The 229455-nt window shown below is 38.6% G+C and overlaps 11 protein-coding genes and 1 long non-coding RNA gene across 27 annotated transcripts in view; 6 read left to right on the top strand and 6 right to left on the bottom strand.

The window, feature by feature from the left end:
• Nucleotides 1–5813: 5813 nt before the first annotated feature.
• fut8a (fucosyltransferase 8a (alpha (1,6) fucosyltransferase)) lies at nucleotides 5814–38892 on the bottom strand. The gene is made up of 10 exons (XM_083550479.1): nucleotides 38553–38892; nucleotides 30632–31069; nucleotides 27181–27299; nucleotides 23917–24079; nucleotides 23113–23227; nucleotides 11780–12017; nucleotides 11293–11539; nucleotides 8929–9105; nucleotides 8374–8524; nucleotides 5814–7009 (listed from the first exon to the last, which is right to left on the bottom strand). Exons 2-10 carry the CDS (start codon nucleotides 30832–30834, stop codon nucleotides 6677–6679), a joined length of 1746 nt encoding a protein of 581 aa, XP_083406605.1. The 5' UTR covers nucleotides 30835–31069; nucleotides 38553–38892; the 3' UTR covers nucleotides 5814–6676.
• Nucleotides 29649–58483, top strand: slc25a29l (solute carrier family 25 member 29-like). 6 transcript variants are annotated; one of them, XM_083550526.1, is made up of 5 exons: nucleotides 49126–49552; nucleotides 51612–51655; nucleotides 52969–53012; nucleotides 53360–53443; nucleotides 55181–58483. In XM_083550526.1, the coding sequence occupies exons 3-5, from the start codon at nucleotides 53001–53003 to the stop codon at nucleotides 55931–55933; spliced, it is 849 nt and encodes a 282-aa protein (XP_083406652.1). In that variant the 5' UTR covers nucleotides 49126–49552; nucleotides 51612–51655; nucleotides 52969–53000; the 3' UTR covers nucleotides 55934–58483. The 6 variants fall into 6 exon arrangements, with proteins under 6 accessions (XP_083406653.1, XP_083406648.1, XP_083406650.1 ...); XM_083550525.1 differs by having other exon boundaries at nucleotides 52969–53027; XM_083550527.1 differs by lacking the exons at nucleotides 49126–49552; nucleotides 52969–53012 and adding an exon at nucleotides 29649–29715.
• Nucleotides 41868–48086, bottom strand: slc25a47b (solute carrier family 25 member 47b). The gene is made up of 6 exons (XM_083551210.1): nucleotides 47802–48086; nucleotides 47386–47429; nucleotides 45702–45773; nucleotides 45449–45631; nucleotides 44225–44489; nucleotides 41868–43018 (listed from the first exon to the last, which is right to left on the bottom strand). Exons 1-6 carry the CDS (start codon nucleotides 47836–47838, stop codon nucleotides 42741–42743), a joined length of 879 nt encoding a protein of 292 aa, XP_083407336.1. The 5' UTR covers nucleotides 47839–48086; the 3' UTR covers nucleotides 41868–42740.
• A 13900-nt stretch (nucleotides 58484–72383) lies between the features above and the next one.
• fancm (FA complementation group M) lies at nucleotides 72384–108362 on the bottom strand. Of its 2 annotated transcripts, none has more exons than XM_083550408.1 (22): nucleotides 107035–108362; nucleotides 104689–104861; nucleotides 104531–104608; nucleotides 102939–103097; nucleotides 88505–88636; nucleotides 88268–88400; nucleotides 87611–87703; nucleotides 87381–87473; nucleotides 87050–87240; nucleotides 86117–86323; nucleotides 85413–85647; nucleotides 84601–84752; nucleotides 83109–83267; nucleotides 79985–81446; nucleotides 78531–78616; nucleotides 77875–77943; nucleotides 77659–77775; nucleotides 77381–77540; nucleotides 75595–75701; nucleotides 73984–74767; nucleotides 73534–73825; nucleotides 72384–72766 (listed from the first exon to the last, which is right to left on the bottom strand). In XM_083550408.1, the coding sequence occupies exons 1-22, from the start codon at nucleotides 107648–107650 to the stop codon at nucleotides 72655–72657; spliced, it is 5610 nt and encodes a 1869-aa protein (XP_083406534.1). In that variant the 5' UTR covers nucleotides 107651–108362; the 3' UTR covers nucleotides 72384–72654. The 2 variants fall into 2 exon arrangements, with proteins under 2 accessions (XP_083406534.1, XP_083406535.1); XM_083550409.1 differs by having other exon boundaries at nucleotides 77381–77537.
• On the top strand, nucleotides 74675–77730 carry LOC310731147. Its single transcript, XR_014535075.1, has 3 exons — nucleotides 74675–74812; nucleotides 77388–77566; nucleotides 77632–77730. It is a non-coding gene; the product is annotated as an uncharacterized lncRNA (long non-coding RNA).
• soul3 (heme-binding protein soul3) lies at nucleotides 91682–118679 on the top strand. 4 transcript variants are annotated; one of them, XM_083550549.1, is made up of 3 exons: nucleotides 91682–92122; nucleotides 94601–94695; nucleotides 118610–118679. In XM_083550549.1, exons 1-3 carry the CDS (start codon nucleotides 91876–91878, stop codon nucleotides 118646–118648), a joined length of 381 nt encoding a protein of 126 aa, XP_083406675.1. In that variant the 5' UTR covers nucleotides 91682–91875; the 3' UTR covers nucleotides 118649–118679. The 4 variants fall into 4 exon arrangements, with proteins under 4 accessions (XP_083406675.1, XP_083406674.1, XP_083406676.1 ...); XM_083550548.1 differs by lacking the exon at nucleotides 118610–118679 and adding an exon at nucleotides 96111–96532; XM_083550550.1 differs by lacking the exon at nucleotides 118610–118679 and adding an exon at nucleotides 97112–97254 and having other exon boundaries at nucleotides 91683–92122.
• Nucleotides 111320–129969, bottom strand: togaram1 (TOG array regulator of axonemal microtubules 1). The gene is made up of 22 exons (XM_083550421.1): nucleotides 127955–129969; nucleotides 125852–125915; nucleotides 124569–124700; nucleotides 124149–124409; nucleotides 122408–122640; nucleotides 121957–122186; nucleotides 121776–121864; nucleotides 121541–121693; nucleotides 120247–120312; nucleotides 119961–120151; nucleotides 119520–119661; nucleotides 119225–119446; nucleotides 118616–118733; nucleotides 117675–117780; nucleotides 116754–116989; nucleotides 115497–115655; nucleotides 115255–115381; nucleotides 115052–115164; nucleotides 114778–114949; nucleotides 114387–114606; nucleotides 113775–113861; nucleotides 111320–111728 (listed from the first exon to the last, which is right to left on the bottom strand). Exons 1-22 carry the CDS (start codon nucleotides 128978–128980, stop codon nucleotides 111469–111471), a joined length of 4407 nt encoding a protein of 1468 aa, XP_083406547.1. The 5' UTR covers nucleotides 128981–129969; the 3' UTR covers nucleotides 111320–111468.
• Nucleotides 129970–135836: 5867 nt separating this feature from the next.
• klhl28 (kelch like family member 28) lies at nucleotides 135837–144524 on the top strand. 3 transcript variants are annotated; one of them, XM_083549794.1, is made up of 7 exons: nucleotides 135837–135974; nucleotides 136569–136692; nucleotides 139331–139591; nucleotides 139684–140321; nucleotides 140678–141121; nucleotides 142007–142215; nucleotides 142867–144524. In XM_083549794.1, exons 3-7 carry the CDS (start codon nucleotides 139331–139333, stop codon nucleotides 143028–143030), a joined length of 1716 nt encoding a protein of 571 aa, XP_083405920.1. In that variant the 5' UTR covers nucleotides 135837–135974; nucleotides 136569–136692; the 3' UTR covers nucleotides 143031–144524. The 3 variants fall into 3 exon arrangements, with proteins under 3 accessions (XP_083405920.1, XP_083405919.1, XP_083405921.1); XM_083549793.1 differs by lacking the exon at nucleotides 136569–136692; XM_083549795.1 differs by lacking the exons at nucleotides 135837–135974; nucleotides 136569–136692 and adding an exon at nucleotides 138015–138208.
• Nucleotides 144525–151101: 6577 nt separating this feature from the next.
• dorip1 (dopamine receptor interacting protein 1) lies at nucleotides 151102–161536 on the bottom strand. Its single transcript, XM_083550510.1, has 6 exons — nucleotides 161323–161536; nucleotides 160765–160830; nucleotides 159775–160299; nucleotides 154827–154916; nucleotides 154598–154732; nucleotides 151102–151983 (listed from the first exon to the last, which is right to left on the bottom strand). Exons 1-6 carry the CDS (start codon nucleotides 161397–161399, stop codon nucleotides 151800–151802), a joined length of 1077 nt encoding a protein of 358 aa, XP_083406636.1. The 5' UTR covers nucleotides 161400–161536; the 3' UTR covers nucleotides 151102–151799.
• Nucleotides 161537–168525: 6989 nt separating this feature from the next.
• Nucleotides 168526–188183, top strand: ptpreb (protein tyrosine phosphatase receptor type Eb). Of its 4 annotated transcripts, none has more exons than XM_083550466.1 (21): nucleotides 168526–168746; nucleotides 175793–175967; nucleotides 178295–178366; nucleotides 178438–178534; nucleotides 178859–178932; nucleotides 179272–179405; nucleotides 179505–179595; nucleotides 180504–180580; nucleotides 180663–180699; nucleotides 181789–181886; nucleotides 181978–182097; nucleotides 182247–182410; nucleotides 183410–183545; nucleotides 183662–183811; nucleotides 183929–184022; nucleotides 185395–185471; nucleotides 186079–186213; nucleotides 186401–186526; nucleotides 187201–187352; nucleotides 187621–187756; nucleotides 187887–188183. In XM_083550466.1, exons 3-21 carry the CDS (start codon nucleotides 178297–178299, stop codon nucleotides 187959–187961), a joined length of 2043 nt encoding a protein of 680 aa, XP_083406592.1. In that variant the 5' UTR covers nucleotides 168526–168746; nucleotides 175793–175967; nucleotides 178295–178296; the 3' UTR covers nucleotides 187962–188183. The 4 variants fall into 4 exon arrangements, with proteins under 4 accessions (XP_083406592.1, XP_083406594.1, XP_083406593.1 ...); XM_083550467.1 differs by lacking the exon at nucleotides 168526–168746 and adding an exon at nucleotides 169396–169441; XM_083550468.1 differs by lacking the exon at nucleotides 175793–175967.
• Nucleotides 188184–192203: 4020 nt separating this feature from the next.
• Nucleotides 192204–210792, top strand: kctd3 (potassium channel tetramerization domain containing 3). Of its 2 annotated transcripts, none has more exons than XM_083550450.1 (18): nucleotides 192204–192642; nucleotides 197379–197432; nucleotides 197560–197605; nucleotides 199119–199192; nucleotides 199298–199356; nucleotides 199500–199580; nucleotides 199734–199889; nucleotides 201896–201989; nucleotides 202072–202262; nucleotides 202342–202457; nucleotides 202891–202978; nucleotides 203150–203266; nucleotides 203401–203571; nucleotides 203654–203809; nucleotides 203909–204005; nucleotides 204101–204300; nucleotides 205333–205468; nucleotides 206499–210792. In XM_083550450.1, the coding sequence occupies exons 1-18, from the start codon at nucleotides 192572–192574 to the stop codon at nucleotides 207001–207003; spliced, it is 2412 nt and encodes an 803-aa protein (XP_083406576.1). In that variant the 5' UTR covers nucleotides 192204–192571; the 3' UTR covers nucleotides 207004–210792. The 2 variants fall into 2 exon arrangements, with proteins under 2 accessions (XP_083406576.1, XP_083406575.1); XM_083550449.1 differs by having other exon boundaries at nucleotides 192206–192642; nucleotides 205330–205468.
• Nucleotides 210793–212958: 2166 nt separating this feature from the next.
• The window catches only part of ush2a (Usher syndrome 2A (autosomal recessive, mild)), a 232051-nt gene continuing 215554 nt past the window's right edge, over nucleotides 212959–229455 (bottom strand). The window contains exons 65-74 of the mRNA XM_083551252.1: nucleotides 225222–225428; nucleotides 224296–224534; nucleotides 223993–224210; nucleotides 223691–223867; nucleotides 223455–223538; nucleotides 222982–223217; nucleotides 220444–220494; nucleotides 220239–220333; nucleotides 216279–216552; nucleotides 212959–213371 (exon numbers count right to left, since the gene is read on the bottom strand). Coding sequence (XP_083407378.1) covers nucleotides 213282–213371; nucleotides 216279–216552; nucleotides 220239–220333; nucleotides 220444–220494; nucleotides 222982–223217; nucleotides 223455–223538; nucleotides 223691–223867; nucleotides 223993–224210; nucleotides 224296–224534; nucleotides 225222–225428 — 1671 coding nt within the window. The 3' untranslated portion in view covers nucleotides 212959–213281. The remainder of the gene's footprint in view (nucleotides 213372–216278; nucleotides 216553–220238; nucleotides 220334–220443; nucleotides 220495–222981; nucleotides 223218–223454; nucleotides 223539–223690; nucleotides 223868–223992; nucleotides 224211–224295; nucleotides 224535–225221; nucleotides 225429–229455) is intronic.

Here is a 229455-nt window from a genome sequence, read left to right as displayed (position 1 = left end):
TTTTACTCATTAAATTTTTATACAAATATCTGTACTTTTTACTTATTACATTTTCAAAACCGGCTCTTTACTTTAGTTTTAATACATTAATTTGGTGAAATATTATTTTTATTTTCACTGCGTGCCGATTTCAGCCGAACAACCGATTTCCTGTCATTGCGTGTCTTTTTCAATCCACTGGTGTATAAAGTCCTGACCCTCACTCACCACAGATGTAGACTAGTTTACGGAGCTAAGAATCAGCAGGCAGAAGGCAGTAAGAAGTTTGGGGTTAATGTGGATGAGACAGAGGGAGTCAGTGATGTAAACATGACTGAGAATAGACACATTCCTGATCATCATCATCTTTTCTCTGCTTGTGTTCTATATGTGGATCTTCAGCCTGGATACATTCATTAGGTAACAACATTTTTAATTCGTTTTGTGTGTGTATATATATATATATAGTTTTATAGAAAATGTAAATACATAAATAAATAACTAAATAAAAAAGAGGCGCAATTAAAACCTTCGGCAGAAAATACGTTTATCCAGGACGTCCTTTCTTAGATATAAAATAAATTAATAAACTCCAGATAAAAATATTTTTAATCAGTAAACTTTTGTTTTATTTCTGCGCCAAGTCTCAAATCAAACACCAAATCCGCCATGTTTTACACAATTAACCCTCTGGGTGGCGTTTTGTGGGTTTTTCCCTCATAATGGCAACACAAACTTAAATTACTGTTTTTATTGATCGTACAGATAAAAACAATACATCATTCAAATCTGTAAAATGTCTATAATTTTCTATATATAAGCTTCCTGACTTGACTTGAAGAGGTGCAGTTTCTCCGGTATCACTTCATTAACTGTCCGTGTGGAAACATAGCAAAGGCTCTTAATGATGTCCACACATCTCTGCACTGATATAGCCTTTATATTTAATCACTGTACATATGCTTACATACATATCACATGCTGTAAATATGATACATGTTTAACACTTCCAAGCTGCCAGTTTTGGGCACCTGAGCAAGCACTAACTCACTACTGCTCATTTAGTAAATGAGATCATTAGGAGTCGCTCGGGATAAACACTTCCAACAGGAAGTGGCTATATCTCACTATCTTTGTCTCTCTATTTTCTCTATCTAATTGTCTCTGTGTCTCTTTTAGTAAATGTCTCTGTCTCACTGTATATGTCTCTCTCTTGCTGTCTCTCTATTTGTTTCTCACTCTTTCTAAAGCTGTGTCTGTCTCTCTTTGTCTCTGTCTTTCCTGCTTATTTACGTCTAACAAAGTTTTGAGTTTTGAAAGTAATGCCATTAGCGATCTATGATGAAAGACTTTCCTGGTTCGATTCTTACCTCTAGTTTCATATTGAACATTATAGGAAGTTTTTAAAAACAGAACAATAAAAGGTCATTAAAATTGGTTGCTGGTAAATCATGGTATATCAGTGGTGCAGGTGTTGGAGATGTGGTTCTTGTACCTGAGTCACCTCTCATAGACTTTGAGTAACTGAGAGAATGAACAGGAAGGAGAAGTTTTGAACCCTCTACCATCATGATCTAAGAGAAAACAGTGGTCTCTTAAATATAGAAAAACCAAGAGTCCAATAAGCAAAGCCTTGTTTGCCACCCCTCTGGTAGTGTAGTGGTTAGTGATGCGGCCTCTGCTATCTGACTCACCTGGTTCAATTCCTACCCGTTTAAAAAGTTTTATTAAAGAACCAAAAAAGGTCCTAAAAATCAGGTTCTTGCAGGAGATCCTGTGGCTCAATTGGAAGAGCTTTGCCTCTGGGTTGAGAGGTTGCTGGCAAAAATATTTTTTTCCCCTTCTCTCCTCCCCCTAAATGCAAAACTATCACCCTCACTTTTTTCTGAGGCTGTAACCCAGCAGGTCTTCACAGCCTTTGGTCACAGTCACCCACTACACTGCTCACCACACACCTTACCCAGTGTGGGGACAAGCCAGATTTGAACCAGCAACCTCTGAGCACAGAGGCAAGGCTTTTACTACAAAGCCATCAAGTCCCACAACTCACCTTTTTTTTTTTTTGGGGGGGGGGGGGGGGGGGGGGGTTATCCTTCGTTTCATTCTTCAAAGCGCCAGAAAGAAACACAGAAAGCAGGATTCGAACCCTGAACCCCACCAACAGCAAAATGCCAGTCTTAACCCACTGAACCATCAGGAAGGACAGGCTGTGCCAAGTGTTAGAGCAGGTCTATCTTTTCTTTCAAACCATCAACACAAGAATATGATGCTAAAGACAGACTTAGGAAGCAAACCCATATCGTGACTAGCAGGGACAATGCAGGATTTGAACCCTGATTCACGCCATTAGCGAGGCACCAGTATTAAACCACTGAACCATCAGGAAGGACAAGCTGGGAAGCTTGTTTAGAGCAGGTCTATCTTTCTTTTTTACCCATCAAAATAAGAATATGAAGATGTAGGAATCAGGAATTTAACCTACCTCATGACTAGCAGACAGAAAGCCAGGTTTGAACCCTGACCACCAACATTAGCAAAATACCAGCCTTAACCCACTAAGCCATCAAGAAGAAACAGGATGGGAAGCTTGATTAGAGCAGGTCTATCTTTCTTTTCAAACCATCAACACAAGAATTTAACGCTAAAGAAAGATGTAGGAAGCAAACACAGATGTAAGTAGCACAAGTTGAACCCACATTGTAAAAAGCAGGATTCAAACCAAGATCCCCACCACCAGCGAGACACAAACGTTAACCCATTGAACTATCGGCGAGGACAGGCTAGGAAGCTTGTTTAGAGCAGGTCTATTTTTCTTTTCAACCAATTAAAAACAAAAATATATCGCTAAAGAAATATGTAGAAAGTGAATCCTGATTGTGACTGGCAGGCAGAAAGCGGGATTCGAACCCTGAACCCCACCAAAAGCACGACACCTGATTTAACCCACTGGACCATCAGAGAAGACAGGCCAGGAAGTTTGTTTAGAGCAGGTCTATCTACCTTTAAACCATCAACGCAAGAATATAAAGCTAAAGAAAGATTTAGGAAGCAGGAACATAACCGACATCACAACTAGCAGGATTCAAACCCTGATCCTTACCATCAGCGAGGCACCAGCCTTAATCCGATGAACCATGGAAGAGATCAGACTGGGATGTGTGTTTAGATGAGGCACAAGCCTTAAACCACTGAGCGACCACTGCTGAAAAGCATGTGTGCTTTTTGGAGGGTTCATACTTTTTTTCATGCCAGCGCAGTAAGAAAGAAGTCATGTAGGACTGGCTTTGAAACCTTATCACCAGCATGGACTATATTGAGGACCATGTTCAGGCATAAGCCTTAACCCACTGAGCTACCACAGAAGTGCTTTTTTTGGTGGGGTTACCTTTTATTAAAGACCAGGAAATCAAGAAATTCATCCAACATAGAAAGGACAGAATTGAAATGTTTTCAGAGTGGACAAGGTCCAGAAGTTTTATTTACCAACACAGCAACCAGCTCGACCAGGAATCAAACTCTCAAACTCATCCTCGTGGGGACCCTGACATTAACCCACTAGGCTATCACATCCATCCATCCATCCATCTATCACATCTATCACATCCATCTATCACATCTATCACATCTATCTATCTATCTATCTATCTATCTATCTATCTATCTATCTATCTATCTATCTATCTATGATGTGAGGTCCAGTTAACAGCTAAAACAGGTAGCAGTAATAACTACTTTTTACTTAAGTACATGTCTGAGTCAAAACTTCTTTACTTTCACTTGAGTAAAAAAGTATAATCAGTACTTCAACTTTTACCCGAGTATTTTAAAACATCTGTACTTAAAGTAAAGAATGTGTGTATTTTTGCCACCTCTGATACATTATAATCTCCCATTTTATCCTGCTCCAAGTCTTGCACAGGACAGATTTTGCAGTCGCTCAACTGAAACGATATCTTATAATAATAATAAAAAAAAACAGGCCAGGGTTTTGTTGTGTTCCTTTTATTTAAAATTGAAGGTCATTTCTGTAGCACTGTGATTCTCCTCTGTCTTGCACTTCAGACATTTTGTCTCGGTGTGCTCTACTAGTCTGAACCACGCAAGAGCTTCCGACCTTGTGTCTGTAAACTGTTTTAATTCATTTTAGTTGCCATTGTTTCTTTTTTTTTGCAGTAGATACATTACAGTCTTATTTATTTTTTATAATTTACCCTTTTTTTCATATTTTAAACACCAAGTATTTTACTGCCCGCACCACTCGGTTTTAAATGCGCTTTGGCCTCGAGACGGCGGTGTTTCTGGATCATGTTCAAATATGGCGTCTTCATTGCATGATAGATTTAACCTGCATTTGTGGATAACAATGAACTGTGTCCATATATAATGATTTTTGGAGGTGTTTCTGAGCCCATCCAGTAATAACCATTACATAATCAGGCCTATTTTTAATGCCATGCCACCACAATGATCACCGCTATTGATTTTCACCCTTGTCCTTTGTGCACAGCGATTTAGTAGGGATTAGAGCTGCGGCCCGGGTTCGAGCCCCGATCAGGGAATCAACCCCAGCCATAAGAATTGCACAAGCCAGTGTTCTCTTAGTGCAGGTCCCAAGCCCGGATAAATAGGGAGGGTCGCGTTAGGAAGGACATCCAGCGTAAAAACATGTGGCGAATCGAACATGCGGATCATGAATACGGATGATCCGCTGTGGCGACTCCTAATGGGAGAAGCCGAAAATAAGTTTTAAAGTACTGTAGATGATGAGATATTCAAGGTATTTACAATTTGATGTAGAGGAACATTATTCAGAAATTGTTTCACAAACAAGCAAATTTATGGTAAACCTCTGCCCATCTTCCCGTCTTCTGAAAGACTGAGTCTTTAAGATACTCTTTACCACCCAGCCATGTCACTGGCCGGATGCCAAATAACATAATTAACTGCAAAATGTTCCTCCAGCTGTTTCTTTTCAGTAACACATTTCGATTCTTTTGGTGCCCCGTCCTAACTTTTTTTGAGACCTTTTGCAGCCATGAAAGTCTTTTATTTATATTTTTTCTTAAAACTGTACATTTCCTCAGTTTCAATGGCATGTTTTCTATGCTCTATCGTGAATAAAATAGATTAAATTCACAAATCATTGCATTCTGTTTTCGCTTACATTTTACGCTGAACCAAATTTTTTTTATACAAAAAAAACAAAAAATTACAACAGGGCAACAAACTGGCTTTCAGTTCCTTTGTTGCTTGTTTTCAGTTTGCCAGTATCAACTGCAGAAAATGTCTGCAGACTTTTGGTTCCTTAAAAAGCACTTTTAAAGACTATTTGAACTTTAAAAGACAATTAAAAGACAATCTTTGCAGACATACTTAGAAACATGTACTGAGCGTGTCTATAATATTTAGTTTAAAAAAAAAAAAAAAAAAAAAAACACAGTCATAAATTACAGCTATGTGAGCAGACATTTCAGAGCCACCTCCATTAACTGATTGAAGTGTGGCAGCCAAATAGGTTAGAAAAATTCTAGGACTATTTATTAAATGTAGGTTTTGCATATCATATTGTACATTCAAGTAGGTGACGCTAAATGCTGAAGTTTAAGCAAAGAATCAAGATTCTTTACTGCACATTGCATCCTCCAAAAGACAATTTCTTTTTTTTTTTTTTGCATCTCCAGAGGACAAATACCTGCTACGGGCCTCTGATCATGGATGTTTCCTTAGTGCATTTTTCACATCGATAATCATAATAATCTCCTCGCTAGACTAGAACATGTTGGAATTAAGGGAGTAGCTCTGAAAAATGCCAACCAAAGACATGCACAAAGATACACAATGGCTGATCAAGTTTATTTGATCGGTTTAGAAAAGATCACACAGACATAAAATATTAAATCACTCTAGTAGACTAAAAATGTTACCACAATGAGATTCTATTTATCATACTTAATAATATTCTTTACTAGCTTTGTCATTATTTCTTTTAATATTTATCTGGAAATGTTTAGTTCCTGTGTTGTTGTTTTAACCTTTTTCTTAACATTATATTTAACATTAAATAATCTTTCGAAAACATAATGAACAGCAAGGAGTAGAAGGTCGGGAGTGTATTCTTCTGTAAGGCGCTGGAGTCGGAACAATTTAGCACTTGCGATCCGTCCGCTATTACTCCCAGGCACATTGTTTGGATCCTTGTTTCACGCCAAGAAATGCACAGACAGATAACATGACTTCTGGGAAATAGTTTAACAATTGTGTATTTAAAAACACAGGATAGGAAATAAAAAGTAAAAGCTTGTGTGTGGTGTGACTGATGTAATGAAGTAGTCAACAACTGGAGGGAAACGTCACAGGGTAACAGAGCACAAGCTCAAGGTGCGAATTCGAATTCCTCATTTTAAGCTGCCTGAACCACTGCTTTGTGTTTTTTCCTTATCTGAAATGCGTTTGCCTTCATTTTAGTTGGGGTTTTTGGGAAAACACCTGCAGCAGCATGTTCACTGATCCTGTGTGTCCAGTTTATACATAGTTTTTACATTTCTAACATTCAGACACACATTTCCTCACACGCTCGCTCACTGATACACGCCACCCCCCTTTTGCACACACAAAGTGCATCTCTGTCCAGGAGGTCCAGGCCTTCTTCATTCCAGTATACAGTATAAAATAATTTTCCTAGCGTTCCCTGCTACCTTTACTGTTTCTTAAGCAGCTTGTCGGCCTCGTGGTAAGTGGGGTACTTCACTGTCTCAATTTTCTCCTTCACCTTGTAAGAGGGGTAGAGGCCGGTGCGACCACTCTTGCGGTTGATGCCCTTCGAATAGCCATCCCAGTGATTGCCAGCCACTCCAATCACATCTCCAGGCTCCAGCACTATCTCTGCTTGGTTGTGGGGCTCGTGAGCATAAACAGCCACTTGATTGTGTGCGTTCTGCCCCCCAAAGTAATAGATATCGTCCAGTGAGTAGAAATAGGACGAGGCATCCGGGTGCAGCGTCTGCATGATCTCGTAGGCCACACGACACACCTTTTCATGGGAGAGAAGTTAGACACAATCTCAGACACAAGTGCACTATAGTTGTAATGTCAGAAGCATCTAACAATTTAAAATGATATGGAAATATTATTAGGGTCTATACTTTATTCATATATATATAAATATATATATATTTTTATAAAGGTGCAATTACTGCAGCTGTTTGGCCATTATTAAAAATATGATTAAATAAATAATATTTATTTAATATTATACTTAAAATATGTATTAGGGCTGTCAAAATATATATACATATTTACATACATACACACACACACACAGGTAGTCCCCAACCTATGATGGAGATGTGTTCCGATGACCCCATCGTAACTTGAAAAAATCTAAAAGTGGAAGCATGGCTGAGCCAGAGCATCGCATTCCACATTTAGTCCCAATTTGCTCTTATAATTCCCTCCACTGTTCTGGGAAGATGACTAGATTTTGGAGTGAGCTTGTGGACATATGTGTTCATCAATTCATTCAGCCACAAGGGTGTTAGTAAAGGCAGGTACTGATGTAGGTGAGGTGAAGAGATCTGGGGTGCAGTTAGCGTTCCAATTCATCTCAAAGGTGTTCAGTAGGGTTGAGATTAGGTCCATATAGCAGGCTCCTAAAAATCTTCCTCTCCAAACCATTTTAACTATTTATTTATTTAGCGCTTTGTGCTTAGGGGGAAAACCTCACATCCACACATCCAGGGACGTCTTATAAATTTGTGTGGCAGCTTTGTGGTAACAGTTTGGAAAAGAACCACATATAACAAGAAAGGTCAAGTGTCCCAATACTTCTATATAGTGTATGTATAAGGATGAGCACCGGTTCGCAAGTGGAGAGCGGAGCCGGATGAAATGAGGGGTAGGAAGCACACCTGTAGCCGTTAAGACTAATCAGGGCACTCTGTTTTAGTGCCCGGTGATGCAGATGAAAAAGGACAGAGACAAGAACTAAAAGTGACAAATGGAGTCTGCTAATCACTGGCAAGAGTAAGGCATCTCACAAGGCGGGAGATGTGTACATCCTGGCAACATCCTGGTATCACTTAAATTATTTTCACAATTTGTCGTATTGCTATCGCCACCATAAAATCGAAAAATTGTGAGAACCATTGTGGGGGGAAAAACAACTTGGGGAATACCTGTTTTGTGTGTGTGTGTGTGTGTGTGTGTGTGTGTGTGTGTGTGTGTGTGTGTGTATATATATATATATATATATATATATATATATATATATATATATATATATATATATATATATTAATATTAGAGAGAGAGAGAGAGAGAGAGAGAGAGAGAGAGAGAGAGAGAGAGAGAGAGAGAGTGAGAGAGAGTTAACATTTAATATATATGTGTAAGGACCTGGGATGAAAAGGTGCAGACCAAAAAGTTGGTCTGGGACAGGAAGTGGATATCAAGGATGACTCCTCTCAATGAATTCTCAGTGTAGCGGTTATGCAGGCCAGCTGACCAGGATATGGAATTATCACTGATGAACTCATAATCTGGGTACCTGATGCACAACATAGTAATATTTAGTATATTCAGTATAAACACAATTGAACTACAGACATATGAATGTGGAGATACCATCCAAACTAAAGAACTCAAACATTTACTATACAATTAACAATTACTATAAAGAGCAGTAAATGGCACTAGACTGTGAGCCAATAATGCAGAAACTTTGCTTCAGAAATGCACTTAATAATAATAATAATAATAATAATAATAATAATAATAATAATAATAAATGATTATAAAATTTGAGAACTAAAGCTAGTCAGAGGTTGAGACACTGAGTTGTGAATTAGAAAACCAATCTGGAGTTTTAGATGTTAAGGAAGTATAAAATCTTCTAGATTCTACTCTATGTTGCCAAAAATACACATTTTGTTTGTCTTCACGTTCACACACTTAGTCTTGGCCTCCTGCAGTAATGAAGGGTCGTCAGTTGCCAGGTAAACACGCTTCTTGTCGATGTGCATGCGGTGTGCCAGGCTCTGGAACTGGTCCTCTACATGCATCATGTACTCCTCTATGGGGTGGAATGCAGCTTCAGTTCCCACTTTGTCAGTCCTTCGCACATGCACTCTGCAATAGATCAACACCTGTGATTTAGCCTCCTGGTCACAGTTCTAGTAGGAACTGTACACCTACTTTAGGAATGTAATTTGCAAATGTTAAGAAATATATATTAATAATAATAATAATAATAATACATTAAAGCTGATTATTCAGGAAAAGTGTAGGCAGTTAATTTCACACAAAAAGTGATAGTGAGCAAAAACAGATATTGAAATAAAATCTAAACAAATAGATAATCCATTACAAGTTCTTTTTTTTTAAATCTGTTTTTATTACATTTCTAACAGGTAGGAGGGTCTCTAAATAAGGGGGACACACTGAAAGTCTATTGGGCAACTAAAACCTAGAGAAAAAAGGTATTGATTTAAAATTCTTCTGAACAGAGGTAAGGACGAGCATACGATAGTGAAAGTTTGTCTAATCTGATTTGTGATCTTTTTTATTCCTCCAGGCCTCCTTAGATACTGTTGGCTGTCTTACCAATGGTTCATACTGCATAATAAACCGTCCTACTTTCAAGTATGGTTTTAATAATCTTTGGACACAAATGCATCAAGCTCCTGGTGGGTTTTAACCAATTAACAGTCAACATTCACAGCCTGAAGACGTAAAGAACTTTATATCTGACTGACTGCTCGTCTGACTTTCTCACTTGGACCTATGAGATCCCAGTCCCAATTAAATCTGTGGAAGATAGAAATCCAATCTAAAAAAAGCTCAGATTTGGTTCTTAAAGGGAATGAGAAAAGCTTATTAACCACATTTGACTAGAATCATGCATCCAACTCCACATTACCACATGCACTGATTTTTATGGTGTCCTGAGTACCATGATAGCAAGAATGGACACCTTTATCTGTAATGGTATAATGCGCCCTAAATAAAAAAAATTTAAAACTCACATACTTTTAAAATTTCTTAATAAAAAAAAAAAAACAAACAAAAAAAAAAGATAGAAATCCATAGTTCTTAGCTCATATTAGAAAGGTCTATCAATATAACAATTCATGGTCCGTGTACCTTCTAGTCATTTAATTTTCATATAGAAAATAAAAAAAGGACCGTTTTTAATTTTCTTCGAATACTCCAGAACCAAACGACAGAACAAAAACAAGTCATTTTCCAGTTGTTCCAGTTGTGGGTGCACAGAAAAGAAAATCGAAGGGAAACAAAAACAGAAAAAGGCTTGAAGCAATACAACACAGCAGTTTCAGATCAGAAATGGGTGGAGCTTATACAGTCTATATAGGTTGTTTCTCTACCTAATACAAGATTCCTAAAAAAAAAGATTCCGTACTTTTCCAGACTCAAATATGCAGACTGAAATAACGATTTTAAATTCCAACTATAACGTGTTACATTACAATCTCTGATGTTTTCCATGTCTTTAGTTGTACATTATGGGGCGCTGTACTGTAATGGCAACCGCTGCTTCACAATGATGCTTCACAACCAATCACAGTCGTGCAGATCCGGTCTAACGGTGTTCTTTCGGCAGCGATGAGAGTCTGCTTCTAACAACTTTTGGCCGAGACGGCGTTTTCAGTCAACTAAAACATAGCTTTTTGAGAAACGCTCTCCAAAATGTATGCATTTGAATACAGCGTTTTTCATGTCGCAGCGTGGGCTGTGAAAACGGAAACGTTTTCGAAAAACGACAACGTAATTTTTATATAAGTATCTTGTGTTTTACTTGTGCGCAGAAACGTTTTCACGTGTTATCCTGAATAGTTATCCTGAGCCTTTGTTTTATAACAAAAAACATTTGTACAAATTCTTGATTTTATAGTTTAGAAAACCGAATAGGGCAATAGTATGAAAACACAAAATATTTCTTTTATTTTATTTTTTTTTTAAATTACTTAACAATTCAATACTTTTCCAAAAATGCGTAGGAACCCTGCTGACACACGTACATTTCTTTTGTTAGGTATGAACTATTTTACATACATCGATATCTACTATATTTAATGAAAATCGATTTAAATGAAGTCACTAATATCTGACCTAATGGTGGGGACAAAACACGAACATATGCGCATCAGTCAACTTCTGGAATCCACCCAAAGGCACAAAGCCGGATTACCCAATCCACACTTGCACCTTAAGCGTTAATACAAACGACGTTTTTTTTTTTTTACAGTTTCCAAATTCTCTGTCTAAAATGGAATTATAATGACTTTTTATTCTTACCCAATGACGGGGTGTTTGAAGCCCAGCTTGGCGGTCACTTCGCGGATCTCCTTCTCAAGCCATGCCTGAGGCCGGATCAGATATTTGACGAACTGAGAAACCCACCAGACAGAGGGATCTCCGTGTAGCCGGTGCAGACGCTCAGCCAGATCCTCTGGGATAGCCAGGGGCAGGTAAGGAGGACGAGGGTGGAGGCTGTCCACAATCGGCAACTCAATCACCTGTATGGCCTGATCATTATTTTCACCTACACACAAACGCACACACAAAAAGTGTGACAATTTAAAAGTGCTTAACGTTTTGCTTGTGTTTGAAACTGAAAATAAACTGAAAGTGCATCCTTTACTATCAGAATGGCGATGAAACTGCAATTATAGAAAAATAAAGACAATCCTGAAATTTATTCTGGTCTAAATAAGTAAGTCACAAATACTTTTATTATGGTTCCATGATTGAAGGATTTTCCAGTGTAAGGTACTGCATTTACCTGACCAGTGTCCAGTAGAGGCTCCAGTTCGGTCAGTGCAGGTTTCACTGACTGGTTTAAAGACTGTTTCCCAGCCTCCAGTGGCATAGCGCCAGTTCTGTGACTCCAGGATTAGTGTGCGTTGGGTTCCGTAGGCGATCATAAAGCAGTAGACCACGTGATGAAGCTGGCAGCCATAACCACAGCCCTTATTGATGTTACACACCAGCTTGCGTGCCTTTCCACAGTCTGGTGGGTTCTGGACACAAACACACTTAGGCTTCTACGTGCGCATTTACAAAACAGAATCTCATTGTTGTTACAAATTGTTGAAACTTTCATCGCATGTTGACAGCTTTATGTGGAATTCACTGTGGTGGTGTACGGAGGCAAAAAACACGAAAAAAAAGCCACAGCCGAATACTTACGGACTGTGCATCACCACTGACAGTGGGTCTATAAGTGAAAGCACTTAGTAAATCATCATCTGTCTATTACATTCCAATTACAGTCATTCAATAGGAAGGTATTACTCAGCAGCACAAAAGGATACAAACGGCACTTAAAAAAAAAACAAAAAAAGAAAACTGTAATGAACACGGATGCAGTAAAAGAACAACAAAACTATAATTAATGATCAGTGCAAATTGCTGAAATGCACCAATATTCTTGACTTCAAGAGCTTGGAAATACAGCAATACATACATGCGTCATTTGATATTGATAATCGTGTTATGGCAAACAAATGAGAGGAGGGGTGAAGAAAAAATATTAAAAATAAATAAATAGAGAGATATAAAGTGAGACTTTATTGTCATTGTGATGATACGACCAAATTTGTTTGGTGTTTTTTTTTCGACCAACAGCAATGGAGAAATATAAAAAATTACACGATATAAAAATTACACAAATGAATAAACTAAAGATAAATGCACTAAAATACAACAATATACAGCAGAATATATATATATATATATATATATATATATATATATATATATATATATATATATATATACAGTGAGAAAAATAAGTATTTGAACACCCTGCTATTTTGCTTAGAAATCATGGAGGGGTCTGAAATTGTCATCGTAGGTGCATGTCCACTGTGAGAGACATAATCTAAAAAATAAATCCAGAAATCCCAATATATGATTTTTAAACTATTTATTTGTATGATACAGCTGCAAATAGGTATTTGAACACCTGTCTATCAGCTAGAATTCTGACCCTCAAAGACCTGTTAGTCTGCCTTTAAAATGTCCACCTCCACTACATTTATTATCCTAAATTAGATGCACCTGTTTGAGGTCGTTAGCTGCATAAAGACACCTGTCCACCCCATACAATCAGTAAGAATCCAACTACTAACATGGCCAAGACCAAAGAGCTGTTCAAAGACACTAGAGACAAAATTGTACACCTCCACAAGGCTGGAAAGGGCTACAGGGAAATTGCCAAGCAGCTTGCTGAAAAAAGGCCCACTGTTGGAGCAATAATTAGAAAATGAAAGAAGCTAAACATGACTGTCAATCTCCCTCGGACTGGGGCTCCATGCAAGATCTCACCTCGTGGGGTCTCAATGATCCTAAGGAAGGTGAGAAATCAGCCCAGAACTACACAGGAGGAGCTGGTCAATGACCTGAAAAGAGCTGGGTTCCCCTGCTTAAACCAGCACATGTCCAGGCAAGTATTAAGTTTGCCAATGACCATTTGGATGATCCAGAGGAGTCATGGGAGAAAGTCATGTGGTCAGATGAGACCAAAATAGAACTTTTGGGTCATAATTCCACTAAACGTGTTTGGAGGAAGAAGAATGATGAGTACCATCCCAAAAACACCATCCCTACTGTAAAGCATGGGGGTGGTAGCATCATGCTTTGGGGGTGTTTTTCTGCACATGGGACAGGGCGACGGCACTGTATTAAGGAGAGGATGACCGGGGCCATGTATTGCAAAATTTTGGGGAACAACCTCCTTCCCTCAGTTAGAGCATTGAAGATGGGTCGAGGCTGAGTCTTCCAACATGACAATGACCCGAAGCACACAGCCAGGATAACCAAGGAGTGGCTCTGTAAGAAGCATATCAAGGTTCTGGCGTAGCCTATCCAGTCTCCAGACCTAAACCCAATAGAGAATCTTTGGAGGGAGCTCAAACTCCGTGTTTCTCAGCGACAGGACAGAAACCTGACTGATCTAGAGAAGATCTGTGTGGAGGAGTGGGCCAAAATCCCTCCTGCAGTGTGTGCAAACCTGTTGAAAAACTACAGGAAACGTTTGACCTCTGTAATTGCAAACAAAGGCTCCTGTACCAAATATTAACATTGACTTTCTCAGGTGTTCAAATACTTATTTGCAGCTGTATCATACAAATAAATAGTTAAAAAAATCATACATTGTGATTTCTGGATTTTTTTTTTTTTAGATTATGTCTCTCACAGTGGACATGCACCTACGATGACAATTTCAGACCCCTCTATGATTTCTAAGTGGGAGAACTTGCAAAATAGCAGGGTGTTCAAATACTTATTTTCCTCACTGTGTATATATATATATATATATATATATATATATATATATATATATATATATATATATATATATATATATATATATATATATATATATATATACAGTACAGACCAGAAGTTTGGACACACCTTCTCATTCAAAAAGTTTTCTTTATTTTCATGACTATGAAACTTGTAGAGTCACACTGAAGGCATCAAAACTATGAATTAACACATGTGGAATTATATATGGAATTATATACATAACAAAAAAGTGAACTGAAAAATGTCATATTGTAGGTTCTTTAAAGTAGGCATCAAGAGAATGCCAAGAGTGTGCAAAGCAGTAATCTAAGCAAAAGGTGGCTACTTTGAAGAACCTACAATATGACATTTTTTGTTGTTTCACACTTTTTTGTTATGTATATAATTCCACATGTGTTAATTCATAGTTTTGATGTCTTCAGTGTGACTCTACAATTTTCATAGTCATGAAAATAAAGAAAACTTTTTGAATGAGAAGGTGTGTCCAAACTTCTGACATCTCCAAACAGAATCTCATTGTTGTTACAAATTGTTGAAACTTTCATCGCATGTTGACAGCTTTATGTGGAATTCACTGTGGTGGTGTACGGAGGCAAAAAACACGAAAAAAAAGCCACAGCCGAATACTTACGGACTGTGCATCACCACTGACAGTGGGTCTATAAGTGAAAGCACTTAGTAAATCATCATCTGTCTATTACATTCCAATTACAGTCATTCAATAGGAAGGTATTACTCAGCAGCACAAAAGGATACAAACGGCACTTAAAAAAAAAACAAAAAAAGAAAACTGTAATGAACACGGATGCAGTAAAAGAACAACAAAACTATAATTAATGATCAGTGCAAATTGCTGAAATGCACCAATATTCTTGACTTCAAGAGCTTGGAAATACAGCAATACATACATGCGTCATTTGATATTGATAATCGTGTTATGGCAAACAAATGAGAGGAGGGGTGAAGAAAAAATATTAAAAATAAATAAATAGAGAGATATAAAGTGAGACTTTATTGTCATTGTGATGATACGACCAAATTTGTTTGGTGTTTTTTTTTTCGACCAACAGCAATGGAGAAATATAAAAAATTACACGATATAAAAATTACACAAATGAATAAACTAAAGATAAATGCACTAAAATACAACAATATACAGCAGAATATATATATATATATATATATATATATATATATATATATATATATATATATACAGTGAGAAAAATAAGTATTTGAACACCCTGCTATTTTGCTTAGAAATCATGGAGGGGTCTGAAATTGTCATCGTAGGTGCATGTCCACTGTGAGAGACATAATCTAAAAAATAAATCCAGAAATCCCAATATATGATTTTTAAACTATTTATTTGTATGATACAGCTGCAAATAGGTATTTGAACACCTGTCTATCAGCTAGAATTCTGACCCTCAAAGACCTGTTAGTCTGCCTTTAAAATGTCCACCTCCACTACATTTATTATCCTAAATTAGATGCACCTGTTTGAGGTCGTTAGCTGCATAAAGACACCTGTCCACCCCATACAATCAGTAAGAATCCAACTACTAACATGGCCAAGACCAAAGAGCTGTTCAAAGACACTAGAGACAAAATTGTACACCTCCACAAGGCTGGAAAGGGCTACAGGGAAATTGCCAAGCAGCTTGCTGAAAAAAGGCCCACTGTTGGAGCAATAATTAGAAAATGAAAGAAGCTAAACATGACTGTCAATCTCCCTCGGACTGGGGCTCCATGCAAGATCTCACCTCGTGGGGTCTCAATGATCCTAAGGAAGGTGAGAAATCAGCCCAGAACTACACAGGAGGAGCTGGTCAATGACCTGAAAAGAGCTGGGTTCCCCTGCTTAAACCAGCACATGTCCAGGCAAGTATTAAGTTTGCCAATGACCATTTGGATGATCCAGAGGAGTCATGGGAGAAAGTCATGTGGTCAGATGAGACCAAAATAGAACTTTTGGGTCATAATTCCACTAAACGTGTTTGGAGGAAGAAGAATGATGAGTACCATCCCAAAAACACCATCCCTACTGTAAAGCATGGGGGTGGTAGCATCATGCTTTGGGGGTGTTTTTCTGCACATGGGACAGGGCGACGGCACTGTATTAAGGAGAGGATGACCGGGGCCATGTATTGCAAAATTTTGGGGAACAACCTCCTTCCCTCAGTTAGAGCATTGAAGATGGGTCGAGGCTGAGTCTTCCAACATGACAATGACCCGAAGCACACAGCCAGGATAACCAAGGAGTGGCTCTGTAAGAAGCATATCAAGGTTCTGGCGTAGCCTATCCAGTCTCCAGACCTAAACCCAATAGAGAATCTTTGGAGGGAGCTCAAACTCCGTGTTTCTCAGCGACAGGACAGAAACCTGACTGATCTAGAGAAGATCTGTGTGGAGGAGTGGGCCAAAATCCCTCCTGCAGTGTGTGCAAACCTGTTGAAAAACTACAGGAAACGTTTGACCTCTGTAATTGCAAACAAAGGCTCCTGTACCAAATATTAACATTGACTTTCTCAGGTGTTCAAATACTTATTTGCAGCTGTATCATACAAATAAATAGTTAAAAAAATCATACATTGTGATTTCTGGATTTTTTTTTTTTTAGATTATGTCTCTCACAGTGGACATGCACCTACGATGACAATTTCAGACCCCTCTATGATTTCTAAGTGGGAGAACTTGCAAAATAGCAGGGTGTTCAAATACTTATTTTCCTCACTGTGTATATATATATATATATATATATATATATATATATATATATATATATATATATATATATATATATATATATATATATATATATATATATATATATACAGTACAGACCAGAAGTTTGGACACACCTTCTCATTCAAAAAGTTTTCTTTATTTTCATGACTATGAAACTTGTAGAGTCACACTGAAGGCATCAAAACTATGAATTAACACATGTGGAATTATATATGGAATTATATACATAACAAAAAAGTGAACTGAAAAATGTCATATTGTAGGTTCTTTAAAGTAGGCATCAAGAGAATGCCAAGAGTGTGCAAAGCAGTAATCTAAGCAAAAGGTGGCTACTTTGAAGAACCTACAATATGACATTTTTTGTTGTTTCACACTTTTTTGTTATGTATATAATTCCACATGTGTTAATTCATAGTTTTGATGTCTTCAGTGTGACTCTACAATTTTCATAGTCATGAAAATAAAGAAAACTTTTTGAATGAGAAGGTGTGTCCAAACTTCTGACATCTCCAAACAGAATCTCATTGTTGTTACAAATTGTTGAAACTTTCATCGCATGTTGACAGCTTTATGTGGAATTCACTGTGGTGGTGTACGGAGGCAAAAAACACGAAAAAAAAGCCACAGCCGAATACTTACGGACTGTGCATCACCACTGACAGTGGGTCTATAAGTGAAAGCACTTAGTAAATCATCATCTGTCTATTACATTCCAATTACAGTCATTCAATAGGAAGGTATTACTCAGCAGCACAAAAGGATACAAACGGCACTTAAAAAAAAAACAAAAAAAGAAAACTGTAATGAACACGGATGCAGTAAAAGAACAACAAAACTATAATTAATGATCAGTGCAAATTGCTGAAATGCACCAATATTCTTGACTTCAAGAGCTTGGAAATACAGCAATACATACATGCGTCATTTGATATTGATAATCGTGTTATGGCAAACAAATGAGAGGAGGGGTGAAGAAAAAATATTAAAAATAAATAAATAGAGAGATATAAAGTGAGACTTTATTGTCATTGTGATGATACGACCAAATTTGTTTGGTGTTTTTTTTTTCGACCAACAGCAATGGAGAAATATAAAAAATTACACGATATAAAAATTACACAAATGAATAAACTAAAGATAAATGCACTAAAATACAACAATATACAGCAGAATATATATATATATATATATATATATATATATATATATATATATACAGTGAGAAAAATAAGTATTTGAACACCCTGCTATTTTGCTTAGAAATCATGGAGGGGTCTGAAATTGTCATCGTAGGTGCATGTCCACTGTGAGAGACATAATCTAAAAAATAAATCCAGAAATCCCAATATATGATTTTTAAACTATTTATTTGTATGATACAGCTGCAAATAGGTATTTGAACACCTGTCTATCAGCTAGAATTCTGACCCTCAAAGACCTGTTAGTCTGCCTTTAAAATGTCCACCTCCACTACATTTATTATCCTAAATTAGATGCACCTGTTTGAGGTCGTTAGCTGCATAAAGACACCTGTCCACCCCATACAATCAGTAAGAATCCAACTACTAACATGGCCAAGACCAAAGAGCTGTTCAAAGACACTAGAGACAAAATTGTACACCTCCACAAGGCTGGAAAGGGCTACAGGGAAATTGCCAAGCAGCTTGCTGAAAAAAGGCCCACTGTTGGAGCAATAATTAGAAAATGAAAGAAGCTAAACATGACTGTCAATCTCCCTCGGACTGGGGCTCCATGCAAGATCTCACCTCGTGGGGTCTCAATGATCCTAAGGAAGGTGAGAAATCAGCCCAGAACTACACAGGAGGAGCTGGTCAATGACCTGAAAAGAGCTGGGTTCCCCTGCTTAAACCAGCACATGTCCAGGCAAGTATTAAGTTTGCCAATGACCATTTGGATGATCCAGAGGAGTCATGGGAGAAAGTCATGTGGTCAGATGAGACCAAAATAGAACTTTTGGGTCATAATTCCACTAAACGTGTTTGGAGGAAGAAGAATGATGAGTACCATCCCAAAAACACCATCCCTACTGTAAAGCATGGGGGTGGTAGCATCATGCTTTGGGGGTGTTTTTCTGCACATGGGACAGGGCGACGGCACTGTATTAAGGAGAGGATGACCGGGGCCATGTATTGCAAAATTTTGGGGAACAACCTCCTTCCCTCAGTTAGAGCATTGAAGATGGGTCGAGGCTGAGTCTTCCAACATGACAATGACCCGAAGCACACAGCCAGGATAACCAAGGAGTGGCTCTGTAAGAAGCATATCAAGGTTCTGGCGTAGCCTATCCAGTCTCCAGACCTAAACCCAATAGAGAATCTTTGGAGGGAGCTCAAACTCCGTGTTTCTCAGCGACAGGACAGAAACCTGACTGATCTAGAGAAGATCTGTGTGGAGGAGTGGGCCAAAATCCCTCCTGCAGTGTGTGCAAACCTGTTGAAAAACTACAGGAAACGTTTGACCTCTGTAATTGCAAACAAAGGCTCCTGTACCAAATATTAACATTGACTTTCTCAGGTGTTCAAATACTTATTTGCAGCTGTATCATACAAATAAATAGTTAAAAAAATCATACATTGTGATTTCTGGATTTTTTTTTTTTTAGATTATGTCTCTCACAGTGGACATGCACCTACGATGACAATTTCAGACCCCTCCATGATTTCTAAGTGGGAGAACTTGCAAAATAGCAGGGTGTTCAAATACTTATTTTCCTCACTGTGTGTATATATATATATATATATACAGTACAGACCAGAAGTTTGGACACACCTTCTCATTCAAAAAGTTTTCTTTATTTTCATGACTATGAAACTTGTAGAGTCACACTGAAGGCATCAAAACTATGAATTAACACATGTGGAATTATATATGGAATTATATACATAACAAAAAAGTGAACTGAAAAATGTCATATTGTAGGTTCTTTAAAGTAGGCATCAAGAGAATGCCAAGAGTGTGCAAAGCAGTAATCTAAGCAAAAGGTGGCTACTTTGAAGAACCTACAATATGACATTTTTTGTTGTTTCACACTTTTTTGTTATGTATATAATTCCACATGTGTTAATTCATAGTTTTGATGTCTTCAGTGTGACTCTACAATTTTCATAGTCATGAAAATAAAGAAAACTTTTTGAATGAGAAGGTGTGTCCAAACTTCTGACATCTCCAAACAGAATCTCATTGTTGTTACAAATTGTTGAAACTTTCATCGCATGTTGACAGCTTTATGTGGAATTCACTGTGGTGGTGTACGGAGGCAAAAAACACGAAAAAAAAGCCACAGCCGAATACTTACGGACTGTGCATCACCACTGACAGTGGGTCTATAAGTGAAAGCACTTAGTAAATCATCATCTGTCTATTACATTCCAATTACAGTCATTCAATAGGAAGGTATTACTCAGCAGCACAAAAGGATACAAACGGCACTTAAAAAAAAAACAAAAAAAGAAAACTGTAATGAACACGGATGCAGTAAAAGAACAACAAAACTATAATTAATGATCAGTGCAAATTGCTGAAATGCACCAATATTCTTGACTTCAAGAGCTTGGAAATACAGCAATACATACATGCGTCATTTGATATTGATAATCGTGTTATGGCAAACAAATGAGAGGAGGGGTGAAGAAAAAATATTAAAAATAAATAAATAGAGAGATATAAAGTGAGACTTTATTGTCATTGTGATGATACGACCAAATTTGTTTGGTGTTTTTTTTTTCGACCAACAGCAATGGAGAAATATAAAAAATTACACGATATAAAAATTACACAAATGAATAAACTAAAGATAAATGCACTAAAATACAACAATATACAGCAGAATATATATATATATATATATATATATATATATATATATATATATATATACAGTGAGAAAAATAAGTATTTGAACACCCTGCTATTTTGCTTAGAAATCATGGAGGGGTCTGAAATTGTCATCGTAGGTGCATGTCCACTGTGAGAGACATAATCTAAAAAATAAATCCAGAAATCCCAATATATGATTTTTAAACTATTTATTTGTATGATACAGCTGCAAATAGGTATTTGAACACCTGTCTATCAGCTAGAATTCTGACCCTCAAAGACCTGTTAGTCTGCCTTTAAAATGTCCACCTCCACTACATTTATTATCCTAAATTAGATGCACCTGTTTGAGGTCGTTAGCTGCATAAAGACACCTGTCCACCCCATACAATCAGTAAGAATCCAACTACTAACATGGCCAAGACCAAAGAGCTGTTCAAAGACACTAGAGACAAAATTGTACACCTCCACAAGGCTGGAAAGGGCTACAGGGAAATTGCCAAGCAGCTTGCTGAAAAAAGGCCCACTGTTGGAGCAATAATTAGAAAATGAAAGAAGCTAAACATGACTGTCAATCTCCCTCGGACTGGGGCTCCATGCAAGATCTCACCTCGTGGGGTCTCAATGATCCTAAGGAAGGTGAGAAATCAGCCCAGAACTACACAGGAGGAGCTGGTCAATGACCTGAAAAGAGCTGGGTTCCCCTGCTTAAACCAGCACATGTCCAGGCAAGTATTAAGTTTGCCAATGACCATTTGGATGATCCAGAGGAGTCATGGGAGAAAGTCATGTGGTCAGATGAGACCAAAATAGAACTTTTGGGTCATAATTCCACTAAACGTGTTTGGAGGAAGAAGAATGATGAGTACCATCCCAAAAACACCATCCCTACTGTAAAGCATGGGGGTGGTAGCATCATGCTTTGGGGGTGTTTTTCTGCACATGGGACAGGGCGACTGCACTGTATTAAGGAAAGGATGACCGGGGCCATGTATTGCAAAATTTTGGGGAACAACCTCCTTCCCTCAGTTAGAGCATTGAAGATGGGTCGAGGCTGAGTCTTCCAACATGACAATGACCCGAAGCACACAGCCAGGATAACCAAGGAGTGGCTCTGTAAGAAGCATATCAAGGTTCTGGCGTAGCCTAGCCAGTCTCCAGACCTAAACCCAATAGAGAATCTTTGGAGGGAGCTCAAACTCCGTGTTTCTCAGCGACAGGACAGAAACCTGACTGATCTAGAGAAGATCTGTGTGGAGGAGTGGGCCAAAATCCCTCCTGCAGTGTGTGCAAACCTGTTGAAAAACTACAGGAAACGTTTGACCTCTGTAATTGCAAACAAAGGCTCCTGTACCAAATATTAACATTGACTTTCTCAGGTGTTCAAATACTTATTTGCAGCTGTATCATACAAATAAATAGTTAAAAAAATCATACATTGTGATTTCTGGATTTTTTTTTTTTTAGATTATGTCTCTCACAGTGGACATGCACCTACGATGACAATTTCAGACCCCTCCATGATTTCCAAGTGGGAGAACTTGCAAAATAGCAGGGTGTTCAAATACTTATTTTCCTCACTGTGTATATATATATATATATATACAGTACAGACCAGAAGTTTGGACACACCTTCTCATTCAAAAAGTTTTCTTTATTTTCATGACTATGAAAATTGTAGAGTCACACTGAAGGCATCAAAACTATGAATTAACACATGTGGAATTATATATGGAATTATATACATAACAAAAAAGTGAACTGAAAAATGTCATATTGTAGGTTCTTTAAAGTAGGCATCAAGAGAATGCCAAGAGTGTGCAAAGCAGTAATCTAAGCAAAAGGTGGCTACTTTGAAGAACCTACAATATGACATTTTTTGTTGTTTCACACTTTTTTGTTATGTATATAATTCCACATGTGTTAATTCATAGTTTTGATGTCTTCAGTGTGACTCTACAATTTTCATAGTCATGAAAATAAAGAAAACTCTTTGAATGAGAGGGTGTGTCCAAACTTTTGGCCTGTACTATATATATATATATATATATATATATATATATATATATATATATATATATATAATATATATATATATATATATACACATACATACACACAAAATTATTATTATTATTATTATCTTTTATTATGTGGCTGTGCTTGTTTTTTTTACCACCAAGTGTGTGTGCGTGCGTGCGTGGGATTTACCTGTAGGTATGTTATCCTGTTTTGGACCAGGTCTGAGAGATCTTTGGCCTCCTTCTCTCTCCAGTCTCCAGCTCCATCAGCCTGACTCAGGTGGTACAAGTCTGTCATGACGGCCCTGAATGTTAAACCAGTACAGATGGGTGACTGGTGTGAAGGACCTTGCCGGTGCTCTTTTGCTTTTGGTTGTTCCCACAAAACAATAGAAAGATGTAAATCTGGGCTAAATGCCTCAATAAGACACAGAGACTAGGCATGGGTATCATTTACATACCAGTACCTATTGATAATACTATTCTCTATAATTTGGTGCATGATGTGAAAAGATGTTGACATTTTCAAATTATTTTATCAACGCTGAACTTTAGTACAGCAGTTTTCAAATGCCTCTAAGCAAACAGGAAAAGGAACATAAAGCACTTATTTTTTTTAATAAACAGGCGCTTCAAAATTCTGGGATCTATTGCTTACTTTACCTGATGCAGCTTGACTCCACTGTGGTGAAGGGCAAAAAATCTTTCACTATAAATTTAGTAACAGCCCTATGAAACTTTTTTCAAGGTTCATATTCCCACACATTGCTATGGTGAATGGGCTGCTCCTGGGTGTCTCAGACCATGTCTCAGTCTCATTCCTCACTGATGGAGAAACCCTTTCTAGCCTAGCATTTCCTGTGGGGTTATCCATATTAAGATTTACATTTTATAATGAATGTTACGTTCGCTTGAGGCAAAAGTGTTGCAGCCGGGAGACAACAGAGACTTGTGTATTGTATGCATGTATTCTGAGTGTGTGTGCAATAAACACCTCTGATGGTGGCCTAGGTCTTGCAGCAGCATGGTGATGCGTTTCTGCAGGTCTCCGGTCTCCACGTGGCCTAGTTTCTTCACCTCACTGCGCACAAAGTACCACAATTCTCGTACCCCATTCTCAATCATTCTTCGTAACTCCTCTTGCTTTCTCCCGGGGCCTAAACACACAAACGCAATTGTGGAATTTTAGAGAGCATGATTTTCAGAGTAAAATGTTTCTGTGTTGTGACGGTTTCGGTTTTTACCAAACTTTGAATCCATCTATTGGCTCTAGATTGAATTACATTCGGAATAATTAAATTTTAGGGGACCATTAGTAACCCCCTTCTCCTTCATGATAATAAACAATGAAACAAAATCAAGTCAATATTTTTCAATATCAATATAATTACGTAAAGTTTACGACTTGAAAGCATTAAATAAACTGTTTGGTGTGTGTGATAATACATACTTATATGATGTATTACACCAATTGTATTACCAGAACCTGCACCTATTATATATTTTACATTCTGTATAATCACTAGAGGTCGATCGATCCATTGGCACAAATAATTGATTGCTGAAACTATTGGCTATTGGCAAAGATTCATAGCGATAGTTTTTCCAGGTTGCATTATACAGTACTAGAGAGGCCTCTAGAGACTGACACATGGCACATGCTGTTTATTTGGGGTGTTACTTTTTGTCTCAGTTTGGAGTCTTATTTTCCTCAATGTTTATTAAAATAATTACCGCACGACATCGGGAGAAAAGCTTCCACCGATGGTGATTTTTAAACGCACAACGATGCCAAAAGATAAACTCTCGAGAGAAATTGTTGTGAAAGGAAGGAGGAAGACAGTGAACAATGACTTTCTTGGTAGGCTACTGTTTAGATACAAGCAGTGTTATAGTCACTGTCTTTCGTTAAAGCCTGTGTAAAGTTCATTAGTTTCAATGTAGGCAGGTGCGTCTTATTTATGTTCAAAATAAAAATAGAATAGCCTTTATTTGTCACATATACATTACAGCACAGTGAAATTTGTTTTTCGCATATCCCAGCTTGCTTAGAAGCTGGGGTCAGAGCACAGGGTCGGCCATGATACGGCACCCCTGGAGCACAGAGGGTTAAGGGCCTTGCTCAAGGGCCCAAGAGTGGCAACTTGGTAATACCGGGGCTTGAACCCCCGACCTTCTGATCAGTAGCCCAGCATCTTAACCGCTGGAGCTACCACTCCCCCAATCTTTGTCAAATTCAGTGGGTGCGGCTTATATTTGCGCTTAATAGTCCGGAAATTACGGTAATATATTCATATTTGTATAATTTAGCAGATAACAGATAATGTGGTGATTAAAAGTGAATATGTTCTTTATAAGTAAGTTTGTCCCTGATGAGCAAGCTGGTGGTGACTGTGGCAAGGAAAAACTCCCCAAGATGGCATAAGAAAGAAACCTTGAGAGGAACCAGACTCAAGAGGGAACCCATCCTCATCTGGGTTGCACCGAATGTCCATTTGTAATGAATGAACCGAATGAATGATTTGTGCATGAACTTTCTCATATTAAAATTCACTTCATGTAAGCCAGACCTGGGCAAACTACGGCCCGCGGGCCACATCCGGCCCTCTGTACATCCCTGTCTGGCCCACGTGAGGCCAATCATAAATTATAGGGCTGCACCAAAAATTCGGCCACCGAAAATTTTCGGCCGAAATACCTACATCACCGAAACAACCGAAACACAATTGTAATGACGCAATTAAAAAGCGCAGCCAGCACACGGTTATCTGAATAAGAGCCAACATGTCTGCGGTGTGGACTTATTTCAATATCTTGGAGAAAGACCCACGGATATCAATTTGCAAAACATGCAATGCTGAAATTTCAAAAGGGGGTGTATCTGCAAAGAGTTTCTCCACGTCAGGTTTAATTTATCACCTGAAATCCAAACATCGCGATTGCTATTCTAAATATGAGAAGAAAGCAGCGCAGAAAAGTAAAGCTAATCCGGGCACGCCCACTCTGTCTGTAAGGGATTTTCGTGAGGTTAGTACACAGTCATAGCCATAAATGCAATGGTTCTAATAATTTAAACAATTTTTCTTTCGGTGTTTCGGTTTTCGGCCTTTGTTTCTTCATTTTTGGTTTTTGGGTTTCGGCCAAGAATTTTCATTTTGGTGCATCCCTAAAATATTATCGTTGGTGTGTCCCTCTGACACAATTCAGGTTTCTCATGTGGCCCCTTGTAAAAAATTAATTGCCCACCCCTGCTGTGAGCTATATCCCATCCCACTAAAATAATGACCATTTTTTTCCCAGTTTTTCATTATAAGATAAAAGAAAAATAAGTATAAATATTAAAATTAATATTATATTATATAACATACACAGATAAATAGACCTTGACCAGTCACATTTTTGTAATATACAGTGCATCCAAGAAAGTATTCAAACACCCTTCACTTCTTTCAGTTTTGTTTGTTGTAGGCTGATTCTACACTTATTCAAATTCTTTTTTTTTCCTCAATAATCTACACTCAGGACCCCTGAATAACAAGGAAAACAGAATTCTCGAAAAGTCTATAAATGTATTAAAAAAGAAAAAATGAACTGTCAAATGTACATTAAGTATTCAGACCCTTTACTCAGTTAGTTGAAGCACCTTTAGCAGCGATTACAGCCTTGAGTCTTTTTGGGTATGACGCAACAAGCTTTGCACACCTGGATAGTGGAGTTTTCTGCCATTTTTCATTGTAAAGCCTCTCAAGCTCAATCAGTGGGTCGGAATACTTTCTGACTGATGCACTATTTAGATTCATGGTTTCTGAATGTCTAATACAAACTGTGAAGCTGATTTGGACTGAAACGAAAAGGAACAGTCTTCTTGAGTATCTGTAGTAAGTGGTTTAATAAAACAGACCTTATGTTAAAACTATAATGAATTATCTGTTTACACTTTCAGTACACAGGTACAGCAAGGAATGGTTTATAAGGTGACTATCCAGTGTAGATCAAAAGTTCCCCTTGGAGTTTTACTCCTCAGAGGGTTTCTTCCTCTTATTGTTTTAAAGCTCTTCCCTCACCGTTATCATATCCGAATGGCTCATAAGGGAAAAACTTAGTGATAACTTTTTTCGATTTAACCCTGTGAAGCCTGACATATTTCTTCTCTGAATTGGTAAATATACCATTTAGATTATGATAATTATTTATTTGTTTTACTGAACAGACAAATATTAGACAAATATTACAAAATGTCAAGTGTGTTTCATCTCACCATCAACAGGTAGACTGCGGTATGAGTTGATCTGCTCTTTGGCTCTGAGTAACTGCTCCTCCAGGTTACGAAGCTTCCCTGCAGCTCCAGTGTCCCCATCAATTTGACCTTCTGGTAACCTGAGAGAGAAAAGCGAGAGGTATATATGTAAATATATATAAATAAAATGCTTTATAATGCTTTAAATTATATAAAATACAATGCTTTATAATGCTCACCAAAATCCCTATTGTATTAATCAAACTTCTGCGAATACAAAAATAGATTATGACATATGTGCACATTTGTATATGCTATATATGGGCAAAAGTATACACACAGCTGACCATCGCATCCATTTGTGGACCTGCTCCACATTTTACACCCAACAGTCTGTACATCTGTAGCATTGTGATTTCCCTAAAACAGGGGTCTGCAACCTTTGGGCCCTCCTTCCAAATAAAACGTGCATGGAGCCGCAAAACATTTAAATGAAGCCGTATTTGACATTAGGATTGAATATAACAATTTGGTGTTTTATGTGGATGTACGGTAGTTGCCTATTTGCACCACTAAGTGGCACTAGTGTAACTTCCACTGTATTTGGATGATAGCAATTTATCCATTTTTCCTCTGGACAGAATAGACGCTCTGATATAATCATTTAAAAATGTATGTTCTTTTATTGTTATTTATAACAATAAAATAACACACGCACACACACAGACACATATATACACACACACCAGAATATATATATATGTACACCAGCACAATCAAAATAGCAACAGAAATCACACTTCCTCTTCCTCCTGCTTTTTTGACATGAGCTTTAACTAAAGCTGTGTCTGTATGATTGTTTTATACTGTGCTGCTGCTATGTGTTTAAAAGTCTGCAGGAAAGTACAGGTTTTTGTCCAAAATCGTATTCTACTTATGTCCCATTTAAACAACAATTACACAACCAGATAACAGAGCAGTACTCACTACCCTGTGTTTATTAACTACACTTGTGTAATGCAGAATTTTTTTATTTACTTACAGCATTGATGAAAATATCATTCTAGTCTTTCTGTACTAGTGTTCATGTTTTCTACAATTACTTCATTAAACTTCTGCGTACTTCCATTATAACATAGACTTTCTTCAGTATTTAATCTTTCTTAATTCTGGCCCAAATTCCAAATTTGGTGTTAAAACTACAAACTGGATTAATGGTACAAAGATATGAAACATTAGTAACCTGGTTTTTTTTGTTTGTTGCACTTTTTAATGTTTCTGTGATCACACTGTGACTGTAACTTTTATGCGACAATAAAGAGACTTAATGATCCTTCTCGCTCTCTCTCCTTCTCTCTCTCTCTCTCTCTCTCTCTCTCTCTCTCTCTCTCTCTCTCTCTCTCTCTCTCTCTCGCTCTCTCGCTCTCTCGCTCTCTCTCAATCACCCCTCTACTTTCCTTTCTTTCTTTCTCTGATGCTCTTCAGGTACCAGTGACCAGTGCTTCTTTCTTGTTTCACTTCAGGTCCACCTGATCCATCTCAGCACCCTACCTCTGGATAGAGTTCTCTTTAATTGGAGACCACTCTGTGCAGCTGTGGATGGTTCCACATGAAAAGCCTAAAGATCCATGAAATTACTAAACCACTCAAAAAATTTGAGGATGGATTTGAAATGCAATTAATATATAGTCTGCTACAATGGCTCAATGGGCTCCCTTTAGAGTGTGGTTTCTGAAGAAGTTTGTGAAGACAATCTGATATAAAATGTAACTCAGATTGGCCACTGGGGGACGCTATTAGTGTCCCAGTACTAAAACAAACATGCAATTTCTCTGAAAATAATGTGCACAGCCAAATTTCTTTCCTAGCTTCATTCTATTGTTGAAATAAATTGCCTTTTCACCCATGCCCAGTTATTGTAGTTTCTTTTTTTACTTCTTATCACAATGAACAGAATATATTGATGCCAAACTACTCAGAAGAGCGTGAACCAAAGCAACGGACAAAATCACTGCAGAACAATATAGCTTAGTTACCATGAGAGCGGTTTATATTTAACATGTAATATACTGTATTCGGGACAGAAGCAAAACTATTTGTCTAAAAAGTTTGTTTTACTTTTCCAATAAAAAATAAAACAAAGGACTATGATGATCTCAACATTTACAAATAATGTTAATGGTCAAAATTCTATATATGAAAACACAATATATATATATATATATATATATATATATATATATATATATATATATATATATATATATATATATATATGTGTGTGTGTGTGTGTGTGTGTGTGTGTGTGTGTGTAAGGATCTGCGGAATTCCAATTAGGTTTTGGTTTTGTCTTTTTTTTGTGGTTCCTGTTTTTCCCCACCAGATGTCGCCAAAGTGTTCCAGCGTCCCCCATTAGCGCCTATTGTTTCCACCTGAGCCTTGTTACCCTCTCGTGTATTTAAATTCCCCTTTCTTGCTTGCTTGTTAAAGTTGTACGGTCTGTTTCTTGGATTTGTTTTCTTCTCGAGTCTCCTGCCTTTTCCAGAGTTCCCTATTGTAAGTCCCTTGTGTCTGAGTTTGTTGTTTGCCATGTTTTTCTTTTCAAAGAAAGACTGTGTTTAATAATTTTTAAGTTCCTGAGGTGTTTTTGAATATTCCCTTTAGTTTTTTGTGGACTTTGTTGCTCTGCTTTTTGTTGCTCGACCCCTATTTCGAGCCCCGACCTAGATATTGCGAGCGGATTTTACTGATCCTGATTGCTAGGTTAGATCATAATTGCCAATGACCAATTAATCAACTGATAGTTTTTAAAATGTATACTGGAAGAGAAAAAAAAAAAAAACACTACACGTAAAATAGTACTGAACTTAATTTTTTTTAAAAAAGCACCGAATCATCAAAATGTGCTAAGGGAAATAAATATTAATACATTAAATTATATAATAAATTCTAAATAATAAATATAACGCGGCGCTCTCTGTGCAGCACGCTGTCTCGCGTGTAACGACAAAGTGAGTCGTCTCTGGATGGATTTTTGCACATAGCCGATAGTTCCAGCATTCGCAAAAGTGCCGATTATTCTCTAAAACCGATGAATGATCGGTCGACCTCTAATATTCAAATCTAATAAAAAAAAAATTATATATATATATATATATATATATATATATATATAGTGTATATGTGCTTCACTTTTGTTTACTGTGCAAAAATTTGAGCGTAGTCTAAGTGTTGGCATCATCAAATTCAAATGACTATTTAATCAATCAAGTAGTGTAATGAAGTAACTTGTAGCCGTTATTACACTGAATTGACATATTTCCTCACTGAAGTTAAAGCAATGACTATCATTGGCTCGTGCCTATTTTCTCCCTCTACTCAAAGCCAATTATTAAATGCAGGTGGAGCAACACTGCTCTTCTATGTTGTTGGGGGGGTGCGCCTAAAAAGTGTAGAAGAAGCGCAGACTGACCTGAGCGTTTCCGCCATGCGGCGCAGCTCCTCGTTCTGGTGCTTAAGTCGCTCGAGCTTAGTTAAGATTTTGGAGAGCTCGCGGCTGGGATGCTCAGGCTGTTCACTGTCACGCACCAGATGCCCTCCAATGTAGAACAGCAAGGTGCCCCATGCTAACAGCACTAGCATGATCCAGCGCCATGAGCCTGTCCACGTCCGCATGTCTCTCTCTCGCTCTCCTCACAGCGCAGCGATCAAATGCATTCTTGTGGCCCACTGCTACTCCTCCAACGGAAAAGAAGGTCGACAGTAGCGAAGAAGGGCAGCAATCGCAGCGATCCAAAAGGCCCCAAGGTCGAACTTGTGAACTTTCCCAATTTAGAGAGAAGACCGTCAGCTTCGGGACTTCGTTGGCTCTTAACGTTTCCTCACGTGTAGGTGCTGTAAACATCCAGTCCTGGTAAAGCAAAACAGTGTGTTAGAGAGAAATTATCATTCATATATATATATATATATCTCACACACACACACACACACACACACACACACACCTTCTCTAGATCTTCTCAGTGTAGTAGAGTAGTCAATGTGCAGCTTGTATAAAGTACAGATGTACTGTCTTCTAAAAATTACTTAACTTTGGAATAGAGTGAATAAATAAAGGATGGGAGAAAGACATTTGTTAAAATATGCTGAAATATGTAAAATAGCTTACATAGTAGTTTACAAATAGTTTACATTTGATAGCTCTAAATCTTTTAATTTATATTATCAATAAAATTTGTGCCAGTTTTATCAATTACTCAACTTATTCAATATAATAAGTGTACTGCATTACTTTGATATTCTATTTTATTTGTATAAAATAGCCAATATTATTTAACCAAGCAGGCATCTTATTTATGTCAAATGTAAACTGTTTAAATGTCGACAATCTCAAATAATAACAAACTGCATTAAAAAAAAAAACACTCGGATATAAAGAAAAACTCCAACGGAAAAAATTAAGTGCTAAAACGTATATTTTACTGCTGCACAGAGTCTCAAATCGAGCACCAAAATCCACCATGATGAGCACATCTGGCAATTAAAACCGTCCGTGTGGAAACACAGCATGAGTTCCGTTTGGAGTGTTTTTCACGAGCTGCCCAGCCATGTGAAAATATAAACGCTTGTGTAGGTAAACTGCTCAGTGCAAAAGCAAGAGAAGTAATTTTTTTTCTCAATGCGTCTAATGGACATGACCAATTTCTTGACCAATTTCTTCTGAAAAACTTGTGACCTTTGATACGTCTAGTTTTCATGCTCGTTGTTGAGTTTGGTTTCACTAATAATAAACATACATTTGCATAAAGCATTCATATGTCCATGCCCATGTTGATTAGAGTATAAAAATGGGATTAAGTTGTGATTATTTATGAGAAAACTCATCACAAGTCATGCAATTAATTGCGATTAAATATTTTAAACGAGTGACTCACTTTTTTTTATTATATATATATATACACATACACACACACAAGTGCCTCTGAATAAATTAGAACAGCATTAAAAAGTTGATTTATTTTATTCAATACAAAAAGTGAAACTCTTTATGCAGTTTCATCACACACAGACTGATATTTCAAGTGTTTATTTCTATTAATTTTGATGATTATGGCTTACAGCTAATGAAAACCCAAAACTCAGTATCTCTGAAAATTGGAATATTATGAAAAACTTCAATATTGGAGACTCGTGGTGTCACACGGTAATCAGCTCATTAAAGTCAAACCTGCAAAGGTTTCCTGAGCCTTTAAATAGTGTCTCAGTCTGGTTCAGGCTACACAATCATGGGGGAAGACTGCTGACTTGACACTTGTCCAGAAGACGATCATTGACACCCTGTACATGGAGGGTAAGAGACAAAAGGTCATCGCTTAAGAAGCTGCTGTTCACAGACTGCTGTATCCAAGCACATTCATGGAAAGTTGAATGGAAGGAAAAAATGTGGCAGAAAAAGGTGAAACCCAGCCCATTCAAGAATTTGGGGAGATTTACAAAGAGTGGACTGCAGCTGGAGTCAGTGCTTCAAGAGCCTCCACGCACAGACGTATACATGGGCTACAACTGACGCATTCCTTGAGTCAAGCCACTCCTGAAACAGAGACAAATGTCAGAGGTGTCTCACCTGGATAAAGGACAAAAAGGGCTTGACTGTTGCTCAGTTGCTCATTTCATTTGGAAATCAAGGTCCCAGAGTCTGGAAGAAGAGAGGAGAGGCACAGAATCCAATTTGCTTGAGGTCCAGTGTAAAGTTTGCACAGTCAGTGGTGGTTTTGGGAGTCATGTCATCTGCTGGTGTTGGTCCACTGTGTTTTATCAAGTCCAAGGTCAGCACAGTCGTCTACCAGGAAGTTTTAGAGCACTTCATGCTTCCCTCTGCTGACCAGCTTAATGGAGATTAATTTCATTTTCCAGCAGGATTTGGCACCTGCCCACACTGCCAAAAGCAGCAAAAGTTGGTTAAATGTCCATGGTGTTGGTGTACTTGACTGGCCAGCAAACTCACCAGACCTGAACCCCATAGAGAATCTATGGAGTATTGTCAATAGGAAAATGAGCAACAAGAGACCATAAAATGCAAATTGGCTGAAAGCCAGTGTCAAAGAAACCTAAGCTTCCATACCACCTCAGCAGTGCCACAGACTGATCACCTCCATGCCATGCCGAATTGAGGCAGTAATTAAAATTAAAGGAGCCCCTACTAAGTATTGAGTACATATACAGTAAATGAACATACTTTCCAAAAGGCCAACAATTCACTAAAAGTTTTTTAGATTGGTCTTATGAAGTATTCAAATTTTTTGAGATAGTGAATTGGTGGGTTTTTGTTAAATGTTAGCCAAAATCATCAAAATTAAAATTAAAACACTTGAAATATCAGTCTTTGTGTGATGAATCTATATATTATACGAGTTTCACTTTTTGTATCGAATTACTAAAATATCAAGTTTTTAATGATATTCTAATTTATGGAGATGCACCTGTATGTGTATGTGTATATATAAAAAATATGTAATATATATATATATATATATATATATATATATATATATATATATATATATATATATATATATATATATATATATATATATATATATATATATATATATATATACTGAATAAAATTATAAATGCAATACTTGTTTTTGCCCCATTTTTAATGAGCTGAAGTTTTTGGACCCCCAATACAGTAAAACTGCATATTTTAAAGTGGCCTTTTATTGTGGCCAGCCTAAAGCACACCTGTGCAATATTCATGCTGTCTAATCAGCATCTTGATATGCCACACATGTGAGGTGGATGGATTATCACCTTAACACAGATTCACACAGATTTGTAAACAATATTTTAGAGAAATAGTCCTTTTGTGTGCATAGAAAAAGTCTTGGATCTTTGAGTCTTTAAGGCAAAAACAAAAGAGTTGTGTTTATAATTTTATTCAGTGTGTATATATAAAAAATAAATGAGAGAGAGAGAAACAAGAGAACTTACAAATATTGATATCTAGGTTGCACAAAGTAAAGCTGAAGTCACTAGAATTCAAACATCTTTGAGGACTTATCATCACTTAATCGTAACTTTTCTGACTAACGAGTCCCTGGAAGAAGCACAATTTTTTTTCTCATAAAAAAAAATTAAAAAAAATCTAGATCACAGAATCATGAGATCAATAAAAACTATTTCCTCAGACATTTGCTTTATAACCTCCAAACACATTCTGATGTCTAGGTCACCAAAAAGGAAGTGAAGGCAAATCTGGGCATTCTGTACATACTGGCATCAACCATTTCACATAAATTAAGCAAAGTCATCACTAAATTTGACTTTATTTTTACTCCCTTCAAATTTGCAAATGGTGAGGAAAATATCTTGGCATAAGTTAACGTCCACTGGTTTCTATTCTTACGCTGTCACTAAGGAGTCACGTGTTTGAACAAGTTTTATTTTTATTTACATGAACATTAAACTCCGTCTTAGGGCTGAATGCCCACTCCTGAAAAGACTGGCAACTCTTCATTTATGAACAATCCTTCTCGCTGAAATGTTTAATTGTTTGGAGATGGCCTTATAACCCCTCTTAGACTGATGAGCAGCAACAATTCCTTTTGACACCAAAACTTTTTTCTTTTTGGACTGATGTAGATACACGATGTAGCTTATTGGAGAGGATGTTGGACTTCTGATCACAAGGTCATTCTTTCGAATCCCAGCACCACCAAAACGATTACTGCTGGGTACTTGAGTAAGGCCCTTAACCCTTATTTCGCTCTGGATAAATGTAAATGTAAGTTCTGCTTTTATGTTTGATCACACTTGTGTATTTATTTAAACACTGCTAGGAAGGATGTACTTATTTGGCAGTGCCTGCACCCAAATACACACATTTTACACTAATTATATATATATATATATATATACACCATTCTTTAAGACTCCTGGGTAGGCTACAGTAGGTCTATGTATGTAATGTATTTTTTGATATGGGGTCATCGAAATGTATCACCATTGTAAAAATATATAATACAAATATACAAAATACAACAGTTTTCAGTATATCTTTCCCCAGAAAGTAAACCAATACTTCGAAGGTGTATTTTTTACACACGACCCTATTCAGCACTCGGTGGCCCCGCTTTTGTGATTTGGGATCATCTATCGCTTCCTGCATGGGCTTTTGTTGCTCCTGGACGCTTCCAGTAATATCACTTACAGTTGCGGGGCAAATCTATCAGGCCAGACATTTGATGAGCTGACTTGGAGCAAACGTGGCATCCTCTGGAATCCTCTGTTCTATTGCCACTGTTGGTTTATGGAGTTTGAGAAGCCATGAGCCTGATTATAGAAATACGTAATAAACGGAACTTTATCATTGAGTAGTTTGGACAAACGTTTGCACCATTTGCACAACCCAAGCCCTGTGAAAATATCAGCGACATTCTTTTGCTTTTACTATCCTCTCAACAAATGCGAAACAACCTGGCACTGTTTGTTTGAACCCACTGCTAAAACTGAAGTGTTTGTTGATGCTGAGGCGTGCCCTGTTTAAACAATGTATAATTATTGTTTGAACAATGTATAAAGTTTAAATTAATTGAGCCTTGGGTTTGACCTGTGGAGACCGCGTTCAGTGATAAAGCATATATATATATATATATATATATATATATATATATATATATATATATATATATATATATATATATATATATATATATATATATATATATATATATAACAACATGGTTTTAAAACTGAGAAAATATCTAGAGTTAAGGTTAGTCATTGCACGAACATTACGTATAATTGGGTTGAAGCAGGGTTCCGATTCAACAATTTGGAAAGTCTTGAGGGGGAAAAAAGAAACCACTGGTGAACTAACAATAAATTGTGGTTTCAAACAGGGTGTCCTAGTAAAAAAAAAAAAAAAAGGTTGAGCAGTTGAGAGATTTGTATAAATTGCCCAACAATATTAGGATCAGGATCTGGGGACAATCCACTATTCAAATAAGACCACAAGATGCAAACCTCTCATCAGAAGTAAAAAATTAAATGTGCTAAAAACCACAGACATGAACACCAAAGTACCGTAATCAAAAATAAGTTATAGAGTCCAAACTGTGGAGAAAGATAGGATCCAAAATCTACGAGCTCACAGGTCAAGCACGGTAGAGAGACAGGCCGTCCCAACTTGGGCTTGCATTATAAATGGTAATGGAACCTGTAACACCAGTATACAAAAAAAAAAAGGGCCATCTGAAGGGAGGAACTGTACTATGCAGCAAAACCACAAAACACACTGCAAAACATTAGAAGCTGAGAAACATTTTACCTCCATCTCCTGAAGGATAGACTATAGAGAGAACCCAGTTATAAAATGTTAGCTGAGAAAACCCTGGAAACGCATTAAAAAATTAAATGCAGAGGTTGGATGTCCATAGTTCAAGTGTATTACAATGGGCATTCAAGATAAACCGGGGCTTTTCATTTTACAGGTATAGAAATAGATGCTAGCGTGGTGATGCTACGCTCGGTAGTAAGTGGCTAGCGTATCCTGTTACTGGCGCAGATGTCGCAGGGCCAGTCCAGAGACCGTTAAACAAGACAGCAGTTTTGGAGCATGAATAGCATGTGGTAATGAATTTTGTGAACGAATGCATAAAACCTGTAGAAGACTTCGAACACAGTACGGTGATAAGAAGTTTATCTGAGGGTGGGACATTTGATTGGTATAAACGTTTCAAAGATGGCCGTCATGGCGGATTCCCTCATGACGAAGTAAAGCAGGGTGTCCAAGGATGGTTTAGATGTACAGACAAACCTTGCCAAATCTTTTTAGGCATTTCCACTCCTTAAAAATTGTTCTTTTATTTTATTTTATTTTATAAACTGTAAAAAAAAAAAAAAAAAAAAAAAAAAAGGGTTCATGTTGAAGTGGCTAGAAAGCGGATTATAAAAGAAGTGAGAAACTGATGGCCTCGTCACTCTGAAACTTTCTTTTTGTCTGGAAACTTGCATTAAAATGTTAATATATTCCCTTAATGCATTCCACATTCCTGAATACTAGTTCGGATTTACATTTTCCAACTTTACGACTTCAATAAACCTGATAACATCTGGGTGCATGAGAAGGGCTGTTCCACGAGTTGAGCGTACAAGTTGGTTTCAAAAAGTTACGTGACTAATGGTGCTATCCCGACCAGGTGCTTTACGAAGTCTACGATTTCATCATGGACAGCATGGTGGAACTAAGAGCAAACGTGAACCTTGGCAAATCTGCCACAGAGATGTTTGACGTCATATTTTTGACGTGCGGCCTAACCCTAACCCTGGAATCGAGAGATTGGGAAGACCTTCAACGAGCTCAACCCCCAAAAATGTCGAAATGACTATTCAGCAACATGTGCATAATGATTGGCGGAGAACAATCCACAGGATCTCAATTCCCACCCTACTCGCCAGATTTATCTACTGTGTTTTGACACCGTTGTAGAGATCTGGCGCAAACTGCCGAAAAGACTTCTAGGACAACTATTTTGAAGGTAAACGTAGACAATTAAAGTACTTTCTTGTTAACAGAGCTGGTCCCAAAACTATTTGACACTGCCTCATATAAAAATGCAGGTGTTCCTGTAAAACAAGAGAGAACCATGCATTAGTCTGAGACACACTATTCCACTAATTGCACTACACAGTTCTAAATACTATTTCGGATTTCCATTTTCCATCTTTCCTTTTATGTCTACAATAAACCTGATAAGGTTATATCTCGGTGCACGGGCAGGACTGTTCCGGCAAGTCAAATGAGAGCGTTCTTCTTTTCATTCGATTCAAATTCCCATTTCTTTCCTGCCGATCAGCACGGTCCTTTCCAAAGAAGATGCAAACCACACCAACTTCAGAGACCTGTGCTGAATATGTCCACTTGATCCAATCATTACAGCAAGACAAATAGATATGCTTTAGGCAGAGGAAGAGAGAAAATAAGAGCTTTTATGGTTCAGGTTTATGGCCCCAATTTCAGGAGGATATTATTTACATGAATGCATATGCAATGTTTATTGATTGTAATCAAGATCATGGATATGGGATGTGGGAATGGTGCTGTATAGAAACACCTGCTTGTTGGAGCGTCTCTAGATTTCCTGATCGTAGATATTTGACGCTTTGTTTACAAAAAAAGAAGAATATTTAATGCTTGATTTGAAGAGCAGGAGACAGAATATGCAGAGGAGCTGCAGGATATCCGTTAGTTTTATCCGAATATAGGATGGAAGACTAGCAACAGGCCGGACGTCCAGTCTGACACAAAGAGCATCCCATTCCTACGTGAATTCATTCTTATAACGTGCTTTCATTTTCTTATATTAAACAAAAAAGGAGCCAGCGCTTACCTTCGAGGCGATGTGTACAGCAGTGATGTGCTCTGTGATTTGGGCGGAAACAGGAACTGGGGCACTGAACACACGGAGACAGGAAGAACGCGCCGCTACGTGATGAGCGGACGCCGCTGCGCTCGCCGTCAACGACACACCGGCCGCCACGCTCAACACTGCGCATGCGCGGGACCCAATCGACAATCATTTATATTCTCTTCATTGAATAGATCGAGGTCGTCGCCTGCACACCCCCCCCCCGTTCCCGCTGGCTTTACCCGATACGCGCCCACTGCTACATTCAATGGTGCGCATGCGCACACACTTGCTTACGCGTGACCCATGACGCTTACCCGAGGCACTGCGCATGCGTGGGATTATTATTGGACGTTTGTGGTATTCTGAGGTAGATTGCAGTACAGGTGTGTTCGCGTGATGAGAGATGATCAAAAGATTATAATAAATTGTTTTACAAATATGCTGTGTGCACGCGCAGGTGAAGGAGGATGGATGGATATAGATAGACACAATTTGACAGATAAATAAATAGACAGATTGGCATAGATAGCTAGCGTGAAAGACAGACACAGACAGACAGATTAATAATTTAGCAGATAAATAGACAAATTGACACGGATAGATAGCTTGATAGATAAATAAATAGATTGACAGAAAGAAAGAAAGAAAGAAAGAAAGAAAGAAAGAAAGAAAGAAAGAAAGAAAGAAAGAAAGAAAGAAAGAAAGAACTTACATAGCATAGTACAAGTACAAAGCATCTACCAAAAGTGCATATAGCAGCATTGTGCAAACTGACAAGTGCAGATAAATATGTAAATATATTTAAAACAATTACATTTTTGTGATTTGTGGTGAGAGTAGGGAGCAGGGTGAGAAGAGCCTGGAGAGGTGGAGGTACATGCTGGAGAGAAGGGGAATGAAAGTCAGTAGGAGTAAGACAGAGTACATGTGTGTGAATGAGAGGGAGGGCAGTGGAGTGGTGCGGTTGAAGGGAGAAGAGGTGGAGAAGGTGGAGGAGTTCAGGTACCTGGGGTCAACAGTGCAAAGTGATGGAGAGTGTTAGAGAAGTGAAGAAAAGAGTGCAGGCAGGGTGGAGTGGGTGGAGAAGAGTGATAGCAGGAGTGATTTGTGATAGAAGAGTATCTGCAAGAGTGAAAGGGAAAGTTTATAGGACTGTAGTGAGACCTGAGATGATGTATGGTTTAGAGACAGTGGCATTGAGTAAAAGACAGGAGGTGGAGCTGGAGGTACCAGAGCTGAAGATGTTGAGGTTTGCGTTGGGAGTGATGAGGATGGACAGGATTAGAAATTAGTTTATTAGAGGGACAGCGCATGTACGACGTACGACAGGGTGCCAAGAGAGGAGTTGTGGTATTGTATGAGGAAATCAGGTGTGTCAGAGAAGTATGTGAGGGTGGTGCAGGACATGTATGAGGACAGTATGACAGCAGTGAAGTGTGCAGTAGGAACGACAGACTGGTTCAAGGTGAAAGTCGGACTGCATCAAGGATCGGCCCTGAGCCCTTTCCTGTTTGCAGTGGTGATGTACAGGTTGACGGAGGAGGTCAGACAGGAGTCTCCCTGGACTATGATGTTTGCGGATGATATTGTGATTTGTGGTGAGAGTAGTGAGCAGGTTGAGAAGAGCCTGGAGAGGTGGAGGTATGTGCTGGAGAGAAGGGGCATGAAAGTCAGTAGGAGGAAGACAGAGTACATGTGTGTGAATGAGAGAAAGGGCAGTGGAGTGGTGTGGTTGCAGGGAGAAGAGGTGAAGAAGGTGGAGGAGTTCAGGTACCTGGCTTTTACAGTGCAAAGTAATAAGGAGTGTGTTAGAGAAGTGAAGAAAAGAGTGCAGGCAGGGTGGAGTGGGTGGAGAAGAGTGATAGCAGGAGTGATTTGTGATAGAAGAGTATCTGTGAGAGTAAAAGGGAAAGTTTATAGGACTGTGGTGAGACCTGCGATGTTGCATGGTTTAGAGACAGTGGCATTGAGTAAAAGACAGGAGGTGGAGCTGGAGGTAGCAGAGCTGAAGATGTTGAGGTTTTCGTTGGGAGTGATGACGATGGAGAGGATTAGAAACGAGTTTAATAGAGGGACAGCGCATGTAGGACGTTTTGGAGACAAGGTGAGGGAGGCGAGATTGAGATGGTTTGGACATGTGCAGAGGAGGGACATGGGGTATATCAGTAGGAGAATGCTGAGGATGGATCAACCAGGAAGGAGGAAAAGAGGAAGACCAAGGAGGAGGTTTATGGATGTGGTAAGGGGAAGACATGCAGGTAGTTTTATCGAGGCAGATGTAGAGGACAGGGGGGTATGGAGACGGATGATCCGCTGTGGCGCCCCTAATTGGGAGAAGCCGAAAGAATAAGATTTAAAACAAATAAATATGAAGGCTCTAGGGACTGAAACGTACAAAGGCTGCTGAGAAAATACACTAAGAATATATATATGTCTATAAAATCTATAGGAGAAAATGAGAATTCAGTATATGTGCAAGATGTGTGTAAGCCACTATATGTGAAGATAAATATGAGATATAAATGTACAATATTTATATAATGCAAAAGTTATACATTGTGTATATACAGATGGTATACAGCTATATGGAAGATAATCTAGGATATGCTGTAAATGTTCAATTATATACAGAATGTACAGGTTGGAGCGAGTGGAGCTTCTTATTCATTTTTTAATGAAACTGGTGTAAATCTATCTATTTTGTGCACTAGTTCGTTATGACGACCTACGTTTACTGAGTTAATAAATAAATTAAATTAAAGAATAAATAGATACAGAAATAAATACATGAATGAATGAATAAATGCAGAAATGAATCAATAAAAATATGCACATTTTGGTCAATAATAATCCATAATTAAATGTTTGCCTTTATTTATTTTTACATTTAATTTATTTTGGCTATTTCTACTGTATATTTCTTCACTTGATTATTTTTTGTCTATATGGTAATTAGGTGGGCGGTCCCAACCCCACCCTAAAGCAGCATTGGTCAGACTAACGATCTTGACAGAAGCAACTGCCTTCTATTATAATGTGAATGTGGAATAAAGTGCAAATGCATTGTCCATATAATAATAAATATTGAATGTTTAATTGTTAAAACATTTATAACATTTTTGTGCACATTTGCAGGTGTTTTATTGTTATTTAAATTTAGAAATGACTTTATTTCTGATTTAATTATGCCCTTTAATTGACCGAAACTTGTGTATGTATGTATTTTTATTTGTCATTTTTCATCCTTTACAATTCGCATGTATGATTTAAATATGAGTGTTAGTTTCACCAGAAAATGATCAAACACATTTATTTACATGTACACAATGTTTTAACAAATGAAAAATAAATAGATTTTTATAATTAGGGTTGGCTAATTATAGACTGGAAAGATTGAAAACTTGCCATTGGAATTAATGGGAATAAACCGGGAATCTACAGAACTGCAGGTTTGCTGATCATAGGGAACTTGAATGTAGGAGAAAAGAAAATCTTGCAGGACAGTCCTGGTTAAAACAACCTTAATGTTTAAGTTAAATTTCTGTCCTGCACATTCAAAATCACATGCACACACCACACACTTACTGCAGGGCTACTGAGGCCACGCCCCCTACATGCACATGCGCATTACCCCATTACATAACGCACGTAATTTCTTCAATCATGCACATAAAATAATGTCAGAAAATGTCCATCTTGGCGAGTATTTACGTACATTACATAAATATTACATACATTTATGTTAAAAACTTCCTTGTGCTGTGTGTAAGCTGTTGTGCAACAATTTTACCAAACTCAAAAATTTCGTTTTTTAAAAATCTGTATTAGTTCGCATGCATGTCAGCTTATGAAGAAACAAAATGTTTACATTTTGAATATGATACAGTTTATACAGTCCCATACATTCCTGGTAAGTTTCAACTTGGAATATTTCCCAAAATTCGACAGTTCCCATGGAAATTTACCGGATATTTTCCGCCCCTTTGCAGCCCTAATTATAATTATATTAAACTTTAGTAGAGGTAATCACTGCACGTCAATTCGATGAAAATTAATACCAAAAATACATTTAAACTCTCAGTCAAGATGGATTTGCCCCGAACTCACTCACACCTTCATGGAGTGTATTTCTGTTTATAAGTAATAAATATAAGCAAGTGGAATGACCTACGAGTTTGTTCGTAAAAGGCGAATGACCAGCTCATACATGGCAAAGACGGCCATGTTGACCGGAAAGGCGCGTACGCAATTCAGCGTGAGGCCTTTAAAAAGAACGCCGGGTCCTTCGGTTCGGATGCTCTTTGTTATGCAGTGGAGAAATCCTCGGTAGTGCTTCTTGCCCATGCCATCGGTCTGTAAGCGAGCCTTTATCACGTCCATGGGGGTCCCGACGCTCCAGGCACACATTCCAGCGATTCCTCCAGCAAGCATCACCACTTTCCACTCTGGTAAAATGCATATAGGGCTTAATGAAATTATAGTAGAAAGTAAATACGGTACGACAATTGTACTTCTTCACATACAATCATGTGGAAAATGAAATTAGACACTCTTTGTACTCTTGGGGAATGTGAGCTCAATGGTTAAGGCTGTGGGTTACTGATCAGATGGTCTTTAGATTTTTATTTTTTATTTATTTATTTATTTTATTTGAAGATTGCATGGTCTGACCATTAAGTGAATTTGCTGGCAACTGGGCAGAATGAATTATTTTTCTCTGGGTCTTTCCTCCTTGCTGTTGTATAAACACATAGGTGAATACTCCGGGCCATGTAAAAAAAATTAAGTGTAATATACACTATATTGCCAAAAGTATTGGGTCACCTGGTCATAAGTATGTGAATTTTAAAGCATTGCATTCCACATTTAGTCCCAATTTGCTCTTATAATTCCCTCCACTCTAATGGGGAATTTGTTTCACTACATTTTAGAGTGTGCTTATGGATATTTGTGTTCATCAGCCACAAGGGTATTATGAAAGGTAGGTACTGATGGAGGTGAGGAGACCTGGGGTGAAGCGTTCCAATTCATCCCAATGGTGTTCAGTAAAGATGAGATCAGAGCTCTACAGCAGGCCACTCAAGATCTTCCTCTCCAAAGCATGTAAACCATATCTTCAAGGAGCTCACTTTGTGCACAGGGGCATTGCCATGCTGGAACAGGTTTGGGTTTCCAAGTTCAAGTGAATGCAAAATCTTATCGTAGCACATCAAAAGACGTTCTGGTCTGTGGTAATAGTTTGGAAAAGAACCACATATAGCAGGAAAGGTCAGGTGTCCCATGTATTTTTTCATGACTGTATGTGAGCCCTTTCCAGACAACTTTCCTTTGCTGGAACACAAGGTATGATGATGCGCCTGTGCACAAAGTGAGCTCTATTAAGACATGGTGTGGAAAGGTTGAAGTGGATGAGCTTGAATGTCCTGCACAGAGGTCTGCCTTCCCCAAACTCAGTGAACACTATTAAGATAAGTTGGAACACTGACTGAACCCAAGACCAGCTCACCAACACCAGACTTTAGCAAACTAGCAAACTAATACTTTAGCAAACCTCTTGTTACATAGCCATGCTTTCCTGAAGGAAAACTCTATACATTGGTGTAGCAAAACCTTTGGTTTTGATTCATTTCAATTTGGTGGATTTCTTTTACCTGGCTGAGCGTTCTTTTCAAGAGACAGCCAATCACAGACAGTGTTATAGACCAGGAAGTAGGTGGCGAAAGACGGACCATCTCTTAGCGCTAAGGCTCCTGCTCCCTTGTAAAGGCCCAGCATTCCTTCCTCACGTGCAATAGTGAAAAGACAGTGTACAGGCCCGTGATATTTAGGCCTGGATTTGAGATCAGATCCTTGATAAAGTTGGGTCTGACACTGAAGTCGCACTTTCACAATGTCTGCTGGAGACATTACGGAAACCTGAAATCATATGTAAAAAAGAAAAAACTACAAATTAATACTTATAAGTAGTAATATGATTCTCTTGTAAAAACAATAATTCCTGGAAGGTTTCCAAACTCTTTGCTATAATTTTAACAGAATTTACGTTAAATACTTTTGAATACGTGTGAAACAAGTATGTTTTATGTCGTTAACAATAATTGTAAAGATCTATTCATATATTTCTATTCGATTCGATTTATATATCTATTTTATCATATTTGCATGCATGATTTACCATAGATAAAACTAAAATATAATTATATACATGTTTACTTCAAAACAAATAGCTTTTCTTTTTTTATATTCAATAAAAGCAAAATTCATGGAAACAGACTTCCAAATGTCCCTCCATTGGATGGTGATGGATGTGTACACACAGATGGAAGTGTAAATATGGGCTGGAGATCATGTGACAGGTGCTAAAAAAGGTAAAAAAAAAAAAAAATAATAATAATAATAATAATTCACCTTGAAAATTAAAGACGTTATGTCATGCATATATGAAAAAAAAAGAATAGACTTGTGAGAGACACAATTCTTATATAAACAATTCTTATATATTGTGGAAAATCCATTCTTGTGGCCACTTACATCATTAAATCTATAAAGCATAATTTAAATGACCTTATTCTCACTTTTTTTACACTTTCTTGAAGTTAAAATTACAATAAAAAGCAGCTTTTTCTCTGATGACGTATTAACCGTTAAAACGCACTGACACTGGGGACTTCTTCCATCTAATTACATTAAATATGTCATTACAGAAAGCATATTAGCCATTATATGTATTACTCCCCATGAGTGAGCTGTTACTATAGAATCGATGTTGTACCTGAAAGAGCACACAAATGTAAAAACCTGGAGGAAACCAAAAAAATTGTTCAAAACCTTCAGACCAATATATAAAATATTTCATATCTACCATATTTGGGTACCTGAGCAACCCCCCCAGCGAATCCTGCTAAAAAGATGTCCTGTTTGGCACGTGGGGCATCTTCAGTTTTGCCCCGCAGGTGGTGCAAGACCTGAAGCACATTCCTGTATGTGCCAAACACCACAGAAGAGCTGATCGAGACTGTAGTGATGGGCATCGACATGCCTTTATAGAAGCCATAAACCTGTGAATAAACAGTAGCATATAAATTGATTTACATCAAAACAAAAATAAAAAATACACCTCATACTTACCCCTTCGTTCCTGCAGGTGGTGTGGATGCACTGCCAAATCCCAACCAACTTCCTCTGTGTCTGTATCCTCACCTGAACACAATACAGTCTAATACAATACAGTACAATACCAAGTACGATACAATACAGTTTCGGTTACAGTTTCTATCCAATCAGATTTCAGCCTTGAAAACAGTGGAAACTGCAGGTGTCCTATAGCTTACAATCCATTTTGCTCAAACCAGATTTTGACTTGCTGAATCCGAAGCCCTCTAGCAGGCGTACAGTCGCATCAGCATTTTCACATAATCTGATCGAATGATCAGAGAGCACACTAGTCAGAGCTTGCAAACTGCATCTGCAGCAAACGGCACAAGCTCAAACATATATGTGTGAATTTAATAGCTGGGTTTTTTTTTTCATTCCACCGACTAAGTGGAAAAGAAAGTGATTTAATTGCAAAGACATTTACCAGACGGGCTTTTCAAAAACCCCAACAACATTTTTTTTATCACTAATCATATGTTTTACTAATGTGCCAAATCTCAAATCAAGTAAAAATAAACTCCATTGTGTACACATTCAGAAAGTAAACCTCTGGGGTCGACAAACGCGCCGGCACGTTTTTGGATTTTTTTTCCCCTCATAACGTCGAAACTAACCTGCTATACTCTATACTAGGGCTGTAACAGTTCCTCAATTAACTAAATTACAAAAAAATCATCGCTGCTTCGTTTAATCCATGGACCATTACTGACGCACCATCCCCTAGACTCTGGAGTGCTTTGGACAGGTAACACAGAAGACGCTGCAGAATGAAAATAGAGGAACCGGGAGGAAACAGCGAGGGGCGAGAAGAAAATTCAGACCAAAGAAAACACCAGAAAGTTTCTAAAGTTTGGGATAATTTCAAAGAAAACACCGTACAGTGCGGTTAATGTTTTCAAAGTTATTTTAATCCCATTTTTATATTTTGATTGATGTCTGTCAAAATGTCCCTCCGTAGTGGCAGCGTAGAGCAATTACTGGAGCACAATGTTAAAGTTGACGAGAAATACACGGATTTAGTGCGTGGAATCTTTCGAGCAACTTTCCGGAGACAAGAAAACCACATCACAATACTGTTCGATATTTAATACATAAATACATGAGTGAGAATAATTACGAGTTTCATTAAACGAATAGACTTTTTGAATGCAACTCTATCAACTATTTCACAAATTTGGTTTAATTCTCATCAATATTCTTTTATGCGGGATAAGCGGGAGAAAATGAATGAATGAATGAATTCTTTAATGCAAGATTTTTTTTTTTCAGCAATAAAAATGTCCATTTTTTTAAATAAAAAGAAATACTAATTACTTGTTTATTTAAAGAGACCTGTCTTATTTTCTCTCTCTTATTTATTATTGCTATTTGATCAAGAAAAAGTACTTCTTATCTGATTATTTGATTAATTGATGGAATAATCGTTAGAATATTCAATTACTAAAATAATCGATAGCAGCATAGTATTTTTTATATATATAATTTATATATATATATATATATATATATATATATATATATATATATATATATATATATATTATTAAATAATATATTAAATATATAATATATAGTTTATATATAATTTGTAATATATAGATTTATACTTCTATAACTATATATATATATATTTACTGTATATATAGCTGAATATTACCTTCACAGTGTCCAGAGGATATCCCACTGCCACTCCACATGCCCCTAAACACCAAAAAGCAGTAAAAAAAATAAAAATAAACAAACATGACAGATACCTCTGACATGACACAAACCTTACACTTTTGGATTACATTTTTATAAAATATTTGCAGAAATGTCATTCATTTAAATACAGACAGATGACGTTTAACATCTTGCCCTTTCTTCCCATATAACCTCTACAGCGTTAGGCTAGCTTAGCTCCTGGACCCTGCACACCACAGTCCAGTAAGAGACAGGCTAATCATCACACCGTCACCTCTAAACTCTAAACATTTCTATTCATTCCCGACAACGACGTATAAAACAGGCCATATATAAAAAGACAATATAAAGCAGCCAGTATATAAAAGCGATAAATAAATATGAATAAACCTCCAACGGAGCCGGCAATGAAGTCTGCTACATGCATGTCTGCTCTCCATAGACACACACATATAGCACTAATGCTGTAGCTAGCTGGCTAACTGGCAATTCCCTTGAATGGGACATACTGTAGTGTGGAGGTTATTCTTGCCTGGACCTGACATTAGTTATGATTCAATAATTAGGAGAATTAAGATGAATAAAAATAATGGTATTTATAGTATTTCATCTGCGAGGTAAAATGGGAATAAGGGGAATATTTCCCCAGGTTTGATCCCTAATAAAGGGGGAAATGTATTTTAACACTAGGTTTTTAAACTTCTCAAACAACAGATGGTCACTGAGCTTCATAGTAATTACTATTATTATAATTATTATTATATTTATTAACATAATATAAAGTAATAATAATACTTAATGTAGATGCTTATACTTAGAAGCAATAGTGTTTGCAGGTATGCATATATATATATATATACACACACACACACACACACACACACACACACACACACCGGATAGAAGTTGTCATTTGTATAGCAATGCATAGTTTTAACATATTTGCATCAGTAAATTTATTTCAGAAAAGTTATTTCTATATAATTATCAGTAAATGTGCTATACAGATGGTCCCCGTGTTTTAAATATTATTCCTAAGCTTATTTTCATACTTACATATATATATATATATATATATATATATATATATATATATATATATATATATATATATATATATATATATATTCATATATATACTTTTATACTTTATTTTTATTTGATTTTTATATTCTATTGCTATTTGCATAGTACAAGTTGTAAATATTTACATGCTGGTACAAGCTGTAAATAAAAAAGCAAAAAAAGAATTTAATTATAATATAATAAAATAAAATAAAATAAAATAAAATAAAATATAACGTCATTAATATAGCCTGTTGATGATCTATTAGTGGGCAGGTTGAAGCGCGTGGGCAGGTGCCAAACATACACGCATTTCGTCTTTGCACGCACGCGCACGCACACACAAACACACACTCACACACACTCACACACACACACACACACACACACACTCTCTGGAGCGCGTCTCAAATCGACTACTTGGCTTGCATGCAGTGCAATTGGGATTTAGTCATTTTGTAGGATATTAAAATAAATCATAGCAGCCCTAGAGGAAATTGCCACCACCACCATGTTTCACCATCACTATGAGGGTTTTTGCAGTCCGTTTTTGAACCTGCTCCCAGATCTTTAATTTGGGGTTGATCAAAAAGTGATTTAAAACACAGCCCCTCAGGAGCGCGTCACGACACGCTCTTTTTTTGCCCCCACCGGTTTGAGACACGCTCTCGGGAGCGCGCACCAGTGGGCAGCAGGGGTGTTGTCCGCGTACGCGCGCCTCTATTGGACCAGGGGCTTCCTTAAATATGGACTCTGCGTCTGTCTCTGAGCTCCATTCAGAAAGTACTGGAATAGACTCTTCTGCTACTTGAGCCAGGCATGAAACGCAAATTGGAGCGTCCTTGGGTTGTGCACTAGAAGCTGATTGTGCATTTACACACCGTAAACAGACTCAACACACACACACATACACACGTTTCAACTGAAAGTTTCCGTAAGCTGGCTAAATAGCTAGCCAAGCCATCACACACACACACACACACACACACACACACACACGTTTTATTTGCGTCATAATCATTTTCTTGCGTGAAAATAAGGAATGGCATTGGACTTTGCAGCAGGATGTATTGGAGGTAAGTGTGAACAGTGTGCACACGAGGGAATCTCAAACTCTCCAACCAGGTGTTCAGCATCTGGTGCGAGAGATCTGGCCTTCTATAAACTGTAATAATATGCATATACACACTATTACTGTTTTAATAATGCTGTTTTAGTTGTGTTTACATTCTTACTGATGAAAGTGCTGAAATTGGGGGACTGTTTAGCTAAAAATAAATAAATAAATAAATAAATAAATAAATAAATAAATAAATAAAAGGGACTCATAGAGACTTAATACAGCTTTGCTTTTTTTTCTTGCTCCCTTTTTCAGGGCTGGCATGCAACCCATGTAAAACCTCCAAGCTTGTCACAAAATAATAAATCACTTCTTTTTTTCTCTCTGAACAAACTATTTTTACAAGTATGACTGCACTTGAGAAGAATGTTCACTAGTTGAATTGCATGACTAGCACATTTTCTACACAAGTACACTACAGGCTTATTGTAGGTCACTGATACAAAAGGAAAGAAATGACTAGGGTCAAATATTTTTCACAAAATGAACCAGAATAGCTATTTACACATCTAGGTTTTCTCTCTCTCTCTCTCTCTCTCTCTCTCTCTCTCTCTCTCTCTCTCTCTCTCTCTCTCTCTGCTGATGTGTAACCAGCCAATCAAAATGGCTTGGCTTTTATCTGCCTACTCCACAGATCATAGCGTACTTTATGTACTACACACTCTACGTTTCTCTACCACCCAAGGACACCAAAGTCCTGATGAGCACACACTTCAGCATTTTGGATTTTCCAGTCAAGCAACAAATAGAGCTTTTTTTTGTTTACTGACTTTGATACACTAAAGAAGAGCGTGGGTTAAGATTACTCTTATTAAACAAACATTGAACAATAGCGGAGTAACGGTACACATAATCCATGGTACGGTATCTTGGTTTTTAAGTCACATTAAATTACGGTACATTTAGAGAGATGAAGTGCAAAACATAAAACTATTTTTATTATGAACATTTTTTGAGCATTAACAGTTTACATTACTTAAAAACAATTGTAAACTAAATGCCTGCTTGGTTGAAATGAAAGATATTTTAAAATGTAATTGAGTAAAAGAAATGAATGCAATACACCTTCTTATTATATTGATTTAACTATCAAGTAGAGAAATCGATTAAATTAGCACCAATTAAATTTAAAACAATGAAAGAAAATACATGGAAAAATTCATTGAAATTCTTTAAATTTTTTAGACCACATTTTTGCCATTTGTGTGTTTGCTCCTTTTTTTTTACGTTAAATATTTATTTTTATTCATAAATGAATTCCATTCTTTATTCATTCATTTATTCATTCATTCACTCCCTCGATATATGGAATTTTCAGGAATTTCTCCTTTTAGGATTTCGATACGAATCAGTTCACCGCTGCGCCTCTACTGCACATGCATAGTGTAGATTTCAGAACGGATGTATATACCGAAATAGTTTTAACACACGTTCACATATTACGTTGCCTATCAGGCGTCACCCTGAGGAACAGTTCCATTTTCAATGTTGTTCCGCTGCTGTTCGCGTTCTCGCTCGGGAAGATCAGTGTTTGTCCATCGTAGTTGTATATCAAGAAAGAAAAAAAGAAACAACTAATATCAGGTTCTGGAGTGGTAGAGAGAGATCACGGGTTTAAATCCCAAAAATAAAACAACCACATGTGTCTAGTAGCCGAGGGAATGTAAAACTGGGGTCAGGCTTGAGGGACAGAAGTTGAGTATCTCTCAACTTCGGAATGTGGAGAGGGCAAAAATGTTGTTCCTTGGTAGGTGCATGGGCATCAAATTCATAAAATGCATATAAATGGCTTAATGTGTGGCTATAGATGGCATGGAGGATGTTTATCAGACCTCCCTGGCTTGTATGTGCTGTATGATAGAGAGTTGGTTTGGGTGGGAATTATCAGGTGACAAGTGGGAAGAAAGGATAGGAGTAAAATGGGAAGCATCATCAAATGGAACAGGATAAAATATAAAGGTAAAACTCACACAATGTGTCTGTTTGCTCACTGTAGAAGTCTTTGTTTGTTCCAGGTGCTGCTGGTGTGTTGGTCGGACATCCGTTTGATACCGTTAAGGTGGGTTTAGCTTTCTTTTTTTTTTTTTTCAGTTTGCACACTTTATATTGTTAATATAACAATATTGATATTATTGATCACAGAGGAGTGAACAAATCCACTGTATAATTTGAAAACAGGATATGTTCAGGACTGTGTATTGAAACTAGGACAACATTTTTCCTTAGGGACTTCTTTAAAATAAAAAATAAAAAAAGGTTTTGATTGTGGGTTAGCATGTCCCATGCAAGCATGCACTTGTGAAATGCACACGTGAAGCTGAGCTCTTTTCGTGTTACTGTTCCAGCCGCAGAGTAGATTTCATGTTGCAAATGCTCTCGAAGCACAACCTTTTTTTCACACAAAGAAATTGACATTTTGCAGGGACCATTTCAATCGAACGATACATTTCATAATTATATATACACACAAGGTATTGTCAAAAAGTTTCGAGTCTTGTTCTGTTTACAAGACTACACACTATCATCTTTAAAATAGTCCTCTTGCACAGCAATACAGCGTTCCTATTGTTTCTGCCACTTCTGGAATGTGTCCTGGACTTCTTCTTTTTGAAGAGTATGCTTCTGCTATTGGATGTCCGCAGTGGTGTCAAAACGGCGACTTTTGAGCTGGATCTCAAGAGGGGCGAAGTCTGGCGAGTAGGGTGGTTGCGGAAGTTAGCAAGAAACTCACGTGTGAGGAGAGCTCGGTAACAGGGTATGCATCTGTTCCGGATAGCAGACGTGGTAACGCACGTGGTCAGAATAGTTGCACAGCTTACGATGAACACAGGACATTGTCTTTTAGCGCACTGACTAATGAAGGTCGGTGCTTCCTGTGACTGTGCACGCAGACTTGTGCTGCCATCTGTTGGTGTGTTACAAAACTAGTTTCGAAACTTTTTGATACCACCTTGTGTATATATGTATGTATGTATGTATGTATATAATGAATTTCACATTTAGTGCATTTCTGTATGAAAAAGGGCAGGATATTAAGAACTTATACTTCTTATAGATATACTTCTATCCTCTTTTATGTTTTGTGATCCAGTCCTATATGCTTGGAAGATTATTTTATAATAATATAACAAATATTGAAAGATAAAGGTCTTAAGTCAGTATTCTGGATATTTTATAGATAAATCTATTGACATTCATTTGTTGTAGATTTAAAACCACCGCCACAAAGAGTGGGTTCAGAGGTTTGAGATACGATGTGTTTCATAGCCGCTGTCCTGCCTTTTTTTTTTTTTTTTTTTTTGTTCTCCTGTGTTCATTGTAAACCCTGCTACAGGGGCTGTCTTTCATGCCATAAGTGTCACTTTGTTGTAGATGAGGGTGAGGGATTTACAACCCCTGCACGGATGGGTAACCTAGTAAGTACAGTCAAGGTGAATTTCTTCCTTTCCATTCGAACATGGCGCGCTCTTTCGGTTTTCCCATTGATTTCATTCTTATTTACAGCATCCCTCAGCTACGCCATAGCACCCCAATCCTTATTTCTTTAAGTTGTAGCCTCTACAGTTCAGACTGTTAAATTTCATGCTGTGTTTAATTGTTGTGTTTGTCTTTGAGTCAAAGATTCATTTAAATGTCGCGCATTCGCCGCACGCTTTTGTACACTTCAGCAGTGTGTTGTGCATATGTGCGTGTATGTGTGTGTGTGTGTGTGTGTTACGAACCTGACATTTCCTGGTTATAACAGTGCAAATCTGACTTTCAGGTGAGACTTCAGGTTCAAAGTGTGGACAAGCCCCTTTATCGTGGAACATACCACTGTTTCCAGTCTATAATTCATCAAGAATCTGTGAGTACGACTCTTATTTATTGCTGATAAAGAAGTTCCTAATGTAATCGTGCTAGAAACAAAAAATCCAAATTCAGCCTTCGTTCTGCTTTCCATAATGGCTCTAATCATTAGCACCATGAATGTGAGAAAAATCTCATATTTGCTCTAGCAGTGAGGTTGTCACGGATAGACCAGGATTCAGGAACCGGGAGTAAAACAAGGTTGTCGTTTATGGCTCTTGAATAAACAAACACAAAATAGTCAGACACAAAACTGCAGGAAATGACAAACTTAACTGAATCAAGCTATACCCGAAGTGTAGCGTGGAGCATGGGAAACACAGGCAGTAGTCCAGATGATCTATAGTCAATCGGACCGTGAGTGAAGGGGAAGAGGGGCCTTATAAAGGGGACGGGTAAATGGAGGACAGGTGTACGTGATTAGTCGGAGGGAGAGGCTGAGCGAGAGTGTGAGCGTTGGAGGGAGGCATGACTAGCGGCTCTCTGACAGAGGTAAAGATTGGGCACTGGATATTTGCATAGGGTTGATATTTTAGTACCCAGGGTAAGCAAGGGCAACATGTACAGGGAGCTAAATTAAGCTCCAATGTCATTCTATCTTGTTCACTCTCGAGGATAAACACGCTCAGCTGATCCTAAAGGGTTTCCAGAGGAATGCATCGATGAAGGAATCAAATGCAGATAATGAAGCCTGCTGATTTGTCAGGATTTTCGTAGTGTCTTAGTGGTTGTCAGATTGGCATTAGTTGAAAAGTGAGAAAGAGCCATGTGGGGAACAGGGGCTGACTAGTGGCCATTAGGGGTATGACGGTACACTTATTCGCACCAAACCATTACGGTACAGGACTTTCGGTTCTTGTTTAACATCCGGAACATAGTAAAAATCCGAATTCCTTCAAAAACATATTGAGTGGTGGACCGCAAGTTTGTTTAGTCTTTGCCTCGCACTTTGAGCGCAGTCTCACTGTAGCTACTGGATTCGTACCGGAAAAACTATTTGTACTGCAAATCTCAAATTTTGTTTTGCGCATGTGCGAAACCGCTGCCACTTTCTGTCATTTTAACCATCTTTACGACAGTCTAGCGATGTGTATTCTTTTGTGTTTTATGTACAACTTCAAGAATTCCTCCTAATCTCTCCTGACAATTCCGCATAATTGAGGAAGTGAATGAATAAATGAATGATGGAAGGAATTATTTCATTAATGAATAAATAAATTGAATGTGTGTTTCTTAAATGCAGACATTTGTTATAGTATGCTGAATTAATGAATTAACTTACACTTAAGTTAAGCATATCTTTAGAAAATTAAATATTGAAGGTAAAAAAACACACATGTATACACATTCTACATATATACACGTTCTAACAAATGTAAACAATTTAATAAAATGTTTCCATTTATTAAATTCGATCAAAATAATGAAAAGGTGTATTTATTTGATCTACTCTATTTTATTTTGATATATTTTATTTTTTACTTAAACCAAGCAGCCATTTTATTTCAAATTGTTTAAAAAAAATGTCAACTGTTTATGTTCACAAATGTTAATATTAATAAACCACATTAATAAAAAATGCCCCCTAACTGACTGTAATTTAACCGAACCGTGAATTTTGTGTACCGTTACACTACTAGCTGCCATGTTGCATTTTTTTTACTAGGGTTTAAGTACAGTACGTGTTTTTAGTTTGTGGATGCCCTTATCTCACAACAAATCTTTCTTATTACAGTTATTTGGGCTCTACAAAGGCATTGGCTCCCCAATGATGGGCCTGACGTTCATCAACGCCATCGTGTTTGGCGTGCAGGGCAACGCGATGCGCATGCTTGGCAAAGACACCCCTCTGAACCAGTTTCTGGCTGGCGCTGCAGCCGGGGCTATCCAGTGCGTCATCTGTTGTCCTATGGAGCTCGCCAAGACTCGCATGCAGATGCAAGGCACCGGAGAGAAGAAGTCTTTAAGGAAGGTATACAAGAACTCCTTGGACTGCTTAGTTCGCATTTACAAAAAAGAGGGCCTCAGGGGCATCAACCGTGGCATGCTGACCACCGTTATCCGCGAGACTCCAGGATTCGGCGTGTATTTCTTGTCCTACGACGTCCTGACACGTTCCTTGGGGTGTGAAGCCGACGACCTTTACATCATTCCGAAGTTGCTCTTCGCAGGTGGCATGTCGGGGATCGCGTCCTGGCTATCAACGTATCCGGTGGACGTCATCAAGTCCCGCCTCCAGGCAGACGGCTGGGGCGGAGTTTACAAATACAACGGGATCATGGACTGTGTCCATCAGAGCTGGCAGAGGGAGGGCTGGAGGGTTTTTACTCGTGGTCTCACCTCTACTCTTCTCAGGGCTTTCCCTGTCAACGCCACTACGTTCGCCACGGTGACTCTGTTCCTCATGTACATGCGAAACGACGGCGGTGTCAAAGACTGCGAGCCTGAGCCTGTACAGCAAACACAGCTCCAAACCACAAGCCTCTGAACTCATACTTCACTCAGAAGATTAATAAAACAGGTTCTATGGGCCGGTATAGTAAGTATCCGCTGTTTGTGGGAATTCTAGTTCCCTTATTACCAATTCTACTAGAAACAGCATCAGCAAAAATTGTCCCAGCTTTAAAGTTTCATGTATTGTGAAGGGGGGAGGGATTTGAGTGGGAATTTTTCAAAAACAATCCAAAGCATGTTTTCACTGCGTTTTTCTTTACAGTGAGGCAGGGTTAATGCTGCTACGATCCATTTCTTATTTTTGTACTGAATGTTCTCAGGATGAATGTTAGAGTCCAGGAATTTGGACTGAATCATGCTGGTAAGAGGGAAATGTTTTGTGAACAAGCTAAATCATTAATGCTAAGCAGTATTAACTGACTGAAGTTCAATGGGAGGGAAGTCCAGTTTAAAGAAAGACGGGTCCAAAACTGAGATTACTCAGTCTTTCAGCACAATTGACAAACAAAAAAAGATCTCGCAAGCGTTTGCTGAAGTGGTTATTCATATACTACATGGCCAAAAGCATGTGAACACTTGATACCTACAGTACATGTCCTTATTGAACATCTCATTCTAATATGGTCTCCTCTATAGCATCTATAACTGACTCTTCTGCAAAGGGTTTCTAGTAGATCTAGGGTTGTGGCTTTGGAGTTTAGTGATCATTCAGCCAAAAGAGCATTAGTGAGACTCGTGAGAGACAGATGGTGTGGAGGTTTGAGTGCACTCAGTGTTCCAGTTCATCATAATCAGCGTGTCTCAAGTTCTTTCTCACGAATGTTGGCAAACATACATCCTGCAGTTATTTTTCTAGCAGACCCATGCCCCCAAAATGAGATTTAATGTAACTGTGTGGTTTTCGAACTAAGCTTACAAATGAATGAGAGACGAGACGAGGAATGGAATTATGAAAAACGTTAGCCTGGAGGTGGAGAGCACGATCATATTCTGCACCATTTCCTAACAGCAGATACAGCAATGGCATTTTTTCTATCTGCGGTCAATGACACTGCTCTCCAGGACACATGTAGGTGGTGGCCACATGCAATTGGATTAGGACGTGTTACTGCCAGGGGTTTATCTCGCTTTGTGCACTAGAGCAGGGGTCCTCAACCAACAGGGAGGTAGTAGCTCCGTGTTAAAGGCACCGGATGGTCATGAGTTCAAATGCCAGCACCACCAAGCTGTCACTGCCTAGAGCAAGGTCTTTAACTGTCATCTTCTCACTTGCACGTCACTCTGGATAAGCACCTATGCCAAATGCCATGAATGTAAACCACCAGGCCATGGAATCATTCAGTTACCGAGCCGCACAAAAAAAGATAAAAACATTTAATTGACTATTTGCATATCTTGATAGATGATTCCACCTGGGCTAATTCCCGTCCTTTTTTTATAAAATTTTTTTTTAATGCATTGATAAATTAAGCTGCCATTAATTCTGTATTATGGTGCATTCAGTTACATTTACACCTATAAAGATACATGTAATAATTAAATCATATGTATCGTAGTAATATAATACGCACGTTATCATTTGTAGTTTTGTAGAGTCTGTGGAAAATCTTCCGTTAAACTGGCCTGTGGTTCAACAAAAGGTCGGAGACTTGAGCACCAGAGTACCGACCACATACCCAGGTGTTCACATGCTTTTGTCCATGTAGTGCATCTCGAATGGAGTAAAATTGTCTCTGTAGAAAACGTTGCTGCTGAGCTTCTAAACAAATATATATTTTTTTTACTTTTGTTTTGAACATTGCTTTCTACTATTTCTGCTTTCTACTACTATTGCTTTCATTGCCTAAAAGTGCCACGTTAACAAAAAAACGTAAAAAATCTATAATTACGAAATCGAAGTCATAGCATTACGAGAACAAATTCGACTCCGGCTGAAGTACCGGTGAGCATCTCCTTCAGGGTCGATTTCTTCGATCATCATTCTCATACTCTCTTCAGAAACAGCATCTCCTCTTCGATATAAACATCGATATCCTTCAGACTGCAGAAATGAGGCAACGTCTGTCTGATTTTTTTTTTCTTCTGAGTAAACCAAGTTTCCTACATAATCGCTGCAGTGTCCGTTTACTAATTAATTTCCTTACTGCTAAATCACAGGTAGGATGTAACCAAACGAGCGAAACGTTTCTCTGTGGTTTTTCTTAAAACATTACCACTTTAATCTCATATTGCTGTGACTATTTTCGAAGTCTAAAATGTTTTTTTTTTTTTTTACGTGGCACTAGTCGTAGTTTTCAGAAATGCATAGCTCTGTTTTTTTTCTCCTCTCCACTGCAAACGGCATTCCACAGAAAGAACGGATTCTGATCTGACCGTATACCTTGATGTCTTTAACCTCTCCACCTTCATCTTACACCTTACACTGGTTCACATCTGGTTGGCTGAAACGTCTAAATCAAAACATTTAAATTCAGAGCAATGCAAACGTCATACGGTATAAATAATCATACAGTGATTCTTGACTTTTTGTGTTCAAGTTGTATAATAACGATGTACATCTGTAGAACAAACCACATCAGCCGGATCGATGGATGAAAAAAAAACGTCCCAGCTTTCCATAGCCTTCAGTGTTACAGATCCGGTTATGGGTAACATGTCTACAAAATCAGTACACTGTATATAACACATGTGTCCTTTACCACATTATTTCGAAAGTTCAAAGACGACGTCTAAAGCGCACCTTAATTTTATCAATTATTCTTCTACAGTACCTGTTGTTTCTCTGTTACTTACCTACGACACTGTTTACCTCCTGCAGGTTATTTAGACACTGTAGTTGTAATTATTATAAATATCTGCTTTCTGTAATCTTTCTGCAGTGATTTATCGACAGCCATGTGTATTTGGTGAGACAGTAATTTTTTTTGTTGCTCTTGTTTAACACTTAGTATCTGAAAGGCAAATGTAAACTTTTTCTAAAGATCTCAATCATGTGTATAATTCATCCCACTATTTTTGATTATACAGTTGTTTTTTTCTCATATGGAAAAATAGAATGGTGAAATGCGTTTCAACTTTCATGGCTGTACAAAATATTTATTGATGAATTAAAGGGTAATGGAATTACTGTTGCACTCGTCCTTTTACTTTTCTACTTTATTTCTGCTCAAGTAACAAATATGTTTAATTATGAACAGTAAAATTTGTATGAAAAACCAGTAGGAATGATGGATGCAGTTTATTGTTTTATTCTCCTGCACATAACTACATTTATAAGAAGAGTTACACACACACAAAATGAGAACCCTTATTACACACAAAATTAAAGAACCATTTCTCCACACACACAGGTAAAGAACCCTTACTCCACACACACACCAAATGAAAGAACCCCTTCTCCACACACACACAGTGAGAGAACCCTTATAGATAGATAGATAGATAGATAGATAGATAGATAGATAGATAGATAGATAGATAGATAGATAGATAGATAGATAGATAGATAGATAGATAGATAGATAGATAGATAGATAGATAGATAGAACTTTATTGTCATTGCATAGTACAGGTACACAGCAACGAAATGCAGTTTGGCATCTACCAGAAGTGCAAAATGTAGCAGTCGTGCAAAAGTGCAGATAACTATCTAGCATATTTACAGTGCAGATAACTATCTAGCATATTTACAGCAAGTGGTATATATGAAAGTATATACAGTGAATAAATATAAAGGCTATTTCAGTGCAGAGATGTGTGGACATACAGAAGTACAGTGAATAAATATAGAGGCGTACAGTATTTAAGAAAATGTGCAGAAATGAAAGGTTACAGATCAAAAATTATGGCATTAAGGAGTAGCAAGCTTAATAAACAGTCTACTATATATTAAAAAAAATATATATATATATATATATATATATATATATATATATATATATATATATATATATATATATATATATATATATAAATATATACACATACATTATATACACAAATGAATGTGAAATGTTGGGCAGAATGTACAGTAATGATAAAGATACATACAGATATAAAAAAAAGTGCAGATGTACTGAGGAGTGAAAAAGATATAATATGTAGTATGTACATGTATTGTACAGAGGTTATATACAGTCTTTTGTTTGTGTTTGTTTTGTAGTGATTTAGCAGTTTAGTAGTGTGATGGTGGATGGAAAAAAGCTGTCCCTGAACCTGCTTGTTCTGGTGCGCAAGTTCCTGTATCTCCTTCGTGATGGAAGGAGGTTAAACAGTTTATGACTGGGATGTGGAGAGTCCTTGATGATGTTGTGAGCTCTGCGCAGACATCTGCTGTAGTGAAGGTGTTCAATGGCAGGTAGTTGGGTGCCAGTGATGCGTTGGGCGGTTTTGACCACCCTTTGCAGTGCTTTACGTTCGCACACAGTGGAGCGTCCGTACCATACAATGATGGAGTTGGTCAGGATGCTGTCAATGATGCAGCGGTAGAAACTCGTTAAAATCCCCGGGGGCAGATGAGATTTCTTGAGACTTCTCAAGAAGTACAGGCGTTGTTGTGCTTTTTTTTTTTTTACCAGAGCTGACGTGTTCTGCTGCCAGGACAGGTCCTCAGAGATGTGAACTCCCAGAAACTTAAAGCTGGAGACTCGCTCTACCTCGGTTCCATTGATGTTGACTGCCAGATTATGGATCTCTTCCCTGTAGGCCGATTCGTCGTTGTTTTCGATCTGGCCGACCACGGTGGTGTCATCTGCATACTTGATGAAGATGTTGGAGTTATACAGAGGAGCACAATCGTGGGTGAACAGGGAGTAGAGCAGTGGGCTCAGAACACAGCCCTGCGGTATGCCAGTGTTCAGAATGAGGGTTGAGGATACCTGGTTTCCCAACCTGACAGATTGAGGTCAGTTGGTGAGAAAGTCCAGAATCCATCTGCAAGTGGAGGTGCAGATACCCAGTTCACTGAGCTTGGTGATCAGTACAGTGGGAAGGACTGTATTGAATGCAGAGCTAAAGTCAATGAACAGCATTCTGATGTATGTGATGCTCTTATCCAGGTGGGTGAGAGCAGAATGAAGAGCTGTGGAAACTGCATCCTCAGTTGACCTGTTTGGGCGATAGGCATACTGGTGTGGGTCCAGTGTAGGTGGTAGGCCCGCAGTGAGGTGATTCAGGACCAGTTTCTCAAAGCACTTCATAGCAATGGGGGTGAGTGCAACCGGGCGAAAGTCATTCAGGCATTCAGCAGCTGAGTGCTTAGGCACTGGTATGATAGTAGTGGTCTTCAGGCATGTTGGTACTGTGGCTTGGGCCAGTGACAGGTTGAAAATGTCAGTAAAAACCTGTGCCAGTTGTCCAGCGCATGCTCTGAGAACACATCCCGGTATGCTATCCGGGCCAGCTGCCTTGCGTGCATCAAGTCTGCTAAACACTGAATAGACTTCCGTTGTTGAGAGTAAAAGTGGGCTGTAAGCAGTAGCAGAGTCCGTGGTTGGTGTAAAATGTCCTGTGCTTTGGTCAAAACGAGCAAAAAAGTGATTAAGTTCATTCGGTTGGAAGGCACTGCTGGTTTATTACACACACAAAATTAAAGAACCCTTTCTTCACATGCACACACAGTGAAAGAACCCTTTCTCCACAAACACACACTGTGAGAGAACCCTTACTCAACGCACACAACGACAAAACCCTTACTCCACACACACACACACACACAATAATAGAACCCCTACTACACACACACTGAGTGAGCAAATCTTTATTACACACACACACACACACACACACACACACACACACACACACACACACACACAGATACACCACACACAGACACACACAATGAGAGAACCATTACTACACACACACACACACTGATGGAGCAAATCTTTATTACACACACATACACAATGAGAACCCTTACTCCACACACACACACACACACACACACACAGTAAGATAACCCTAACTCCACACAGATACACACACACACACACACACATACACACACACACACACACACAGTAAGATAACCCTTACTCCACACAAACACTCACACACACAATGAGAGCCCTTACTTCACACACACAAACACACACACACACACACACACACACACACACACACAGTAAGATAACCCTAACTCCATACAAACACACACACACACACACACACACACACACACACACACACACACACACACACACACACAGTAAGATAACCCTAACTCCATACAAACACACACACACACACACACACACACACACACACACACACACACACACATATATATATATATATATATATATATATATATATATATATATATATATATATATATATATATATATATATATATACACAGTGTATACACAAAATGAGAACCCTTACTCCACATACACATATACACACACGCACACACACGCAGTAAATTAATGCCAAGAATTGTAACAATTTCTGACAGTCAGAACAAGTCTGAACAGCATGATGTAGTGCCTGAAGTTATATTACCCAATACATTTTCACAACAAATCATTCCTCTGAGAAAACAGTGTTACTGGATACACCTAAACCTTAACGAAAAAAAAAAAAAAAAAAAAAGAAACAATTAGAAAATTTATTAGGAGTACAATCCATAAGATTTACAATATAATATTAAAGATATGCAAGATATATAAGTAATGAAATATTTCATCACCAAGGCAGTTAATAATCTTTCAAATTACCACCTGACCATTGCAACAAAAATTATATCTTCACCTGACTGGTGAAGAGAGAAGCATGACAGTCCAGATAAATCTTCCTGTGTAATATGGCATCTTCCATCAGAGGTGGGAAGTAACGGAGTACAAATAATTCGTTACTGTACTTAAGTAGATTTTTTTGGTATCAGTACTTTACTCCACTATTTATTTTTCAGACAACTTTTTACTTTTACTTATTACATTTTTACACAAATATCTGTACTTTTTACTTCTTACATTTTCAAAACCGGCTCTTTACTTTAGTTTTAATACATTAATTTGGTGAAATATTATTTTTATTTTCACTGCGTGCCGATTTCAGCCGAACAACCGATTTCCTGTCATTGCGTGTCTTTTTCAATCCACTGGTGTATAAAGTCCTGACCCTCACTCACCACAGATGTAGACTAGTTTACGGAGCTAAGAATCAGCAGGCAGAAGGCAGTAAGAAGTTTGGGGTTAATGTGGATGAGACAGAGGGAGTCAGTGATGTAAACATGACTGAGAACAGACACATTCCTGATCATCATCATCTTTTCTCTGCTTGTGTTCTATATGTGGATCTTCAGCCTGGATACATTCATTAGGTAACAACATTTTTAATTCGTTTTGTATTTATTAATTAATATATATATATATATATATATATATATATATATATATATATATATATATATATATATATATATATATATATATATATATATATATATGTGTGTATGTATGTATGTATGTATGTATGTATGTATGTATGTATGTATGTATATATATATATTTGGCTGTCAAAATTAAAATTATTGTAAACGGCACTAAATTTTATTAACACTATCAATTCAGCGCGCATTTCTGTTTCACCATTTTTATAGAAAATGTAAATACATAAATAAATAACTAAATAAAAAAGAGGCGCAATTAAAACCTTCGGCAAAAAATATGTTTATCCACGACGTCCTTTCTTAGATATAAAATAAATTAATAAACTCCAGATAAAAATATTTTTAATCAGTAAACTCTTGTTTTATTTCTGCGCCAAGTCTCAAATCAAACACCAAATCCGCCATGTTTTACACAATTAACCCTCTGGGTGGCGTTTTGTGGGTTTTTCCCTCATAATAGCAACACAAACTTAAATTACTGTCTTTATTGATCGTACAGATAAAAACAATACATCATTCAAATCTGTAAAATGTCTATAATTTTCTATATATAAGCTTCCTGACTTGACTTGAAGAGGTGCAGTTTCCCCGGTATCACCTCATTAACTGTCCGTGTGGAAACATAGCAAAGGCTCTTAATGATGTCCACACATCTCTGCACTGATATAGCCTTTATATTTAATCACTGTACATATGCTTACATATATATCACATGCTGTAAATATGATACATGTTTAACACCTCCAAGCTGCCAGTTTTGGGCACCTGAGCAAGCACTGAGCAAGCACTCACTACTGCTCACTACTGCTCATTTAATAAATGAGATCATTATCGCTCAGGATAAACACTTCCAACAGGAAGTGGCTATATCTCACTATCTTTGTCTCTCTATTTTCTCTATCTAATTGTCTCTGTGTCTCTTTTAGTAAATGTCTCTGTCTCACTGTATATGTCTCTCTCTTGCTGTCTCTCTATTTGTTTCTCACTCTTTCTAAAGCTGTCTGTGTCTCTTTGTCTTTGTCTCTGTCTTTCCTGCTTATTTACATGTCTAACAAAGTTTTGAGTTTTGAAAGTAATGCCATTAGCGATCTATGATGAAAGACTTTCCTGGTTCGATTCTTACCTCTAGTTTCATATTGAACATTATAAGAAGTTTTTAAAAACAGAACAATAAAAGGTCATTAAAATTGGTTGCTGGTAAATCATGGTATATCAGTGGTGCAGGTGTTGGAGATGTGGTTCTTGTACCTGAGTCACTTTTCATAGACTTCGAGTAACTGAGAGAATGAACAGGAAGGAGAAGTTTTGACCCTCTACCAACATGATCTAAGAGAAAACAGTGGTCTCTTAACTATAGAAAAACCAAGAGTCCAATAAGCAAAGCCTTGTTTGCCACCCCTCTGGTAGTGCAGTGGTTAGTAATATGGCTTCTGCTATTTGACTCACCTGGTTCAATTCCTACCCCTTAGCTATTGTTTAAAAAGTTTTTATAAAAAAACCAAAAAAGGTCCTAAAAATCAGATTCTTGCAGGAGATCATGTGGCTAAATTGGAAGAGCTTTGCCTCTGGTTTGAGAGGTTGCTGGTTCAAACCCCAGCCAGGGCTCAAAGTTAAGCGTGCGGAAGATTCTGGTGACCCTAGTGAAGAAGGTGTCAGAAATGGCTGCGTGGAAGTTCGGATGTGGATGGTTTCAGACGGCGTATCCTGAACCAGGGGGGCAATATCCAGGCACCTGGCATCTGAGAAGCTGAAAACAGGTGGTTATGAAGCAAAAACATCCAAAAAAGTATTGACTTAGGCTCCTGGCAAAAATCTTTTTTTCCCCTTCTCTCCTCCCCATAAATGCAAAACTATCACCCTCACTTTTTTCTGAGGCTGTAACCCAGCAGGTCTTCACAGCCTTTGTTCACAGTCACCCACTCCATTGCTTACCACACAACTTACTCAGTGGGGGGACAAGCCAGATTTAAACCAGCAACCGCTGAGCTCAGAGGAAAGGCTTTTATCACAAAGCCATCAAGTCCCACAACTCACCTTCTTTTTTTGGGGGGGTTTATCATTCGTTTCATGCTTTAAAGCAAAAAATATAGACCAGAAAGAAACACAGAAAGCAGGATTCGAACCCTGAACCCCACCAACAGCAAAATACCAGTCTTAAACCACTGAACCATCAGGAAGGACAGGCTGTGCCAAATGTTAGAGCAGGTCTATCTTTTTTTTGAAACCATCAACACAAGAATATGATGCTAAAGACAGACTTAGGAAGCAAACCAATATTGTGACTAGCAGGGACAATGCAGGATTTGAACCCTGATTCACGCCATTAGCGAGGTACCAGCATTAACCCACTGAACCATCAGGAAGGACAAGCTGGGAAGCTTGCTTAGAGCAGGTCTATCTTTCTTTTTAACCCATCAAAACAAGAATATGAAGATGTAGGAATTAGGAATTTAACCTACCTCATGACTAGCAGTCAGAAAGCCAGGTTTGAACCCTGGCCACCAACATTGGCAAAGTACCAGCCTTAACCCACTAAGCCATCAAGAAAAAACAGGATGGGAAGCTTGATTAGAGCAGGTCTATCTTTCTTTTCAAACCATCAACACAAGAATTTAACCCTAAAGAAAGATGTAGGAAGCGAATACAGATGTAAGTAGCACAGGATGAACCCACATTGTAAATAGCAGGATTCGAACCAAGATCACCACCAGCGAAACACCAACGTTAACCCATTGAACCATCGGTGAGGACAGGCTAGGAAGCTTGTTAAGAGCAGGTCTATCTTTCTTTTCAACCGATTAAAAACAAAAATATCTCGCTAAAGAAAAATGTAGGAAGTGAATCCTGATCGTGACTGGCAGGCAGAAAGCAGGATTCAAACCCTGAACCCCACCAAAAGCACAAAACCTTATTTAACCCACTGAACCATCAGAGAAGACAGGTGAGGAAGCTTGTTTAGAGCAGGTTTATCTACCTTTAAACCATCAACACAAGAATATAAAGATACAGAAAGATTTAGGAAGCAGGAACACAACCGAAATCACAACTAGCAGGATTCAAACCCTGATCCTTACCATCAGTGAGGCACCAGCCTTAATCCAATGAACCATGGAAGAGATCAGACTGGGAAGCATGGTTAGATGAGGCACAAGCCTTAAACCACTGAGTGACCACTGCTGAAAAGCATGTTTGCTTTTTGGAGGGTTCATACTTTGTTTCATGGCATGTAGGACTGGCTTTGAAACCTTATAACCAGCGTGGACTATATTAAGGACTATGTTCAGGCACAAGCCTTAACCCACTGAGCTACCACAGAAGTGCTTTTTCTTTTCTTTTTTTTCTTTTTTTTTGGTGGGGTTATCTTTCATTAAAGACCAGGAAATCAAGAAATTAATCCAACACAGAAAGAACAGAGTTGAAATGTTTTCAGAGTGGACAAGGTCCAGAAGTTTTATTTACCAACACAGCAACATGTTCGACCAGGAATCAAACTCTCAAACTCATCCTCGTGGGGACCCTGACATTAACCCACTAGGCTATCACATCCACCCTCCATCTATCTATCTATCTAATATGATGTGAGGTCCAGTTAACAGGTAGCAGTAATAACTACTTTTTACTTAAGTACATGTCTGAGCCTAAACTTCTTTACTTTCATTTGAGTAAAAAAGTATAATCAGTACTTCAACTTTTACCCGAGTATTTTAAAACATGAGGATCTGTACTTCTACTTAAGTAAAGGATGTGTGTACTTTTGCCACCTCTGTCATCCATTGACAAATATGCTGAAGCTTTTTCATTACTATCTATTATGGATGTGCATCTCCATAACCAAGGCTGCTGCGAATCGCATCTTGATGCATAACCGACATTAAAGATACGTAAGAAGCAGCTACTGATGCAATGGGATATGATTGACCACTATTTGGATGCAGCGTGAGCAAATTTCGATTTAATTGAACACAATGTGATTCAATAAAATGCATGCAATGAAAAAACTTTTACTTAACTGCCTTCTGACTTCTAACAGGCCTTTATAGTGCAAAAGAATATATTAAATAAAAACATTGATTAGATGCAGCTCCAATTTGTGCCATGTAAATCTGTATTCTTTGTGACTCTCGGGACACGCCTTTGGTCTTTATAGGGACGTGATACATCATATTTATGTAGCAGCAGCGGTGCTGAGAGAATTCGCTCGAGAGAAATCAATCTGCCAGTGGCGGATTGTCAGGCCCAGCAAAGACTTCTCTGCTGGCCTTAACACTATCAGAAGCATTGACCTGCATTTACAACCTAAATTCTAATATTTGTTCCATGATATTGTATTCATTTATTATCTCTTCATTTAATAGCATTTCTCTTGGATGTATCTGGATGTTAGATTTTTTTTGTCCAATCAGATTTCAGCCTTTATGTGCTGCCATGTCAATCTAATCTGCCCAGGGCCTTCACAATCAGTAGTGTTGGCCGATGTACCTTAGAGTATATTAGCAGTGGGTCTGTTTCTTTAACCAATCAGGTTTAAAATTCGCCTCACAGGGCAGCTAGCTGGCCCAGAATAGCGTCAGCATTTTTTCGTCCCCTGCTTGGTTGGTCAGAGGAAAACTGTTACAGCCAACTTCCACTAGCAAAACATTTCTGCACACATTAGTACATCTGAGTTAGACTTTTTTTATGCCCACAATCACTGACGGAGGAAGATAAATTGATTTGGTCTCAGACATAATTAAAAATTAATTTTGAAGAAAAGCTAGACATCGTGAGGATATGTCGGCCAACCCTGAAGCTAGCTAGCTTGTCTCAGCCTGAGAAATTGTTTGTTCTCCACTTCCAGACCAGTGAATACGAGCGGTACCACTGGCTTACAGCCTCTGAGGAGCGGTGCAAATTATGACTACGCATCTCTGGTGAGTAGGTTGTATCTTATTCAAATTTTTTATGTTTTTGTCAAGTTATTAGACAAATATTGATTCTGAACTGCTCCAGATGATTTAGGTGCACAGTTGTTGTAGTGTAGATGTTTGGAGCTTGCTTTAGTGAAATGGTATTCACATGCAAAATGCCTCTCTCTCTGTAATGCCACACGTTGTCATATTGCGTTTTTGAATAGTATTGACGGTTTCTATAATTGCGACATAATAGTGGTGGTATTAAGAGGTGGATTAAGTTGGGTCAGTCCCCACTGCAGGCGCAGGTACCAAATGCACGGCCCACCACTGCAGAGGTGGCAAAAGTACACACATCCTTTACTTAAGTAGAAGTACAGATCCTCATGTTTTAAAATACTCGGGTAAAAGTTGAAGTACTGATTATACTTTTTTACTCAAGTGAAAGTAAAGAAGTTTTGGCTCAGACATGTACTTAAGTAAAAAGTAGTTTTTACTGCTACCTGTTTTAGCTGTTAACTGGACCTCACATCATATTAGATAGATAGATAGATAGATAGATAGATAGATAGATAGATAGATAGATAGATAGATAGATAGATAGATAGATAGATAGATAGATAGATAGATAGATAGATAGATAGATAGATAGATAGATAGATAGATAGATAGATAGATAGATAGATAGATAGATAGATAGATAGATAGATAGATAGATAGATAGATAGATAGATAGATAGATAGATAGATGGATGGATGGATGGATGGATGTGATAGCCTGGTGTGTTAATGTCAGGGTCCCCACGAGGATGAGTTTGAGAGTTTGATTCCTGGTCGAGCTGGTTGCTGTGTTGGTAAATAAAACTTCTGGACCTTGTCCACTCTGAAAACATTTAAACTCTGTTCTTTCTGTATTGGATTAATGTCTTGATCTCCTGGTCTTTAATAAAAGATAACCCCACCAAAAAAAAAAAAAAAAAAAAAAAAGCACTTCTGTGGTAGCTCAGTGGGTTAAGGCTTGTGCCTGAACATGGTCCTTAATATAGTCCACGCTGGTGATAAGGTTTCAAAGCCAGTCCTACATGACTTCTTTCTTACTGCGCTGGCATGAAACAAAGTATGAACCCTCCAAAAAGCAAACATGCTTTTCAGCAGTGGTCGCTCAGTGGTTTAAGGCTTGTGCCTCATCTAAACATGCATCCCAGTCTGATCTCTTCCATGGTTCATCGGATTAAGGCTGGTGACTCGCTGATGGTAAGGATCAGGGTTTGAATCCTGCTAGTTGCAATGTTGGTTATGTTCCTGCTTTCTTTAGCTTTATATTCTTGTGTTGATCTTTTACAGGTAGATAGACCTGCTCTAAACAAACAGCCTGGCCTGTCTTCTATGATGGTTCAGTGGGTTAAATCAGGTGTCGTGCTTTTGGTGGGGTTCAGGGTTCGAATCCTGCTTTCTGCCTGCCAGTCACGATCAGGATTCACTGCCTGCATTTTTCTTTAGCGATATATTTTTGTTTTTAATGGGTTGAAAAAAATAGACCTGCTCTAAACAAGCTTCCTAGCTTGTCCTCACCAATGGGTTAACGTTGGTGTCTCGCTGGTGGTGGGTATCTTGGTTGGAATCGTGTTTTTCACAATGTGGGTTCAACTTGTGCTACTTACATCTGTATTCACTTCCTACATCTTTCTTTAGCGTTAAATTCTTGTGTTGATGGTTTGAAAAGAAAGATAGACCTGCTCTAATCAAGCTTTCCATCCTGTTTTTTCCTGATGGCTTAGTGGGTTAAGGCTGGTACTTTGCTAATGTTGGTGGTCAGGGTTCAAACCTGGCTTTCTGTCTGCTAGTCATGAGGTAGGTTAAATTCCTGATTCCTACATCTTCATATTCTTGTTTTAATGGGTTAAAAAGAAAGATAGACCTGCTCTAAACAAGCTTCCCAGCTTGTCCTTCCTGATGGTTCAGTGGGTTAATGCTAGTGCCTCCCTAATGGTGTGAATCAGGGTTCAAATCATACTTTGTCCATGCTGGTCACGATATGGGTAGACCTGCTCTAACAATTGGCACAGCCTGTCCTTCCTGATGGTTCAGTGGTTTAAGACTGGTATTTTGCTGTTGGTGGGGTTCAGGGTTTGACTCCTGTTTTCTGTGTTTCTTTCTGGTCTGAATTTCTTGCTTTGAAGCATGAAACGAAGGATAAACCCCGCATAAAAAGAGGGTGAGTTGTGGGACTTGAAGGTTTTGTGGTAAAAGCCTTGCCTCTGAGCTCAGAGATTGCTGGTTCAAATCTGGCTTGTCCCCATACTGGGTAAGTTGTGTGGCAATTAGTGTGTGGTGAGCAATGGAGTGGGTGACTGTGAACAAAGGCTGTGAAGACCTGCTGGGTTACAGCCTCAGAAAAAGTTAGGGTGATAGTTTTGCATTTAGGGGGGAGAAGGGGAAAAAGTTTATTAAAATACATTTCTGCCACGAGCCAAAGTTGATACTTCATTTGGACCTTTTTGCTTTATAACCCCCTGTTTTCAGCTTCTCAGAAACCAGAAGCCTGGATATTGCCACCCCGGTTCAGGATACGCCCTCTGAAACCGTCCACATCCGACCTTCCACGCAGCCATTTCTGACACCTTCTTCAATTTGGTCACCGGAACCTTTCACACTCTTAACTTTGAGCCCTGGCCGGGGTTTGAACCAGCAACCTCTCAACACAGGGACCTTTCTAGGACCTCTTTTGGTTCTTTTATAAAACTTTTTAAACAATTTAAAGGATAGCTAAGGGGTAGGAATTGAACCGGGTGAGTCAGATAGCAAAAGTCACATTACTAACCACTGCACCACTAGAGGGGTGGCAAACAAGGCTTTGCTTATTGGACTCTTGGTTTTTCTATAGTTAAGAGACCACTGTTTTCTCTTTGATCATGTTGGTAGAGGGTCAAAACTTCTCCTTCCTGTTTATTCTCTCAGTTACTCAAAGTCTAGGAGAAGTGACTCAGGTACAAGAACCACATCTCCAACACCTGCACCACTGATATACCATGATTTACCAGCAACCAATTTTAATGACCTTTTATTGTTCTGTTTTTAAAAACTTCTTTTAATGTTCAATATGAAACTAGAGGTAAGAATCGAACCAGGAAAGTCTTTCATCATAGATCGCTAATGGCATTACTTTCAAAACTCAAAACTTTGTTAGACATGTAAATAAGCAGGAAAGACAGAGACAAAGACAAAGAGACACAGACAGCTTTAGAAAGAGTGAGAAACAAATTGAGAGACAGCAAGAGAGAGACATATACAGTGAGACAGAGACATTCACTAAAAGAGACACAGAGACAATTTGATAGAGAAAATAGAGAGACAAAGATAGCGAGATATAGCCACTTCCTGTTGGAAGTGTTTATCCCGAGCGACTCTTAATGATCTCATTCACTAAATGAGCAGTAGTGAGTTAAGTGCTTGCTCAGGTGCCCAAAACTGGCAGCTTGGAGGTGTTAAAGATGTATCATATTTACAGCATGTGATATGTATGTAAGCATATGTACAGTGATTAAATATAAAGGCTATATCAGTGCAGAGATGTGTGGACATCATTAAGAGCGTTTGCTATGTTTCCACACGGACAGTAATGAGGTGATACCGGGGAAACTGCACCTCTTCAAGTCAAGTCAGGAAGCTTATATATAGAAAATTATAGACATTTTACAGATTTGAATGATGTATTGTTTTTATCTGTACGATCAATAAAGACAGTAATTTAAGTTTGCATTCAAGGAATGTCTCTGTTCTCAGTCATGTTTACATCACTGACTCCCTCTGTCTCATCCACATTAACCCCAAACTTCTTACTGCCTTCTGCCTGCTGATTCTTAGCTCCGTAAACTAGTCTACATCTGTGGTGAGTGAGGGTCAGGACTTTATACACCAGTGGATTGAAAAAGACACGCAATGACAGGAAATCGGTTGTTCGGCTGAAATCCGTGCGCAGTGAAAATAAAAAATAATATTTCACCAAATCTGCATATATAATATTGGTCACAAATTATTGATCACGTTCTAAATTATTATATATAAATGCTAACTTATATTTTTCAATTAATGCATACCAATGTAAACCAGTGAATCTTAACATCCCTGTGGTTTATTACTGTTATGTTTTTTTCTAACCATTTTGATTTATCATACAGACAAGCCTTAGAAAAGGGTTAGGAAATATTATTTTATTACTTGACTCATGTACAGTTTTTATATACAGCAGCATTCACAGAAATTTTCTTTATTTGGTGTGTGTGTGTATATATATATATATAAGAAAACAATAGGGAAAATCTAAATAATGTTAACATATATAAAAAAAAAAAAAGAGGTAAATGAGTTGATTATGAAAACACTATAGTTCAGAATGTCTAAAGTGCATTGAATAAGTGTGCATGACGTGCAATTCTATTGCATTTCTAGTGCATGGACAAACGTCTTCTAAGTGTTGCTTTTCATCAGTGTGGTGTCACATGAGTAGCGCAGACAGCGGTGAATCTCCTCGGCTTTGGAGCGGCTCACTTGTAGACCTGACTGCAGTGTGTCCACAGAACTGAAAAATACAACAAAGAATATGCGAGAATTTATACGAAAATTATCCGAAAGTTATTCCTAAATAATCATTATTTCCCCTTTCCCCATTTCACAGAGGTATTATGAAACTAGTATCCTGCAATTTTGGTTATATGGTAGTGTTTGCAAAACTACCGGTTTTCTCCCAATCAGTTAATATTCAGCCTAATATGATAATGCTGTGAAAAGTAATGTGAAATGAAAGAAGCTTTTAATAAACATTTCTAATCGTCGTCTACTTTCAGACCCCCCTCCCGTTTAGGGGAACGTCTTCGTATCACTCGGGCCTCTACATATGCCTCTTTCAAACCAATTAATAAATATTTAATAATTAATTAATATCAATAAATATTTATATAAACATGCATAAATATTTATGAATAAAACGTAAAATGATAGTGTCAAAACAGCGACTTCAGAGCCGGATCTTCATCTTTGGGAAGAGGGCAAAGTCCGCAGGAGCCAAATCTGGCAAGTAGGGTGGGTTTCACGTGTGAAGAGAGCTAGGTGACAGGGTGCGAATAGCACACGTGGTCAGAATAGAACCAGTTGCTCAGCTCCCGATGTATCTTATAAATGTTGGTGCTCCTTGTGACTGTGCATGCAGCCTTGTGCTGCCATCTAGTGGCATGTTTTAAAACTAGACTCAAAACTTTTTGATACCTCGCATATCTAAAATGTACAAATGAATGAATGTCGCCTCTTTGATGACTAACGTGCAATAGTTAGCGTTGCTGGCTCCGTTACCTGTTAATGAGATGCGCCACAGAGTAGAATCTGTTACACATGTACAGGGCGCTGATGTAGCTTACACACGGCAGCGTGAGGTAAAACTGCAGCGCCTGCTGGCGACGACCCTTCACCTCCACCAGGACGTCGATGGCTTTGCCTTTCCTCTGCTCTACCTGTGCTAGTTGGGCCAACAGTGCGGCAGTGTCGTCCGGACCCGAACTGAACAGCAGACGGACGCCTGCTCTGACCAGCGCAGCCACGGTACTATCGTAATAACGGCTGCGCTGGAACTGGCGCAGCGGCTCTCCTAAGAGAGAGCATAAAAAAGAAAAAATTATAGTACTTATGGAATATGGAATGTTATCTAGTCCAATAGTCGTGCATATCTTGTAAGAATCACAAATATGTTCAATTATGTCTACTGTACACAGCATTCTCATCTATACAATCTTACAGTGTGCTTACCCGGTTTAGTGCGGTCTTTCTCCACCAGGAGGCACACTCGCTCAAACAAGCCCTGCAGGTTCTGCATCCTCTCCTGCAGCCGCTTGCGATTCTGGGCACTGGCCAACTCTGACTCGCTCTGCCACTCCACAGCCATGCGGTTACTGACGATGAAATCGCAGCTGCCCAGAGAGCAGATGTGCACGGCTGCGCCATGTTTCAGTCGAAGAGCAGACACGACATTCGCACCAGCGCTGATGCAACGACTGTCCACTAACACACACACACCAGCCGGAGTCAAAGAAGTGGTAGTAGGCTCCAGGAAATGCAGCTTTTCAGAAACCCGGACCTGGTTACCAAACGGTGGTCTGTCCGTCTCCTGTTTCTTTAGCGCAGCATCCTTTGGGCTTTTTTCTTCTCCTGCTTGTTCAGGGTCACATTCATGCAAGCGGGGCCGAGGTGAGGTGTTCGAAACCCTCCCGGGTGCGCTGTCTGAAAAGGGCAGCTTCTGAGCAGAGATCGTCTTTTTCTTCTTCTCATCCTTCTCCTGTTCCCCTTCACTCGAATCGTCGACTCGGAGGATTCTCGAGCGCTTGTTGGCCTTTCGGGTTTGAACGATTCTCTCCGCTCCGGCATTTTGTTTTCGATGAACTCTCCGGCGCGTAGCGTACTGTCGCCTCCCGTCTACATACGAGTCTTCAGGGACAATCTCTTTCTCGTCAGAAGCACTACTGGCGTCTTCTTCGACTTCACTGCCGTTGACAACAAAACTGTCCTCTTCGTACGTCTCGTCCTGCTCGGGGACCTGCGTGCAACGTTTGCATATTTTTGGAAAAACATACTTTACATCGTAGGTGAAATCTACAATACAAACTAACACTCCACACCATGCCTACCCAACATCTATAAGTATCCATGTTAAGTCTTCATGTAATATTTGTCCATTTTCACTGACCCACTGCACTGTTGCTTCACTTACTTCCATGCAAAACGATTGGCCCCTATTACGATGTAACGAGATCCAATTTTGATTTGATTTAACACAATACGATGCAATGGGAAAAATATGATATACGATTCAATATGATAAAGATAGTGTCTTTTTATTTCTTGTATTTCAAACTATACATTTACTTTACTGCCTTCTGAATTTTAACACATGGCCCTTTCACAAACAAGCCTTTCGAAAAAAGAAAAAAAAGAAAATCAAACTTTTCCCTGTTCTGTCTGCAGGAAGATGCAGCTCTACCTCTGCCATGTAAATCTGTATCCTACGTGACTGTCAGGACACGCTTGTTCTTCATAGTGTTGTGATACGTCATATCCACTGTTTAGCGACAAAAAAAATCAATCTACATATCAAACATTGGTCACAAATTATTGGTCACTGTCTAAACAAAAGTACAGCGCAGCTACTACTAATTATATATAAATAAATAGTTTTTTTTTAAACCATTTCAAATCTGTTTAAAACGATGCATTGTGATATAAATGCCAACGTGTATCCGACGAACACTTTTCGATGCATCGCCTGGTTAACCTTTATGCCTATGCAGCAGTGCGAATCAGTGAATCTTACCATCCCTAATACAATACCAATCACCTGTTTCTCAATGGATTCGATCTACTCACCTGGGAGAAGATGTTTAGATTATGCTTGGGCCTGTGCACCATTTGAAATTTGCTGGAAATGGCAGGACTCTTTACAGATTTCAGATAAACTCCATGCATCTCAGAATCTGAAAAACAGAAAGCCGAACAGAATTTCTAAATCGCACACCCTTATTTATACGGCCCGGCGGTGGCAGGCCGTGCGTCTCACCCCTAGGACTTCATCGGTGTCCTACATGAATCAGTTCACCTCTAACTACCATCATTAGGATGCCCTGGCTATAGAAAGCATCGATATTATACAGAAACGCAATATAACAGAGCGCTGCATCACACAGGAATCTCTTACAGCGAGAATGTCATTACTAAAGCAAGAAACCCAATGCACAAAATTCAGTCTCCTTTCACTGCAGCCACAACCACACCACCTGCATACATCATCTCTAGCAGAAGCATTGATATTAACCTCTTCAAATGACCCCGGGGTTTCAGTGCATTTTTTCTTTGCATTAGGCTTTTCGTGGGGATTTGAAATAAGGGCAAATTATATAATATATATATAATATATATATAATAATGGCAAACTGGTTAACGCGTAACGTTAAGGGTTTTTCTCCCATAGAAAACTGTTAAGAGCTTAATGTGGTTTATTGCGATAAGACGGCATTTTTTAAAGACCAAATTCAACCAAACTGCTTGTTTATTTTAAATGTTTGGTCTTTTAAAAACACTGTCTTGTCACTTTAAGTTACTTTGAGCGTGTTAGAATGTCGGTTATAACGTTTAAGGCCCAGTTACATTTTCACATAGGTGAAGGTTTGGACAGCTATTTTTCACTTAATAAATGAAATCATCATTTAAAAAAACGCATTTTGTATATACTCCGATTATCTTGATGAACTGAATTATTTAAGTGTGACAAATAAGTAAAAAATAAATACAAAAAATGGAAAAATCTGGAAAATACCACCACTGTATAGAGATCATTTCATCACTTACATCCCAGATGGAAAGTCTCAAAGTCTCATGTTCAAAGCTAAACATAAATTAACCAAATAAAATATACCATATTTTCCGGACTATAAGCCGCTACTTTTTCCCCACGCTTTGAACCCTGCGGCTTAAACAACGAAGCGGCTAATATATGGATTTTTCTTGGGTTTTTCCCGGTTTCACAAACTTTAAACCAAAAAACTGAGACCCAAATGAACCAATAAAACTCTTTATATTAAATCAGATGCGCTCCCACTGAATCGGGCCGCACCACATCATAAATATGGATGATATTCCTCTGACGTTTGACCTGCTGCTCACTCGGACTGTCTACAGGAAATGCAAATCATTCGTCACGCTGAAAACAACCGGGCATGAAAAAACACACTTCACCTGTGTTCTGAGCTGCACGGCATCGGGAGAAAAGATTCACCGATGGTGATTTTTAAACGCACGACGATGCCAAAGAAAAACTCTCGAGAGAAATAGTTGTGAATGGAAGGAGGAAGACAGTAAACAATGACTTTCTTGGTAGGCTACTGTTTAGATACAAGCCGTGTAACAGACACTGTCTTTCATTAAAGCCTGTGTAAAGTTCATTAGTTTCAATGTAGACACCTGAGGCTTATAAACAGGTGCGGCGTATTTATGTTCAAAATAAAAATCTTTGTAAAATTCAGTGGGTGCGTCTTATATTTGGGTGCGCTTAATAGTCCGGAAATGACGGTAGTAATATTTTATATTAAATCCAATATAACCACAAATCCAGTTCCAGAATGTCTATTAATCCATGCCATAAAACCTTTTTTCTTACCATTAAGGCCCTGGGAGAACTGAGTGTTGTCCACTACAAAACCTTCCAAAGACTTTTCCAGTTCTTCTCCATCACATTCATCAGAAGAGACAGAGCCTCCTTCTTCACTCAGCTCAGCCTCTTCATCCAGAAACTGCCTCCCGCTCCTGTGCACTGCCTTCTTGGAAATAATCAAATCGACCAAAGGTAAAACGATAAATGTGAGACTTTTTTTTTTCCCCTGCACAATTTATTAATAACCTTCTCCCCAGCATGTTGTGGATAAGAGCTGCTTTTACCTTCGCTTTCGCCTGAAGAGGACGCGAGTGTTTATGTGGCTGCTGCACTTTAGGCCGACTGAACGATCGGTGTTGAAAGTCATCGTCTGACCCAGCATCCGCATCGCTCTCCTCCGACTAGGAAATAAAGCCAAGGATTTCAGTTATGATGTAAACACAAGCACATACTTTTCTGGTCGAAAAAGGTTTGCGAAACACAAAAATCATCAAGATTACCATGTTTAATCGAGGTACACGCTTTCTGGGAGCTTGGATAGGAGACTCCACCTCACTGGTTTTTGATTGCTAGAAAAAAAAAAAAGACATTTATATATAAATACACTGAACCAATTGCACATATATTAATTATTGCAAGTTCTATTAAAGGACTAATGCTTATGGTAAACTAGTGCTTGAAAAAATACATCATAAAAACAAGCCTTACACATATATACATGCATAAACATATACTGTCAAAATCTGTTATGTACAGTATATACCCATTCTCTTGTCTAATTCATGTATATATATACATTATATAAATATATAAATAATATATTCCTATTTTATATTTTAGAATTATACTTTTAATATACTTTTAGATATTTTAATACTTTATATTTGCATTTACCTTATTTTTTATATTATATATATCTATTTATGTTGGACAGTCATAACAAGCATTTCACTACATGTCATGTCACTCTATAAATGTGTATGTGCACAATAAAATTCGATTTGAATTAATTGATTTGATATAACTGAATAGTAATAATAATGTATACAAGTTACACATGGATGTATGAATGCAAAGACCACCATAAAACTGTGAAAATAACATTTAAAAAGCTGGGGTCTGTGGACGTCTGGGGACGTTTTGCAATTATCCTTACTTCTGGAGATGCCAGGGGATTGGCCCTTCCTTGCCTCCCTGGTTTTCTAATAACCGATTCCTCTTCACTGTCACTGTTGATAATTTCTGAAGAATTGTAAAATAAAAAAATAAAAAAACATAAATATACATAAAATGACCAGAAATTGAGAAATCGCCCGGATCATTCATTTCACATGTCATGGGAAATGACTCTCTTATCCGCCCCATTTTCTTCTTAATTTAGTTTTGGCCAATCGGCAGCCAGCTCTCTCATCATATTAGTGATTTTTCTGGAAGAGTTTTCTTACCATTTTTTACTTCAAAAACACTCTCCAATGGCTCAGTTCTTGCAAATTGCCACCACTGAGACGGATAAAAAATTCTAAACAGTAAATAATATGGGTTTAATGGTACATGTGATCAAACACCAAAATGTTTCGGTACAGGACTTTCAGTACGGTGCATGTGTACTGAATGCACTCAGGTTGTTTTTCTGTACACGCACAAAATCGCTGTCACTTCCTGTCCTCTTTTCAAAATTAAATATTAATTTGTAAAATATTTTAATTTTTTTGCTAGTTGCTTTCGATCAAGGCATAGTCAAGCAAGGCACCTCAATTGCTGACCCTTCTACTGCTCACAGTCCACCATCACTCTCCAAACAGATGTCGATTTAGCATTAAGCAGAGTGGATGGACGCACGGCAGCTGGTCTGGACGGCATACGTGCTCAAGCAATGCGCTGGACAACTGGCACAGGTCTTCATTGACATTTTCAAACTGTCACTGGCCCAATCCATGGTTCCCACGTGCCTGAAGACTACAACCATAAGACCAGTGCCTAAGCATTTAGCTGCAGAAGCCTGAATGATTTTCGCCTGGTTGCACTCACCCCTATTGTTATAAAGTGCTTTGAGAAACTGGTTCTGAATCACCTCACTGGAGGCCTAACACCTACACTGGACACACACCACTTTGCCTATTGCCCGAACAGGTCAGATGCAGGTCCATGGCTCTTCAATTAGCCCTTACCAACCTGGATAAAAACAACACCTACATCAGAATGCTGTTCATTGACTTTAGTTCTGCGTTCAATACAGTCATCCCGCTGTACTGATCACCAAGCTCATTGACCTGAGTATCTGCACCTCCACATGCAGATGAATTCTGTACTTTCTGACCAACAGACCTCAGTCAGGTAGGTTGGGCAAACGGGTATCCTCAACCCTCATTTTAAACACCGGCATCCCACAGGGCTGTGTTTTGAGCACACTACTCTTCTCCAAACATCAACATATCATAGCTCTGATTACCTTGGCCTCTGTAAAAAAAACACCCTGTATTAAGACATCCTCTGTCCCCGAAATGGTTAGTGACCAGAGCTATATGATATATTATTATACACCTAAAAAAGAACAATCCTGAATAAAAAAAAAAGGAACAAATATGAAGCTACTGCAAATTATAAACCAACCTGAACAAGATTTCCCTGGATCAAGCAGAGACCTCCGACACAGTCGGTTCCCCGTTGCACGTGCTTGTGAGTACGATATTTTAGGAAAGAGCACCAGATTTCGGTTTGTTGAAGACACAAATGTGTCAGGTGTTGAAGCCTTTGGTCTCATCAAACTCTCTCGCTCTATAATTATGGGTGAAAGGTTGCTCTTGGCCATGAGAGATGGTAGCTTTTTGCCCATTGGACCCATCCTCGGGGTCGACATATGTCCTAGGCTGTTGGAAGATGTATTGGGTTCATTCAGGGTTAGTGAAGTGAACGTGTGCTTATTATCAGCTATAGGTTCTGCAGTCATGTCAGAGGCTGGTTCTGTAGGTTCCTCCTCTTCAGAATCGAAGGAAAACCCGAGATCAAAGTTCACCGAAAAAATGTCCTGAGAACAATTGAAAGTCGCAGACCTCTGCTCAGATGATGGTTTCTTTTGTTCAGTGTCCTGTCTGATGATGGGAATTACAGTGTCTTTGTGTGGAGTCTCAATGTTTGGTAATGATATTTGTAGAAAAGCTTCATCATCACCAAACAAGTCAACACTTTCATCAAAGCTTCTAGGATGAACTTTAGACTCAGAAGGCGGATTCGCATTTTTATCTGCTCCATCATCTACAACGTCTTCAAAGACCTCATCCCAGCTTGGACTGTTGGCAGTACCATCCGGACCAGCCGAAACTGTCTCATGAGGCAACGTTACAGCTTCATGAACCGCTCTTGCTATGTTACAGTCCACAGAGTCTGAGTCTAACGAACTCTCAAATTCTTCAAGGTCAAAATTGACCTGAAATTGATCGAGCTCTTCGTTTGGACTACTGCAGATCTTGTCTGATTCATTAAAGTCGGAAGGTTCGTTGACGCTCAATGAGTATTGTAGATCAAAGCATTCGGGTGGAGATCTAGAGAGAAGAAGTTTGACATTCGTGAGGATCGTTTCCAAGTTTCGAGAAGACTGACTGAATTTGAGTTTTTGACTGACATTCCATTTGGGTAAATAGAACAATTCACCAATGTCCTCATCAGGGTTTGTCTGGAGTCCCTTTGTGTGTTCAGGAGAACCGTGGGTCTGCTCGTCTTTCCTCAAGGGATTTGTCTCAGGACGCTCAATTACATCAGTCTGCATGGCATTACCATCATTTGTGAGATCAACATAGTCGCAACAAAACACACTTAAACCTTCTGTAGTGGCATCACAGTCGGACTCTGAAGACGCTTTATGATTTAATAAGGTCCTTGAAGAATGTCCCACTTGGTCCTCCTTATCTAAGTTAGTTTTGGAAACAGAATGCCTGACAGTTAGACCGACGAGCCCAGGTTTAGATCTTTTCTGCCGAGGATTTGTAGGCTTCGCTATTGTGCCATCTCCCTCAAAACCAACAACATCCGTCTTTTGTAGATATGCCTTGACCTCAGATTCATACCTGCAGCCACTCTGTTGGATCAGAAACTACGGATTATTTCAATGGATAGAAATAAATGTGGGCATTTTAGAAAATATTGTAGATATTAGAAATATTTTAAAAAAGAAGAGGCTGAAAAAGAACTGTCGAGTTTATAGCTACTGTAATGCGAGCGATAACAAGGACAATTGGCTCCATAAAAATATTATTGCCTCAATTCTGCTGTAAAATACATTACGTTTTCTGAATATGACCTTCCCAATTAGCAAGGAGATTTGATTGAACCCATTAAAAGACCCAATTGGGCAGGAATCACGCTAACCTAAGTTAAGAGGAGAAGCTAATGGTCATGCCAGATATAATTTCCATTTCTAAATTCTCCACAGTAACGATTTTTTGTTTTTAATATATATATATATATATATATATATATATATATATATATATATATATATATATATATATATATATATATATATATTTAAAACAAAAACTATACATTTTCTGTGAACAAAGAGAATGCATACTGTAAGTGCAAAAACAGTTTGTTTTAATGTGTCTGTCTTTTCCAAGTCTCAATTTCTGCAATAGTTTTAGTGCTTATGCGTGGTTTATGGAAACCTGGCAACCACAATTAATTATAAGTCTTTCAGTTCATTCTGATTTTCTTCTGCATTATTTAAAGCTTCAAGTGAACAAATCAAATGAGGTTCCTTTTCCTGTCTTTAATCCTCAAATCTTTTCCTCTTAAGCTATTAATGTATATTTTTATATTTATGGCATTTGGCTTACAATTAAACTATTGAGCAGTTGAGGGTTAAGGACCCAGAAGTGGGAGTTTGCTGTCGCTGGGATTTCCAATCAGAAGTCCATAATCTGAACCATTGGGCTACCAGTTCTTAGTCACTTGTCTACCACAAGTCTAATGACCAAGTCTTGGTCTATATATAGCTGTTTGAAATTATATTATTGCTCCCAAAAGTGTAGTGTAAAGAACAAGGAATCTTGCTTTGTTAGAGTTGTTAGGAGACCAAATCAATAAAATGTACTGATTATATATTCTAAACAAGTAACAGGTCACTTTAAGCTCAACTGAAGGCTTTCAAAAGAAAATACCATCTTTAAAAAAAGGTGTATTATAACTGTGTAACGTCATATAGGGTTTCTGCAGGTTTCACCAAGTCAAACATGACTTTTTAAAACATTTTTAAGACTGTTAAAAATAAAATGTAAGACTTATATCACGAAATCGAACACAAACAATAACGTCATTCGCCAAAATATTAAATCTGTTTTACGTTTGTGGTACAGTTCAAGAGACAGTCGTGTCAATACCGGAAAGCTGATTGGCTGTTGGTCTCATTTGTAGTCGTAATACAGTAAATTATATTTGGACTAGCGAAAGAGAGACTACAACGCCCCAAAAACAAACAAAAAACAAATAAATTATGACCTGTTTACAACTATTTAAGACCTAGAAAAGTGAATTTAAGACTTTTTAGGGCCTAAAATGTAGATTTTTTACAAACCCCCCACCCACAAACACACACACACACACACACACACACACACACACACACACACACACACACACAAACACACAACCCCCTGACCCATGTCTTTCTGCATGTAATGCAAAATGGTGCACAAACATAATAAGAATGCCAAATAAACAATGCCCCCCCGTGCCTCACCCCTTCCTCCTCCTGTCTCATCTGGTCAATAAGTTCCATGATGGCGGTGAAATGGAGGCAGCGGCTCGAGTGGTCCACTTTATGTGTTGGAAGAGGCTGATTCTGCCAGTGTCTCCATTCCCAAAGAGATAGGTCTCGCACCGGGCCGTTCACACACTTCTACACAAACATCACACACACTCATCCGCATGACAATTTTGCCAATCATCATTAAATGACATGACAGCTACGAACTGTAACCAACACAGAGTATAGTTATATTATATCCACTTGTACAACTGTCTTATAGCAGTTAAATTTTGAACAGTTACATCTTGCCTTTTGCACTTTTGCATATATTTGCACTAACTACCACCTTTATTACTTTTACTATCATAATGACATGCTTTTATAATTATTGCTATTTGAATCAAAACGTTTACTTACTTACACCTATGGTTGGTGGGTGAATATAACATAAAATAAGGCTATTTTATACTTTATAACTGAAGGTCAACAGATGTGAGTGGATATCCATAGCAAGGTTGGATCGTACTTATCGATAACTAATTAATCAACCGATAGTTTATTAAATGGATACTGGATAAAAAAAAAAAACATGTAAAATAGTACTGAACTTTATTACAAAAAGAATGAAAAACAGTACTGAATCATGAAAATGTGCTAATGTAAATTTGAATATATCCATTACTAAATATAATTATATAATTAATATAATAGAAATAATAAATATATTATAGCGCTCTCCATGCAGCACACAGTCTTCCGTGTAAAAATAAACAGCACGTGATTCAGTAATTCGCCTCCAGAGGCCGCTCACGTAATGACAGCAGATCTGAAGTCGGAAAAACTTCTGTATTTTTGCGGATGGACGATAGTTCCAGCAATCAACTTTTAGTGCCTCGACCTCTATTAATAACTAAGGGAATTTTAGTTTAAAGTTCGAGTTAAACGTATTTAAAATTCTATGTTTCTGGCATTGTTTAGAGACCATTTCAAATGTAGGAGCGGGCTGTATCCGGCCCACAAGCAAAAGTTTGAAAACCACGTTCTAATATATTTTCTCATGTCTTCTTTTATTTTCTCATATTTTCTCTTATCTTATATTTATGTCCCTTTTATTTAATGCACAGATTACAGAGATACTCAAAGCTGTATTCTGTATATAACCATGTTAATAAATAAAATAAAAACCTTGAAATTAAAAAAATAAAGCTCTTTAAAAGCTTTTAAACAAGAATTAAGTTAGAAATCAACTTTGGTGCAAGTTTTGCCTCATTTCTGCTGATAGATAAAAACGTGTTCTGAATATGATCTTCCCAATTAGCATGGAGATTTTTTTATTAAACTCAATACGAATCGACAAGAAAATACCGTCTTAAAGCCGCAGACATCAAATCAATGAGCATGTATAAACATATATAATATTGCTTGCTGTAACTACCCTAACACACCCTAACCATGAGCACTGCACTACATGAGAAGAGCGTACCTCTGGCTGTGGGTCTGTGTTAAAGCACAGGAAGGAGGATTGCTGGAGTCTGGGCTGGGCTTCATTCTCACCCAACTTCATGGTAGATAACCACTCCGCCTCGCCAGCAGGTGAGAGAAAGCCGTCGTCCTTAACATGACCCTGCAGACCATCTGCACACAAAGCCACATGCTTACGATCAACATTTACACACAGGATTCATTTTCCGATTGAAACTTGTGCTTCTAACATAATTCTACGGAAGTCCTAAAAGGCCATGTTATTATGACACATACGTTCTTGTTTTCTCAACATAAACACTAAATCTTCGTGATCAGCACTTCATTTTTCTTTGTATTCTGCATCATCACAGCATCATGGATGATCACGTTCGCTTTTACTTGGATCAGGGACTCACTCGAGCTCAAATATCTCTGAGTCAGTGATTGACAACTTACACATAAGTGTCTAACACTTGAGGCTGTCAAGTCTGCAACATTATCATCGAAGATAATATAGCGACCCTAAAACATGTAGTCAATTTCATTGCCAGCCAACTTGTGAGAGCAGGACGTGTCCATCCATGATGATGCGATGACGCTGAATTTAAACGTGCACTTATGCCAATTATATGGAAAAATTATGTCGTAAAACAATGTTTGTTTTGTCAAGTTCAAAAGAAAATTATGTCGAGATCACGAGAAAACAAATAATAATAATAAAAAATTATATATATTTAAATATAATGCATGGCTTCTTAGGAATTCCGTACTACCTGAGTCAACTCAGTAATTATTATTCAACATAAAAGTAATAGGCCTCTGCGTCAGTACCCTGGGCGTCCGGCTCGAAAAGAGACCCTCTGCTGAGTGACTGTCGGACGTTGCTGGACCGCCTGCTGCTCTCTTTGACCTCAAACTGACCACATGTAATGTGCATCTTGTGCAGCATGGGAGTGACTCCAGCCGGCAGCATGCGGGGGCTGTGGGGGAACATGGAGAAGCTGTGCTTGCTTCCCATGATGCACTTGTTCACACTGCGCCTGTTACTCTGGCTCTGGTTATAGGTCTGTGAAATAGTAGTAGAAGAATGTATTGAATGCCATGTCAGCATACAATACACAAGAAAATACAATAAAAATGAAACAGAAAAATGACTACTGTAGCTTTGGTTATATATGATTTTGTTTCCCCACGGACCATTATTACTGACGCACCACCAGTTAAAATGGAGAAACAGGGGAAAAAACAGCAAGTTCATTTCCTGAACCATACTTTGAATCAGTCTGTTGAAAAATGAACTCCAGGTAGTGGGTGGGATGGATTTTCCATGATTGACAGGAGTTTGTTCAGTGACCTCACTGTCTCCAATCTGTGTCCAATTATGTATTCAGTATTGCAGATGATTTTATTGATCTTATAACGCTAATTAAAATAGGGATATCACTACCGGTAATTAAAATGTAGGGAAAGGATTTCCAAAGTGTCTTCTTTATTATTATTATTTTTTTTTTATTATTATTATTAAAAGGACTCACTCTCTCCTCTCGTCCTTCAGCCAGTATGACCACTATGCGTCCCTGCCTGTGGCGCCCGGTTCGGCCCATTCGTTGCACCAGACGGATGGGACTTTTCTGAGCGTCGAAGCAGACGATTAGGTCGACCTCTCCGATGTCCAGTCCCTCCTCCCCCACACAAGTAGAGACCAAGGTGTTAAAGCCGCCCTCTCGAAACCGGCGCACCACCTGATAATATATTAAATATAAAACACATTAAGAACGCATAATATATACAAAAGTAAAGGGACACCTGACATTTTCAGGTATATATATATATATATATATATATATATATATATATATATATATATATATATATATATATATATATATATAGACACGCCATAATAAATAAAGCTGAAATGAAAAAAAAAACAAAAACGCTATGTGCGAAAAACTAAGTGCACCTTATAATTGAATTCCTCGTAGAGGTCATCATGTATTTTATGACTATCAGTCTCTTCCATCATTATTAAGTAACAGTGGTTGCACCCTGATCATTCTGCACAGTGGCCTTAACTATACAATAAAGATACCGAATAATGCATCATTTCCTCCCTGATGACCCGAACCCCCACCCCTCCATCGAGTTAAACATGCTCCTGAGGTACCAGTGATCCTTTCCGTTTCTTCTTTGCGGACCTGCCCGATTCATCCTGATGCCCTACCTCTCATTTGAAGACAACATGCTGCTACTGAGGATGGTTCCCTATGAACAGTTATAATAGCTAAGCATTACAGTCAACCATTTTTGCATTCCTGTGTCTATAAGTGAAAATCTGATAACCTCAACAATGACGGAACTACAATAAATGACTATTGGTGCCCACAGCTAATAATCATAAGCAGAGACTCACTGATCATGTATGCAATGATGTAAGGTAACTCTTGCACCCATGATTAAGATTTTACCTCAAGCTGCTCCTTCTGAGTGAAACCTCGAACTCCTTTCCCGGCAGACGCTTGTCCCATAAAGGTCATGACCCTGACACGGGGTTGGTGGCGATTAAGCATCTCAGCGATCTCCTGAACGCTCTCGCGAAATGACGAGAAGATCATCACTCTTGTGCTCTCCGCTTTGGCTGCAGGTTCTGCAGCGCTACCTAGAGCAACATGATCAGAGATGGATTAGTTTTGACAAATATAATACTGCTTCTGGTCAACACTATCATGGAATAACATTTTATTTTCATGATTATGTTAAAAATATAAAGTCCTTGGATATAAACGTAGTAAACTGTACCTGAACTCTTCTCCCAGTCATTAAAATGCTGCTGGATCACCTCATCCAGTTTTTGGAGCTTTGGATGGCTGTAGAAAAACTGATCCCCAGGCCCTAAAAAGAAAAAAAAACAAACATCACATATGATCAGTGTAAACAATTAATCCATACAGTCTGAAATTTAACAGGCTGGAATAAACACTGTGTATGATCTTTAATGTTGGTCTTTCACTTAAAGAACAATAAAGTGCCTTTGGTCGTGTCAAGAAACATGGTCTCCATTTCCCTGTACAGGTCCATGAAGACAGGACAGCGCTGCAGCTCGTTTCTGGCTCGTGAAGTCTCTGAGAAAATACAAAACAAATTGTGTAATTACAGGTTATAATTAGAGGTTGACCAATTAATATGTTTTGCTTGTTGAATCACTGGAACTATCAGTAAAAACACATACCGGCAGTTTTTCCGGGTTGCGTTATACAGTACGATAGCGGCCTCTAGAGGCAAATCACTGCTGTTATTTATTTTGTGTTACTTTTGCTTCAGTTTGAATGCGTTATTATTCAAAATTCATTATTATATATATATATATATATATATATATATATATATATATATATATATATATATATATATATATATATATATATATATATATATATATAAAATACATATTTAATTCATTAAGCATTTTTTTTTTTATAGATTTTTTTTATAATACAGTATCCATTTTAAAAACGATCGGTTGATTAATCTGTTTACAGGAAGTACAATCCCATCTGGCTATTGGTATAATCCACTATCTGTTGACCTCTAGTTATAATGCATATGCAGTACGCAGGCCTTTAACTATGCAGTGGGGTAAAACATAATGCAGCGCTTAACAAGTCTGTTTAAGTCCCTTGAGGCACCTTTAGAGCCGGACATGATGTTCTGTGCGAAAAGAAAGAGAGATCGGAGGCCCATCTGCTGCAGGAGCTCATAACCATGGTAGAGGCTGATGCACAGAGCGAAATCACCCTCCAGTGCACCGTGCTGTGCTCCCTGCTCCAAAACATTACAAATATTTGCTATTATTGAATACAATCCAATATCATCACATTTCTTGCACTCTATATGGGTCACAGAGCAGATTTTAAAGGCCATACCGTGAGATTGGACGGAGGGTTGCGTCTAAATTGCTCTCGAGCCAGAATGACCTGGTATTTTGTGAGGGAGCGAAGGTCACGCAGGTTCAGCACGCTCATCTGGGTCAGGCGTGAGGTAAATCTTTCCAAAACCTTTTTCAGAACCAAAAACAGGCTGTTGGTTAACACGATACAATTGAACATTTACACAATACAAAATACACACAACAGATCTTTGTTAAAAGGTATTATGACAAAGTTTTTTTTCGTGGACATCAAAAACTTATTATGAACAATGAACCCAAAAGACTAAAGGAACAGACTCCGAAAAAAGGAAAATCTTAATGCTGAAAACAGAATACAGGAAAATTCCATGCCAACTTGGTCTCACACGAGAGTGATGGTCGGGTGTCCACAAACACTGTGTGTGTGTGTGTGTGTGTGTGTGTGTGTGTGTGTGTGTGTCTGTGAAGCTTCCTGGATAAAACCAACTAGTACACACTCCTCTCTTTAAATCAGACAGACTCTAATATCTGTAAGAATTCGACCACACACACAATACACACCATTCAATGTATATTATTTCATCCCGGACTGTAACCTGTTATACAAAGGGCTGGAGATAAGATTGCGCACATTATAGATGTAAATCATGTTTTTTATTTAACAAGCCCCAAATGCCTCCTGAAACACCAAACTTATAGCTTATAGAACTGCCCACTTTCAGACGGACATTCGCAAACAGACCTGGACGAAGAAATGCGAGATTCGTTTTTTTGCTTTCCAGCTAAAATCCTAATACTTTTTGCTACCTCTGTAGAGAAAGCGAGTCTCTTTCACTAACCAAATGTCCCCCGTCCCCTTCACTATCCTGGTCTCTTTCCCTTTTGGGGTTGAAGTGCCTGGATCAGTTCAGTGTTGCTCGGCAGCATGAACCCAGATGACTGCTTGAACTGCTATAAATGCTTTGGAGAGTATCGTATCGGAAAATCCATTTCACTAATTCTTTAACATTACAGAGGTTCATTTGGTTCATATACACACACGAAAAAGAAAGGCCGTTCTAAGTTCGCAAGGTTGACCTAGCTACCTGAATGTGATGCGGAACTGCGTGTGATTCGAATTGACACGGGCGCACCGACAAGGAGGCGAGATTCTTATAATTAACCCTGTTTTTCAAGGACAATGGAGGGCTGGCAGTGTGCACATTATTGGTTTAATATGGGATTTGTTGTGTGTGTGTAAAGTATTGCAGTACGAGTTGAGGGACATTTATAAAGCCTTAATTTAACTATAAATACTGTTATTATTCAACACTTCCGCTTCAGGAGTCATACCCAAAGTTGAATCAAATCCTCACGTATTTCTCTGGTTTTAGTTCTTGTGAAGCTAACCAGATGTAAAAAAAAAACCAACAACTTACAAGTAAAAGTAAACGATTAAAGTAAATTTTAAAGTAAAGTAAAAATTAAAGTAAATAAAAAAATCCAAATCAATATTTGGTGTTCGCACCCTTTAGCTTTCAGTTCTTACATCTTTATTTACATTATGTGGGGTGTCATTAACAGCTGTGTAGGAGGTTTACAACTGGGTGAGGAACAGAGGAAGGGCAAACTATGAAGGTGAGGTAGTTTCATGTCAGAGGTCCTATACTGTGGAAAGACTGAGCACAGCAAGGAGACACAAGGTTTCTCCCGGGCAAAGATTTCACAACAGAATGAAGTTTTAAAATGTGCTGTTCAAGCTACAAAAAAAAAGCGTATAGTGTTGAGGAACATGGATGCGTTGGTCAGCAAAAGTCACTTAATGCAGCAAACGAAAGGCACATCGTGCTGACTTGTCTTCGAAATCAGATGTCCAGCAGTGCCATCAACAAAGAATTGGTGGAAACCAGGTACCCAGGTACAACCATCTACTGTGCAAAGAAGTCTAGCCAGAAGTGGTCTTCACAGAAAAATTACAGCCAAAAAGTCATACCTCCGACATGGAAAGAAGACTAATCGAGTCAGCAATGCAGGAAAAAAATCGACCTCAAACATAAAGCCAATTTCATTGAGAACTATCTTCAGTGTGGAGAAGAACAAAGAGTCCTGGGAATAATAGTTTTGCCCCTCTCAGAGCCCTGATCTACACATAATTAAGTCTGTCTGGGAAAACATGAAGAGAGAAGAATTTGAGGCAGCCTCCATCCACAGAAGATCTGTGGCTAGTTCTCTGAGATGTCCAGAAAAACCTACCTGCCGAATTCCTTCAAAAACTGTGTGCAAGTGAACCTGGAAGAATTGATGCTGTTTTGCAGGCAAAGCTGGTCACAGCAGATTTTGATTTTGATTTCCTGGGTCCATTTTGTTAATTGATCAATTATACTTTGTATATATTTAGGTTTACTTTTTTTTTTTCTTATCATTGTTGCTTTACATTTTTTCAGACCTGCCTAAAAGGACTTCACGGCTACAACAGGTGGACTTCAATAAAGTTGTAGAAACATCTCATGGATGATCAGTGGAAACAGGATGCACCTGAGCTCAATCTCGAGTGTAATTTCGAAGGCTGTGAATACTTACGTACATGTGATGATTATGATTTACTTTGTATTTTGAATAAATCTGCTTTCAAACACTTCTTTCAAGTTGTCATTATGGGGTATTGTTTGTAGACTTTTGAGAAAAGTTAATGCATTTAATCCATTATGGAATGAAGCCGTAACGTAACAAAATGTGGAAAAAGTAAAGCGATGGAGTGAATACTTTCCCGGATGCACTGTAAATAAATAATTAATATTATTAATACCCAATCATCAGAAATATGCACAAAAAAATCACAGGTAAAAAGATTCAGTTAATGCTCTCATCAAACATCAGAATGGGGGGAGAAATAAGGGATCTCTACAGCTTTAACAGCAGAGCATCTGCATCTCCATGCTTCTCACAAGGAAATCACAAGGACTTATTTGCCAGGAGGCTGTGATGCACGCGCATGCACACACGCGCGCGCGCGCGCACACACAGAGCGCTTATATTCCAAAAATATATGTAGATGTAGTTTATATATAGAACCTGGGCTATAATGTAAACAAAACGGGCAAATTAATAGGTTTATTATAAATAAACACGATCAGAAAGTATAATTTTGTGCAGCGCTTCCACGTGGGTTGTCCGGGTCACGTGGTGTCGCTCGAGCGCTTATAAAGCATGAAGCGCGGCAGAGTCGCTCCGAAGCCGCGCTTTTACTTCATCTGATTTCTTTTTTCTTTTTATAATAAAGAAAACGGCTTTTGTTGTTGCTTTTGTTTACTTGTTTGTTTGTTTGTCTGTCTGTGAAAGCTCGCGCGCTTCCGAAAAACAATAAAACGGGAGGGCGCGCGCCACTAATTTGACCTGCGGGTATTCGTGATGGACGGAGGGACGTGTGGGTTTAACGAAGAAAGAGAAAGAGGTAGAGGAAGAGAGGGAGAGGATCAGGGGTCGGGACCTCAGCACGGCATGATCACACTGGAAGATCTCGAGACTTTATCTGATGATGATCAGCTCTCTGGTTCGAGTTTTGCGGAGAGGGGGATGATGGAGGATGAAGAGCAGAACAGGATGCTCCATTTCTGGCAGGACGCCGCCAGAGGACATCAAATAGAAGTGCCGAGAGGTAAAATATAATCTGGTTCCATTTATTTATCTAACAGAGGTGGTGAAATAAGTCAATCGTCATCGCCCCCTCTTAAACGTTGGCGTATAGATGATTGATAATGTGTCCACCGGAGGTCATGATGGAACCTTGAGGCGTGTGACTTTTATTGGCGAACGATTTTACACGGATATATCTCGGTTCCTGAAGGATAAGTGCGAAAGTTTGAGGACACCTGACCTACTACTTCTTTCGCCTTCTCCCATTAGGGGTCGCCACAGCGGATCATCCATCTCCATACCCCCCTGTCCTCTACATCTGCCTCTTTCCACCCAACTACCTGCATGTCATGTCTGTACCAACATTTAGAGTGCCCACTCTAACCTCCACTCTCCTACACTCCTACTACTTTCCCCCCTCAATCTTTTTCTCCTTTCCCTCCTCCTTGACCTCCTCAAGCCCATTGAACACCATTGAAATGAACTGTCTCCTTACTTCCTCTAAAATCATTGTCAGATCTCATTATTGGAGCTGAAAGATCACTACTAACCAGAGATGGTTCAAAGCCTTTATAGAACACTGAAACTGATTATAACAGCAAACAGAACTGAAATAAGATGTTTAAAAAGCGCATATGGTGTGGCAGTCAGGTGTCGCAGTGTGAATTCACCATACAATGGGAAACCTAAAGTCTCTGCAATGTTTGTACTCGGTTAAACCTGTTCTCTGTTGTCACCCTGGCACATCTGCGCACATGAAGGTAAACCACACGGACCTACTTTGAGTGCCAAAGAAATGCAGGCACGGAGCGGAGAAGATTACAGGGCGCAATCTGAGTGGCACCGAAGGGAATGCAAACTAGGTATAAGATGCTATGGCCACGGCACGACAAGATTGTTGTCTGTCTTGAAATAGTGTCGGATCAAAGCCAAATTTATATATATATATGACTGGAAGCCGGAAAAACTATCGGTATGGACTTTTTGCCAATAGTTAATTGCATGAACTATCCTCAACCTTTATTGATAACTAAGGGAAGTTTTAGTTTGAAAGCCAAAATGTTATTATCAAATACAGATATGATATTAGTAAAACATATATTTATATACATATTTATTAATTTTTTTAAATATGACTGTCATTGTTCAGAGTTTTTTTGGTAATTAAATCCAGTACTTTTTTAACATGAAGGGTTTAGTTTGTTTGTTTTTTATTCAGTATACATAAAAAAGGCAGTTGATTAGTGAGCAAATGTTTTGATTTCAATAGCAATGAACATGAAAAAATGTCATTATGATAGTAATGTTCTTTTGATAGGCTATATATATCTCTTGAAAAGTAATGCTCATTTGTCTGTACGGTGCATAACAAAATAATAAACTAATCTAGCATTAGGAGACATAACAAATATATTTAAAATCATAATAAAATCCCCACAATAATACTGGTGGTCACTACGGCACGTAATATTCTGTTACAGACAGAACACCATTGAATAAAGGAAAAATGATGTGGCCCTCACAGACAACATCTCTGCTGTTTTTTCACTGTATTATACTACACTGTTTACATGCTGTTTTTTGCACTACATTGTTCTGTTTATATTCTCTCCCGGGTACAGTTTTTACAGTTCTCCTCGCACAGTACTGTATAATCAAAGTATACAGTAGGTTTACTGGTCGGCGCTATATTGGGTTTTGTGTCTTGTCTTGTGTTGTCTGTCTGTACTGTTTTTCGTCTGCACCGTTTGCACTTGGTTGCACTCGATGCACTTTATGTAGCTTGTGTTGTGTTGTAGCTCTATGTTGTTGTTTAGTGTAGCACCAGGGTTCCGGAGGAACGTTGTCTCGTTTTTACTCTCTACTGTGTACCACTGTGTATAGTAGAAATGACAATAAAAGCCACTTGACTTGACTTGACAAATGTTTGGGGACTCCTGATATAGATGGTGGGTGTATTGAGTGTACAGCTTGTTTCAGGGTTTAAATTCTATGTTTCACTGGACAATACAGTAGAACATAAACATGTGAAATATGCCTTTAAGCTGTTCACAATAAGCTTGCTGGAAAAGTTGAAGAAGTGCTTTTTACTTATTGTGGGTGTTACTTTTTGTTTCAGTTTGAATGCATGTCTTATTTACCAATTTTTTTTTATATATTTTTTAATATAATTAAATTATTTGTATGTATTTAATTTAGTACATTTTCATGAATCAGTAGCGTTTTTTTTTTTGTTTGTAATAAAGTTCAGTATATTGTCCATGGTGTGTTTGTTTTTTATACAGTATACATTTTAGAAACTATTGATTGATTAATCGCTTAGCGGCAAGTACGATCCAACCTAGCTATCGGTACCTGTAAAATCCACTATCGTCGACTTCTACTAATGACGGAGCTTTGTTAGTGCTAATAACTAGTTCTGGCCAGGCTATGTTCTAATAATTTATTGTACTCAGACCGAATCTCAATGTGCTCTTATTTTCTCCTCTTGTTTTTACAGATATGGCAGAACCCATTCAGCAGCTAACAACCAATAATAACGGCACTCATCAGCGGGAAACGGTTTCCTTCACACTTCTCTCGCGTAAAAAGAAGGTAGGAATAATTATAATCAGACTTTCAGCTTCTCCAAACACATGCTAAATTAGGGGTGTAACGGTGCACAAAATTCAATGTTACGTACCTCGATTTTTAAGTCAAATTTTCAAGTTAAATCTGGTTTAATTTTTTTCTGGTTAAATTTGTAAAACAATTTGAAATAAAATTCCTGCTTGTTTAAATAATATATAAAATAATCTATAATATCTATATATAAAACTTCATAAAAATATATAAAAATAGCATAGAATAAGTCAAATGAATGCAATAAACATTTTATTATATTGATTAAATTGAGTAATCGATTTAATTGGCACAAATGAATGAAATATAATTAAATAAATGGAAAATTTCAATTGAGTAGTTAATTTTGGTTGAATTCCGTTTGCGTAATACAGATGTGTAGAAGTGTGCGTGTGTGTTTTACATTTAATATTAGATTTTCTAAAGTTATGATCTTAGATGTTTTTTCTGTTCGGCGTACTTTAACAGATGTCTTTATTCATTCCTTCCATCATTCATTCATTCACTCCATCGTTATGCGAAATTGTCTGTATTTTCTCCTTTTAAAAGAAATCGTTGAAGCTGGACACACTGAAACGCTAAAGAATTCATATCGGGAGACTGTCATACGAGATTTTACGCATGCGCAAAACAAAATCTGAGTTTTACAATGCACTTCAAATCGTATTTCCAGTGCGGAGTGAGTAGCCACAGTGACACTGCGCTAACTCTAGGATTTTTTGTTTGTTTGTTTTTTATACCCCTGGCATTGTTGTGTATGTTTTCAAGTTTAACACTAATAATAAATAAAAAAACCAAAAAAAAGTCAGAGGTTGAGACAAAACAAACTCTCTGTCCGCCATGTTTATGCTGGAATTTAGATTTGAAAAAGGATTGCATTCGGTACACATGTGCACCGAACTGAAAGCCCTGTACCGGTACACGCCTGTTTTCCACACATTCTAACATATACAGAGCGTTTCCAGCTTGTTTCATTTTGGGGATAGGATGTTCGACTTCTGATCGGACGGTCATGAGCTCAAATCCCAGCACCACCACGTTGGTACTGCTGGGACCTTGAGCCAGGCCCTCAACCCTCAATTGCTCAGTTGTATAACTAGGATAACTATAAGTCGCTCTGGATACGGGCATCTTCCAAATGACATAAATGTAAATAATAAAATAAAAAAAAATTTTAATCTTTTTTTTTAATATAGAAAATAAACCAGAGGACCGTGGGTAATGAGTGTGGGTTTCTCATGTATCGACTTTTTTAAAATGTTGTTTATGTATAATCATATTGCAAACCAATATTTTGATTAGAGCTGTGGTTAACTGTTATTAGCGATTAATTCGAATTCATGGTTTTTGTTGATGTTGAAAAATGAAAACCGATTTTACAATTTCAGGCGGGGTTTCTTCAGTCGTATGAAAAGGGTTCGGGTTTGCAACTTCCGACGTTGAACAAGCCAAAATAAAATTTGTCCGTGGAAACTTAAGGAAGCAGCACGACTAATTAATTCAAGCACCTCAAACAGAACCATGCTTCTGAATGGGAAAATATTTTTTCTTCAGGGATTACTGTTTTGTTTTTCCAGGTGACAACTATTTATTTCATAAAAAGTGATTTTAGTTAAGTCTGCATTTTGCACTTTACAAATCCTTCATATTTTGTTATATTACTTTATTTTCCTAGAAAAAAACAGAAATTGTAAATAAATTGTACATTTTGCACTTTAGTAATCCCCCCCAAAAAAAGTTTTTGATGTTGTATTCATTATTATTTTTTTAAAAAAAAACAAGAAAACTTGTTAGCAAAAGTAAGTTTGCACATTGCACTTTTAGTCAAAAAAAATAAATAATTTTTGGTTATAATGTTTAAAAAAAAATAATAATAAATTTTATTTAAAAAAAGTATCCTATAGTCTTTATATATTTATAAAAAATAAAAATAAAAATTGAAAAATCACACTAAAAATAACAGTAACACAATGCGCAACTTGTACAAAAACACAGAAATAGGAAAAGAATTCCTGGTTTAATTTAATCGTTTTAATCTGCTACAAAGTCAGAAGGCACTTAAGAAAATTTATTCACTGTTTGAACCAAAAAAAACCAAAAAAAAAACCGTACAATCTGTAACCATTTTGCGTTTTTTTCTCCCAACTGCATCGTGTTGAATCAGATCGCACTGCATTTAAATACAGGCGAATCGCTTTGGTAGCTGCTTTATATGTATCTTTAATGTATCGTATTGTTGGCTATGCGCATCCCTATTTTAAAAAGGAATAAGTCAGTCCTGGATGAAGAAAAGCCACGGGGAGATGCGAGTTCCAGGGTGCTATAAATCAATCCTATTAAGAAATAGTTTTACAAGGATCTAAAGTGCGAAGTGTGTTTTCCCGCCCAGCAGTGTGGGGACCTGCTTTAAGAGAAGCGGCGCTACGACAAGGCGCACTGGGCCTGCACCACGGTCGAAGAGGAAACGTACGAACAGAGCATTGGCTACGGCTTAATGAAGATCATGAGATACATTTGCCAGCAGAATTCTTTAGGTATGACAAAGAATGAATTGAATAAATAAATAAAAATGCAACAAATAGTAAGTTTGCTCACAGATTTGTTGCATCGTCTCGGTGCTTTGCATTACAGGGATTTATCTGGGCATGACCATACCCATCCTGACGGTGGTGCGAATAGAGGGGGCTAACGTGAGCTTGTCGCGAGGAGTTACCGTAGCATACTATCTTCCCTTAAACCACCAGGCTCGGCCACCACAGCCTCTTGATCCCGATATAGTGATTGAGGAGTGGCCAGTCTACACCAGGTCCGCTGCATGAGAACACTTGTTTTACAGTTACAGGTTCATCAGTAAACAGATGTTCGTGCTAGCAAGTCATGGTGCGTTCTGTGTCCCAGGGCCTTCACTGGTGCTACCAATGAGTCCACCCTCACGAGTCAAATCAACACTCTGGCAGAGATCCTGGATTCTCCTGAGCTGTATGTCACCAACTCCTTCATCGTAGCCGGCTACACCAACCCCGCAGCTGCACATCGCGTCAATGAGATATGGTTCATTCAAAGACAGTGAAGGGTTTCCTGAGAAAACATCTTTCTCTCGTACAAACCTTTTGTCCTGAAACAGGAAGTTCGGTAGATTTCTGAATAATAACTCGCAGCAGTGTAAAGTCTTTCCACTCAGTTTATCATTTTCTGACATCTCTTCACTTTTTATTTCTCCGTAAAAAAAAGTTTATTAACAAACATGCTGCATGTTTACTAACGTTATTCTTTTTCAGGAAGTGAATTTCCAAGAAACGCTTCAAGGAATCTTGCTTTGTAAATATAAAGAGCTTAGCGTAATGCATTCTTTTCTTGCTATTGCCTTAGGTCAGAAATTCAGAAAAAATAAAAAATTAAATGTAAAGAAATAAAAAAATGAACTGGGGCTGTAGCTGGCGATTATTTAGTTGTCGAGTATTCTACCGGTTATTCCGTCGATTATTCCTTTTTTAAAATATATATATATTTTTAATATTTTCCGGCCAAATCTTCTTTGAATTTTGGCCTTTCATAGGACAAACTTTTGGCTTCTTCTGGTTTAGACGGATCGTATTTTAACCAGACGGCAAAATGAATGATTTAGGGAGTGTCTAACAAATACCTTAAATACAGAGGTAAACATAAGACTTTAAAAAGACATTTCCGGAACGGCACAAGCGGAACGTCAGAAAAATAAGTGGTTTAGTTGGAGGTTCTATATGGGTGTGGAATTAAAAGGCCTGCTGGAAAACTACGATCACAGTAATTATGTAAAAATTGGATATTAGTACAACCGAATCTAACACATACACATTAATAGTGTTGGTTATTTAGATGCAGGAACAGACAGTACACGAAAAGAAAATCAGTTTAAGAAATTGTATGCAGTAATTTTGAAAATGTCTCATGTGTGTTTATGAGTTAGATGGAATCGGACTGGCAAATCCTGTTCGGTGACTCAATGTGATTAGATATGGAAAAGCCAGAAACAAAACATTACAAACAAAAAAAAAAACAACTGAGAAGCAACAACAAGGCCTTGAGTGATCTTCAATTTACAGCAGATTTGAAAGCTACAACTCTTGTGGAAAACAGTTCCAAAACCACAAGTTAAAAATTCCTGATTCCAAATTTTTTTTTTTGTCTTTTTATGAAAATTATAATTATTATTTTTAATATGTGAAACATAACAACCTTTTTTTTTTTTTTTTTTTTTTAAACATCCATAATAATGAATAAAGTTATGTAAATAACCAGAACTTCATCCCAACCCAAATTATCCCACAAAAACTGGTAAAATGGATAGAGGAATTAAATTAAAAAAAATTAATCTAATGGAGTGTTTAATTTTTTTCCTAATGTAGAAAAGACATTAGGTTTGTGGACTTTATGCACAGTCCACGCAACGGCCAGTGCAATAGGATCTGTTACACTAGAGATCACCAGATCTGACCTCTGTGGCATCTCAGTGGCAGATTATATTTTACACCAGAAAAAAAGCTTATGGACACCACAAGAGACTTATACGCGTTTCTTTAAAAATATTAACGAAAAAAAATAGTTTTTTAAAAGATATTACTCACATCATATCTGTATTTGATAATAAAGGTTGGCTTTCATACTAAACAAATCCTTTAGTTATTAATTGAGGTAAAAGGCACAGACAGTTGACTGCTGGAACTGTCGGCTACCAGGAAAAAAATCCATCCCGATAGTTTTTCCGTCTTCCGGTCTGCTTTTGTTACAAGAGCGGCCTCTAAAGGCGAATCACTGGTGCCACGTGCTGTTTGTTTTTATTTGCGACTCTGCACGCTGCATGAATCGCTATATTATATTTATTACTTTATTAATTATATATATATCTTTATATAATTTATTAGCACATTCTTATCATTAAGTACAGGCTTTTTTTCTAATAAAGTTCAGTACTATTTTACATGAAGTGTTTGATGAATGAATATCAAATAAAAAACAGTCGTTGATTAAACGTATAATCGGCAAGAACGATCCAATCTGTCTATCTATCAATATCAATACTCTTTTTAAGAGTCAATGAGCTTTTATTGTCATTTCAACCATATACAGCTGACGCAGGACGCAGTACACAGTGAAATGAAACAACGTTTCTCCGATTTTCTTTAAACGTAGCCTAATTATTTGGGATTTCCCCAACAACCAAGTGAATGTTTTAATTTTAATAGCAATGAATACCGTATTTTCCGGACTATAAGCCGCTACATTTTTTCCCACGCTTTGAACCCCGAGTCTTAAACAACGAGAGGCTAATTTATGGATTTTTCCTGGGATTTTCTTGGTTTCACAAGCTTCAAGCCAAAAAACTGCGCACCAATAACATTAGACCAATGAGGTGTGAACCAGGTGAATTCAGGTGAACCAATGAAACTCTTTATATTAAATCAGGCCGCACCACATCATAAATATGGATGATGTTCCTCTGACGTTTGACCTGCCAGACTCGGACTGTCTACAGGAAATGCGAATCATTCGTCACGCTGAAAACAACCGGGCATGAAAACACACACTTCACCTGTGTTCTGAGCTGCACGGCATCAGGAGAAAAGCTTCACCGATGGTGATTTTAAACGCACGACGATGCATTGATAGTAATATTGTTCTTTTAATAGGCTATATATCTTTTAAAAAGTGATGCTCATTTGTCTGTACGGTGCATAACAAAGTAATAAACTAATCAAGCATTAGGAGCATTAGAAAGCTTTATAATAAAAAAAAAATGCATTTCAAATCATAAAATCTACACACTAACATGTGGCACTTACATGTATAGGACAGGAAGAGCTGTATGATGCTATTATGAAAGCTAAATCAACAACATGTCAGTTAGATCCAATTCCCACTAAACTTCTGAAGGAAGTGTTATATACAGCTGGTGAGTCTCTTCTCAATATTATTAACTCCTCACTATCGTTAGGTCATGTCCCTAAATCCCTCAAGTTAGCAGTTATTAAGCCCCTCATTAAAAAACCTAATCTGGATCCAAGCACGCTATCGAATTACAGACCAATTTCAAATCTCCCATTTATGTCTAAGATTTTAGAAAAGATTGTCGCTGCCCAGTTATGTAACCACTTGCAGGAGAACAATATCTTTGAAGAGTTTCAGTCAGGTTTTAGGCCCCATCATAGCACAGAAACTGCTCTAGTTAAAATCACTAACAACCTGTTGTTAGCTTCAGACCAAGGCTACATCTCCCTATTAGTTTTACTAGATCTTAGTGCTGCGTTCGACACTATAGATCATGATCTTCTCCTCGATCGCTTACAGAATTACATCGGTATTCAGGGACAGGCATTAAGCTGGTTTAAATCCTACCTGTCCAATCGTTACCATTTCGTAGATTTAAATGGAGAGCTATCCAGGATAATGCTAGTAAATTATGGCGTGCCACAAGGGTCAGTTCTAGGACCACTGCTTTTTACAATATACATGCTTCCATTAGGAAATATTATTAGAAGGCATGGAATTAGCTTCCATTGTTATGCTGATGATACCCAGCTATATATTTCATCCAAACCAGGCAATACAGCTCAATTAGCTCGCATAACTGAGTGTGTTGAAGAAATAAGAGATTGGATTACCCATAACTTTTTGCTATTAAATTCTGATAAAACGGAGATTTTGCTCATCGGCCCAAAAAATAGTACACAGAAGCTCCAGCATCTCAGCCTGCATTTAGACGGTTGTTCTGTAACTACTAGTTCAACGGTAAAAGACCTGGGAGTTATTTTAGACAGCAACTTATCTTTCAAAAATCACATCAATCAAGTTACAAAACCAGCCTTCTTTCACCTTAGAAATATTTCTAAGCTAAGAAATATGTTATCTATATCTGATGCAGAGAAGCTCGTCCATGCGTTTATGACCTCTAGAATAGACTACTGTAATGCATTACTAGGTGGATGTCCTGCATCATTAATAAACAAGCTTCAGTTAGTTCAGAATGCCGCAGCAAGAGTTCTTACTAGGTCAAGAAAATACGATCATATAACCCCAATCTTATCGTCCCTACATTGGCTTCCTATTAAGTTTCGAATAGACTACAAACTACTGCTACTCACTTATAAAGCACTAAATGGTTTGGCTCCCATGTATCTATCCAGTCTTTTAACACGCTACAATCCGTCACGCTCCCTGAGATCTCAAAACTCTGGGCTTCTAGTAGTTCCTAGAATAGCAAAGTCCACTAAAGGCAGTAGAGCATTTTCACATTTAGCTCCTAAACTCTGGAATAGTCTTCCTGACAGTGTTCGGGGTTCAGATACACTCTCCCAGTTTAAGTGTAGATTAAAAACATATCTTTTTAGCAAAGCCTACACATAACACACATCACACACATCACATCACAACCTTGTGCTCCAGAATATATGATTACATGCACATTATCAACTTGTGCTGTTAATATCATGAACAGCAGCTACGCTAATTCCTCTCCACTGCTTCTCTTTCTCTCCCCATCCCGAGGCATCCTGAGGTTTGGCCAGCTCCAGTCACGTGCCACCTCGTGAAGATTATGGACCTATGGATGATCATGGAGAAGTAGATGCCGAGTGTTTAAAGGCCCTGGCATGGAGAAGCTGATGCTGGATCTATGATGATCACAAATTGTTCTGTATTGTTGAAAGATTTATGACCAAACTCTTGATGTCACCCATATGAGGATGGGTTCCCCTTTGAGTCTGGTTCCTCTCAAGGTTTCTTCCTCATATCATCTAAGGGAGTTTTTCCTTGCCACTGTCGCCACGGCTTGCTCATCAGGGACAAACGCACACCATTCACCTTCACTGTTGTTTTCTGTAAAGCTGCTTTGAGACAATGTCTGTTGTGAAAAGCGCTATACAAATAAACTTGACTTGACTTGACACAGAAAAAAGTTTGGGGACCCCGGGACTATAAGGACTATATGGACAGGGAGACTGTAGGAACTCCGTGTTACAACCGTTGTGCGCAGAAAAGCATTTCAGGACATTTACAAACTTCGACAACAAGAGCAGAAGGTCACCTCAGGTTCATCTTCCTGTCATCTAAACCCAGGAGACTGAGGCTACCATGGGCACCCAAATTGAGCTAAAACCCTCACTCTACGATAAGGTGTGATTCTTTAAACCACTTTCAAATATATGCAATCAGGGACCACATGGAGATTAGGTGCGTCCTACCTGTATGTAACGAGACTGGTATCCAGTGAGAGATTCCCCCAAAGGGACAACGATCTTATCCAGGGTGCGCTGATGCGAGTGCGCCCGAACGTCCGGACTCTCCTCCGAGCGCAGCTCAATGTGAGAGATCAGTAGGTTGATAATGACTTGCTGTACCGCCTACGTGCAAAACATACACACCCAATGGCATCAAACACAATATTAATAATGATCAAAATAATGTAGAATGATGGCTGATTCTGGAAGGTTCCACAGTGTTCTTTGCTGCCTCGATGCCAATGAATGCTTGATTTTGATTGGTCAAATGGTGTTTGATCATATCCAGTAGAACTAGTCGACTGTAAAGCTTCAATCAGAGCGACTTACACTCTTGGGATGGGCGGATTAATCCTAAAAGTATCGATATTTTTGATACTGGCAGCGTATCAAAAGGATCGGTTCTAAAATAGAAGTATCGATCCTATCTGGTTTTTTTTAAACAAGTGAGTTTAGAATATTTGAATAATTGTAATATGCCGTATAGCATATCAATATTTAGACTTAAACAGTAACGTCAATAGGAACTACATCTCCTTCCACTGTACCACCGCTTATCATGACAGCGTTCGCTCAAACGGCCAAAACACACTCGGGTAAGTGTCGGACTGGGAGATACAGCAAATACATTCTCACTTTCTTTAGAATGTTAGACCGAATCACGATTCAGATTTTTTTTTTTGTGTGTGTGTGTGTGTGTGTGTGTGTGTAACTAGTCAACTTAAAACACATCTACCACAACATGACCGAAGTAACATTCTCTTCTTGAAATGGTTAAGTAGCGTTGTATTTTTAGTGCCTCAATAGTCAACATGGTGTAAATAAATGTAAAACAAATTCTTTAGTTAAATATGTTTACAGAAGTTATTCCTGGCATATATTCTTCAGCATGAGAGAACTGAAATAAATTAGATGGCGCGCCATCATGTGGTCGGAAAGTGTAGTCTCTTAATCATGAGTGCTTTAACATTTTTATTAAAAATAGCAATACCTTGGTTTAGGAAAATATAAAATATAAAAATATATATATATATATAAAAAAAAAAAAAAAAACAGGTAATTTCAATACATAAGTCATATGACCAAAAGTATTTGGACACCCGACTTTTCTAGCCACATTGCGCTGCTTCTCTGAAACTGTTACCGCAAATATGGCGGCACGCGATTATAACAGGATGGATTTGGTAGAATGAACTTTTCCCCTTCACTTTAACTAGGATACCCAAACTCGTTCCAGCATGACTTTGATTTCCTGTTATAGAGCTTCAACGCTGCTAAGGCCTGCTCACCATCACGTACATCAGTACCTGACTTTACTAACACCCTAGTAAATGAGTACAAACATTTTCACTTAAAAATCTAGTGAAACATCTTCCCAGAAGAATGGAGGTTATTATAGGAGCAAATGAGGACTGTGGAATGAGTTTGCCAAAAAAAAAAAAAAAAAAAAAGCACAATTGTATGGGCAGGTGTCCACAAACTTTTGGCCACATAGCATATATACTGCAGGCAATGTATCCTTTGTTAGTGTAATGATGAAAGACTATGATTCGAACCTTCATGTCTGCGCCTGGCGTAGCGCTGAGCGCTAGGACGCGGAACTGTTTGGTCTGGTTCCATAACTCCCTCACCACCTGCAGGACAAACGCATTAGTCCAAGTTTTCTCTACGTGTATGTCCCTCTGAAGAACATATATATGGAAGACGACAGTACCTGACAGTACGCGTGATTCCCTGAAGCCTTGTGAGCTTCATCAATCACAACGCACTTGATCTGAGGAGCGGGACATGTGTTTCGAGACAGATCATTTACCATCACCTGCGGCGTGAGGAAGAAAACCCGTCTGGATCGCCACAGCTCTCTCCTCTGTGGGGCTGGGGTGCTTCCTGAAATAAAAGAGAGAATTCATTCCTGTATTAATGATAAAAGACAGATGGGAAGACAGATGTTGAGTGACTGGTTAGAAAAAAAAGGAGCACAAGCAGATAGATAGACAGCGTGAAAGAGGGGAAAAAAGGACAAAAGTCAGAAGCATGATTAAAACTACAAGCCAGGCTGTGTGGGGAATTTTCAAGAATTCCGACATAGGGGTGTACGATATAGTCTACGATAATATATACGAATTAATCTACGATAATAGTCTCTGATATCAGAATTGTTGTGCGATTAGACATTATCGAGTATATCGCAAAACCCAAACAAAACTGGGGTTGCGAAGGGGCTTCGTTTGTTCGTGATCTCGACATAGCAATAGTCTCGTGTTCACGACCTAATTTTCCCGTGATGAACGCTTCAATATGAGCATGTTCCAGAGGCATCATGGATAATGACCATAACCATGTAATTAACTATGAAATTAAATTAATCACAAGGCATGTTTTAGAAGCAGCATCATAGATAATAAATGGACGCATCCGCCGCCATACGTGCTTTTGTTTATTATCCATGATGCTGCCTCTAGAACAGAGGTCACCAACATGTCGCCCGAGAGCCTTTTCTAAAAATAGCTCACCGTAACGCCACTTTAGTGAGCTGCATCTAATTTATTTTGTTGCTATTCTTTTTTAAATCACAATTGCATAAAATGACAATAAAAATTTTTTTTTGATCATCTGTACAAAAGTGATCATTTGAAAATGTAAATACTTGCAGAGATTTAAAGAAATAAAGTTTTGCATATTGATATTGATCTGTTTCTCACCTTGTTAAATCATTGTTGATAATGATTGTTAGAAATCATTCACATGATCAGTGTCTTTACATAGATGAATATCATTACTTTATCAATAATAACATATAAATAAAGGTAAGTTGAGCAAATTTGTTATTTCAGAAGTGTGTATCAAACTGGTAGCCCTTCACATTAATTAGTACCCAAGAAGTAGCTCTCAGTTTCAAAAAGGTTGGTGACCCCTGATCTAGAGCATAATCTTATGCCCGATACACAGAAAAAATTATCAATGTTTATATTTCAAGATCACGAGAAAATCAAGTCGTGATAACGAGAAACGAGTTCTTCTAAGTCGCCCTAAAGACTCGTTCATCTGAGTCGGGTCAAAGAATCGTTCATTTGAGTCGCGTTAAAGAATCGTTCTTCTAAATTGCGTTAAAGACTCGTTCATCTGAGTCGCGTTAAAGACTCGTTCTTCTGAGTCGCGTTAAAGACTCGTTCTTCTGAGTCGCGTTAAAGACTCGTTCTTCTGAGTCGCGTTAAAGACTCGTTCTTCTGAGTCGCGTTAAAGACTCGTTCTTCTGAGTCGCGTTAAAGACTCGTTCTTCTGAGTCGCGTTAAAGACTCGTTCTTCTGAGTCGCGTTAAAGACTCGTTCTTCTAAATCGAGGTTAAAGACTCGTTCTTCGGAGTCGCATTAAAGACTCGTTCTTCGGAGTCGCATTAAAGACTCGTTCTTCGGAGTCGCATTAAAGACTCGTTCTTCGGAGTCGCATTAAAGACTCGTTCTTCTGAGTCGCATTAAAGACTCGTTCTTCTGAGTCGCATTAAAGACTCGTTCTTCTGCGTCGCATTAAAGACTCGTTCTTCTGCGTCGCATTAAAGACTCGTTCTTCTGCGTCGCATTAAAGACTCGTTCTTCTGCGTCGCATTAAAGACTCGTTCTTCTGCGTCGCATTAAAGACTCGTTCTTCTGCGTCGCATTAAAGACTCGTTCTTCTGCGTCGCATTAAAGACTCGTTCTTCTGCGTCGCATTAAAGACTCGTTCTTCTGAGTCGCATTAAAGACTCGTTATTCTGCTTCGCATTAAAGACTCGTTATTCTGCTTCGCATTAAAGACTCGTTATTCTGCGTCGCATTAAAGACTCGTTATTCTGCGTCACATTAAAGACTCGTTATTCTGCGTCACATTAAAGACTCGTTCAAAATGAAAGAATTGTTCATGAACGATTTGTTGCTACTGCAGTGAGGTTCCTGCATGTGGCTGCATGAAAGGAGTGCGCTGAAAATTCTCACAACCCTGAACAATAACTCATCATAATGATCATAACCATCAAGCCAACATATATGAACTTGGTCTGGTTTAAAAGACAGTCAGCACAGAGCACCTGTCAGCTCGGCCATGTGCTGCTGAGGAATCCCCATAACTCTGTAACACGCTTCGATTTGCTGGGCGACGAGGGGCTTCGTGGGCGCCAGGAACACGATCTTCCCTGCTGGATACCACCGGTAGAAGTTATACATCACCACCGACGCTATAAACGTTTTCCCCAAACCAGTAGGCAAGCATACGAGCGTGTTCTGGAACAGAGCCGCTTCCGAGATCTTCAGCTGATAATCCCTGATTGGGAAATTGCTCGGATAGATCCATATCCGTCCCGACGAGCTGTCGAAGCCGAGAAGATCTGAGGAAACTTCTGAAGAATCCGTGATTGAGGTATCAGGAGGTAGAGCAGGCTGGGTTTCCAGGCTCTTTTCAGCCTCGTACACGGCGACAAGGATCAGATCATCATCAACTTCGTCCATCTCGTGTCCCTGGTCAATTTCAGCAAAAAGCGAAGGCGCCACATTGTGTTGTTGCTTCTCCTTCACTTGGCTGCTCGACCTTGCTTTTGTCCTTCGCTTCTGGGGCAACTTCTTCCCAAGGTCTTTACTCGAGAGCGTCGTCTTGGGAACGGCCGAACCCCATGTCTGAAATAAGGTCTTCTGATTTGCACTGCTCATTTTATTATTATTATTTTAATCAGACATGATGAGAAGGAGAATCTCCTGCTCAACCAAACACGATCTCCAGATTTGAGTTAGAACCAAAAGTCCAAAGCTGTCATTAGTGTTCAGATAAACCTACTGGGTCAACCATCTGATCCAGGCTCCTGTCGTGATGATGAGGATGGTGGTGATCTGATCTTCAGCTGGATAACACACTGATCATGATGCTCTTCTTCTTCTTCTTCTCTGTGCTGTAACATGAACGTGTTACATTCGTATTGTTATTTATTAACCCGTGTTTCATTTTAAATATGCATTTCGGCGTAAATATGCGGCAATAAAGCTGTTTAAGATGCTACGATGCTAAAGGTTTGGATTTGTTTACGCTTTCTGCAGCCTACATGCTCAAATGTGGCGCTCAAAACATGTGATGAAGCGCTTCCTCATTCTACCAAGAGGGTCGGTGTCGAGGTGCAGCACTGCCACCTGCTGGACTGGGGTAGAACCAGTGTCTGAACCACAGTCTAGGAGTAAACAAACTGCCAACAATATATTATACATTTGTTTGTTTTATTAGGAAAATTCCATATTGATAAGAAAAAATGGGCTCAATGTATACAAAACTTTTCCCATTTTATTAATGACTTTAAATTGTATGTAAATCTCTTGGAAGAAACAAAAAAACAAAAAAGCACTGAAAACATGTAATGCTCTGAAAGCTTTGAAATGTATATAATGTTTGGATTTTTCAAAATGTATTTTCTTGTTTATTTTTTTTCTCTGTAAGTAAATGTAAATTTGACATGAGTATGTAATACCTCTTGTTCTTTTAAAATGTAATTTAAAAATATATATAAAAAAAGAATAAATAAAAAAAAAGTAAGCTAGCTGCAATCTGATTGGTTAAAGCAACTCCGTCAAGCAAGATGGAGTTTATGCTAAAAAAAAGAGAAAAAAAAAGAAAAGAATTTATGCTGTCTAAATGTTTACCTTCATCCAAATGATCTCATGTACAATATTTATTTTGTATTTTTACAATCCACATGCACAACCTTCTGTACCGCTACATTGTCGCTTTGTGTTTACTTTTTTTGGACAGCTATCGTGTCTACTGTCTCATTGTCTCAAGTTGTCATGTTTTTTTGCACTAAATGTTGCAAGTGTGCATTTTGTGTTGCTTTTGTTAAATGACGTTGTCTGATGTGGAACCTTGGTCCTGGAAAAACGCTGTTTCATTTCTCTGTGTTCTGCACTGTACATGGTTGGAATGACAATAAAGCCTAATTGACTTGAGTACTTTGACACGTGATGCGATGGCTGAAATCTGATTGGATGGGAACTCCAAAATAAACAGACCTTGCGCACCTAATAAAAAAAGGCTTTAAAATGAAGAGAATAGACTTGAGCACATAGTTATGCAAATCATTGCTCCTGACTCTAACTTGCCACAACACCCATGGTCTTACTGCTTATTGCTAAGGCGTTACATGCTAGCGAATTATCGGAAACATGGTACATGTTAACATTTTGCTTATTTGTCCACCTGACGCTCTTCTAAATCTTTACAGGTGTTTTTTAGTCAGGATTCTGTTCCGTGTTTTCTATTCTTCCAAGTTTCTAATGGTCTGAAGGTTCTTTATACTCTCTGTCTAACCCTTTGTATCTTTAGATTGTTTTCGAGTTTTAGAATATATTTTTGTGTGGATTTTTACTTTCGATTGTTCTAAATTCTCCTCCTCCGAATTTTTTTTTTTTCTGTCAAACTCTAATCTGGTCTTCCTGTGTCCAAGGCTTACCGATGGTTTACATTTTTGATAATCTCTTGATTCTTGACTTTAAAACAGTTATATTTGCCTCATGTAGAATGATCATGATCTGATCAATTTCCTTTAGTTTAATTTTTTATTAAACATAAATTACTAAAAACACTTCCCCCAATTTTGATCCAAATCTTTATTTCAATGTTTTTGTTTAAAGATCTGATCTTTGTCCTAAATTTTAATCAACTGTCTCAAAGTGGTTGTTTTGGAGGTTAAACAAATTCATTGCTAATAACCTTTTCAGTCTTTCCTGCTATTTCAGCATGTAGTCACTTTGCCACCAGAGAGAAAAAACCAACTGCATTCGCCTAAACAAGCAGCTATTAACTGTGGGCTTGCAGTTCGCTGGGGAGTTATAAACTATTATTACAAAAAAAAAAAATTTATCGCACACCAATCCTACATCCAACTAATGATTATACACGCATGTTGAACTACAAAATCATCCACTCTGATGGCATTATGGCATATATATAAAAAAACAATATATTTATCATAAGTAGATACGCTTTACTTTTATGTGACCGATATTTAATATGCAGATAGATTTCTCCTCGTTTCTTAAGCGCTTTCCTTTCAGCACCACATAAAATACAGATTAACATGGCAGAGGTAGAGCTGCATCCACCTCAAAAACAGAACAGAAAAAGAACATTTGGTTTTATTTATCTTTTTGCGCTACAATGGCCTGTTTGTGAAAGGGCCATGGGTTAGTAGTCAGAAGACACATAAATAAATGTATGATTTGTGTGAGAACCAAAGAAATAAAAGCAAACTATCTGTAACATATAGACTTGAAAAGCATCATATTTTTTTCCTATTGTATTGCAAAGCATTGTTCATTCATTCATTTTCTCCCGCTTATCCGTAATCCGGGTCGCGGCTGCTGCCCAATCCTCACAGCACCGTCCCTTACGGTCCCTCTTGCAGGTGGTGAGCCCACGGGAAGGTGGCCCTACGTCACTCCGACGTCACGGACCTTTATAACAGCAAAGCATTGTGTTAAATCAAAATCACACCGCATTGTAATATGGGTGAATCGTAACCCATCAGCAGCATATATATAAATAACCACATGCCTGTACAGCAAAAATATCAGGAATCATTAAGTTTTACTGAAATAATTTTATTTTATATATACATATATCTTTGTCATACACCATATAGAGAAACATGTTCAATATAAATTAACATCAGATCTCCACAAAAAAATTTTCAAGACTGGCACTAGACTGAATTACAGACCTGGGCATAAATTCATGTGTAGAATAGAAATATATATCTATTAGCTTTTCAACAAATAATTTTTTAGCTTGTTTACCAAAAATACAGCTGCTTACATCCAAAGTTCTTTTCTGTATACATCAAAATATATGTTTTTGTACTGGAAATGATTTTCACACCACTTCTATATTTGGTCATGCAGAAAATGTAGAACAGGTCCAGCTTCTCAGTTAATAAGTCATTATAAAGTTTTGCATCTACACACACACACACAACATACTGCAATCATATATAGCATACATGAAGCCAATACTGTGTCATTCCACTTCCGAGCTCTGGAAAAAAAAAGTGTTTGTAAATCAGAAATGTCTAAGTTTTAAAACGACCGTTTAGAAAGAAACAAAAAGTCACATGACGCAAATCGGACGTTCTGCATTGTCGCCTACAAAGTGTCGACATTTTGTATAAAACTCGTAATGAGGAAAAGTAACAGCAACGAGCACGGATTACACTATAAATCTACCTAAAGTGACCACGTCATCATGATAGCGTTTAATGCGAAAGTGCCAAAAGAGCAGCGCTCTGGGAATCTTAAACCTGATACGCGATCAGCTCAAACTACGTTCCTTTAATTCGGGACTTTTCTTTTTTTTTGTTTTAAAAGACTCCGAGTTCTGTTGCTCATTCAAAGTGATTCTAGTATTTGTTTAAAGTGCAGGCACTGTGAGAACATGTCTATTTTCAAGTAGTCTGTCTGGGGGGTGGGGGTGTTTAAAAGGTTTTCGTGTCTCAGAGGGCCGTGAGGGTCTGCAGGATCTCATTCAGGCTCTTGAGGATGTTAGAAGGTTGTGCAGCTGCGTGGTTAAGCAGCGTGGGGCCCATGTGAGTGTGGAGCGCTTGGCACAATTCGGTGGTGACCCCTCTCATGGTGCCACTTCTGCCGTGGACCGTGCCGCTCTTGCAGGAGGAACCCAGGAGGTGCCACAGCAAGGGGAGTACTTTCTGCTCGACCAGCTGGGGTTTGCGGGGGTACAGCTCTCGGACCAGCTCTTTAAAATAAAAAATATAAAAATCCAAATAAACAGACAGTCATGGAAAAATGTGTGGCTAACAGAGATACAGGATTTCATTAAAGAAGCTGTGTATGAACCAATTCTTTCAAATTTTATTGATCTGAAGCAATTTAGTAAAGAAGAGTTTGGCAAAAATGACATTTGGGCCTTGATAAAAAAACAAACAAACAACTAAAAGGATTTACTTTTTACTTGGCAAACTATTTTACAGAAATAACAATATAAAACAATAAAAATAGCTTGTATACGTTTTAACTGATGGTATGTTTAAAAAATTTCCTTTTTTAATTTATTTGTAATTTTTTGTCATTTTTTTCTCGTTATCACGACTTCTCATGATCTTGACATAACAGTCGTTTGTTTCCTCATGATCAGGAATTTGTGTACAGTGTAAGAAAAAATGATGAGGACAACGAAGATCGTAATGAAGAAGTTTATAACAGCGTAGCAGTGACAAAATACACGAAGCACTTTGGGTTCATCGAAGTCAGAAAGAACACAGAGAAAACTCTGCCCAGATATTTTATATTGTTCTTCCCTTTGAAGTATAGACCGGAGTTATCCTTTAAATGTAAATTAGATATAGGACATGTGTGAGGAAACAAAAGGCTGGGGAAGACCATTCTCGGGGCAGAGGTCAGCAGGTGGTAATCACCAGCATTCGAACCTTTGCTGGTGCCGGCCCCCCAGCAGGTCAGGAAGGGGTATTGTGTGAATGATAATCATGGTCTCAGATACCTTTTGGTTAGAGATAGTCCTTGGGGGCTTGCTGCTTTTCCCAGACTGATTAAATTAAGCCTATGACTCTGATTGAGTCTAATGAAATTCTTTATTAGACTACATAACTACTTTATCAATTTGGAGCCGTTTTGCGGATGAGCTGAATTTGATATAGCGTGGGGTGGAATCTGGATTGAGGCAGACTGTAATTCTTACAACAGTCAGATCCCGACCTACGACTTACATTTTGGAGATACGATGGTCACCTTTGGCAAAAAAAATAAAATAAAATAAATAATAATAATAATTATTATATATATATATATATATATATATATATATGACTATGAAAATTGTAGAGTCACACTGAAGGCATTAAGGGCTATTTGACCAAGAAGGAGAGTGATGGGGTGCTGCGCCAGATGACCTGGCCTCCACAGTCACCGGACCTGAACCCAATCGAGATGGTTTAGGGGTGAACTGGACCGCAGAGTGAAGGCAAAAGGGCCAACAAGTGCCAAGCATCTCTCAGGGAACTCCTTCAAGACTGTTGGAAGACCATTTCAGGTGACTACCTCTTGAAGCTCATCAAGAGAATGCCAAGAGTGTGCAAAGCAGTAATCAAAGCAAAAGGTGGCTACTTTGAAGAACCTAGAATATGACATTTTTCAGTTGTTTCACACTTTTTTGTTATGTGTATAATTCAATATATAATTCCACATGTGTTAATTCATAGTTTTGATGCCTTCAGTGTGAATCTACAATTTTCATAGTCATGAAAATAAAGAAAACTCTTTGAATGAGAAGGTGTGTCCAAACTTTTGGTCTGTACTGTATACTGTATATATATATATATATATATATATATATAATATTTTATTTACTTTATTTGTATTATGTAAAATGTAAATGTGTGCCTCTGCGTCGGAACGCATCATAGAGATAAAGATGGCTTTAGATTTTACTTTGATCAGCAGCCCGTTTAAAAATTGTCATCGCAAGTAGTCGATCGCTGAGCCTTTAAAGAGGAAGCGATGTTTGTCACGTCGAGAGCACGAGAAAACGAGAAAGAAAAAAAAAAGGTATATAATGCATTAAGTCCTAAATTATATAAAGCAGCATTTAATAATATGGTACTGAAACAGCTAATAATTCTTATGAATACACAAACCACAGTAAAATGACTGCATCTTGCCGACATCATGGTTTCATATTTTTTAAAAGCAGTTTATATTAGATAGCCATATAAATGTTGCAGAAAGGATTGTGGTGATCAGATTTGTGGAGTTTCGGGTCGCATACCTGCAACTCTCTCAACAAGGTCCAGTTTAGCCTTCCCGCTGAGAAACTGCGCCTTGGTGCAGAACGGCTGAAGGAGTAAAGTGTTGTCTGGAGGGGGGAATAAATGAGCAAAGGGTTCAGAAAGATGTTCTTATACTGATTCGTTTCCATAGTAAGAATCATCCAGGAGATGGAGATGCAGGACGTTATATATGATCCAAAAAATCCCAATAATAATAATAATAATAATAATAAAAAAACGTCTTTTATTAAACATTGAAAAGTTATTTGTTTAAAATAGAACAAATTCCAATAAGCAGATGTTGATTTGAAAGAGAAGAAAAGAAGCATCAGGTACCAAGAACTTCAGTTAAAGTAGAGATACACATAAAAAAATGTATTAATAATAAATAAATAAATAAATAAATAAAAACACGTGCGCATTTTCGTTTGAGTAAAAAAGTACGCATTTAAAATGAAGTGAAGTAAAAGTCTCCTCAAATAGAAATACTTCAACAACAGATGCGCGAAAAAGCTACTCGAGTACCGTAACGAATTACGTTGACTTCATTACTGTAACTGTAACTACTGTAACTATAAACCGCATGAAGTTCAGGAGAAATAGGAACTCACCCAGGTTGTCCATCAGAGCGTGTATGGCGGCCGCTGCAGCCGCGTAGATGGCGTCGTTCTTTGAGTTCAGGTGGTTGTCCACTACGGCGGGGACGAGGATATACACCACTTGAGCCAAGTTGTCCTTCAGCAACCTGATGATCTTCCGTAAGGCCTCCAGCGCATAAAGATTCACTTTGCTGTTTGACTCCTGCAGCCTTTCTTTGAAAGCGTCGAACACCTGGGCGAAGAACAGAAACGGTGTCACTTTGCTTAACTCGCTTGCGGCCCACGAAACCCCCCTGAGCTGCCTTCTACATCGATCCAACAAATCGGTCATTAAAAAGAAACCTCGTCATTTCGTTTTCTTAGAACGGATAAAAGCACTAAAATGAAGCAGGAAAAAAATTACCGGGAACATGTTCCGCGTGACCATGCATTGGTTGCCTTCGCAGTCAGAAACCAGCTGGTCGATGCCCTTGATTCGTTCGCGGAAGTCTTTAGAAGCCAGCAGCGCTTTAAGCTGCTTGACATACTCCGTCTTGTCTGCAATGCTGTGGAATTGAGCTTTGCTGTTGTCTTTGCTAAAATATAGGACAAAAAAACCCACAAAAAAACTGCAATCAAATAAAAAAAAAAGAATAAAAATCAAAGATTTTAAAAATCCCTGAGCTTTAAAAAGGTACCTGCTGGAGATCTGAGGTTCGCGAGTCAGAGACGAGGCACGTACCAGTCTGCTGCCAGATAAGGAGCGCCTGCCTCGAGCCGAAGGAGCATCCTGAGGCATCTCGCCCAGTCCCTAAACACGATTACAGGATCAAATAAAGAAAAAACAAACAGATCTACCGTGGATTAATGTGTGGTCAAACACGTGTTCTGAATTCGAAACCTTGGTCTTCAGAGTGACGACAATGTCCCTGACAGTTGCCAGGTCTTTGGCGGGGATGTACTTTTCCATTATTTTATCAAAGTCGCGGTGAGACGACAAGAACAGAAGCATTTGTCGGCCGAAATATCTGAAAAAGCGAAAAAGTGAAGCAGCAAAAGAAAAAAAAAACCATCAATAAAACTATTTACAAGGTTGAGAAGTGGGTGATATACAGAGGGAAAGGTGGTGAAATCAGTGCTCACCTGGTTTCTTGTGAAGAGTCTTGTGCCAGCTTGGAGACGGCAGGTAGGATTCGGTCAGTGAGATCTTTAGTTCCGGAGAGTAAGCGTCCGCTGCCAATCTTCTCAACCAGAGTAGCCAAGTGCTGAGCGGTGCACTTCCTTATGACGGCGCTCAAGTGACTGTTAACAAAAACCCAGAAAAGAGAAAAACAAATGCCTTTTATGAATCACATTTTATTATAGCGCTCAAATAATTAGGGTAATTAAAGCTAAGTGGTCTAAAACAGCTACAGGGCTGTAAGAGTCATTATATGCTGTATGGCCAAAAGTTTGTGGACACCTAACCTTAAACCAGGTGCGTACTGTGCAATTTTGGCCACGATTTGGTCGTCTGAGGCATTTCCTTCGATAAGCGACCGTCAAAACCAAGACCCGATAGGCGCTGGTGGACAGTGATGAAGTGAATCTCGTGAATCTCTCGTTAAATGATTAAAATGATCATTTAATCATCATTCCATCATTAGGTTGCTGTGCTAAGAGTAACGTTCGAGTCTTTTCACGTAAATTGAGTTGATTAAGCGAAGAGTCTTGCGACAAAAAAGGATAATAATAAGCCATAATATAGCCATAATAAATCATAGTACTTGGGATGCTTAAATACATTGAAAAACAAATAACATGCTTTTTAAAAGCGAGTGAGATGGACAGTACAGCAAGAAGAAAGACTTTCTGTGTTTGTAAGATGTTTTTCTGCCAGCTAGCATTAGCGATTAGCTTTGCTACCAGCAGTTTTTTTCTTGTGTGTGTTTTACTGTCGTTCTGTCTGACATTATGACCGCTGAGATCCTACAGAGTGACATGGGGATCATGTTCGTACAGTCTGACGAGCAACAACGCTGAAAAATATTGACTGTTACAAATCGCACATTTTATTTGATATTTTTTCCTTCCATTGAACATTTGGTTCCAATTTTATAGCTCGACTCTTTTCAGTGAAGGCGTATTGTCTGAGCGCGTTTGTGTTTATTCGGCTGTAACCACTAAACTGGAGACTCGGTAATAGAAAAATATTGTAGAGAAAACGATGGGTTATATTGAAAAAAAAAGGTGTAGCAATTTAATTTTTTGCTGGTTGACTGCTTGTCTTCTAGGTAAAAAATTGACCAAAAAAAAAATCAATAGTATAAAATCTGCAAATCCAGGACTCTATTGTAACATCATGCCTGGGTCGGGACAGAAATCGGTCCTGATCGATTTCAACAGCAATTTGAAACGTACCCGATTCCTCCGGTGAGCAGGGCATTCATGCTGCGTATAGGTGTGCAGTTCTGCACCATGCTGTCCAGCGCTGCATCCACGTCCTGTCTGATGAACACATTCAACTCTCCTGCTTTAAGCAGCAGAACTTTGGCTGTTGCTTCCAGCTCCTGGTCCATTCCCTTCTGTAGGCTGGCGTAGAGCTCTCCTAAAGTCACCACGGCGATGCGGGACACTCCGGAACGCAGGTTCCGAACCTACAGCACACCGAGGGTTTTAAACAAACCAGACTTTTACTAAATACCAACACAACCTTTATACACTCAATTCCAGACTTCAAATCGGGAGCACTGTAAAGTTTCATGACGTGTTAACACATTTTTTCAGCAAACAAAATTGTCTTGACCATATCTGGAGCTGAAGTCTCCTCTACTTAGCATAGAATGTCATTAAAAAAGAAAAAAAGAAAAAAAGAATTAAATTAACATACTAGAGGTCCACCGATAGCTGATTGCAGGAACAGCAAAAATCCATACCAATAGTTTTTCTGAGTTGCGTTATATAATACGAGAGCGGCCTCTAGAGGCGAATCACTGACTCCACTTGTTTATTTCAAGTGTCCTTTTTAACTCATTTTGCATGCAACCATTTATATTTATTTGGAGTGATAATTTTTTGTTTCAGTTTCAATGCACGTCTGTTATTTTTATCAATATTGATTAATATCATTAATATATTCAAATATAATTAAAGTTCAGTTGTATTTTTATTTAATTATTTTTTTAATCCAAAATCCATAAAAAAAAAAAAAGGTTTACCGGTTATGGGCAAGTATGATCCTTACTATCCTTATCGCTAAAACCCGGTATTGGTTAACCTCCAGTATTAACCTCACCTTTAATCGTTTGGACACAGGGTCATCAAAAAAAATGAGTGGCTTACCTCTTGAATCAGGGCGAGGCAGACCTCATGAACCCTACTACTCAGCACATCAGAGTGATAGCGGGCCAAACAGCGCAGGGACTTGAGCCCTTCGATTTTCTTCTCCCTGTATAAAGAGAGAGGAGTTATATCTATACACTGTATATTAGAGACGAGTATCTCGATGCATATCCACCAATACGATACATCAATAATACATAATATTGCGATACAATTCAGCCTGATTGCGATGCGCCGCGATCCGATTTCGATTTGATTCATCCGAATGTGATTCAATTGGAAGAAAAAAAGATGCTGTGCAATTCAATATGAGACAGATAGTTTGCTTTTATTTCTTTGCTTCATACATTTACTTATGTACTTATTTATCTATCCAGCTACCAAGAGCATTAGATGGGTTTTGCCCATTCGGCACAGTTCAGGAAGTCAGGAATCGAGCTCACTCAAGTTTTCACCCCTTTGACTTGGCAAACCAGGTCTTCCTGCAGCTCGGTTTGTGCCTAAATGAATTGTCATGTTGTGAGGATCTAATGTTTTTTTGTCTAAACGTTTTGTCTAACGGCCAGTTTTCCACATACAATTTGCCATATGGTGTATTAAATTACACAACATTCATATTAAAGAAACTGAACACTGATCTTCTAGCTGTGGTTTGAAGTATTTGAGTAAATGTACTTCGTTACTGTGCTTAAACAATTTTTTTGCAGAATTTCTAGTTTTAATGCGCATCAAAGATAAACGTCACTTTTACTCTCTACTCGAATCGACTTTTAGCCATTTTGGACCTTTTTTTTTTTTTTTTTTTTTAGAAATTCATTAACAGCAGACATTTAACACGTAAAGCTTGTGACCTCGTGGGTTTGACAAGAACACTTTTAATAAATTATTTATTGTTATTTTATTATTCATTAATTTTCATTTTTCATCGGTTCTAGACTCACCATTCATCCGAGCTGAGCAGTCTGAAGCTCTGAGAAAGAGCTAGCTCTGGTCTGGAGAACGGCCGCAACTCCATCTGCTCGTTGGGATCCTTCTTTGGGGTAACGGGCACGATTTCATCTAAATGGAAAGTATGGAAGCAGAAATACTCTCATATATGGGCTTCCTGTTCTTTTGCGTTTTATGTACAGCGAATAAATGAATAAATGAATGAATGAAGGATAAAAAAAATTAATTCACTTCGACTATTTGTTAAATTTTATTTCATCGATTTCATTTGTGCCAATTTAATCGACTACTCGAATTAAATCACTAATAAAAAACTGCATAATTGGATTTATTCCATTTTATGTGTATATTTTTTCTTATTTGAATCAAGCAAGCATTTAATTAAAAATGTATTTCAAAATGTAAACTGTTGCTGTTCACAAATGCTTATAATAATAAATGACGTTAAAGAAAACAAAAGATAAACAATTTGAGGTTTTTCATTTCTTTCCCTAACTGTGTACCGAAATTGAACTGTGTACCGTTACACCCTTAATGGAAATTTTTTTTTTCTCAACTATACCTTTAAAGAAAAAAATCCTTGATATACATTAAAGTATTACCAGAGCCGTTGGGTTGCGTTCTGGTCAGACTGGGAGCTCGTCTCGGCCGTGGAAGGGTGTGTCTACTCGGGAGGCGTGTAGGGGGGCTAGGCTGATAATGGGGACTGATACAGTTTTGTTGATTTTGGGACCCCTGTGCATTTCTAGGGCTGGAGGGCGATTCCCTGGTGAGGCTTTCAAGCTTAGTGGAGGGTAGAACACTGCCGTTCAACTGCAACTCAGCTGGGAACAGGAAGGGAACGATAATGACTCCAGAGCATGAACATGAGAAGAAGCATTCATGTCAAACTCTTACCTTTCAGAGACGCTGCTTCATCTGCCTCAGCTGTTACACGTCTAAGGCTCTGCCTCATTCGCGGCGAAGGCTGGGATTCCGGATGTTCTAACCGATGTTGCCGCGTCTTATCCCTTGCGTAATTGGACAGTTTCACCCGCTCCTGTAATTACAAGTTTGTAAGATGGCGTAAATTGAACCATTTTAATTGAATACTCAAACCGTATCGAGTTTTACTGGTCCCTCAATCTCAAGACACCTTTATTTAAAATACATGTACAATAACTATAACTTTAGTGTTAGATCTTAAGGTTTTTTTATTCAGTGCCACTCAAACAGGAAGTGAACTTGGGGAAATTTTTTTTAATAAAATCATGAAATCTCAAGATTCTACACAGGATCCAATTAACAGAAGTTCTAATTAATAATAAATTCTAGGCCATGCATAGAGAAAATCCTTACTTGAGCATGAGATTCTGTAACCATTGCTTCATCGGGTTCAGCGCCGTCATCGGATTCTGCATGACTTCCCGATACAGCATGACCATACACACCAGCTGGTGGCTCCCATGGGCCTTTTTTTAAAGACTCCTCCCGCTCAGGACATGCTGCCACGTCAGGACGGCTTGGAAGAACTGTGGAGACAAAAACTCCTGCAACGCATATACGACATCCGTTTTTTTAAGGACCAAAGCATAAAAACTCCATACAACACCTTTTTCCCCCCAATAGAAGAGATTGCACAAACCTTTCCCAACTACTCCTTCAGACATGTCGCTGACCGAGGAGGCCTTCGTGCTGTATATCTGCGATCCTGATCGACAAAGAGCCAGTGACTAATTAACAAATAATATTCAATACTTTAGGATACACGTATAGAGTAAAACTTTGACCCAAAAGCAACTTCCAGATCTTTCTGTTGGCTATAAAACAAATTCTAAGCATGACCTCCTCTCTTAAAGCCATATAATAATAATTTAAAAAAATGTAGGCAACGTCTGTAATGATGCAAATATTACATGATAGAAAGCTGATAGTGAGTTCCTATGATAGATCAGCCGTAGGTCTATCACAGCGAGCCTAAGTAATGGAAGTCTGTGAAGGTTTGAAAAGATGTGGATTCAGGTGCCTCAGAGGAGGCATATTCTGAAGTTTACCCTCCTCAGTCAGCAGCTGTTACAATAAGATTTGATATGGTACAATGAGATACAATAAGAACATACACTACAATAAAATCAAATAAGAACTTTATTCCTTGTGCCCGAGTCTGCTTCAGATTGGTAATGCACATTCTGAGATACTGCACAGGGTATTATATTAACGAACACTGTAATTATTGTAAAGCTGAAACGTTTCCTCGAGTAATTCAAATACAAAAAAAAAAATAAATCATCGAAAGCATCAAAATATTTTGCCTCGGTGCTTCGTTTAGTCCACTGAACTACACACGCAGCACTGTTTCCTCACGGACGATTATTACTGACGCACCTCCCGCTAAACTCTGGAGCGCTCTGGACGGGTAAACAGAAGACGCCGCAGAATGAAAATATGGAAGCCTGCCACATAAATACAAAACAAAAAAAGTTGTCTAATTCAGAGGTTTTTTTTTCTCGCAATTCCTTTTAGCCAATCGCCCGGCGTCACTCCCTCTGTAGTGGCAAAAAGTTTTACGCATTAAAAATGCAATTTCAGCAAAAAATTAAAAATAATTTTTATAAAAAGGAAACTCTTTCCTCTTGTGCATTTAGTGTTGTTCTTTAATAAAGAAAAACTGCTTTTTATCCGATTACTCGATGGAAAAACCGGCAAAATGCTCGATTACTAGAATAAACGATAGCTACAGCTACAGGGTCGGTGTTCATTGTGTCAGCTACTGAAAGGGGAAAAGTTACAGAGTTTGATGGCCACTGTGGCGTTCTAGCAAGGTGGTCTGTGTGGGACTTGGTAAATAAAAAACCTCTGGAAAATGTGACAAAAAAAATCGAACATGGACTAAACTTCTAATTAAAATACGCACTACATTTACATACACATCAATTCACCTCTAGCGGGCCGCAAAGCTCTGAGCGGCTCACGGCCTGAAGGTCTCGTGTGGGGAGGCGAAGGTACGTCTCGCTGCTTCTCTTCCGCTGCTGCTCCGTTCGAATAAGATACTTTCTGACCGACAACACTGACGCTCACATCCGGTTGGACGCCTGCGAAACATTTCACATTACACTTGATACATTTAATATGGTGGAAATATGGGGTGTGGCAGCCTGGTGTAGGTTGATGTACCTTGAGGACTTGCTTCCATGGAGAAAGGAGTTTTCTTTTTCCCAGATGGCACTCTGGCTATACATGCTTTTCCTGTGGAATTCCCAGGGCTATGGAGGTGAATATAAGAATAAGACATTATCTATATGGAAGCAGTATTTTAAAATCGAAAACTGATAAAAATAAATAAATAAATGAGCACCTGCTGTGAGTGCCATTGATGGTGGGAGTAGTGGGGGAGTAGAGGCTAGATAGGCTGCTCTCGCTCATTGGGCTCGTCACAGATGGAGAAGTCTGAGAGGATGAGTCGAAGTTTGGTTCGAGTTTAACAGCCGAGTCTGGACTGTCCGGATCTGGCTCGGAGCCGCTCATGCTCACCTTTGCCCGCTTCTTAGCTGCGCTGTTACGCAACGAGCGTAGAGAGTTCATCATCTATTTAAAAAAATAATAATTATAAAGATTTTTACCCCTAATAAATAAAATCAACCAAATAGTTATTTTGTCAAATTCCTAAAGAAAATTATACCTTTTACACTATAACATGGGCGCATGTTTGGTCATTAGGCAACAGTCTACAGATATTATAATACTGCCATAACGTGGAAGTTACATCTATTTTATTCGCATTGAGTTCATTAGACCGTCTCTCTCACCTCTTCCTTGTCCACCGGCTCTTCATCAGGTTCCTGCAGGCTCATGGACGTCAAGTCGAGGTGGAGATTCCTGCTACGCTGGTCTCTCGGCTTGGCTGCGTCCTGCGCAGACAGCTGCGTGACTGGAGAGACGGGTGGAGAACGCCTGACTGCGTTCATAGCCTGAGCGAACGATGCGGAGGAAGCGGTCCGAGACGCGTGCTTTGGAGAACACCTGGTGGAGCCAGCATCACCTGCATGGAGTAGCTGAGGTTCAGTTCACTCGAAACTTAAAACGTAACCCCCGCGAGTTTCGGGGACCACTGTATAATAAAATATTATTTTATATATCATTTATACCAAGCAGGCATTTTATTTATAGTTGTTTGAAAAAAACGTAAACTGTTGATGTTCACAAATTTACAGTGAAAGTATTCACATTTTGTTATGTTACAGTCGTATTCCAAAATAGATGCTTAAAATCTTTGCAAATGTATTAGAATAAAAAAAAAAATCTCACGTACATAGGTTTTACATAGAATAGCGTAATTTATGTACGAGTTAAATCAAGTACAAACGTATTCACAGCCTTTGCTCAATACTTTGTTGAAGCAACTTTGCACCAATTACAGGCTTAAGTCTTTTTGAGGATAATGCTACAAGCTTGGGGAGCGTTGATGCACAGCCATTTTCAGATCTCTCCAGAAATGTTTATTCGGGTTCCAGTCTGGGCTCTGACTGGGCCATTTAAGGACATTCACAGAGTCGACCCGTGGGCTAGATTTTTTATTTTTTTATTCGCTCTGTACTCAGGGTCGTTGTCCTGCTGGAAGATGAACCCCAGTCTGAGTTTCAGAGCAGGTTTTCATCCAGGATGTCTATGTGCCCTTTACCTTGATCTTGAAAAACATTCCCAGAGCATGATGCTGCCACCACCATGATTCACTGTAGGTATGGTATTGGCAAGGTGATGAGCGGTGCCTGGTTTCCTCCAGACATGACGTTTGGAATTCAGGCCAAAGAGTTCAATCTTTGTTTCTCAATCATTGTTTTCCTTCAGCAAACTCCAGACGGGCTGTCATGTGCCTTTTACTAAGGAGTGGCTTCCATCTGGCCACGCTACCATATAGGTTTGATTGGTGGAGTGCTGCAAAGATGGTTGTTCTTCTGGAAGGTTCTCCTATCTCTATAGAGAAATGCTGAAGCTCTTTCGGAGTGACCATCGGGTTATTGGTCACCTGCCTGACTAAGGCCCGATCGATCAGTTTGGCCAGGCGGCCTGCTCTTGGAAGAGTCTTAATGGTACCAAACTTCTTCCATTCCCCAGATTTGTGCTTCGATACAGTCCTGTCTCTAAGGTCTACAGTCAATTCCTTAGACTCCATAGCTTGGATTGTGCTCTGACATGCACTGTTAAATGTGGGACCTCATACAGACAGGTGTGTGCCTTTTGCCTTTCCAAATCTTGTCCAAAACTGCATTTAGCACAGGTGGGCTCCAATCAAGTTGTAGAAACATCTTAAGGATGATCAGTGGAAACAGGATGGCAAAGGCTATGAATAATTATGGGCATGTGATTTTTTTCATTTATTATTTTTAATACATTTGCAAAGATCTCAAACGCACTTCGTTTGTAGAATTTTGAGAAAAATTATTTAAATCCAATTTGGAATAAGGCTGCAACATAAAATGTGGAGAGCAGTGAATACTTTATGGGTGCACTGTACATACTTTGACACTTTGACTCCAGTTAAGTAATTACCGGTATTGTTCCTCCATGGACTGGGATCACCGTGTAGTGGGCTCATCTCCCGAATGTTCGGCCATGTGTTGGACATCGAGAGTGCAGAGTCAGCATGGCTTCTACGAGACAGTGTGGGCGTTAATTGTACCCCTGGAAGAGTGGCGAGGGGATAGGAGGGCAGCAGAAAGGAGCCAGGGGGAGTGGGATTGGACGGAAGAGAAAAAGTACGCTCCACATTGGCATTCCCAGACCCTGGCAGCCGACCCGTCCTGGGAACACCTGCAATATAGAGAACGTCCACTGGTGAAAACTGTGCTCGGAATGATTTTTGCAAGTACAATGCTCTCTGTGACCTACACTACATTTTATTCAACTTAAAACCACTCCAGGAGGAAAAAAAGAATTGACATTCTGTGTAAAATATAATCTGTGAGTCACCTCTGTCAGCATCGCTGGAACTGGCTGCTATAAAAATGTCCGGGTTCGAGTCTAAGCTGCCGCTTCGACGAAGTCGGACTGTGGTTTCTCTGCGCCGACTCGAGGAACGTGACTGAAGTGGTTCTGTTAATCCTACATGACATAAGAGACAAAAATCTGTTTCCATTACCATATGAAACTAAAGTGGAGGTCATCCGTTGTGCCCATTATTTAATCGCATTAATAGTTGATTGCTGGAACCATCTGAAAAAAATCTATACTGCTAGTTTTTCCGGGTTGGGGTATACAGTACGAGAGCGGCCTCTAGAGGCAAATCACTGACGTGTTTATTTCAAGTGTCTTTATTTATTCATGCAGTGTTACTTTTTGTTTCAGTTTGAATTGGCAAGTAAGATCCAACTAAGCTATCGGTAAAATCCACTTTCAAGTGTTGGAAACAACTGCTAAATCCTAGGACTGTAATGAGGACTGAAAATCTCAATTCAACAGCCATTTTTTTTTTTGCTTTCTGTTCTCCAACACGTAGCACATCTTTACCTGGTTTGTTTTAAACGGGACTTTACGGGAGTATTCTTGGGGTCTGAAAAAGGCGCTTTACTGCTCTCGTTTATGCAACGCTTAGGCACAAAGAATCCTTCATAAAGATCCTCGTTCCCCCTCACCTGAATAAGCGGCATTTTATTATTTAGAACGTGACCAACGATTTCTCCTTGCTAAACCGTTTCTCGAGCGTGTTCTTTCTGCTCCGCTGCTGCTACGTAAATATGAAGGAGACCGAGGCGTGCCCTGAGAGTCACATACAATACAGATTAACATGGCAGAGGTAGAGCTGCATCTTCCTGGAGACAGAAGAGGTAAAGAACTACAAAGGCCTGTTTGTGAAAGGGCCATGCTGTCTGTCTAAACCGAAGCAATAAAAGTGAACTGTCTGCACCACATTGAATTGCATAGCATCATAGTTTTCCATAGAAACACATTGCATTGAATCGCATTCGTGTTGAATCAAATGGAAATCGGATCGCGCCGCATCATAACGGCTGCTTCGCTTCTCTCGAATGTATCGTATTGTTGGCTATGCATCGGGATGCGAATCGCATCGGGCCTCGGTTATAGAGATGCGCATCTGTAATCTAGAAGAGTGAACACTTAGCCATGTGGCATGGGGTTAACCTTTAAGGATGTGTCACTACTTGTGCAAAAAACATTATTAGAAGAAACAAACTGCACATGAAAATAGAAAAAGAGGGAGAAGGAGAGAGAGAGAAAAGAAATTGAAATCTTACCAGAATGGGTAACACAGGTTTCCTGATTCAGCCTAATGGAGGTAGTGGGATCATCAAGGCTTGACTTTAAAAAAAAATAAAATAAAATGATAAAAAAAAATAATAAATTTACATGTCACATATACAGTACAGCACAGCGAAATTCTTTCTTTGAATATCCCAGGGATGGTGGGAAGCTGGGGTCAGAGCGCAGGGTCAGCCATGATACAGCGTCCCTGGAGCCCACAGGGTTAAGAGCCTTTCTCAAGGGCCAAACAGTGGCAGCTTGGTGATATTGGGGCTTAAATCCCAACCTTGCGATCAGTAACCCAGTTTTGCTTTGCAAAAACATTGAACTGCTATGTACATTCTATGGCCACGGTGGTTGAGGTTCTGCCCAAACTGCTGCCACATCTGTCTAGTATGTGTCTTTCCATGACCTTCTGATACAATGTTAGATAAAAAAAAAAGCCTATGATTTATGAAGTGAACACCACCTGACCTTGTGAAGGCACACAAACATCTAAACAATCTAGTGGAAAGCTTTCGAGGGAAGCACGTTGGTTAGATCACCAGGAAAGGAGAAATGAATCTGCAACGAGATTTTCCACCAGCACATTTGGGGGCTGGTGATATATAGTGTATTTACTCAGCAATTTGAAAACAATTATTTAGTAGTTTTGATCAGAACTGATGAGGCTGATAAAAAGATTTAACCGAAAAAATTTTAACAAACGTGGTACTAATTCTAAACACTGGATGAGGGTTAACGCAGCACAGTGTCACTTTAATATCAGCACGAGCACTTTATTAAAAACCACGGCAAAAAGTTCAGTTTGGTGTCCGGATGATTTGCGTAACTGTAAACAGGGTAACTACTTAGTTCTTGCATGTACTTCAGGGACGTCTTTAGAAAAAATTGAATCGCTGTGCTAATGATCCACGGCGTGGCCTTTGCCGAGGGCTCGGGTATCGTGAAGGTAAACAAAACATATTTGGTGGCGCTGTGGGAGCCTGTAACCGGATCACTGCACTGTCTGTGTGATCGATGACCCTTTAGGAGCAATCTTTTCTCGTTTCTGAGCAGCATGTTAACAATCCTGGCATGGCAACCAGATTCCATGAGTCAGCATGTTGAATGGTCCGGAGCACTCGGATATTGAACTAACCCTTTAAAAAATAAAAATAAGTTTGGGCCTTTGGAAGAACTACATGAAACTATGGCTGAAAATGATGAGAAACACAATGACCTTTCACTCTTTGAAGAGTGTGGATTTAATCTGGAAAGAATCTCAGATTACAGGAAGCCACACTTCGTCTATCTGATTTCTCAACACCTCCACATTTGGTAGAAACCCTCGGCAGCTTCATATTACAGCCACCATTTCCCCAAAGTGTCACCTCCAGCTGATCCATGACACTCACACACCTTTGATTAGGCCACCGGTCTAATTAGAAAAGTTAAAAATAAATAAATTGAAGAAAAAAAAATAATAAATCACCCAATGGTGCATCATTGGTAATGATATTTAGAAGGTCGTGAGTTTAAATACCACCAGGACTAAGCTGCCATCACTGGGCCCTTGAGCAAGGCCCTTAACCTTGAACTGCTCAGTTGTATGAATACAATAAAATGGATAAGTCCGTCGGCCAAATGCCATGGATGTAAATGTAATTAATGAAGAGAAAAAGACTGGATTACATACTAAATTCCACACTTTAAAACAATGCAATTTCATTTGTCGAGCACTTTTAACAACGGACATTGTCCCAAAAAAAGACTTTTTACAGAAATAAAGGTTATAAAATATAAATTCATAAGTTTAGTGCCTATAAGTTTATCTCTAATGAGCGATCCAGTGGCGACCATGGTGAGGAAAAACTCCTTGAGATGGTATGGGGAAGAAAAAAAAACAGGCTCAAAAGGGAAACCGTCTTCGTCTAAATGTAGTGTTTATAATAATTACAATCCAAATGTACATTTATTTAACAAATCCCTCACTTAGTCGAGAACCAGAACTTGCTGTTCCACATTTAGAAGCTAAAATATCGGGGGGTCTGACTGGATGCTGAGGCTTTCCTCCGAATTGCGTTCAAAATGCAAGACATGAGTGAATCCCTCACCTTATCGGACATCTTTCCATTCACTGCACTGCAGGGTTCCTGAGTTCCTGCAGACGGAAGGCTTGACCTCTCCCATGGCAGCTTGTTTTTACCAGCACTCACGATCCTCCTTTGCAAAGGCGTCTCGTCCGCCAGCGACCCGAGACTGTTGTAGGCGCTCAGCCCTTCAGAAATCGCGTCGGTCCTGTGACTCCTCGCGCTGTTCGCTCTCCCTCCGTTAAGAATCCACTCCAGATCGGCCCCAGAACCGAACTGTGGAGTGCGCCGCTGGCCAGGTTTGGGGATGACCAGCGCGTATTCCACCGTACCGTCCGCAGATAGCCGAGGAAGGATGTGCCTGGCCCTCCGTGCCTGTACGGCGGCCATGAGACCCTCGGCTTCACCGGTGAGCTCTACACGGTCTATAGCCTTCGTAATCGGCTGCTTCTTGCCCGTGTCCAGGCAGTAATCAAAAACAGCGAAGAGCTCAAGAGCCGCGTGACGCACCCTCTTCTTGCTGTCCGCCAGACAAGGAGCCACCAAAAAACAAAGGTGCGGGATGTTGAAGTCCTTCCTAGGGTGTGCCAGCATGGCCGCCGTAATGATATTGAGAACATCTTCTCTGACTCTTGAGTTTTTGTGCTTCAGGTGGCCGGTCACGAGATCAAGAACTTTCTGCGGCCCGACGATCCTCATGAGCTGCCGGAAAACGTTCATGTATTCGTTGCGTAGCACGGTCAGCGTGTCCCCCAGGGTTTTGAGGGCCACCTGGACAATCTGCTTGTAATACCGGTCCACGTCGTAGTCCAGCCTTTGAACGAGAAGGTTCAGGACCTGTAGAGCGCCATACAAGACTTTGAAGTTGGTGTCGTCCAGGAGCTGGTGTAAAAAGCAGACAAACTCTGCAATACTGTCAAAGGAGACCGTTTTCATGTCCAGCTCGGACAGGAGGGTTTTCAGCTCTTCAACCCCATTCGTTCGATTCTGGTAGTTCTCATGGTCGAGGAGCTGCTCATGTAACTCCGGAGGGATCAATCCATAAATCATCGTTGACGCCCGCTCGTCAGGGTCTCGCCCACAGCCTGCGGGTTAAGCTGCCACAGATTTGTCGAGATTTCACAAAGCTCATCTCGATAACGGAAAGGTCTCAAGAATTTATCAAAAAACTGAACAAATTCTGCTCAGGATGGACTGCAGGAACTTCACCAAGACAACATTGTACTGACGTTCTGCCATGAGTTGTGGCCAAACAAGTAAACATACAGGTCTAAACAACCTGTAACTTTATTTATTTATATTTTTCAGCCAGATCATGAAGCTCTACAAAACCGATAGTCAAGGCACTGAAGGATTCTGCTAGTACTAGTTATTTACTGGTGTTACCTTTAAGACTCTCCAGGACCAAGACAGGAGAAGACAAGAAAAATAAACTGGCTATACATTTCTTTTAAGGCAAGAATTTGGCTCGCGTTGTCCCTAAGTCCCTACCAAAACCTTTCTTGCAGGACAAGCAGACAATCTATGTCCACTTTCCACCATGTCTAACGTGGACATGCACGAACACAACACACACTCTCCCACTCCCACGCCTCGCTAATGAATTACACCGAGCTTAGTTTTCTGTTCTGTTGAACTCCAGACTCGAGGTGTTGAGGCTCGGGTTCTTGTTTGCAGCTTTACTTGAGGTCCACCGCGGCTCTGCTCTTTTCTTTTTTCGCGACGCTCACGGTGGTGTGTTTGGAATCAAAATGGCGCAGCGTGTCACAAACCAACCGCTTCCATGGTGACGCCGTGTCTCGGAAGCAGTCTGAAGCGCACAGCTGTATGCAGCTGTACACATTTCATTTAGATTTCCAAAAAATATATATTCGATTATATTACAATATATCTTTAAAAAAACCCTTTATACTCGGTTTCTAGTGGGGATTATCATTTGCTCCGTACATTCCTGCAGTGGAACCGATTGCGCACGCGCGCGCGCGCACGAACACACACACACACATACACACACATACACACACAAATCTCAGTGGTGTAACGGTACACAAAATTTACGTTTCTTTACGTACCTCAATTTTCTCAAAAGAAATGCAAAACAAAATTGCTTGTTTTTTTTTAAAGTTTACTATAATAAAAATTCCGAAAAACAACACTAAATTTTTCAAACATAAAATAAAAATAATCCCTATTTGGTTTAATAATAATAATAATAATAATAATAATAATAATAATAATAATAATAATAATAATAATAATAAAGTATATAAGAATAAAATAAATCAAATCAATACAATAAATCTTTTCTATATTGAAAATATTAAATATTATTAAATTAATGGAAATTTTCAATTAAAAAAGTGTGTGTGTGTGTGTGTGTGTGTGTGTGTGTGTGTGTGTGTGTGTGTGTGTGTAACATTTAATATTTAATTTTCTAAAATAAATTCTATTAAACTGTTCTACATAATTCAGCATACAACAAATGTCTTCATTCCTTCTATCCTTCATTTATTCACTCCCTTGATATGAAGAAATGTCAGGGTTTTCTCCTTTTAAGATAAATTCTTAAAACTGGATATAAAATGCAAAAAAATCCAGCAATGGCAGCGATATCGTGCATTCGCAAAACAATCCGTATTTTGACGCACTACAAATCGTATTTCCGGTACTGGGTGAGTAGCCACTAGCTTAATCTAGTTTCGTTTTTATACATGTTTCTACACGAACGGTTTTAATGAACAGATGTGTGCATCATGGTGCTTGATTTGAGACTTGGCACATCAATAAAACAAATGTTTATTTATTACAAAAAGAAAATTCTGTGGCATTTATTTAATTTTCTTTTTATAATTTAAATGTAATATATAATAAGTATGTGTGTGTGTGTGTGTGTGTGTGTGTGTGTGTGTGTGTGTGTGTGTGTATATGCATCCACATCAAACATAACACAAAATAGGCTGCATGGCAAAAAAATGGACCCCATACAAACAAGATGTGCCCTTAGAGCCTCTAGCAAAACTTTGGGTCAAGAGTCGTCTCTGTACTGGCATCAAGGTGTTGGAATGAACCGATCATTTACACAAATACAAAACTCACTGAAATCCCACTGCCATGTCAGTGTCAGTGCTGTGCTGAAAAATCATCCACCAGTCAAATGATATCTGGTCAGCAGTTTTCATATGGTGGTCACTTCACACTAATGAACAGGGTACAAGAGCGCTGCGTTCATTAATTGTATTTATATCGATTGCATATATACACTGTATGTACAATTATTTGATGTATTGCAGCCAAACAATGAATTGCATTTTTTTTTTATTGTTTTACCATGAATCACTATATTGTATATAAATTGTCTACAATATGGATTTAACTCTGGCCCTGTAGTATTGCTAACTGTATGATTTTCCATTCTCCCAACAGTGCTAGAGCAGAGAAAACAGGGGGTACAGGGGGTACAGGGGGTACTCCATGACCAGGGCCTGTTATAGGGCCTATTAAATAAGCATTCAGGTGGCATATGTTTAACTATATACTACACTACACTATACTATACTATACTATACTATACTATACTATACTATACTATACTATACTATACTACTGTATGCTATGCTATATTACACTATACTATGATATTCTTTGCTATGCTATACTACACGGTTTTTATTGTATATTAAACTATACTATACAATACTATTTTATGCTATGCTATACTATATATATATATATATATATATATATATATATATATATATATATATATATATATATATATATATATATATATATATATATACTAACCATAATACTGTATACTATACTATACTATACTATACTATACTATACTATACTATACTATACTATACTATACTACTGTATGCTATGCTATATTACACTATACTATGATATTCTTTGCTATGCTATACTACACGGTTTTTATTGTATATTAAACTATACTATACAATACTATACTATACTATTTTATGCTATGCTATACTATATATATATATATATATATATATATATATATATATATATATATATATATATATATATACTAACCATAATACTGTATACTATACTATACTATACTATACTATACTATACTATACTATACTATACTATACTATACTATACTATACTTCCTACCCAACTGTATATTTTTAAATCGAGTATTCTAGTGAACCAATTATAAACATGTTATTCTTGTTCTTGTTCTTATTCTTCTCATTACTGCTTTTTAGACTGAAAGACTGAATTCTAAAGAACCAATAATAAACACCATTATTATTATTATTATTATTATTATTATTATTATTATTATTATTATTATTATTGTTGTTGTTGTTGTTGCTGTTGTTATTTTGTTGTGTGGTTTTCATATTATACTATACTATATTATACTATACTATACTATCTTCTTCTTCTTCTTTCGGCTGCTCCCATTAGGGGTCGCCACAGCGGATCATCTGTCTCCATACCACCCTGTCCTCTACATCTGCCTCTTTTACACCAACTACCTGCATGTCTTCCCTCACCACATCCATGAACCTCCTCCTTGACCTTCCTCTTTTCCTCCTACCTGGTGGCTTCATCCTCAGCATTCTTCTACCAATATAATTCATGTCCCTCCTCTGCACATGTCCAAACCATCTTAATCTCGCCTCCCTCACCTTGTCACCAAAACATCCTACATGCGCTGTCCCTCTAATAAACTCATTTCTGATCTTATCCATCCTCGTCACTCCCAACGAAAACCTCAACATCTTCAGCTCTGCTACCTCCAGCTCCACCTCCTGTCTTTTACTCAATGCCACTGTCTCTAATCCATACAACATCGCAGGTCTCACCACAGACCTATAAACTTTCCCTTTCATTTTTGCAGATACCCTACTATCACAAATCACTCCTGTCACTCTTCTCCACCCACTCCACCCTGCCTGCACTCTTTTCTTCACTTCTCTAACACAGTCCATTACTTTGCACTGTTGACCCCAGGTACCTGAATTCCTCCACCTTCTCCAGCTCTTCTCCCTGCAACCGCACAACTCCACTGCCCTCCCTCTCATTTACACACATGTACTCTGTCTTACTCCTACTGAGTTTCATTCCCCTTCTCTCCAGCGCATATCTCCACCTCTCCAGGCTCTTCTCAACCTGCTCCCTACTCTCACAACAAATCACAATATCATCCGCAAACATCATAGTCCAGGGAGACTCCTGTCTGACCTCGTCCGTCAACCTGTCCATCACCACTGCAAACAGGAAGGGGCTCAGGGCCGATCCTTGATGCAGTCCAACCTTCACCCTGAACCAGTCTGTCGTTCCTACTGCACACTTCACTGCCGTCACACTGTCCTCATACATGTCCTGCACCACCCTCACATACTTCTCTGACACACCTGACTTCCTCATACAATACCACAACTCCTCTCTTGGCACCCTGTCGTACGCCTTCTCTAAATCCACAAATACACAATGTAATTCCTTCTGTCCTTCTCTATACTTCTCCATCAACATTCTTAATGCAAATAAGGCATCTGTGGTGCTCTTCCTCGGCATGAAACCATACTGTTGCTCACAGATGGTCACCTCTTCACTCAGCCTGGCTTCCACTACTCTTTCCCATAACTTCATGGTGTGACTGATCAGCTTAATTCCCCTGTAGTTACTGCAAGACTGCACATCTCCTTTATGCTTAAAGATCGGTACCAGCACACTTCTTCTCCATTCCTCAGGCATCTTCTTACCTTCCAAAATCCTGTTAAACAATCTGGTCAAAAACTCCACTGCCATCTCTCCTAAACATCTCAACGCTTCTACCGGTATGTCATTTGGTCCAACCGACTTTCCACTCTTCATCCTCTTAATCGCTGCTCTCACTTCCTCCTTACTAATCCTATCCACATCCTGCTTCACCAACTCCACATCATCCAACCTTCTCTCTCTCTGATTTACCTCATTCATCAGCTGCTCAAAATACTCCCTCCACCTTCTCAACACACTCTCCTCACTAGTCAACACATTTCCCTCTCCATCCTTTATTGCTCTAACTTGCAGTACATCCTTTCCAGCTCGGTCCCTCTGCCTGGCCAATCGGTACAAATCCTTTTCTCCTTCCTTAGTGTCCAACCTCTCATACAGCTCCTCATATGCCTTTTCCTTGGCTCTCGCCACATCCCTCTTAACCTGCTGCCGCATCTCCTTGTACTCCTGCCTACTTTTCTCATCACTGTCTGTCCCACTTCTGTTTTGCCAACCTCTTTCTCCTTATGCTCTCCTGCACTTCCTCATTCCACCACCACGTCTCCTTGTCTTGCTTTCTATTTCCAGATGTCACACCAAGTACTTTTCTAGCTGCCTCCCTCATCACTCCTGCAGTAGTTGCCCAATCATCCAACACCTCCTTAACACTACTGAGCCTCTGTCTGACCTCTTCCCTGAACCTCACACTACAGTCTTCTTCCTTCAGTTTCCACCATCTTATTCTTCTTTCAGTCCTCACTCTCCTCCTCTTCTTCTTCGCCTCCAAAACCATCCTACAGACCACCATCCGATGCTGTCTAGCTACACTGTCCCCTGCCAACACCTTACAGTCTCCAATCTCCTTTAGGTTGCATGTCCTGCATAGCACATAGTCCACCTGTGTGCACCTTCCTCCACTCTTATACGTCACCCTATGATCCTCCTTCTTCTTAAAATAAGTGTTCACCACTGCCATTTCCATCCTTTTAGCAAAATCTATCACCATCTGCCCTTCCACATTCCTCTCCTTAAAACCATACCTACCCATCACCTCCTCATCACCTTTGTTCCCTTCACCTACATGCCCATTAAAGTCTGCCCCAATCACCAATCGTTCTTTCTTAGGTACACCATCTACCACTTCATCTAATTCACTCCAGAATCTTTCCTTCTCCTCCATCTCACAGCCAACTTGTGGAGCATAGGCACTGATGACATTTATCATCATCCCTTCAAATTCCACCATTACGATCATCACTCTATCAGAAACTCTCTTCACCTCCACTACACTCTTACTGTACTCTTCCTTCAGAATCACCCCTACACCATTCCTCTTTCCATCCACACCATGATAAAACAGTTTAAACCCACCTCCAATGTTCCTGGCCTTACTCCCTTTCCACTTGGTCTCCTGAACACACAGCATATCTACCTTTCTCCTCTCCATCATATCAGCTACCTCTCTCCCTTTACCCGTCATAGTACCAACATTTAAAGTACCAACCCGAACCTCCACTCTCCTCCACTGCTCCTTTCCCTGCCGTCTCTGTAGACGTCTTCCTCCTCTCCTTCTCCTCCTTCTGCCAACAGTAGCCCAATTTCCACCGGTACCCTGTCGGCTAACGATACCTGTGGCGGTCGTTGTTAACCCGGGCCTCGACCGATCCGGTATGAAATTCTCATTTGTGATCCGCATATTTGATTTGCCGCACATTTTACGCTGGATGCCCTTCCTAACGCAACCCTCCCCATTTACCCAGGCTTGGGACCGGCACTAAGAGTGGACTGGCTTGTGCATCCATAATGGCTGGGTTATACTATACTATACTATACTATACTATACTATACTATACTATACTATACTATACTATACTATAATACTGTATTTTTCTATCATTATAACAGGTATATATAACATTGTAATAATAATAATAATAATACAAATAATAATAATTATTATTATTATTAATATAATTATCACAATCATTAATAACCATAGTATACTGTCAAATCATCATCTTTAGCATCACACGAACATGGATCAGTGCTCAGATTTAAGTATATTTAACACACACGTGTTATGACGTGACTGCGTGATGTCGCGGTTGCTTGCGATTCCGTCAGACGCATGAGTCCCCGCCCCCATTCACACCACACACACGCCGTGCTCCCGGAAGTGACGCAGGGCGAATCTTCTTTCTGTTTGTTTTGCAGGCAGAAGCTGGAGGCTTGTTCCACTACCGCAGTACATCTCTGTGCCTCTGTCTCACCCGCCCGAGAGCAGCCCTGGATACAGGTACTTCCCCCAAATCTCATTTATACCCTTTTTATTAACACCAACCGCGGATCAGAACCGATCGGTGGCTCGCCTAGCCGCTGTTGCTAACGCTATTGTATGTAGCCTAGCGATGTTTATTTTTAGCAACAGTTGTAGCTTGCCAACGGTAGCCGCTAAGCAGATAGCGTGTTAGCCGGCTAATTTTAGCAGCCCGCTGAAGTCCACTTGTTCTCCTCGGATATTTGGACTGCAGGTTTTTTTCCCCCTCGTGTTGTCCTTTGTGCATTAGTTTGCTGGGACATGATTTGTTTAAGGAAGTGCTGGAGCTCATGCTGCATGTTCACCTGGCATCAGGGGGTTCTCCAGGGTCTGTCTAACCACAGCAGTTCTCCTTTTCACCCTTTTTTCAATTTCAACTAAGCTATATTTGTTGTCCAAATCATGTGAAAATTCTTGTCTCAATAATAATGATGTAGATTATAAAAAGAGACAGAAGGTTGTGTCTGATTCCTGTCCAGAAGACTTATTTGTACAACAATGGTCATGTTTTCTAAACCTGCTTTAAAAAGAGAAACAGGTCATAACGTAAAAATTTATATTGGTTACTTATAGAAGTGCTTATTTTTCGAATGAGAGAGCTGACAGTGAGGAGACCCTCAGAGGAACCTTCAGAGGAACCCATCCTCACCCGGCTGACGCAGAATGTCCGCTCATTTCAGTCGAGGTGTACCGTTCAGTAAGGTTTGCTTAAATGCATATCTGTTCATGCAGATTGAAACCCTAAGCTTTTCTGATTTGATTCATTTAAGTCCAAATCCATTTCCACAGTTCTGGAGTTGCTCAGAAGCTTCATGGATCTTTAGGCTGTTCATGAAAGGAACTCCATCCAGAGGTAGGGCGTCGGAATGGAACAGGTGGATTCCGAAAAGAACCAAAGGGATGAGATCGTAGGTTACTGGTCCCTCGGGGGCATGTTTAACTCGAGAAAGAGAGTAGAGGGTAGAGCTGTGTATCGATACGATACTTTTTTATGATACGTGTGTTGCGATATGATATTTCATGATACTGTAAAGCAAGGTGATTTATTGGGTTATTTACATTTTTGGAACGGGTATAATTTACGGAAATCTGTCATACAGAACACACCACCATATACAAATATTAGTGAAAAATATAATAATTTATTTATTTAGAGCACAGTGAATTTTACATTTTTATTAATTACATGTGAAATAATACTCCCCTGGTGGTCTAGTGGTTAAGATGCAGCGCTCTCACCGCTGCGACCCGGGTTCGATTCCCGGTCAGGGAACCATCCCCAGCCACTCTCAGTGCCGGTCCCAAGCCCGGATAAATTGGGGAGGGTTGCGTTAGGAAGGGCATCCAGCGTAAAACATATGTCAAATCAAAACGTGCGGAGGTTCCGCTGTGGCGACCCCTAACGGGAGAAGCCGAAAGAAACTATACTATACTATATACATGTAAAATAATACTGTGCTAAGCCTTAACATCTCAAACCATCCATACTTTAAAACCTGTGCCAGCCATAGTCGTATCACACCCCAGTGGCATCAAGTGTTTTTTTAACATGGCCGGTAAAGACGCCTAATATGACGTGAGATTGATGAAGATGCCAATAAGTCAACGAGTCAGTCAAGGCTCCAGGTGGATATTAAGGCTAACATTATTGGTGTGCCCTTATGCTAGTACGTCATTGTTTAAGTTCAGAGATAAGAAAACTATCCATCTTGCGGTCAGGCTATAATCGAATACTAATTGAAATGAAACAACTACCGTGAATTTTGTATGTATTTTAAAATATATACCGATATTGTGGTATTGAGAATCACAGTATCGCTAAAGAAAATATCGCTATACTCACGTGTATCGCTATTTTTTACACCCCTAGTAGAGATTTGATAGGGAGGATGATATAGAGATGATTAGATATCCTTGTTGTTACTTAAACGTTAAAGACGTTGTACAGTGTGTTCAGGGTGCAAGAGAAGGCCCACCGCACAAGAATCACCAAACCTGAGTAAAACCAGAGCAGGGGGACGACAGCATCCGAACATCTCTGTTCACCAAAAGCCTCTATATCCATGGTCCCTCGAGATCTGCTCTTTTCCCTAAGAAAAACCCACCGACAAAAGGATTGACCAAATACATGTTTTCAGCCGAGACCTGAACACTGAGACAGCGCTTGAGTCCTGAAAGCAGCTTGTCGTTTAGCAGGAAACGTTAATTTGAAGGTAGAGTTGTTATCTGACTTTCAAACAGCCCATTGAAATTCTAATCGATTCCATGACAGAGTGCCAACTTTAATGGAATCCCTAGTTCACAAAGGTTCAGGAAGCGGGTACACAAAGCCCCGCCCACCAAAAAATGCTTTCGATTCCAGCGGTCAATGTCTAACGATTTATAAGGATGCGAAGTGCTAGTTGGAGGTGTGTCTTTAATAGGATTGACAAAAGCCAAATCAAGCCCAACATTTTCAATAGCACATTTTTTAAATCGGAGAATGTTACCCCCAATTTCACCAAATAATCCTTGTGTGGCAGTTCTTAAGCTTAATTTTCTCAAGGTGCAGAACTTTTATTCAGCCGAGAATTGATCAGTGAGAAAGAAGCCTTCTAAGACCAGCTGCAAAAACAAAGTGGAGAACCAGCCAATGAGAATCAAAGAGCAACTATAATAAAGTTAAATAAAAGTTAAAGAATAATATTTACAGTAATAATAATAGTTATAGTTAAAGAATAATAGAGGTCGACCGATTCATTAGTTTTGCCAATTAATCAGCACCAATAGTTGATTGCCAATAGTTTTTCCAGGTTGCGTCATATAGTACGAGAGCGGCCTTCAGAGGCAAATAACTGACTTCAAGTGCTGGTTATACGAAGTGTTTTTATTATTATTATTATTTATTTTGGATGTAACAATTATTGTTTATTCGGAGTATAAGCTTTTGTTTAAGTTTGAATGCGTCTTTTATTTTTCTCAATATTTATTAATGTCATTAATATATAAAATTTTATTCCATCCTGAATGCAGGTAACTACAATTCTGTTGTATGTGCAGTCCAGGGCCAAATATAAATTTTTGTTGCCACGTCAAACCCAAATACTTGTAAGAAAGCGCAGAAATGAAAAGAACCACAGCAGGATTCTTGGCACAATACAAAACCAGACGGATGTCCTACAGCAGTCAAAATTGTAAGCTACCTAGACTATGATGAACCAATGGTCCAAACAATCAGGGTTTCCTCCAGCACTCGGCTATTTGACAGAAATATTTGAACTTCTGTAGCCATAGGTGTTAAGCAGTTTAAACCTGATAAATCCTCAGTGGTTTTTTGTTTTTGTTTTTTTTAACAGATGGACCAGCAGGCCCAGTCCTATATGCTTGCCAGTCTGACGCGGCCTCACTCGGAGCAGCTGTTGCAGGGCCTACAGCTGTTACGGCAAGATCGCGAGCTGTGCGACATTGTGCTCCGCGTGGGCGATGCCAAGATCCACGCCCACAAAGTGGTGCTGGCCAGCATCAGCCCGTACTTCAAGGCCATGTTTACTGGCAATCTGTCCGAGAAGGAGACCTCGGAGGTTGAGTTTCAGTGCATCGACGAAGCTGCATTGCAGGTAACACATCAGTATTAAAATGCGTTTCTCTCACCGCAAATGCTGATATTATTTCGCTCGCAGTCTTTAAACATCTCCGTCCTGGTTTTCAGGCCATCGTGGAGTACGCGTACACAGGCACGGTTTTCATCTCGCAAGAAACGGTGGAGTCTCTCCTCCCAGCTGCCAATCTCCTGCAGGTGAAACTCGTGCTGAAAGAGTGCTGCAGCTTCCTTGAGAGCCAGCTGGACGCGGCGAACTGCATCGGCATCTCGCGCTTCGCGGAGACCTACGGCTGCCACGACCTCTGTCTGGCGGCCACCAAGTTTATCTGCGAGAACTTCGAGGAGGTCTGCCGGACGGAGGAGTTCTTCGAGCTGACCAGGGAGGAGCTGGATGAGATCGTGTCAAGCGATTGCCTCAGAGTTCTCACGGAGGAGACGGTCTTTTACGCGCTCGAGTCATGGATCAAGTACGACCCGAGCGAGAGGCAGCAGTATCTGGCCCAGCTGCTGCACAGCGTGCGGCTGCCTTTGCTCAGTGTCAAGTTCCTGACGCGCCTCTACGAGGCCAATCACCTCGTCCGGGACGACCACGCGTGCAAGCATCTTCTCAACGAGGCCCTGAAATACCATTTCATGCCAGAGCACAGGCTTTCCTACCAGACGGTGCTGTCCACCAGACCACGTTGTGCGCCAAAGGTTCTTGTTGCAGTCGGAGGCAAAGCTGGGCTTTTCGCCACTCTGGAAAGGTGAGACCATGAATAGCGTCGCAAAAGGGGCACTTGTGGACGAAGTAACAAACCATGTACTTGAGATAAACGTAGAGAAACACTCAGTAAAACATGACTCCAGTAAACATGCTCCTTTACAAACTTTTGCCTAATCCACTCATTTTAGGTGGAAACACTCTTAGCACATCAATCTATTAATAGAATGGAAAATTCCATCTGGAGAATATGGGAAAAATTCCAAGTTGGAAACTTACCAGGAATTTATGGGAATGAATTAGAAAATGGGGGGAAATAATATAATATAATAGTATCACATACAAACTTAAATATTAACATTTTGTTCTTAAGCTCTCTCGTGATTTGTTTTCCGGCAGTATGGAGATGTACTTCCCTCAGACGGACTCGTGGATCGGCCTGGCCCCGCTCAACATGCCCCGCTGTGAGTTCGGCGTTGCCGTCCTGGACCAGAAGGTCTACGTGGTGGGCGGTATCGCCACACACATGCGGCAGGGCATCAGCTACAGGCGGGACGAGAGCACTGTGGAGAGATGGGATCCCGAAAGCAACACCTGGTCGTCAGTGGAGTGCATGGCGGAGTGCAGGAGCACGCTAGGGGTCGTGGTATTAGCCGGGGAACTTTATGCGCTCGGGGGCTATGATGGCCAGTACTACCTCCAGTCGGTGGAGAAATACGTGCCCAAGCTGAAAGAGTGGCAACCCGTCGCACCCATGACCAAATCGCGCAGTTGCTTCGCCACCGCGGTGCTGAACGGTATGGTTTATGCTATTGGAGGCTACGGTCCTGCTCATATGAACAGGTAAGATTTGGCCAGGATTTAATATGAATCCATCAGAATGGGGGTGGGAAAGTAATGTCAGTGACTTTTGACTGTGCCAAAATTATAGTCGGATGTGATGGACAAGATGTGTTTTCATACTATTGCCCTATTCGTTTTTCTAAAAAAAAAATAAAAAAATTTGTTTGGGAGTTGGGCGTGACGACGATGAGAGAGTTTGGACATGTGCAGAGGAGGGACATGGGGTATATCAGTAAGAGAATGCTGAGGATGGACCTGCCAGGTAGGAGGAAAAGAGGAAGAACAGGAGGTTTATAGATGTGGTGTGGGAAGACATGCGGGTAGTTGGTTTGAAAGAGGGATGAGAGATGTAGAGGACAGAAGGGTATAGAGACGGATGATCCGCTCTGGCAAACCCTAATGGAAGCAACCGAAAGACTATATAATCTATATAACATTGCACCACACAAAGCCACCAGAGGCAAATCTTTTCCGTACACAAGAGGAGGAGAATCGAAAAACGCAGAACACTTTGTACTGTTCCATCCCTGAAATAACTCGAGACGTTTCCAGTTGAGACCTGTGACCTCCGACACTCACTACAGGGATCGTTTGTTTGTGCTGTCGCCTTGAACAAGATTTCCCTCATGAGATGTTTCTATATAGAAAGCACACTTGTCTGCAGTTTGGGAATAGCTTCTAGGAACACGTTTTTATGTTGTGGTGGTGTAATCAAGCGAGAGTGAGAACTCAATTCCTGACAATCAATGCAACACTAAAGGTTTTATTGGTCAGGTTCTATTAAACATTTTTTGTTCTCTCTTGTTTGGAGGAAAATCTGGTTTACCTCCAAACTATTTGTTTTTCTTTCTTTAAAACCCAGTGTAATGTATTGTTTCTGCACAGTGTGGAGCGCTATGACCCTAGCAAGGATTCCTGGGAAATGGTGGCATCCATGGCTAACAAGCGGATCAACTTCGGCGTGGGAGTGATGTTGGGGTTTATTTTCGTCGTCGGCGGACACAATGGAGTGTCGCATTTATCCAGCATCGAACGCTACGACCCGCATCAGAACCAGTGGACAGCGTGCAGGCCGATGAACGAACCTCGCACAGGTGAGAGGCCCAAATTTGCGCTTGTCTTGCGTAAGTTTGCATGTCGTACGGTTTCCTTTCATTGGAGGCTAAAACCTGATCAAGCATAATTATGTTTTGCAAACAAAGGATAGAAAAACAGACAAAACAGTCCATGTAAAATAATAAATATAAAATATATATAATCAATTATAAATAAATGTATAACTATATAACAAATTATAAATAAATACAGTAATGCTTCGGTACTCGTCGACACCGACAAACGATGAAACTCTTGAGTGTCTGTCTCTCAGTAAAACGGCTGCATGAAGAGTCTCATGCTAGATCGCAAACTGTGCCATTGCATTCCCTTTTGTGCTTTCTTTGCATTAGAAGCCTAAATCATGCATCCACAAGTTGTTAAAACAATTCCACATCCTCATTCTCTGTAAATATATATATATATGAGCGCTCTCCGTGCAGTGCGCATTCTCGCGTGTAAAAACAAACAGCACGTTGTCAGTGATGCGCCTCTAGAGGCCGCTCTCGTTATGACGGCCGAAAAACCGCCGAATCGTTCGACCTCTGATATTGATCATTTACTGCGTTTCTAATGGAAAGAATTCAGCTGTGAATCCATAGTGCTTTGATCCTTCTTGACTAGAAATGTTGTACCTCTCTTTTGCACAGGGGTCGGCTCTGCCGTCGTGGACAACTGCCTGTACGTGGTGGGGGGTCATTCGGGGTCGTCGTACCTAAACACGGTGCAGCGCTACGACCCCATCTCAGACAGCTGGCTCGACTCCAGCGGCATGATGTACTGCCGCTGTAACTTCGGCCTGACCGCCCTTTGACCCCTGGGCAGTCGTAGGGTACTTATTTTAAAAGAAAGACAAAAAAAATTTTTTTTTTGCATTTCTTTTACCTACTCCCCAGCCATCCTCGGAACTACGTTCCTCACAAGGTTGCCGCAGCCATGTGGAAACCGGTCCAGGAAAAGGAGAGCTCTGCTTTTTTTCCCCGGGATTTTGGGGTTTCGGAGAAGTAAAGCGAGATATTTTTCTTTTATTTTGCTAACAGGAGCCGAGCTGTATGAGCTCTGCATAGGACACAAAGGTGCTGAAGGGCAGGAGACACCAGTCATGGCGTTGTGGCATTGGTCTGCGGCTATGACATTTATTCTGTTTAACGGAACTACAGATGCAACGAGCATCTAAAATTTCTGTTGGTCTGCAGGTCTGTGCCTGGAGATGATGCATATGCATGGCCATGGAAGGGATGCGTGTGCAGGACAAGCACTCACCGGCTGAGTTTGAAATGTTTGCATCTAAAGTAGTGGGTCACAAAAAAAGAAAAAAACAACAAAACTTTTTACTCTTAAAAAGGGCTGCCTTTCTTTAAATCTGTAAATACATCGACTAAAGAATATAGATTATATCCTCCAGTGCATTGCCTGTAAATGTTACCTGCACTGGTGCGTGTGTGTGTGTGTGTGCGCGCGCATGTGTTTGCGTGCGTTTGTAGTCCGCATATTTATCAATGTTTCACTGCAGTCTCTTAAAAAATTCTTCCAGGTTCTACACGTCTCTTCCTCGGTAGCTTGTAGAACACATCTTTTAGTTTTATTTATTTTTTTATGTCGACGTCTCGATTCTACAACTTTTCTTTATTCGTCGAACGCGAGGCGTCTATTATTATTCTTTTTTTGAGGTGTGGGAGTCAAAAGTAAAACTCTACTGGTGCTAGTTAATAATTCAGGATTCGTTTTTTTTTCTCCGTCAGTTCTTTTCTTTGTCGGTCGTTCAATCATTATTTTTTATTCGTTCTGCATGTTGGTCATCTTCTGTTATTGTTTAAAAAAAAAAAAAAAAAAACGCTCCATCAAGCCCTGTGCAATAACATCATTCAAATGAATCATGTCCACATGAAGTCCAGTGTATTCTCTGCTGTTGTATGTAAAATATGTTCAGTAGAATTCAGTGAAAAAGTCACTAAAAGCAAATACCTGTTTGTGCGAGATGGACATTCCTAATGCATATTGTTTTTAAATTTAGAGCATATATATATATTACACAGTATCTCACAAAAGTGAGTACACCCCTGTTACATTTCAGTAACCATTTTAGTACATCTCAAGGGACAATAGTATAGAAATAAAAATTAGATATATGTTTGACTAGCAGAACCCAGCTATTTATACAATAATGCTATTTTGAGAGGACAGTACATCTATACTACCATACAATCTGCACATTGACTAAAATCTATCCATGTTTTATTTCTATAGTATTGTCCCTTGAGAAGATCTAATAAAATGGTTGCTGAAATGTAAGAGGTGTACTCACTTTTGTGAGCGATTTTTTTTTAATGTATATATATATATATACAGTGAGGAAAATAAGTATTTGAACACCCTGCTATTTTGCAAGTTCTTCCACTTAGAAATCATGGAGGGGTCTGAAATTGTCATCGTAGGTGCATGTCCACTGTGAGAGACATAATCTAAAAGAAAAATCCAGAAATCAGAATGAATGATTTTTAAACTATTTATTTGTATGATACAGCTGCAAATAAGTATTTGAACACCTGTCTATCAGCTAGAATTCTGACCCTCAAAGACCTGTTAGTCTGCCTTTAAAATGTCCACCTCCACTACATTTATTATCCTAAATTAGATGCACATGTTTGAGGTCATTAGCTGCATTAAGACACCTGTCCACCCCATACAATCAGTAAGAATCCAACTACTAACATGGCCAAGACCAAAGAGCTGTCCAAAGACACTAGAGACAAAATTGTACACCTCCACAAGGCTGGAAAGGGAAATTGCCAAGCAGCTTGGTGAAAAAATGTCCACTGTTGGAGCAATCATTAGAAAATGGAAGAAGCGAAACATGACTGTCAATCTCCCTCGGACTGGGGCTCCATGCAAGATCTCACCTCGTGGGGTCTCAATGATCCTAAGGAAGGTGAGAAATCAGCCCAGAACTACACGGGAGGAGCTGGTCAATGACCTGAAAAGAGCTGGGACCACCGTTTCCAAGGTTACTGTTGGTAATACACTAAGACGTCATGGTTTGAAATCATGCATGGCAGGAAGGTTCCCCTGCTTAAACCAGCACATGTCCAGGCACGTCTTAAGTTTGCCAATGACCATTTGGATGATCCAGAGGAGTCATGGGAGAAAGTCATGTGGGCAGATGAGACCAAAATAGAACTTTTGGGTCATAATTCCACTAAACGTGTTTGAAGGAAAAATAATGATTAATACCATCCCAAGAACACCATCCCTACTGTGAAGCATGGGGTGGTAGCATCATGCTTTGGGGGTGTTTTTCTGCACATGGGACAGGGCGACGGCACTGTATTAAGGAGAGGATGACCGGGGCCATGTATTGCGAGATTTTGGGGAACAACCTCCTTCCCTCAGTTAGAGCATTGAAGATGGGTCGAGGCTGGGTCTTCCAACATCACAATAACCCGAAGCACACAGCCAGGATAACCAAGGAGTGGCTCTGTAAGAAGCATATCAAGGTTCTGGCGTGGCCTAGCCAGTCTCCAGACCTAAACCCAATAAAGAAACTTTGGCGGGAGCTCAAACTCCGTGTTTCTCAGCGACAGGCCCAAAACCTGACTGATCTAGAGAAGATCTGTGTGGATGAGTGGGCCAAAAACCCTCCTGCAGTGTGTGCAAACCTGGTGAAAAACTACAGGAAACGTTTGACCTCTGTAATTGCAAACAAAGGCTACTGTACCAAATATTAACATTGACTTTCTCAGGTGTTCAAATACTTATTTGCAGCTGTATCATACAAATAAATAGTTAAAAAATCATACATTGTGATTTCTGGATTTTTTTTAGATTGTCTCTCACAGTGGACATGCACCTACGATGACTATTTCAGACCCCTCCATGATTTCTAAGTGGGAGAACTTGCAAAATAACAGGGTGTTCAAATACTTATTTTCCTCACTGTATGTATGTATATATATATATATAAACTCTACCTTTGTCTGCTCTTTAACCAATCCCAGAACCGTCCCTGTGTCTTCATGTAAAGATCATGCCTCATAGCCACATAGATTACGATCTAGTCATGAGATCTAACACTCTTGGAACATTCCTTAATAAAATAATCCTGGGCCCCCTGAGCAAGGCCTTTAACCTTGTAGCTGCTCAGTTATATGAATTAGATAAATGTAAGTCGCTCTGGATAATGACATCTGCCAAATGGTATAAAATGTGAGTGTGAATGTGCAATACGTGATATTTATTAGAGGTCTACCAATAGTGGACTTTACCGATACTTAGGTTGGATCGTACTTTATTAATCAACTGATAATTTTTTTAATGGATATTAGAGTGAAAAAAACAATGTTATTTATTACTGTACTTGATTACAAAAAAAGTACTGAATCATGAAAATTTGCTAAATAAAATAAATATGAATATATTAATTATATTAATAAATATTGAGGGACATTACGCATTCATACTGGAACAAAAAGTAAGACTCCAAATAAATTAAAATAGTTACATTCAAAATGAATAACAGACACTTCAAACAGCACATGGTGTCAGCGATTCGCCTCTAGAGGTTGCTCTTGTACTCTATAATGCATCCCGGAAAAACTATTGGTACGGATTTTTGCAGATAGTTCCAGCAATCAACTATCAGTGCCCATGAATTGACCAAACATCTAATATATATATATTATATAACACTATTACTGCACTGTATTGATCCAAGCCATTGGTTTACGTTTTTAGAAATCTGCATGCTGATAATTTCTTGGTACAAATTGTATAGCCACGCCCCTTCAATCCTTGAAATGGTTATTTAAAGACATTGAAAAACTGTATGTTGAATCATTTTCAATTTGAATCAGCTTTGTTTTTGGGAAATTGATTGGAATTCGACGTCATGTACATTTCAGCACTTTTGTCGCATATCCCAGCATGTTAGGAAGCTGGGGTCAGAGCGCAGGGCCAACAATGATACAGCGCCCCTGGAGGAGAGAAGGTTAATGGCATAACTCAAGGGTGCAGCTTGGCATTGCTGGAACTTGAACCCCTGACCTTTCGATCAGAAACCCAGAAAAGTTCTCACTCTCGCTTGATTACACCATTTCTAAGGATGGGTTTAATGAGTAAAAAAAACATAGAAAATCCCCCCTATTTACCCAACTGAGATTTTTTTATTATTATTATTTATTATTATTATTATTATTATTTTTTTCTAAATGTGACGTGAGTTTTGGCACATCATATATATATATATAAAATCCTATAACTGAAAGAGACAAAATCCACGTGAGTATATTGAGTGATATTTATTTGCACATGGGTATAGTTACAAACGGAGCTCTGCGTTGCACTTGCTAAAAACTTTAATCCTTTGTGTGATGTGTATGTTTTACATTTCAGTTGAAGGCATTTTCAACGATGCAATAAGATCATTTTTTCTGTTGTTGTTAAAAACTAAATGCTGTGACTAAAACACTTGGCTTTTTCTCCCCGCTGGATTCCTTTCACCATCTTTCATACTTTGAGTTCTTGTTTCTAAATAGTGCTTACACTTTTTTTCCCCCCTATAAAGCACTTAGGGATATTTAACTGTAATTATGACCATGATATTGGGTGAATGGGTGTGAGGCGCGAGATTCATTTAAAAGGTTTAAAGGCGTGATCATTAAACAGAATAAACAACAATCTTTTTTGTTTTTAAGAGGAAGTTGAATAGTATGGAAAATCAGCACTGTCAGCAATAATTCTAGTCATTGTTAGTAAGCGATAATGACTGGGTACCCTGGGGGGGGGGGGGGGGGGGGGGGGGGGGAAAAACCTGCATTATTGTGTGAGTTCTTGAATATGGAATATTTAACCCCATGAGCTTATTTGATCAGAAGGTAGCGAGATGGTAGAGGAATGCTCAGAGGTGTTTATTGAAGAACGTGAAAAATGAACCACGTGCTGTCCGCTAATAATAAATGTACTACTGATGTCATGACGTCATCTCATTATCGCATTAAAAGAAAAAAACTAAAGGAAAAGTATGAATATATATATATATACGCATCACGCTGGCGTGATTCCGCATTTGCCATGCGTTATTCCATGAAACGTCTCGTTCGGTGCATGCAGTAACGACCCCTTGAAACGTTCTACCCCGTGCTCCTTTCCTTGCACCCCGGCGTGTCCGGTTTCTTAAGGCGTTGGAGAAGGGGGCAGCGGCCGCCATATGCATCTCGCCTAATCTGAAGACGTGAAACTGCAAAATAAGGGGGAAATTTGTGACGTTCTTATTGTTCTCTTGTCACGTCACCACTCTCACCAAAGTGCTTGTTTTATGAGGAAAGCTGGATAAAATCTGTGTGTGTGTGGGTGTGTTTGGGGTTGATCCCACTGTCTGAAGAGCGTTGTATGAAACCGATGTCAATGTTTTCCACCTGTTTTTTTTTTTTTTTTTTAACGGGTGTCTGTCTAAAGTGATGTGATTATTATTTTTTTTTATATATATATATATAATGTCTCTGTGGATTGTTACTGGAAGTAAAAATATATAAACCTTCATCAGTAGATGCAGTATTTATTTTTCAAATTTAGCAGCCATTGAACAAGAGAGCACATTTTTGCCAGGTTATATAGACGTGTGTGTGTGAGTGTGTGTGTGTGTGTGTGTGTGTGTTGCAGTTATACCCAGTCCAAAAAAAATAAACGTCATGTCCGGAAAGGCCAAATGACGTGTGTATTATTATTATTATTATTATTATTATTATTAAGCAACACTTCTTCTGAGTGATCTATCACTTTTGATGGAAACTCCACACTCCCTAAACATCTTTAAATTGTAGAATTGATGTTCTACAAGCCCATTTCCAAAAAAGTTGGGGTGCTGAAATAAAAACAGAATACATTGATTTGCAAATCTCATAATCCCGAATTTTATTCATATTAAAACATAGGAAATTTGAAATGTTTCAACCGATCCCATTTTAAAGAAAAAAATTTGGTAATTTTAAATATGACCTAAGAAATGCCATGTGTACTACTACTTGTGCATCCGGACACTATCCATGTACAGTGGGGAACCGAGGAGACCAGTTGCAAAATCTTTGTAAGAGGAACATTCTCCCATTTGTGTCTGATAAAGGATTCTAGTTGCAGTCCTGGGTCTTCTTTATTGTCTTGCTGGAATATGCAAGGCCTTCCTGGGGGAAAAAAATAATATATACCTTTTAGTATTAAAGGAGCCTTTCCAGATGTGCAAGCTTGGACACCATCGGAAATGCAGACTTCTGAACTGAGGACTAATAAAAAGGCGGATGGTCAAGTCAAGTCTTACTATGCAGTCCTCTTCCTCTGTAGTACGGAAGATGCAATGCCCATGGCTTCCGAAAAGAATTTCATATTTCCATTTGTCTGACAACAGATTTCCACTTGTCTCAACTTTAAATGAGCTTCGGTCTGGCATTTCTGGATCATTCACATGTGGCTTCTTTGCATAATAGAGCTTTAACCTGCGTTTGTGGATGACACAGCGAACTGTATATACAGTACACACTATGATTTCTGGAGCTGTTTCTGGGCCTATGTAGTGTTTTCTATTTCATAACCTTACCCATTTTTAATTGGGCCTGACGAACACAGGCATCTATTAAAGATTTTCACCCTTGCCCTTGGCACTCAGAGACTTCTCCAGATTCTTGGAATCTTTTCATGACTTTATATACTGTGAATGATAAGATATTGGATTCTTTTCAAATCTGTTGTTGAGAAACTTTACTTCTGAGAGAACTAATTTAATAATCGGATTAGCTGCTAAATGTTCATTGTTTCTTTTTAATAACTTTTTACTTTTTGAGCATTTTGGTGCTCCAAATTTTAAGATGTGTTGCAGCCGTCAAATTCAAAACGCCCTCATTTCTTCCTTAAAATTTTTACCGCAGTTAAAACGTTTTCTATGTTTAATTGTCCATAAAATATGGGTCTATGTGATTTAATTGCATTTGTAATTACCTCGCATTTAACACACGGACTCAATTTGGAAAATGATTTGGAAATCCTGATTTATTGGTTGATTTAAATTTAGTGATTCCTGTACAAAAATGTAAAGATTCTTTATACTTTTCACATGTACTTTACAGCACAGCGAAATTCTTTCTCCGTAAATACCAGTGGTTAGAAAGCTGGGGTCAGAGCACAGGGTCTCTGGAGCACATTAGGTTAAGGGCCTTGCTCAAGGGCCCTATAAGTTGCAGCTTGGCGATACTGGAACCCTCCGATCAAGCGGCTACACATATTAAACACAGGGTTTAGACCAGAGACAGAAAATCGTGTTGTGTTTCTCGCTTTGACATCATATTGAGGATTTGAGAGCTTATTCCTGAACAAAGTATGGATTTCATTCAAAGGTTAAAACCACGTTGCCGTCAAGACTGAGAACTGTATAATTACACCATCTGATACTCGGAGCTTCATGCACGTTGCTGTTGGATTTCTCATCCCTCATTGGTGTTTGTCCTCAGAACAAAACAAATTTTTTTCATTTTTTTTTTTTTTATTAAAAATAAGTGCAAAATTGTTTTAGGGAACAATTATAAATATAGCCATCTTTGTGTAAAACCAGATTGTGTACTGAAATTTCAAGAAGTGTAAATTAGAAACATGGTAAACACGTATTACTTTACAGGTTCACACACGTGTAGTACAGTATAGGATAGTATTGCAAGCCTTAAGTAATCCGTGAGAATAATAGGAACGATTAAGAAAAGCATCAAATTAAAACATATGCCTTCTTTAGTGATGACAAACAATAGTTCATTTGAATTCAGGGCCGGTGTGTGAAATTCTTACAAATGTAACTTGTGTATATTACGTGCGTCGGAAAATTGAATTTTTCCTAAGGACGAGAAAACACGTCTCACTTCCTGAGTAGTCGCTTTGGCACTTTAGTTTTTTTTAAGACGCTACTTACACGACACTGCAGACGAACACACCGCCATGTACACTGATCAGCAAAACATCTGGAACATCTAGGTTTTAAGTATCAGCTGGATTGCAGGAGTGACGTGATTTATTAAAGCGGCGTTCACTGGATTAAAGAAATGTTTGAGCGAAACAGACAGTTCGGGTTTCACACACCAGCCCTTGACTATTACAGACCTTTTACAAAACTCTTGGATTCCAAGCACCTTAAAAAAAAAAAAAAAAGAAAGTCGAACTGTTTAACTCGACTTCTCCGCCGAATTGTCGCATTTATTATAAAAATAATTATTATTATTTATTAAAAAGTATTATTTTAGAATAAAAAAAAAGAGCGATTTTTTTTTTTATGGAGAAGCGTAAATACTCATGAAATTCATTATTTATTTCTTTTTTCTTCAACTGACCTGATCTGACTGATGAAACTGACCACCTAGGATGAGTATGACGTCATCAACAAAGCAGAAGTGTAATGAAGGAGAATACACAAGTCTTATAGTCTAATGGTTTTCCGTTCGGTTTTTTGTTCCAGCTGAACGCCACTCCATCGCTGATGGACTTCGAGTGCTCAAGACAAACTGAATAAAAAAGGTGTGATCTTAACAGGAAGGAAATCGCAGCGGGAAGGATGGGCGTGTCATTTTTCATGAGAGCGCACGTACACCAGGGAAGACAGGAGCAGCAGCTCTGGCGGTTTGTTCAACAAGATCAAGTTATCGCTCCGGAGCCCGTCGTAGTGCATCCAGTACCCGTCGATCTGGAACGCTGCAGAGTAGTGATGCTCCTCCTGGTTGAAGAGGGTGGCGCCCTCTAGAGAGTACCTGTGGGGAAAAAAACCCTGATTACTTATGTTAATAATAAATAATAATAATAATACTAATAAAAACCTCTCTGAAGGGTCATCTGAGCTCAGATTAGGAGTGATAAATCTTATTTTCAGTGGTGTCCTAGCTAAATCAATCCACCTTTTAATACCACCATTATAGGCTATAGAAAGCATCAACATGCGCTGCATCACAGACAGTGAAAATGAAGGTCATTACTAAAGCAGGAAACTCGACGCACACCATTCAACGAGTCTCGTTTCACTGCAGCCACAGCTGCACCACCCCCATACATCACCCCTTACAGCGTTAAAATTACCCTCGTTTTATCTGTGCATTAAGTTTTTTCCTGAGGATTTAAAATGAAGGCAAAACACGTGCTTACAGGAAAAAAAAAAATTTGTTTACGGTTCATAAAAAAGTCCAACTAGTAAGTGAATCCACGACCAAATGAATTCCTCTCCTCTGCCAGTCATTGTGGAATGAAAAAACAGCTATTAGTTCCACACCAATATGTTTGAGCTTGTGCAGTTTGCTACAGATGCGGTTTGCGAGCTCTGACCAGTGAGCTTTATTTTAGACAGCAACTTATCTTTTAAAAATCACATCAATCAAGTTACAAAAACAGCCTTCTTTCACCTTAGAAATATTTCTAAGCTAAGAAATATGTTATCTATATCTGATGCAGAGAAGCTCGTCCATGCGTTTATGACCTCTAGAATAGACTACTGTAATGCATTACTAGGTGGAGGTCCTGCATCATTAATAAACAAGCTTCAGTTAGTTCAGAATGCCGCAGCAAGAGTTCTTACTAGGTCAAGAAAATACGATCATATAACCCCAATCTTATCGTCCCTACATTGGCTTCCTATTAAGTTTCGAATAGACTACAAACTACTGCTACTCACTTATAAAGCACTAAATGGTTTGGCTCCCATGTATCTATCCAGTCTCTTAACACGCTACAATCCGTCACGCTCCCTGAGATCTCAAAACTCTGGGCTTCTAGTAATTCCTAGAATAGCAAAGTCCACTAAAGGCGGTAGAGCATTTTCACATTTAGCTCCTAAACTCTGGAATAGTCTTCCTGACAGTGTTCGGGGTTCAGATACACTCTCCCAGTTTAAGTGCAGATTAAAAACATATCTTTTTAGCAAAGCCTACACATAACACACATCACACACATCACATCACAACCTTGTGCTCCAGAACATCTGATCACATGCACATTATCAACTTGTGCTGTTAATATCATGAACAGCAGCTACGCTAATTCCTCTCCACTGCTTCTCTTTCTCTCCCTATCCCGAGGCTTCCTGAGGTTTGGCCAGCTCCAGTCACGTCCCACCTCGTGAAGATTATGGACCTATGGATGATCATGGAGAAGTAGATGCCGAGTGTTTAAAGGCCCTGGCATGGAGAAGCTGATGCTGGATCTATGATGATCACAAATTGTTCTGTATTGTTGAAAGATTTATGACCAAACTTTTGATGTCACCCATATGAGGATGGGTTCCCCTTTGAGTCTGGTTCCTCTCAAGGTTTCTTCCTCATATCATCTAAGGGAGTTTTTCCTTGCCACTGTCGCCACGGCTGCTCATCAGGGACAAACGCACACCATTCACCTTCACTGTTGTTTTCTGTAAAGCTGCTTTGAGACAATGTCTGTTGTGAAAAGCGCTATACAAATAAACTTGACTTGACTTAACTTGAGCTCTCTGACCATCCAATCGAAGGGCTTGAAAATGCTGACGTTACTGTACGCCTGCTAGATGGCCCCAGTTTTACTTCACAATCTAATTGGTTAAAGCCACAGCTTCAAGTAACTTACTTTACGCTACAGGCGTCTGCACTGTTAATTCTGACGGCTTGCGGAAGATTTCTTTGACCCTGGCAAGAACTAGGGTCTAGAACTAGCAGAAGAATATAGATAACAGTAATCAATCAAAAGTAATGGCCCCCTAAAGCTTATAATGAGACAACGATTTTTGGAATATAAAAACATGACTCTGTAATCATGTTCACATAGGTAGTATGACCGCAATGAAGAGAAAGAACTGCCATTTCTCCAGAATGCGATTATTTTTAGATTACAGAGAAGCATTAAACCAACACCTTCTTATATAAAGCAATCCAAGAGATTCAGAAAGTATTTATTTTCCCACTAAACATGAAACTGTATAAGAAATTGCAAAATTTATTTATTTATTTATTTTTTTTTTTAACATGGTCTCAATCATAGTCCAGGGATTGTCCAGAGTTCAAATCATGACAGTTATTAATGGCTGGGACTCCAAGAAGGCCACTAAGCAATCATGCATGTTTGCTAGTTCACGTATGCAGAAAGTGGCAGAAAGCTTTTTACTCAAGTGTTTTGCACTGCAGTATGACACAACAGTTGAGGAAAAACTGCTAAAATACTGTGAGAAAATGGTGACATTTAAACATGTATCTAAACTGTTAGTAGGTGAGTCAGTAGATTAGTTACTAGCGGTCTTGCGGTTATGCCTCAATCATTATCTTTCATTTAAACAGTGCTCTGTTTTACATTTGTTGTCCTATTCAGCATGACCCCGCAACAAATATAACCAACGCAAATCAAGACAGAGACCTGTGATCGGACAAAGCCAAGTGGTATGGAACGTAGGAGAGGTCCTCTGATTTCCACATCTGCATGTTAAGGATGATAAAGGGAGGAGCCCCATGGCAAAAGTCTCTCTGCGAGAACTCTCTCAGCCCGTTACACCTGTGAAGGCAAACGCATCCTCGTGAAGAAATCAATATTAGTGAATTAGGGTGAGGGGTTCTGTAATGTGTTTTCTAGTTTAATTACACTTCACCCATATTCCTGGCAGAGGACGACCTTCGGACAGAAGAACTCGTCTACGGCAGACTGAATAGGATCTTTATCAGGGAGCTCATGTGGAGGGCTGCGGAGAGAGAAAAGGATACAAAATAATATGATTGCAGTAATGGAATTCTCGGCATAGCTTCTTAGATACTGCTGACAGTTGAACAATGCATATATAAATCGCAAATCTAATATATATATATATATATATATATAAAGTTTATAAACAAATTCATGAGGATGATATTTGATACAGTCAAGGTATTTATAGGGTTTTGTGGAACACTTGAAGGTGCTGACATTTGCACTCAAATTACGGATCTTACAACTACACCCAAGCGGACCATTAGAAGGTCACCTAGAGGTCATTTGGAAAGAGCAAAAGACAGCTGAGCACAGTTTTCATCAGAGAGGATGTAGTGAAAACCAAGGTACATATGCATACATACCTACACACACACACACACACACACACACACACACACACACACACATGTATATACAGTACAGACCAAAAGTTTGGACACACCTTCTCATTCAAAGAGTTTTCTTTATTTTCATGACTATGAAAATTGTAGAGTCACACTGAAGGCATTAAGGGCTATTTGACCAAGAAGGAGAGTGATGTGGTGCTGCGCCAGATGACCTGGCCTCCACAGTCACCGGACCTGAACCCAATCGAGATGGTTTAGGGGTGAGCTGGACCGCAGAGTAAAGGCAAAAGGGCCAACAAGTGCCAAGCATCTCTCGGGGAACTCCTTCAAGACTGTTGGAAGAACATTTCAGGTGACTACCTCTTGAAGCTCATCAAGAGAATGCCAAGAGTGTGCAAAGCAGTAATCAAAGCAAAAGGTGGCTACTTTGAAGAACCTACAATATGACATTTTTCAGTTGTTTCACACTTTTTTGTTATGTATATAATTCCATATATAATTCCACATGTGTTAATTCATAGTTTTGATGCCTTCAGTGTGAATCTACAATTTTCATAGTCATGAAAATAAAGAAAACTCTTTGAATGAAAAGGTGTGTCCAAACTTTTGGTCTGTACTCTGTATATATATATATATACATGTTAGACGTGTAACGATACACGTATTCACAACGAATTTATTTGGTACAGGGCTTTCGAATGCTTACGGAATGCAATTCTTTTTACGTGTGTAACATAGTTAATACTTTTCTGAGGAAACACAGATTTTAAGTGGTGGCCCGCAAGTTTGTTTAGTCTCTGCCTCACACGTTGAGAGCATTTTAAAAACATTATTATTAAACTTAAACATACACAATGCCAGGAGTATAATAAAGAAACTAGAGTTATCGCAGTGTCACTGTGGCTACTCACTCCATACCGGAAATAAGATTTGTTTTGCTAAAATGCTAAAGAATCCTTAGTGCTAGCGTTACCTGGTTACTAGCAGCTAATGCTAGCGCTATGGATTCTTAAGCGTTTTATGTCCAGCTTCAAGAATTTCTCTTAAAAGGGGGGAAAATCCTGAAAATTCTGCATATCGAGGAAGTGAATGAATGAAGGATGGAAGAAATAAAGACATTTGTTAAAGTATGCTGAAATAAGTAGAACAGTTTAGCGGATTTTATATTTAAAAAATTCAATATTAAATGTAAACTATCAGATTTTTCCATTTGTTTCCAAATGTTGATGATCACTAATGGTAATAATAATAAACTGTGTCAATATAAATCGCAATCTTGTGTTTTGCATTTTTTTCCCCAGAGGTGGCAAAAGTGCACACATCCTTCAGGCAAGTAGAAGTACAGATACTCAAGTTTTAAAAGATTTGAGTAAAAGCTGAAGTCATGTCTTAACTTTTTTACTCAAGTTAAAGTAAAGAAGTTTGGGTTTGGACATGTACTTAAGTAAAAAGTATTATTTACTACTATCTGTTTTATTGTCACGCTGGTAACTGGACCTCACTTCATATTAATATATTCATAGAAAAGTATTTGAAATTTTGTTACCTAATGAATGTATTCAGGCTGAAAAACATTGACTCTAAAATATATCCACGTTTTATTTCTATAGTAATGTCCCTTGTGAAGATACTAAAATACAATAATTGTTGAAATGTGAGGGTGTACTCACTTTTCTGAGGTACTATTTCTCTCTCTCTCTCTCTCTCTCTCTCTCTCTCTCTCTCTCTCTCTCTCTCTCTCTCTCTCTCTCATATATATATATATATATATATATATATATATATATCCTCCTATGTTCCCACAGACAAAAAGGACATTCCTAATTTGGAGAAGTTGAAGTTTTAGAGTTTTACAAAAAAGCAAATGCGAAACATAAGCAAGGCATTGTCAAGGTTTTTTGGACATGATAGCTTGTTTCTTACAAATTTAGTTTTTCTATATCCATGTTCAGAAGTTGAAACAGTTATAAATGTTCAGGGACAGTGCTCAGACTGTAAATAATAGATATTTGCACTTTGTTACACAATGGTGTCTTGATTGTTTTCTGTAGATACAGACCGAGTGTCTATATAAGTGGACAAAAAAAAAAAAAAAAGAGCTTTATGTTCAAAGAAAATATTTGGTTATTATAATTATTGGTTTTTTCTAACCCCAAATAGCTGGAAGAAATCTGAAATGCAAGCCAGACCAAAGCTCAGGTCTTAAGAGGATTTAAATATTATATATATACAGTGGGTACGGAAAGTATTCAGACCCCCTTAAATTTTTCACTTTTTGTTATATTGCAGCCATTTGCTAAAATCATTTAAGTTCATTTCTTTTCCTCATGAATGTACACACAGCTCCCTATACTGACAGAAAAACACAGAATTGTTGACCTTTTTGCAGATTTATTAAAAAAGAAAAACTGAAATATCACATGGTCCTAAGTATTCAGACCCTTTGCTGTGACACTCATATATTTAACTCAGGTGCTCTCCATTTCTTCTGATCATCCTTGAGATGGTTCTACACCTTCATTTGAGTCCAGAAATGTTTGATTATACTGATTGGACTTGATTAGGAAAGCCACACACCTGTTTATATAAGACCTTACAGATCACAATGCATGTCAGAGCAAATGAGAATCATTAAGGTCAAAGGAACTGCCTGAAGAGCTCAGAGACAGAATTGTGGCAAGGCACAGATCTGGCCAAGGTTCCAAAAAAATTTCTGCAGCACTAAAGGTTCCTAAGAGCACAGTGGCCTCCATAATCCTCAAATGGAAGACGTTTGGGACGACCAGAACCATTCCTAGAGCTGGCCGTCCGGCCAAACTGAGCTATCGGGGGAGAAGAGCCTTGGTGAGAGAGGTAAAGAAGAACCCAAAGATCACCGTGGCTGAGCTCCAGAGATGCAGTCGGGAGATGGGAGAAAGTTTTAGAAAGTCAACCATCACTGCAGCCTTTCACCAGTGGGGCTTTATAGCAGAGTGGCCCGACGGAAGCCTCTCCTCAGTGCAGGACACATGAAAACCCGCATGGAGTTCTCCAAGATGGTGAGAAATAAGATTCTCTGGTCTGATGAGACCAAGATAGAACTTTTTGGCCTTTATTCTAAGCGGTATGTGTGGAGAAAACCAGGCACTGCTCATCACTTGTCCAATACAGTCTCAACAGTGAAGCATGGTGGTGGCAGCATCATGCTGTGTGGGTGTTTTTTAGCTTCAGGGACAGGACGACTGGTTGCAATCAAGGGAAAGATGAATGCGGCCAAGGACAGGGATATCCTGGACGAAAACCTTCTCCAGAGTGCTTTGGACCTCAGACTGGGCTGAAGGTTTACCTTCCAACAAGACAATGACCCTAAGCACACAGCTAAAATAACGATGGAGTGGCTTCACAACAACTCCGTGACTGTTCTTGAATGGCCCAGCCAGAGCCCTGACTTAAACCCAATTGAGCATCTCTGGAGAGACCTAAAAATAGCTGTCCACCAACGTTTACCGTCCAACCTGACAGAACTGGAGAGGATCTGCAAGGAGGAATGGCAGAGGATCCCCAAATCCAGGTGTGAAAGACTTGTTGCATCTTTCCCAAAAAGACTCCTGGCTGTATTAGATCAAAAGGGGGCTTCTACTAAATACTGAGCAAAGGGTCTGAATACTTAGGACCATGTGATATTTCAGTTTTTCTTTTTTAATAAATCTGCAACAGTGTCAACAATTCTGTTTTTCTGTCAGTATGGGGTGGTATGTGTACATTCATGAGGAAAAGAAATGAACTTAAATGATTTTAGCAAATGGCTGCAAAATAAAAAAGAGTGAAAAATTTAAGGGGGTCTGAATACTTTCCGTACCCACTGTATATATATAACAGCAAACAGTCAGCTGGATTGTTATAAACCATGAAATGGTCTGACTGGTCACCACACTCAAATCCTATTGAACTGCTCTGGGATGAACTGGAACCCAAAAACTACTTGCTTGAAAACCAGTGAGAAAGAACTTTAAGTTTCAAGAGGGATGGCAAAGTATTTCAGCTGAATGTTTGGAGAAATTGTGTAAAGCTGTTATTCATGCAAAGGTAAGATTTTTCCATGATCACTAATATCAGGACATTTATATATTTAAGTAAATCTTCATGCTCTAAAATAGCCTATTTTGTTGCATGGAAACCAAATTAACATGCACATGTCTTTTAAAAATCAAATAAGACAAGGTGTTTACAACCTTCTGACCAAACAAACATGGATGTGCCTTTTAAAAATGATAAAAGACTACGTGTTTCCACACTTTTTGTCGATCTTGTCATTCTTAATGGTTAGCTGCAGAAACGTGGTTTTCCATCAGCTGCTCACTACTAGATGCTTGAACTTCTTTTTTGTCTCTCTAACAATTCACTTTGTATTCACCTCCGAACAACAAGTATTGTGAGCATTCGTTCACCATTTTAAAGCCTGAACTACTTAAAAATGATATCCATTAATCCTACAGTCATCATCATTTTCAATGCCACTCTCACTTAATGTTTATGGTGTTCTGAAGGAGCTCCTGGAACCGACATGGGCAGCAACAGCTGGTGCAATAGCTCTCCTGAATGGTAGACATCAGGTTCTCCAGATTCTTTGTAAAGTTCTCGTGCTCGTTGCCAAAAAGGTCGATCTCCAGAGCGGCTTGATGGATCTCGGAGCGATACTGACGCTTAGACATCCGGTCCCAGATCCACAAAATCTTGACTGTGGTGTAATCATACGAATCCATCAGATAGAGAAAGTGCTCCACAAAACGCTTTCCCAGGAACAAACTCACTTCACGGCGAAAGGTCTGGTTGTCCCGCAGGATGACGTACAAGAGCATGAGGAAGCCATCGATGGTGCAGGTGTTCTTTAGACTGATTTTAACGTACAGCGGGATGCAAGACACCGCCTTTTGACCAGCCCGAATCGTATAAACGCCACCCCAGGGGAGAACAGGCCTCCAGAATGAGCAATATTCCGCCTCGTTGTTCTTGATCAAAGCTCGGATTTCTTCGATCAAGGTTTTGGTCCTGCAAAAATGTCAAATAGAAATCATGTGAATAAGCATATTTAAACATTTCGTAAGAACAACCTGAAATCATGCTGAGACTAAATACAGTGACGAGTTTATTCAGATCATCAGTCATCACGAGTTTAAAGAGTTATGACATGTTTAGACAACTCGATTGCAGACATGACATTCCTCCGCATCAAACATAACCGCTGGCCTTTTAATGAACGCACACACACACACACACACACACACACACACACACACACACACACACACTACTGTGTAAAGAGCAGGGAAAATATTGACATTTTAATCAACATTATCACTGAGGCTTCAAAATCACATGACTGTCACTTTAGCCCAATCAAAATGTATCTTTTTTTTTTTCAATTGCACACATTTTCACAACAATTGTTTATCAAAATTGAAAGCTTACACATATACAGATTAATAAAACTTCAATCTAACTTGGTTTTCCTACTTGTTCAACCTGCTTCCGGGTTCCACGCAAAGCTCCGCCCCCAAAACGTATCCCGGATCGTCTAACCTGCCAAGAGAGCAATCAAAATATCTTAACAAATATTTCAAACTGTTTATTTTTTCTTTTATTGTTTCTTTTTTTTTTCATTCGTATATTATTTTATGCCAGGAAATACACCATGGCTTCGATTATATTGTTTTTATATTATATTATTACTTTTTTTTAAACCACTTCGACATCATTTTCCACATTGTTTTTGCTAGTAACTATTTAAACGACTACTGTTATTAGCCTGCATGACACACGATTTAGCTGATGATCAGGATTAACAGGACATGCAGCACTAGCTGGAAGACTAAACCGTATAAATAAAATCGGTGTCACGTGATCAGTCGCATGCGTGTTACAATGCACACTGTCGATTATTTACAAATCGTATTACTTCCCATGAATGCAATATAACGTGCCGTTGCAACACGTACACAATGTCGATCTCCAGCTCAGCATATCCACCGAACTGGACTGCACGTCTGAAACGTCATCAAGTTTACGCTTTACCTCTCGCTCTGTACACCGCGACCGGGTTGTGAATTTAGGTCCTCGATGTCCTTCAAATAGCACACATTCCTCTCCATAGCGCTCTGGGTAGCATGTTTTGTTTCAAATATCCAAACGTCTGGATCGAAACCGAGCTCCTAAAACATGGCATCTGTGTTTTCAAAACATCCTGCTAAGCCTACACTGGATTCGACTATGAGATGTGACGTAATCGCATAAATAGGCGTGTCTTTGATCAGGAGGCGTGTCAGAAAGAGCCTGAAGTAACTCGAATCTCCGGTTTGATTTTATTTTACAAATGAAAATCTAATACAAAACTAATCAAAACAGTGTATGGAAAATCATAAAATTAATAAAATAAATGAATACAGGAGTAAAAATGAATGTGTGTGTGTGTGTGTGTGTGTGTGATTGAAAGCTCGGCTTGTTGTAGTGAGTCATTTGAGATTTGACTCATCATACCGATAAGAACCGACTCTTTCGGCTCTATAGGGCTTCATACTTATCATTGCTTTTTATGGTCCATTGAAAAAAAGAGGGGGAAAGAAGAGGGAGAGGGGGTAAACTCAATTTATCATCATCTTCATCATTCAAGTTGTATCTTCCCTGGTAAGTACCCATATAGAATTTTTAATATAAAAATGACGTAAGGGAAAAAAGTATATATATTTATAATAATGATGATGAAGGTGATGATGATGAAATGAATGTACTGCATAAGCAAGAGAAACATTATAGCTTCTAAAAACAATTTTTTAGGATAAAAAATGCTTATTTTACCACAAAAAAAATAAAAATAACTCAACACTACTACCTATACGCTGCAAAATCCCACGATACAGCAAAAAAATCCACAAAACAAAATTAGCTATGTTCCATGTAAAAACCCGTGTTACAGTGAGGCCACGAAAGCTGAACTGTGATGTGGCGAGGGATTACTGTAGTTTATCAATCCCAAATAGAAATTGTAATTTTTACAAATCCCAGCCTGTCAGGAAGTCATAGTCATAGTATGGCACCACTGGGGAAGATAGAGTTAAGTGTCTTGCTCAAGGGCCCAACAGTGGCAGCCTTGCAGTGCTGGGGCTTGAACCCTCAAACTTACTGTATTAACAGTAACCCAGAGCCTTAATCACTAAACCACCACTGTTCTGTGACACTTTTCCGGGTACCATTTTGGAGAAAGTTTTCAATAAGCAATGTTTTTGTTGGCTAAAAATGCCACCTCAGTGTGGCCGTTTTCCGTTTTCCATTTTTAAATGAAAAAAGTATTAGTGTGGACATGGCCTCCGTCTTGCCTCAGTTAGTAATGGGAAGATCGGATTTTAGTAATTTTAGTGACTATGGTTCTTTAAAAGTCATTCATCACAATGAACAAATATGTTTCATATTTCCTTTCCATTTAGTTCCTTTGATTGGAAGTAATATAAAATGTTCCATTTTTAATAAGCAGATCCCCCGACACATCTGCAGACATCAGCTTTGACTATAGTTCCATTAATCAAAATATGACAATGCAGCTCATAAACAGAATCATATCTTCTGGTCCGTATTGTTAGTTCTTTTATCACATGACTCCTATAATTATTGCAACAATAATGTCAAGATTCAGACCAAAAAAACCTGATCTGTTGCAATGTAGCATCTATGGGACTCACGTAATAAAAGAATGAACAACTCAGACCAGAGGACTCATGAGATGAACTATTTAATTCTGTTTCCTGTATGGAGATTTTGCGAAGCTTTGCTCATGTGCGTCCAGTAGAATATGAACAAATCACTTCACAGTCACAGTCGACTTTCTGTTCTTTCACCACCTGGACATGTATTCAAGGCTTATATATTGTCTTTTTAATGAGAAGTGGCAATCAGGCAATCAGGAGTGCTATAAATGGTCTCTACTATGTGATAAAACCTATTAAACCTATTGATAAAGTGATATAGCTACCTATTGGATAAAGGAGGTGGCTAAACAGGCATATGTGAATGCTGGCGGAGAGAAACACTTTACTTTCATTAAGTACAGTTCAATATGGTCTATGGCCACGTCCTGGGTGACATTCGTATTCATATTCACCTGAGTCTACAGAATAAATGATTTGTAGCTTAGTCGTCACACTGCTTGTGCTCTGCGGTGAGTCTGAGTGTGTCAGGATCTGAGAATTCCTGTTAGGTTTCTGCCTGTTTTTTAGTTTTTCTTGTGTTTCCCTGTTTTTCCCACAAGATGTCGCCATTGTGTCCCTGTGGCTCCTTTCGAGTCCTATTATAATATGGAAGTATTGCGGTAGTAAAATTCAATGTAAAATATCATTTGCAAAATGTCAATGCAATATTCAAGATGGCAATGTATTTCACAGTATTTGAACACTTGAGCCAAACGTATAGCAAAAAGGTAGCAAATGCTTTTGCTTTAAACACCCAGCGACAAATGTGATCAAGCGTATGTGGTTTTGAAAATCAATTCAGAATCAGACCAAATTTCTTTTTGCACAAATATGGTAATGGGGTAAATGTAAATGCAGAAATACATTTCAATTGTACTTTTTGCTACCTTTATGCTTCTATACGTACAAGCCCTATTACAAGTTAAGTGAACGATTTACCATGTTGGTTTTTCTGTGTTTTCACCCTTTTTTCAAGTTTGTTTGTTTTTTACTTTGCCATTTTCTGGTAAGACTGTGTTTTGAGCCTTTTTTTAAAATTCCCCATTCTTTGTTTTCTGTCACATTCCAAACCTGAGTTTGTGAAATTAAATTTTGCTGTTTTCTGTGCTTTTTGTACATTTCCTATGAAACAATAGATTTTCTTACTCTATACTCGAGTTCGTCTTTGCATTTAGGTTCACACACCCTTCTGTTGCAAACTGCAAAAGCTCCCACATCTCATGCAGTCAACCTCGGCTCGAGCCCCGACCCTGCCAGAGTGATTCTTATTCTCTTCTAATATTAGCATCTGTCATTTAAGCGATTCTCATGCTATAAAGAGGACATTAATACATATAATGAGTATTGTCCTCAACTAAAGTATCAGCACTTGGGACATTCCTATCCAAAATACTCTTTTGGCTCCAAAACAGACATTGAGTGACATGTTCTAATCCGAAATGTGTGTCCAAAATAAAGATATTATGCATTATGAAACTGTCCTTTGTATCTTACTGTATGTATGATACCTTCCTAAACGTGGTGGCAAATATGTCAAATTTCCCAGTACCTGTCTTTTTTATTCTCCTGTTTTTACTTAGTTCAACCTGGTCTAGAATTATGACAGGATATATTTTAAGCAATTGATTTTCATTGATGATCCATCCAGTGCTGAAGATGGAAATGACTCATAAGCATTACAAATAGTCAAAAGACAAAAACTCTTTTTATGGTCTCTCAAATATTCCTCCCTGCCATTTACAACATCCCTTGGAAGTGCAATGCATCTATTATGCAGTGCAACACCATCAGACCACTATACTAAGAGGTACAATCATAAATATATTGAAAAGGGTTCAGGCATGTGCCTGGAGAGCCTTGTTCTTTACATGTTCTACTGCAACCATGTCTGAGCCATTCGAACAAAACTAAGTTTTTTTTATTCATTTTGTTTCTTAATTTGCTACAGGAGTCAGCAAGTAACATAAACAGAAGAGAGCTGGAATGATAGAGCACAATAAAGATATGGGATACATGGGTTGGAGAGGAAGATCATGAGTGGCTATAGAGCTCTGACCTCACCCTTACTGAACACCTTTGGGATGAATTGGAATGCTGACTGCACCCTACATCAATAGTTGATTTGACTGATTCCCTTGTGGATGAATGAGCACAAATCTGAACAAACACACTCCAAAATCTAGTGGAACATCTTCCCAGAAAAGTGGAGGTTATTATAAGAGCAAATGGTAACTAAATGTGAAATGGGATGTTTAAAAAGCACATATGAATCTGATGGTCAGACATACACAAACATTTGTCCATTATTGTATTTGTATTTTATGACCTAAGCCTTGGGTGTGTTGGGTGTTTTGTTTTTGTTTGTATTGATTGGGTTTATCCTCTTTTCCCAAAGTTAAGCTCCGCTCTGGCACACCTGTGGCCTGTTCTGTAATAATGCTCTGGGTTGATATTAAGATGGGAGAGCATTAGACGAGGAGGCTGAGCTGATATGTTGCTACCTCTACCTGTTGTTCACTGGCTTGATGATTTTATATTTTTTAAAGCATATGTGAGGTCCAACCAGCCACTGTGATGATCCTTGCATTCTTTGTATCTTTTGGATGATATTCTGTTGATTTATTATTTTCTTGGTTAATGTAGATAATTATGTTTCAACCGTTGCCTGAGTCGTGTTGTCATTATTCAATGGTCAAACTGCCAGGTTTGTCTCATGTGTCTTTTTATGTTACTTCCCCCTTCTTTAATGATCCTTTTTAAAAGTTGGGTTTGTAACAGCAACAGTTACAGTATTCATGTGAGCCTGTACAAATCTGGTTAGAAAAAAATTACTGTATAGGATGTCTTTGTATTCTGAAACAGTACAAAAACCTGTCCAACGTGACAGTAACCAAGACAAAGTCAGTGCATTAACATATAAATAATAAAAAAGTTCTGAACCCAAATGCACTGAACATTTTTGTGCTTATCTGGAACACACACAACATCCCAAACCTTTTTACCAGACATCAGTGCTTGGCTTCACTAATGCGCTTCAGCAAAAATCCGCATGGCCACACTCCAAAATGTAGTGGAAAGCCTCCCCTAAAGAGTGGCATTTATTTCAAAAGCAATTTAGTGACAAACCCATGGTTTTAATAGCCATGGATTTAGAATGAGAGGATCAAGGACAAGGTATGTAGTGATCTTTGGCTGTATAGTACAGCAAATAGTCAATAAATAAATGGATCAACATCACTGCAGCATGCAGATCGAACCTGAAATTATCCCAAGCTACAACTCTGTGTGTGACACAGACATCTGGATTTCTAAGGAAAAACAACCCTAGATAAACTCGCTGTTTAAAAACCTTATTGCAGGCACTCCCCGGGAAAACCAATCCCATCCTGATAGGGCTTACAAATCGTTTGTATCTATCAAACCAATAAACCACTAAATGGCAACAGTTTATTATTGTATTTAGAATATTCTGATTAGTAGCATTGAAAGCTGTGCCATAATCCTGCCTAAAGAGTCTATATTCCTGTATATGATCCTTATGCAAGAATGTTTTTGAATTGTTATTTACACATTTTTGGGACATTTTACTAATAATTCTGGAGTTAACAGTATTTCACGTCATGTTCATCTTTACATTTTTGTAACAGTATTATGATGACCTAGAAGCAATCAGAAAAGTAATTGCATGTTATGTATAATTAGGATTCAAATGTTTATCACAGTTACTGTGCTACATGTGAAAAGAAGCTTCGGGAAGTTGACTCATCTCACCCTTTCAGGAGATTCAGTCCCAATAACCATTATCCAGGAAGCTAAGCTGTAATGTCAAAGTTGCCAGCTCAACAAAAATAAAAATAAAGAATCCTGTTTCAGAACCTTGGAGAGCGACCTGTCACTGAGCCTCAAAGCCAAGTTCAATACTGTCAGCATTTCTGCTTTTCTGATGTCATACACTTCTAATTGTATTCGATTCAATTTAGATCACTTTGATTTGCAAAAGAGTTTAAATGAATAAACAATAACACAACGTAGCTTTACACAAAATTGTGATGTAGATTGATATTTCGATCTATAATGGGTAAACCATTTTCTTAGTGTGAAATTATAATTTGTTATATACAGTAAGTGTGTAGTATATCATTTTAGGGGGCTGCAGCTTTGGATCAGAAGGTTATGATTTTAAATCCCAGCCACACTAAGCTGACACTCCTGGGCCCCTGAGTAAGGCCCCTAACAAAATAGTTGCTTAGCTGTGTAAATGAGCTAAATGAAAGTAGCTCTGGATAAGGGCATCTGGCAAATGCCAAAACATTTCAACAAGCTCTGCACCCTGGGTTTGATCTTCAGTTCAGGTTAGTCTGTCTGAAGATTTCCTGTCCCTCACAAAAGCTTCCTAAGGGCTGTCTGGTTTCCTCACACTCTCCAAAAACTTGCTGACTGTCCAGATGGAAACGAGAGTGCAAATGTTGCCCTGTAAATGTGACCCGTGTCTCTGGTTATACTGTCCTTGTGAAGTTTTGCCGTCTTTCACACAGGTTTTTTCAGGGTTGCTTGGTTTCCTAGTACCTTCCAAAAACATGCCAACCGTCTTAATTTTCCCCCGGTGGAAACGAGGGTGATAAGGTTGCCCTGTAAATGTGTCTCTGGTTTTGCCGTCCTTCGCACGGGTTTCCTATGGGTGATCCGATTTCCTGCCACTGTCCAAAAACATGCCAACTGTCCTAATTTGACCCAGGTGGAAACAAGGGTGAGAATGTCACCTTGTAAATATGCCCCATGTCTCTGTTTATACTGTTTATGTGAAGTGTTGCCGTCCTTCATATGGGTTTTTTCAGGGTTGTTTGGTTTCCTCGTACCTTCCAAAAACTTGCCGACCGACCTAATTTGCCCCGGGTGAAAACGAGGGTGAGAATGTCGCCCTGTAAATGTGACCCATGTCTCTGGTTATACTGTCCTTGTAAAGTTTTGCCATCCTTGGTTTTCCCTGGGTAATCCGATTTCCTGGCGCTGTCCAAAAACATGCCAACTGTCCTAATTTGCCCACGGTGAAAACGAGGGTGAGAATGTCACCCTGTAAATGTGACCCATGTCTCTGTTTATACTGTTTATGAGAAGTGTTGCCGTCCTTCACACGGGATTTTTCAGGGTTGTTTGGTTTCCTCGTACCAAAAAACATGCTGACCGTCCCAATTTGCCCAGGTGAGAATGTCACCCTGTAAATGTGACCCATGTCTCTGTTTATACTGTTTATGTGAAGTGTTGCATCCTTTCACACGGGTTTCCCCTGGGTTCCTGGCATCCAAAAACATGCTTACCGTCCTAATTGAGGAATCGAAACGAGAAATGGGTGCGAATGTTGCCCTGTAAATGTGACCCGTGTCCCACCCTTTCATTCACAGTTACACTCAGTGCAACCAAGGATAAAATACTTTTTTTTTAATGCATTTATTTATTTATTTATTTATTTTACAGAAACGCACTGCTTAACCGGATTGCCTTCTCTCTCTGTGTGTGTGTGTGTGTGTGTGTGTGTGCTTGAACGGGTAGACCTTCAGGTAACGCTGCTTCTCTGCTGCTGCACGCGCTCAACGTTACAGAGTGACGCAGCGGAAGCCCCGGCGCGTGCAGCGGACCGTCACAAGGCGCAAATGAAGAAGGGGAAAAAAACCGCGCGCGCCTTATAATAAAAAATCATTATCCCAGAGCACCGGATTTTTCGACTCTACCAAACACTTCAGCTAGTGGGATGCAACCGTAACGGTAAGACCACCGAAAATGCTTCTTTAATACGTTTAATTCCGACATATTCTACGACGTGTTGACTGTCTCTTCGTGGCTGCGCGCGCACAAGAGAACATGCTTATCCACGGTAGGCCCTGGGACGGTTTTTATAAGAGATAAACACACATATATGTGGGATAGCGGTCTAAAATCGGTTTGCACACAATTCTAGATTTTTTCTTTTTCCAGACAACAATCTGGATTCTTCATCCCGATTTGCATCCTTTATCCCGGTCTGTGCTCTGCAGGTCGGTGGTCCGTGTGTAACAGACCCCTGATATATCATTTCTTCTGCCTCGTTGTTTTTCTCACTCACACAAACAACCTGCAATAAGATTAGTCTAATGTGCTTAAGGATAGGTAATACACACACACACACACACACACACACACACACACACACACACACACACACACACACACACACACACACACAACTGTCGCAGCATGTCAAAACACTAGTCCCTATTTGACTTTTTTCCACATATTATATGATTTCCTACCTGTGTGTGCTTGTGTGTGTGTGTGTGTGTGTGTGTGTGTGTGTGTGTGTGTGTGTTTTATTCTATCACCATTTGGGCTAAAAGACAGAAATCACTTCCATTTGTATTCCTGTGATTAAGGTTAGGGTTGGGTGTAAGTGTAGCATTGTCTGCCTGCAAAAGAGTCGAAAGGTATTTTACACACACACACACACACACGCACACACACACACACACGCACACACACGCACACGCACGCACGCAAGCACGCACACACACACCACAACAGTAGCAGCATATGTTAAAACACTGGTCTCTATTTAATTTTTGTTCCAAATATTGAATGAATCTGCAAAAGTAAACGGATTGTAAGGTTGGGAGATCAAATCCCAGCACCACCAAGCAGTCCCCTGAGCACGGCCCTTAACCCTTAACTGCTCAGTTGTATACAACGAAATAAGTTGATGTAAATAAGGGCGTCTGCCAAATTTATTTAAAATGACAAAATGCTTGTGTTCAGGCATGTAAACATCAACAGCAAGGCCAAAAGTCAGACGGATGTAGGTTTTAAAGCCAAAAATATAAATGAAGTATTGCTTCCATGCGTTCCACATCGGTTTTACACAGAATGTGACCTAATTCGTATTCGTATACGTATTTGTCAGTATCATGACTGAATAGATTAGAATGAAAAGAACAAATGTCAGCGCAAAATTTGGTTGGGATTGCACAATAATTGAATGGCTTCAAAATAATGAAATGAAAAATAAATAATTCATGGTAAAACACCTGGTGTGGACACACCCTTTAAATTCTACTGAAGCACTTTTTTACTTGTAATACAGCAATTTAAAAAAAAAAAAAGGTAAGATTCTACTAACATAATTCATCCTGATTTGGCATTATTATTATTATTTTTATTAATCTTCTTTGCAAAAAAAAAAAAAACTCCAAACCTACAAATTGCATGAACCCTAATCCTAGATCCCTTTTTACAGCCCTCTTTAAGTCATTACACATGCTTTTGATAGGATTTAGATCTTAGGCTTTAATGTAAAGATTCTTTTTCTGAAGTTGTTTCATTATTGAATTGGATGTTTTTTTTTTTTTTGTTTGTTTTTTTGGATATTGCATGGAAGGTGGGCATGTTAATCTTTAAACATAAAAAAAACCCTTTGTAACAGGGGTGTATAGGCTTTCTAAATTTAGACATTACCATTCACATGTTGTGCGTGTGTGTGTGTGTGTGTATGAGAGAGAGTTCTGGGTTTAGTGTGAAGGTGCATTTAAATATGTGCCTCAAATGCATTATTATTATTATTATCATTATTATTATTATTATTATTATTATTATTATTTATAATCATTATTATTTGGTTTGTAACAGCAGCAGTACTAAGCAAAACATTTTGTAAAAAAAAAAAAAAAAAAAAAAAAAAAAAGCACTTTCAGAGATAGATTAAAAAATAAAAAAAAGCAAAATGAATATAACTCACATTTGCACTCAATAATAGCAGGTGTGTAAACAGAAGCGAAAGCACTCTTGTGTTTGTCCGCAGTGTGTCCACAGGGTGTACATAATGACTGTGGTGTGTTTGTGTAGTTACTGATGTTGACAAGGACACATTTCACATCAGGGTGTGGCATTGACATGAAAAATCAATAATACAATACGCAGTCTCATGCTCTTGAAAGCAAAAAAGTTTGCTAGCCATGAAAATATTGAATAGACAATCAACAATATGGATTTTTTTTTTTTTACCAGTAATGTGGAAATTGATGTAGAAATGATACAAAATCTTTCATCTCAGAACAAGTGTATTACATAGTATAAGATTTATATATACTTTTGATTGGTTTTGTGTCTCCTAGCTGTACATTTGGGGGCGGAGCTTTGTGTATAAGGGTAGAAATTGGGACAGGCTTATTTGAATCTTATTCATCTGCTGCAGGTGTGATTGGGTGGGCTTTGCTCCTGGAGGTTTACGATTTCAGACTTGTAAGTAAAAGGGAGAGAAGATTAATTATGCAACATTTTCACTGGAACCTGCTCGGGGTGAATGCGAGCTCTGCAAATGTAACATCTATAAATTATCAAGGATCTGTGCCTGGTTATCCTGAGCGCTCGATCCATAGGACCAAAATCAATAGAGACAGTCTTTAGTAGACGTGCATTTACACAGCCTAGACCGGTATTGAGCATCCGAGGCTGATGTTTACCCTGAAACGCTTGGAATTCTGTGTATTGAAGGGTAGAGCCATGTGTAGTTTCATACTGATTTAAGTGGAATATTATTGTAATAAGTGAGATTTATTTTATTTTATTTATTTGTATTTATTTTTAATATTAAATTAAATGTAATTTTTTTTATCTAGCTGTTTGGTTTGGAATCCAAGTGGAAGCAAATATGTATTTTATTTTATTTATTTATTTAATTTTTTTTTATTGCAATGAATGTAATCTCAATGTACACTGGCGATCAAAATTAGAGAACAATTTATAAACAATTGAACAATTCTGAAATAATGTCATCTTCACTGCTCAACAGTTGAAGGAGTTTTTGTCCTGTCTATACCATGCTATCAGAACACATTTTCCACAAATAACAGGCATTTAAAAAAAAACAACATTATTTTGCAGAAAACACACTGATCAAAATTAGAGAAAAACAATGACTGTAGCATGGAAAAAGATTACAACAAAAATTTCTGAAGGTTACAACAGTCAGCAATTAGTAGGAAGTGTACAGGCCTCTGCTCTGAATGACTTCAGCACATCTGCGGCCACAGGACAGCACTAGTCTCTCACACTGCTCTGGTGTGATTTTGGTCCACTCTTCTTCCAGTCTCCTCCACAGTAGTGGGTTTCTTGGCCAAACTTTGTCGTCAAGGATTTTCCAGAGGTTCTCTATTGGGTTGAGATCAGGACTCTGGGCATGCCATGTCATTATTTCAATGTTTTCAGTTTCAAGGAACTGCTTTACCCGTTTTGCTGTGTGACATGGAGCGTTGTCCTGCATGAACACTGCGGGCTGATTGGGTGATGAACGCATGGAAGGAACCATATGTTGTTGAAGAAGCTTCTGATAAACATTTGCATTCACTCTGCCATGTAGCTGTATAAGAGGCCCAACTCCTGCTGCAGAAAACATGCCCCAAACCATGACACTTCCTCCTCCACTTTTCACTGACTTCTTTACACACTTTGGGTTCAGTCTTTCTTCAGTTTGTTGCCGAACATAATGTTTCCCATCGGACCCAAATAAATTAAACTTGCTTTCATCACTGAAGTGAACTTTGGACCAGTTCTCCTCTGTCCACACAACCTGCTCCTCAGCAAAGCTTAATCTAGCCTTTTGATTCTTTCTGCTAATGAGAGGTTTGGTCACTGCAGAGTGGGCTTTCAGTCCAAATGCTCCTAAACGTCGAGACACTGTATGACGAGACAGATCCTTACCCTGTTCAGCACTGAACTGGTGAGCAATTCCAGCTGCAGTGTGGAAACGATTGCCCATTAAGATCCTCCGCAGTATCCTGTCCTCTTTTGTATTTGTCTTCCGTGGACGACCAGCCTTCTTGGTGGACTTGAATGAGTTTGTGATGTTGTAAAGATTCAATATTCTTGAAATCACAGATTTGGAATGACCAACTTGTCTTGCTATGGCTGATAGGGTCATCCCTTTGGCCTTCATCTGGACAACCTGCTGCCAGAGGCTTTCAGTCACTTTCGAACGGCTCACTATCTTGCAGAGTCAGTAAAACTGGAAGTTAGGCTGCCAGTTAAATAGGGGTTGACAGATAATCAAGGAAATTAGCACCATGTACCAGATTAACACCAATAACTGGGAGGTATCTGAAAGTGTTCTCTAATTTTAATCAGTGTGTTTTCTGGAAAATAATGTTTTTTTTTAAATGCCTTAGTTATTTTGTGGAAAAGGTGTTCTAATAGCATGGTATAGACAGGACAAAAACTCCCTCAAATGTTGAGCAGTGAAGATGACATTATTTCAGAATTGTTCAATTGTTTATAAATTGCTCTCTAATTTTGATCGCCAGTGTAAGTGCAAATCCATGATTTATCAGTACTCTGTGTATAATGAATATGAGCTGAAAATTGCAGCTTGAATTTGTGACTGTAAGACATAAAAAATATTCTAATATTCTTATTCGAAAGCTGTTTACTTCCAAATGTATGTAGTACGATGAGCCTTCAGTGACAGTGAACGCCATCAATAGGCTGAAAAATAGCCCTTTGAAGAAATAGCAAAAACCTTACCCAATACAAGAACCGCAATTTGGTACATTCTTAAAAACCTCATTGGTAAGGAATATCAAAACACCTACAGAGAAAATCGGTGGTAGATGCAGTGCCGAGGCCTGGGATTATTATACAATTTATATATATATATATATATATATATATATATATATATATATATATATATATATATATATATATATATATATATATATATATACAGTATACAGTACAGACCAAAAGTTTGGACACACCTTCTCATTCAAAGAGTTTTCTTTATTTTCATGACTATGACAATTGTAGATTCACACTGAAGGCATCAAAACTATGAATTAACACATGTGGAATTATATATGGAATTATATACATAACAAAAAAGTGTGAAACAACTGAAAAATGTCATATTCTAGGTTCTTCAAAGTAGCCACCTTTTGCTTTGATTACTGCTTTGCACACTCTTGGCATTCTCTTGATGAGCTTCAAGAGGTAGTCACCTGAAATGGTCTTCCAACAGTCTTGAAGGAGTTCCCCGAGAGATGCTTGGCACTTGTTGGCCCTTTTGCCTTCACTCTGCGGTCCAGCTCACCCCTAAACCATCTCGATTGTTATGTATATATATATATATATATATATATATATATATATATATATATATATATATATATATATATATATATATATATATATATAGTTATATCTAGAATTGACGAGCAGGGTGGCCACCCCCAGCTCCACCCCTGGGTAGATGACCAAAGAATTGCTTTCCCTGGTGTCTAAATCAAGAAGACTCTCAAGGGCTCCTGAACTAAGCAACATAAAAAAAGAGTTTGCCCTATTGTCCAGAAACTCACATGATAGCGGAATACACTTTTCTTTATCAATATTAGCATGTTATGGACATCCATGAACTCAAACAAGAGTCTCCAGGAAATGCACTATATTTCCAAAAGTACTGGGTCACCTGACCTTTCCTGTTATATGTGGTTCTTTTTGAAACTGTTACCACAAAGCTGGAGGCACTTAGTTTTACAGGACGTCTTTAGATGCGCTATAATACAATTTTGCATTCACTTGAACTTGGAAACCCAAACCTGTTCCAGCATGGCAATGCCCCTGTGCACAAAGTGAGCTCCTTTAAGATCTGGTTTACATGCTTCAGAGAGGAAGATCTTGAGTGACCTGCTATACAGCTCTGATCTCAGCCTACTCAACACCTTTAGGATCAATTGGAACGCTGACTGCACCCCAGGTCTCCTCACCTCCATCATACACCTGCCTTTCATAGTACCATTGTGGCTGATGAACCCAAATATCCATAAGCACACTCTAAAATCTAGTAGAACATTTTCCCAGATGAGTGGAGGGAATTAAAAGAGCAAATTGGGACTAAATGTGAAATGCAATGCTCAGAAATCACATACCGTACTTATGACAAGGTGACCCAATACTTTTGAAAATATAGTGTATGTATGTCTCTATCAACAATCAAAAGAAGAGTTTACCAAAACACACATTTTGGAAGTCTAGGGTCTAATGTTCAGGGATTAGAGTACAGAAACAGTTCAGGAACAGTTCAAACTCTATAAAAGGTTTTGTGCATGTACTCCTGGTTTCAGCACAGCAATGCTTCTACCTTTCAAAAACATGCTAGGAAATTGATTAGCTAAGAGCGAGCTAAGCTATAGAATGCTTACAGGTTTTCTGTTTCTGTTTCCTGTGTCCTGTCTCTCCCTGTGTCTTTTTATTAGTTTTTCTCACATGTCCTTATACACACATGTTCTGAGTTTAGAGTGAGAGAGTTTAGAGTTCGAGTGTTTGTACCACAAGGTTTCTGTTGATTCTCCGTGAAATATTGCTGTTCCATGTACTAATGTCTTAGGGCAATCTGATTTTGCTCTGTTAAAACTAAGACAACAACCACATACTGTACACACCGAGGCTGAGAAATGTAATCACTGTAATAATCGTACCATATGTAGGAATGATCCATTACCACATGGAATGATTTTGACCTGTTTCCTAGCTCTGGGCATTCAGGAAGCATACAATCATTCAACATTTCCCAAAATTTTTAAAGCATATCATATCAGGTTTATTACCCTGTAGCTGGTCAGTTATGTAGAGCATATGTGTTTCGGAGTGGGCCTGTGTTACTAATACTCACTTGATGCAATCACTTAACCCCATTACCCTCATGTAGATGATGCCAAACTGATAAAAGCAGCAATTCTGTCTACTATCCTTCCTCTTTCTCTCTCTTTCTCTCCCTGCTTTCTATCAAACAGGTGACTACCTATGGCTGACGTATGTATCCTGGCCAGGATGGTGCACTGTATTACCCTAAAGTAAGAAACAAAAAGAAAGAAAAAAAAAAGTGATTGGAAAAGCTATGAAGTTAGAAGACCCCTTGGGCTAGTGTCCATAAAGAAGTAAAAGGAGCAGCTGGTTCGGACAACATCTGTGTGTATACTTTCTGTTGGAGAATGTTTTGAGTGCATGTGTGTGTTTTAAATATAATTCAATTGGCTGTATTGTGTAATAAAAAAAAAAAAAAAAAAGTACCTGTATTTGAAGCAGGATAATTTTATAGTTAGCATAATGGCGACCGGCTGTTCTAATTATTACAAAGTGTTTACGAAGTGTGTGATGGGTTGAAGTTCACGGCAGAATGCTTCTGATTTGATTTTAATAAATAAAACTGTTGATTTGGAAAAAGGAAGTGGATAAAATAAATGATAAAAATGCAAGATAGTATGAACTCATATAAACCAGCTAGCAAATAATGCACTCAAGTATTCAGGCTTATTTTAGACATTTCTTACTGCATACAATAGTTCTAGTTAGGATAAGATTTTTTCTCTTTAGGACATGCTGTAGCTACAAACTTTTATCTGCCAGACATTATGCTGACTGTTACTGCCTGATACTACAATCATTCAAATAGATTTTGTTTCTCATTATTTACACTTAGTATCCCATATTGTCAAAGTGAAAACAGGATTGGAAGTGTCTGTAAATGTATAAAAAAACAAAAAAAACTTGTGTACAGTACAGTAATCCCCTGTTTATTGTGGCGGTTACGTTCCAAAACCTCCCGCGATAAACGAAAAACCTCGATAAACGGACGTCACCCTAGAAATGCTATTTTATGCATACGATACTGTACTGTATTAATGTTTTAATTCATTTTATAATTCATAATTATATTTTTATTAATAAATGCTGCCACCATCATGCTTCACTGTTGGGATGCTGTTGTGAAGGTGATGAGCACTGCCTGGTTTTCTAAGGACTTAACATTTAGAATTGAGGCTTGGAGAATCTTCGTCTTATCAGACCAGAGAATTTGTTCCACACAGTCTAAAAGTTGTTCAACTGGGCTTCCATGGGTTTTGCACTGAGCAAAGGCTTCCGTTTAACCGCTCTGTCATCATGCTCAGATCAGTGGAGAGCTGCGGTGATCAATTTGAGCGATTGTGTCAGGCGACAACATAAAAGTGAAAAAAAATATATATAAATATATATATATATATATATATATATATATATATATATATATATATATATATATATATATATATATATATATATATATATATATATATATATATATATATATGCACACACCGATCAGGCATAACATTATGACCACCTTCCTAATATTGTTTTTGTCCCCTTTCGCTGCCAAAATAGTGCTGACCCATCCAGCATTAACAGCATTAACTTTTTCAGCAGTTTGAGCTTCAGGAGCTCGTCTGTTGAATCGGATCACATGGACCAGCCATCTCTCCCCACATGCATCAATGAGCCTTGGCCAGTGACCCTGTCGCTGGTTCACCACTGTTCCTTCCTTGGACCACTTTAAATAGATACTGACCACAGCAGGCCGGGAACATCCCACAAGAGCTGCAATTTTGGAGATGCTCTGACCCAGTCGTCTACACATCACAATTTGGCCCTTGTCAAACTCGCCCAAATCCTTACGCTTGCCCATTGAACTTTGAGGGAAAAATGTTTACTTGCTGCCCAATATATCCCACCTACAGGTGCCATGATGAAGTGATAATTAGAGATAATGAGTGTTATTCACCTGTCATAATGTTATAATGTCATAATGTTTTGCCTGATTCATAATGTCATAATGTCATAATGTCATAAAACAAACGAAAATCCAAAGAATAAAAAAAGAAATATTTAATTATTGGGAACTAATAATTACCACAGCTTGATTGCATAAGTCTGTGCACCACTCCCAATTAATACTTTGTGGAAGCACTCCTTTAGGAAAAGAAAGTCCCTTCAAATTCCGAGGGGATCTCCTGTATACGGCTTTTTTAAAGGTCATTCCCAAGGTTTCCATTGGGATTGAGGACTGACAATTATGTTGTTATTTTTGTCTTTATATTTTAAAAACCTTGAATTTCATAAGGGTGTGGAAGAACAGGGATGTTATTCCCTGTTAGACCCAAAAATGCTTGTAGTGACAATATCTCAAAACATGCATGCCATATGTGCAGTTTCTTTATACATTATTGAATTTTTCAAAGTGGCGGATTCTGACCTAGTTTTCCTATCTTTAATTTAGCACATGATGTCATTACTACTACAAGGAAAAGTGTGATATGTCTCAGGAGTTATAGTCCGTGAATAGCTCAATCAATTAAGAGATAATTTTAGAGAAAATGCATTAGTGTAACCTCGTTGCATTAAAAAATGAGATTTATTCATTGTTAATATCTTAAAATAAATTGTGTAATTGCTCTTTGTCCACTTTTCTGTCCTCCCAGTCATGATGGTCTTGTTTCTGGTGGCCACACATCTTATATCAAACACTTCCTCACATGCCAACTGGACTGCAGGTAGGTTTGGCCCAAGTTGTACAAAAGATTTACCCGTGTTTTTATATTTTATACGTTTTTCTTTTTCTCAGATCCTCCTGCTCCTCAGGGTTCCCACATCCTCCCTGCTGCTCTCGTCATTTCTCTTCTTGTCATCATCTTCATACTCCTCGCAGTCTACCTACTTAGGTAAGGCAAAAACACATACACACACAACCACACTTCCATAGTCACACTGCTGTGTACACTGCTTGTGTTTTTATGTGTGTGTTTGTGTACATGCACTTTCCCAGCAAGACTAACAGCTGTTTGTGTAACAAACGTCAAAGCAGTTGTTCTAGCTGCACTGAGGGTCTTTGGCTCTCAGCTGCTGTTTTGAATCAGAACTCTGTCTCATGAGAAAGAACAGCTTTAAATGGTGTGCTTCCTTAGCCATTGTTCTTAAAAATTTTTTAATGAGGTTTTGGTGTGTTTCTGATTGCTCATTTTGACCTTATTGTACTGTTCTGTAAGGTTCCGGCACCAAAGGAAGGATCTTGTCACTTCGGTTGACAAAAAACTACCCAATGGCTTCCTGGAGGACCAAGGTAAGACCCTTTTTTTGCCAGTCTAATTCCAAATTCATAGAGGTCAGAAGTATGTGCTGTAAATAAGGAATTGTTGTTCTTTGTAGTAAATGTGGTTTGTGTGAGATATAAGCCACTCTGAAATAATGGAACGGCTCACCTGTACAAAAGTGTGGTAATAAACAAAGTTCTAATTGAATGCAGACTCTCGTGTGAAGGCATCGGAGCGAATTATAGGGGTTGATTTATATATATATATATATATATATATATATATATATATATATATATATATATATATATATATATATATATATATATATATATATATAATATATTTTGCCTTTCTCTATCTCTCAGAGCAAACATTGGTGCTCCTTCCCAGATCGCCCTCGCCATCAAAGCATTACTTCCCAATCCCACTGGACTCTCTGGAGGAAGAGTACCGCCTCCGCATGGCAGATGACGGCAAGCTGTTCAGAGAAGAATTTAATGTATGAGCCCACTCATACTCCAGCTCTCTTTTTTGTCTCATTCCACTATCTGTGTCACTCCCGCTTCAATACTTTAATTATTTGCCTCTTTCTTCCCAGTCTTTGCCGTGCGGTTTCGGCCGTGGAACATTCGAGGAAGCGAGCAAAGAAGAGAACAGAGAAAAGAACAGATATCCAAATATACTGCCCTGTGAGTCAAAACTGCAGACACATACATGGAAATACACAAATCCCAGTCCCACTGCTGGGTCGTATCCCAGTCCCACTGCTGGGTCAAATCTCTGTACCTTTTCTGGGTCAAATCTCAGTACCATTTCTGGCTCAAATCTCTGTACCTTTTCTGGGTCAAATCTCAGTACCATTTCTGGGTCAAATCCCAGGACCCTGCTGGGTTAAATCTTACTACTGCAACTGCTGGTTCAGATCCCAAATCTTAAATGTTAGCAAATCTTAAATGTGAACATACAATGATCCCACTGATTTTTTTCTTTGAAAATCTCAAAGCAATCACCTATTATTTCTGTTTTTCTTGGGCCTATTTCTTGAAAAAAAAAAAAGACATTTCAGACCTGACCCAATCATAATCCAGACCAGGGGTGCTGACAATTTTTCAGCTTGCCAACTACTTTTAAAATGTCACAATGATCTACCTACATTAAAAATGAGCTAAATATATACATATATTTCTAGATGGTATTAGAAAGTGATTCTTGTGGTGTTAAGTTGGTAGTTTTCGGTTACAGACAGAATTAATATTCGCCTTACAGTCGAGTGTTACAAGTGTTAATCCAAAATCCTTTCCAAATAACAGCAACAAGGTGGTTGTGAGTTACATCTCTGATGTGTGTAAAGGTGATGCTGGTGGACAAATGAGCATGTTCACAACTGTGATAAATCTTTCTTTTTTGTATTGTGGCAAAAGTAAATACACTCATTGTAACTGCAAATTTGAAATCTAAACATACAGTGGCTGAAACACTTATTTAATACTTGCTTTTTTTGTATAAAACTTCATCAGATGTTTTTTAGGTCTTTTTACACCATACTAAAATATGTCCACTTTCTCGAGATGAAATCTGTCTTTTTTTTTTTCCACAGATGATCACTCGAGAGTGCTGCTTTCACACACCGATGCCCGCATGTGCTCAGACTACATCAATGCCTCGTACATAGACGTGAGCCATTTCTTCCTGCTTTGTGCTACAAGTGATTATTTGAAAGAGTTGACCAAATGAATTTATGCACGTTTGTGTTTAGGGTTACAAAGAAAAGAACAAATTCATTGCCACTCAAGGTAAGCTTAAAAATGTCTATACATATATAATAATATATATCATTTATATATAGGGTTTCTGTGGCAGCTCTGGCGTCAAATTTTCAGTTCAGTATTTATTTTTCTGCTACTGTTTATAATCTTTAAACTACCAAAATAGATGTATACCACAATTCTGTCAAATTAAAATGTTATGTGTGAGCTGGAGATCTTTCTTCCCCTGTACTCCCCACCAATTTACAGCCCAGTGGTAAGGAGGAGGTGAATGTTACACCAAATTAACCCCAGGTCATAGGAAGCAGGTGAACCAGATATTTTTAGACCAGGAGCACCACAGGGACACTAACTTACATTTATAAGAATAAAGATTTTCTAGACTTGGTCCCCATAACCACACCCTTATTTTAGCCACACCGTCTTATAGCCACACCCTCCTTCACTATCACACTCTTTTGTCAGCCTCCTCTTAGTCACCCTGCTTTACAACCACACCCTCCTCTCAGCCATGCCTGCTTCATGAACACAAGCCGCTTCGAATCTGTTTACTTTATACCCGGTTTTGGTCCCTGTTCCTACCTGTAGCCTAAACTACAGCTGGTTGAGGGCTCACTAACATTACAGTTCAAAAACGTTGTTCTCATTCTCTCTCCAAAAATAGCATCGTATTTAACCAATGAATTATATAAGGCTAGATTAAGAATGAAGGAAAAAGAACTTAAAGCCCTGGACTCAACAAGCTGACAGTCAGTCGTAAGGCAATGTGTCGGTCGGCTCTAGTTTCTTTCTGTGTATACTGCACCGTTGGTTCTAATCGTACACCGTCGGCTGATCAATCGGTTGACCTCTACTTAACAGTCTCCCATGTTCAGTTATTGCTAATTACTTAAAGTAGATAGTGTTTTTCCAAACCGTCTTAAAGAGGACACTAACAGAACAGACTAACGACTGGATGTACAGTGGCCTAAAGAAGCAATGAACTCAGACACAATAAAAGACTTTTCTGTGCCCACCGGGATTCCAGCAATTCCTATTCTCGTTAGAATTATTTACATCATATCTTTCTGATCGAATTTTTAAAAAAAGATTTTAATTGTTTTTGTCTATTTTTAGGCCCGAAACCGGAGACAGTTGCTGATTTCTGGAGAATGGTTTGGGAGCACAAATGTGCCACTATAGTCATGTTGACTAACATACGGGAAAGAAAAGAGGTAAAAGCCATAATTATACAGCGTTCTATTTGGTGTGCGAATATCGGAATGTTCGTGTGGGGCAAATCCTGAGCATCTGCTTGTTTTTTAGGAAAAATGCTATCAGTACTGGCCAGAGCAGGGCTGCTGGTTGTATGGATGTGTGAGGGTCTCTGTGGAGGATGTCACAGTGCTGGTGGACTACACTATCAGGAAGTTCTGTGTACAATATGTACGTATAAAAATTAACACTAGCGAATACAGAATACAGTATTGCACATTTGTGTCATAGAACCATCATACACTCTAGGAATTCTTTACTTAGTGACAAAATGCACGTTTATGCATTTCTTTGAACTTGCCGATCTGTTTGGATTTCAGCAATCTTCAGAAGGCTGCAGATCCCCAAGGTTGGTCACTCAGCTCCACTTCACCAGCTGGCCTGATTTCGGTGTGCCACTTTCTCCTATCGGAATGCTAAAGTTTCTCAAAAAAGTCAAGAGTGTAAACCCAGCCCACGCCGGACCCATAATCGTTCACTGCAGGTAACGCTGACCACCAATCTGTCCATACGTAAAGTGAGTGTACAGAAATTTACATTAATTTGCTACTTCAAACAATTAACACAAACTAGCTATTGTATTTTTGTGGCATTTCACGCAAACACTGTGGACCAGAGGTACTGGAGTGACGATGCAGCACAAAACGTGATTTAATCGGATGTGTTATGAGCCCTAAGGATGTAAATCGTCAAACCAGCTATCTGTGCTGAGAACCATTTGCCCTATGTTTGGGCAGAATATTGCATAGGGAAATGATAATGGGTGATAATTATTTTAATAAATAAGAGAATTTCATTAAGTTCTATTTAATATAAATAATGGTAACATTGAAAAAAATATTGGTATTTATACCGATTATTGAAGATACTGTTCTCAAAAGTACTTTGTATAGGATCGAGAAAAAATAAGTTGTATCTCCTGTTCCTACTGCCATCCTGTGGAGAAATAGAGAGAAATAGAGAGGCCTTGCTAGGGGTTAGAGATGATATGACAAAATAAAAAAACGTAGCAGCATATGCTTCGCCCTCCACTGGCTGACATAATTGGCTGTATGTTGAGTTATTTTCAGAGGACAGTACATTTTTAATGCTATAAAATGCTGCACATTGACTATTCTAAAATATATCCAAGTTTCATTTCTTTAGTATTGTCACTTGAGAAAATGACAATGTGAGGGTGTGTGTGTCCAGTTTGTAACACCTTGCATTTTATCGCACCATGTAAAGGTTAATCAAATTATATAAAAAATAGCACATTTTCTTTTTGGAAATGAGTTTTCAGTTCCAAGCATGTGGGTGATCATTAAATAAAATTGGCTTCACTGCTGGTGAAGGGTTCATAATTACAAAAATTTTGAGTGCTTAGGAGAGAACACTATTTCATATCAATACATATGGCTATGATAACAATAAAGATCTTCCTCAAAATAAAGAAATTCATTAAAGCTCATTCATTTTTGTTTATTCTCTCTGAAATGTCTAGTGCTGGTGTCGGGAGGACCGGGACGTTCATTGTGATTGATGCCATGATGAACATGATGCATGCTGAGGGCAGAGTGGACGTCTTCGGACTTGTGTCCCGAATACGAAACCAGCGCTGCCAACTTGTACAGACAGATGTGAGACTTTAGACTGTCTTAGAAATCTAAATCTTTTGTAACCATGATCATGTATCATACACTATTTCTATCCATAATATCTGAGAACTCCTTCTTCATTGCTTGTACTCATGCAGATGCAGTACTCATTTATTTATCAAGCCTTGCTGGAGCATTTCCTGTATGGTGACACTGAACTGGACGTGTCCTCCCTGGAGGGCCACTTGCACAGACTTCACAGTACTCACATACACATGGACAGAGTCGGGCTGGAGGAGGAATTCAGAGTAATCAAACTATAATTTTTAATTTCATAAAAAAAATTTTTACCTTATAATATTCTATTGTCTTCTTCCTCCTCATCATATTATTATAATTATTATTTTATGTTTATTCTTTTGCAGAAATTGACTAATGTTCGAATTATGAAGGAAAACATGAGGACTGGGAATCTGTCGGCGAACATGAGGAAGAACAGAGTGCTGCAGATTATTCCCTGTAAGGAAACTATTTTTATCTTATTGAGCCGAAGAAATGCACTGATTGCTGCATGGTACTACATGTATTACATCATATACTGTGTTATATGTCTCTTTGTTAAATTGAATTTAGTGCTACTTGTATAGTGCTTTTAACAAATGTCACAAAGCAGCATTACGGAAATAAAAAGATTAATAGTTTACATTTTTAATTCATATATTTTCGCCTAAAAATTTATTCTATGCCAACCCCTAACCCTGATCTAATCCCCCTGGCTGTAACCCCAAACCCGTCCTCCTGCTCTTACCCCAATCCCTAACTCCTAATCCCAACCATAACCCTTCTAACAGTAACCACAATCCTACTTCCAACAGCAGCTTCAACCCGACCCCTAACTCTAACCCTAATCCCAGCCCCAACACCAGCACTAACTCAACCCTCAACCCAAACCCCAACCCTAATCCCTAATCTTCACCCTAAACCGTAACTATAACCCTATATTGCCTTATACAATCGTCCCCTGTTAGTCGCGGTAGTTACGTGCCAGAACCGGCCCACAAATGCTTTTATTGTTTAAGCCATAAATCATTCTCCCACACTCTTTAAACACTCACAGAAAACATTTGCAAGAAGCAAATATGCGAAATTTATTTTGTGTACATTTGTAGAAATATCACATTTATAGTAAGTCCTTTAGTACAGTACTGTAGCGTAGCCTATGCGTAGTTTCTCCGCTTGTTTATTGATTGAAAAAAGGGGCTGAGCTAAAGGTACACGTCACTGCGTTCTTTATTTTCATTGGCTAAATCTGGCCTTTAACTCTGCCCCTTTTTTTGGACATCATAAAACTATGCAACCTTCAACCTAACATACATTTATTCACAACATCCTTTCTTTCTATTTAGAATTTAGTCGCCAAACATTTGTTTTACTGATGCACCAAGTCTTAAATCAAGCACCAAAATCCACAATGATGCACACATCCTTTGCATCCTTCACAAAAACCGTCTGTGTGGAAACAGAGCATCAGTTCCGTTATGGTGTCCTGATGATTTACGTTTTTTAAAACATCATAATCGCTTGGAAACATTTACAAGAATATTTTGTCTTTGTGTTCTGTGTTGAGTCTGGTTTCACTAATAATAAACATACATTTGCATAAAGCATGTTTATTGGAGAAAACAGTAAATAGTAGATAAAAATTTGCGATTAATCAAATGTCAACTTATGACAATCATGCGATTAATCGTGATTTTAATAGATTTCCATCCCTAATATATATCATGTTGTAAAAGATGTTTCTGGTTTTACATTCCATTTCCATATTTTCAATGTTTTAACCTTGATTATGAATTATATTGATTATGCAGATATGACACTTGTTTTTCAGATGATTTCAACAGGGTAATCCTTTCAGTGAAACGAGGCCAAGAATTCACAGATTACATAAATGCCTCTTTTATTGATGTAAGTATTTTTCTTCATATTGTAGTCATGGATATATTTTGAACCCACTGTTGAGGTCGAGCAACCAGCCTGGTTAATTTAGATAATTAAAACTGTGAGTGTTTATTGTAAATGTTGTTTTTACAGTCAACCCTCGATAATTCTCGGTTCGGAAAATTTGCACGTTCTCATTTGCAACCTAACAGTGAGTGGCGGATTATCTTCAAATTCGCGGGAATCCGCAGCGGGACCGAATGTTCAGGAGCGTTAAGAATAACATTTTAACTAACAAATTTCATAAAAATTTCGAAAACACACTACTGTATTAAACTGACAATGTCTAGGTGAATTCACCAAAGTAACATAGGGGCGTCCAAAATTTGCGGATTTTCAAATTCCGAAGGACCACTGTACATGAAGTGACCAAGTAGAATATTGTAGTATAATGCTGACAACTGTATAAGAAAATAGTTATATGTTATATTTTTTATTCTGTTACATTTAGAATCAAAAACATACATTTGCATCCCTTCTTTCATTCGTTGATTCACCTTCTTTCCACTTTTAATGGTAGAATGGCAGGTGTCATTCACATATGCTTGCAAAATGTACTGTGTGCTGTGTGTAGGGTTACAGGCAAAAGGATTACTTCATAGCTACCCAGGGCCCGTTAGCACACACCGTGCAGGACTTCTGGCGCATGGTCTGGGAATGGAAATGTCACTCTATTGTCATGTTGACAGAGCTAAAAGAGAGAGAACAGGTACACTAAGTCGCTTTTGCGCCTGCTGATTCACTAATACTATTAACTGACATCCCAGACTGCATGCTTTCTATTTTAACCATGTAAGAAAATGCCATTACTTTCATTCTATTTAATATAATCAGTTAAATTTGATCAGATTTGAATTACGCCTTCATCCTTTGCTCCCATCTTTTCTTGTTCGCAGGAGAAATGTGTGCGTTACTGGCCTGCGGAGGGCAACATTATGTTCGGGGAATACAACGTGGAGTTGAAAAGAGACACGCTTTATGAGAACTTCAGCCTCCGAGATTTGCTCCTGACGTACACACCGGCAAGATATACTCACCTGCTACGTTTTCTTTTGCTTGCCATGGCTCAGTTTGGAATGATGGGTAGCAGTGGCATTGCTACATGTACAAGTAGCAACAAAAGCCTTTAAGAGACTAATACTGGTCCCAATTTAGGCTTCTAAGAGAAAGCAAATTTACTGCAATAGTGGGAATAATTTTCTATTTATATCTATATTATTCCACACTATATTTAATGAAGGCATTACAATTTCGGACATGGGTGGCATTAAAGGAAGAATTCATTTTCGTTGTGATTGGCAGCAATTATAGAAATCTCTCGATATGTCACTGAGTGTTGAACACCGATCTTCCAAAACATATTCCCTCTATCTAAAACATCTTTAATAGTCACTAAGAAGATCAGTACATATGTGTTACATCATATTGGTACTCATTGAAACACTCAGTGATCCCTCATGCCTTGTACAGTAGGTGGGGACATTATCCCGCAGGAAAAGACCACCCTCAGAACGAGTCAGAAGGACCATTTATTGATTTGCAGTGGCTCTTCTGTCTAAAGGGGATAAGTCGATTCAGGACATGGTGGCAAAAACATTTTCATTTTCAACAGATTAGCATTGGCAATTAGTTTGCCAGTGTGTCTATGTATCCTTCCATACACACATTGCATATTGTAAACATAATGTGTTTTTAGGAGAAGCAATCTCGCCTGGTCAGACATTTTCACTTTCATGGTTGGCCAGAGATTGGAATCCCATCAGACGGAAAAGGAATGATTGATCTGATCGCTGCAGTGCAGAAACAGCAGCAGCAATCTGGCAACCACCCCATAGTGGTGCACTGCAGGTACACATCTACATGATTGAGAGATAAAAATCTGAATGGAAATGAACAAGGGTTCTTGGTTTTTGCCTTATGAAATAAATACAATTATTTTCCCTTTCATACTGTCACAGAAATAATAATGTTGGCTTAATAGTAACAAATTTCTACGCTTTCTGGTCAAATATACAGACTTTAACTCACACTCTTTAACCTTCTTTATTAGTTTACACGCACAGATATTTCGTTTTCGCTCAGAATTCACAGAATAAAATCTATCGTGTTTCCTCAGTGCCGGAGCAGGCCGGACCGGAACGTTCATTGCCCTCAGTAATATCCTGGAGCGGGTTAAAGCTGAAGGCTTGCTAGACGTGTTCCAGACTGTGAAAAGTTTACGCACCCAGAGACCACACATGGTCCAAACTGTGGTGAGGATCTATAAGCCATTATTTAAAATAAAATATTAATCACATAACCAAGGATAAAAAACAAGTTTAATATTTCTTAATATATCCGGATATATATAAACATGTAAATGCGTGTTTTTTTTTCTTTCAGGAACAGTATGACTTCTGCTACAAAGTGGTACAAGATTTTGTAGATATCTTCTCGGACTATGCTAACTTCAAATAATTTCAAAAAGCATTTTTCCATCACTCAACATTTCAACATTTAAGTTTGTTTTGCTTTCAGTTCTGAGAAATTCTCACTAAGTTATAATACTCTATGCACTTCATCTTGCTCTTCTGTATTCAAAGTATTGCAGTTACACTAAAATTATTATTTTTTGTTTTACATAAGCAACTCCTCACTGTGTAACCACATGAAGACAACTGACACATGAAGGCAACTTGTACTGAATATATATATATATGTGTGTGTGTGTGTATATACATATCTATATCTATATATATATATATATATATATATATATCTATATATATATATATATATATATATATATATATATATATATATATATACATATATATAATTTTTTGTAAATTTTTTGTAAATTGCTTTAATGGTTTCTTTGTTACTATTCTTATTCTTATTCTTATTATTATTACTGATATTTTTATTATTATTATCATTAGTAATAGAGGAGGTACTAAGAAAGCATACGAATTTCTTTTTTTTGTATTTTACATTCGCACTGCATATTCTCTATGAAGTCTATCACAAGTATTCACTTGGGAGTTAAAAAAAATGAAGTATTTATTTGTCGAAGATATTTGACAAAAAATGGGGTGGGGTGGTGTGGTGGGGGCATTTAAATTAAAAAAATGCTTTATGTAATTTAGAATGAATTAAAGGGAAAACATTGCAAACAGACACTATGTATATTTGCTTTGGAGGCACATTTGCTGTTACCAAAAGCCATTTGACTGTGATTATAGTAGGTAGATAAAAACAATAAATTACATTTATTAGACATTTTTTTTTAAATGGAAGGAAATCAGTGGTATTGAAGAACCACCAAATTTTATTTGGTGTACCTGACAGAGTTTATCTGGGAGCCTTTTAGATATTTTGAGAGCTAATCGGAAAAAGGAAGACTTCTAACACCCTGCAGACGGACATGGCGTTTTTGGAATGACGCTGCTTTTATACATCTGAGGTGAACTCAAATAAATCAGATTGCTATTTGCTTATACAGCGATGTTGAATTCTTGAGAAAGGTTTTACATTTTATGTAAATGAAGGTATTGATGGTGGTATAAGGTTGTATTCACCTCTCTGCATTCTGTTTTTTATTCGAATAGCCAGTGATTGAATGATAAGCTACCTGGAAAATATTCAATACATTTTACATTGAGCTTATTACCTTAGCAGGTAAGAGAATGAAGAATAAACTCACAGGAAATTAGCATAGCAAATTGGCAAATGGCAGAAGAAGCTGTATATAATAGATTGTTTCCTAAAGGGATTTGAACAGTCACGTGTGAAATTGTTTTTCTGTTGTTCAATGAAGCAGCTTGGAACTGCAACAATGGTAAATCACATATGAAGTAAAAAATGTCAGCTCTTATTTCGTTGTGGTTATTGTTCAGATGTACACTGGTCAAATGTGTTGGCGTCTAACAGCTTCATTTTGGTGTATTTAATATTCACATGCATACAATAAGATAAAGAGTACACAGTTGTCTATGAAATCAAGGCAAGCCATTCAGATGGTAAAAGAAGATGCCTGAATGTCACTTAAATCTGTGGTAACTGATGTAAAATTTCAGAATGTGGGACAAAACAAAACCATATCACTTCAGGAAATCCTACCAAATGGTCACCAATGAATCAGAATTCTAACCAGCACAATTGTGAAAGCAGGGAGGGTAGATGACTAAAACTGACTATAACCACAGAAACGATAACCAGAGAAGGAAAAGGATGATTCAGGACCCCATTAAATGATTAATATACAACCCCAATTCCAAAACTGTACAACTTTACACTGTAAAACATCAATAAAAACAGAATGTAATGCTTTGCAAATCTCATAAACCCATATTTTATTCGCAATAGAACCATATATAAACCATTTTAAGGACAAAACAAGGTCATTTTAATTTCGATGGCTGCAACACATCTCGAAAATGTCGGGATGTGGCAACAAAAGTCTGAACATAAAACAGTTCATTTATAATTTATGTTTTATTTCTAAAACACTGCTTTACCCAAGATCAACACAACAGCCTCTTCAACATCAAACATGTCTGTCAGAAAAAAGACAAAGTGGTAAAGAATTATTGATGTATATATATTTTCTACTACAAATAAAATAACAGTATGATGTCACAAAGTGGAAAACCATTAGTATTCGATATATATATATATATATATATATATATATATAAAAATAATAAAAGTAATTCATATTTGATAAAGAAAAAACAAATATTCAGAGCTGACTGTGATTTGATGCACTTTATTAGTCTCAGAAAGGGGCAATATTTTTTTATAAACTTCAACAAAAGCTGGCTCTCCAAGTTTTCAAAATTTATTCGAGCTCTTTTTTTGGATTGAAAATGAGGCCGGCAGAATAAAAAAGCCACGGCAGATAAAGATACCGTGCAAAATGTAACTGGTAACGGTCATTGTCAATTAAAATATAGTGCAGTAAAAAGTACATATATTGAAACATAAATGTATTTGAGTAGAGAGTAAAAGTTGCGTATATGTTTGATACTCAGTAAAACTACAAAGTAGCCAAAAAATAACTAAGTACATCAACAAAGTATATTTACTCAAATATTTTGCACCACTGTGTATATATACAGTATATCAATGGTGGGCCATCAGGGCCAGCAAACCTTCTCCGCTGGCCTAAACACTATCAGAAGCACTGACCTACATATACAACCTAAATTCTAGTATGTGTTCCAAGAAATTGTATTAATTTATCCCCAACAGTTTATTCTCTTCATTTTATAGTGTTTCTCTTGGCTGCACTACTTACAGTACGTGTATGTTAGAGTTTTTTGTCCAATCAGATTTCAGCCTCTATGTGCTGCCATGTCAATCTAATCTGCCCAGGGCCTTCAAAGTCAGTACTGCTGGCCCTTTTACCATAGTCTCCTTAAGGAAATAGCTCTGATTCTTTAACATATCAGATTTCGTATTCGCCTCACGCATTAATACATCTGAGTTAGACTTTTTTTATGCCCACAATCGCTGACGGAGAAACCGAAATTGATTTGGTCTCGGACATTTTGAAAAATCAATTTCCAAGAAAAGTTAAACATCGTTAGGAGATGTCGGCCAACCCCGACGCTAGCTAGCTTGTCTCAGCCCGGGAAATGATTAGTTCACCACTTCCAGACCAGTGAATATGAGCAGTACCACTGGCTTACAGCTTCTGAGGAGCGGTGCAAATTATGACTATGCATCTCTGGTGAGTAGGTTGTATTTTATTTAAATTTTTATGTTTTTGTCATGTTATTAGACAAATATTGATTCTGAACTGCTCCAGGTGATGTACGTGGCACAGTTGATGTTGTAGTGTAGAGGTTTGGAGTCTTAACTGGGTTTTTTGCTTTAGTAAAAATGGTATTCACCCTCCATATGTGAAATGCCTCTCTTTCTGTAATGCCACGTGTTGTTATATTGCGTTGTTGTATAATTTTGATGGTTTCTATAATTGCGACATGATAGTGGTGGTATTAAGAAGTGGATTAAGTCGGCCCCGCGGGCCATGAATTTGGTACCTGGACCTTTAGAGGGGAGCCGACTTAATCTACCTCTAGATAGACAGACAGACAGACAGACAGACAGACAGACAGACAAACAGTTAGTTAGTTAGTTAGTTAGTCAGTCCCTGTTTTGCTGCCAAAACATTCCTGACCGTTTGAGCATGAACAACAATAACTTTTTCAGCAATTTGAGCTACAGGAGCTCGTCTGTTGGATTGGACCGGCCTTTGCTTCTCACATGCATACATTTTTTCCTGCTTTCAACACATCATGTTTGTATACAAAATGTTTATTTGCTGCCTAATATATCCCACCTAAAAACAGGTGCCATGATCAAGAGATAATCAGTGTTTTTTACTTCACTGGGCATAATGTTATATAATGTCATAATGTTATGTCTGATCGTGTATGTGTTATGTACATTTATAGTTAATTATTATAACTATTAGTTTATTAGATTTAAGTATGAGGTCATAACAATGACCTCAATATCATTTTATTTTACTGTAATGGGGTTCCTTGCGTTTGGGTGAAACAATGAGGAATTCAGCTTTCTGACGTCATAAATAGGAACCGCCCTCTCGCTGACTCTCTGCCCCATTAATAAATGACTGACGGCTTGAGCAAGTCTGCGGCAGCCAATAGGAGTGTCGTGGGCGGGGCTTGTGTCAATGGGCGGGGGAAGCCCTGACGCTGGAGTCTCTGATTGGTAGTGCACGACGTCGGTGTCGGCCAGCTTCGTTTTGCGGCCAAACATGACGCGCAGGCTGGGAAAAAAATTACATAAAAACAAATAAATAAACACGCAAACAAACAAATAACCGCTGTTTCATTAAATAGATTCCCCGCCTCCTCGGTGAGTCTGTTATATGGATATGTGTTAGGACAGAGGGGATAATTGCTGGGACATTGCGGGGACTCTGCGGGGACACGGCGTGCTGAGACTCCCACGGAGCGGCCCTGATGTTTTCCGCGAGTTCCTGGTAAAAACACGCGCCCCAGAAAGGTAACGGGACCGAGAGCTCGAGCTGCTGAACACCGTGCGCACTCAGAATGGCCGAAGTGTGTAACGGCCCAACATCTGGACCGGGTGACATCATCCAGCTGAACGTCGGAGGAACACGGTAAGGGCTCAAAGCAAAGACAAGGTTTCCAAAAATCAAAAAGCAAACTAATTGTGTTCAAACCCCGAAAATGAGTTACCGGTTTGTGACACATCAGTGTAACCAAGTCCCGAATGCATGCAAGTGATACATGTTATAGATGAGATGATCCCTTATTTAGCTTCATGGACTTCATATGGACCAAACACACCATTCTGATCACTGTGCATGCTCAGACTTTCCTGATAAAGCTGGTGAGTGTTGGGTAATGGTGGGATTTGTTTGTGAAAGTCATTGCTGTCTGGTTTTACATCAAATTCTTTGGCAAAAGGCAAGACTTAGTGAGTCACACATTCATACAGCTTTTGTCTAAGAAAAAGAAAGGAAAGCAGAGAAATAATGCTAAGCAGCCTTATTTGTAGTGTTTTTCAGGGCTGGGCAATGTATAAAATATACATCAAATATCAGCAATAATATTGTGGTCAATTTGTTAGAATATCGTGAATGAGATTGAGTTTACCTTTTCCAAAAGTGGCACAGATGGGTACGATCTTGTCATCGAAGGAGGTAAAACTAGACGTCAAGTCAAGTCAAGTCAAGTCAAGTCAAGTTTATTTGTATAGCGCTTTTCACAACAGACATTGTCTCAAAGCAGCTTTACAGAAAACAACAGTGAAGGTGAATGGTGTGCGTTTGTCCCTGATGAGCAAGCCGTGGCGACAGTGGCAAGGAAAAACTCCCTTAGATGATATGAGGAAGAAACCTTGAGAGGAACCAGACTCAAAGGGGAACCCATCCTCATATGGGTGACATCAAGAGTTTGGTCATAAATCTTTCAACAATACAGAACAATTTGTGATCATCATAGATCCAGCATCAGCTTCTCCATGCCAGGGCCTTTAAACACTCGGCATCTACTTCTCCATGATCATCCATAGGTCCATAATCTTCACGAGGTGGGACGTGACTGGAGCTGGCCAAACCTCAGGATGCCTCGGGATGGGGAGAGAAAGAGAAGCAGTGGAGAGGAATTAGCGTAGCTGCTGTTCATGATATTAACAGCACAAGTTGATAATGTGCATGTAATCATATATTCTGGAGCACAAGGTTGTGATGTGATGTGTGTGATGTGTGTTATGTGTAGGCTTTGCTAAAAAGATATGTTTTTAATCTGCACTTAAACTGGGAGAGTGTATCTGAACCCCGAACACTGTCAGGAAGACTATTCCAGAGTTTAGGAGCTAAATGTGAAAATGCTCTACCGCCTTTAGTGGACTTTGCTATTCTAGGAACTACTAGAAGCCCAGAGTTTTGAGATCTCAGGGAGCGTGACGGATTGTAGCGTGTTAAAAGACTGGATAGATACATGGGAGCCAAACCATTTAGTGCTTTATAAGTGAGTAGCAGTAGTTTGTAGTCTATTCGAAACTTAATAGGAAGCCAATGTAGGGACGATAAGATTGGGGTTATATGATCGTATTTTCTTGACCTAGTAAGAACTCTTGCTGCGGCATTCTGAACTAACTGAAGCTTGTTTATTAATGATGCAGGACATCCACCTAGTAATGCATTACAGTAGTCTATTCTAGAGGTCATAAACGCATGGACGAGCTTCTCTGCATCAGATATAGATAACATATTTCTTAGCTTAGAAATATTTCTAAGGTGAAAGAAGGCTGGTTTTGTAACTTGATTGATGTGATTTTTAAAAGATAAGTTGCTGTCTAAAATAACTCCTAGGTCTTTTACCGTTGAACTAGTAGTTACAGAACAACCGTCTAAATGCAGGCTGAGATGCTGGAGCTTCTGTGTACTATTTTTTGGGCCGATGAGCAAAATCTCCGTTTTATCAGAATTTAATAGCAGAAAGTTATGGGTCATCCAATCTCTTATTTCTTCAACACACTCAGTTATGCGAGCTAATTGAGCTGTATTGCCTGGTTTGGATGAAATATATAGCTGGGTATCATCAGCATAACAATGGAAGCTAATTCCATGCCTTCTAATAATATTTCCTAATGGAAGCATGTATATTGTAAAAAGCAGGGGTCCTAGAACTGACCCTTGTGGCACGCCATAATTTACTAGCATTATCCTGGATAGCTCTCCATTTAAATCTACGAAATGGTAACGATTGGACAGGTAGGATTTAAACCAGCTTAATGCCTTTCCCTGAATACCGATGTAATTCTGTAAGCGATCGAGGAGAAGATCATGATCTATAGTGTCGAACGCAGCACTAAGATCTAGTAAAACTAATAGGGAGATGTAGCCTTGGTCTGAAGCTAAAAACAGGTCGTTAGTGATTTTAACTAGAGCAGTTTCTGTGCTATGATGGGGCCTAAAACCTGACTGAAACTCTTCAAAGATATTGTTCTCCTGCAAGTGGTTACATAACTGGGCAGCGACAATCTTTTCTAAAATCTTAGACATAAATGGGAGATTTGAAATTGGTCTGTAATTCGATAGCGTGTTTGGATCCAGATTAGGTTTTTTAATGAGGGGCTTAATAACTGCTAACTTGAGGGATTTAGGGACATGACCTAACGATAGTGAGGAGTTAATAATATTGAGAAGAGGCTCACCAGCTGTATATAACACTTCCTTCAGTAGTTTAGTGGGAATTGGATCTAACTGACATGTTGTTGATTTAGCTTTCATAATAGCATCATACAGCTCTTCCTGTCCTATACATGTAAAACAGTGTAGTTGTGGGGTTGTAAGTACGATTGTGTCGGGAGATGCTGTCAGAGGTTGAACTGCCACAATTGTTTTTCTAATGTTATCTATTTTTTCAGTGAAGAAATTCATAAAGTCTTCACTACTAAACTGTGATGGAACACATTTTTCAGATCCCTGATTTGTTGTTAATTTAGCGACTGTACTGAAAAGGAACTTGGGATTGTTTTTGTTATTTTCTATGAGTTTGCTCAGGTGTTTAGCTCTAGCAGCTTTTAGCGCCTGTCTGTAGCTAAGCATACTGTCTTTATACGCAATTCTAAATACCTCCAATTTAGTTTTCCTCCATTTTCTCTCCAGATTACGTGTTGTTCTCTTTAGGGCATGCGTATGACTATTATACCAAGGTGCAGGTGCTTGTTCTCGAACCTTTTTTAACCGGATGGGGGCAACAGTGTCTAAAGTGCTAGTGAGGATAAGGTCTATGTTGTTCGCCATCTCATCAAGATGATCAGCAGTTATGGTTTAATGTGACACTGAGATAAATCAGGCAGGTTATTGATGACGTCTTTTGCAAGCTGTGTAAAATCCTGGTAGAACAACCCACGGCTGGTCTTTTCTTTATCTGCTGAAGAATCTGGTGGATGCATTCTCTTGCAGCATGCCATGAAATTACATCTATAGTTTTTACACAGAGATATGATACCCTGTGTGTCCAGAGGAAAAACCTGGTAGCTGCTATAGACAAAGTTGTACATATTCCACCCACAAATCTGTCTCACAAATGTACTGTCCAGAGATCCAGAGAACTCAGATATCGCTCTTTGTTACCACTTCCAGTCTGTGAAACAGAAGCTAAATCTAGAAGACCTACCTCATAATAACTTTACATTTCGTATGTGCATTGTAACAATGGCTGGTCCATCTAACAATCATGTATTTTAATGGTGCCGGAGGTAAATTTTTTTTATTTCTTAATTGTTTTAGAGAAAATGCAAAAATATCAAGAGATATATTGAACATTTGGAAATTAATTTATTTTCATTATATTGCCCAATCCTTGACTGTAGAGTGAAAGGTCTAGTTTAGAGGGGCCCAAAATGAATGATAAAAAGTTCCCCTAACATATGATTTCATAATATTTAGAAATGAATGAATGAATAAATAGGAAACATTAAGCTGTTCCCTTTTTTTTTCTCCACAAATTGGGCAAATTCATGAATATTCTCTCCACTTTTCATTTCTGGAGCTTAATGATAAAACTAAATATGTTATATTAAAATGATGAATTATAAAAGAAGATCTGTATCAGTGGCTTTTTTCCTCTTTTCTGATATATGGCATGGCCATCAACAAGTCAACTTGGTGAGCCAACTTTGGCAGGAGGGACCTTGTTTGGGCATTTCTAGTCTAGATAAACAAAATGGGTAGCAGGGTTTCAATAATAATTTGATTCTTGGAAAAATGAAAAGATTGGAAAAAAATAGAGGAGGAGTATAAATAATAGCATTTAGATTTAATTATTAAAAGCATGTTATTGTAACTTACGAGCAGTAGGTGAAGCAGGCAAGAAGTTCATGGCAGAGCCTCAGCTCATAGTCCTGAAGACGCCTACCAAGTTTTGTGTAAAAGAGTTCCATCCAAAATTAAAAAATGAGGAAAACAGCATGAGGTGTCAGTCATTCACCTCTCGAGGCCACTCTTGAATGGTATAACACAACCTGGAAAAAATATCTATATGGATTTTTGCCGATAGTCCCAGCAATCTCTAGTCAAGATGGTGTAAGCCAAATCTGGTTAAGATGGGATGACTTGTGGAGGAGGAGCAGTTAATTCTAAGATTTGAGGCATGTTTTTGGCGCTGGCATTTGTTACCTAGCTTCAGGTGATATTCCTGAACGTCCCTCATTTTGGGTCAGTGCTCAAAATAATTGCTGATATACAGCCTTACATCCTGTTTTAATGTTTTTGCGGATAGAATGGTGGTCTACAACTGTTTCCATCCTCATTGATTCTTGTCACTGCAAAATGAGATGATAAATACATACAAACATGCATATTATTTTATTGTATTTTAGGTTTAGCACCTCAAGACAGACTCTTATGTGGATTCCAGACTCTTTCTTCTCAAGGTAGGATAGTGAGAAGACTTGTCAAATAATAGCTTTTGATTTTTTGAGGCAGAAGAAAGAAAAAGAAAACATCTGAAACAGGATTGTGGTGGTGTGGTCCTAATCAAACCTTCTCTTTATGTTTTAGCTTACTCAGTGGGAGAATATCGACGCTTAGGGATGAAACTGGAGCTGTAAGTTTACTTTTTTTATTTTTTTATTGTGGGTCTAATGTTTGTCATGCTCAAACAGCTGACACCTTCCAAAAACATTTCTGTAAATTACCTTTAATACCACAGCCTTATTTCATAATTCTGTGGCTTTGTTTTGAACCACTGGGATTGGAATCCATTTACCCCTCAATCTACCAGTGGGGTCAAATTCCTGTTAGTGTTATTAGCTCAAATCCCTCACTGCTCAGCCAGCTAGCTGCTCTGGGATTACATGCTGACTTTTGTTGGCGTACGGCTCGGATTGCAATAGACCACTATTTTTGGGTCCCTGATTCATCAAGTGGTCATCAAGAGCCATGATACAACTGCTGTCTAAACGCCTTTAAACCCAAACACTGGATTTCCAAGGCTCACTTACTCGTTATGGTTTATCATATACACACAGTGTCTGGCTTCTTCACTACTGCAGTGACTGATATGGATATGATGAATCCTTAATAAATAAATAAATGCCCTGTGTGCTGTATGTAAGGCGTATAAAATGCTGAGTCTTTACCCTAACCATTATACGAGGTGGAATCAAAATGTTTACAGACTAATTTTTGCCCTAGTCTCAGGGAGCACTGTTGGTCATCACAGGTAATTCATCTCTAGGTCAGGATCTCAGAATAACTCTACACAACTCTCTGATTCCCCCTTCAGCCACTGCTCGCCACCTTGGGGTAACTATGGCCAATCAACTGTCTTTTTCCTCACATGTTGCTAATTTGACTCGCTCTTATCGGATTCTTCTCTACAATAGCAGAAGGATTCGACCATTTCTGTCCACACTGATTGTTAGGATGCTTGTTTAGTCTTTTGTCACTTCGAGACTGGGCTACTGCAACTCTCTGCTGGCAGGTCGACCTTTTAACGGTATTTCTCCACTGCAAATGATCCAAGACGCAGCTGCGCCACTTGTGTTCAACCTGCCCAAGTTTCCCATACCACTCCACTGCTGTGCTCCCACCACTGCCTTCTGGTAGCTGCACGTATCAGATTCAAAACACTGATGCTTGCCTACAAAGCCAAAAATGAACCTCAGAGACCTCATCACCTCATTATCTCCCACTGCTTAACTAGTACCACCTTCTCTCAGGGTAAGAGGTAAGTATACCCAAGGCTCTTCTCTGTTCTGTCACCGAGATGGTGGAATGAACTTCCCCTAGATGTCCAATCACGGAGTCACTGGCTATCTTTGATCAACGGTTAATGATCTACCTCTTCCTGAAACACTTAAACAAGCACTTTTCTAGCTTTGTTTAAAAAAAATCCTCTGAGTTGTAGGCTGATGGTATCTTAAGTTTGTAATTATCGAACAAGTGTTGAGTCATTTATTGATAGGGACTCAAAGCACTTTTGTACCTCGCTCTGGTTAAGGGCGTCTGCTAAAAGCCGTAAATGTAAATGTTTTTCATTCAGCATGATTTACTGTATGCCTGATAAGATGCCTGATTGTCCAGTTCAACTGATAATGTACCCTTTTGCACTGTAGATATTTATCGACAGGGACCCGACCGCATTTGTGCCCATTTTGAACTTCCTTCGCACTAAAGAGTTAGATTTAAGGTAAGGCGAAAGTTAAACTTTTTAACAGTTAAAAGTTAAAGTTTTAACTTTGGAATTCGAATGGCGAAAATGTTGAGGTTCTTTTTGTGTCCACTTTGGTTTTAGAGGGGTCAGCATAAGCATTCTGCGCCATGAAGCTGAGTTTTATGGGATTACACCATTAGGTATGACTTCTTTCTCCTATTTTTTAAAAATATTTTTTTAAGATGTGAATACAAGAGAATTGAATATGAATGTAGATGCATTATGATTTCGCTTGGGATTTGTTCCCCCTATTTTGTGCTGATTTTCCTACCGTTGCGGTTAGTTCGGCGTTTGCTGCTGTGCGAGGAGCTAGAGAGATCATCATGTGGAAGTGTGCTTTTTCATGGCTACCTCCCACCACCAGGTAGCCGTTTCTCAGATCTTCAGATACGCTATTCATGATGACCTAATACATTCTTGCACAGCTTGATGTTGGTCTCTAAACCAAGCCCAAAAAAATGTTTCCTGTCAGTCACAGCACTGGTTGGACCTTTCGCTTATGTCACTTTTCTTCCAGCTATCCCCCCTCGCAAGGTTGCCAGTGGGCAGAGTGCTGCTGCTGGAATCCAGGACGAGTACCCAGGCACCAGCGGAGCAGACGGGGGCTTCTTGCGATCATGCTTGCACACATCTCTCCCTGGACCCAACGGATTGGACGGGGCAACGAGACTTTGTGAGTACACTCCCTCTGAACATCTCAGCTTTGAATCCTGCATGTTGTACGTTTTCCATTTCATCTCGTGTCTGATCTAAAATTTATGAGCTGTTATCAAATCTGTGCTCTAATCAAAACCTTTCAGTTGTTCTTGTTTGTGAGTTTTGGCCTTAATATTGAATATGCTTTAAATCTTTTCTGTATAAATTACATGATACAGTCCTTTAACTAGCACAATAAGTAAAAAAAAAAAAAAGGCTATTTTCACCCAGCCAGTAAAATCACTGAGCTTTTATTAGTAAATTGAGGTTAGTTTAGAAAAATAGGTTCCCCTTCGAAAGTATTTAGTAACAGAATCTTGTCTACAGTCTACAGTAGCATCATAGCAGCATGCCTTTCATCTCACCTGGCTTTTTTTTTTATTGATCAGTGCCTAAAACTTTACCAACGTTCATAGACAATATAGATATAGTTATAGATATAGCTATCGATTGTTATGTCACACTTATTTGCAATAATTGTATTTAATAATAGTAATTTTTACATGTGCAATAACTTGTGTAACTGTTCCATTGTAGTCTGACTTTTTCTGCCATCTGTTTCACTGCTACACATTTCAGTAAGATTGGAAATTCATTAATTGTACAGCATCATCTATACTTAATATAAAACTTAATATGCATATTTTATTACAATTTCCTTAACTTTAATTTGACTTTATTCTTAAATTTTTTTGTAACCCAACAATTTCCCTGTGGGATTAAGAAAGTATTCTGATTGTGATTGATTCTTCTATATGTAAATAACCTCAGGTGACCACTAGGGGTTTTACGGTACACATATTTCTATATTTTGGTACAGGGCGTCGGTTTGGTACACGTGCACCGTTACACCCTAGTTGTCATCTGAGGTTATGTACATATAGAAGAATCAATCACAATCAGAATACTTTCTTGATCCCACAGGGAAACTATGTGCAGAACATAGTTAAAATCTGAGCTTCCCCCAGGAACGTTTTAAGTGGCGGACCGCAAGTTTGTTCTGTTGGCTTGCGGCTAACTTGGGTAACACTATGGATTTTTTTAGCGTTTTATGAAGGATGGAAGGAATAAAAACATTTGTTAAAGTATGCTGAAATAAGTAGAACAGTTAAGTAGAACATACAGTATATTTAGAGAATTAAATATTAAATGTAAAACACATTTTCCATTTATTTTATGTAATCAATATAATAAAAAAGTCTATTGCATTAATTTGATTTATTCCATTTTATTTTAATAAAAGTGTACAAAATATTATTTTATATATTATTTAACCCAGCAGGCATTTTATTTTAAAATTTATTTAAAAATTGTAACAAAATTTTAAATATTTTATTGTAATAAAAATGTAAGTAAAGAAGAAATTATCTATCTATCTATCTATCTATCTATCTATCTATCTATCTATCTATCTATCTATCTATCTATCTATCTATCTATCTATCTATCTATCTATCTATCTATCTATCTATCTATCTATCTATCTATCTATCTATCTAATCACTATAAATGGATTTCAAGTGGAAGATTAGAATTTCCTTCATTTCTATCAAATGCCATGAATCATAATCCAGAAGTTCAGGAAGTCTGTTCCTGTGAACACCTGGAATATCACCCCTGGATAGAGAATTCTTATTAATTCTGTTTTTATAGTTAATATTATTGTGTAACTTTTTTTTTTTTTTTTTTTTTTTTTTACGTTTGACATTTGTAAATGTATGTTAGAAGTTAGTTTGCAATGTGTTAAATATCAAAAATCAACCTGTTCTAAATATTTCTTTAGGAATGTGTGTCATTGATCGAAATCTGTTCCTGCAAGACGCTGTGACACTCTAAAAATCCACTGAAAACTCAGGACCATGCTTTATCTTTAGTTAAAATGGCCCAAGCCCAGTGATTTAAGCCTAGATTCTAAAGGAAACCATAATAATCGCAACACAAAAAATAGTGTAGCTAAAACGCTTTTTTGTGTCTTTCACTCAGCTGGATCAGCAGTTGATCCCAGAAAGGTGCTCATTGTTGCTGGTCATCACAACTGGATAGTTGCTGCCTACGCTCATTTCGTCATTTGCTACAGGTAAAACTCGGCTAAAAACTTGACTGAAATTCGGAAAACAAATCGTTTGGATTTGACTCTTCTGATCCGTCTTGTTCCACAGGATAAAGGAATCCTCAGGATGGCAGCAGGTGTTCTCAAGTCCTTACCTAGACTGGGTCATTGAGCGCGTCGCTCTAAATGCGAAAGTAGTAGGCGGTCCTCATGGTGACAAAGACAAGATGGTCGCGGTGTCGTCGGAGAGCAGGATCATCTTATGGAGTATCCAGGATGGGGGAAGTGGCAATGAGATAGGTGAGAGAAAGGGGCTTTAAACAATAATTCTGATAGTAAATCTTTTCCTGATTTGACTTGATTATGTTTATCTCTGAAGGTGTGTTCAGTCTTGGTGTGCCTGTTGATTCTCTTTTCTTCATTGGGAGTCAGCTGGTTGCCACCAGTCATACTGGGAAGGTCGGTGTGTGGAACGCAGTGACACAGCATTGGCAAGTAAGAGCATTCATACTAAATGTGTGTATAGCAACAATAATAAAAAAAAACAAGAATAAAATTCGATTAAACTACGTTTAAAATAAAAATGTGTTCCTTTGTTTGTAACATTTTACGAGTTCCTTTATGAGTTTCATGAATGAAGAACCGAATACTTTTGACAAGAAAAGAGGTCATTTGTAGATGACAAAGAACACATCATCAACACACCTGCATAACTCTGATATCCTCATGAAATCAGTGCTTAGATCAGATTAGAACTGTCAAGATTTTGAAGCTTGTCACGAGAAAAGAGTTCAACATTTACAAATCAATGTTAATTACAGATTAATGTACACTAGTCCTAAAGACCATTTAAATGATATGGTGGAAATTCACGTGCTTTTCATGCGAGTGTGTCGTCACGAGATAAGACACTGTTTTTGTTGTGCAGGTGCAGGATGTAGTACCCATCACCAGCTGTGACACAGCTGGATCCTTTCTTCTTCTTGGATGCAACAATGGCTCCATTTACTACATTGGTAAGCCACTGGCAGGTGTGCTGAGGTAACAACTGCGCTCACTACACTGATCTGACGCACTTTGTAAATGCATATACTGTGCATAGGTTACATCATAAAGAGGAACTAGTTTTCAGCCATCAATGCACAAGATGTGAAGTTGCAAGAAAATCCATGGCATTTTTTTTTCAGACATGCAGAAGTTCCCACTGAGAATGAAGGACAATGACCTGCTGGTGACCGAGCTCTACCACGACCCCTCGAATGATGCCATAACAGCTCTCAGTGTGTACTTAACACCTAAAACCAGTAGGTGACCTGCGTTTTGTGCGATTAAACGCAGAAATTATAATCACAATCGCTGTTTATAGACAGTTAAAACATTTCCCCTTGAAACAGAGCAACTGAGGTTGGTTACAGAGCTACACTTTTTTTTTCCACAGGCGTGAGCGGAAACTGGATCGAGATCGCGTATGGCACTAGTTCAGGTGCAGTGCGTGTGATAGTGCAGCACCCCGAGACGGTTGGATCGGGGCCTCAGCTGTTTCAGACATTCACGGTCCATCGCAGCCCTGTCACCAAGATTATGCTGTCTGAGAAACACCTCGTATCAGGTAACACTAAAATACTTATTCGGAAATCCGCTTTTTCTCGTTGACACTGCGACGATGATGATTCCACGATTTTGTGCTACAGTGTGTGCCGACAATAACCACGTGAGGACGTGGACAGTGACTCGCTTTAGAGGCATGATCTCCACTCAGCCTGGGTCCACGCCACTGGCTTCCTTCAAGATCATCTCGCTGGAGGAGACGGAGAGCCATAGCAGCTACTCCTCCGGCAACGACATAGGTGACTATGCCCTAAAGGACTTTGAAAACCCGAATCTACGTCAGAGAATGTCTCTAGCCTTGGTGTGTTTGTACAAATGGGGTGTTTGTACCCATACAGGACCATTTGGAGAGAGAGACGACCAACAAGTGTTCATTCAGAAAGTCATTCCGATAACCAACAAACTCTTTGTGCGTCTCTCCTCCACTGGAAAGAGGTAAACCCCTCAAATCACCGCCAAATTTTATCTACTAAATGTTTTCCGATTCTCAAATCTGTGCTTATTCGACCTGGCTGCATGTCCAACTAAAGGATCTGTGAGGTGCAGGCAGTGGACAGCACCACCATCACGTGTTTCACAGTGCGCGAGTGCGAGGGCTCCAGTCGCATGGGCTCCCGGCCACGTCGCTACCTCTTCACCGGCCACGCTAACGGCAGCATCCAGATGTGGGATCTAACCACGGCCATGGACATGGCGAACAAGAACGACAGCAAAAGCAAACGGGATGTTGGTGAGTTCAATTACTATTATTTATTTATTTATTTATTTATCATTAGTCAGTGGCGGGCCGTGCGTTTCACACCTAGGCCTTCAGAGGTGTTCTGCCAGAATCAGTTCACCTCAATACCATCATTATGACACCACGGCTATAGAAAGCATCAATATTTTAGAGAAACGCAGTATATGCTACGCTTACAGACAGGAATCTCATACAGCGAGAATGAATGGCATTACTGAAGCAAGAAACCCAATGCACACAATTCAACCAAGTCTCCTTTCACTGCAGCCACAGCCGCATACATACCGGCCGCATACATCATCTCTTGCAGAAGCTTCGATATTAACCTCATAAATGACCATGCATTTTTCAGTGCATTTTGCTTTTCCTCGGGATTTAAAATGTAGGCAAGTTGTGTGTTTTTGTGCAAATTCTACAGGAAAGAAAACGCAAAACGTATAAACGGTTCATGAAAAACACTGTTTTGAACTGATTTGGCTGACCTTTCCTCGTGATGTCTGGCTTTTCTTGAAAAGTCCGTCTTGTAAATGTCCTCGTTAAGAATGTCTGCGACTTTTCTTCTCCTCCATCATCGGTGGAACGAAAAACAGCTATTTAACATACATGTATATATTAGAGCGTGCAGTTTGCAACAGATGCGGGTTGTGAGCTCTGATTAGCACGTGCCCTGACCATCCAATCAAAGGATGTGAAAATGCCAACATGTTCTGAAGCTTTAAGTCATTGAAGAAAGCAAGTCGCAGTCTGATTGGTTAAAGCAATAGCTTCAAACAACATTGGTTTTATAGTAGAAAAGGCCTGCAGTGCTTATAGTGCCGGCCTTTTCCGCAATACATAAAGTGACGGCTAAAATCTGATTAGATAAAACTTGTATATAGACACAAATAATTTAATGCATAACCTCGTAAATGACCATGCATTTTTGGTCATTTATGAGTCCAGACAGGTTAGTTCTTCCTGTCCTTTCTGTTGTATATTAAACTATACATGTGACTATGTTGTGTTTTTTTCCGCCTCAAGAAGTTGGAGGGCCTACAGAGGAGGAGCTTCTAAAGCTGCTTGATCAATGCGATCTGAGTACATCACGCTGTGCCACACCCAACATTAGCCCCGCTCCTTCAGTACTGCACCACAGCCGACTCCGAGAGTCCTGCTCCAGGTCAGACTCAGTGCATCAGTCCCACGTTACTCACTGCCACACAGTAAACCACACTGTAAACCATGTCGCAGAGCAGGAAAATACTAACAGGTCTATTTTAATACTCTTCAGACTATTAAGACTTGTTATTCCAGTGTACATACACCAGATAGGATTGTTGCTGAATCACTACATTTGGAGCATTTAAGTCTATGGTTAATACTGGTGTATATATACTGGTATATACTGGTGTGTGTGTGTGTGTGTGTGTATATATATATATATATATAAAGCAATTATTTCGCCATTAGAGACTCAGTGTCTCACTAAAAGTATTGTAACTTTAGGGTTTAAGTGCATGTGGGAATTCAATGTTCAGTTTAATATATATGTCAAAATAACTCTTTAACGCAAAATCATTTGAACTGCATTCGTTTTCTTAACGCCTGATTAATTCAGTGCGTATTTCTGTTTATAAAATTAATAAATATAAAAACAGGGGTAAAATTAAAACCTTCAACACGACACACATTCATTCACGACGTCCTTTCTTTACTTCACTAAACATTTGTTTCACTGATGCGGCAAGTATTAAAAAAAAGCACCACATGATGCACACATGATGCACACATCCGGCAATTAAAACCATACGTGTGGAAACATAGCAAAAGTTCAGATTGGTTTCCGTATGATTTGCATAATTTAAAACACTAGAATTACTTTGTATGTACTTGGTACTTTGAATATTTTGTCTTCATGCTCTGTGGGGAGTTTGGTTTCACTGATAATAATTAAACATTTCCATAAAGCATCCATATTTGCCCATGTGTTATAGTGTTAGAAACTTAAAAAGTATTCATTTAAGGTACATTTTAAACAGATAAAAATGTGTGATTAAGTTGCGATTAATCACGAGTTAACTCATGACAATCATGACAAATATTATATATATATACAGTAAATGTATAGAGAAATGTGTATAGTGGGAAACTAATTAAAATCCCATCAGACTTTTGATGACCCACATTTTCTGTATCACAATTTTTTTCAGTCTTCAACTGCAGGCCCAAGAACTCTTGTCAGAGAATGCCACATACGGTGCTGTACGTCCGTACCGAGAGAGCCCCCTGCTGGCCCGTGCCCGTCGCACAGAGAGCTTCAGCAGCTACCCTGACATCCACACTCTCAACCTGGCCAAAGTCCTGAGGGAACACGGTGGGCATTGCAGCGGCACTGACGATGACAGCAACGGTGACACCGGAGACAAAAGGAGCTCAGAGAGTCCGACGAGCACCGTGGACAGTCCCAGAGATCACCGGCGTAGGGCGCACTCATCCGACGAAGGTACTTTAGAGGGCCGAGCGGAGGGTAAGAGGAGAGGAGCGTTTGAAGGGAACTTCCTAAGCCGGAAGAAGGCGCCTCCGGTCCCTCAGCTGAGCTCTGTGTCTGTGGGAAGTGAGGCAGGAGGCAGCGACTCGTCCAGCACTGCCTCCCCCTCTCCAACTAAAGCGTCCACTTCCCCACGCCACCGCAGGGGTCTGGACATGAGCGAATGAACGCTAAAATAGGGTGTGTATATAAATAACAAATACATACCGAAGCAGTATTACCATAGACATACACATATCCCTGAAGAGGTTTATCTCTGGTAAGAAACACAGAGATACAGGATACTGGTGTCTAAAGCCGATGTTGAATGAATATTTAAATATATCTACTGCATACTTCTTACTCAATTCTGAAGCACTTTAGTGTCAGTTAATATTCTAATCCCTGTAAAGGTTAAAACAGAAACGACCGAAGGCAAAAGTAACGCATCACTACCATCAGCTAACTCGGTAACTCACTGCGTTCGTCTGAAAAGCACTTTATTTTGCTCATTTCACATTTAACGATGGGAATAATCTCAACGTTTGCAGGTGCCTTGGCTTTTTTTTTTTTTTTTGAATGACTAGCTCACGAAGAACGATCATGTTCAGCAAAACAGGTTTATCAAACCCTATTATGAGATTGGAAAATACACTCATAGAGCAGGTCAGAAATCAGATGCAGATTGATAAAGGAATATTTTAGTATTCACTAAATGTATTAACTAATGTATTGGGATACAACACTAAAGAGTGGGTTGGGTATACTAATAAGTGTTATTACCATTATTAATAGCTTAATATGGAGTATCAATTGCCTATTTAAATATTTATAATCTATTTAATCGCACGGTTTGTTTTCACCCTGGGTTTTGTGGGTCACGTTTTCCCGAGCCTGTTTAGATCGACGACCCACCCAAACCCACGTTTTCTCTCCGTCATGCCGTTGCTACTCATTAAATCGGAACGTCTTTAAAGTATTTGTAACTTTTTCAATGTAATCTAGCCATAATATGCCTCTGTTTAAAACAGGGAATGAATCTACATTACAAAATCGAACCCTAATTACCGTATTTGCACTTACAGCTGTCTCTCTTTACACAGGTTGGCACAGGGAAAGGGGGAATTTTGGAACGAGGAGTTTAGTTATATTGGAGCAGTGGAGCGTTTGCTGTGAAGCCTTTTATAAGAATGGTGATAGTGATTATAACGTCTGTGTAAATTTGGTAGTAACACCTCAACACTGCAATGATGCGTGTTGTGGAACGGAGCAACAATGGCGCTTCACGATCAATATTTGGTGGTGTATTTTTATCGGAAATGAGCAGACGGGACATGTGAAATACCAACCTGAAATTCCATTACACAAGCAAAACACAATCATGCATATTACTAATTTTTTTTTTTTGAACAAAAGAAAAAAAAGATAAATTATCAATCACTATATACCCTCCCAATTTCTTGAACTGTATATGTAGCTTTTCCTGTCCATCTTCATCCATCTGATGTCTCCCTCACACAGTTCTAAATGTCTACCATCTGTTCTTCTAGTGTTTACAGTTCAGTAGGAGATACCATAAAAATGACAAAGTGATCTATTATTGCTATATGGGTTTTTCGCTTAGGTCAAACACCGGTCAAGGAAGAGTATCTCCTGTTAAGTAAATATATCACATATCACAGCCAATCCTATAATGAACATTACTCATTACATCAGCAAAACTTTTATTTTAAACGTACAGGACCGGCATAATACAACATTCCACATTTTTTTTCCTCACAGGACACAATCATGACGCCGTAACAGGCAATGACGGCGAAATTCTCTTAACGCTGCTCTCACATGATCACCATTCTGATAAAAGGTTCTACAGCGAACGCTCGTTGCGCACCTCTCCACTGATAACTAATGGCAAAGGGGTTCTAAACCAGGTCACACTGGTTCCTTTGCAGGAAGTTCCAAAACCTGTTTCCCTGCACCACCCTGTGTGTGTGTATAATATATAGTATATATATATGTAGATATACACCGATCAGGCATAATATTATGACCACTGACAGTGAATAACTAATTATCTCTATCAGGGCACCTGTTATTGGGTGGGAAATATAGCAAGGTAGCAAGTGAACGCTTTGTCCTTGAACATATGTTAAAAGCAGGAAAAAATGGCAAACATTTGTGTGACTTTGACAAGGGCCAAATTGGGATGGCAAGATGACTGGGTCAGAGCATCTCCAAAACTGCAGCTCTTGCGTTTCAAGGCTGCAGAGGTCAGTATCTATTAAAAGTGGTCCAAGGAAGGAACAGTGGTGAACCGGAAACGGGGTCATGGGTGGCCGAGGCTCATTAAAGTATGTGGGGAGTGAAGGCTGGTCCGTGTGGTCCGATCCAAAAGAGGCGCTCCTGTAGCTCAAATTGATGAAGTTAATGCTCAATGGGTCAGAACTGATTTGGCATCAAAAGGGGACCAACACAATATTAGGCAGGTGGTCATAATGTTACGCCTAATTGTGTACATATATATGTGTGTGTGTGTGTGTGTGTGTGTGTGTGTGTGTGTGTGTTAGGTACACCCCCACACATTTTTGCATCTTATCAAGGGACAATACTATACTAAAAATGAAACTTGAATGATATGTGGATAAATGTGCAGCTTGAATAGCAGTACAGATTTACGGTTCTCAACAAACAGCCATTATTATCAAAAGAGCTGGCAACAAAAGTGAGTACACCCAAGTGAATGTCAAAACTGTCCAAAGTGTCAATATTTTGTGCGAGCACCATTGTTATCTAGCACTGCCTTAATCCTCCTGGCTGTCTGGCCAGTTTCTAAAGAGAGGGCATCATGTTATGCTTCTAAATATCACAGAACATGTTGGAATCCAGGATTCCCTCATTGAATTATTTTGACTATAATGACTGTATGTCAAGTTATTTTTAGATGACAGTAAATCTGTACTTTATACAAGCTGCACATTGACTCTAAAATATATCCAAGTTTCACTTCTTTAGTATTGTCCCTTGAGAAGACACTAAAATACAATAGTTGTTGAAATGTGAGGGGTGCACTAACTTTTGTGAGATACTCTGTGTGTGTGTGTGTAATATATATGTATATAAGATAAAGCTATTTAATAACAACTGCTAAGCTGATTGTACTTTCTGAACATAAGCGTGTGCCACTTTCTGCTTTGGCTTTACTCCGCTATGTTTACAGTTAAAATAATGAAATGTACAGGATATAGCTGTTGACATTGGTATACGATGAATACATTTATTATCGTAAGCCATTATGTAAAGATTCATGCTATTAAGGTATTTTACATGCTTGCAGTGGAAGTTTAAAAAGTGTGTGAAAAAAAAAAAGATATATATATATTTAATTTGCTAATGGACCTATTTCAATTGACAGACACAACATCAAGATTGTTTTATTCGTGTTTAAGTTGTTCGAAATGTCAGTTATTTCAGACGTTTGAATTGGATGGAATTGATCAGATTCTGTCCTTTTTTTTTTTAATGTACATTTAAGCTTATTTGTTTGTCCTACACACTAATTTTTCCTTTCAGCATTATTTTCAATCTTTCATTTCAAGCCTAAATTGATTTACTAAAGGTGAAGGTTCGAACGATTGTAAATCGAGCGAGTGATGTTTTTCTTCTTTTCTGTAATTAGCAGCTATACTTCAGGACTATGTATAAACCCGTCATCCCGATCGGACAAATGACGTATGCTCGGGTCAAAGTTGAAATCGACCGGGTATAAAAACGTATGGTTGCTAATATAAAGGACGTTATAATAACAAGGCCCTGCGAGCGAGGCACGGCTGCATCGTTAGTTTTGACAACAGAGCTATATTTTAGTCAAAGGAGATCAGCAAGTAAAATGTAATACTAACACAAGGTACATTACTGAAACACACAACGGTACACATTCTTGTACTTTCACTGACAATAAAGAAATAAGAAAACAAGAATGCATTCAGAGCCATGATTTTTAATACATGTAAACACTTTCTTTTAATAAATGCATGACTACCTGTCATATAAAAAAGGATTTATATATATATATATATATATATATATATATATATATATATATATATATATATATATATATATATATATATATATATATATATAAAAATATAAAATCCTGACAGGATGTTAAAGTACATTCTTATTTGTACAAAAGAAAAAAATTATTTATAAATTACTCAATAAATAATACTGATAACCTCTTTAAAATCTCATAAAACATCAAGGAAAAGTAGTTACCGAAGCACAAGACGAACAGGATATTACTCTTATTGCTATGACATACAGGTTTAAACCAAACCTCTATGGAAACACGCAAAAAACACGACAGACTTTAACAGGATACAGTAACATACTTACTGTTCGCTTGGCATTGTCACAATTATTTCTACTATATTGCTCTATGTAATAGGCACAGAGTCATGCTAGCTAGATTTGCATTAGTAGCATCCTACACATACACATGATCAGAAATGATTTCTGGGACAAAACATTGTGCTGCATTAATAGCTGGTTGATTAAAGGTGAATCGTGGTTCGGAAATGCAACCTGTGATGTTGCCCTTATATGGATACATTATATTATTATATCCCTGGGCATCCTAGGATTTTCTTAATTTCTTGTCGTACTTTTGGACATCGTTTTGAGGACTTGAATTAAAAATGGAAAGTCTAAATGAAACGATTGAATAAAAAGGATGACTTGAAGACTGGAGCTGAATTCTAAGCTTGATGATCAATTAGCCTACGTATAAATCTAAATTATTCTCAGATCTGTGAGAGACCGCAGTCCATTTTGTATTTTGTAGAAACGTGAAAAGATGGGAATCGTTCGATATGTTGGTACTAAATGTCCCAGGTTGCGTTTCGTCCTGAGGTTTAGCCTCTTGTACTAAATGAAAACCGCAAGAACAGATGATTGAGACAGTTTACACAGGTAGCAGCTGTATAAGGGGTGTGCGATAATATCGTAATTGTTTTAACGATATGCAAAATCATATTATCGAGTGTGTCACTCATTTTCTGCAACTAAGCAGGTGACAGATTGCTGCGTTTACCAGAAGAACAACCGTGACCCCTTACGATCCATGCGAGAATTCATTCCTAGGTTTGGATCAACATCACAACGAGCATGGAGGTGGTTTGGTTTTGGTTTGGGATGTTAGTCAAAAAAAAAAGAAGACCGATCTCTTTCACCGTCTTCAAACTTCCCACCTAAATGAATATGAGGATTAAATAAAATAAATGAATAAAAAACGCCCCCCAAAAAAAACCCCGAATTATTTAGCAAGCAAAAAAAACCAAAAGATATAACGAATGCTGTCCCCAATTACGTTGCCTGAGACATACAAGTTCAAGCAGGATAAAACAGTTGGGTTTGAACAGCTTTTAAATACGTTAGACCCAAGATACACACTTGCTGGGCGAAAATACTTCAGTGAAACAGCGCTGCCTAAATTGTACGAGTCAAGAAGGTCTGCATTTTGTGTATTGTCTGTATTGCACAGTTCACTTTAAAGAAGACCAGGAGTCTTAAAAAATGGTGATCGGTATGGGGCAGTATGCTGTAATTTGTAAATAATTTAACAAATTACAGAGCATAATTAGGCATAACAGAGCAATTTACAGTACTATAATGCTTATGCACTTTACAGTGTATATATGTTTGTGGCAACGGGTGAGTGGACGAGCCCCGGGTCGCTGGGGGGGGCAGAGCCGGTTGTGCTGTGATTCATTTTAATGGTGACGCCGATAAAAAAAAAAAAGGAGCTAAAATTGGGCTTCGAAACACCGAAAGCAAATAAAAAAATATGCACTTTAACACCAAGCCAACTGAACTCTATAGTAAGGCATCGCACAAGGCAGGAGATGTGTATATCTTTGAATGGGAGTAAAAATGTACTATAAACAATACCCAATGTTTAAATATTTGTAAAAAAAAGATTTTGTGTCGATATCGTCAACGTAGGATCGAAAAATCGTAAGTCGAAAGATCATCATAACTCGGGAACTACCTCTATATTGTTTCAATTAAACAGTATCCGGTTGACAATGTAAAAAGGAACGAGTACAATATAATAAATTGACACACATTTTTTGAAACCCAGAAAATATCGAGATAATTTTTTCCCCCAATATCGCACACCCCTATGCTGTACACACTGCAGGTGTATCTCTGATATGTCTCGAAATCTTAAAGGGGAAATATTTAACGGAGCATATATGATTAATAAAAGTCTGCAGAGTCTTATGTGTATAGTGGTTTAGGTTCTGCACTTTTCAACTTTTTCTTGATGATACATTCAATTGAACAATAAACAGTATTTCTTTCGAAAGCTATTAAAAGATGCTGACATGGTCAATTATAATGAGGCAGAGTGTGGAGATTGAGGATATTTGTGTTCGTGTGTATAGAATGAGAAAAAGCTCTACAGGTGTGTATCCGTGAACACTGCATGCTCTTTCTTCAACGAGCTGAAGCCCTTGAGAGAGTCTGCAAACTCCTCGTCTCCAACATACTGCAAAAACAAGACATGCATTTCATGTCGTTGATCGTGATGTAACACACACTGGACACCGAGTCATAATTAGAGTTGCGAAGGGGCGGAAACTTTCCATGGGAACTTCATCTGGGGAATTTTGGAAATATTCCAAGTTGGATACCAGGGATTTATTGGAATTAATAAGAAATTTTGGGAAATTTATATAAACATCATATACAGGAATGGGCACTATTTATGATACATGTATTTCAAATATACAATAGTACAGCGCATCCGGAAAGTATTCACAGCTCTTCCAGTTTTTTTTCCACGTTTTATGCTACAGCCTTATTCCAAAATGGATTAAATTAATTATTTTGCTCAAAATTCTACAAACAATACCCCATAATGACAACGTGAACGAAGTGTATTTAAAATCTTTGCTAATTTATTAAAAATATAAAACATTCACATAAGCATTCACAGCCTTTGCTTGTTGAAGCACCTTTGGCATGAATTTGATACTATAAGCTTGAAACACCTATTTTTGGGCAGTTTCCTGAATTCTTCTTTGCAGAACTTCTCTCAGGTTGGATGGGGAGCATCAGCGCACAGCCATTTTCAGATCTCTCCAGAGATGTTTATTTGGGTTCACTGGGTTGTCCTGTAGGTACTTGTTTGTTATCTTGGCTGTGTGCTTATGGTCGTTATCCTGTTAGAAGGTGAACCGTTGCCCCAGTCTGAGGTCCAGATTGCTCTGGAGCAGGTTTTCATTAACAATGTCTTTGTACATTGTTGCACTCATCTTTTCCTCAATCCTGACTAGTCTCTCTGTTCCTGCTGCTGAAAAACATCCTCGCAGCATGATGCTGCCACCACCATGCTTCACTTGTAGGGATGGTATTGGCCAGATGATGAGCGGTGCCTGGTTTCCAGTTCAATCTTTGTTTCTCATGGTCTGAGAGTCCTTCAGGTCCCTTCAGGCAAACACCATGTGGTTGTAATGTGCCTTTTACTGAGGATTGGCTTTTGTCTGGCCACTCTACCATACAGGCCTGATTAGTGGAGTGCTGAAGAGATGCGTGTTTTTTTTTAAGGTTCTCCTCTCTCCACAGAGAAATGCTGGAGCTCTTTTAAAGTGACCACTGGGTTCTTGGTCACCTCCCTGATTAAAGCCCTTCTCCCCCGATCGCTCAGTTTGGCCAGGCGTTCCGCTCTAGAAAGAGTCCTGGTAGTACCAAACCTCTTTCATTTATGAATAATGGAGGCCACTGTTCTCATTGGGACCTTCAATGCTTCAATGCATACCCTTCCCCAGATCTGTGCCTCAGGTGGACTCCAGTCAAGTTGGAGAAACATCTCAAGTATGATCAGTGGAAACAGGCTGCACCTGAGCTCAATTTTGAGTCTGATGGCAAAGGCTGTGAATTCTGTTGTACATGTGATTTTTTTTCATTTTTATTTTGTAATAAATTTGCAAAGATTTCAAACAAACTACTTTCACGTTGTCATTATGGGGTATTGTTTGTAGAAAATTGAAAGAAATTATGAATTTAATCCATTTTGGAATAAAGCCGTGACGTAACAAAATGTGGAAATGTGAAGCGATGTGAATACATTCTGGATGCCTTCATATTTTGTATCAGAATACTTTAGTGTTTTGTATTTACAGTAAAATACTGTAAAATATTTTGTAAGAAGAATACATGATGACATCATAAAAATGCGGCCTATGATTGGTGCCTACTCAGTAGTTTGCCCAGACTGGTTGAGATCAGAACAGAAAAATATCCATATTGTAGAAGGTGGTCAAGGTAAGAAACGTGCAGGCTGCCAACATTCAAATTGATCATTTAAAAATTGTTGATATGCTACAACGTGTGTTTTCTACTTCCAAATAGGTGTCCAGTTATTGATATATAAATATTCGATTGCCGAATATTGTGCCCTAATTGAAGTAGCTGTTTAGTAGGATCATGATTTTGCATCCTATTGCATGAATGGCTGCCTGACACATAATATATTATTATATTTACGATTTACAATCAAATAATTTACTAGTTTGAAACTAGTTGCTATGAATGCAGGTGGCATCAGTCGTCATCTTGTGAATGACTTGTTTGTCTTTGAGTCGGTGTTGCTGTTGCAAAGTAGCCCTTCGTTACTAAACACCAAGTATCTAAATTTAACATTAAACTGTTGGCTACTTTAAAACTGAGCTTCATCTGAGAGATTACAGGGATTATTTATGTGAATATTTGATCCGTTATCTGGTTGCATATGTCAGATTAATTGTGTGACTCGGCCACAGAAAAGCTGTTGCTATCAAAAATTGTCTAATTAATCAACTGAGTCATTGTGATGGTGAAGGAACGGATCAAATAGACCAATTTGCAAAGAAATTTCATTTTTTAAAATGTATTTTAATACATGATGTGGCTACTGTATTTTGTAGTTTATTTTGATACACTTAAGGTATTTGTTTTTTGTTGTTTTTTTTTAATACATTTTGATATATCTTTGCCCAAACATACACATTTTGTTTGTTTATAAGCTGACATACATGTTTTATTTATGTATGTAATATTTGTCATTTACATGAATACTCGCCAAGATTTTGTGTGCAAAATTCAAGAAATGATGTGTTGAGGAAACACACAGTGCATGTAGGGGGTGTGGCCTCAGTAACCCTGCAGTAAGTGTGTGCTGTGTGCGATTGATGGGATTGAAAAATGTGCAGGGGAGAAATTCGACTAAACTTGCATTAATGCTAATTGTTTTAACAAAGATTATCCTGTAAGATGTTAAAGGCTAACCCTGTCATTTGATACATTTCCAGTTTATTCCCATTTAATTCCCGTTACGGAAAGTTCCAATCTTCCAGGAATTTTGCAACCCTGTGCATAACATCAACACACACGTCTATACATACAAGCTTCTCACCATGCCACTGTCGGTGCCCTGGCGCTCAGTGTCCCATCTCAGGCCTGCCAGGGACTTTTTATCCTGTGTGTCGATCAGCTGACTGACGCTGCGGTGCAGGGAATTCTGGGAGTAGGCGTGGCTAAGCTGGCTCTGACTGGGAACACGCAGCATGGGCATGGTGCTCTGGTAGCCACGATTGGTGACGCCGAGCTTCGTATCGGTCAGACCCTGAAATACACGTGAGAAACAGTGAACAGGTTTTCTCCCACTTCTCCAAAGCTTCACAGCTTCACTATGTTTTTAACGAAACCATGCAAAAGCAAACAGAGATTCAAAGAGGAATGAATAAAATGTAGATGAATGCAGCACAAGGGTTTTGCCCATCTGTGAGGGGAAAACGGATGAGATGACTGGGATAAGGACGAGTTCTCTTTTGAGTCTCTGTACTCTCAAGGTTTCTTCCTCATACCATCTCCGGGAGTTTTTCCTTGAATTAGGGACAAATTTAGGGACGTTAAAATGTATATTTGTAATGTATTTATTTCTGTAAAGCTGCTTTGGGAAGTGGGAGCTTAGGCTCTGGGTTTCTGACTGGAAAAAATATGTTTAAAACCCAGAACTGCCAAGCTGACATTGTTGGGCCCTTGAGCAAGGCCCTTAATACTTTCTGCTCCAGAGACACTGTATCATGGCTGACCTCGCGCTCTGACCCCAGGGTCCTAAAAAATAAAAATAAAAAAAGGATTTCGCTGTATGTATGCCTTCAATTTACTTCTGCCCATTAGGGTTCACCACAGCGTCTCCGATGTATGTCTTCGATTTACATGTAACAAAAACCTCTTTCTCTCTTTTTTTGTTCCTTTCTTTTTGGGACAATGTCTCCTACAAAACTACATTGAAAAAGTCGATGCTTTTAGTCTACATTTTTTAACAAGTCACTACAATACAACGGGCCATGGATCTGCCTTCTTATCTGAACATCATTTCCTGTTTACCAAATTGTCTGTTCAAATCGTTCTGACAAAAATGCATACTGATTGCCAAAGTTTGCATCCTTCTTGCTTTTTGGAGGGAAAAAGGCAGAGTTTTTATCAAAAATACAGAAGACTATGCTCATTTATGTTTTAAAACTGAATAGTCTTAAATAAAGTCAGGGTCATTGGACATCATCTGGACATTTTGGGTTTATTGTTTTTGCTTTGGCCACCAGATGCCGCCACTGAGCTCTTATTCCATATTCACTACCCCCTAAATGTTGAATGTCTCCCACCTGCTCCTCGTTTGTTTTGTGTATTTAAGTAACCCCTTTTATGTTGGTTCATTATATTTGACTTGGTATTTGTCTTTGTCTTTATTTGTATTGTATTTCAATCTGGATCTGTGTGAGTTTGTTTGTTTGTTGTCTGTCTGGTGAGTGTCCTGCTATTTGTTTTTTTAATTTCCCTGAGTCTCCTGGTATCTCCTGTCTTCCTGAGTTTCCGTGTGCATTTCTTTGTCCTGTTTTGACAAATACTTTTATTACAATTATTATTGTTTTATCATTTTTGTATTTTTGATAAACCCACAATGCCTGTGCTCAATTTCGGTTCTCCTTTCTCAGGTTTGTTTGTTTCCTTGCTGCTAGAGTGTCTGCCACTTACTTTAGCAGCCCGGGTTCGAGACCCACTCTCGGACCTGACAAAATACCAGTTATTTACAATTATTTAGTTCTCAGTAGTACATATAATCTGAAAGAATATGTCAAACATGATAGGTGGTTTAAATCCATCACCTCAAAACAAGTAACAGGAGAAAACCTGTTTATATTTATGCAATTTCATAGATGCCCTCATACAGAGCATCATACATTTATCTCATGCGTACGACTGTTCAGCTATGGGGTTGAGGGCCTTGCTTAAGGGCCCAGGAGAGTCAGCTTGGTGTGGCTGGGATTTGAACTCATGACCTTCAGATACAAAGTCCAATGCTTTAACCACTAAGCTACCGCCCCACCCCATTTAAAAAACTAGCTTATGGTCTGGAATGTTTTTTTTTGTCTGGACAAGTCTCTTGGTAGACATTTTATACACATTCCCCAAGGTTTCGTCCACTTCTTTCCAGTCTCAGTGTCAATTCAGCAAGCACGCAGCACAGACAGATCATTTTCCATTCCGAGCAAAACAAATGATTGTGTGCTTTGGAGGAAAAGAAAAAAATTATATAATAGATATGTTTAAATTTAAATTGTTTGCCACCATTATACAATAAATTAAGTAGATGTTTGTCCATCATTGTGGAAAAATTAGGGACCTGAGTGTCCTCACAATCCATTAAGAGCTGAATTTGATTGTTTATAATGTTACAATTGGCCTTGCAGACACCTGGATCTTTTAGCTACAAATACTGTCTTGCAGAGCTTAGAGAAGAGGAACGAGTTATATCTGAGTGGTCTATACAGGTTTGGTGTAACAGGATTAGCATTATTTTAAGGGTCCTGGTTACACAGGGGGCGTAGCAGAACCCCATACTATCCTGTATGATTTTGGTATATAAATTGTCGCTTTGCACAATAATCTGTTAGGAAGCACGCTATAATAAATCCCCCCCTTCATGCCAAGTGCATGCATGCATGTGTAAGCCCCCTTTAGACGGTTGCAGGATTCAGAACCGCGGCGCTTCACGGAAGTTCTGACTCGTCGCACAACGATGGCAAAACGGGAATGGAGCTGAGAATAAAAGAGGATGTCAAAAGAGGAAAGAAAAACTTGTAAAAGATAAAAGAGAGCAACAAGGGGAAGATAACTAGTCCCCTAGTTTAACAAACCAAAAAAAACTTCCATGCAATCCAGCAATAGTAATTGAAGACCATACAATGGTGTCAATCGCTGTACTGTATACAGTTTGCAAAATTTCAATTTGATAAACTGTTCAAATTTAGTTCTTTATTGTCTTCTTACTGAATACACAATTCTTATGCTTATTATTAATGTTGTTACATGTAGCAAAAAGATCAGATAATTGGGGGATTGGGGGCCTTGGGGCCCGGAATACAAATTAGCCAGGGGGCCCTGAAACCCTAGCGGCGCCCCTGGGTCTGTCTATGCTAATGATGGAGTTAATTACTCTAGTTAGCGTGCTGATTTTAGCTAAATCAAACAGGAAGGAATGAAAGTGGGAATAAAAGGGTAAAAATATTTATTAATATCTTATTCAACTCCACCCTTTTACTCTTGAATAACTGCGAAAGTGTTTTTAGGGGGAAAGGACTACGTTTAAACCTAGTCTAATAGTATTTAGTAAAAATTAAAAAGAAAATAATAATAAAATAAAAAAAAGTCAATAGGATCAGGACAAAATTTTATATATATATATATATATTTTTTTTTGTCCTGATACTATTGAATTTTTTTATTGTATTTATTGTATTTATTTATTTTTTTATATATTAATATATATATATATATATATATATATATATATATATATATATATATATATATATATATATATATATAAAAGATCATTTACAGATAATTGTTAGTTAGATAATTTAATTACTAATTGATTAATATTAAAATATTACAAATTTTTTTATTGTTATGATTTTTTAATTTTTGATTTTAGTTATTTTTATTGTGCAATAGATCATTCATAATTAAATATAAATTGTAGTTAGAAAATTATTTATTATTTATTTTTATTGTTAGTTAGATAATTGATTATTAAAGATGATGAGGTCATTTTGTTAGAATGAATTATTAGTAGTTAGATCATTCATAATTAAAGATAAAGATAATTAAACAATTAAAAATAATTGTTGACAATAAATGTCTCTGTTTCTAAGTACAGCTTTGCAAATTGATGTCCTCAATTACACCGTATAGAAACTTCCAATGGCAAAAAAAAAATAAAAAAAAATCATAGAATGGAGATGAAAAAAAAAAAGCACACTAAAACACAGATTGAAAAAGAAAAACAAAAAAGAAAACAACCAAACACACTTTCAGCTCTCCACACGCCAGATGCTGTACCTCTGTGTGTATGGTAAAGCCCTTTAAGGTTACGCTGCTGGATGAGTCCGGGACATTGTCAAACTGTAAAAAGAGATTGAGCTGTGAGCAGACAGAGGGAGAGAGAGGAAGAGAGACAGAGAAGAAGAGGAGGAAGAAGAAAAAGCAGAAAGGAAAGGAGAATAAGTGCTTACCATTCCTCCATCAGCCTGAAGGAGAGCAGTGGAGGCATGGTTAGAGCAGAGCTGCAACACCAAGAGTGATCCCGTAACATCAGGAGGAAACCAGAAAAGCATTCAGACATAATAATGAGTCTTAAAGTATCCAGAAAAGGGAACATTTCTAATAAAGTAAGTGTTGCATAGATCTTGTGCTGTTGTATATGACCACAAGGTGGCAGCACGAGCAAGACAAAATTATTGTGCCCTCTTGTGACCATTTTGTGCAAGTACATGAAATAGAGAGAAAAGTGTAAAGCAGGTGACATATACATTACACTCACAAGCCACTTAAATAGTAAAACGTGCCTCCTTGTGCATAATGCAATCGCCCCTTAAGCCAATAATGAAGCAGCAGAAGAAAATTGAAAAAGGACCAGACTACATTTTCTCAGCCTTCAACTGTCCTGATTCAGGTGAGCCAGTGTCCATTATTGATTCCTCTTTGACAAGAATAACTTCCAAGTTCAGCATTTTTGTGCATGCTGACATGCTTTTCGAACCAGTCTGTCCTCTGATCTCTCTCTCATTTTTACACTATTCTTTATGAACTATATTAAAACTGTTACATGTAAAAACATGATGTCAGCTGCTTCTGAGATAATTAAACCAGTCCAATTGGTTCCAGCAACCAATAAATGCCAGAATTCTGATGTTTGTTGTGAACGCTAACATGATTTGACTCATTATACTGTGACCACACGAATAAGCAAGGTTTATAGGTGTTCCTATTAAAGTGGCAAGTGAGTGAACAGTATTTATGAATCAAAATGAGGCAATACTTGTAATAATTCTAGAAATTTAACAGTGTGCAATGTTTTTTTTCCCTATTGTGTCATCACCTTGTTTTTAATTTTCTTTATAGTAATATTTATCAGATGTAGTTTTTGACTTTTTGACTTTACACACACTGTGTAACACACACACACACACACACACACACACACACACACACACACACACACACACACACATACACACACACAGAGCAATGCTGTAAAGTTGGAATGTTATCAAGAATTAAAATGTTATATTGTTTATTTCTATCAATATTTTAAATGGAAAGTGAGTGAACAGAAAAAAACCCCAAATCAAATCAACATTTGGTGTGACCACCCTTTGGCTTTCATTCCGTATACTTGTACAAAGTCATGGCTTTTGTACGATCAGGTTGTAGGTTTAACCAGTTTTACAAAGCAGGTGCTAATGATCATCAATCACATGCAGGTTGGAACATTATCTGAAACAAGACTGAGCACAGCAACAAGACACAATGTAATTCGACTGCATCAGCAATTATGGACGGAAACGTGCAAAAAATGACAGTAGGTACTCTTGATCATGAAATATTTGGCTGTAGCAGGAGGCAGTTTGTTCACTGAAAAGCTGGTAAACTGATAAACAATTATGCTTGCCTGCAGGCAACAGTGAAGCATGGTGGAGGTTTCCTTGCATGTTTGGGGCTGCAAATTGGTCAGTATTAATCATGTTCGCAATACTGGGAAATACAAGCAGATACAATACAATCTTCTAATTAGCCCCAAATTTATTCTGCGCTCCGAACATACAGCCAAAGTCATAACAAACTACCTTCAGCGTAGAGAACAACAAAAAGTCCAGGAAGTGATAGTTTGGGCCGCCACAGAGTTCTGATCTTAACATCATCAGGTCTACCTGAGATTACATGAAGAGACAAAAGGATTTGAGGCAGTACCTTCAATAACCAGTACCTAAAATAATTGATGGGTTGCTCACACAAAATATTGATGTGATTTGGATTTCTTTTCTGTCCATTTACTATGTTGTTCAGAAATAAAAATAAAGTATTAACACTTACATTTGTTTACAGTGTTTCCACTTTACAGCATATTTTCACACCTAAAGCCTAAAACATTTGCACAGTACTATATTTAAACATAACTAATACTACTCATAAAAGAGGAACTTATTCATTTCTGGCATTTTTTTTTTATCTCAATAAGTTGTTAAAATTCTGCATTATCCTATAACTTGTATTTTCAGTTATTAATACCAATGAGAAAAAGCACGGATCATCACTCTGTGATCTAAGTTAAAGTTAAATATATATATAAAAAAATCAAGTTCTATCAAATAGCATCAAGTTAAAAAATGAAAGAAAATAAAGGTGTAGTTGTGTTAAGCACCCTAACTGATTTACTTGCATTAATGGCAGAATTGTTTGTTTGTTTGTGGTTGCTTTGAACTTTATTTTTATTACAGAGAATCATAAATGAAGAATAAGGAAGAACACGAAAAAGATTATATAAATCTTGCCGTTCATTGCGACCCACCTGTCATGTCTATATTACCCACTAGAGGGGTGTGCCCTGCACTTTAAAAACTACTGATTTATACAAAACCTTGTTTAACATAAACCGAGTCAGTTCAACTGTGAAACGTATAAAAGACTATAAAATAATTGTGAGGTTTAGCAATTTGTTCAACGACAACTGAAAAGTGTGTGGTAGTTATATAGGTGTTGTGTTCTCTGACCAGGTACGAGTCACTGGGTGGGTATTTCGGGCTTCTTCCCTGGAGCGGTTGGAGTGGTGCCCTCTCTCTTATGAAAGATGGCTTCCTGAGAGCTCGGCGCAGGACCAGACCCAACAGAATGGCCACGAGCAGCAAGCCCACAAAGGCCATGAGTATGATGAACCACAACTCTGTGTAGAATTTGTATCCTGATGCATACAAGCCAGTCTTGCCACCAGAATTGGGCTCTGTAGCATCTGTTTGGAAGGAAATCTTTTACTTTTCTCTGAATCTTTGAGCTGACATTGTAAGAATACATAATACTGTACATTCAGAATTCAGGACGTGAGACATTATAACATTGGAATATGAATATAAAAGTGGTTTAGGTGGCCGAAAGAACCAAAGATTTGTCACTTACATTATGGAGATGGAGCATTCTTCACCATTCCCATACATACTCAGTGAGCACACATAATCAGCAATAAACCTACCTATACCAGTAGCAGTGTGGTACTTGATTACAGGAGAACTGGCACTGCCACTGTCTGTTGTACAGGTTACTTGAAAGGCAAATGCTAAAAAATAAGTGTAGTGTGGAGGGGGTTAGAGAGACAGAAAATAAAAGAAATACAATTTGATATAGACATTGGATGTTAATTCAGATATAACTTACTGTACACATTTTTATTAGGGACATAGGTCTAGAGACAACATTTTTAATAAATACTTTTATCTGAGGTCCGGGGAATGTAGATGTAACTGTGGAAGCCGGTGTAAAGGCGCAGGCTACTTTCGGTCAGGGAGTAGTCACGCAGCGGTCCATTTAGAGAGAAAGACCTACTCCAGTCCACGAACACCATGGTCAGGTTGCTCTGCACTACAAATGGCCCCTTATACTGTGGGGCTACAACACAACATGGACCAACAATGTCAGCTGTCTAAATGGGTTTAGACTAAATTGTCAATACAAGTATTCGACTTTTAGAAGATGTAGTGCATAAAGGATACTGATTAAAAGACAGATTGTACCTTCCTTTAGTGTCGCGATGGAGACCCAATCGGATGCTGTGCTCCCCATGTTGTTATAAGAGACCACACAGACTTCATAGGTGGTGTAAGGGAGGAGGGCAGTGACATTAAGACTCAGGCCCTTTCCAAAGAACCTGGTCTCCACTGGCCCCACAGAACAAGGCATTGGCACTGGTTGCAGCGGTTGGGGGCAAGCCGTGCGCACCAGCAGCTCACAGCTACAACGGCAGAACGCAAAAATCAGAACGATGAACAAATTTACTAAATAGACAGTCAGAAACACTTTTGGAACATTCCAAGCACCTCTCAATGATCCCATTGGGCTGCAGAGGCTCATCCCACTCGAGTAGAGCAAAGCGCGAGGTGAGAATAACAGGTCGAGGTGGAGGTTGCTGGAATGGGACTGAGGCCTGAGTGTGGAGTTCACTCACAGGGCCACGACTGCAACACAAGAAGCAGGTACAAGCCTCCACCCTAACAGAGTAGGTGGTGAAGGGCATAAGGCCGTGCAACGTTTGCTGCCGTGATGTCCCCTCTGACAACTATGCAGATAGAAAGAAGTGTTTAGTAAGCGGATAAAAGAATGGAATCAAGTGACTGTAAGTCTATTCAAAGCTTAAGATTGAAAAATATAATAAGATTCTTTTTCTTTTTTTTTTCATTAGTAAAGGCCTTGTTTCTTTTAAGACATTATTTTAGTAAAAACATACTCAATAATCACACTTACAACCTAATAACAAATTACCAAGAGTATAAAATAACAAGAGTCTGCAGTATTAAGTCATCCCACGTTTTCCAAACATTATGCTGTAAGATTAAGCATAACATAAACTGAGTTGATTAAGCAAAGAGTCTTGTGACAAAATGTATAATAGGAACATTATAGCCATAAAAAAATTATAGTACTTTGAATTAGTGGTACTTAGTACTTTTGTATTATTTGAAGGCAAATACTTGTGAACTTTTACTCAAATAAAAGTTCAAAGATACTTTTACTGGAGTAATATTTTACTTTTTTTTTTACTCAAGACATGGTTTGTGTACTTCGTCCACCACTAAGTATTTTACACATTCGAACATCATACAGTAACATTTGCAAAGAACTATGACTGTGTGTCTCACTGCATTCTTGTAATTACGGGGACAGATATTAACCACTAAGACTGGAATGACATAGTGAGAACATTGCCACAAAGGGTGTGGTGGTGATGCATGAGTGCAAATTGTACCAGATAATGTGAGTCCTTTTTCTGATCAAAAACTCTATAAATGGTGATGATGCCATTGGGCTTGGCAGGAGGACTGATATCCACTACAGCAGAGGTAGCTTGGATGTGCAAAAATGTAGGAGGTCCCAAACCCTCGGGAGGAGCTGGCCCAGTCCGACCCATAGTCCAAGGGCTTCCTGTTCTTCCAGCAGAGTTCACAGCCCACACCTGAAATAACAGAACAAGATGCTCTCAAGAATGTCTTACCCAAGGAGTCAGAAGAGTCTGTACAGACAATATTACATTTAAAGGATGTTTACATAAGTAAGAAAGTTAATAATAGTGAAGTGTTTGTTTTTACATTGGAATTTAATCAGGATGTTTTTTTTCTCAAGATGTTTACTACAAACTAAAAGTACTTAATTTTTAGCTGGATTAATAAGAAAGTAAAAAGAAATATCTTTTGGGACTCCTGACTTTTCCAGCCATATGTGGTTCTTTCCCAAACTTTTATATCAAAGCTGAAGGCACACAATTGTACAGAGTATCTTTGGAAGCAGTAGCATGAAACTTCAACTAGAAGACCCAAAGTTGTTCCAGCATGACAATGCCCCTGTGCACAAAGCAAACATCATTAAGATATGCTTTACATGGGTTGAAGTGGAAGATCTCCTGCTATAGAGCTCTGACCTCAACCCTATTAGGGGTTTAACAGTACACATACTGTATTATTACAGAAATTATTCGGTACAGGGATTTCGGTTAGGTACATGCAGTACGTGTACCGAATGCAATCCTTTTCATGTACAAAACATAGTTACAACATGAGTTCCCTACGTATTAAGTAAAGGAGCGCAAGTTTGTTTAGTCTCAACCTCGCTTTTTGAGTGCCTTTTTATTATTATTATTATTATTATTATTATTATTATTATTATTAAACATGACACATATACACAACAATGCCTGGGGAATAAAAAGGAAACTAGAGTTAGCACAGTGTCACCGTGGCTGCTCACTCAGCACCAGAAATATGGTTTGTTTTGCGCATGCATGAAAAAGCTAAAGAATATGGATTCTTTAGCGTTTTATGTTCAGCTTCAAGAATTCTTAAAAGGAGAGAATCCTGACAATTTTGCATATCGAGGGAGTGAATGAATAAAGGATGGAAGGAATAAAGACATTTGTTAAAGTATGCTGAAATAAGTAGAACAGTTAAGTAGATAATACATTTCGAAAATTAAATATTATATGTAACACGCACGCCCACGCGCGCACACACACACACACACACACACACACACACACACACACACACACACACACACACACACACACACACACACACACACCAGAGGTGGCAAAAGTACACCCATCCTTTACTTAAGTAGAAGTACAGATCCTCATGTTTTAAAATACTCGGGTAAAAGTTGAAGTACTGATTATACTTTTTTACTCAAGTGAAAGTAAAGAAGTTTTGGCTCTGACATGTACTTAAGTAAAAAGTAGTTATTACTTCTACCTGTTTTAGCTGTTAAATGGACCTCACATCATGATAGATAGATAGATAGATAGATAGATAGATAGATAGATAGATAGATAGATAGATAGATAGATAGATAGATAGATAGATAGATAGATAGATAGATAGATAGATAGATAGATGGATGGATGTGATAGCCTAGTGGGTTAATGTCAGGGTCCCCATGGGATTGAGTTTGAGGGTTTGATTCCTGGTCGAGCTGGTTGCTGTGTTGGTAAATAAAACTTCTGGACCTTGTCCACTCTGAAAACATTTCAATTCTGTCCTTTCTGTGTTTGATTTATTTCTTGATTTCCTGGTCTTTAATGAAAGATAACCCCACCAAAAAAAATAAAATAAATAAATAAATAAATAAAAAAGCAAAAGCACTTCTGTGGTAGCTCAGTGAGTTAAGGCTTGTGCCTGAACATGGTCCTTAATATAGTCCATGCTGGTGATAAGGTTTCAAAGCCAGTCCTACATGCCTTCTTTCTTACTACGCTGGCATGAAACAAAGTATGAACCGTCCAAAAAGCACACATGCTTTTCAGCAGTGGTCGCTCAGTGGTTTAAGTCTTGTTCCTCATCTAAACACGCATCCCAGTGTGATCTCTTCCATGGTTCATCGGATTAAGGCTGGTGACTCGCTGATGGTAAGGATCAGGGTTTGAATCCTGCTAGTTGCGATGTCGGTTATGTTCCTGCTTCCTAAATCTTTCTTTAGCTTTATATTCTTGTGTTGATGGTTTAAAGGTAGAGAGACCTGCTCTAAACAAACTTCCTGGCCTGTCTTCTCTGATGGTTCAGTGGGTTAAATGAGGTGTCGCGCTTTTGGTGGGGTTCAGGGTTTGAATCCTGCTTTCTGCCTGCCAGTCACGATCAGGATTCACTTCCTACATTTTTCTTTAGCAATATATTTTTGTTTTTAATGGGTTGAAGAGAAAGATAGACCTGCTCTAAACAAGCTGCCTAACCTGTCCTCAACGATGGTTCAATGGGTTAATGTTGGTGTTTCGCTGGTGGTGGGGATCTTGGTTCGAATCCTGCTATTTACAATGTGGGTTCAACTTGTGCTACTTACATCTGTATTCACTTCCTACATCTTTCTTTAGCGTTAAATTCTTGTGTTGATGGTTTGAAAAGAAAGATAGACCTGCTCTAATCAAGCTTTCCATCCTGTTTTTTCCTGATGGCTTAGTGGGTTAAGGCTGGTACTTTGCTAATGTTGGTGGCCAGGATTCAAACCTGGCTTTCTGTCTGCTAGTCATGAGGTAGGTTAAATTCCTGATTCTTACATATTCATATTTTTGTTTTGATGGGTTAAAAAGAAAGATAGACCTGCTCTAAACAAGCTTCCCAGCTTGTCCTTCCTGATGGTTCAGTCGGTTAATGCTGGTGCCTCGCTAATGGTGTGAATCAGGGTTCAAATCCTGCATTGTCCCTGCTAGTCACGATATGGGTTTGCTTCCTAAGTCTGATGGTTTGAAAGAAAAGATAGACCTGCTCTAACAACTAGCACAGCCTGTCCTTCCTGATGGTTCAGTGGGTTAAGACTGGCATTTTGCTGTTGGTGGGGTTCAGGGTTCGAATCCTGCTTTCTGTGTTTCTTTCTGGTCTGAATTTCTTGCTTTGAAGCATGAAACGAAGGATAAACCCCCCCCAAAAAAGAAGGTGAGTTGTAGGACTTGATGGCTTTGTGGTAAAAGCCTTGCCTCTGAGTTTAGAGGTTGCTGGTTCAAATCTGGCTAAGTTGTGTTGAAATTAGTGTGTGTTGAGCAATGGAGTGGGTGACTGTGAACAAAGGCTGTGAAGACCTGCTAGGTTACAGCCTCAGAAAAAAGTTATTGCATTTTGGGGGAGGAGAGAAGGTGGAATAAAATTTCTCTCTGGAGCCTATGTCGAAACTTTTTTTTTATGTTTTTGCTTCATAATCCCCTGTTTTCAGCTTCTCAGACGCCAGGGGGGCAGATGCCTGAATATTGCCCCCCTGGTTCAGGATACGCCTTTAGAAACCGTCCACAACTGACCTTCCACGCAGCCATTTCTGACACCTTCCTCAGTATGGTCACCAGTAAAAAGTAGACAAAAGTAAATAGTTGTCTGAAAAATAAATAGTGGAGTAAAGTACTGATACTGAAAAAATCTACTTAAGTACAGTAACAAATTATTTGTACTCCGTAACTTCCCACCTCTGACACACACACACACACACACACACACACACACACACACACACTTACAAACACATCTGTTTCTGGGATCTAACAAATGTAAACTATTTAAATACATTTTTCCATTTATTTAATTGTATTTAACCGATTTCATTTGTGCCAATTTAACTGATTACTCAATTTAATAAAACATTTTATTGCATTAATTAGATTGATTAGATTTGTAATTTTTTTTTATAAAATATAATAAAATATTATTTTATTTATAATATAACCAAGCAGGCATTGTATTTAAAACTGTTTAAAAAAATTTAAAAGGTTGATGTTCACAAATATTAATAATAATAAAACTGCGTGAATAAAAAACAACAGGCAAGTTAAATTTAATCGAACCGTGACTTAAAAACTAAGGTACATACTGAACCATGAATTTTTTTTACCGTTACACCAATAAACCCTACTAAACACCTGCGTGATGAATGTGAATGCTGACTGCACACCAGGCCTCCTCACCTCACCCACATCACCTGTACCTGACTTTACTTACACCCTTGTGGTTGAATGA

The sequence above is a fragment of the Silurus aristotelis genome (assembly GCF_946808225.1).
Source record: "Silurus aristotelis genome assembly, chromosome: 9".
Lineage (NCBI taxonomy): Eukaryota > Metazoa > Chordata > Actinopteri > Siluriformes > Siluridae > Silurus > Silurus aristotelis.
This window is presented reverse-complemented; position numbering and strand designations above follow the sequence as displayed.

Excerpts from the sequence above, each read along its gene's own strand:
- fut8a (XM_083550479.1), bottom strand. The coding sequence starts at position 30,834 with ATGCGGACGTGGACAGGCTCATGGCGCTGGATCATGCTAGTGCTGTTA. Across the intron at positions 12,018-23,112 it reads ACAGGATAACATACCTACAG|AACCCACCAGACTGTGGAAA; the intron begins GTAAATCCCACG and ends GTTTGTGTCCAG. Across the intron at positions 8,525-8,928 it reads CTGCAGGAGGCCAAGACTAA|GTACCCAGATTATGAGTTCA; the intron begins GTGTGTGAACGT and ends GTTGTGCATCAG.
- slc25a47b (XM_083551210.1), bottom strand. The coding sequence starts at position 47,838 with ATGCATGTAGCAGACTTCATTGCCGGCTCCGTTGGAG. Across the intron at positions 47,430-47,801 it reads CATTGCCGGCTCCGTTGGAG|GGGCATGTGGAGTGGCAGTG; the intron begins GTTTATTCATAT and ends TTTGGTGTTTAG. Across the intron at positions 45,632-45,701 it reads CCACCTGCAGGAACGAAGGG|GTTTATGGCTTCTATAAAGG; the intron begins GTAAGTATGAGG and ends GTTTATTCACAG.
- slc25a29l (XM_083550522.1), top strand. The coding sequence starts at position 52,851 with ATGTGTTTCATAGCCGCTGTCCTGCCTTTTTTTTTTTTTTTTTTTTTG. Across the intron at positions 53,028-53,359 it reads ACCTAGTAAGTACAGTCAAG|GTGAGACTTCAGGTTCAAAG; the intron begins GTGAATTTCTTC and ends TCTGACTTTCAG. Across the intron at positions 53,444-55,180 it reads CTATAATTCATCAAGAATCT|TTATTTGGGCTCTACAAAGG; the intron begins GTGAGTACGACT and ends TTCTTATTACAG.
- soul3 (XM_083550548.1), top strand. The coding sequence starts at position 91,876 with ATGGACGGAGGGACGTGTGGGTTTAACGAAGAAAGAGAAAGAGGTAGA. Across the intron at positions 92,123-94,600 it reads TCAAATAGAAGTGCCGAGAG|ATATGGCAGAACCCATTCAG; the intron begins GTAAAATATAAT and ends TTGTTTTTACAG. Across the intron at positions 94,696-96,110 it reads TTCTCTCGCGTAAAAAGAAG|GCGGGGTTTCTTCAGTCGTA; the intron begins GTAGGAATAATT and ends TTACAATTTCAG.
- fancm (XM_083550408.1), bottom strand. The coding sequence starts at position 107,650 with ATGAGCAGTGCAAATCAGAAGACCTTATTTCAGACATGGGGTTCGGCC. Across the intron at positions 88,637-102,938 it reads ACCAGTCTCGTTACATACAG|GTTTTGGAAAGATTTACCTC; the intron begins GTAGGACGCACC and ends GTTCTGAAAAAG. Across the intron at positions 73,826-73,983 it reads GAAAGACCGCACTAAACCGG|GAGAGCCGCTGCGCCAGTTC; the intron begins GTAAGCACACTG and ends GCTCTCTCTTAG.
- togaram1 (XM_083550421.1), bottom strand. The coding sequence starts at position 128,980 with ATGATTTATGGATTGATCCCTCCGGAGTTACATGAGCAGCTCCTCGAC. Across the intron at positions 124,410-124,568 it reads TTCCAGCGATGCTGACAGAG|GTGTTCCCAGGACGGGTCGG; the intron begins GTGACTCACAGA and ends TCTATATTGCAG. Across the intron at positions 119,447-119,519 it reads TGAAGCAGCGTCTCTGAAAG|CTGAGTTGCAGTTGAACGGC; the intron begins GTAAGAGTTTGA and ends TCCTGTTCCCAG.
- klhl28 (XM_083549793.1), top strand. The coding sequence starts at position 139,331 with ATGGACCAGCAGGCCCAGTCCTATATGCTTGCCAGTCTGACGCGGCCT. Across the intron at positions 141,122-142,006 it reads GGTCCTGCTCATATGAACAG|TGTGGAGCGCTATGACCCTA; the intron begins GTAAGATTTGGC and ends GTTTCTGCACAG. Across the intron at positions 142,216-142,866 it reads GATGAACGAACCTCGCACAG|GGGTCGGCTCTGCCGTCGTG; the intron begins GTGAGAGGCCCA and ends TCTTTTGCACAG.
- dorip1 (XM_083550510.1), bottom strand. The coding sequence starts at position 161,399 with ATGGAGAGGAATGTGTGCTATTTGAAGGACATCGAGGACCTAAATTCA. Across the intron at positions 160,831-161,322 it reads CGCGGTGTACAGAGCGAGAG|GTTAGACGATCCGGGATACG; the intron begins GTAAAGCGTAAA and ends CTCTCTTGGCAG. Across the intron at positions 154,733-154,826 it reads GTCCTCTGCCAGGAATATGG|GTGTAACGGGCTGAGAGAGT; the intron begins GTGAAGTGTAAT and ends TTGCCTTCACAG.
- ptpreb (XM_083550468.1), top strand. The coding sequence starts at position 178,297 with ATGATGGTCTTGTTTCTGGTGGCCACACATCTTATATCAAACACTTCC. Across the intron at positions 181,887-181,977 it reads ACATACGGGAAAGAAAAGAG|GAAAAATGCTATCAGTACTG; the intron begins GTAAAAGCCATA and ends CTTGTTTTTTAG. Across the intron at positions 185,472-186,078 it reads TAAATGCCTCTTTTATTGAT|GGTTACAGGCAAAAGGATTA; the intron begins GTAAGTATTTTT and ends TGCTGTGTGTAG.
- kctd3 (XM_083550449.1), top strand. The coding sequence starts at position 192,572 with ATGGCCGAAGTGTGTAACGGCCCAACATCTGGACCGGGTGACATCATC. Across the intron at positions 202,263-202,341 it reads GGGAAGTGGCAATGAGATAG|GTGTGTTCAGTCTTGGTGTG; the intron begins GTGAGAGAAAGG and ends TTATCTCTGAAG. Across the intron at positions 202,458-202,890 it reads CAGTGACACAGCATTGGCAA|GTGCAGGATGTAGTACCCAT; the intron begins GTAAGAGCATTC and ends TTTGTTGTGCAG.